Source organism: Leucoraja erinacea, chromosome 19 (genome assembly GCF_028641065.1).
Source record: "Leucoraja erinacea ecotype New England chromosome 19, Leri_hhj_1, whole genome shotgun sequence".
NCBI classification, from domain to species: Eukaryota; Metazoa; Chordata; class Chondrichthyes; order Rajiformes; family Rajidae; genus Leucoraja; species Leucoraja erinaceus.
The window spans coordinates 1,891,285-2,173,781 of record NC_073395.1 but is presented as its reverse complement, the minus strand read 5'-3'; the positions used below and the strand labels follow the sequence as shown (position 1 = coordinate 2,173,781).

At 44.6% G+C, this 282,497-nt stretch overlaps 6 protein-coding genes across 11 annotated transcripts in view; 3 read left to right on the top strand and 3 right to left on the bottom strand.

Annotated features, from left to right (window-relative positions):
• Positions 1–100,965: 100,965 nt before the first annotated feature.
• ada2a (adenosine deaminase 2a) lies at positions 100,966–122,734 on the bottom strand. 2 transcript variants are annotated; one of them, XM_055650047.1, is made up of 9 exons: positions 121,897–122,734; positions 118,702–118,924; positions 113,780–113,990; positions 110,154–110,281; positions 109,761–109,851; positions 107,447–107,555; positions 106,170–106,327; positions 102,288–102,490; positions 100,966–101,205 (listed from the first exon to the last, which is right to left on the bottom strand). In XM_055650047.1, exons 1-9 carry the CDS (start codon positions 122,216–122,218, stop codon positions 101,094–101,096), a joined length of 1,557 nt encoding a protein of 518 aa, XP_055506022.1. In that variant the 5' UTR covers positions 122,219–122,734; the 3' UTR covers positions 100,966–101,093. The 2 variants fall into 2 exon arrangements, with proteins under 2 accessions (XP_055506022.1, XP_055506023.1); XM_055650048.1 differs by lacking the exon at positions 102,288–102,490.
• LOC129706077 (chromatin remodeling regulator CECR2-like) lies at positions 122,734–207,306 on the top strand. The gene is given in 21 exon segments (XM_055650050.1): positions 122,734–123,533; positions 162,044–162,138; positions 174,206–174,389; positions 175,292–175,428; positions 176,578–176,691; positions 177,733–177,800; positions 178,602–178,777; positions 183,625–183,714; positions 187,856–188,012; positions 190,256–190,385; positions 191,853–191,890; positions 192,003–192,094; positions 194,318–194,444; positions 194,762–195,153; positions 197,170–197,298; positions 198,668–199,165; positions 199,167–199,406; positions 199,408–199,498; positions 200,166–201,609; positions 205,525–205,618; positions 206,398–207,306. Coding segments are annotated over 20 exon segments (4,407 nt in total). The 5' UTR covers positions 122,734–123,404; the 3' UTR covers positions 205,601–205,618; positions 206,398–207,306.
• Positions 207,307–213,219: 5,913 nt separating this feature from the next.
• On the bottom strand, positions 213,220–226,699 carry LOC129706076 (V-type proton ATPase subunit E 1-like). Its single transcript, XM_055650049.1, has 9 exons — positions 226,504–226,699; positions 224,015–224,080; positions 221,622–221,731; positions 221,342–221,408; positions 217,951–218,040; positions 217,532–217,600; positions 216,600–216,694; positions 214,310–214,397; positions 213,220–213,712 (listed from the first exon to the last, which is right to left on the bottom strand). Exons 1-9 carry the CDS (start codon positions 226,534–226,536, stop codon positions 213,650–213,652), a joined length of 681 nt encoding a protein of 226 aa, XP_055506024.1. The 5' UTR covers positions 226,537–226,699; the 3' UTR covers positions 213,220–213,649.
• A 462-nt stretch (positions 226,700–227,161) lies between these two features.
• bcl2l13 (BCL2 like 13) lies at positions 227,162–245,647 on the top strand. Of its 2 annotated transcripts, none has more exons than XM_055650040.1 (7): positions 227,162–227,312; positions 229,116–229,241; positions 230,808–230,912; positions 232,601–232,757; positions 234,072–234,141; positions 236,624–236,758; positions 243,924–245,647. In XM_055650040.1, exons 2-7 carry the CDS (start codon positions 229,142–229,144, stop codon positions 244,758–244,760), a joined length of 1,404 nt encoding a protein of 467 aa, XP_055506015.1. In that variant the 5' UTR covers positions 227,162–227,312; positions 229,116–229,141; the 3' UTR covers positions 244,761–245,647. The 2 variants fall into 2 exon arrangements, with proteins under 2 accessions (XP_055506015.1, XP_055506014.1); XM_055650039.1 differs by lacking the exon at positions 227,162–227,312 and adding an exon at positions 228,755–228,916.
• A 2,215-nt stretch (positions 245,648–247,862) lies between these two features.
• LOC129706074 (BH3-interacting domain death agonist-like) lies at positions 247,863–261,422 on the bottom strand. Of its 3 annotated transcripts, none has more exons than XM_055650044.1 (5): positions 260,917–261,422; positions 260,110–260,343; positions 257,780–257,898; positions 251,019–251,240; positions 247,863–249,072 (listed from the first exon to the last, which is right to left on the bottom strand). In XM_055650044.1, the coding sequence occupies exons 2-5, from the start codon at positions 260,336–260,338 to the stop codon at positions 249,058–249,060; spliced, it is 585 nt and encodes a 194-aa protein (XP_055506019.1). In that variant the 5' UTR covers positions 260,339–260,343; positions 260,917–261,422; the 3' UTR covers positions 247,863–249,057. The 3 variants fall into 3 exon arrangements, with proteins under 3 accessions (XP_055506019.1, XP_055506021.1, XP_055506020.1); XM_055650046.1 differs by having other exon boundaries at positions 260,125–260,343; XM_055650045.1 differs by having other exon boundaries at positions 260,949–261,422.
• A 14,355-nt stretch (positions 261,423–275,777) lies between these two features.
• LOC129706073 (apoptosis facilitator Bcl-2-like protein 14) overlaps positions 275,778–282,497 on the top strand; it is a 12,110-nt gene continuing 5,390 nt past the window's right edge. The window contains exons 1-3 of one of the 2 annotated variants that reach the window (XM_055650042.1): positions 275,778–275,873; positions 275,979–276,125; positions 281,967–282,370. In XM_055650042.1, coding sequence (XP_055506017.1) covers positions 281,974–282,370 — 397 coding nt within the window. In that variant the 5' untranslated portion in view covers positions 275,778–275,873; positions 275,979–276,125; positions 281,967–281,973. Of the gene's footprint in view, positions 275,874–275,978; positions 276,126–278,683; positions 279,026–281,966; positions 282,371–282,497 lie in introns of those variants that run through there. The other variant, XM_055650041.1, reaches the window with a different exon arrangement.

Here is a 282,497-nt window from a genome sequence, read left to right as displayed (position 1 = left end):
AAAGAAATATCCAAGGTTTCTCTGGTCTTCACCTTTGGCTACGAGTTTTCTTACAAAAAATAGAATATTTGTGTTGATAATACTGTCTGCTGTGGCAGATGACAATTATTTTGATCCAAATTATTTTAAAACCCCTGGAGAGCAACATTTGTACATTCCATAAATCAATTATTTTGAGTGTGCTGATTATGCCCCTGTGAAACAACTTAGGATTTATTTACATGCAAAATGCAACATAATTTGCATCTTTTCCCTTCATTTTTTAAATCTTTATTGCACACTGTGACTGATGTTATGCATCTTAAGGATGCCTTGTCTACTCACGGTAAAGTGTACTGGAAAATGATGAATCAAATTTTCTTAACTTTATTTTAATCAGTATTTTGGGGATTGAATTCTGCTGCAAAATCAAACCTACAAAATTAGTAGTCTTAGACATTCATACCTTTGGAATTGCAGGTAAGTACTGTACTGGGCCTTACTTTGCATAAGAAACTTGCCCTCAGTGTATAGTTATTATCTGCAATCAAACAGATGTGTAGAAGTTGCTATAGTAACAAGTTTTAGTTAAATTAAATTGCACAATAGTATCTTGACGTAGTCAAAATAGCCTGAAATCTCTCTCTTAGTCCAAAGCTGTCTTCAGAGCGAAACTAGAGTTCTATTTTACTTCGGAGTCACGTGAGTGACTACGTGAAGAACCCCGCCAGGACGCATGCGTGTCACATCGCTACACGTATTGCGAAACATCAGACGCGGTGGAAGGATGTTCCCCCGCGGCGGCAGTTTAAAAGCTGCAAATTGCAGGTAAGCGTTTACTCTGCGGTCTTTTTTGTTCCCATTTCCAACTACAGGTAGGAAAATGGAGAAAACAAAGAAGACAAGGGCTGCGACAAAGCTGGTGAGGGAGGACCGCGGAGTAGCGGGAAGCCAGCAACAGCAGCTAACGGCACTTGGATCACCCGTAGTGGGATCAGCTGTGCCCGATGTCGCCTCCGCACCAGCCAAATTCACGCGGCAGGGCGGCAAGGCTAGACACAAAACTAACAAGGTCGTGGACTCAGAGGAGTCCGACTTTGAACCACAGCGGGCGGCCAGCGACCGAGAGCGCGGGACCCGAATGGCGAATGGAACGGTGTATGGAGCATTTGCTCCAACGTGACAGACTCCAGGATATGGAGTCGGGTCACTGTGGGCCCTATGGTAAACCCACTTTTCAAGGGCTGCACAGTGCTTCTACCTCATCGGAGGGGAGCACTGCGGGTCAGTGCTGGGCTGACCTGGGAGAGGGGGCCGCAGAAGAAAAGACAAGTGTACATGGGGTGCAGGAAAAAGAGAACTTAATGGACATGGTGGCCAATTTTATACAGCCGGAACAAACTGGACAAAATCTGGAGCCAAAGCTTGCTGCCAGTATAGACTACATGTCTTTAAACCAGTTACAAGAGCAGGCTGTACTGGACACCACAGGAAGACACCTGGCACCGGGCAATTGCATATCTCTGAACGTTCCAATAGTTAACAAATATATATGGAAACATATTGGAACAGGAGTCAGGAGCATGGATGTAAAATTGCAAAAAGTACTGAAAGTACTGACCGCAGGGATAACAGCATTTGCCCGTACAGTGGACGACAGGGAAATGTCCCAGGATCAACAAGATGCACTGGCACTACTCTGCAACACCCAGCATGAAATAAACAACATCAGGAAAAGTGCCATTCAACCCACACTGAACCCAAAATTCGCGGGACTGTGCAAACCTGGGACCACGAAACCACCCATACTCTTGTTCGGAGGCAACCTATCGAAGCAGGTAAAAGAGCTCGATGAGGAAGCCAAAACCTTGGGGTTAATAAAAGGAATACCAACAAAAACCCACTACAGCCAAAGACAGCATCCCTACGCACCCACCAGCAGAACTGGTGAAAGCTCGAAGGCACGGCATTTCAAACATGAGTCTTTTTTAGGCCATGGCCCAGGACGGCCTTCTTGGAAGATGCGGGGAACCCCAACGCCAACCAAACCGAAAAACCAGGCACCAGCGCAACAACAACAGCGGAAAAACTACAAAAAGAAGTAAACCTGTCACTGGTAACAATGGAGGTAGGTGGGTCTGGTTCACTAAAAAAATATGGAGAGCATGGAGGTTGGGGGAGACTACACTGGTTTTTGAATGCATGGAGCATATTAACAACCGATACTTACATCTTAAGCAGTATCCAAGGATATACAATAGAGTTTATACACAAGTACAGCCCTCCAGTTCAACATATACCGAACCGAGTGTTCGTGCTCTCTGACAAAGAAAAATCAGAGGCACAAGCTGAACTGGAGCGGCTCTACATAAAAGGTGTAATTGAGATAACACAACACGAACCATTAGAATTCGTGTCCAATATTTTTACCTAAATCAAAAAAGATGGTGGTTGTCGCATCATCATCGATCTAACAAAATTGAATACATTTGTACAATATATTCACTTTAAAATGGAAACCTTTGTTACTGCTAAACAATTAATTTCCAAAGGTTACTTCATGGCCAGCATCAATTTAAAAGATGCTTACTATACAGTGCCTATTCGAGGTGACCACAGATGTTACTTAAAATTCAACTGGATGGGACAACACTGGCAGTATAAAGCACTGCCAAATGGTCTATCATCAGCCCCCAGGCTGTTTACAAAAAATTTAAAACCAGCCCCAGCATTTCTACGGAAACGTAAACACATGGTTATGGCATATTTAGATGACATACTCATTGTGGGCAAAACTTTGGAATTGGCCATACAGACTGTAACAGCTATTTGAAAAACTGGGATTTATCATTCATCCAGTTAAATCTAAACTAACGCCGTCCACCACAATGGATTATTTGGGGCTCACCATTGACTCAGTTCACATGATGGTGACACTACCTAAGGGAAAGGCTAGAGATTTAATAGATGCTTGCAATAACCTCATTGACATCAGAAAACCATCCATCAGATTGGTAGCAAAAGTAATTGGTAAAATAATGGCTGCTTTCCAAGCCACACAATTTGGACCTCTACATTACCAAAACCTACAGAGAGCAAAAATACAAGCGCTCAAAATTAATGCGGGTCACTTTGACAGACCTATGAGACTACCAATCCAAGCCAAAACGGAACTAATATGGTGGATAGACAACATTTGGCTTTGTTCAAACCCAATCATTGTCAGTAACCCTTCTATGGTACTACAATCTGATGCCAGTGCACTTGGGTGGGGAGCCACCAATACCATCACCAGCTGTGGAGGGAGATGGACTGCACAGGAGGCATCTTTCTTACTCATACTGGGCATAAACTACTTGGAAATGTTGGGTGCATTCCATGGCCTAAAGTCATATTGTACTGGGTCATATCACCAGCATGTTCGACTACAAATAGACAATACCATCGTGGTAGCATACATTAACCACATGGGTGTAAACAAATCGATATCATGTGACAATCTGGCTAACTCAATTTGGCAATGGTGCATCCAAAGAGATATTTGGATATCGGCCACTTACCTACCAGGGAGACTAAATTTAGTGGCAGACACCAGGACACGCAAATTTAATGAAAACACCGAATGGATGTTGAACAAAATAGTATTTGCTGATATTACAGCAAAATATGGAACACCAGATATCGATCTATTCGCATCCAGACTAAACAACCAGATACCAAACTATGCATTTTCGCTGCATTGGGGGAAATTGTTTATTTACGCATTCCCTCCTTTCTTCCTCATCAGTCGGGTATTAAGGATTACTCTGCGTCTGGTATTTTGGTAGTACCCGATTGGCCTACACAACCATGGTTCTCAGTGGTACAAAACATGGTGTTAGAACCATATATTACCATCCCACATAGACCAGACTTATTGCTACATCCCGTAACAGGGGATAGCACCCATGCCATAAATATTTGAGCCTATTAATTTGTAGAGTTTAAAAACACCACTTCTACAACTGGGACTAACGGACCGAACAGCGAACATGATCTCGGCGGCCCAGACAATCGACTAAAAAACAGTATCTGGTCTACATCAGGAAGTGGGAAATGTACTGCCATAAAAACAACATCACCAACAGAAACATGAACATCCCGTCTGTTCTGGAATATCTGGCAGACCTCCACTATGATGAGGGGCTCAGTTACAGTGCCATCAACAGCGCCAGAAGTGCCCTGTCGACTTACCTATGGCAAGGGACAGAGCGTTACTCTGTAGGGACTCACCCACTGGTAACAAAGCTCATGAGGGGAATTTTTAATACTAATCCCCCAAAAACCAGGTATTCCCAAATTTGGGATGTAAGCATTGTCCTGAAGACGCTCAGAAACTGGTCTCCAGCATCAGCTCTGTCTACACAGACTGACTTTAAAAACAGTCATGTTAATGGCATTAGTCACGGCACAGAGGGTACAGTCACTGCATAAACTCAGACTGGACAACATGACTTCCTCACCTGACAATATTACGTTCCACATCTACGAGCTAGTAAAGCAGAACAGACAGGGATCAGCAGGCCTCAATATACTATTTAGGTCATACCCTACAGATGACCGTCTCTGTATAGTTAGACACCTGTCATTATACATAGAGAAAACTAAAATCCTAAGAGGCAATGAGAAGGGACTTCTGATCAGCCACAAGCAACCTCACAAAAGAGTGACGGTCCAGACCATCTCAAGATGGCTGAAACAGGTGCTTACACAGGCTGGGGTGGATACTAACATTTTAAAATCTCATTCCACCAGGGCTGCAGCTACATCGGCAGCAATACAATTGGATGTGCCCATGGACCAAGTCCTCGAAGCAGCAGGATGGTCAGGGGAACGAACATTCCAATTATTTTACAATAAACCAGTAATGAAAACTGGAACATTTGCAGAAAAAATTTTAAGTTCTGTAAATTAATTCAAACCCATAAAAGGGTCATAATTTGTGTTAATAAATTTTATGATATCAATATCGAATTCATGTCCAAATTATGTTAACACTATTCCTCCTACAGTCAAGGCAGACGTGATGCATGGACTCGTTTCCACGGCATGAAATCACAGAGCTTTAAAATCTTCACGTAGTCACTCACGTGACTCCGAAGTAAAATAGTAAGATTAAACGAGAACTTACCAGTTTGAAGTTTGATCTGTATTTTATGAGGAGTTACGATGAGGGATTACGTGCCCTCCGCTCCCACCCTTGATCATATACTTAACTGGTATCTCTTCTCTAATCTTACTATGTTTAGTCATTACAGTTGTCTGTGATTTCACACCGCTGCTTTGAAGAATGACACGCATGCGTCCTGGCGGGGTTCTTCACGTAATCCCTCATCGTAACTCCTAATAAAATACAGATCAAACTTCAAACTGGTAAGTTCTCGTTTAATCTTACTATTTTATCGCCTTCTACCTTACACCTCAGCAACTATGAAAGGGTACTGAAGGTGTGGTATAGTCAGACCTGCTGAGATCAATCAATAGTACTGCAGACGTCAAATAATTACACTATTAGGACTCCCAGAAAACAATTCAAATGTAGGCTCATTTATGTGGTTAAAATGATGTACCAGTAGTGCTAGCGATTGGAAATCAAATTCACTGATGTGTACTTGTCCTAGGCTGCTTGCAGCAGATGCTCACTACGTAATTAACTATATATGGGCCTCCTTTTTCTTCTGTCAAACCCACTCCCTGTCTTCTGCAGTTTGAAAAATATCTGCTTTCTAACTTTTCAAAATTCCAGTGAGAGGTTTTTGACCTGAAATATTAACCATAATTCTCTCTCCATTGTCTCTCCTGAGTATTTACAGTGTTTACTTCCCCCCCCCCCCCCCCCCCTTCTTCACATTGTCATTTATTCATGTGTCGAGAAGAAAAAATAATATCCATAGCAAAGTTCACCATCTGCAGCAACAGTCGTCTATTTACGTAGATTCCAATCTGGAACAAATAGCCAAAGGTTACCAACAGTTTCAGAAACAAAAATCAAACTATTTGGAAGCAGTTCTGTTGACAGACCGATGATATATGGAAACAAGAAATTAAACCTAGTACACATGCCAGCCATTATCTCTTCCACAAATATATGCAATACTCCATCATTTGATTGCAAAAAGTTACAGTTGGCAGCAGTGCTGATTTAGAAATTACTGAAAGAGATGTATACTATGAGTCATGAGATTATTTTTAAAATAGGATATGGAACCTTTTTATTCTTGACAGTACAATTTAAATTTTGGTTTGCAATCTTTCTGAGGCTTAGTATTTTTGAACAAATTTCAGTGGAATTAACACTGGACCTCGTGCATCTCTTTCCTCGATTCCCATCTCTTAGTTAACTACATAAACTCCTATTTTTTAATATCTTAACAAACTTTAATTGCTTTAACATATTTTCAGATGCTTATTGCCCATGATTTGAACTAATTAATTGTTATTTTCCCATGTATTTGATAATGTGCTCCAAATTGTGTTTGCCTCTAATGAATATATCCAAGACCACTAAGCAAGCTAAATAATCATGACACATTTTGAAAACATGGAACAAGTTGTTACATTTTAGTAGGAGTTGCAATGAGGTAAATAAAATAAGGTCACAACAGCTCCATTTAATAAAGCTTTAATAGCGGGGGAGAGGGGTTGACAAATTGGGAGTATAATGGGCCTGTCCCACTTACGCGTTTTTATTTGATGAGTTGCCGGCACCCGTCATAGTCGCAGCAGGTCGCCGAAAAATTTCAACATGTTGAAAATCCAGCGGCGACCAGAACAAAGTACGACTCTTTGGGCGACTACTCACAACCATGCAGGCTTCACCCCGCAACATGTAGCCAGGGTGTCGCCTGTATGGGACGGGGTACTGATTGTGGATGATCAGCCATGATCACATTGAATGGCGGTGCTGGCTCGAAGGGCCAAATGGCCTACTCCTGCACCTATTGACTATGTATCTATTTATCAAAATGACATGAGTGCAAATAAAATGGGAGAGTAGCTGGAGGAACTCAGCGGGTCAGCGAGCAACTGTGGAGGGAAATGGACAGTTGATGTTTCAGGTTGAAACCCTACATTCATGCCAAATTCGATCTAGATGAACGGCCTTGACCCGAAACATTCCCTCCAATGTTCCTCCAGCTGCTCTCCTTTTTTCGCTACAGATTCCCACAACTGCAGTCTCTTGTGCCTGACATTCTAAGTGGTCCATTTCAGATGAGATAACACAACTGCAGAGATTATAGCTGAAGTGGAAGCAAGACGTTTTATGGCTGTATGACTCACAGCACCTTGGAGTGATTCACTGTAGGTAGAAATAAAAATGGAGCTGTCCTGTGGGGCAAGTCAAGACCTATGACACATCATTGAGTCAAAGGACTGTAACTGGGTTAAAAAGCAAATTGTCCAGTTGGGTATGATGACAAGTTTCTCTGGCTGCATCATTAGCTGCACTGCCATGTACTGCTTGCACACAGTAGAGATATGACAATAGACAATAGGTGCAGGATCAACTACATCCCTATCAGTGGACCTCACATTCTGCAGCTATTCATCCAATTTCTACCCCCACAGTGGAGCCATTCAGAATTACTGACGTATGAAGCAGAACACATGGACTTTAGCCTTGATTACTATTACTGCAAAATACAGTTTCTACCTATTAACTTATGTTAGACCATAATAACTGCATTTATCTGTGTAAAAACTTGCAGCTTATGGCTGGCTTGGGATTTACAAGCTCCCTGAGCTCTTGAGATTTAAGGATGTGTAGCGCATGATTAACCAGCTGTGGCTACATCTGATGCAGGCAACACATCATCTTCCACTACCTACATATTTATGTAACTGCCGTGTGCCGTCAATGTTAACTATTTTAGCCGGGTGGAAGTTACAGATTCATATGTGCAGAGGTTGGTTTTAATAAATACCTTTGACCACAATATCAATCGCTGACTGGTCTCAGCACGGCTGATTTACAAGGTTGTTCTGCAGCTGTACAACATTATTTAGAGTGATCTGGAATTTATTCTCGGTAGCTGGCACTGGATGGGGTGGATATAGATTACTGAAACATTAACTCTGTTTCTCTGTCTGACCTGCTGCATATTTCCAGCATGCTGTTTACATTTCAATCCAGCTATAACCGTGGGTACTGAAACTCTGCTGGTCGATCTCCTTCACTGTTGATGAAGAACATTTTAGTCGGCAAATGTTTACTGACATGGTTGGAACTATGGGTCTGGATCACAGAGGATACGGGACAGGCAGCATCTCCGGAGAGAAGGAATGGCTGACGTTTCAGATCGAGACCCTTCTTCAGACTGATGTCAGGGGAGGGGACGGAACAAAGATAGAATGTAGGTGGAGACAGTATGACTGGTGAGAGAACTGGGAAGGGGAAGGGGATGGAGAACGAAAGCAAAGGCTATCCGAAATTAGAGAAGTCAATGTTCATACTGCTGGGGTGTAAACTACCCAAGTGAAATATGAGGTGCTGTTCCTCCAATTTGCGCTGGGCCTAATTCTGACAATGGAGGAGGCCCAGGACTGAAAGGGCAGATTGGGAATGGGAGTGGGAGTTGAAGTGCTGAGCCACTGGGAGATCATGTAGGTTAAGATGGACTGAGCGGAGGTGTTCAGCAAAACGATCGCCGAACCTGTGCTTGGTCTCGCCGATGTAGAGAAGTTGTCACCTGGAACAGGGGATACAGTAGAAGAGGTTTAAGGAGGTGCAAGTGAACCTCTGCCTCACCTGGAAAGACTGTTTGGGTCCTAGGATGGAGTCGAGGGGGGAGGTAAAAGGACAGGTGTTGCATCTCCTGCAATTGCAGGGGAAAGTACCTGGGGAGGGGGTGGTTTGGGTGGGAAGGGACGAGTCGACCAGGGCGTTTCGGAGGGAACGGTCTCCGCGGAGATCAGAAAGGGGTGGAGATGGGAAAATGCGGCCATTAGTGGGATTCCGTTGGAGGTGGCAAAAATGTTGGAGGATTGTATGCTGTATGCGACGGCTCATACAAGCAACCTGCCGTCCTGTGCCTGCCCCGCACCGACTGCTGAAGATACAAAAATGTGAATACGTTTATTAGGAAATTGTCAATTGAGAATTGCAAATGCACTTACAGCATGTCTCCACCGCACATTACAAATGTACTGTGCAAGTGTGCCCTACATGTACATGTTAAAATAATAAAACTATTTGTGTAGGAAGGAACTGCAGATGCTGGTTTAAACCAAAGATAGACCCAAAAAGCTGGAGTAACAGCGGAACAGGCAGCATATCTGGACAGAAGGAATGGATGATGTTTCGGGTCAAGACCCTTCTTCAGACCTACTTTATGCATTAGAAATATATGTTTTGATCTGGCTTATGACCCCAGTTTTTTTGAGAACGATATTTTTTGTAAAACAAAAATCACATTTTGGAAGAAAGAAGAATGTGTTTCAGTAAGAGGCTGGCAGGCCTTTGTTACAGATACAGCAAAGTTCCTGGTGAGAATAACTGACTAACTGTGGACGTCAACACTGGGTGTCAAATACCAAAGACCTTCACACAGTGTTGTAAAAATTTCAATGGCATCCATCATGTCATCAAACTGAGTGCGTGCATCTTCAAATGGCATATCCCATCAAATGCTCCATTAGTCTCAGACTCTAATCGATATCAATCAAATCTTGTACTTAATCTTTGTTTAACTCATCATATGTTCACAAACTGTACTTTGCAAAGCTCCCATCTGCGTCATATCTTGCACAAACTACTAACCAACTATGACAAGCGCATCACAAACTATGTAAAGTTGCAGACAAGAGCACACTTCTCTCTGAACAAACTGATGTACTACTGTGAGCTGCATAGCATCATCACCATGAACTGTCTTGATTGCCCTAGAGACTTTGGGCTTTTTTTTGCACTATTATTGGGTTATTTTTAGATTTATTGAACTTATTTTGGTTTATTTTGTTATACATAAGTACTATATTTACAGATCTATTATGCTGCTGCAAGTATGAATGGTATTGTTCTGTTTTTGGTATAAATGACAATTAAATAGTCTTGACCACTCTTGACCTCCTCTTTACTGACCCGCACTTAATCACTGTTACTTTATGATGGAGCCAGTGCTTGCCATGATTGGAATAGCATTCACTAAGTCTATAGCCAATAGCTGTGCTGAAACCATTTCTATTTATTTCGCTTCATATTTCGTTTGGGTAGTTTACACCCCAGCGGTATAAACATTGACTTCTCCAATTTCCGGTAGTCCTTGCTTTCTCCCTCCTTTCCCTCCCCTTGCCAGCTCTCTCACAAGCCTTGTGTCTCCGCCTCTTCCTTTTTTTTTCCTGCCTCCCCTCCCCGACATCAGTCTGAAGGAGGGTCTTTTCTCCATAGATGCTGCCTCACCCGCTGAGTTTCTCCAGTATTTTTGTCTACCTTCTATTTATATATATATAACTCTTTTTCCCACATCCTACAAACTCCATATGATGTAAGCATACTTATTTAGCCCTTCTCTTCACCACACCCTATCATTTGTAATTTTCTTCTTTCAAATAGCCAAAAATTGAAACTTCACTGTGCCATGATGGAAGAGCAAAAGGAAAGTGAAATTACTACAAATGTAATCATCACTGGATCATTATCAATGAAGCTATCAAAGGAAGGCTGATGCCATTCAATGCCAAAGAGTTAACAATCTATCAAACCCAGTGTGGAAATTGAGGACAATTCTAACAACATATTTGGAGAGCACACAGTCAAGAAACATCTCGTACTGGGTTTGAACAGCACAAACAGAAACCACCTAAAGTCCAGATATGGCCCTGGAGGATTTCAATCATCTAAGCTCAGGTCACAGCCATGCAAATTTAAACTGAGTCAGACTAAGTCCTGACCCGAAATGCCATCGATCAATTTCTCTTCACAGATGCTGTCTGGCCTGCTGAATTCCTCTAGCACGTTGTTAAACTCCGTCACAGCTGTAAATTATACCATTCACGAAGTCTGCTGGATTGTTTACTGGTATAAACGAGCCAGGTCGAGGTCACCAGCAATTAGCCATAGCCACCCTTGATCTATTCTTTGGTTTAGCTTGAGATATTCTGATGGTACTATAGTCTGCTAAAGAATGAAACCATCAGGACTGCTCTCAGCGTACCAACCACTGATCTGCATGCTTTCCTTGTGCACCAACTGGATATTGATGGAGTGGAATACTTTTTGGTTGAGTAGAACTCTGAGTTCTTATACAATCCCCAGAAAAAGACATGCATCCAATCAATGGCATCCCCCAAATTGGAAGTGTCCACAATTCTCACAAAGCCACATGCTCACTGCCTGATGGTCCCAGCAAGAAACATAGAAAATAGGTGCAGGAGTAGGCCATTCGGCCCTTCAAGCCTGCACCGCAATTCAATATGATCATGGCTGATAATCCAACTCGGTATCCTGTACCTGCCTTCTCTCCATACCCCCTGATCCCTTTAGCCACAAGGGCCACATCTAACTCCCTCTTAAATATAGCCAATGAACTATCCTCAACTACTTTCTGTGGCAGAAAATTCCACAGATTCACCACTCTCTGTGAATTTTTTTTTTTCTCATCTCGGTCCTAAAAGACTTCCCCCTTATCCTTAAACTGTGACCCCTTGTTCTGGACTTCCCCAACATCGGGAACAATCTTCCTGCATCTAGCCTGTCCAACCCGTTAAGAATTTTGTAAGTTGAAAGAATGAAACCGTAGACACTTCTCTTTGAATAAGAAGCATATTGTGACCTCCCTTTTGTAACAATGGAGAGAAAACTGCAAAATGTTAGATATATATCCTGCTTGCTTGAAGCAGTGCACTGTGATTTTGATAGGTCTTGTTGTGTGGGCCTTGCCATGCTCTGAGCTGTAGTTGTGGCTGAAGTAGATGCCAGATGTCAGTGAGGACATCCTTACTGAAGTGCAAATATCTGACACAACTTGTTATTTACTGAAATTCAGTTTGAAGAGTTGTTCCTTATACAAATAAAGTTTGCTGCAAAGAACACTTCCAGCCTGCCTGTTTCCTTTTCTAGCTTCTTGGTATATGTCATAAAGTGCCCAAACTGTATAAATCTGGAAGACATTTGTTACTGGCACTCACTGATGTGGACCTTAGCATTTATTGCTGAATACAATGCCCCCAGTCCCACTCAAAAGTATTGTAAACTATAGGTTGCTTGTTGGATTAGATCCCCTGGTTATTGATGATGTCCTATTTTCTACACTTTCAGCAATTTATTGGGAGTGGGCTGGCTGGTGTTAAAGAATAAACTTGAAAACCTTGTTTCGGGCAGGTTGTCCCAAATTGCTTCATCAGCAGAAAAGTGTTTTTGAACGATAGTATCTATTGCAATATAGAAATTGTGACACCTCATTTGTTCACCATACAAATTCCAGTCCACAAACAGGGATTTACTGTGTGTAAACAGGAACATAATAACGAGAACATTTATTTTTTGTGATATGCCGGGGTTGTCATTGGTGTTAAGCTGTCTGCGGCTTTGAACTTTTACACACCACGCTCCTTCCAGGCTGTTAAATAAAAAATGTGTATGAAGGAACTTCTTCTTCTTATCGAGTCCACACACAAGATTAACAGTTGTTCAGCCAGAGCTGAACACACTTCTCGGCATCTGCATACAATGGTGTCGCTTCTTGTGCTTCTTGTGCGTGGTGGTGGAAAGATTGGTGGAAACAGGGCCGCGACGTGAACGCTCTTTCCTTGACCCCATGAAGGAACATGCTGTGTCTTGTACCTGTTCCATTTCCCACACCTCTCCCCTTAACCCTTCTGTAAACAACTAGGACAAAACTAAGGTTTCCCTTGCATCCAACTCATCGTCACGTTCAATGGATCATCCTCCATAGTGACCAACGCCTCCAGTAAGATACCACCAATGGATTCATCTTCCTTGCCCCTCCCATTTAAGCATTGGGAAGGAGCTGATACCTTCATGATTCTGTGATCCACTCCTGCATTTTCAACATACTCACTCCCCTTCCCAGACTAAATTACTGTGAAAGTTAATATATCATCATTCGTAAATACAAGATCCTATGTGTTCTATGTGAGGCTGAAGTGTAGGTGGCAGAGGTAATAAAAGCAGCCAGATATTCCACATAGGGGGAACATTCCCAACTTTGATCATTGAATGTGCGGGGGGTGAATTAGAGTTGTATTGAAATACTGGAAGAATTCAGCCAGCCTAGTAACATCTTTGGAAAGATAAATCAGTCAAAATATCGGCTCGGAGCCTTCCTCAAATGAGTGGAGACACACCCAGGATCAGAGGCATGTACAAACTATCCATGATTCTCGAGGCAGTCTACCAACCTCCCCCTTTCCTGAAGAAGAATTACTGATCTGAGACCTTAACTGGTAGACACAAAAAGCTGGAGGCAGTGAAGAAAGCGAATGGTATGTTAGCATTCATAGCAAAAGGATTTGAGTATAGGAGCAGGGCGGTTCTACTGCAGTTGTACAGGGTCTTGGTGAGACCACACTTGGAGTATTGCGTACAGTTTTGGTCTCCAAATCTGAGGAAAGACATTCTTCAGATTCAGATTCAATTTTAATTGTCATTGTCAGTGTACGGTACAGAGACAACGAAATGCATTCTTGCCATAGAGGGAGTGCAGAGAAGGTTCACCAGACTCATTCCTGGGATGTCAGGACTTTCATATGAAGAAAGTGGATAGACTTGGCTTGTACTCGCTAGTATTTAGAAGATTGAGAAGGGATCTTATAGAAACTTACAAAATTCTTAAGGGGTTGGACAGGCTAGATGCAGGAAGATTGTTCCCGATGTTGGGGAAGTCCAGGACAAGGGTCACAGTTTAAGGATAAAGGGGAAATCCTTTAGGACCGAGATGAGAAAAACATTTTTCACACAGAGAGTGGTGAATCTCTGGAATTCTCTGCCACAGAAGGTAGTTGAGGCCAGTTCAATGGCTATATTTAAGAAGGGAGTTAGACGTGGCCCTTGTGGCTAAAGGGATTAGGGGGTATGGAGAGAAGGCAGGTACAGGAAACTGAGTTGGATGATCAGCCATGATCATATTGAATGGCGGTGCAGGCTCGAAGGGCCGAATGGCCTACTCCTGCACCTATTTTCTATGTTTCTATGTAACTCAGCGGGACAGGCAGCATCTCTGGGGAGAAGGGATGGATGACGTTTCACGTCGAGACCCTTCTTCAGACATTAACCAATTACCCTTTCAACAAATGTTGCCTGACTGGCTGACTTCTTCCAGCATTTCTGGTTTTGTTTCAAATTCCAGCATCTGCAATTTTATTAGTTATCCAGGATTTTATAGATCCTGCAAAACACAAAGCTCTAAATGATGCCACACTTACAATTCCCCCTTGGAACTTTTAACTTATTTATTCATTCAAGGTGATGTAGGCTTTGCTAGCGCGGTTATTATCTATTCTCATCATTAAATGCCCTGACAGTCAAGAGCCAACCGTATTGCAAGGTATCTGGATTTATATTTAGATTAAACTGGTTAAGAGAGCAAAAATCCTTCACGAAAGAATTCACGAAAGAATGAAGCAGATGGATTTTTACAACCGTCTGGTACTTTGAGTTGCGATTGCTGAAGCCAGCTATTTTATTCCAGATTTAGACATTTACTTGAATTTAAAATCCCCAGATAAGAATCAAATTCATTCATTTTTACTGCTTGGCGCTGCAACTCTCTGGATACGTCCAGTAATTTGACCATTGTGCCAGAATTAAACCTGAATATATGTATGAGCCAAAATAAATTGGCTCATACTATAATTATAGACACAAATTGCTGGAGTAACTCAGTATCTTAGGAAAGGCAGCATCTCTGGACTCTCCTTCAGACTGAGGTCTTGACTGAAGTCTGAAGAAAGGTCTCGACCTGAAACGTCACCCATTCCTTCCCCCCACAGCTGCTGCCTGTCCCGCTGAGTTACTCCAGCATTTTCACGTTCACAAGTTATAGGAGTAGAATTAGGTCATTCGACCCATCGCGTTTACTCCGCCATTCAATCATGGCTGATCCCTGCCTCCAAATCCAATTTTCCTGCCTTCGCCCCATAACCCTTGACATCCATTCTAATCAAGAATCAATGAGGTCCGCCCTCAACCTTTTAAACTGCAGTGAGTGGAGGCCCAGTGCTCCGGTTTAATTCTGATTTTATTTGGAATCTTTTTTCCCCAATTTATTGCTGTAATAGTGGCTGGAATTCAACAAACTCCTAAAAGAACAACTGTTTTCTCCAATTATTCCATGAATGGGCTGTTTATCTGCCTAGTTAGTCCCTTGGAATCATCAATGGGTGATCTGCTTCCATCCCAGTTCAATGGGTTCTAAGGTGGATGGTGAGACCAATGAGGGAATGTCATGAACCTTTGCTGTGTGAGGGAGATGCCAGTGTGATGCTTCAGGGAGCAGGTTGACGGAAGATCCTTCCCTCGCAGAGGTTGTTTGTGAGGCCCATGCTCGTGAAGGTTTCATGAAATGATGGCTTGGAGCTCAATCTTTGATCATTTATAAACACAAGCACTATCTGAGTAGTACAGCTCAACTACTCAGGTTTGGAAACGTTGGTTCTGGAGCGTGTGGCTTCCCTGTAATTCTGAAGATTAGCTGTACTCCAGGAGGTTTTGTTGGAGGTGTGATGGACCATTCCAGCAAGAACCAAGTATAGTTGATAGTATATAAAATGATGAGAGGCTCAGGTGGGATAAACAGTCAGAACCGTTTTCACAGAGTGTAAATGTCAAAGATTAGAGGGCATAGCTTGAAGGTGAGGGGCAAGATATGCAGGGCAATTTTTTTTACACAGGAAGTGGTAGGTGCATGGAACACGCTGCTAGGGGTGGTGGTGGTAGAGGCAAATACGATAGTGGTATTTGAGAGGCTCTTAGATAGTCACATGGATATGCGGGGATTGGAGGGAGATGGGTCACGTGCAGGTAGAGGAGATTGCCTTGGCATTATGTTCAGCACTGACTTGTGGGTTGACGGGGCTGTTGCCATGCTGTCCTGTTCTGTGTTCTAAATATTGACAAAGATGTTGGGGCAATGACAAAACCTTGTTCGACACCCATCTTAGCTGAGAATGGTTCTATTGTGGGTAAATCTAGACATAAGGCACCAACTTGACCACATTACAGCACAGAACCACATGTAGACCAAACAGTGATGCCACAATCAATGGATCAGATTACAGTTCAGCAATCCTGTAACATCTAGGCATGAATGGTGGTAGACAGCTAAGCAGCCAATGTGAGAGGAAGGCTCCAAGTACATACCCATCCTCAGTGGTGGTGGCATCTTAGAAGCAAGGCTAGAGCATGTGGCAAGCATGTTCAGCCAGAATACATCTTCATTCCTCCTGCAATCCCCAATCTCATTGAGCTAGTTTTTAACTAATTCAATATCCTCCAACTGATATCAGGAAACTGCTTGGTGCACCGGCAAAAAAGTCCAGATAACATGTTATAAAAATGCCACAAATCGCCATTTCCCTACCATAACCCACAAGGCCAAAGTGGGAGGTGAGAAGTAGGGATTAATACAGAATTCTTCACAATGAAGACAATTTTTAACGAGGAGTGAACATCCTTTTAATAGCAAGCTCCTAGATAACCCTATGCTCAGGACCCTCACAGGACGGAATACAAGCTGACTCCAGAAGGGTGGTAGGAAGGAACTACAGATGCTGGTTTAAACCTAAAATAGACACAAAATGCTGGAGTAACTCAACGGGGCAGGCAGCATCTCTGGAGTCTGAAGTCTGAAGAAGGCTCTCGACCCGAAATATCATCCATTCCATCTATCCAGATTTGCTCCCTGTCCCTCTGAGTTACTCCAGGATTTTATATCTATCTCCGGAAGGGTGGCTCCAACTCCTCCAGCATCACCAAGAGTTCTTGCTTGCCCAGACTCCATGTGTCTTCTAATACACCCTCTCATTCACTCTCTGACTCTGGATGTGAACGATCGAGTAAGTAACAATGTGTACTTGGAGAGGCTGCAGTGAGTCATGGATTTGTTCGTGAGGATGGTTCTGTGGTCTCTGTTGATCAATTGTAAACCAGAGGGAAACATAATAATTAGGTTCTGTGTATAAAAGAAGGTTCTCTCAGCACAATAACAGGATTGAATGTACAGAGTAAGGAAAGAGATAAAAACTGCATGACATGTTGCAAGATGATAGATTTCCAATGACACAAGGCTCTCTGTGCCTTATCCACAGCTGGGTTGTACCATCATCGTTTAATTATCAAGTGGATATGAAATAATTCTGAAGGAAAATATCTGTTCTGGTGATGAAAAAGTAAATCATGAAAACCATTACTTAGCAAGAAGTAGTATATTAATCTACAGTGGACCTAACAAACATTTTCTCAAATACAGAATAACATTAAGTGATGGCAGGTGATGCACTACACACAAGCATTTGAATAGAGACAAATTCTGCAGGGCTTTTCAAACTAAGCCCCACAATGTAAAGTGCAATAAGCAGAATCCCTTAGGGCAGAAGATTAATGTTGCAATTAGCGCAACACCGGTCTGTACACTGCTTATTTTATTAAACAATGAGGTTAAAGTCTAAGCAACTACATTTGTGAAAACATTCCTCCGTGCCCTATAAATCCTGTCTGTCTGATAGAGAGTTGGAGAAATGGAGCGATTTCCAAAGGGAATTGCACAGCCTAGGACTTTGATAGCTAACTGCCTCGAAGCAGGGTGGGCGTAATTAAAATTGGTCATATACATGAAACCATAATTTTGGAAAGCTGTAGCATTGACACGGGTGGCAAGGATAAGAGGAATAATGTTTAGGAAAGATTTGAAAACAAGGTAGCCTTGATAGCCAAGGTAGGTGTGTGTACATGCAGGGCCAGGTCCAAGCTATGACACTAGCAGTGGAGTTTTAGACAACAATAAACAAAAGGTGCAGGAGTAGGCCATTCGGCCCTTCGAGCCAGCACCACCATTCAATGTGATCATGGCTGATCATCCACAATCAGTACCCCGTTCCTGCCTTATCCCCATATCCCCTGACTCCGCTATCTTTAAGAGCCCTATCTAGCTCTCTCTTGAAAGTATCCAGAGAACCAGCCTCCACCGCCCTCTGAGGCAGAGAATTCCACAGACTCACAACTCTGTGTGTGAAAAAGTGTTTCCTCATCTCCATTTCATTTAGCTTACCCCTTATTCTTAAATTGTGGCCCCTGGTTCTGGAATCCCCCAACATCGGGAACATGTTTCCTGCCTCTAGCGTGTCCAAACCCTTAATAATCTTATATGCTTCAATAAGATCCCCTCTCACCCTTCTAAATTCCGGAGTATATAAGCCCAGCTGCTCCATTCTCTCAGCATACGACAGTCCAGCCATCCCGGGAATTAACCTTGTGAACCTACGCTGCTCTCCCTCAATAGCAATAATGTCCTTCCTCAAGTTAGAGGACCAAAACTGCACACAATACTCCAGGTGTGGTCTCACTAGGGTCCTATACAACAGCAGAAGGACCTCTTTGCTCCTATACTAAACTCCTCTTGTTATGAAGGCCATTCGCTTTCTTCACTGCCTGGTGTATCTTTCTGCCTACTTTCATTGACTGATGAACAAGTACCCCTAGATCCCGTTGTACTTCCCCTTTTCCCAACTTGATACCATTTAGATAATAATCTGCCTTCCTGTTTTTGCTATCAAAGTGGATAACCTCACATTTACCCACATTAAACTGCATCTGCCCACTCACTCAAACTGTCCAAGTCACCCTGCACTCTCATAGCATCCTCCTCACAGTTCACACTGCCACCGAGCTTTGTGTCATCCGCAAATTTGCTAATGTTACTTGCAATCCCTTCATCTAAAACATTAATATATATTGTAAATAACACCGAGCCTTGCTGTACCCCACGAGTCACTGCCTGCCATTCTGAAAGGGATCCGTTAATCCCTACGAGAGAGAAATCCTACATTTCAAGAGAAATGACCCTGGCCACTGACCAGAAGTTCCCAATGATGATAAAGGGCAGGAGCTCTTTGCAGGAGCTGTAGATGCTGAAGAATGGTCCCAAAAGGTTGCCTATCTATGTCCTCTAGTCAAGCTGCCTGAGTATGGCATGAGAATAGAAACCGTCAAATTGTTCAACACACTAATGTCTCCCCTCCATAAAGCATCTTGAGATGGATTTCTATGCTATACGTGAAAATGTGTGTTATTGAGTCAGGGGAGGTGGTCTTTGGGAATGTATATCACTGATTTCTCCCTTCTCCAGCGGATAGTGATGATGCTAACATTTGTTTGTTCTCTATCACAATATCGCAGCCAAGATTCCCTCCATTCATCACATCTAATCTTCCTGATTTTGCACATGTATATTCAGCCAGAAAAATAATCAACTTGTCTGGGTGATGAATGCATTCATTTTTTTTATCTAGTCAATGCTCAAAGGGTGTTCCTGCTTCTCTCTTTTTTTATTCGATAAACATTCCACAGATTTTGGTGTGAACTGACACATTTTTACCAATAAACTGCTTTTTATTCTCTTGGTAACATTTTTTGTAGATTTCTGTGCTTTGTAGCATCCTGTTCATTTTAAATACTTTGACAGTTTTTCAGGTTCTTATCTTGAAAGATCAAATCTGCTCTTTGAGTGACATTTCAAACTATCAGAGAATAATCTATATTGAGAAAGATATATTGAACGATGTAGCTATGTCAAGATGGCTGGGACTTATTAAATGAGGAATAATAAGTTTCAGTGAATTCTCAGATCATTAATCATTTACTATATTAACCTTTTATTTTTCCCTAATGTGCATATTTTACCATATCTGATCAAATTAATGGTGAACAAACTACTTAAATCCTTGATTCAACTCCTTTGTGGCTTTACTTAAGGCATTATGTATGAACACGTAATTTTAGTTACCAAACCCACTTAAATGGATTTAGGTGTCAGAAGTTAAGATTTGTTATTCTTACCTTGGACCTGAGGAGAAATTTGATAAAGTCACAGTGTATTTTAGGCTGAATGTCAGAGCTATCTCCTCTGCCACAGAAGGCAGTGGAGGCCAATTCGCTGCATGTATTCAAGAGAGAGTTAGATATAGCTCTTAGGGCTAACGGAATCAAGGGATGTGCATCTCCTGCTTTCTCCAAAATTTCAAGAATGCACGTCGAGAAGCATGAGGTAGAGTTAAGGGCCTGTCTCACTTTCACGACCTAATTCACGACCTCTGCCAAGTTTGCCCTTGACTCATACTCGCAGCATGGTCGTCACGAGGTAGTAGGTAGGTCGTAGGTAGGTCGTGATGCTAGTCGTAGGTACTCGTGGCATCAAGTAGGTCGGGGCGTTTTTTCTAGCATGATGAAAAATGTCCACGAGTAAAAAAGGTCGTAAATTAGGTCATGAAAGTGGGACAGGCCTTTAAGAAGGACCTACATTTTGCAGCTGATATCAAGGCTATTTTGCAAAAGACAGAGCACTCCATTTTGGATGATGTTCAAAGCTAAATATAAGATTGAATTTAATTGCAGTTGAATAATAATTGCATGTTTAGTGGCCATTTTCATGATCAAAAATCACATGATGAAATATTATGAGTGGTTTTACAGTGATGAAACAAGCCCCTGATATCAAAATGTTAAATTAAAATTCCCATCATCAACCCAATGGAGCAGTTGGAAACTAGACTAGGATTGCTCACTGTGGATCTCAGTCTCCTGCCCAGGTTTACAGAAGCAGTCACTGCCTACTTCTAACAATTGATGTAATTATGGTGCGTGGAGTGAGTGCATGTGCAAGATGTTCCCGTATCCCAGATTTCCTTTGTGGCATAACACAAAGCCAACACAGGTATATCTGCAAAGAAGGTGTACCTGCTAAATCTACTGGCACCTGGGATGCAAAGCTATTTTAAATCATACTTTTTAATAGAAAACTGTTAAAACAGGTTGCTTTTTTTTAATAAGAAAACAGTTAAAACAATTTAAGTTACCAAGCGAACCTTCCAGCTAGAACTGCCTCCTGGAAATCAGCTAGTGTCCTTGGAATCACGCTGCCACTGTCAATAATAAAGTGCTGGAGGAACTCCTCAGGTCAGGTAACATCTGTGGAGGAATTGATGTGATGTTTTGGGTCGGGACCCTTCTTCAGACGGATGATGTAAAGGGGACAAAACTGTCTGATGGCGAAATTCCAACCATCTGCCAGTCAAATCCCCCTAAACCTGTATCGTTTCCTGATTTCTTTCCCCCTTCCTCCACCAGTCTGAAAAAAGGTCCCGACCCGAAATGTCATCTGTCCATTCCCTCCACAGATACCTCCTGACCTACCAAGTTCCTCCAGCGCTTTGTTTTTTTGCCAAAGATTCCAGCCTCTGCAGTTTCTTGTGTCTCCACTGTCAATATTGTCAATGAAAGTAAAAGTGGGAAAAAGTCATGAAAATATATTTAATAGATTATTCTTCATTGGTCCATCAAGCAAGTTTGTTACAAATGATACAGTGGAAAGAATTCTTCATATTTCCTACAATGCTCTTTGCAATCTTTGAGTCAATTTCAAATTAAAAAACAGAAACATATTTTCTATTTCCTATGATTTAACCATATATTTTATTTACTAAGGCTACCATATTATGAGCAGAACAATTTAATTCAGTCAATTGCAACTAGGTTAAAAAACATTTCCAATTAATTGTTTTATGATGCATGTTTTATTTTTTTTCTATCTCTGATACATTACTGTAGTTTTCATAAATACATTCAAAATTATGGCATTTCAGTCTGGAATGTGTTCCATTAATATTGTCCTTTCACACATTTTACACAGATGAATAATTACACTATGATTATATTTTGGCAGTGCTTGACCCAAGTATTAAATCATCAATTTTTCTGAAAATTGGTCGGTGTACAAGAAGAAGAAATAAGTGTCTCCTTGTCACCAAACTGAAATCTTTCAGTAAGGGACAAGGCAGGATCTACATCAATACAGAATATCTCTGTTTAGGTGGGCAAATGAAGAAGTGTGTCTATCAGAGATGGCAAATACTGATCCAACCTTTCATTTGAACCCAGAGGTCAGATGATATAATCCACTGTGTCACCCCATGAAAAAGAGACAAATTCCATGCGATTTGGAATTCATTTGAAGGCAATTTTCAGAGGTGAATGATCCGTGCATAAAATTCTGCAGCAGCTTCATCCCCTGAAAACTAACACGAAGAGGCTGGAGAAAACAAATCTGCATAAAAGGCAGATTTTGGGTAAATTGTACTGTTAATAGAAAATTAGTATTCTCACCACACTGTAGGTGGAAATGTATTAAATGCACCATAGTCACCATGCACATTTCAAATAGCAGAATATTTTTATTCTCATAATGTGACCCCTGCTAGCAATATTTAAAACATAATTGAAGCAGAGCAAAATGAGGATTATATTTGGGGATGAGGGAATAAGGAATAAAAAGGTGTTCTCCCGTGAAATGACTTTCCAGCCCATGAGAAATAAAAGTGTTAAGTGATTCATATGCAGCACAATAAGTATAATTATTTTCCATTTAAAATGATCCCATTCCAAAAATATTCCATCTTTAAACTCAAATTATAATCATTAAAGCATTTAAAACTAAATGGCAATGTGCCATATGTTGCAGAGATAAGAAACAACTTGAGAGAGTGATGCATGGTGAACAGAATGCTGATTGAAGGATGATAGCCAGCATCATGATATCATTCTATACAATTGCTCTCAGTCTCGAGAAATTATTGTTTGTGATAGAAATGTAAAATCAGTTTTTTTATGACATTTCTCTTGTGTTCTAATATTACAGAGTTATTGAACCATCCAAAATGGGGGAATTATGTGAAGTAGGAGTATATCGAAGCAGAAAAGGGCAGTTTTATTGCCAGCAACACACAAACAATCATTACTCGGCATGCATTATGACTTGCAGATCAATCTATTTATTATAATGTACTTAACAGTGTAAAATGTTACAAGGCTCACTACGGGATGTGTTATGAAAGATAAGTGAGTGCTTGATCAAAGAGGAATGTTTTTGGGCGTGAATAAAATGAGGAATGAGAGATAGACCGTGAGAAGTGTTACGAGGAAATTCCTGGCATTAGATCTGACAGCTGAAGTATGACCGTCATAATGGAACAGTTAGGGGTGAGGATAGATATCACTAAAAGTTATAAAACAGGATAGTGTCTATGCTCCTGTTGAATTGTTACTCAGTAAGGCATGTAATGAGGATTGAGCTCCTAAACAAACATGATTTATTGAAATCATTCAGAACACCATTAACAGCAGTGGCTGGTAGTGGCACAAGAGTGTATTGAATGCGGTACAAATAGCATACATAGTTCATAATACACTCTTACACAACACACTGCTTTCCTTTAAAAGATAGTGACAAATCCCTATCAACCTATGCATGCATTATATTATGTCAAAAGCTAATTTTTTTATACATTAAAAATTATACAATTAATTAATCAGCTAATCACTCATATGTATATTAACCTTTATGCTTTCAACTACAAACTTCATCTTTTAAGCTGAATTTAATATCTGATAAGCTTGCGTGTGGAAAATAATAAACATAAGGGAGCCAATTTTAAACTGACATCTTAACATCTCTGCAGTATACCTGGATGAGATCATTTATTTCTCTAACTAAGCTTTGCATGCACTAATCTTACATCCTGGGCTAATCATGCACACTATAACTACATTATGGAATATATTCTTCTAATTGTCAACTATAACACTAAACACAGAGCAATGTTGATTGTTCACAACTGCAGTACAAAAATGCATTCTTTCAGTATATTAGTAAGTACCATTAACTGAACTATCATGATAGACACACAATGCTGGAGTAACTCAGAGGGACAGGCAGCATCTCTGGATAGAAGGAATAAGTGACGTTTTGGGTCGAGACCCTTCTTCAGACTGAGTCAGTGGAGAGGGAGACACAGAGATATGGAAGGATAAGGTGTGAAATTGAGACATCAAATGGGACAAAGGTCAAGGAAAATGTAGACTGGTCGGAGAACTAGGATGGGGGAAGGATGGAGAGAGAGAGGGAAAGCAATGGTTATCCGACCAGTTTGACTGTCTTCCTGATTACATTTTATCTTTGTATGCTTCGTTGTCAACTTCCCCTAGCTAACAATGATCCATTCTATTTTTACCTTGACCTTTATCCCCTTTGATGTCTCATTTTTACACCTTACCCTTCAATACCTCTTTGTCTTCCCCTCCCCTGACTCACAGTCTGAAGAAGGGTCTCAACCAAAAACGTCACCCATTCCTTTATCCAGAGATGCTGCCTGTCCTGTCGAGTTACTCCAACATTTTGTGTATATCTTCAATGTAAACCAGCATCTGCAGTTCCTCGCTACACACGTGAAGTTTTCCTCCTTATTTTCCACAAAATTGTTTTCAGCCACCTTTGCTGCACTGACCATACTGAATGTTCATGACATCACTAACTTCAAGTCTGGAGTAACAATATTTATTGAATGCACAAAACTTCTAAATCGACCCCATAGCATGATAATCCTCTCTCAAGGCATCCAGATTAGTCTGAAGTTGAGTCAGCCCACACCATTTCTCAAGCCAAGCATTCTACTCAACGTCATCTGACTGAAATGGCTTTGCTCTAAATACCTTCTGTTGAGTCTCTCCGCTTGCACCACAGCAATGTGGAGAGGATGTTTCCACTAGTGGGAGAGTCTAGAACTGGAGATCATAGCCCCAGAATTAAAGGATGTTCTTTCAGGAAGGAGATGAGGAGGAATTTCTTTAGTCAGAGGGCGGTGAATCTGTGGAATTCTTTGCCACGGAGGGCTGTGGAGGACAAGTCAGTGGATATATTTAAGGCAGAGATAGATAGATTATTGATTAGTACGGGTGTCAGAGGTTATGGGGAGAAGGCAGGAGAATGGGGTTAGTAGGGAGAGATGGATCAACCATGATTGAATGACGGGTTAGACTTGATGGGCCAAATGGCCTATTCTACTCCTATCACTTATGATCTTAATAGATTCTTCACATTGTGCTGCTGATATTTAGGCCACTCCAGCGTACCAGCTGTTTCTTATCATCCCCCCCCCCCCCCCCCGATGTCCCAGTAAAGTACTACTGAGAACTGCTGGCGATTCCCAATTGGTACCCGCGGCCATTCAGCCATCAAATAATGCAAGGTCGCACTTGGGGTGCTTGAAAGTTAGAGACCCCGGCGTGCGCTCGATCTAAGTCCCGCGGCTTACTTCATGCTTGGCTCCAAAGCTTTCTCATTTGCGATGGCACTTACTGACGATTCCACTATGGACCCTACTCCAAATGTAATGCAGTATGTTTTGGTTATTTCAAAAAAAACTTGAATCATAAAAATAGATACAGGAAATACAATACAATCAGTTAATGTCTTTATTTAATTTCATTGTGTTTTCAAATCAATACATTTTGATGTCTCGACCCGAAACATTATCCATTCCTTCTATCCAGAGATGCTGCCTGCCCTGCTGAGTTACTCCAGCTTTTTGTGTCTAGGTTCTCTTTTAACGTATTAATGCCAGTTGTGCCTCCTCTTTCAATAATACACCCATGAAGTGTTTGACAGGACATTGTAACACAGCATTTGCTTTACTTCCCATCCTGTGGCAAAGTAAACAGCTACATTGTTTTTGCTGGCAGATACTCAGCCATCTCTGGAAACTTTTTTTCTCAAAATGCTCTTAATGTTTTCTTAATAATCGAAAAGGTATATATTTTTTGTTATATTTACAATCCATACAAACCCACAATTGAGAATATTATTTGCCTTTATTGCAATGTTAAAATGTTCATATATCTATATCATTCAATCTTTTGGCAATGTCTTTTGCATGAATTGGCCAACCGGCGATTAGCCTCCCAAGAAAATACTGATGTTTCTTGATTTTGACGGGTTAGACTTGATGTAGCCAAATGGACTATTCGACCCACCTATCACATTATGACCTTAATAGATTCGTTCAAATTGTGTATGTTATTTAGATACTCCTCACCAGCTGTTTCTTACACACTACAAATCACAAATCATCTACACACCCAAGAGACTACTGAAAGCTGTGGGTAACCCATTGGTCAGGCATGCCATTCACTGATCAAACATGCTCTGAAGGTATGCTTTTCTGGGACTGTCTTCGATTTAAGCCAGCATCTGCAGTTCTTGCTTGACTCCAAAGCTTTCTCATTTGCGATGGCACTTACTGACGATTCCACTATGGACCCTACTCCAAATGTAATGCAGTATGTTTTGGTTATTTCAAAAATAACTTGAATCATAAAAATAGATACAGGAAATCCAATACAATCAGTTAATGTCTTTATTTAATTTCATTGTGTTTTCAAATCAATACATTTTGATGTCTCGACCCGAAACATCATCCATTCCTTCTATCCAGAGATGCTGCCTGTCCTGCTGAGTTACTCCAGCTTTTTGTGTCTAGGTTCTCTTTTAACGAATTAATGCCAGTTGTGCCTCCTCTTTCAATAATACACCCATGAAGTGTTTGAAGTAACATTGTAACACAGGGTTTGCTGGACTTCCCATGCTGTGTTTTAAAAGTAAACAGCTAAATTGTTTTTGCTTGCAGATACTGCAGCCATCTCTGGAAACTTTTTTTAAGAAAAATGCTCTTAATGTTTTACTAATAATCGAAAAGGTATACCTTTTTTTTTGGATAGGCCTTATATGGGCATAGCAAACCCTCATATGAGAATATTATTTGCCTTTATTGCAATGTTAAAATGTTCATATATCTATATCATTCAATCTTTTGGCAATGTCTTTTGCATGAATTGGCCAACCGGCGATTAGCCTCCCAAGAAAATACTGCATCTGTTTCTTTCTTTTAGAGATACAGCGTAGAAACAGACCCTTCGACCCACCAAGGCCATGCCGACCGTCCGTTCACACTAGTTGTATGTTATCCCACCATCTCATGCACTCCCTACTACACACTACAGAGGACAATTAACCTACACACCCAAGAGACTCAAAAAGCTGGGGTAACTGAACGGGTCAGGCAGCATCTACGGAGAACAGGGATAGGTAACGTTTCTGGTGTCTGTCTTCGATTTAAACCAGCATCTGCAGTTCTTCCCGAGACAACCTACAAACGCACACATCTTTGGAATGTGGTGGGAAACTGAAGCACTGGAAGAAGCCCATGCTTTCACAGGGAGAATGTGCAAACTCCAGCCAGACAGCACCCAAGGTCAAGATCGAACCCGGGTCTCTGGCACCGTGAGGCAGCATCTCTACCAGCTGAGCCACTGTGCGGCACTAAAGGGTTTTCTCGCTTCTGGACCAAGTTTTGGATGGGGTGTCATAATGTGCTTATGCTGTTTTATACTTCTGAAAGAGTTAAAGTAACTAGAAGTCAAGTGGGTTACAACATGGAGGTCCTGCTGTTGTTTTAACTGCTATACAAAATGGAAACTGCTTGTAGAATGCATGCTGATTCCCTCTGGTTGGTTAAAATTGTTGGATTAAAAAAAATTATAAAATGGCAAAAAAATGTAAATTTTATTACAACAATTCAGGGGAAGGCTGCCAAAGAGGTGCAGCGTGCCTTTAGAACAATTTTTTTTGCCATTTTATTAAAAAAAATTTGTCCAACAATTTCTTTGCGCCCCTAAAAATTTAGCGCCCGGGGCAACCACCCCTCTGCCCCCCCCCACGCTACGCCACTGGTTATGAGGCTTTATTTTTACCATATGTGGACATGGGGGGAGTTTATACTGATAAGATAATGGTATAATTAAGATGCCTGTTCTCTGTCTCTTTGGGTGGGGCCACGAGGAGCTCTGGGAATGTGATATATCGTACCTAGAGCTGCTGCCCACTCCCCCTGTGAAATAGAGAAGCTTGTGCTTTACTAACAAGATTGTGTTGTTGTCTGTTAAGGGGAAACAAACTTTAACACTTTGCCCCCGGCATTTTAGACAAAGTGGGACTAATTATTCTTCAGGGACTTGCACCACTATAAATTCCCGCTAGTTTGTGGCAATTGATTATTTTTTGGTTGCATCCATAATGTTCATAGCAAGGCATTTTTGCGCTCACGTGACTTGCAGCCTTTCAAATTCTGGCACTCGCTGAGTTTTCTTGCCAGATCCTAGTGGAATATGAGGCGCTGTTCCTCCAGTTTGGGTGTGGCCTCACTCTGGTAATGGAGGAGGCTCTGGACAGAAAGGTCAGTGTGGGGATGGGAAGGGGAATGGATAACAACTGCTAGATCCACAGGCCTTGATGGATAGAGCACTGTTTTAATACCTTTGTTGTTTCCATGTAGGAAATTAGATGATTGATTTTTTTTAAAGGCAAGTAGAAAATCGAGCATTACAACAGCCTTTTTGCTTCATATGAAATGGTTGAGATGGAATGATTGATAGCCTCAAGTACATTTCTTCCTGTACCTTATTTTAGTCATGGCAAGTTTACAGCAAAATTACAGGCAAAATACCCTAAAAGCATGTTTAAATCGAGACCCCTTAAGAAATATTCAGCACCTCATGGTTGACTTTGTGCTTCGCAATTAATAATTGTGACATTTGCAAGATGTTGTTCAATCAGCTTCAACAAAATTCTTCCTCCTGTGCACAAAATGAGCTGCTTGTATGCAGTTTAACCTGGGGGTGGGGGGGGGGGGGGGAGTTAAAAGTTATGAATGCTTTTAACAAAACAATTTAAGTCAGAAGCATGAAAAATGTGCTATTGAATTGTTTGAGAGCCAACACTGCATGCAACCAGTGAGTCACCAAACAGATTGCGATCCTCCCTCTAGCTGTTTTCAGCTGCTTGGCATTCAAACCACCAGCCAAAAATTAAATCACCGCTGTATAACCTAGAATATTTTACTATCATCTCTGTATTTCAATGCAAAATTTGCACTATGCTGGTGTTTGAGGAATATCAGTTAATACACTAATGGCGTACAGAATAAAAGGGGGAAAAATATTAGCATTACAATGAATTTATCCACAAATTTAGCAGTTGCATTGGCCATCACCAAAACAAAAAGCATTCCTATATTTTAATTCCTACATTTTATAGCCCAAAGGTATGAATATTGATTTCTCTAACTTCGAATAACCCCAGCATTCTCTTTCAATCCCTCCCCCACCCAACTAGCTTCTTGTTTTCACCCAACAAACAATGGCCTTTTTCCTTTATCATCGTTACTTTGTTGCATGTCTTTCATTCATTGTTCTTTATCTCTCTACATCATTGTCTATATCTCTCATTTCCCTTTCCCCAGACTAGTCTGAAGAAGGGTCTCAACCCGAAACGTCACCCATTCCTTCTCTCCAAAGATGCTGCCTGTCCTGCTGAGTTACTCCAGCTTTTTGTGTCTATCTTCGGTTTAAACCAACATCTGCAGTTCCTTCCCACATTTTAATAGCTGTGCATTATTTGTCCCTCAGCCTTTGAGCAATTTAAAAAATATGTGCAGTAATTGTGACTTCAGGTGACAATGTTAAACCAGGCTTTGTAAATTCAGCTACATGTTTAATAACCATTTGTTTCTGTATTAGGTTCACTGATATTTAATCAGAAACAAAAGCCTATCACACCATCCCTAATCTACTCTCAAGCTTTGTATGGATGGTTCTGTTTCTTGTTTTTAATCCAATCCTTTATATAATCCTGCTTGAGGCACACTCTTAATTAACCTATAATTTTCTATTCTATTCTTCCATTAAACTCTGGAAAGAAGTTTTCATTATTGGTCTATTAAATTTAAGCAAATATGCTTATACCTATATGGATCAGAATGGTTTTCCTTTTCAGTAAAGCATGTACTAGATCATGCCGGACTCACTCCTGAGTTACATTCATCACATTCCATCAGAAGACTGCATATCTCATATGCACGCACGTTTTTCAGATCTGACCCATAGGGCCGGAGAGTTGGTTGGTAGCTGGTAGACCAAAGGGGCTCCAAGCAATGAGTAGATGTCACACAGTATATTGTCAGACCTGTTGAATTGACTGAAATGTACACTGAACAGAACTGAGTTACTCCAGCACTCATTGTCTTTTTGTGTAAACTAGCATCTGCAGTGAAGGGCCTAGCCCACTTATGCGATTTTTTTCGGCGATTGCCGGCACCCGCCATAGTAGCAGCAGGTGGCCGAAAATTTTCAACATGTTGAAAATCCAACGGCAACCAGAAAAAGGTATGACTCTTTGGGCGACTACTCACGACGATACGGGCGTTACCCCGCGACATGTAGTGTGAGTGCTGGAGTAGCCAACAATTTGTTCATTTGTGCCTGATTGGGCCTGGTCTTTTCTCACCTCCAGCTCTTCATCTTCCCCCCCCCCCCAATTTCAGTCCAAAGGAGGGTCCCAATCAAAAATATCACCCTTCCTTTATTCTCCAAAGATGCTGCCTGACCTGCTGAGTTATTCCAGCACTTTGTTTATATCTGTAGTTCCTCTCTATTATTATACCTTTACTCTGGGTCATCCTCACAGCCTTTAGCAGCTCCTGCATATCAAAGACTTTGAACTGTTTTTTTTTTAAAACAGTGAGGAAACTATTAAAGCTACTTAAAAATGTAAAATAGAAATGTCGACCAGCGATCCCAGCACATTAACACTATCCTACACCTATGAGGGACAATTTTTACATTTACCAAGCCAATTAACCTACAAACCCGTACGTCTTTGGATTGTGGGAAGAAACCGAAGATCTCGGAGAAAACCCACGCAGGTCACGGGGAGAACGCACAAACTCCGTACAGACATCACCTGTAGTAAGGATCAAACCCGGGTCTCTGGCGCTGCATTCGCTGTAAGGCAGCAACTGTGCCGCTGCGCCACTGACATCTGACTTTCAGCCCATCATGCATTCCATGTCTGATAGTCAGCAGATCCCAATGTATTCAGACATTTGTACCTACTTTAAATCATGTGAATCATTTCTCCAGATAATGCATCAAGAAGCACAGTAAGAGATCCCGAAAGATTCACATTTGCCCCTCAGCCCCATATTGTGCACATATAATGTCATGCTGTCCTCTAGCATCACACACAGCCTTGATCCTAATTACCGTGGTTTGAGGCTGCCTGAGAAGCTGGATCTGTGGTGTGCCATTAGTAGCATCTCCAAGCACTTTAAAAATGGTGGATGTCAGATCTACCAGACAGTAATCATCATGGCTCACTAAAAATCTAACATCTTAAATGGGATCTGATCTTTTACAGGTGATGTGAATTATTAAAAATGTATTAGTTTTTATTTGCTTTCATCTCTCAAGAATCTCCGCTCAATTTTTACAAGTTTCTGTAATATTACAAAGGGTGCATTGATTCTAATGGCACAGTTACTCATATAAAACCAAAAATAATGTTTAATTGCTGTGTTTAACAGCCACAGCTGATTTATCTTGAGCTAAACATCAAAGACATCTCCAAGGATGGAGGAAAGAGAAGAAACGTGACAAATAAGTAGAGGAAGACACACTGCGATTCAATCAGAAGCTGCAAATCTTGTTCACTATTGCCTCCAATAGAATTGGGATGCTGAGGTCAATTATAGGTCTCAAAATGACATCCAGCTGTGAAGGTAACATCTAGCAATCAGATGGGAACCTGGTCTATGTAGCTCAGATACACCACTTTAAATGAGGAAACTGATTTAATTGCAAAACATAACTATGAGAAACTTGGTAACGATATCCCACGGACATCACTCTCAGTGGACGATCTTTTAATGTACGGTCCCTCAGATCATGAATAAATAAATGTCCAAATAATCTGTTTTCGCACTCAGGATATAAATTGATGAAGGCACTATTAGAAACTCTTGAGATGTTTTTAAGAATGCCAAAGGGTCTTTTGCATCATCAACTGATAATGCAGCATCTCGTTAATCAAAATGTCATAATTGAAAAGCCACAGTGAAAATGCACGACGGCAATAATGACATGACTACTCCTTGGCATGGGAAGTGATGTGCTATTCACAGGGTGAATAATATCTTTATAAATCGACGACATGTACCCCAGAGATTCAACGACATTAAAAAGAGAATTCATAAATCAATCATTCATAACTTGAGCCTGGCTCTATTGACCTAATAGTCCTTTCCTTGCGAGGGATATGAGCAAATTCTGTTCTTCTAAAGCAAATTAGAAATTCTCAGAATTATTGCAGGAAACTGCTACTGTTACATAAAATGATCCCTGCCCTAAGGTTTTTAAGCCTATGTTTTCATTAATTTACAAGATTTGGAAGTCAAGTCAAGCCGAGTAAATTATTAAATGTAAAAGCATGGTGAGGTATTGGTAATCTTGCTTGCAGCAGCATCACTGGCATATGGACTCAGACAAACACGCAAAACATAAAATACACAGAATTTACACATAAAATTCTGCAAGTACAAAAAAAGTAATGATCATGGCTGATCATCCAACTCAGTATCCTGTACCTGCCTTCTCTCCATACCCCCTGATCCCTTTAGCCGCAAGGGCTCTTAAATATAGCCAATATTCTTAAACTGTGGCCCCTGGTTCTGGACTCCCCCAACATCGGGAACATGTTTCCTGCTTCTAGCGTGTCCAAACCCTTAATAATCTTATATGTTTAAATATTTGGGAATTGAAATTACTAGAAACTATCATGCTATGTTTAATGCCAATTATAGTCCCTTACTTAAGAATCTAAATAGTCTGATCAAATTCTGGAAAACGCTCCCGATGTCTTTAATAGGTCGAATAAATGCTATAAAAATGATCTTTCTACCACAAATCCTATATCTATTTCAATCAATACCTATATATCTTCCAAAAAAGTTTTTCAAAAAACTGGACTCAGACATTACAAATTTTATATGGGACTATAAATCCCACAGAATACAAAGAACACACCTTAGTAAACCCAAAGAGCTTGGGTGGTCTAGCGCTCCCTAACTTTATGTACTATAATTGGGCAGTAAATATTAAAAATATGATTCACCTGCTGGACAATTCTGCCCAGCAGGTGGACTGGATTGTAATGGAGAGAGAGGACTGCTCTCCGTGTAATATAGGAGCGACTCTCCTTTCACCAATGAATCTGAATAACAAAAATTACAATAGAAATCCAATTATACATAGCGCAATTAGAACTTGGAAACAAATAAAACAGAATCTAAAATTAAGAAATCTATCTCTTTTATCCGTCGTTTAAACCTTCTACTATAGATAAATCATTTGCACAATGGGAAAGAATAGGAATCAAAACGCTCGGAGACTTGTATGAATTTGGAAAATTATTATCATTTCAACAATTACAACTGAAATATAATTTGAGAAATAATCAATATTTCAAATATCTTCAATTGTGTGACTATCTGAAAAAATACACAAAAGACTGTCATAACATGCCTCCAGACTTACTGGACGAAGCAATGAAGACAAAGGCCGAATCAGCAAACCTAATATCATACAGGTGCACAACATTTTATCCGGAGTTCCGGAAACCGAAAAGCTCCGAAAACCGGACTTTTTTTCCAGGATGTCGTCTGCACACCAAAGCTCGCGTTTGGCGCAAACCTGACCCGAAACGACCCACGGTCAACCCAGGTCTGTACTACTGTAGCGGCTGCCTCCTCCACGGAGACCGGGGAGACACTTAAACATCTGTAAATCATTGCTTAAATGTTAGTCAGTTAGTTTGGAAGGCTTTTATGTGAAGGGGGGGGGGGGGGGGGTGAAGGGGGAAACTTTAATTCTTAGTCCCCTACCTGGTCGGAGAGGCGGGGAGCGGGCAATGCCTTACCGGGTCGCCGTGCAGTAAGCTCCGGAGCGCTGTGGCCGCCGACTCCCAACATTGCCGAGCTGGGGCTGCGGGCGTCTGGCCGTGGGCGGCGCCGGTTGTAGCTCCGACCCCGGCAACTCTACCCCTGGCTGCGCGGCGCTCCAAATTCAGCGCCGCCCGCGGCCGGACGCCCGCAGCCCCAACTCCGCGATGTTGGGAGTTGGCGGCCGCAGCGCTCTGAAACTTACCGCACGGCGACCCGGTAAGGCATTGCCAGCTCCCCGCCTCTCCGACCAGGTAGGGGACTAAGAATTAAAGTTTCCCCCTTCACCCCCCCCCCACCACATAAAATCCCTCCAAACTAACTGACTAACATTTAAGCAATGATTTACAGATGTTTACAGTGACTCCCTGGTCTCCGGGGAGGAGGCAGCCGCTCCAGACTTTTCAAGCCGCCCGCGCTACCTACCTAATCTACGCTAAAAATCTTCCATTCGGAAATCCGAAAAATTCCAAAATCCAAGAAGTGTCTGGTCCCAAGGCTTTCAGATAAAAGGTTGTGCACCTGTACTTATACAACACTATTTTAAATATAGAAATACCTACAACTGATGGTATTAGAAGAGACTGGGAACAAGAACTAGCTATAAAAATTTCAAAAGAGAGCTGGGATAAACACTAAATGTGCATAAATGCTCGATCAACGTACGACATACTCTAATACAATTCAAAACATTACATAGACTATACTATTCAAAAACAAAAATAAATAAACTTTTCCCTAACGTCTCACCCATTTGTGATAAATGTCAGTCTCAAGAAGCTACCACAGCGCACTCTTTTGTTTTTTGTATAAAAATCCAAAAGTTATGGAACAAAATATTTGAAATCTTCACAAAACTATTTAAAATAAAACTCATACCAAAAGCAGAATGGATTATTTTTGAAATAACGGAAGGTATCCCTGAACTAAACATGTTTCAAAAGAATTTACTTAATTACGGGCTAATAATGGGAAAAAAGCTTATACTCAAATTCTGGAAAAATGCTCCTATACCAACAATAAAAATGTGGATTTCAAACATGTTCGAAACATTACACCTGGAAGAGATGAGACTCCTCCTAGCAGGCAAAGCAGACCACTTCCAAAAGACGTGGTCTGCATTTATGGACTTATTACAAGCATAAGGTGCAATAGTAATTTAAAAAATAAATGGTGCCAGGATCTGGTAACGGGGGGTGAAAATTACGGTTGGTATATCCCTTTTTGAGGAGTTTTATAATAGAGCAATTGTTACTCTTTCTTTCTTCCTTTTCTAGGGTCTATTTCTTAACTTTCTTCTCTAACTCCTTTTCTAATGGGCTGTCTTTTCCCAACACTTTCCTGCACCTTCACAACTCTTTCTCACTTTCCTTACTTCTTTTATTTCTATCTTTTTTAAAGTTCGAAAAATGAAGGGGTACAACAAATGTAATGAGATACATGTGGTGTGTATTACTGCAACTTATTGTACTTCTAATAAAAATAAAAAAATAAAAAATCTTATACGTTTCAATAAGATATCCTCTCACCCTTCTAAATTCCAGAGTATACAAGCCCAGCCGCTCCATTTTCTCAGCATATGACAGACGCACCTATGTTTCTAATGGTTTGGGAATTAGAGGGTCCCACAGGGTTGTTGCTGAGGAAATTACAAGTCCTAGACGCAGCAATAATGGCGGCTTGGAAATGTACATCCAAGTGAGGATAGTGTGTGACTTTAAAGGGGGGATTTGAACAAAGTTGCTGTTCCCAACCCTCCATCCCTATGTTTCTAATGGTTTGGGAATTAGAGGGTCCCACAGGGTTGTTGCTGAGGAAATTACAAGTCCTAGACGCAGCAATAATGGCGGCTTGGAAATGTACATCCAAGTGAGGATAGTGTGTGACTTTAAAGGGGGGATTTGAATGTGTTGCTGTTCCCATGTCTTCACTGATTTTGTTCTCGGTGATGGAGATGACAGGCTTCAGAATAGCCTTTGCTCTAGCATTGAGGAGTAAATACAATGAATTTTGCAGAAAGTACAAATCTTTTTAAGATGGAGAAAAGGGTGCAAATCAAACGTTCTGCTGTGTCCTGGACCGAACCAAGCCTCTTGCGTGTGTCTGAAACACTTACCTATGTGGTGGTCGAAGCCGCCGCACTTCTTTTGTGCCAGCAGATACGCAAAAGCCGGCCACGTTGCTGAATTTAACCCCTTGTGATTGCTCCGGACACAGCCGCCAGAACGTCGTCCCAGCCCGACCAAGGCCTCCGGGGTGTACCGTACCGATCGCCCTCAAGGAGCACAGCTACATACGTAGTTCCTTGAAAGTGCCGTCAGATATTTAAGGTGGTTAAGAAGGATTTTGGTACATTGGGCTTCATCAGTGAGTATAGAAGCTGGGATGTAATTTTTTTTCTGGGAACGCAGAAGGTTGAGGGCCGTTCTCCCTGGGGTGTATAAAACTATGCGAATAAATAGGGTGAATATACGCCGTCCACCCCCAAAGTAGGGGAATCAAGCGGGAGGACATAGCTCCAAGGTAAGAGGGGAAAGATTTACTAGGAATCTGGAGGCAACGTTTCCACCCGGAGGGTGGTGAGTACTCCAGAACGAGATGCCAGAGCCTCCCTTGAGGCAGGTACTATAATGAAATTGAAAAAACATTTGGAGTTTACTTGTATAGGAAAGATTCGGGCTGGGATACACAGAAAAGCGGGAGTGCTCAGCGGGTGCAGCAGCATCTATGGAGCAAGGAAATAGGCAACGTTTCGGGCCGAAACGTGGCCTATATTCCTTCGCTCCATAGATGCTGCTGCACCCGCTGAGTTTCTCCAGCTTTTTTGTGTAACCTTCGATTCCCAGCATCGCAGTTCCTTCTTAAACACAAGATTTAGAGGGATGTGGGCCAGTTGTGGGCAGGTGGGACTAGTGTAGATGAGGCATCTTGGTCGGCGTGGATACGTTGGGTGGAGGGGTCTGTTTCCCTGCTGTGAATCTAATTCTGTTCTTGCTCGTTGTTGGCTTCAGCATATTGAGGGGAAGTATCTGGCTGAGGATTATGCCATTGTTGCCAAGAGGAGGCAATGAATCTCTCTCTTGTTGGACGAGACAATTGCCTGATGCATTTCTGACATGTTTGCCATTTACCAACTCGTGGCTGAATTTTGTCCACATCAGGCAGGCTCATGGGTTTCTTGTTTTTTCTGAAGAGGTGTAAATGGAACTGAAAATTGTGCAATCAATAGTAAACAAATACAATTGATGAAGTAGATAAATTGAGTGGTCCTAACCAAGCTGAAACCAAGCACCAGTGAATATGTTATTAATAAGATAGTGCCTCTTGAGAACTTTGATAGCATCTTTCAGCTGATTAATGGTTATATTGATTACGATTTACAAATGATCAACTGACTAATGCAGTTGGATTTAGCCAGATTTGATTTGTCCAACTTTTATGGACAATACATATCTGGTTATTTTGTCCATCATAATTGTACTTCGAGATAAGCAAGTTCTGGAGCTCAATACTTCAGCAATTCTTTGTCTGGCTCCATAGCTTCTGTTGTGTTTGTAGTTCTCTGTTGCTTTGTGATATCGTGTGGAGTAAACCAAACTGCCTGAAAGTTTGCTTCTGTGGTGACGACGAACCCAAGATCGATCACCCACATAAGGCAGGCACGGGTTATTGATAGGGGATGATCAGCCATGATCACAATGAATGGCCGAATGGCCTCCTCCTGCACCTATTTTCTATGTTTCTATCCTCTAATAAACTAAGCTCAACCCTCCAATGAAACTAAACTCAAGCAAATCTGACTGAAGTTTTTAACAAGCCATCAGCTTAGATTTTGTGCATCCATGTTCGGCATTCTTCAGCAAGAGAATGGGCGTGGGTGGCACAGTGGTAGATTTGCTGCCTTAGAGCGTTTGTAGCGCCGGAAACCTAGGTTCAATCCTGACTACAGGTGCTGTCTACGGAGTTTGTGCGTTCTCCCCGAGAGCGCGTGGGTTTTCTCCGAGATCTTTGGTTTCCTCCCACATTCCAAAGACTTACAGGTATGTAGGTAAATTGGCTTGGTATAAGTGTAAATTGTCCCCATTGCGTGTACGTTAATGTACGGGGATCGCTGGTCGGTACGGAATCGGTGGCCAAGGGGCCTGTTTCCAGTGCTTTCTAATCTAAAAACTGTTCTTGCTCGATGTTGCAGCTTCTCTTCCCTTGAGGGAAAGTTTCATTGGCTGATGGTTGCGCCATTGTTGCCAAGAGGAGGCAATGAATCTCTCTCTTCATTCAACCCTGTTCATTTCATGCGGCTTTCACTGTTCAGCATGCAAGAGTGGATGCTAAAGCACAGTTAGAAGAGATCATGCTTCAGATTGTTCACGTCATCATAGCCTAGTTCAGAGGAATGTCAATGCAATCGGAGGTAGACAAAAATGTCCATTTTGCTTAAGGTGTCTGGTACTTGGAATATTTCCCATTTATTTTGTCAGGCAATTTGTAAACAGCTGAAGTAGGAGAAATCTGTGGGTTATAGTTTTTTTGTTCAAAGGTCACACGCAATTCACAGCTTTGTAGCAGGAGTGTTTCTTGAGGAACTGCAGATAGCATATCAGGTAGACAAAAATGGTTATATTGATGACGATTTGCAAATGATCATCTGACTGGAGCGTTGGAAATAGGCAATTTTTTTGTCCAAAAACTTTTATGGAAGGAAATCTGGTTATTTTGTTTCGGGCCGTACTTCGAGATAAGCAAGTTCTGGAGCTCGTTTACTTCCGCAATTCTTTGGGTTTCGTTCCGAAGCTTATGTTGTGTTTGTAGTTCTCTGTTGCTTTGTGATATCGTGTGGAGTAAACCAAACTGCCTGAAAGTTTGCTTCTGTGGTGACGACGAACCCAAGATCACCCACATAAGGCAGGCACGGGTTATTGATAGGGGATGATCAGCCATGATCACAATGAATGGCCGAATGGCCTCCTCCTGCACCTATTTTCTATGTTTCTATCCTCTAATAAACTAAACTCAACCCTCCAATGAAACTAAATTCAACTCAACTCAAGCCAATCTGACTAAAGTTTTTAACAAGCCATCAGCTGAGATTTTGTGCATCCATGTTCGGCATTATTCAGCAAGAGAATGGCCGTGGGCGGCACGGTGGCACAGCAGTAGATTTGCTGCCTTAGAGCGTTTGTAGCGCTGGAAACCTAGGTTCAATCCTGACTACAGGTGCTGTCTGCGGAGTTTGTGCGTTCTCCCCGAGAGCGCGTGGGTTTTCTCCGAGATCTTTGGTTTCCTCCCACATTCCAAAGACTTACAGGTATGTAGGTAAATTGGCTTGGTATAAGTGTAAATTGTCCCCATTGCGTGTACGTTAATGTACGGGGATCGCTGGTCGGTACGGAATCGGTGGGCCAAAGGGCCTGTTTCCAGTGTATTTCTAAACTAAAAACTAAACAAAAAATAATTATCTTGCAGCCTCCTTTTCCCCTTCTGGACTTTCCATTTCATTCACTGATGGTTGCGCCAGGACTGACGGTCGGTTGTAGTTTCATTCAACCCTGTTCATTTCATGCGGCTTTCACTGTTCAGCATGCAAGAGTGGATGCTAAAGCACAGTTAGAAGAGATCATGCTTCAGATTGTTCACGTCATCAGAGCCTAGTTCAGAGGAATGTCAATGCGATCGGAGGTAGACAAAAATGTCCATATTACTTAAGGTGTCTGGTGCTTGGAATATTTCCCATTTATTTTGTCAGGCAATTTGTAAACAGCTGAAGTAGGAGAAATCTGTGGGTTATAGTTTTTTTGTTCAAAGGTCACACGCAATTCACAGCTTTGTAGCAGGAATGTTTAAGAAGGAACTGCAGATACTGGAATATCGAAGGTAGACAAAAATGCTGGAGAAACTGAGCGGGTGCAGCAGCATCTATGGAGCGAAGGAAATAGGCAATGTTTCGGGCCGAAACCATTAAGGAAATAGGCAAAGTTTCGGGCCGAAACCATGAAGGAAATAGGCAAAGTTTCGGGCCGAAACCCGGAAGGAAATAGGCAACGTTTCGGGCCGAAACTCTTCCGGGTTTCGTCCCGAAACGTTGCCTATTTCCTTCGCTCCATAGATGCTGCTGCACCCGCTGAGTTTCTCCAGCATTTTTGTCTACCTTCGATTTCCCAGCAATCTGCAGTTCCTTCTTAAACACGTCAATGCAATCGGTATGTTGACCTAACATGTAGATTCTGTTTCTCATTGCACAGCTGCTCCATGGCCAGTTGAGAATTTTTTATTTATGCTGTTTTATTTATCCGCAAGTATAGTCATTTAATTTATACTGATATCCTCCCCATCAGCCTGAATGTAATCCCTCATTCTTTCATTGAGTGCCCAGCTGCAGATTTTGGCAAAAGAACGAAAATGGCAGAAATGAAAGAGATATCTGGAACACTCAATGTAATGCTCATCTATGAATTAATCATAGGCAATGGCAGCCAAATCTACAAAAGGATTATGGACCAGTCATTGACAAAAAATAGATAGTCACACAAAGCTGGAGTAACTTCTTCTGAAGAAGAATGGTCTCAAACCGAAATGTCACCCATTCCTTCTCTCCAGAGATGCTGCCTGTCCCGCTGAGTTACTCCAGCTTTTTGTGTCTGTCTTCAGTTTAAACCAGCATCTGCAGTTCCTTCCTACACATTGACAAAAAAAAAATTGGACTTGAGCCCATAGTGGACAAATTCAGTTTTAATATACACCTGAAGTAAAACTATTCGCAGTACTGTACTACAAATAAGACTGAACCATAACTCCATTTTCATGCAGTTCAATTTGCCTTTCTTGAGCAAATGAATGAATGGATTGAGACTCGTCACCTTGTCAAAACGACAGGCTTCAGGCAATTTCTGTAGCCAGCTCCATTATTCAGTCGAATACAAACCAAGTAATTACTTCAGTGACAGGTGACCTTTCTGCTTGGTTCCCAGTGGAATGCAGGATGAGGGACCATTAAGGTTTCTATTGCTTGCTTGCCACTTTGCTATTTGCGTGCATCACTTTGCTTGTTGTTATTTACTCATTCGGCTGCCTTAGCAGAAACATTTCGTTTCAAAGCATTTCAACGTTGCCTATTTCCTTCGCTCCATAGAGGCTGCTGCACCCACTGAGTTTCTCCAGCACTTTTGTCAAAGAATGCTTCCTGGTCTATGGTTGGATTTGCCATCAGGGCTTTGGAGATACATGGAAATGGAAATGCAAGAGCAAAATACAACGTGTTGGAGGAACTCAGCAGATCAGTGGAGGAAATGAACACACTATCTTTTGTGTCCACGCAGGGTGGATTACTACCATGCAGCTTTCATTTGTCATGTTCTGTGATCAGAATTTCCAATTTCAGTTTTTGTGTTTTTAGTTTTAGAGATACAGCCTGGAAACAGGCCCTTCAGCCCATCGAGCCACGCCAACCATTGAGCAGCCATTCACACTAGTTCTATGTCAACTCACTTTCTCATCCACTCTCTACACACTAGGGGTAATTTACAGAGACAAATAAACCTACAAACCTGCACGTCTTTGGGATGTGGGAGGAAACCGGAGCACCCGGAGGAAACCCACGGTGTCACAGGGAGAGTGTGCAAACTTCACACAAACAGCACCCGAGGTCAGGATGGAACCGGGGTCCTTGACACTGTAAGGCAGTGGCACTGCCCACTGTGCACTGTACTACTCCCCTGAGCACAGGGTCCTCATATTGCCAGCTTCCCCTATGCAGAAAGTCACAAAGGTTTATTTTGTACCAATGGGATGAAATTACTCAACCATGTGCTTTAAATGGTGACTGTTTTGAACCTGTGTTATGTATTAATGGAAACACTTTTGGCCGATATACTGTAAGATTTATTGTACTGATCCCTCAACCATTTTTGTGGCACTAAACAAATATGATGTTGTTTCTCTTCCCTTCAACCTTGGAGGAGATAGAAAACGTAAATATGTATGAACAGATGCAATGAAGATCACTGTTATTACCACAAAGAAACAGTTAATGGAATGCCAGATGGTGCTTTATTGAGTGGTAAAAATTACCAGCTTGATGCTCACACGTTTTTGTCTGTAGTTAAATTACTTTCATATGACACTAGTGACTGTCTCGCTAATATGTCTGCACTCCAGATGCAGCTGCTTATGACTGGCAAGTCTGCTTGGGATTCACAAGGAGCTGAAATATTTAACTGAATCAAGCTGTAATTACTGGAGGCTGCTACTGTCATTCTCACATTAGATCTTCATTTGAGATATCACCAGAGAGCACCTTCTTGCAACGGGAATGAGCAAGCTAAGTGAATGTCACCCTCAGTTACTCTTACAACTAGCAAAGATGTGGGCAGCAGATGGGAATATTGTACATTGCAGTGATCATTTATGTGACTGTATGGTTTCTTGTTCAAACTTCAGGTTCATTGTTCAAAGTGTGCCAGGACAATGGAAACAACAATAATCTATATTAATGTAGCACATTTAATCTTGAAGAATATTTCTCTATGGTGACACAAGAGACTGCAGACGCTGGAATCTTGAGCAAATAACAAAAGGCTGGAGGAACTCAGGCAGCATCTAGGGAGAGACGATGTTTCAGGTCAGGACTTCTCCGACCTAACATCCACCAAGGACCAGTCCGAAGAAGGGTCCCGACCCAAAATGTCATCTATCCATTCCCTCCCCAGATGCTGCCTGACCTCAAACCCACAAATTCTATCATCAGGATGCAGAAGGGTCATAAGCCATGGAAGCATCACTTTCAAACCTTCTTCTACATTGGTTGTTTTCCAAGTCACACACCCATCCTGATTTTCATTTGCATCATCATTCCTTCACTGTTGTTGAATTGAATGTACACACTGAATCGCCCAACCAAGCAGAGGTATGGCAGTGTTTTAATCAGGAGGACTGCAACAGTTCAAGAAAGCAGATCACACCACATTCTCTCAAGACATTTCGAGATGTGTAATAAACACAAAGTGTTGAAGTTACTCATTGAAATGTGCAGAATAGTGAAAGGCTTGGATATAGTGGATGTGGAGAGGATGTTTCCACTAGTGGGAGAGTCTAGGACTAGAGGTCATTGCCTCAGCATTAAAGGACATTCTTTTAGGAAGGAGATGGCGAGGAATTTCTTTAGTCAGAGGCTCGTGAATCTGTGGCATTATTTGCCATAGAAGGCTGTGGAGGCCAAGTGGATATATTTAAGGCAGAGATAGATAGATTCTTGATTAGTACGGGTGTCAGAGGTTATGGGGAGGAGGGGTTAGGAGGGAGAGAGAGATCAACCATGATTGAATGGTGGAGTAGACGTGATGGGCCGAATGACGCAATTCTGCTCCTATCACTTGCAAATCATCTCTGGAGAGCAAGGATAGGCAATGTTTCGGGTCGGGACCCTTCTTCAGACTGATAGTGGTGGGGGGAGAGAGTTGGGATGGGACAAAGCCTGGTGCGTAATAGGTGGAGTGACAGGTGAGGGGGTAGAGGTGTGGACAAAGGCCAGGGATGAAAAGGAGACAAAAGGCCTTGAGGTGAGGACATGTGATTATTGATCACCTTGCCAGTGGCCGCGCAATGTATGAAATGAATTTATTGAAAGGAAAGGATTAGAAAAGTAACATTAAAATCTCCTGGAGAAGATGTCACAGCCACAGGCACACAGGAATACATCTTTATTTATCAAGCATAGGCTGGAAATTAAATTGAAGGATTGCAGACAGACAAACCAGTGGAATATTTTGTCCTTTATACAGAAAGTTGACAAGAGTGGATGGAGTGCAGAGCCAATAGGTTTTTGTCAAAACATTCTTTAGCATAGCAGGAAGCCAGAATGGGGTTACATTGTGAATAGTAGAGAGTCAATAACTGCGTTGCAGAGAATTCAATACTGAGACGTGTTTCTCTCTAAAGTGCTGTCACAGTCAAGCCAAGCAATTGTCAAAGCTATCTATCTGTCAAATAAACAATACAGATATAAGCTCAAGCTGGAAAATACCATGCTAAATGCTCCTTTTACTGTACATGTCTTTCAACGGATCGATTGATTAAAGTCTCCCGACTAGTCACTCGGTTTGCATCTTTTAAGAGAGTCACAAAACGCAAGGCTTTACAAACCATTAAGAAACAATTAAAGGCTGTCAAAACAAATGGGTTACATAAAATTGTCTACTTATTATTTCACTCTAACCTCTGCTTATCGTCTGGATACCAAGGTGGAGATTTACATTAGAAGGTTAAAGTGGCAAATCAATATCTAATATACATGTACAAATATTCATGTATCAACAAAATGTTTGTTGTGTAGCTCTGCATGAATCCAGAGACAAATGTAGCTCGGAATTCTCTCTCATAACACGTGGTAACTGAAGCATTGAGTTTACAACTTATTTACAACATTGAAAGACTATAGCAACAATTTTAAACAAAGAAACTGTTCTTGCCCCATTCTATACCAATAAATGTTCAGAAGATCCTATTCAGGGACCGATCATCTCCTAGAGGACCTGATAAATACTTTATGATACATATAAAAGACAGCTTGTTACATGATGACATTGGCTGGGAGAGGGAGAGCAGTGCTAGAAACATAGAAACACAGAAAATAGGTGTTGAAGAGCTCTATCTAACTCTCTCTTATCTGATATTAGAGCTCAACTCTTGTCACTTCCTGTAGAGCATCTGAATGATTTTGGGTGCAGTTCCAGCAACTCATTAATTTCTTAGCATGAATTGGCCTCAATTGTAAGTACCTGTAGTATTTATGAGTTGGCGATGAACAGGACTGTTAATTGTCTGACGAAGGGCTCTGACCTCAAACATTGCCCATCCCTTTCCTTCTCAGATGCTGCCTGCCCAGCTGAGTTGCTCCAACACTTTGTTATACGCTGGGAATAGAGAAGCAGTCCAGCCATAGTATGCTTTAAAAAAAAACAAAAATAGATTTTATCAATTATTGCAAACAATACCAATCAAACCCACCACCATAATACAAATTCGCCCAACTATCTAAACAAATATTCTTAAATGCTCTACTCTTCAAAAACTATGTTACAATCCTTGTCAAGGATGCATTCCACCCCCCGCGGTGCCCAGCGATCCCGGAAACCCCCCAGGGTGCTCGTGGACAGCGTGTAGTCCCTCTCTAACACCACCCAGGCAAAGACGTATCCCCGGAAAAGGGGCAGGCAGCCGGCTCGGGCCATAACGCGCTGTGGTGATAGTAATTTTCATCGGGTTTTGAGCTCTGCAAATCTTCTCAGTCTGGGAAAAAGGTTGCAGTTTTTTTTAATGAGTGGTGATTATTATTGGGGTAAAGTGTTGAATATTTTTGATGGGTAAGGGTGACAGTTTTCAACAGAGGATCTGAGGAGAACAGGCTGTAGTGAATGCATCACTTCAGTTTATTTTATTGTCAGTTGAACGGCTTTTGTTGCGTGCTAACCAGCCATCGGGAAAGCATATTGTGGTGGAAGGTACACAAAAATGCTGGAGAAACTCAGCGGGTTCAGCAGCATCTATGGAGCGAAGGAAATAGGCAACGTTTCGGGCCGAAACCCGGAAGGAAATAGGCAACGTTTCAGGCCGAAACCCTTGTGGGTTTCGGCCCGAAACGTTGTCTATTTCCTTCGCTCCATAGATGCTGCTGCACCCGCTGAGTTTCTTCAGCATTTTTGTGTACCTTCGATTTTCTGTCATCTGCAGTTCCTTCTTAAACACATATTGTGGTGGCGATGCCTTCAACCAAAAGGGGTTATTATTTAATTCCTGGGGGTCAACGAAATAGTGTTCATCAAAACCCTTTTTCCACCAATCTTTCCACCACTATGCACAAGAAGCGCAAGACATCATTGTATGCAGATGCTGAGAAATGTGTTCAGCTCTGGCTGAATTAAAATTGAATCTGAATCTGAATCTCTGGCTGAACAATTTCTAATCTTGTGATGTGGACTCGATAAGAAGATTTAAATTCTATAGGATGGATAAGATGATGACAGTTCCTTCCAAAGTTCTGAAATGCTGGCAGCAGAAATCAAATCTTTCAGTGTATCTGAAGAATGCTCGTGAGTATACCATGAGACAATGATTGTAGATTGATAACTATTTTGTCATGCTGGGCTGGCTAAAGTAGAGCTTAAGTTTGAATTAAGCACAATCTAATGGGGCCAAGCATACTTCTCCGTCAGACCATGGACAGGTCCATATGAAATGATTATTTCTTCTTCTTTCAGAGTTTCCCGGACTGGCAAGATTCTGAGTGTAATTATATTTCAGAGTGTGCAGGTGTCCACCTCTTTAAACAGGCACAGCTTTTGTGTGGAAAGTGGAGCATGTAGGAGTAACATTCAGAGAATAGTGACAGCAATCAAGTGATCTATTCTAGTGGTGTCTAGCATCTTGTAGAAAAATGAAGCATCTGTAAAGTTTATGAAGTTGACCCTTGAGAAATATAAAGGGCAGGAAATAATGAAGTGGGAATCAGTGAAAGCTAAAAGAGGCCACGAAAATGTAAACGAAAAGGCTGGACAAACTTAGGTAGACAAAAATGCTGGAGAAACTCAGCGGGTGAGGCAACGGGTGAAACTTACCTGCTGAGTTTCTCCCGCATTTTTGTCTACCTTCCATTGTTCCAGCATCTGCAGTTCCTTCTTAAACGACTGGACAAACTTGGAGTGTTTTCTCTGGAGTGTCAGACGGTGCAGGGAGACCTGATACAAGCATATATAATGTCGAAGGCACAGACAGTCTGTCTGTGGAATTCTCTGCCTCAGAGGGCGGTGGAGGCAGGTTCTCTGGATGCTTTCAAGAGAGAGCTAGATAGGGCTCTTAAAAATAGCAGTCAGGGGATATGGGGAAGGCAGGAACGGGGTACTGATTGGGGATGATCAGCCATGATCACATGGCGGTGCTGGCTCGAAGGGCCAAATGGCCTACTCTTGCACCTATTGTCTATTGTCTATTGACAGGGTGTAGTGGTCATTTGGCTTATTTTGTGTGTCATTAATTATGGCATTGTAGAGGCACCTACTGGTGCTCGTCAGCATCGAACCCTGCGGTCTGAAGCCGCGCGCACGTGACTCTGGGAGGGGTCGGGTTTTCGCGCGGGTTCTGGGCTTTGCCCACCAGTCATTCCAGGACCACCGTTGTGGTCGGTTGTGTTTTATGATCATTGTAATTAGCGAATGAGAGCTGGGAATAAATGATTTTCAAACAAACTGATCGTCATAATTCATCCGCTAAAGCATGTGTCTTTAAATCTTAGACTGCCCGTTATTATGTGGGTGGGATTTAGGACGTATTCGTATATGTGACAAATAAAACTTGACTTGACGACTTGACTTGACTTCTAGGTAGTGTTTGGAGCTAGACAAAATTGCTGGAGAAACTCAGCGGGTGCGGCAGCATCTATGGAGCGAAGGAAATAGGCAACGTTTTGGGCCGAAACACTGAAGGAAATAGGCAACGTTTCAGGCCGAATCCTGGAAGGGTTTTGGCCCGAAACATGGCCTATTTCCTTCGCTCCATAGATGCTGCTGCACCTGCTGAGCTTCTCCAGCAATTTTGGCTATCTTTGATTTTCCGGCATCTGCAGTTCCTTCTTGAACGTGTTTGGAGCTGAGTTTTTTGCACAGAAGCTTAGTTTTTAGTTTAGGTTTGGACCAGCATGAGGAAGGCATACCCTTTGACCATGCGGAGTGTAACGGAGACACGAGGAGTTTTCTAACCTTCAAAGCGATATGATGGAGTTCGATGAAGATTATAGTGTACGAGTCGGAAGAAGGTTGGATGTACCTTATTGTTTTTCATCAACAATAAAGAATCTATTATTCAAAAGATTGTGTTATGAAGATTTATCTGTGAAGAAGCTCTGAAGGTCTCTGACAGAAAACTCACATGGGTATAACGAGATTCTCCTTAATCATGTAGCCCACTTAGTGGCTAGAGTGAGTAGTCTCTTGAACGATATAAAAGCCCGCTACACAGTGTAGGCAGCATTGTATTTTTCCGTTGGTGAAAATGTCAAATACTACAGGCTGCAGCTTGAAAAGGTCCAAGGATAATTTTCGAGGCTTTTACACGAAAAGTTGGTTGCCTTCAACCAGCGAAAGTGGTGGAAGCAGTTCCGATAGCAACATTTACCAGGCATTTAGGCAGACGTAACCAGGAAGGCAATGGACAGTTGTGGACCCTGTGCAGGCCGATGTGCAGTTTAAATTGGCACAGGCATCGTGGGCTGAAGGGCTTGTTCCTGTCTTGCACTTTTCAATGTATAGTTGCAATGTTCCAAGCAAGTGCTGAGTATTCCAGTGTAGTCAGCAAGCAGCCGCAATCTCTGCTTTGTGATGGAAGGGTGGTCTTTGATGAGGAAATTGAGGGGAGGTTTAACTGTAAGTATTCCCCAATTGAACTCCATCGGTTATTCCCTGTTGTAAGGCTCCACGATGTGCTTCTTCTCACTGCTTCTTTAAAGGTCAAGCTTGTATGGTCTGAGGACACTTTTATGTTACTGCTTTCATTTGCAGGTAAGCAGAGGCAGAGCTCTCAACAGGACAGCGTTCATTGAAGCAGCAAGTCTCCAAGTACTAGCATCTTGCACAATACGACAGTTCTTACACTTACATTTACACACATCACCAAGGTCCCACTTTTAAGGAAAGAAATAGTCTGATGCAAACTATCGACTATTTATGTTGATGGAATGAAACCGGCAGTTGTCTGATGAAATAGCGCTGGGTTCATTTGAATGTTTGGTCTCTTTAATCACTAATCTCTTCACTGCAAATTGTACTTGACATTCAGGTAGCAACCCCTCTAGTGGTGAGAAACTCAAATGCATTCCCCCTCCTGACGGCGCATGTGTATCTGGCCTCACATTCTGTGGTTCAAGAAGGAACTGCAGATGCTGGAAAAATCGAAGGTAGACAAAAATGCTGGAGAAACTCAGCAGGTGAAGCAGCATCTATGGAGCGAAGGAATAGGTGATGTTTCGGGTCGAGACCCCCAAACGTCACCTTTCTTCTGAGATTCCCACCAACACAGAAGGCTGCGCCCAGGCAATTCAATGCACTCCATGTGGGCTCAGAAAACAATTGGGACAAAGGCAATGGGACTAGGCAACAGCCCAGCCATAGTACTGGATACCTGCACTCCACAACCAGATGCATCTCCAGTTAAACGGTTCCAGTTCAGTCATCACTGGCAACCACCCAACACTGAAAAATCGCCAACCTACTGTACGTTCAGTTTCCAAAAAGCAGGAGAAATCCAATGCCGAAAATTATTGCCTAGTCATTCATCAGAGTGTTGTCAACCGTGCTGCAAAGTGGCACTTACTCAATAATAGCCTACTCAGCATTGCCCAGTTTGGATTTTGTCAGGAGCACACCAGTCCTCGGCTCATCACTGCCTCGGTTCCAACATGGACTAAAGAGCTTGGTTTCTGTGGTGAGGTGAGAGAGAAAGTGTGGTATCGAGGAGCAACAGTAAGACTCTTGTCAATAGGCAATTAAGGAACAACCTTCCAATAATTGGAATCAGACCTCAAACAAAGTATGGTCAATGGAGGATATCCCAGCCCCAGGACATTGCTGCAAATGTTCCTCAGGATAATGTCCTTGGCCCCTGCAGGGGCCAAGGACATTATCCTGAGGAACATTTGCTGCAATGTCCTAGGGCTGGGATATCCTCCATTGCAGCTACTGCTACTTCATTGTTGACAGTACTTCCTATATAATGAGGATGTTTGCTGATGCACAACATTCAACTTCATTACAAATCCTCAGCAATGAACCGGAACGTGTCAGCCTACAGCCACATCTAGACAGCATCGAGGCAAGGGCCAATGAGCAGCAATGAACAATTGTTCTAGAAAATGCAAGGCCTTGCCAATGTCCAGCCACTTGCCCTTGACATTCAATGCAAGAATGACACAAGGCACTGGTCAAGAATGTGATGGGATGCTCTCTACCCACCTGGATGAGTGCAGCTGCAAATCTTTCCACACCATTCAGGATAAAGCAGCTCGCTACAATGGCATCCTGAATATTCATTCCCTCCGCAAGTGAACCATGGCTGCATCCAACACCTGCAGGCTTCCCTTCAGGTTGCACATCTTGCCAGTCCCACATCAATCCATGAGTCTAAATCCTGCACTGCCCTGCCCCAAAGCACCGACCTGAAACATTGCCTATTTCCTTCGCTCCATAGATGCTGCTGCACCCGCTGAGTTTCTCCAGCATTTTTGCCTACCTTCGATTTTCCCGCATCTGCCGTTCCTTCTTAAACACCGTGATGTATCTTCTTGCAGAAGAACTGCAACTGTTCAAAAATATGGCTCACCGCCATCTTATTGAAGGCAATTAAGAATGCGAAATAAATATTAGCCTTGCCAACTGTGCTCAAATCCCACAGATTGAATATTTGTTTTAAACCTATTAAAGGTACTGTCTTTCTGCATCATTCCTGTCCTGGATGTGGTTGATGTCACAAGAAGTGATGACTACAATTCCTAATCAATTCAACATTGCTTGGTAACAATTTATTCTGATATTGGTCCAGGCTGTGAAAAGATATTTGCTTCACGGTTAGAACAATTATATCTCATTCTGCTAAGTACCAAAACAGAAAATAAATCACTGTCAGCTGCAAAGACTAAGGCAGGAGGCAGAGCATATTCTGAAGGCATTTACATTCAATCTCTGCAGCCAGTGTTGTTCTTGATGCCAGACGTCGGGGGGTAGTTCACTCCCAGGTCTTCGCATGGATGAATATAAATGCACTTTTATAATGAAATCATCGTCCTTTGTATTTCTTTCATATTTACAAATGATAACCTAAATACTTTTAGGAAATGGTTTATGTTTAATTTATGGAATTATTATTTTATTGAACAGCGTGACACAAAACACGATAAATTAAACATTTGGTAATTTTCAAAACACATTGGTACTGTCACTTGCAGTGATATTCTGAATGAAACCATTACGATTCTGAAATTATTAACATAAATATGCGTTAATATGAAGATTGATGTCACCATCAAATGAAAGTCTCACTAAACCGAAGTAATATTGCATATTCTCTCGCACTTCGCATTAAAATCCCGATCCTTTCTTTTGAATGTTTAATCAACAAGATTTCAGACAATCAGAAGGCAGAAATAGAAACTACTAGACCACGGGGGACCCATTGGGTCCCGTCCCCTCAACGAGCGGTTGCGGGGGGGGGGGGGCGGCCTTTGGCGTCACACACACACACACACACGCTAACCTACCCAACCCCCATACACACTAACCCCCCCCCCCCCCCCTGATATTATATTAATATTATTCATTCGCTCTTTTTACCACATCCCCCCGTCCTACCCACTCACGCATACCCCCCAACTGCGCAGGCACAGTTAGAGGGAGAGGGAGGGGGGGGAGAGGGAGAGGGAGGGGGGGTAGAGATTGAGGGGTGGGGGGGCGCGGCATCACAGGGGAGGGCTGGTTCCTGAACGCAATACTCCACCACTCACCCATTGGTCCCAATAATCACCACTCCCTAGAGAGTGAGGGGGGGGGGGGCAGAGAGGGGGGGGGGGGGTAGAGAGGGAGGGGGGAGAGAGTAGGAGGGAGGGGGGGCAGAGCAGAAAGGGAGGGGGGGCAGAGAGGGAGGCACCCCTCTCCACTCTTCACTCCCCACCCTCCCCCTCTCCTCCTCCTCTCCTTCTCTCCACACCTCTCCCCCTATCCTCCCCCACCCCCCTCTCTCCCTCTCCCTTTCTTTGCGCGGGGAGGGGGTAGAGAGGCTGATCGTAACTTCCGCGAGGGTAAGCACACCGGGGGGGGGGGGGGGGGGAGGGCGAGCTGGGCCACGTAACTCGCAGCTCATGGCTGCATGTTGAAAACTCTGCGCAATTTGCCGCAAGGAGCAAACGCATCGTGACGCCATCCAGCTCGCTTCAGCACGTTAGATTTTAAAAAGATGTCAGATTGGTGAACAATTTTAGTAAAAAACTCGGGAAATACCCATGGTCACACGGGAGGGCTGGTCCCCCAATGCAATATTCCACCTCTCCACCAATTCCAGTATTGGTGGCCAGTGGGGGGGGGTGGCTTTCTGGAGCGCTAGTATGGGTGTTGTGGGCTGAAGGGACTGGTTTCCAGAGGACTAGTATGGACATTGTGGGCCAAATGGATTCTTGGGGTGGCAGCTCAGCTACTCAAGCCTGATGCGCTGGCAGTTGACTCACGGCTATTCCTTGAAATTCCATTTCAAGCAGGGTGCAAGACCACCAAATTCAAGTGCAGTTTCCTACCATTTCAAGCAGGGTGCAAGACCACCGAATCCATGATCAAGCTTTCCTAAGAATCTCTAAATTCTCCAGCCTTACTTCCTTCTGTGCTACGGCCACTTCCTCAGTCTTGTTCGTTTTAGCATTCCTGATTTTAATAACTCCACCACTGGGAACCATCCATTTAGCTGCCAATACTGCACGCTGCAGATTTCCAACCTTTGTACTCTCTTTCCTCTTTAAGGTGCTACATTAAAGGCGACCTCTTTGATTAATCTTCCATTGTCTTGCCAAATAGCTCCTTATGTGGCCCAATCAATCTTTGTTTGATGATGCTTTTGTGACACACTCGTGCATAAATTACAGCAAGCTGATGTTCCTCAACAAAGAGAATGTACTAAATACAATCCTTTTGACAATCTGCAGGTTTGGAATTTTCCCAGAACTATTCAAAGGCCTGTCATGCAGAGTAATAATAATAATAATAATAACTTTATTTGTTAAGCACCTTAAAAACAACCAAAGCTGACCAAAGTGCTGTACAGAAAAAAGAAAACAAGCAAGACATCATAAAACAGGCAGAACAACAGAACATACAACTAACACGAGGCGCATAAATTACATACAAAAATCCAAACAATAAATTAAAAAACATAAAACACGAGTACGAACAACGCAGCAAAACCAAGCAAATAAAGTTAATAAACAATTCAACACCTCACTGGTCTACAAAGGCCATGGAGAATAGATATGTCTTCAGAGTACACTGAGGAATGTGCATGGAGCCACCAGACCTGTGATAACATAGAAAATAGGTGCAGGAGTAGGCCATTCGGCCCTTCGAGCCTAAGTTTCAGAAAGAACTGCAGATGCTGGAAAAATCTAAGGTAGACAAAAATGCTGGAGGAACACAGCGGGTGAGGCAGCGTCATATGGAGAGAAGGAATAGGCGACGTTTTGGGTCGAGACCCTTCTTCGGACTGACAAGATGATTCTCATGTGGGAAGGCCCATGGGATGTACTCTGTTGCTTAGTTTCAATGCATTGTTAAGGAGGTTCCAAAGGTTGTTGCAATTAGAGACCTGTCCAGAGGGGGTGTCAAAGCAACTTGACTGCCTTACCCAGCCTCCCCAGAAGCACACAGTACATTCCCTAGCTCCTTGGGCCCAGTGCACCTTCTCAACAGAGTCATGAGTGTTTCATGGTCATATGTACTGACAACAGATCAGTAAATTCTAAGTTGCAGTGGCAGAACAGGGCTGTAAATGATATAATAATAACAAAAGAATAACCTTAATACTGGTGCAAAAACCAAAGTCCCTAGTGCAACTATAGACACAGATCATAGCAGTTCATAGTAGCTGAGGTTAGTGTTGCGTCGTGTTCAAGAGCTTGATGGTCGCTGGGAAGAAGCAAGAATATTCCTTCAGGGCTTTAATGCAATTGGTCAGCCTACTGAAAGCTTCTTCCATTCTTAACCCAGGAGTCACGTTTTAAGGCTCTTGTACCTTCTTCCCGATGGTGGTAGCGTGGCCAGGGTGGCCAGGGTCTTTGGTGATACTGGCTGCCTTTTTGAAGCAGCGCCTCCTGTAGACTCCTTCGATAGTGGGAGGTCAGTGCCTGTGATGGAGCGGGCAGTGTCTACCATTCTCTGTAATCTTTGTTCCTGGGCCTTCCAGTTGCTGAACCCAAGCTCCTGCCACAAAGGTAGACAAAAATGCTGGAGAAACTCAGCGGGTGCGGCAGCATCTATGGAGCGAAGGAAATAGGCAACGTTTCGGGCCGAAACCCTTCTGGGTTTCGGCCCGAAACGTTGCCTATTTCCTTGAGGGTTTCAGCCCGAAATGTTGCCTATCTCCTTCAGGGTTTCGGCCCGAAACGTTGCCTATTTCCTTCCGGGTTTCAGCCTGAAACGTTGCCTATTTCCTTCAGGGTTTCGGCCCGAAACGTTGCCTATTTCCTGCACTCCATAGATGCTGCTGCACCTGCTGAGTTTCTCCAGCATTTTTGTCTACCTTCGATTTTCCAGCATCTACAGTTCCTTCTTAAACACTCCTTCTACAAAGCTGTGAATTGTGTGTGACCTTTGAACAAAAAAACTATAACCCACAGATTTCTCCTGCTTCAGCTGTTTACAAATTGCCTGACAAAATAAATGGGAAATATTCCAAGCACCAGACACCTTAAGCAATATGGGTATTCCTCAGGGGTCTGAATAATGCAGTTGATCAAACTACTGAAAGCTTCCTCGGTTTAAGCATCTCGCTGGATGTAAATATGAGGTATTACCTCCCTCTAGTGACTGAAGCAGGATACTACAGAGATAAGTAGTAGTTCAAGTCAAGTCACTTTTATTTCTATAGCACATTTAAAAAACAACTCTCGTTGGCCAAAGGGCTTTACATTGGTGGAGGTACTAATGTTATACAACATTGGTTCATAGATTAAGTACATACATAAATACATACATATAGCCCTCGCTGAGAGGACGTCAAGAAAGGCTTGAGTGTAAAGATGAGTTTTAAGTCTCGACTTAAAGGAGTCAATGGAGGGAGCAGTTCTGATGGGAAGAGGGATGCTGTTCCACAGTCTAGGAGCTGCAACCGCAAAGGCGTGGTCGCCCCTGAGCTAATGCCTAGTTGAACTATGAATTAATGGAAGAAAGATTGGAATGTAGAAACAAGGAACTGCAGATGCTGGTTTAGAAAGGCAAGACACAAAATGCTGGAGTAACTCAACAGGTCATAGAAACATAGAAATTAGGTGCAGGAGTAGGCCATTCGGCCCTTCGAGCCTGCACCGCCATTCAATATGATCATGGCTGATCATCCAACTCAGTATCCTGTACCTGCCTTCTCTCCATACCCCCTGATCCCTTTAGCAACAAGGGCCACATCTAACTCCCTCTTAAATATAGCCAATGAACTGGCCTCAACTACCCTCTGTGGCAGAGAGTTCCAGAGATTCACCACTCTCTGTGTGAAAAAAGTTCTTTCTCATTTCGGTTTTAAAGGATTTCCCCCTTATCCTTAAGCTGTGACCCCTTGTCCTGGACTTCCCTAACATCGGGAACAATCTTCCTGCATCTAGCCTGTCCAACCCCTTAAGAAGTTTGTAAGTTTCTATAAGATCCCCTCTCAATCTTCTAAATTCTAGAGAGTATAAACCAAGTCTATCCAGTCTTTCTTCATAAGACAGTCCTGACATCCCAGGAATCAGTCTGGTGAACCGTCTCTGCACTCCCTCTATGGCAATAATGTCCTTCCTCAGATTTGGAGACCAAAACTGTACGCAATACTCCAGGTGTGGTCTCACCAAGACCCTGTACAACTGCAGTAGAACCTCCCTGCTCCTATACTCAAATCCTTTTGCAATGAAAGCTAACATACCATTCGCTTTCTTTACTGCCTGCTGCACCTGCATGCCTACCTTCAATGAATGGTGTACCATGACACCCAGGTCTCGCTGCATCTCCCCCTTTCCCAATCGGCCACCATTTAGATAATAGTCTGCTTTCCTGTTTTTGCCACCAAAAATGGATAACCTCACATTTATCCACATTATACTGCATCTGCCAAACATTTGCCCACTCACCCAGCCTATCCAAGTCACCCTGCAGTCTCCTAGCATCCTCCTCACAGCTGACACTGCCCCCCAGCTTAGTGTCATCCGCAAACCTGGAGATATTGCCTTCAATTCCCTCATCCAGATCATTAATATATATTGTAAATAGCTGGGGTCCCAGCACTGAGCCTTGCGGTACCCCACTAGTCACTGCCTGCCATTGTGAAAAGGACCCGTTTACTCCTACTCTTTGCTTCCTGTTTGCCAGCCAGTTCTCTATCCACATCAATACTGAACCCCCAATGCCTTGTGCTTTAAGTTTGTATACTAATCTCTTATGTGGGACCTTGTCGAAAGCCTTCTGGAAGTCCAGATACACCACATCCACTGGTTCTCCCCTATCCACGCTACTAGTTACATCCTCGAAAAACTCTATAAGATTCGTCAGACATGATTTACCTTTCGTAAATCCATGCTGACTTTGTCCAATGATTTCACCACTTTCCTCATCCTTGAGGAAGAAGAGTCTCGACCCGAAACGTCACCTGTCCATGTTCTCCAGGGATGCTGCTTGACACTCTGAGTTACTCCAGCACTCTGTCTTTCCATGAAATAAAGTTGTTCCATGGTGCGGTGTGGGTGGAGAGAGGACGGGCCTGTACGGTTCAAAGAGGCTACTACTCACCTCTCAAGACATTTAGGAGTGTGTATTAACTATTGGCCTTGCCAGCAACGTGTCCATTGTGTAAATGGAGATATTCCCTCCCCAGACGCTGCCTGATCTGCCAGGTTCCTCCAGTATTTTGTTTTTTACTCAAGATTTCTGCATCTGCAGTCTCTTGTGTCTACCATCAGAAAGTCCTTGTGTCACCAATATGAAGGGTCCTGCCCCGAAGCCTGTCCATCCCCAGATAGAGCCTCACCTGCTGGCTTCCTCCAGCACTTTGGTTTTTGCTTGAGAGTTGATAACAATTATATCCCTTGTACTGATCCATGAGTTCAACCCTGCACCATTTAGGATGGACATTTTTCTTCATTCTCTTGTCCCAAGGAGCTATGGGATCTAATTATCCGGAGTCATTCTCTTGATCTGGACTAACAGCATTAAAGGCCTGTCCCACTTACGCCATTTATTCGGTGACTTGCCGGCACCCGTCATAGTCGTAGCAGGTCGCCAAAAACTTTCAACCGACCTCGGGGTGAGGCCTGTATGGTCGTAAGTAGTCGCCCAAAGAGTCGTACCTTTATCTGGTGAGTAGTCGCCCAAAGAGTCGTACCTTTGTCTGGTCGCCGCTGGATTTTTAACACGATTACAATTTTCGGAGACCTGCTTGCGACTATGACGGGTGCCGGCAAGTCGCCGAAAATATTGCGTAAATGGGACAGGACCTTTAGTTTGCACATCTCAATATAAGCACCAAGAATGACATCCTGAAGAGGTTTTGATGACGTTCTGGTAATGAGATAAGGCCCCCACTGCACACCCATCCATGCACAGTAACAAAATGCCACATCATAATTACCGTATTCAGCACGGTGGCGCAGCCTTACAGCGCTTGCAGTGCCAGAGATGCGGGTTCGATCCCGACTACGGGTGCTGTCTGCAAGGAGTTTGTACGTTCTCCCCGTGACCTGCATGGGTTTTCTTCGAGATCTTCGGTTTCCTCCAACACTCCAAATGTAAAACAAATTGTCTCTCGTTTGTGTGGGATAGTGTTAATACAAGGGGATCACTGGTCGGTGCGGACTCGGTGGGCCGAAGTGCCTGTTTCCATGCTGTATCTCTAAACTAAACTAAGGTAATCATATCACCATATGCAGTTATGTTGAACTGCTGACTGTGTTGCATCTTTTGGGGCCAACCACTGAAGGATAAGAATTGAACCAGCCAATGAAAATAGAAAATAATTTTAAAACCATAAATTCCAGCAAAACTTATCAGATCAACCAGGATCTGAGAAGAGAAAAGATTTTTGAGACTTGTGCCGTTTGAATTGTAGCTGGAACTTCAGAGAGTCCAAAGTAGTTAGACTGCCACCTGGTGGAATCATTCAGATCAGCCACACTAATAACTCTCAAACCTACAACTTCCTACACTCCGAGGATGTTTCTTGGAAAGTAGTGTGATGGCACAGATTACCAAAATAGGGCACAAAGTGCTGGAGTAATTCAGTAGGTCAGGCAGTACCTCTGGAGAACATGGTGCAATGATGCATGTCTGCCTTCTTGGACAAGGCTTGAGTATAAGAGTTAGGATCTCATGTTGCAATTGTACTTTATATATTGTGTACAGTTCTGCTCGCCACGCAACAGGAAGGATGTGGTAGCACTAGAACGAGTATAGCAGAGATTCACCGGGAGGTTGCCTGGAATAAAGGGCTTTCATTATATAGGGACATTCAAAAGACTGTTTAGTCTGACTGGAATGCAGGAGGCTGAGGGGTGACCTTAGCTATAACATATAACCATATAACAAATACAGCACGGAAACAGGCCATCTCGGCCCTTCTAGTCCGTGCCGAACACGTATTCTCCCCTAGTCCCATCTACCTGCACTCAGACCATAACCCTCCATTCCTTTCCCGTCCATATACCTATCCAATTTATTTTTAGGTGATAAAATCGAACCTGCCTCCACCACTTCCACTGGAAGCTCATTCCACACAGCTACCATTCTCTGAGTAAAGAAGTTCCCCCTCATGTTACCCCTAAACTTTTGTCCCTTAATTCTCAAATCATGTCCTCTTGTTTGAATCTTCCCCACTCTCAATGGAAAAAGCTTATCCACGTCAACTCTGTCTATCCCTCTCATAATGTTTATAGAATTAAGATTAAAAGGGTGGCTGTGGAAAGAATAGGTCTCTTTTAAGGTCAGCTTAGCCATTTTTATGTAGAGCCACAAAGTATTAAATGAATACCTCTCATCCGTTTTTAACTGAGGAGAAAATCATGGAAGATGTGGAGTTGAGTCAATGTCTTGGATCATAGATAAATTACCAAAGATGAGGTATTGTCGGTTTTAAAGCTAATTAAAATGGATAAATCACCAGGACCTGACAAATGTGTATCCTCGGACCTTGTGGGAAGCTAGGGAGGAAATACAGGAGGTCCTTGCAGAGACACGTATGTGCATCATCTTTAGCCACAGTTGAGGTTGTGTAACATAGAAACATAGAAATTAGGTGCAGGAGTAGGCCATTCGGCCCTTCGAGCCTGCACCGCCATTCAATATGATCGTGGCTGATCATCCAACTCAGTATCCCGTACCTGCCTTCTCTCCATACCCCCTGATCCCCTTAGCCACAAGGGCCACATCTAACTCCCTCTTAAATATAGCCAATGAACTGGCCTCAACTACCCTCTGTGGCAGAGAGTTCCAGAGATTCACCACTCTCTGTGTGAAAATGTGTGTAAGGCTGGAGGTTGGTGAATCTTCTGTTGTTTAAGATGAGCAGTAACTTGGACAAACCAGGGAGTTACAGGTCAGTGATCCTGATGTCAGTGATGGGAAATGTTTTGGAGGGCATTCTTTGGGAAAGGATCTACCAGCATCTGCAGAAGGGTCTCTACCTTAAACGTCACCCAATCCATCTCTCCAGAGATGCTACCTGTCCCGCTGAGCAACTCCAGCATTTGGTTGGGGATAGACTGATTGGGGATCGTCTGCATAGATATCGTGTGTGGGAGGTTGTGTCTCACAAATTTGAAGAGGCCACCAAGATGATTGATGGTGACAGTGCATTAGATGTTGTCTATAAGAACTTTAGCAGGAACCTTGTCAAGGTGGTGATTTACATTGCAGCATCTAGCAGGCTGCGATATATTGCTTCTGATGGAAGAGTCTTTGCCTTCCAACCTCCAGATGGACAGAACAAGCTCCTCTCACCCTCCTCTCCTCTCTTCTCCTCTTCCCTCACTTAGGGACAATCATGTTAAGAAATAATGTAGAAGCAAAGGACTACAGATGCTAATTTACACCATTGATCAAAGTGCTGGAGAAACTCAGCGGGTGAGGCAGCATCTATGGAGTGAAGGAATAGGTGACGTTTTGGGTTGAGACTCTTTTTCAGACAGACAGTTCAATACATGCGGTTCATGTTTTTATTGCACACTTATTCCATCTTTTGCTCCTTCCGCTTCCCATGAAGACAGCGGCACTTTAAACAAGAAGGCCTAAGGAAGATAATTCTTAACAGATGCGACAAATTACATGTCCATTTAAACAACAGCACATTCTTCTCATTGATGAATTAAGTGATTAACTTTCAATGACATGGTGGGAGTACTGTATACTAGAAATAAGGATAGCTTGAGTGAATGATGAACCCCCAGATCAGATTTTGATTTAAAAGCAGTCACGGTTTGCAACCCGTTGCTCATTGCTTCCTTCCAGCCCTCCAACAATTTCTCTTCCTACCTCGACCACATCATTTTTAACATCATCTGACACATCACTTATGTCTTGCCAAATCAAATGCTTTTTGATAGTTCTTATTATCCCACTCATCATATTTCTTTTTTTATGTCAAATAAATTTTGTAACTGCAGAACATCAAAAGTTCTTCAGCAGGACTGTATAGGATTTGCAGCTTTATAGGAATTTGGTTAGCTGGCATTTAGAGTATCGTCTGAAGTTCTGGTCTCCCCATTACAGGTTGTGGAGGCTTTAGATAAGGTACAGGGGAGGCTCACCAGAATTATGCCTGGATTAGGGGGGGTGTTAGCTACACGGTTGGTCTGACAGAGATTATTCTCTCTGGATTAAGAGAGGCTCAGATAGGTTAGACAATCAGAACATTTATCCCAATTTGGAAATATCAAATGCTAGAGACCATAGCTTTAAGATGAGAGGGGCAAGTTTAAAGGAGACTAAAGGAATAACCCAGGAGGTTAACATATGATGAGCATTTGACGGCACTGGGCCAGTACTCGCTGGAGTTTAGAAGAATGAGGGGGGACCTCATTGAAACGTACAGAATAGTGAAAGGCTTGGATAGAGTGGATGTGGAGAGGATGTTTCCACTAGTGGGAGAGTCTAGGACCAGAGGTCATAGCCTCAGAATTAAAGGACATTCTTTTAGGAAGACGATGAGGAGGAATGTCTTTAGTCAGTGGCAAAGAATCCCTGTGAAACTGTTTGCCACAGAAGGCTGTGGAGGCAAAGTCAGTGGATATATTTAAGGCAGAGATAGATAAATTCTTGATCAGTACAGGTGTCAGATGTTATGGGGAGAAGGCAGGAGAATGGGATTAGGAGGGAGAGATAGATCAGCCATGATTGAATGGTTGAGTAAACCGGATGGGCCGAATGGCCTAATTCTACTTCTATCATTATGATCTTATGATGTACAGAGCAAGTTTTCTTGCACAGAGGATGGTGGGTGCCTGGAACGCGCTGCCAGGGGTGGTGGTGGAGTCAGATATCATAGTGGCATTTAAGTGACTTTTGGATAGGCACATGGATATGCAGGGAATGGAGGGATATGGATTATGAACATGCAGATATAAATTGGCCGTGGCAGCATCTTGTTCGACACAGACATTGTGGGCTAAAGAGCCTGTTCTTCTGAAATATGAGGAAAAATAGGTTATGGGGTAAATTAGGAGGAGTGAGTGTTCTGTCAGCTGGTACAGGTTCAATGGCCTCATTCTAAAGAGTCAAGAGTGTTTTATTGTCATATGTCCCGGATGGGACATGAAATGAAATTCTTACTTGCTGCAGCACAACAGAATATGTGAATATGTAAACATTGTACATAACGATTAGCAAATATGGCAAAATAATCTTGCCGTGATAGATAATCCCTGCACCTTCCTAGGAATCAATCTCATACTCCTAAAAGCGAAACAGACAGGAAATACTGAGCATGTCAGGCAGCAACTGTGATGAGAGACACACAAGGTAAATAATTCAGGTTGATGATTTTCCACCAGAACTGGGATCGTGAGAAAATATATGTATGTTTTAAGTTGCACAGAAGGAGAGATAGTGTGTGTGTGTGTGTGTGTGTGTGTGTGTGTGTGTGTGTGTGTGTGTGTGTGTGTGTGTGTGTGTGTGTGTGTGTGTGTGTGTGTGTGTGTGTGTGTGTGTGTGTGTGTGTGTGTGTGTGTGTGTGTGTGTGTGTGTGTGTGTGTGTGTGTGTGTGTGTGTGTGTGTCTTTCTTAAGTTTCGTGTAATTTAGAGATACAGCGTGGAAACAGGCCCTTCAGCCCATCGGGTACGCGCCAAGATGCCAAGGCCATTTTTTACATTTACCAAAGCCAATGAACCTACAAACCTGCACGTCTTTGGAGTGTGGGAGGAAACCGAAGGTCTCAGAGAAAACCCACGCAGATCACAGGGAGAACGTACCACCTCCGTACAGACAGCATCCGTAGTCGGGATCGAACCCGGGTCTCCGACGCTGAATTCGATGTAACTCTACCGCTGCGCCACCGTGACCGCTCTTGAGCAGGGCGGTGGCAAGAGAACAAAGGAAACTTTTGAGACAGTGTGGGGATGAAGAGAAACACAAGGAACTGCAGGTGCTGGAATCTTGACCAAAACACAAAGTGCCGGACGGACTCAGTGGCTCAGGCAGCACCTGTGGGGAGAATGCATCAGTGACGTTTTGAGTCGGCACCCTTCTTCAGACTAAGAATTCAATGGCAAAACTGCTGTGTTGATATAAACTAACAAGCTACTTTATTGCAGGATGCCACCTCGAGTCTCCCCTAGCGCATGCAACCATATCCCCTCGCACAAGACATAACATATGCTAATTATATTACATACATCACAGTGAGGGAAAATGAAAATGAGTCAGAAGCATTGGTGAGGAAACTTGAAGAGTGTAACGCTTAGAGAAAGCAGAGTACAAGGAGGTTTGGTTGAATAAGATTGCCTGTGTGCTTGTAACGAATATTGATCGCTAACCAATCTCCTGAGATAAGATGGAGGAGTCAAGAGTAGGCGTGGAGGTCTGGAAGGTGAGTGCAGGGTGGAAATTGGCAGCGACTGTATTGATTTTTGAACGTTTGGTTTGAGTGCAGTACACAGCAATAACCCTGCTGACAGTGGGGCTGAGTTGATCACACAGAGAAAGGCATGGATACATGCAGCTTGATCTGGAGAAAGCCAGCAGAGTTGAAGGGGAAAATCTTCAAAGTAAGCATGGGTTCAGCTAGGTGGGAGTGGGGGGGGGGGGGGGGGGGGGGGGGGCAGTGGGGGGGGAGTGAGTGGCTGAGGTGTAAATGGGAGCAACTCAATAATAATAATAATAATAATAATAATAATAATATATTTTATTGTCATTGCACATAAGTGCAACGAGATTTGGGTATGCAGCTTCCATCTGACATAACTTAAGTAATTACTAAAACAACTAAAACATCTTCATGTTTAAGAAGGAACTGCAGATGCTGGAAAATCAAAGGTAGACAAAAATGCTGGAGAAACTCAGCGGGTGCAGCAGCATCTATGGAGCGAAGGAAATAGGCAACGTTACCTATTTCCTTCACTCCATAGATGCTGCTGCACCCGCTGAGTTTCACCAGCATTTTTGTCTAAAGGATCATCATCCCATGCTCTAGTGCTGTGATATTGCCTTTACTTAATACTGTCATTATTCTTTCCCCTCCATTCTGAATATTTACCAGCCTTCCACCAAGGCAACATTTCATTGTCTTCTTATCTGCAATCTCTGTGCTATTCAAGGTGTTTTTATGACATAGATTCAAGGGTATATTCTTTTTGCCAGTATAATGTGGAGACATTTACTTTCCATTCACAGGGCAAACTCACTGTCCCCCTCCTCCCGTGCCCTGTGAATCCAAACCTTTCCCTGGACCGTTTTCATGTGCATCAGTGCTGTTTCTTCACAGCTCCTGGCAAGCTTCTTGCCCATATAGTTGGTTTAGCAGGAGCCGCGCAGCTGATCACTCAGCCACCCATAGAAACATAGAAAATAGGTGCAGGAGGAGGCCATTCAGCCCTTTTGTATAGCACCTTTCAACAACAAGGTAATTCAAAGTGCTTTACATAAAACATCAAAAGCATTGGAAAGAAACACATATAAAATGACATTTAGATGTAAAACGATTATTAGATTATTCTATTTCATTGTGATCATGGCTGATCATCCCCTATCAATAACCCGTGCCTGCCTTCTCCCCATATCCCTTGACTCCGCTAGCCCCTAGAGCTCTATCTAACTCTCTCTTAAATCCACCCAATGACTTGGCCTCCACTGCCCTCTGTGGCAGGGAATTCCATAAATTCACAACTCTCTGGGTGAAAACGTTTTTTCTCACCTCAGTCTTAAATGACCTTCCCTTTATTCTAAGAACGTGGCCCCTGGTTCTGGACTTGCCCTGTACTCTCCTCTAAACTGGGAGACACAACACCTGGCACCTGGCACTTACGTTTAAGGGTCAATAACAATACCAATGCTAGTCTAAAGAAGGGTCTCGACCCGAAACGTCACCCATTCCTTCTCGCTAGAGATGCTGCCTGTCCCACTGAGTTACTCCAGCATTTTATGTCTATCACCAATGCTACCACTCCTGTTACAATCGTCTATTACCCTATTACCCACCCTATTACTCCTCTATTATGTCTATTACCCTATTACCCGCCCTATTACTCCTCTATTACATCTATTACTCCTATTACCCCCGCCTCCCGCTCCCTCCAAAGGTGGTCTGAGTCTGAAGAAAGGTCTCGACCCGAAACATCACCTATTCCTTCTCTCCAGAGATGCTGCCTGCTCGCTGAGTTACTCTAGCACTTTGTGCCCACCTCCATAGGAGTCTGCCCACTCTACGAACTGGTTGACCTCAAGTTGTTTAGCATTGAAGCAAGTATTCCCAGTTGAAACAAAGGATCCCTGCACATCATTCCACATCCCCCCCAACCCACCCACTTCCCACCGCACTTCCTAGTTCTTACTGGAATACTGATGCTGAAGGACATCTCCCTTCTGCTGTTCCGTCAGCTCAGCTTTGATCTCGCTGAATGCAGCTGGAGACACTTCCTGCTCGTGTGCGTATGGTGGATGTTCAAACCTTGCCGAGCTCCCACATCCCACAATATGGACTGCAGCCATCCATAATTCGTCCCACTCACATAACATGAGTACAATTACAACACACAGCTAAATAAAACTCTCAATGCTGGCATGCGTTCAGGTCCTAACTGACAGAAATTAAACTTATTCGCACGATAAATCCAAACAATGCTCAACTCCAATCCCATACAGTGATGCCACTTACACAGTAAATCCCAGCATGTGGATGAAACCAGCTATTTTAAAAGATAGAAGGGTCTCAACCCAAAACGTCACACATTCTTTCTCCCCAGAGCTGCTGCCTGTCCCGTTGAGTTACTCCAGCTTTTTGTGTCTATCTTTGGTTTAAACCAGCATCTGCAGTTCCTTCTTACACATTTTTTTAAATATGTTCAGTGAACTGCAGTTCTTTCTCCTGAAGAGAGCCCTTACATTTAACATGCTGTTAGAGAAAATAAAGAGAAGCTACAATAGACTACAGGAAGATTTTCCGAAGCAAGGCTTCAAAGATACTCAGAGACGCAGGAAACAGCAGATGCTGGAATATGAACAAAACACAAAGTGTTGAAGGAACTCAGCAAGTCATGTAGGACATGGAGAAGCAAGCAATGTTTTGGGTCAGGATCCTTTTTCACACTCCAGTAACCAAGGAACAGATGATGTAATTATGCAATGGAGTATAACTGAAGAAGGGTCTCGACCCGAAATGTCACCTTTACCTTTGCTCCATAGATGCTGCCTCAACCGCTGAGTTTCTCCAGCATTTTTTTCTACCATGTAATTATGCAGGGTTAGTCCATTTCTGGATAACTATTAGTTAAAAGACAACACCACAATCGGTGTATGTGTACTTCCAGATAGATTCAGTCACCGAAGATAAATGGTTGCATCGTTGAGCCTATTTGAATGATAGAATCAAACAACTGCAGATGCTGCCTTATACCAAAGATAGACACAAAATGCTGGAGTAACTCAGCGGGTCAGGCAGCATCTCTGGAGGAAAAGGATAGGTGATGGTTCGGAATTGGGACTCTTCTTCAGGCTCTGAAGAACAGTCCCGACCCAAAACATCACCTATCTTTTCCCCCCCAGAGATGCTGCCAGACCCGCTGAGTTACTCCAGCACTTTGTGTCAAGCTATTTGAACGATGCATGGTAAACTTAAATTTATCACCACTCTATTGTCTAAGCTGCCTTCAAGAGCAGCAGCAAAACAAGGGGACAAATGCATATCCATCACCATTTACATAAAGCTTCAGCACTACCAGGCTTCTACACAGGAAAGGGAGAAGCAGAAGTAGAACAATCTAACCCAGAGCATGAATCGGGTGGACAGAGTTGAGCTTCTAATAGAGATCTGATAGAGGAACGTAAAATGATGAAAGACATATTTTTAAGGTAGAAAGTTAGAATCTTTTTTTTCCCAGGGTGGAAATGTCAAAGACTAGAGACCATTGCATTAAGGTGAGAGGGGCAAAGTTGAAAGGAGATGTGCTGGACATTTTTTTTCACACAAGAGAGGGGTGGGTGCCTGGAACACACTGCCAATGGTGGTGGTGAAGGCAGACACAATAGTGGTGTTCAAGAGACTTTTTTACAGCACATTGGAGGGATATGTATTAGAGAGATACTGTGTGAGCAAATGTGGGCCCCGTATCTGAGGAAGGATGTGCTGGCTCTGGAGAGGGTCCAAAGGAGGTTTACAAGAATGATTCCAGGAATGGGTGGGTTAACATTTGATGAGCGTTTGATGGCATTGGGCCGCTACTCACTGGAGTTTAGAAGGTTGAGGGGGGCATCTCATTGAAACTTACAGAATAATGAAAAGCATAGATAGAGTGGATGTGGAGAGGATGTTTCCACTGGTGGGAGAGTCTAGGACCAGTGGTCACAGCCTCAGAATTAAAGGGCGCTCTTTTAGAAAGGAGGTGAGGAAGAACTTCTTTAGTCAGAGGGTAGTTAATCTGTGGAACTCATTGCCACAGAGGGCTGTGAAGGCCAAGTCAGTGGATATTTTTAAGGCAGAAATAGCCTAATTCTTGATTACAACGGGTGTCGAGGGTTATGGGGAGAAGGCAGGAAAATGGGATTAGGAGACAGAGAATAGCCATTATTGAATGGCGGAGTAGACTCGATGGGCCGAATGGCCTAATTCTACTATAACTTGTGAACTTATGCAGTATCTCCTCTTCTAGGCCAGTTCCCTTTTCCATGTTCTTTCAAACATTTATCTGGCTCCACTTCAAAAACCCTCATATGATGATATAGTCTTCATAAAGTTCAAGGGCAAACATTTCCAGAGATTCACCACATTGCTGCCGGAGAAGGTTGAGGCTGGTGTGTCTCTGGAATTATAAAGAGAGAGTACCTCAGTCTAAAATAACGCCCCCAATTCTCGTGACTAGGTATCCTCATTAGAAATTCATAAACTGATGGAAACACTCTATCTACCTCCCCCTCCATTCCCCCCAAGGATCTTGGATGTTTCAAGAAGATCACCGTTCATTCTCCTCAATTTCAAACAAGATGGATCTAATTTCTCGAGCCTTGGATGTCTTTTTTGGGCTGCCTCCATTATCAGTATATCCGCTCTTAAATGAGGGGACCAAAGTTGTGCACAGTCTTTCAGGTGTGTCCTCGCCAATGTCTGGCCCATTTCTAACAATATATCCCTCAACTCTAGACTCGACCCCTCCAGCACTGAATGCCAACATGCCACATGCCTTCCTAACCACTTGATCCTCTGGCCTGCTAATGTTGCACACAACAACAACTACATCACCCTGCATGTTTAATGTTTTATGTGTCATTCCAAATTGTCACTGTATGTCATGTCGTCACTTGAGCGCGGAGCACCAAAGCAAATTCCTATTATGTGAATTCTGGGCCAATAAACTTATCCATTCATTCATTCATTCATTTTGAACATTGTTTGTCGGCACTTGGCCTGTACTCGCTGGAATTTAGAAAAATGAGGCGAGACCTTGTTGAAATGTACAGAATAGTGAAAGTCTTGGATAGAGTGGATGTGGAGAGGATGTTTCCACTGGTGGGAGAGTTTAGGACCAGGGGTCATAGCCCCAAAATTAAAGGATGTTCTTTTAGGAAGGAGATGAGGAATTTCTTTAGTCAGAAAGTGGTGAATCTGTGAAATTCTTTGCCATAAAAGGCTGTGGAGTCCAAGTGGATATTTTTAAGGCAGAGATAGATAGATTCTTGATTAGTACGTGTGTCAGAGGTTATGGGGAGAAGGCAGGAGAATGGGGTTAGAATGGAGAGAGAGATCAGCCATGATTGAATGGCGGGGTAAACTTGATGGGCCGAATGGCATAATTCTGCTTCTATCACTTATGATCTTATAACCTGCAACCTTTTTCTATTTAGATAATCATCTGCCTAGCATAGCATAAAAGCAGCTCTCGTTCAGCACAATTTGTTCATTTTTCGAACACAATCCACAAATGTTAATTGCAAACAATAAGAGTTCTAACCACGCACCCTGATGCATTCCATTCAATACTTCCAAGATAACTCATTTCACTTACACCACCTTATTCTTTGGTTAATCGTTCTATGTTTTGGCTTAAGTGCTCAACATTTTAAGTTTAATTAGCAGACAACTCTATGATCAGCTTAATTAACCATGAAAGGCAACTCACAAACACCAAATTGTATCATCACTCAATGTCTACACAGGCACACCTTTCAGAAGGACTCCAAACTGCAGAGGTTGATTTGTGCCCTGCTCATGCAAGGGCTTTGAAGTCAATACTTCCTGAGACCTGTCAGGTCATGACTAATAACCCCATTGTTTACTGTTCTGGCAACAAGCCAAGAGAAATATGGCAGATGTAATATGTTGCTTGTTGCAATAAATCATGTATATATCATTGAAAGTGACATTCTGCCACATCTTTCATTGGTAGACAAAAATGCTGGAGAAACTCAGCGGGTGCAGCAGCATCTATGGAGCGAGGAAATAGGCAACGTTTCGGGAAGAAACCCTGAAGGAAATAGGCAACGTTTCGGGCCGAAACCCGGAAGGGTTTCGGCCTGAAACGTTGCCTATTTCCTTCCGGGTTTCGGCCTGAAACGTTGCCTATTTCCTTCCGGGTTTCGGCCTGAAACGTTGCCTATTTCCTTCGCTCCATAGATGCTGCTGCACCCGCTGAGTTTCTCCAGCATTTTTGTCTACCTTCGATTTTCCAGCATCTGCAGTTGCTTCTTAAACATCTTTCATTGGTGTTGTTTGCCCAACACATATGACCGGGAGTTCAATCCCGTGGATATCCTTGCAAACTGAGCAAGAGATGTGAGTTCTGACTGCAGTGATCAGAACCAACATGAAGCAACAGTTCTATACAATAACTTTGATATTTATTTCTTCAGATGCGCTGAAAAGGGGAAGATGGCTATGTATTTAAAAGAACAAAGTTCCCAGTTTTGCATAAATTGCTAGAATTTTAATCTGAAACTACAAATTACATTTTGAGAGTGATTAATCCAGCCAGAATTGCAAAATGTGTAATTCTCACATTCCCTGGGACATCCAGTTGGTATTTAACCTAGTGGGAGCTGAAATTGCTCTGTCTGGCACCTTACAAATTCACCGTCATTCATCATTGCCAGCTCATCTAGACAAGTCCTGCAAACAGCTATGTGCCCCTTTTAAGGGCTGCTAATTGGTGCCGTGCCTTACTTCAGTCAGCAAAGCATGGCATGTTATGGTTGGAAGTTTTGGTCAGTAATTCTTCAGCCACAACGATAACATTGTTCATATTGCCAAAGCTCAACTTGAGAGTTAGATCTTTTCTATTTTTAATGAATTAATAATTTTATTGGCCATGTTCACATACAAGGAATTTGCCTTGGTGCTCCGCTTGCAAGTGACAACATGACATACAGTGACAATTAAGAATGACACATTAAACATTAAGCATCTGATCAATGTTGCCATCATCAATAACTTGTCGGGCTTATAACATGGGAATAGGGTAGAGCCACTGCCTCACAGCGCCACACACCCGGGTTCAATCCTAGCCTCGGGTGCTGTCTGTGTGGAGTTTGCATGTTCTCCCCGTGAACGTGTGAGTTTCTACCAGGTGCCCTGGTTTCTTTTCACGCCTCAAAGATGTACAGGTTGGTAGGTTGAAACATATAAGTTTGTTAAGGGTTTGGACACGCTAGAGGCAGGAAACAAGTTCCCGATGTTGAGGGAGTCGAGAACCAGGGGCCACAGTTTAAGAATAAGGAGTAAGCCATTTAGAACGGAGACGAGGAAACACTTTTTCTCACAGAGAGTGGTGAGTCTGTGGAATTCTCTGCCTCAGAGGCTCTACCCTATTCCCATGTTATAAGCCCGACAAGTTATTGATGATGGCAACATTGATCAGATGCTTAATGTTTAATGTGTCATTCTTAATTGTCACTGTATTCGGAGTGGCGGCGCGGCTCTGGCTGCAGCGGCTTACCGGCGGTCCCGTTGTCTTTGTGTTTTTTATGTTGTTTATTTTGTTTGTTTAGTCTAGTTTTTTGGTTTTAGCTTGTGTTTTGGGGGGGGGTTGAAACGGGGTTTGCAGTCTCTCCATGCGGGGGAATACGACCTTTTTGTCGTATTCCCCTTCTCTGCCTCCGTCTGCACTGAGGCCTAATGGAGCTGACGACCTCGAGGCTCCGGAGGCAGAGCACCGTCAGGACTCGCTCTGAGCTAGCTCCCGTGAGGGTGGTCCGGCTCAGGGCTGGAAGAGGCTGGGACGCTCCCGTGAGGGCGGCCAGCCCGAGGGTGGAACGAGGCTCCCGTCGGAGCGGCCGAGCTCGGGAAGGTGCGGCGCTGGCAGCCCGAGGTTCGGCGCCCAAGTCGGGGCGGCCCGTTCCGGGGGAGAAGCGACGCCCATGTCGGGGCGGCCCGGTCCGGGGGAGAAGCGACGCCCAAGTCGGGGCGGCCCAGCCCGAGGCTGAAGACGGCGCAGTACTCACGTGAGGGTGGCTGGGACGGTGTTCTGGCGGTGGTGGCCTGAGTCCGGGGTTCGGCCGCGGGCCAGCGGCTGCGTCTGCAGGACTGGTGGGCGGCAGCTTCAACCACCCCGGGCCGCGGTGTTTGAGCCGCGGGACTGTTCTTAACATCGCCCGGGGGGGGGGGGGGGGGGGGTATCGCCCCAGCGCAGAGGGAGAAGAGGAGGGAAGAGACTGCAGACCTAAGACTTTTGCCTCCATCACAGTGAGGAGATGCTGGGTGGACTCACTGTGGTGGATGTTAATATGTGTTTATTGTTGTTTTATTGTATTGTATTATATGTATGACTGCTGCAATTTCGTTCAGACTTCGGTCTGAATGACAATAAAAGGCTATCTATCTATCTATCTATCTATCTATCTATCTATCTATCTATCTATCTATCTATCTATCTATCTATCTATCTATCTATCTATCTATATCTATCTATCTATCTATCTATCTATCTATCTATCTATCTATCTATCTATCTATCTATCTATCTATCTATCTCTATCTATCTATGGTGGAGGCAGGTTCTCTGGATGATTTCAAGAGAGAGCTAGATAGGGCTCTTAAAGATAGCGGAGTTAGAGGATATGGGGAGAAGGAGGAATGGGGTACTGATTGGTGACGATCAGCCATGATCACATTGAATGGCGGTGCTGGCTCGAAGGGCAGAATGGCCTACTCCTGCACCTATTGTCTATTGTCTATTGTCAATTGCCCCTAATGTGTAGGTGAGAATAACATTGGATTAGAGTAGAATTCATGTAGCTGGGTGGTTGATGGTCAAGGTGATCTTGGTGGCCCGATGGGCCTGTTTCCATTATGTATCTCTCTATGATCTCGGATCGTGGTCTAGTTCACCTTATTCCGACCTACAGGCAGAAACTAAAAGCTGCTAAGCCTGTGGTCAGAACAAAGAAAAGGTGGACAAGTGAGGGCATTGAGAACCTACAATCCTGCTTTGACTGCACAGATTTGAATGTGTTCAGGGAAGTAATCACAAGTATACAGACACTGTATCATCATATGTCAGCTTTTGTGAGGACAGTTGCATCCCCACTAGGACCCGGACCTAGTTCAACAATGGCAAGCCCTGGTTCACTGCAGAACTCAGATAGCTCCAACAGTCTAAAGAGGAAGCCTACAGGAGTGGGGATACAGACCTCTACAGGCAGACCAAGACAAGCTGAGAAGAGGAATCAGAGCTGCCAAGGAAAAGGTACTCTGAGAAGTTGAGGAGCAACTTCTTCAGTTTGGAAGGGCTTGCAAGAAATCACCAGCTACAAGAGGAAAGCCCCCTGCTCTTTGGACAATCGTCAGATGACCAACGACCTGAATGAGTTTTACTGCAGGTTTGACAAGCAGAAACGTAACCCTGGTACCCCTCCCCCCACTCCCCAACAAACACAGCCAGATCCCAGTCTGCAAAGAATGGATCCTTCTGCACCCACGCACCACTTCACACCTACTTAATGCAAGACTCCAGTCTGAAAAGAATGGACCCTGTCCAACCCCAACCAACACTTCACACCCACTTACAGCCTGACCTCAGTCTGCAAAGACTGGGCCATTCGACGCCCACCCCTCTCCAGTCACCACTTCACACCCAATTACCCACAACGTCTGTGCTGCACAACATCACTTCTCCATCATCAACAATAAAAATAGAAGAGGTGGAAAGGCTTTTCAGAAGACAGAAAAGTCGGAAATCTCCAGAGCCGAACAATGTTTCCCCCTCTACTCTCAAGCTCTGTGCCGAACAACTCGCACCGATCTACACAGTCATTTTCAACCAGTCCCTGCAAACCTGTACCATCCCTGCCTGCTTCAAAGTCTCCACTATTGTCCCTGTACCCAAAAAGGCAAGGATTACTTGTCGTAATGACTACAGGCCTGTCACACTGACCTCTGTAGTCATGAAGACACTTGAAAGGCTTGTGCTGGCCAAGCTAAAAACTATCACAAACCCCCTGCTGGACCCTCTGCAGTTTGCATATCAGGCCAATAGATCTGTGGACGATTCAGTCAACCTGGGCCTGCACTTCATCCTCCAGCACCTAGACCACCAGGGGACCTATGCAAGGATTTTGTCTGATGATTTTAGCTCTGCATTCTTCTTCTTGGTTCTTGGTTCTTGGGTCCTCCAAAATATTCCAACTGGAATTTAAACTGGAGGTGGTGAAGGGAGGGATTAAGCCAGAAAGGGTATAAAGAACACACACTATAGAATTTAACATAAAACATCCCCACACAGCAGAATCAAAGTTTCCCACTGTGTGGGAAGGCACCAAAGTCATTCAACACCATTGTGCCAGAGCTACTACACTCCAAACTTTCTGAGTTGACGATAAGGCCAATAAATCCCCAGCGCCAGATAGGCTGCATCCCAGAGTACTTAAGGAAGTAGCCCCAGAAATAGTGGATGCATTAGTGATGATTTTTCAAAACTCTTTAGATTCTGGAGTAGTTCCTGAGGATTGGAGTGTAGCTAATGTAACCCCACTTTTTAAAAAGGGAGGGAAAACGGGGGGAGAGAGAAAACGGGGAATTACAGACCAGTTAGTGACTAGTAGAGTGGATAAGGGAGAACCAGTGGATGTGTTATATCTGGACTTTCAGAAGGCTTTCGACAAGGTCCCACATAAGAAATTAGTATACAAACTTAAAGCACATGGTATTGGAGGTTCAGTATTGATGTGGATAGAGAACTGGCTGGCAAACAGGAAGAAAAGAGTAGGAGTAAACGGGTCCTTTTCACAATGGCAGGCAGTGACTAGTGGGGTACCGCAAGGTTCAGTGCTGGGACCCCAGTTATTTACGATATATATCAATGATTTGGACGAGGGAATTGAATGCAACATCTCCAAATTTGCGGATGACACTAAGCTGGGGGGCAGTGTTAGCTGTGTGGAGGATGCTAGGAGGCTGCAAGGTGACTTGGATAGGCTGGGTGAGTGGGCAAATGCATGGCAGATACAGTATAATGTGGATAAATGTGAGGTTATCCACTTTGGTGGCGAAAACAGGAAAGTAGACTACTATCTGAATGGTGGCCGATTAGGAAAGGGGGAGATGAAACGAGACCTAGGTGGCATGGTACACTAAAAGTCATTAAAGGTAGGCATGCAGGTGCAGCAGGCAGTGAAGAAAGTCAAGTCAAGTTTATTTGTCACATACACATACGAGATGTGCAGTGAAATGAAAGTGGCAATGCTCGCGGACTTTTGTGCAAAAAGACAAACAATCAAACAACCAAACAAACTATAAACACAATCATAACACACATATTCTTTTACATAATAAATAATGGAAGGAAAAACGTTCAGTAGAGTTAGTCCCTGATGAGATAGGCGTTTACAGTCCGAATGGCCTCTGGGAAGAAACTCCTTCTCAACCTCTCCGTTCTCACCGCATGGCAACGGAAACGTTTAACTGACCGTAGCAGCTGGAACAGTCCGTTGCAGGGGTGGAAGGGGTCTCTCATGATATTGTTGGCTCTGGAGTTGCACCTCCTGTTGTATAGTTCCTGCAGGGGGGAAGTGAAGTTCCCATAGTGCGTTCGGCCGAACGTACTACTCTCTGCAGAGCCTTCTTGTCCTTGGCAGAGCAATTCCCAAACCAGATGGTAATATTTCCGGACAAGATGCTTTCTACCGCCGCTGCGTAGAAGCACTGGAGGATCCTCGGAGACACTCTGAATTTCCTCAATTGCCTGAGGTGGTAAAGGCGCTGCCTTGCCTTACTCACGAGTGCTGAGGCGTGTGATGCCCATGTCATATCCTCGGAGATGTGGACTCCCAGATATTTAAAACAGTTCACCCTATCCACAGGATCCCCATTTATCCTCAATGGAGTGTACGTCCTCGGATGATGTGCCCTCCTAAAGTCCATGATCAGCTCCTTCGTTTTTTTGATGTTCAAGAGGAGGCTGTTATCCTGGCACCAGAGTGCTAGATCAGCCACCTCCTCCCGGTAGGCCTTCTCATCGTTGTCTGAGATCAGGCCCACCACCACAGTGTCATCAGCAAACTTAATTATTGAGTTGGAGCTGAACCTAGCCACACAGTCATGTGTGTACAGGGAGTACAATAGGGGGCTGAGGACGCAACCCTGGGGCGATCCTGTGCTCAGGGTGAGGGACTTTGATGTATTCTCTCCCATCTTGACTACCTGGGGCCTGGCGGTGAGAAAGTCCAGGACCCAGGCACACAGGGAGGTGTTGAGCCCCAATTCCAGTAGCTTCCCGGCCAGTCTGGTGGGGACGATCGTGTTGAAGGCTGAACTGTAGTCTATGAACAGCATCCTCACGTAGCCCCCCTTCTGGCTGTCCAGATGGGAGAGAGCGGTGTGCAAGACCTGGGAGACCGCATCGTCCGTGGATCTGTTCGGACGGTATGCGAACTGCAACGGGTCCATGTTCCGAGAGAGGAAGGCGCAGATGTGTTTCTTCACCAGCCTCTCAAAGCATTTCATGACTACCAAGGTAAGGGCCACCGGACGGTAGTCATTCAGACAGGCTGGGGAGGCATTTTTTGGTATTGGTACAATGATGGATTTTTTGAAGCAGGCAGGGACCACGGACTAGTCCCTGTGAGAGGTTGAATAATGTAGTGAGCACTGGAGCTAGTTGCGTAGCACAGGGCTTGAGTACTCGTCCTGAGATGCCATCGGGGCCTGCAGCTTTTCTCGTGTTCACCCGTGTCAGAGCCCTTCTCACGTCGTGCTCGGACAGCAGGAATGTGTGCACATTCCTCCCTTCAGCTTCGGTAGCCAGCCCACTGGCGGTATTGTCGATAGTCGGCAGACCTGGAGTGGTGTTGCCCCTCTCGAAACAAGCGTAAAAGGAGTTCAGGCGAATGTTATGTTAGCATTCATAGCAAAAGGATTTGAGTATAGGAGCAGGGAGGTTCTACTGCAGTTGTACAGGGTCTTGGTGAGACCACACCTGGAGTATTGCGTACAGTTTTGGTCTCCTAATCTGTGGAAAGACATTCTTGCCATAGAGGGAGTTCAGAGAAGGTTCATCAGACTGATTCCTGGGATGTCAGGACTTTCATATGAAGAAAGACAGGATAGACTCGGTTTGTACTTGCTAGAATTTAGAAGATTGAGAAACTTACAAAATTCTTAAGGGGTTGGACAGGCTAGATGTAGGAAGATTGTTCCCGATGTTGGGGAAGTCCAGAACAAGGGGTCACAGTTTATGGATAAGGGGGAAATCGTTTAGGACCAAGATAAGGAAAACATTTTTCACACAGAGAGTGGTGAATCTCTGGAACTCTCTGCCACAGAAGGTAGTTGAGGCCAGTTCATTGGCTATATTTAAGAGGGAGTTAGATGCGGCCCTTGTGGCTAAAGGGATCAGGGGGTATGGAGAGAAGGCAGGTACAGGATACTGAGTTGGATGATCAGCCATGATCATATTGAATGGCGGTGCAGGCTCGAAGGGCCGAATGGCCTCCTCCTTTACCTATTTTCTATGTTTCTATGACTGTGCCTGAACCCCTTTGTCGGTGGATCACCAACTTCCTGACACACAGGAAGCAGCATTTGAGGCTGGGAAAGCACATCTGGGACCCGCAAACACTTAGCATGAGAGCACCGCAAGGCTGCGTACTCTCTCCTCTACTCTCTCTACACCAATGACTGCACCTCCACTGCCTCCTCTGCCAAGCTTATCAAGTTTGCGGACGACACAACCCTGATTGGACTGATCCAGGATGGGGAGGAATCTGCCTACAAACAGGAAGTGTCACAGCTGGCGTCCTGGTGCCATTGCAACAACCTGAAGCTCAATGCCCTTAAGACAGTGGAATTGATTGTAGACTAGGAGAGCTCCCCATCCCCTCACCCCACTCACCATCAACAACACCACAGTCACATCTGTGGAGTCTATTAAGTTCCTGGGAACCATCATCTCCAAGGACCTTAAGTGGGGGGCCACCATCGACTCCACAGTCAAAAAGGCACAACAGAGGATGTACTTCCTGCAGCAGCTGAGGAAGCACAATCTACCACAGGCAATGATGATCCAATTCTACACAGCCATCGTAGAGTCTGTCCTCACCTTCTCCATCATGGTCTGGTTTGGCTCAGCCACCAAGCACGACACCTGGAGGCTGCAGTGAATCGTCCGATCAGCAGAGAAGATTGTTGGCTGCAACCTTTCCTCCATTGATGAACTGTACACTGCAAGGGCCAGGAAGCGAGCGGGTAAGATCATCTCTGACCCCTCTCACACTGGCCACAAACTCCATCGAGAGCCTGCTGACATACTGCATTACAGCATGGTATGGCAGCTGCACCATGGCAGACAGGGAGAGGCTTCAGAGGGTAACCAGGACAGCGCAGAGGATCATTGGCTGCCCTCTCCCCTCCCTGATGGACATCTACACCTCCCGCTGCCTTAGCAGGGCAAAGAAGATCATCAAAGACAGCTCCCATCCTGCGTTTGGACTGTTCGACCTGCTGCCCTCTGGAAGGCGCTATAGGTGCATCAAATCCAGGACAAACAGACTCAGGAATAGTTGCTTTCCGAGAATTATATCTACTATAAATTCAAATTCACACATGCACTGACTACACCGCCCAACACGGACTTCCATCTGTATATATGTATATATGTATGTAGCGCCGCAGAATTTGTGCACCTATCCCCCCCCCCCCATCTCCCTCTCTTTTTTTGTTTTTCTGTTTTTTTGTGCTAAATTGTATGTATGCACTGAGTACGAGCAGCTTTCAGTTTCACTCTACATGTATAGTGACAATAAATGGCATATCTATATCTATATCTATATCTATCTTTGAATCACTTCCCTCTGGAAGGCGACTCCGGACTGTCAAAACTGCCACAGCCAGACATAAAAACAGTTTTTATCCACGAGTAGTAGCTCTACTCAATAACCAAAAATCTGTAGCCTCTTTTTGCTCTGGTATTTTATTTAATTCACATGTTTAATTAACAATGTTTTATTATTAATGTTTAATGTGTCATTCTTAACTGTCACTGTATGTCATGGTGTCACTTGCGGGCTGAGCACCAAGGCAAATTCCTTGTATGTGAATACTAGACCAATAAACTTATTCAAGCTTATTCATTCTATCTGTTCATCTGGTAAACCTGACCTTGGTGGTGAGCAAAGAACATGATGGCGGTGTTTCACAAGTGCTTGGACTCCATGGAGCAAGGGGTCGGGCCGGGGAATTTCAGCTTTGACGATGACTTTTGAGGAATGGCGATAACATGGAGTTGTTAAAAATCACGGGTAGAAATCTCCACGTGCCTGTATTGACAAAGTGGACAGACTGCGCTCTCAGCATCGTTCTTCCTCTTTGAAGCTCTACTCAGAAGGGGGGAGGAGCTTCCGGTGGTTACCCCAATGAGGGGAGTAAGAGTAAATTAAACACTTGGCATAAATAGTCAAAGTGAATCTCTGTGAAGAAATATAAACAGAAATACTGGGAACACTCAGCTGATCAGGCAGCATTGGTAAAAGAGAATCAGAGTCACTATTTCCTTTTGACCAAACTGGGAGAGGATTAGCTCTAGGTTGCAAAGAAGTATTCATTCCAGTTGACAAATACTGTCCTTGGCCTCAATTGCAACAGCACTTTGTGTCTTTTTGAGTAAATCAGAATCTGCAGTTCCTCCTTTCTAGACCTCAGTACAGCCCTGATTCTCGGCTGTGTTTCACTTACTGTCCACTGGGTAGCAGAATGTGGCCATCATATGTAACTCAGTACACATGTTATATGGGGTGGCCACCACTGTAGACGACAGATCCAGTATTAAATCCAGCTCTATGATCTTCACTGACTTCAATCAGGCAGCATGATGAATACGTACTACATTTTTGACAAAGGCCTTGGGTTTTGAGAGAATAAATGTTAGCACAGTACTGTGCCATGTAACAGCGTGTGCAGCTTTCACCACATGAAAATATCATGATGTTGAATTAGTACATCACTACATTAAAATAAACATTTAACAATAAGCATCAGAGACAGGCTTTGTTACAAACATGAACTGATCAAGGGTCTGAAGGGGGGTCCCAACCTGAAACATCACCTGACATTGTTCTCCAGAGATGCTGCCTGACCCACTGAATTACTCGAACACCTTGTGTCCTTTTTTTGTAAACCAGCATTTGTACTTTCCTTGTTCCTCCACAGATGCCTCTTGACCCGCTAAGTCCTACACAAGATTCCAGCATCTGTAGATCTGTGTGCCTCAAATGTTCAAAATACTTGTGCTTTGGCGATAAAAAAAAAATATTTTGAGATACTTTAACGGACGCTGCACAAAAACAGGCACTAAAATTAAAAAATAAATGTAATTAATTCTACTGATGAATTTCAGATCTCTGGGATTATTTATATGTTTTACTTCAATGACAAAGATCTTTACTCCACAACGCAAGTTTGCTGGAAATAAAAACAGAAAATGCTGAAAATATTCACCACTATCACCAAGGTGGTACAGGAGTAGAGTTGCTGCCTTACAGCGCCAGAGAACCAACATCTTCAGTTTCCTCCCACATTCCAAAGACGTACAGGTTTGTAGGTTAATTGGTTTGGTATAAATGTAAATTGTCCCTGGTGTGTATAGGAGAGTGTTAGTGCACGGCACACACTCGGTGGGCCAAAGGACCTGTTTCCGCGCTGTATCTCTAAACTAAAACTAAACTAAACTATAGTGCTTTCAACATGGAAACAAAACAGGAAGTGCATCAGGCTGCCCCGAAATGTCCCAAGAGATGTTTGTCATAGGACAGGAGAGATAGAACTAAAGAACAAAGTGCTGGAGGAACTCGGCACAACAGGCAGCATTTGTGGAGGGAATGGACAGACAACTTTTCGGGTCAGGAGTGTTGTCTGACCATAGCCACCGAAATTTCCCTCCACAGATACTGCCTGACCCGCTGAGTTCTTCCAGCGCATTATTTTTTCTCAAGGTTCCAGCAACTGCAGTCTCTTAAGGGCCTGTCCCACTGTACAAGGTAATTCAAGAGTTCTCCCGAGTTTCCTCTGATTCTAACTCAGAGAATTACGGTATTAGCCGCTCGTAAGTACTCGGGATTCTCGTGGACATTTTTCAACATGTTGAAAAAACTTCACAAGCTTACTGCGTTTCCCGAGTACCTGCCGTTAGCGTTACGAGCCGCTAAGAGACGTCCCGAGCTCCGACGTACCCGCTACGTACTTACTATAAGCTAGATTTTATTTTTAACTCGGGAGAGCTCTTGGGTAAACTTGTATAGTGGGACAGGCCCTTCATGTCTATGCAAGTGAAAGAGTTGTATGATTGATATGATACATTAACTAATTGTATTTAGTTGGAAATTCGGCTTACAATATGTGCATTTGGAGAGTTTAATATTTTCCTCCTTTGCAGTAAAGCATTGTGGATATTGTCAACCATGCCTGGAGCCTAAGGGAACAAAGTAATCACATGGAATGAAAATCTATCTCACTACTGCCTTGCTGTAAATCCAAGGTCAGTGAGTTTTCCACACCTGCATCAGTCAGCCGGCTAATGTACCATGGCTGCACCTCAGCTGAAATTACAGAGATTCCCCATGGCTGGCTCAAGTGACCTGCTGTTAGAAAGCTTGTGTTGAGTCAGCATTCCGATAACGGGGCCGGCAGCTATGCACGGTTGCTGGTCATTGTACAGTGACTGGCAGTACTGTGTTCAACGCACCTTCGGTAAAGTGCAGACCGAACACTGACCTGTGCCTACCACGATTCATGAGAAATATTATATCTGCTGAGATCCATCTTTGATAACCGCTGGCTAACTCACCTTTGCTCCACTAACCGGGATGTTCCCACAGGTGTGGGCTTTGCTGGCTGCAGTCATCGCCTCAAAAACCGAAGATAGACACAAAAAGCTGGAGTATCTCAGTGGGTCACACAGCATTTTTGGAGCAAAGTAATAGGTGGCGTTTCGGGTCAAGACCCTTCTTCAGACCCTGAAATGTCACCTGTTCTTGTGCTCCAGAGATGCTGTCTGACCTGCCGGGTTACTCCAGCTTTTCGTATCTACCTTCGGTTTAAACCTGCAGCTGCTACACATCTGTAAAACAGCTGGCTGTTGCAGCTGATCTGGGAAAAACTGCTGCAGTTCATCCCATCTGCATAAGTGGTTTGAGAAATGAAACTGGGAGCTGCCCTGACTGTAAACTACTTGGAGTACTGTGTGCAGTTCTGGTCGCAGTAAGGATGTGGAAGCTTGGGAGAGGATGTAGAAGAGTTTTACTAGAATCCTGTCTGAAATACAGGGTATAAGGAGAGGTTGCAGAAACTTGTCTTTTGTTTTTTCTTTGAATCAGGCTGAGGGGGACCTGATAGACATATATTACACTATGTGAGGCATAGTTAGGGGAGATGAGAACTTTTTTCCCAACATGGAAATGTCAAACGCCAGAGGGTGTAGCTTTAAGGTGAAAGAGGCAAACTTTAAAATGTGCGCGGCAGTTTTCTTACACATTGGATGGTGGGTGCCTGGATCCACTGCCAGGGGTGGTGGTGGAGGCAGATACGATAGTGGTGTTTAAGAGGCTTTTAAATAGGCACATGGAATTGCTGGCAATGGAGGAATGTGGATCAGGGAAAATATGTGCAGGAGGCACATTTACTTCGAGCCAGCACCGCCATTCAATGTGATCATGGCTGATCATCCCCAATCAATACCCCGTTCCTGTCTTCTCCCCATATCCACTATTTTTAAGAGTCCTATCTAGCTCTCTCTTGAAAGCATCCAGAGAACCGGCCTCCACCGCCCTCTGAGGCAGAGAATTCCATGGACTCTCTGTGAGGAAAAACTGTAGGCAGAGGAGGTTGTTTTATCCTGGCATTACGTTCAGCACAGACATTGTGGGCTGAAGGGCCTGACCTAGTGCTGTACTGTTCTATGTTCTATGTAAATCAAGGCACCATTACCTCAGCGAGCAGATGTGAGAGGGTCGGGTGGTACGAAGGCATTTCGCAGCCTAGTATCTGAAGTAAAATGCTTCAGCCAAAACCAAGCAATGTATTTTTAATTATTATTATTATTATTATCGTTGAAAACATTAGCGACGCAGTGGTGCTGGTTTCCGCCGGGCAAGATGACGGACGCACCACACATCTCTGTCCTCCATGCAGCTGGCAAGCTCCTCTTTTGTCTCTACACATGCGTCTTCCATCAACGCCTTCAGCATCGTCCTGGGTCACGTCTTGCATTGGTGGCTTCTCACAGCATTTGACTCATTGAAATAATGAAATTACACTAAAAATTATAACGTCCAGCAAAATTACTGCAAATAAAATTATCGACACGTTTTAAAAATATTTAAATATTACATTGACTAAGGTACATTTTTAACAGGTGACATCTACAACGTAAGTGAGACAAGATGCTGTCTTCCATCACCCTGCCAGTTCACCTTTGAGTAAACACAGAGAAAAAGGTAGTTCTGTACTATAATTTCAAGGACATCTTAAAGTGGCATTCATGTTTCTCTGGTCGATGGCTGCTGCCTCTATATAGAAACATAGAAACATTAGAGGAACAGCACCTCATGAGTGAGGTCATAAGTTCATAAGTGATAAGAGTAGATTGAGGCCATTTGGCCCATCAAGTCTATTCTGCCATTCAAAATGGCAGATCTATCTCTCCCTCCTAACCCCGTTCTCCTGCCTTCTCCCCATAACCTCCCTGACACCCAAGCTAATTAAGAATTTATCTATCTCTACCTTAACTATATCCACTAACTTGGCCTCCACAGCAGCTTACACCCCAGCAGTATGAACATAGACTTCTCTAACTTCAAGTAGCCCTTGCTTTCCCTCTTTCTCCATCCCTCCCCCCCTTCCTAGTTCTCCGACCAGTCTGACTGTCCCCTTGATTAGATGTTATCTCTGTTTGCTTTGTTAACACCTTCATCTGGCTAACAATGATCTATTCTGCATTTTTCTTGATTTACATCCCCTTTAATGCCTAATTTTCACACCTTACACTTACTTATCTCTGTGTCTACCACTCCCCTGACTGTTTGAAGAAGGGTCTCATAGAAACATAGAAAATAGGTGCAGGAGTAGGCCATTCGGCCCTTCGAGCCTGCGCCGCCATTCAATATGATCATGGCTGACCATCCAAATCAGTATCCCATCCCTGCCTTCTCTCCATACCCCCTGATCCCTTTAGCCACAAGGGCTACATCTAACTCCCTCTTAAATATAGCCAATGAACTGGCCTCAACTACATTCTGTGGCAGAGAATTCCACAGATTCACCACTCTCTGTGTAAAAAATGATTTTCTCATCTCGGTCCTAAAAGACATCCCTCTTATCCTTAAACTGTGACCCCTAGTTCTGGACTTCCCCAACATCAGGAATAATCTTCCTGCATCTAGCCTGTCCAACCCCTTAAGAATTTTGTAAGTTTCTATAAGATCCCCCCTCAATCTTCCAAATTCTAGCGTGTACAAGCCGAGTCTATCCAGTCTTTCTTTATATGAAAGTCCTGCCGTCCCAGGAATCAGTCTGGTGAACCTTCTCTGCACTCCCACTATGGCAAGAATGTCTTTCCTCAGATTAGGAGACCAAAACTGTACGCAATACTCCAGGTGTGGTCTCACCAAGACCCTGTACAACTGCAGTAGAACCTCCCTGCTCTTATACTCAAATCCTTTTGCTATGAAGTCAAATTATTTTGCTATGAACTCAAATCCTTTTACTATTAACTCAAATCCTTTTGCTATGAATTTGACCCAAATCATCACCCATTCCTTCGATCCAGAGATACTGCCTGTCCCGCCGAGTTACTTCAGCATTTTGTGTCTATCTTTGGTGTAAACTAGCATCTGCAGTTCCTTCCTAAAAATTAGTTTGTTGGTCTTCTGATCATGGAAGCCTTGCTTATCTCCAGTCTGTGTTTGAATTGTTACTGCTGTGTTCTTTGCTCCCCCAGCTCCCCTCCCTCCCTCCCCTCCTCATGGTGCCTGGCCATTAGGAAGTGTCTCACACAACTTGTTATGTCTCATTGTTGAATCAGAGGGTGATTGTCGTTTACTGATTGCTGATTGTTGCTGCTGATTGTCGTGGACACGTTGCAACCAAGGCCAATACCGTTACCTCCCGACATTCGCACAATCCAGCAGCTGCCTACATTACAACAGTCTGAAGAAGGGTTTCGACCCTTCCTTCTCTCCAGAGATGCTGCCTATCCCGCTGAGTTATTCCAGCATTTTGTGTCTATCTTCGGTTTAAACCAGCATCTACAGTTCCTTCCTACACATGATTACAATCGAACCATTTACAGTGTACAGATACATGATAAGGGAATAACATTTAGTGCAAACTAAAGCCAGTAAAGTCTTATCAAAGATAGTCAATAGTAGTTCAGGGCTGCTCTCTGGTTGTGGTAGGATGATGGTTCAGTTGCCTGATAGCAACTGGGAAGAAACTGTCCCTGAATCTAGAAGGTTACCTGCAGTTCCTTCCTACACAGTAACCACACCTCATTGGGAGGCTCAAGAACTATGAGAGTCCCCGTATGAATGTAGGATCATTCCCTCTGCCTCCTGCTAGCAGTAATTCTGCGTGGCTTTTCCCTCCCTTACACAGGAATGTTGATCTCAACTATTGAGCTTTAGCAGCTGCCCCTTCTGCTCCTGTTACCTTGCAATTAACCCAGGGTCAGAGCTTGGGTTCTCCAGGTCTCTGTGGCTCAGCATCACACTACATGGGGAATTTATTCATGAAGCCAATAAAGAAACCCTCTGTTTATTTATTTTTTAAATTCATATCAGTAGCATAAACAGAACAGAAAATGCCACATCTATAGACAACAATTGAAGTATTTCAATAATGCGTGGCCATACCCCATACCCAGTCTGCATAATTTGGCATTCTGTTTAGTACACCAGCTGCAATACAATACGAGTATTGTTTGTACCGGTGCTATGAAATGGCCACGGAGCACGGCGTCTCTGCACAGATCCCCAACAGGGACTCCCAGGTGAACGAGAAACTCTGTTCATTAAAGACAAGGCTAAAAATGTCAGAAATGATTCATTGCCCAGTTCCACATACTGGCAAAATGGAAAAGATTACACTATCAGGACAATTCAAATTGTTATCTTAATTAAGATGTCAGTTGATCAGATTGGTATCTTTGTTCAAGTGATTGTATTTACACAGGACTGTGCCACAAGTCAACCTTCACATCTTGACAACCCAACAGAAATCTATCCATGGCCTCATTTCCATTGTTTCCTCCAATACGAAAAGTGTTTAGTTTAGTTTAGTTTAGTTCATTGTCGAAGTACAATGAAAAGTTTTTGTTGTGTGCTAACCAGTCAACAGAAAGACAATACATGATTGCAATTGATCAATTTACAGTGTATAGATACATGATATGGGAATAATGTTTAGTGTAAGGCAAAGCCAGTAAAGTCCGATCAAGGATAGTCCAAGGGTCACCAATGAGGTAGATAGTAGTTCAGCACTGCTCTCTGGTTGAGGTAGGATGATAACAGCTGGGAAGAAACTGTCCCCGAATCTGGAGGTGTGCGTTTTCACATTTCTATACCTTTTACCTGATGGGAGAGGGGAGAAAAGGGAGTGGCCAGGGTGCGACTCACCCTTAATTATACTGCTGGCCTTGCCGAGGCAACGTGAGGTATAAATGGAGCAAGTAGAAGAGAGGTTAGTTTGTGTGATGGTCTGGGCTGGGTCCACAATTTGCTGCAATTTTGTGTGGTCTTGGATGGAGCTGTTCCCAAACCGTGCTGCGATGCATCCTGATAAAGTGCTTTCTATGGCGCATCTGTAGAAGTTGGTGAGAGTTGTAGGGGACATGCCAAACTTGGTCGTTGCTTCAATATGGGTGGTCCATGAGAAGTTGTTGGTGATATAAACATCCCAGGAAATATCTCTACTTCGGCGCCGTCAATGCAAATTGGGGAATGTGTAACTCTTCACTTCCTGAAATCCATCACTGTCGCCTTTGTCTTGTTGATGGTGAGAGGTTCTCATTCTCCTTCCTGTACTCAGTCACATAATTATTTGATATCTGGTCCACAATGGTGGTGTCGCATGCGAATTTGAAACTTGAATTAGATTTATACATTGCTGCAGAGTCGTGGGTGTACAAGGAGTAAAGAAGGATCTCTGCACTTCTCTAATTCTGGCCTCCAGAAGGGCCCCAGACTTTGCCAGTTTACTAGATGTGGCCAAAACGTCAGCTGTGTCGGCCAAAGCTCTGGAGTTCCCTTCTCAAACCTCTCTATCTATCTCTCCTATTTTAACAGACTTCTTCAAACCTATTCCATCGCCAAATTATTTGTCCTCATGTCTCCACAGAGTCAAACTTTACTTGATGATGTTGCAGTGGAACGCCTTGGCATGTTAATAGGACACTATTGCAGTATTTTGGTGGTGGTATTTTAAATCTACGTAACATTTAAACTCTATTCCAATGTTGGTTTGTTCTTAACGGCAGGGAATAGCTGAGCCAGTTATATCTGGATACCACATGTTTGGTGTCTGGAATTTCTCGAGTTAGCGGAAGTCTTCTGAAGTCTTCCTGAGCTGAGGACCATTGCTTACGACTAGCATATGTTGCCTTCTGCTGGAAAAAGTCCAATTTAGATAAAGGCAGAAATGTTAACTGAGGAAAAGAGCGCTGCCCCGGGGCAAAGAAAAAAGATCAAAGGTGGAAAGATATTACTAATAGGGCCTTCAAATAATATTTAGTATTTAATAGACAATAGACAATAGACAATAATTGCATGAGGAGGGCATTCAGCCCCTCGAGTCAGCACTGCCATTCAATGTGATCATGGCTGACCATCCACAATCAGTATCCTGTTCCTGCCTTCTCCCCATATCCCTTGACTCCGCTATCTCTAAGAGCTCTGTCTAGCTCTCTCTTGAAAGCTCTTGACACCCTTGGGTCTCGTCCCGAAACGTCTCCCATTCCTTCTCTCCAGAGATGCTGCCTCACCCGCTGAGTTACTCCAGCATTTTGTGTCCATCTTCAATGATATTTTGCTATTACGAACGGGAAATGATTGAAATTCGAGATCCTGGTGTTCCGAGTTGTTTGTGGGAGGGCCAGAGTTTGAATCGCTTCTACTCCCGGGTGCTGTGTGGAGCTTGAAAGTCTACCTTCCAAAATGGCCAATGTTGCCCAATGTCCTCAGCAATCTGATCGATATTCTGACAGGAGATTTTTTTTCTCCCTGTTGATACTTTTTCAGACATTAACATTGTTTGAAGGATGGTAAATAATGACAGCAATTTATTGCAAACTGATTCTTGACCTGTGATAATCGCATCATTACTGCTGATGACCTGCCATTACTATATAAAATATACTGCGGTATATTTTACACCCCAGCGGTATGAACATTGACGTCTCCAATTTCAGGAAGTCCGTGCTTTCTCCCTCCTTCCCATCCCCTTCCCAGCTCTCCCACAGCCCACTGTTTCCGCCTCTTCCTTTCTTCTTCCCGCCCCCCCCCGACATCAGTCTGAAGAAGGGTCTCGTCCCGAAACGTCACCTATTCTTTCGCTCCATAGATGCTGCCTCACCTGCTGAGTTTCTCCAGCATTTTTGTCTACCTGCCGTTACTATATACATTTCTATGAAACTATGAATTATAAAAAAAACATCTATACACAAAGTCCATTGAAAACCCTTCTGTCTGCGTAGTCTGATGCAAAAGCCTGTTATAAATATCTGCAATTTGTTTTATACAAAGATACATAGATGATAGGTGCAGGAGTAGGCCATTCGGCCCTTCGGGCCAGCACCGCCATTCAAAGTGATCATGGCTGATCATCCACGATCAGTACCCCGTTCTTGCCTTCTCCCCATATCCCTTGATTCCGCTAGCCCTAAGAGCTCTATCTAACTCTGTTTTGAATGCATCCAATGAATCGGCCTCCACTGCCTTCTGAGGCAGAGAATTCCACAAATTCACAACTCTCTGGGTAAATGTAGCAGGCACTATAAAAAGGCGTTCAAAATGAACTATGTCACTGCTTTTGTGTCACAGAACAACTGACATCCTCCCTTATAGTTACTGAATTGGAACTTTAACTTTTTGGAAATTGATGTCTTTGCTGAGCTATTTCCTTTCTGCAATCAAAGCCCTATATTTGATTCAGATTTTGTAAATTAATAGGTAAGCTTTGCAGTTATTGAACGTTATATTTGTATGAGTATTTAGTTCATTTATCATCATTTGACCTCTTCATTGTTTTTCATGTTCAGGCCCGCAAGGTAATTACAGATGAGGGTTATATATTACAAGGTTAAATATGTAATATAAATGGAGGCTGCCGTTGCTATTGGAGGGCGTACAATTTAATTTAAACCATTCAAGAGAGATTGTGATGTTACTTCAACGTTGCTTGCGATTCTTTTGACTGGTTGTAGAATACGATACGATACGATCAAACTTTATTGCCCCCTGTGTGTAATCTGGGCCACATCGTGAGTACCCTCTTCTAGTGTTCTCCAGACAACCCTCTCGGCTGCAATTGTGATTTTGTACAAAGAGCAAAGAGGGCAATAGCCTGTGCAGTGACTGATGGGAGGAATCAGGATGTCAAACAGGCTACCGATTTGCTATTATCAATTTTCAAGCGTCACAGAAACTTAAAATCGCTCCGTGCATGTCTATAAAACTGAACTCAACGCTTCCCTCCCGGTCTCTCCCCACCCTGATATCTTTGTCAGATGCTCAGCTGGTTCCCAAGCTGTTCATCTCCGTTGGCAGGGTTTCATATCGATTCCCCAGAGACAGCGAGCGACAAGCAGGAGCACACGGCTGATACACAGAGGCTGTTTGCTGCTGCTGCCGCTGCTGCTAACTAGGAAGGTAGAAACAAGTTACAAGTCAAAGGCGTTTTAAAAAATTATAGATAGGGTGTGGAGACAAACAGTCGAAGGGGGCGCAAAGGGAGATTTGGGAGAATTAATGGGGTGAGAGGCGGAGAAATGTGCAACACTGACAGGGAGCCGTTGAAGGACAGGTGCAAGTGGGAAGATTTACAGAGACTGTAATGCAGGGACAGAATGCAGTTTATGGAGGCAAAGAGATCATTAGAACAGCGTGTAAGGTCATGTAGGAGCATGAAGACCAATGACACAATGGAAAGAGGCACTGAAAGGGGGAGAAAAAGACTGTGGCACAAAAAATAAATTAGTTGCGTTTAGAGATACAGCATGGTAACAGGCCCTTCAGCCCACTGTGTCCATGCCAACCTGCTATCACCCGTTCACACTAGTTGTAAGTTATCCCACTTTCTCATCCACTCTCTACGCACTAAGGGTAATTTACAGAAGGCCAAACCTACACGTCTTTGGGACGTGGTGGGAAATGGGAGCACCCGAAGAAAACCCACACGGTCACTGGGAGAACATGCAAACTCCACACAGACAGCACCCACATAATATTTAGATAAAAAGAGACAATTGGTCTAAAATTAAGAGGAGGAAAGTGTAATAAACACATTTAATTAGTCCGCTTAGTGGAATAATGAAGCTGTTAGGAAGCAGACAGTTGTCCACATGGGATAGAGGGCATGCCCATCGACATCAGCCTCAGCAGCAGAGCCTGCAGCCGCAAGGCTCATTCACACATCAGTACAATGCAGCACCACAATCTTCAGTTTCACATTTAGGAACTTCTGACAATATTTGAAAATATTGTCAGAGGAAAGCTCGTGGTTTAATGTGTACAAGAGTTTGATGTATTAACAGTTGCTCAGCAGTTTATGACTTGCAAATGACCGTGGGTTTGAAAGTGCTCCTTGTAGCTGCTATAAGATAAATTGCGTAGGGTGTCAATACGATGCTTTTTCTACAGAAAGAAGCTGACAGGATTGGAAACACTATCAGACTCGTCAACTAATCACCTCGTATATTAGAGGATAGACACAAAATGCTGGAGTAACTCAGCGGGACAGGCAGCATCTCTGGAGAGAAAGAATGGGTGACGTTTCTGGTCGAGAAGAAGGGTCTCGTTACTCCAGCATTTTGTGTCAATAGACAATAGGTGCAGGAGTAGGCCATTCAGGCCTTCGAACCAGCACCACCATTCAATGCAATCACGGCTGATCATCCACAATCAGTGCCCCATTCCTGCCTTCTCCCCATATCCCCTGACTCTCTTTAAGAGCCCTATCTTGCTCTTTCTTGAAAATATCCAGAGAACCGGCCTCCACCGCCCTCTGAGGCAGATAATTCCACAGACTCACAACTCTCTCTGTGAAAAAGTATTTCCTCATCTCCATTCTGAATGACTTACTCCTTATTCTTAAACTGTGGCCCCTGGTTCTGGACTCCCCCAACATTGGGAACATGCTTCCTGTCTCTAACGTGTCCAAACCCTTAATAATCTTATATATTTCAATAAGATATCCTCTCATCCTTCTGAATTCCAGAGTATACAAGCCCAGCCGTTCCATTCTCTCAGCATATGACAGTCACAATTTTGTCTATCTACTCTTGCACATAACTCAACCTCATTTTGTTAGTCAGCATTTTGGTAATTTAGATTTTATTTTTGCCCTAAATCAGATTGCACCTCCATCATTTCACCATTCTGCTTTTTTTCCATTTGTTGTTGCATCTATTTTGGTACATATACTACGTACTCCAGGAGCTTCAAGCAAACAAGGAATATAATCGCACCATGGTGTATATGACACAAAACTAATCTGAAATTGAATCTACTCAATACTTCAGACGGCATGGGTTGAAAGAGAAACAGGGTTAATAATGTATTCATTGAGTACATTCATGTATTCATCTTTTTCACACAGAGTTGTGAGCAAAGATACTAGCTCCTCTAGTATCTTTGGTTGTGAGTCTGTGGAATTCTCTGCCTCAGAGGGCGGTGGAGACCAGTTCTCTGGATACTTTCAAGAGAGAGCTACATAGGGCTCTTAAAGATAGCGGAGTCAAGGGAAATGGGGAGAAGGCAGGAACGGGGTACTGATTGGGGATGATCAGCCATGATCACATTAAATGGTGGTGCTGGCTCGAAGGGCCGAATGACCTACTCCTGCACCTATTGTCTATTGTCTATTGACCTTTGATCAGAACTTTTGTGAGTTTTGCACAAGATTCACAACAATAATATGAGTGTAATATGAGAAAATATCCATGTGAGAAACGCCAACAGCGGAGCCAATGTTTATGGAATACCAAGCCATTAAAAGACATTTGGACAGGTACCTGTACATGGATAGGAAAGGTTTCGAGGGCTCAGAAATCTGACCTACAGCGCTCGGGCCCTGGGCCAGTCGCATGACTCGGGAACGCTAATTCTTCAGGTGGAACATAGAGCCCAGGGTCTGCGCAGAATAATGAGCTGAGTCAGCTTGTTGCTGATCTGCAACGCACATTGGAACTCACCTGAGAGTGACCCTCCCAGTGGGGAATTCCTACTGCTGTCCTGGTGCAGCCAACGCCAGCACTCCCCTCAACCTGTCTCATATCTCCCCAAATGTAGTGTTGGTCATCATCGTGCAGCATGATGCAAAGCCCAGCACAATCAGTTGGAATATTCCAGCTTTCATTTTCCAGTACAAAATGTATTTCTAAGCAGCAGCTTAAGTCAGGTCTTTCTGTAAGGTTCATGAACTGGGATGTATCTTAATGGATTTCTGAGGCATTACAATAGGCCAACACTTTCAAAGAAAGGCCACAAAGTGCTAGAGTAACTCAGCAGGTCAGGCAACTTTCTGGAGAACATGGAAGTGGTGACATCAGACTCCATGTTCTCCACAGATGCTGCCTGACCCGCTGAGTTACTCCAGCACTCTGTGAAACGTCACCTAACCATGTTCTCCACAGATGCTGCCTGACCCGCTGAGTTACTCCAGCACTCTGTGAAACGTCACCTATCCATGTTCTCCACAGATGCTGCCTGACCTGCTGAGTTACTCCAGCACTTTGTGTTTATTTTTGTAAACCGGTGTCAGTAGTTCCTTGTGTCAATACTTTCAATGATATGTAATTGATACTAAACCACATTGGATACCTTAAAGCTATGAAAGGTGATATATAAATATAATTATTTTGTTCTTGAAGAGTGTAGGATGTCACAAATTATTTCCTTTGATTTGTTCTTGAAACCTGTAGACTTACCAGTGAATGCCTTTCAGCTACAACCATGTATACCTGGAGAAGCCGAGATAGAACATGTCAGAACATAACTTAGTGTAGGCAGATAGAAAATGCTGGAGTAACTCAGCAGGACAGGCAGCATTTCTGAAGCTCGTCCCAAAACGTCACAAATTCCTTGTCTCGAGAGATACTGCCTGCCCCGCTGAGTTACTCCAGCATTTTGTGTCTATCTTTGGTGTAAATCAGCATCCGCAGATACTTTCTGAAGATACACATAACTTCATGTAGACAGCCCTTTACACTTGTTAACGGAGGTCTGAAGAACTGTGCCTGATGCCACACTCAGCTGAACCCGCAGATACTGAGATGAATGGCCATTCCAGACCACTGCCCTTTGTAACTTTCTGTCACTGCGTTTGAAACTATCTCTTCATCTGTGCAGAGCTGTAACACTACACTTAGTGACAAGTGCATCCCATTGTCTCAGGTGATGAGTTGAATAGAAACCATCTCCAGTAAATCCATCAACACGACATCATTGTTCGGATAGAACGGCAAACTCTTCCAGAAATGCCTGAAAACTGACATTCTGAGACGATTGTTTCCTATTTTATATAAGACATCGTTGATGACAGCTTTGAAGAAGATGTCTTCATCAGGAGGACATTGGAGACCATTGTAAGGGACATTGTCAAAGTGTCAGTTGCAGCCATCTCTGAAAGAGTTGCAACCTTTCCTTCCGCTCATCGCAGTGATATTGACAACCCCATGAAATTGTTTAATGAAAAAACGAAGCCAGATCTTGTTAAAACAGTATGCTGCTGTTAATTGATCTTTGATCATTTTGGAGTGCAGCTTAACCAAGCTAGAACAGGAGGCTCCGCCCTCTTTAACAAAGTGTTTTAAAGTCTGCGAGGTGCATTGACAGTGTGTCATTCATTAATTTTTTTTCCTTGTGGTGGACGTTGGTGTGTTTGTACTGGGACTGCGTACGTTCTTTATTAACCTCCACCCCAGCACGATTCCACAGGAACAGCTCTGTCACTGCTGTCGCCATCACGTGACCCTTTTTAACGGGTGACAGATTTGTGTTAATGGAAGATGCCCTGGGCCTCTCTCTCTCTCCCTCTTTTAACAAGAGGACATTGAAACCTAGCAATATGCAAATATTCAGCTTCAGAGAACACAACAAGAGTCGCTACGCATTTGCAATGCAAATACTGATGTGAGATGTCTGTTTCTATCATTGCTCACAGTTCTTGCACTGCATTTATCCAATTGCATAAAAGAGTAAAACACAATGCCGGCTCATCTGGAAAGCAGGGACTCTTAATGCCGTGTAATCACTAGCAGCCTGGAGTAGTCCCAAAGAGCAACTCAAGATGCCGATCTTAATGAAAAACTAATAGTGCAGACCGAGGGTGGTTAAACAAGCAGGCTACTCAATAATTAAGTTGTATTTTAGATATAAAGACCGTGTGTCTTTATTGAACAAAACAATGTTTTTTAGCATCATTATATGGCCTGGACCTCTGCATCCAATTGACTGGCACAAAAGGCAATATTTCAGTTTGAGGGAATAAAGATGTTTCCATGTGGGGATAGACTGTAAAAATGTTGCGGGCAGGGCAGGGCAAGCAAGAAGGGGATTCTGTTGTCACTTTAGATTTACCATCGCTGAAGTCTGAGCTGTACGAGACACAAACAGAACAATAACATGGCTCCATTTTAGTGAGCGTGGCCTCGCCACTATGGACCTCAGGGCTAGAAACAGATGCTTTCTATCCATAATTGCACTCCTTCTTGAAGGTTTTTAGTTCCAGTAAGTTGATTTGAGGGTTGCAGCATGTATAATTAATGTCTACTTTGCAGTAGGGAATGACCTTATTTTTCTTTAAAAGCTGATCTCTCTCTCTCTCTCTCAGCTCCCCGTTTCTGGGTCATGTCTCCCCCTCTCTGCATCTGTAAACTGTTGGCCCAGATGGTGGAGCAGGGCTTGATACCCCTAAAGGCACCCCCACTTGCAGGGCAGAGGGTGGTGCCTCTTTCCCAGGAGTCCACCCATCATTCTGCGCTGGGACTCCTTGCATACAAAATGGCAAGGCCGCAAACGGAAATGTTTGGTGATAACTCCTCAAAGCCGTCAGCCTGCTTCACCTGTGCTGCAGTCCATCGCTTACTGCGTTTACACACAGCAATCTTTGAATCAATGGATTTAATCATGGTTTGATTGCGCACAATCATTTGAGAGATATGGCTGTCACATTTGTCGGCTGCAGACAAACAGGAGGCAGTAGTAAAGAATGACAGGGGGGGGGGGCACACACTGGCTGCATGACACCACTGGCTGCAGAGCAGTGCACAAACACTCACTCCCTCACTAAAGGACAAAAACATCATCTGATTTTTAAAGGTAGACAAAAATGCTGGAGAAACTCAGCGGGTGCAGCAGCATCTATGGAGCGAAGGAAATAGGCAACGTTTTGGGCCGAAACCCTGAAGGAAATAGGCAACGTTTCGGCCGAAACCCGGAAGGGTTTCGGCCCGAAACGTTGCCTATTTCCTTCGCTCCATAGACGCTGCTGCACCCGATGAGTTTCTCCAGCATTTTTGTCTACCTTCAATTTTCCAACATCTGCAGTTCCTTCTCAAACACCTGATTTTTAAAACCAGTTTCACCTGAATATCACTAGAGCAATAGATTGGCATTCAATGAACTACTGATGGGGCGGCACATACTATAAATAAGCAGGAACCCTGACCTACTTGTTTCTCCATGTGCTCAGGCAGTCTGAGAGCACCACCCCACCGTGAATAACCACCTCAATTGGCAGCCAGCATCATCAAGGAGCCTCACTCATTCACTCTCATTCACTCCCACTGTCGGGAAGAGGGCACAGGAGTCTGAAAACCATGACCACCAGGTTCAAGAGCAGCTTCGTCCCAACAACCATCAACACAATATATCTATAGAAACATAGAAATTAGGTGCAGAAGTAGGCCATTCGGCCCTTCGAGCCTGCACCGCCATTCAATATGATCATGGCTGATCATCCAACTCAGTATCCCGTACCTGCCTTCTCTCCATACCCTCTGATCCCTTAGCCACAAGGGCCACATCTAACTCCCTCTTAAATATAGCCAATGAACTGGCCTCAACTACCCTCTGTGGCAGAGAGTTCCAGAGATTCACCACTCTCTGTGTGAAAAAAGTTCTCCTCATCTCGGTTTTAAAGGATTTCCCCCTTATCCTTAAGCTGTTGTCTAGGAAGGAACTGCAGATGCTGGTTTAAACCTAAGATAGACACAAAATCCTGGAGTAACTCAGCGGGACAGGCAGCATCTCTGGAGAGAAGGAATGGGTGATGCTTTGGGTCGAAACATCACCCATTCCTTCTCTCCAGAGATGCTGCCTGTCCTGCTGAGTTACTCCAGCTTTTTGGGTCAGGTAGTATCTCTGGAGGACATGCATAGGTGACGCTTTGTGTTGGGACCCTTCTTCAGACTGATCTCCCCAAACTATAGCACTCAAGCTGCTCTTGAATGGGAATGCCTGGACTGAAAGCTAACATTGGAAAGACAAAAATGCTGGAGAAACTCAGCGGGTGAGGCATTATCTATGGAGCGAAGGAATAGGTCACCTATTTTCTTTGCTCCATAGATGCTGCCTCATCCGCTGAGTTTCTCCAGCATTTTTGTCTACCTTCGATTTCTCCAGCATCTGCAGTTCTTTCTTAAACGCTAACATTGGAAATGTCGGTAACATTACTATAAGGATGAAATAGATCATCCCGCATTAACATTGTTAAAGATGGACTCTTCGCGGTGGAAAGAATGGACTGAATCTTATGACATATTTGTCTGCACTTGCTTCAACATTGTGAAACAAAACAGAACTTTACTGAACGTTTTTCCTTCCAATATTTAATATGTAAAAGAATATGTGTGTGTTTATGATTGTGTTTATAGTTTGTTTGGTTGTTTGTTTGTTTGTCATTTTGCACAAAGTCCACGAGCATTGCCACTTTCATTTCACTGCACATCTCGTATGTGTATGTGACTAATAAACTTGACTTGACTTGACTTGAACTTTTAACAAAACTCAGCACTGGAGGAAATCAGTGGGTCAGGCAGCATGTGGACTAATAGACTGATGATGTTTTAGGTCAGGGCCCTACAGATCATCATTTCTTTGGGAAGTCATTACTTTTCTTTCCTCTTTCTCCTTCTGTCAGGACAGCTCACCAAATGCTGGCTGCAGCCCTCAGGTCAATGTAGCAAAGCAGTATCTGGGGCAGGAGGCAAAGCAATCGAGAGATACAAGAAGGAAACAGGCCCTTCGGCCCACCAAATCCGTGCCAGCCATCGACCACGTATTTACACTAATCCAGCAACAATCCCATTGTTTATTCGTCACACATTCTCATCGCCCCCTCCAAGATTCCACCACTCCCCAGCACACAAGGGGTAATTCAGTGGCCATTCAGCCCACCAATCTGCAATGGGATAGGAACGTACAGTAATTATTTAGGTGGCCAAGGGTGGTGATTAGGAAGGGATTGGGATGAGCAAGGTTAGCTCGCCAGAGAGATGGACGCACCACACCAGAATCCCTTGCATTTCTGTCCTACACATCCACAGAGCCCTCAGCACAAAACCAGTTCATCAAAGCACAATTAAATGTTTTTCCGTTGTAAGTGAACGTGCCATATGTTGATCCGTACTGCAGTTGGACGCAATGTTCAAGTGCCAGACTGGCATAATCATTTCACCATGTGCTCACGTTAATAAGCAAGTAATAACATTTCACCTTGTCAACAGTCCTATTACCATATCGATGAATACTAAAAAAAAAATCTGTCCGTTTGAGCAATGTTTCATTACTTTTATTACAGAGCTCCTTTTTCAACAGTCATTTAATCAGGCTCCTTACATTCAGCTGAATGAATAACTCCCTGTCCTGCTGGGATGAATAGATACCCATGCAGATGGCAGGGATTCTGCCTGAATACAAATGATGAGCAAGCTGAACTTACGCTGTCATCTACATGCCCTTCTGCAAATATTTATGGAGTGAATGAAAGGATATAGACTTTTTGACAACTATATTACATTTAACATGTCATAGCCAGTTAATGTTTAGCCCATATTTAATATCTGATATCTTCATAGTGCACAATAAAAGCCTAATTAAAATGAATGATAAACTTAGCATTTGTTCACCAATATGTCTTTGCTAAAGCATAAACTGATAATCAATCTGCAAAAAGATTTTTGTGAACATCATTGAATGAAGTGCCTGCACAAGTTGGAGTGCTGGCAAATATGGATACCTTTTCACCGTATTAAATGCAATGATTTTTATTCTACAATAGTGGTAAAGTATGTGTAGGGTACGCTTGCAATCAGCAGTAAATGCATTGTGTATAAGAGTCAGAAAGTCTTGTTGAAGCGCTATAGCTTGATTACAGTCGTATACTATTGATTATAATCACCAGGGGCGCCACATGGTTGGCAGCCCCGCCAACAGTCTGTCTGTTTTTTTGTATTGTTTTGCTATTTTTAGTGTTTAAAAAGTTTGTGTAAATGTTCTCCGGTTTGTTTTATGTGGGAAGGGGGAGAGGGGGTCGGGAGAAACTTTTTTTCCAATCTCTTACCCTGCCGGAGATGCAATTGTTTTCCACGTCGTATCTCCGGTCACTCTGCGGCCTAACATCAAGGAGCTGGAGGCCTTGCTCGGACCGACTTTGAGCCCCACCGCAGGGCGTAGACTTAACATCGGAGCCAGTCCCTTGCCTGGAATCACTTCAACCGCGGCATGCGGACTTTGCCATCGAGAAGCTCGCAGTCGAGAGAGAGAGAGAGAGACCGTAGATGTCGGGAGCTCCAACGACGCAGAAGGTTTGACCCGGGGTCCGTTCACTCAGCGCGCAGAGCTGATATTCCCCCGTTGCGGGTGCTTGATCGCCCCGATGCAGAGGGCCCAAATGCTGCCGGCTATGGGAGTCAAGATCGTCCCATCAACGGAAGGCTTGAGGCCCCAGACCGCAGGAGAACAAAGAAGGGAAGAGATTTAACTTTTCCTCATATGTTACAAAACATTCTTGGCTAATAAATTATTATTGTATTGTATTTATAGTCTTGATTGTAATCATGTCGTCTTCTCATTGACAGGTAGCACACAACAAAAAGTACCTCAGTATGTGTGACTATAATAAACTCTAGGGCTTTGGTTAGACATGTGTTCAGTTATTGTATCTCACGTGTGTGTGGTTAGGCCGCACTTGGAGTACAGTGTCCAATCTTTCCTGTAATTCGCCCCATTACAGGAAGGATGTGAAGGCTTTGAGGAGGGTAGGGAGGACGTTTACCAGGATTACTGTAGATCTGTGGGTGTGAAGAGAGGTTGGACAAATTTAGATTGTTTTCTCTGGAGCTTCAGAGGCTGAGGGGAGACCCGATGCAAGTATTTAAAATGCTAAGTGGCATAGATAGGGTAGACTGTCTGAATAGTTTTCCCCAAGGTGGGAATGTCAAAGACGAGAGGGCCTGGTCCATCACCGATACTGACCTCCCTACCACTGAAGGTAAACAAAAATGCTGGAGAAACTCAGCTGGTAAGGCAGTATCTATGAAGCGAAGGAACAGGTGATGTTTCAGGTCAAAACCCTTCTTCAGACTGATGTGTTGTGGGACTGTCTCCACCTCTTCCTTTCTTCTTGCCGCCCATAGATGCTGCCTCACCCGCTGTGTTTCTCCAGCATTTTTGTCTACCCTGATTTTTCCAGCATCTGCAGTTCTTTCATAAACATTCCACACCACTGAAGGCAGGCCGCCTCAAGAAGGTCGTTAATATTATCAAAGATGCAGACGCACTCTTCTCACTGCTGCCGTTGAAAAGGTGGAACCCTGAGAACCATTATCTCCAGGTTCAAGAACAGCTTCTTCCCATCAGCCATTAGGTTCTTGAACCAACCAACTAGTATAACATTAACCATACCCCTACCTCAGCACCAAACTATTGCAGCCCTCACACTGGTACCAGCTTTGGTTGTTGGTTAGAATACCACAGTGGCACAAGGGTAGAGTTGCTGCCTTACAGCACCAGAGATCCACGTTTGATCTGCTGTCTGTGTGGAGTTTGTACGTTCTCCTTGTGAATGCGTGGGTTTTCTCCGGGTGCTGCGGTTTCCTCCCACACTCCAAAAACATGCAGGTGGGTAGATTAATTGGCTTCTAATGTCCCTAGTTAATTGTCCCCAGTGTGTAGGACAGAACTAGTGTATGGTTGATCACTGGACAGTGTGGACTTGCTGGGCAGAAGGGCCTGTTTCTATGCTGTATCTCTAAACTAGGGATCAGCCACCTTGTTCTGCATAAGGGCCGGGACGCATATCTGTGAGCAGATGTCGGGCCACTTCTATCATGTGTACACATGGATCCCAACCCCATCCCGCCCCGGATGGCAGCATCAAATCACGTGTTCACATGGACCCCGCCCCTTCGAGGACGCCACCCGGAGCACTGGTCCCCTAGTTACGAGTGTTCACCAACATGGCGCCCTAGTTACGGGCGCTCACCAACATGGCGTCCATAGTTACGGGCGCTCACCAACATGGCGTCCGTAGTTACAGGCGCTCACCAAAATGGCGTCCCTAGTTACGGGCGCTCACCAACATGGCGTCCCTAGTTACGGGCACTCACCAACATGGCACACCTACGGACCATTGCCATGGCTCTGCCCTGAAGGCGGTGGCTCAAATACTCGCACTCACTTGTCCCCGGCCTATTGACAACCCCGACCCCAACAGTGAAGCCCAGACACAGAAGGTGCGCGGCCGTGCCGGCGGCTTTGCGCAGGATGTGGTTGTGTTGCGACCCTTCTTCAGACTGATCTCCTCAGACTACAGCACTCAAGCTCTTGAATAAGAATGCCTGACTGAATGCTAACATTGCGGCCGCCAGCCTCCTTGCATCACCGCGCCTGGGCTCCACGGCATCAGGGGGCACCGGAGATGACGGATGTCTGCGGGCCAGATGATTTCAGGTTACGGGCCATAGGTTGCCGACCCCTGGTCTAAACTAAACTATTTGTTGTATATTTGTCTGTTGGTGCACCTAATGCACCTGTAAAGCTGGCAGCAAATAAGACCGTTGTTATTCACATATCCTGAGGATATGATTATTCACATAACGGGTGCATTTGACAAACAAACACTGGTGAATCTTATGGACACAGCAAGAGGTTTTCCTGATATCAATGTACACACCAAAGCAACCCTTGCCCTGCACCTTCTGCACGTCCCTTGGCACCTCTGCACAACTCCTGGCACAACTTGGAATCAAATGTTTCAGTTGTTTCTGTTCTTGTTTAAAATATTAACTTGTCAGTGTATTGCCAAGTGGGACAGTCAGTAATTCTTGTTCCGATAATTTCAGAGCTTGTATTTTAAACATGTTCATATGCTGAGATACACACAAAATGCTGGTGAAACTCAGCGGGACCGGCAGCATCTCTGGACAGAAGGACTGGGTGGCGTTTGGGGTTGAGACCCTTCTTCAGACTTAAAGGCAGACAAAAATGCTGGAGAAACTCTGCGGGTGAAGCAGCATCTATGGAGCAATGGAATAGGTGACATTTCAGGTTGAGATCCTTCTTCAGACTTAAGATCAGTCTGAAGGAGAGTCTTGACCCAAAACATCATCCATTCCTTCTCTCTAGAGATGCCGCCTGTCCCACTGAGTTACTCCAGCAATTTGTGATCTATCTTCGGTTTCAACCAGGATATGCAGTTCCTTCCTACACAGTGCTTTGTGGAATGGAAGATTAGAGTGTGTAAAGTACAAGAGGAAGAGGAAATAACTGATGTGATAAATGTGATGCAGCGAGCAGCACGTGGAAATATTTGTGTCCCCAGAAAGCATCGTTGTACCAGAAGGACTTTCTAAAGAAGTTGCTAAAAGCAATAACTTAATGACTACAAGCTGGTGTTGTAAATGTCACAGGAAGCCACAATGGTGTACAAGAGGCAAAGAGATTGCTGGAATTTCCCCTTTTAATATTAATTAAAAACAGTCACAATCTTCCTGAGATCAGAATATTTCACAAAACACAGAGGTCAAGGGGCCAGTAACTTGATCTTCTCACAGCTCGTCCCACATGGACATGTTGAGAACTTTGTCCAAAAACTCATCCCACTTTCTCAGCCAGAGCTTGATGCTCTCCTCCTTCATCTCCACAGACATAGCACTGTACCTGGGAAAAAAGCAAGCAGTCAGTTAGTGGTCTGTACTTCAACAAAGACAATGGTAGTCAAAACTAAACAAAGTATTTCTTTCAAAGTAACATCTTAGAGGGAGAAGTTGAACGGGTGGGACAACGTCTTCTATTAGTCTTGTTGTCCAACTAGTGCAGCCCTCAAGTCCTGGAAAAATCTTTTCTGCACTCTTTCCAGCTAAATTACATCTTCCCTATAGCAGGGTGACCAAAACTGAACACAATACTCCAAATGCGTGCTCACCAAAGTCTTGTACAACTACAACACAACATCCCAACTTCTATACTCGTGACTCTGAAGAAGGTTTCCGACCAGAAAATATTGCCTATCCATGTCCTCTAGAGATGCTGCCTGTCCCGCTGAGTCACTCCAGCATTTTGTGTTCTATGCAACATTCCAACATTTGCTTTTCCTCGTGTCTCCTTCCTATAGTCGATATCTTCACCGCTGAAGGCAATGTACCAAAGGCTTTGTTTACCACCCAATCCACCAAGTGACATGAATTATACTTTATTAACACAGAAGCTGTCACGGTGGCGCAGCGGTAGAGTTGCTGCCTTACAGCGAATGCAGCGCCGGAGACCCGGGTTTGATCCTGACTACGGGCGCTGTCTGTACATTCTCCCCATGACCTGCGTGGGTTTTCTCAGAGATCTTCGGTTTCCTCCCACACTCCAAAGACGCACAGGTTTGATGGTTAATTGGCTTGGTATAAATGTATAAATTGTCCCTAGTGGGTGTAGGATAGTGTTAATGTGCGGTGATCACTGGTCAGCGCGGACCCGGTGGGCCGAAGGGCCTGTTTCCGCGCTGTATCTCTAAACTAAACTAAATTAAAGCTGTAAGCTACATTCACTCTATGAAGTCACAGCCTATGCATAGTTTGAGGCACTGGGATGTGTGAGTGATGTGTACACATTGGCAGCAACAGACTGGGGTCAAGACGTCATAGTGTTTAGCTTGGGCCAAGGATGAGCATTAGAAAGGAGTCTATAGCACAAACTATTTCTGATAACTGACCAAAGCGAGTTCCTTTAAAAAGAAAGTAAAGCTTATTCACTTGATGGAGCTCAGAGCCAACTGCTTCAGTGTAGTCAGTTCCGCCTTCAAGCCTCCTATTCCCATAAAAGCCTCGTAGAAGTCGTACGATAAACCACGAGCGCCAAACATCGCTGGATCATCGGCACTGATGACCATGGGGTGACCGTCTGCCATCAGGCCTGCTGCTGGGTGGTTGCGCAGGTCGGTCACCAGCAGCAGCACCTACAATGAAGGAACCAGGAGAAAGGCACATCAGCACTGCACTGAATGAAACACTCGTCTAGGCATGGGCTGTGGGCAATCAGATTTACTGCTAATAGTCCACAAGCACTTTATCTTGGGAGGATCACCATCTACTTTAGCTAATACCACAGTTCAGATTATACACAATCAGTAATTACATTTTTAAAGATCTATAATGTAAATGTACTGTAAAGAATCTGAAGCCAGACACAAATTCATTTTAGCAGTAATAGTCACACAGCACAGAAACAAGGCCCTTCGGCCCAACCAGTCCATGTTATCCAAGATGCCCCATTTAAGCTCTCATGTCCGCATTTGGCCCATATCTCTCGAAACCTTTCCTGTCCACGTGTCTTTCCCATCCAAGTGCCTTTTAAACGTTGTTTTCTGCAGTAGACGACTCTAGCCAGCTTCCCCAGAACCAGGAGCCAGTTCTGTGTACACAAATGGCTGAAGTGCCATCAATACACGTAAAGACTGCTTCACCTTTCTTTGTTTCACTGCATCTTAGCCCTGCCTAAACTGCGATGATCTAACCATCATTGGCGGGGAAGTGAAACTCTATTCCCCGCTGGTTCCACCCCAGTGACACATCAGGCAGAACCATTACCCACTGTATTGTGGGTGCTGCCTTTTATAATGGAATATAACTTGAAGTAACTCAAAGAGTTTCATTTACACACTGCACACACAGGTCAACTAATTAATGTAATTAATGGATAGCATTTTTACAGCTTGTTAGAAACGACCGTACTCTCCCCCATTTTGAAGCATATTCATATCAAAACATTTAACCCGTCACCTGCTCTATCTGCTCATGACCTGCTGGGGTATTTTGTTCTGCAATGAGATTTCCCCTGATCATTGCACCAACTTTGCAGAGCGAATGACCATTCATCAGTCTGAAGAAGGGTCTCGACCCGAAACGTCGCCCATTCCTTCTCTCCAGAGATGCTGCTGAGTTACTCCAGTATTTTGTGGCCACCATGATCATGGCAAAAGCAGGTTAAAAGTTTTAAACAAAGGTAGTAAATGTCAGGCCAAAGTCATGAACTTTGTTGATGCATTTAACATAGAAACATAGAAATTAGGTGCAGGAGTAGGCCATTCGGCCCTTCGAGCCTGCACCGCCATTCAATATGATCATGGCTGATCATCCAACTCAGTATCCCGTACCTGCCTTCTCTCCATACCCTCTGATCCCCTTGGCCACAAGGGCCACATCTAACTCACTCTTAAATATAGCCAATGAACTGGCCTCAACTACCCTCTGTGGCAGAGAGTTCCAGAGTGTTTTAATGTTATATCTCTTCCTTTAGTCTAGAATCTTTCTATTAAGGCTAATTCTTTAATGTTAAAAAAAGACACAAAGTGTTGGAGTAGCTCAGCGGGTCAGGCAGCAAGAAGTGACCCAGCCCGAAACGTCACCTACGCATGTTCTCCAGAGATGCTGCCTGACCGGCTGAATTACTCCAGCAATTTGTGCCTTGTGATTGTTGATATGTTGATATTGGAGGCTGCAGCGAATCGTCCGATCAGCTGAGAAGGTTATTGGCTGCAACCTTCCCTCCATTGATGAACTGTACACTGCAAGGGCCAGGAAGCGAGCAGGCAAGATCATCTCTGACCCCTCTCACCCCGGCCACAAACTCTTTGAATCACTTCCCTCTGGAAGGCGACTCCGGACTGTCAAAGCTGCCACAGCCAGACATAAAAACAGTTTTTATCCACGAATAGTAGCTCTACTCAACAGCCAAAAATCTGTAGCCTCCCTTTGATCTGGTATTTTGTTGGTTCACATGCTTGATCAATGGTGTTTTATCATTAATGTTTTATTATTATTAATGTTTAGTGTTTTCTGAGTCATTCATAACTGTCACTGTGTGTCATGTTGTTACTTGTGGGCGGAGCACCAAGGCAAATTCCTTGTATGTGAATACTTGGCCAATAAACTTACTTACTTACTTTACTTACTTACTTATGTAAACCAGCACCTGCAGTTACTTGTGTTTCCATTTCATGTTCAACTCCCTTTGCTACTGAATGCAAATGATGTGTGTTTCCCTTTCTCTTTGCTTCCTCTATTTCCCTGCACACCATTATTCTCCTATGGTTAAAAAGCTCCATATTCACTACTCTCGGCTAACTTTTGGTGATTCAGTTTCAGGATCCACTTTTAATTCTTTCTTCCTCATTCAGTTTCCAACATGCTTTTAAAAACCGTTAAAAAACCTTCAAACCACATCAGCACCATTTTGTACTGCTAAACACCACCCCAAAATCACATAAACATGTCCATGTCAAAAAACACTCACTGGATGAACTACAAGTTCTACCGTTTATTTGGGTGAAAATCGTACCAGGCAGATCATTTGTGTCGAGAAAAATGGTTGCTGTTGCAAAACGGATTCAATTGTCAGATATGATTTTTTCACCTTAGGCGCCAAAATTATTAGACCTGTCATTGCTGGGGAATCTTCTTATAATGCAATCCCTCAAGAGCAAGTAAAATATGTAGGAAGGAACTACAGGTGCTGGTCTAAACCGAACATAGATGCAAAAAGCTAGAGTAACTCAGCTTCCTGTAAGTCGTTCTAGTATCTTATCCAGGGATGTTAAGTTCTTGTATTTTATCCAGAGATGCTGCCTGTCCTGCTGAGTTACTCCAGCTTTTTGTGTCTACCCTCAGGAGCAAGATTGACTTGCTTCCACTCCAGTTCTGAGGAGTGGAAGATGCCAGTGCATGCATTCATCTTCAATGCAAAGTGGCCATTGAGGGACCGGCCACCTGTTTTAGGAAGGAGGTCACAGTGAAGATTTATGAGGATGTTGTCAGGACTCAAGGGCCCGAGCTATTGGGAGAGGTTGGGTGGGCTAGGAGCTTTATTCCTTGGAGCTCAGAGGCTGGGGGGTGATCTTGTAGAGGTGTATAAAACCATGAGGGCAATAGAGAGAAGATGAAGTCACAAATGCATAAAGTCTTTCACCCAGAGTAGGGGAGTGAAGAACAGGAAGATATAAGCTCACAGTAAGAGTGAAAAGATTTAATACCAACCTGAGGGGAAGCTCATGCCTCAACCAAGCTGGAAATAAAAAAAGGGAAAGCAAAAAGTGATCTTTAAAAGCAACACCGTAAGAATACTAGGTACCAGTGTGTACTCAACAGAGAAGAATTAAAATTGTATATCAATACATTTGCTTTTAAAAATTATTAGACTTAAGGGATCTTAAAAATAACGGAGTCTGGGGATATGGGGAGAAGGCAGGAACGGGGTACTGATTGGGGATGATCAGCCATGATCACATTGGATGGCAGTGCTGGCTCGAAGGGCCGAATGACCTACTCCTCCACCCATTGTCTATTGTCTTTTCAAAAGATAGCAGGGATGGCGTTGTAGAAAATTGACTTTAGGAGGTAGCTCTGAATGAGTCACTTTAACAGAATCAACTACCAGTATGGTAAATAACTGGCAGCCAATATCATACTGCCTCTTCAACACCAGCAACATAAGACTCATTTCTACCATTGAGAATAGACACAAAGAGCTGGAGTAACTCAGCGGAACAGGCAGCATCTCTGGAGAGAAGGAATGGGTGGCGTTTCGGGTGGAGACCCTTCTCGACCTTGCGTTCACTTTGATCCATGTAACTTGCGTACCTGGTTTGATATTGGGCAGACCTCCAAGGGCACGTTGAACTCTCTGGAAATCCGCCTTGCGGTCGGGTGTTTGTTTATGCTGTAGCCGTGGCCTATTCGACTTGTGTTCAGCAGCAAGGCATCCAAGACATTTTCATCTACACTTGTACCTTCAAAGTCTGCCGGGGAAAGAATTCAAAACTTTGCACACAACAAGCTCGGTGCTTCATCATTTACACATACAGAGGTCACAGGATGGCACAATGTACCATCATTCCTCTTTGCTTTAGACTCAGGATACAGCATAGAAACAGGCCCTTCAGCCCAACGGGTCCACCCTGACCACCCATTACCGGTTCACACTAGTTCTACGGTGTCCTACTTTCTCACCACTATACTCACTGGGAGGCAATTTACAGAGGGGCAATTAATCGCCAAAGCCACACAGAGGGTTGTAAACCTGTGGAATTCTCTGCCTCAGAAGGCAGTGGCTGGTTCTCTGGATGCTTTCATGAGAGAGTTAGATAGGGCTCTTAAAGATAGCCGAGTCAGGGGATATGGGGAGAAGGCAGGAACGGGGTACTGATTGTGGATGATCAACCATGATCATATTGAATGGCAGTGCTGGCTCGAAGGGCCGAATGGCCTACTCCTGCACCTTTTGTCTTTGGGATGTGGGAGGAATCCAGAACACCCAGGCACCAGACAGCACCCGAGGTCAGCATCGAAGCCGGGTCTCTGGCGCTATGAGGCAATGTCTCTACAAGCTGCACCACTGAAGGCCAAACCTCATTCAAATCTACCGATGAAGTGGATGAAGTTTTTGTTAGTTGCTAGTAAAAACACTTACAGCAGAGCCATGTTTAAGAAAACTGCAGATGCTGGAAAAATCGAAGGTAGACAAAAATGCTGGTGAAACTCAGCGGGTGAGGCAGCATCTGTGGAGCAAAGGAATAGGTGACGTTTCGGGTCGAGCTTCTTCGAAGGAATAGGTGACGTCACCTATTCTTTCGCTCCATAGATGCTGCCTACGCGCTGAGTTTCACCAGCATTTTTGTCTACAGAAGAGCCATTCTCATCGGCACGCAGTGAACAGCATGTGTCACTCTGACCGGCCATTCAGAAAGCAGTCTTCTTGCATTCGGTGGTAGATTGGGCTGGCGGTGGGTGGTTTGAAATGGTGCCCACCTGCCGCTACCCTTTACAGGGCTCGGCTGTGTTCCCAATACATTGTCTGAAGCAAAGAATTTAACAGTGCCTTGCCACATGTGACAATAACATATTCCATTCCATCTTACCAGTCTCCCCAGCGTGAAAGAAGAAAGGCAGGCTGACCCCTGCTTCGGTTGGAATTAACAGCTCGTTCTTGAAATACCACAGTGGGTGGCCAGCGTCTTCTTGGCCAACCTGGAAGAGGTTCAAACAAAGTGTGCAACAAACATTATGTTAATTACTTTTCAAAATACCCAACAACATTTCAAGCAGCACCAAGAGTAGTTAATGATCTTCAATGCATCATGGGAGACTAAAATGCTGGAGAAACTCAGCTGGTGAGGCAGCATCTGTGGAGCGAAGGAAATAGGCAATGTTTCGGGTTGAGACACTTCTTCAGATTGACCAGTCTGAAGAAGGGTCTCGACCAGAAACGTCACCTATTTCCCTCGCTCCATAGATGCTGCTGCACCCGCTGAGTTTCTCCAACATTTTTGTCTACCTCCGATTTTCCAGCATCTGCAGTTTATTCTTAAACATTCAACGCATCATGAGTGACCAAGGAGGAAAGTGTCCAAAGATGTAATTATTGACAGTATTCCTATCCAGAGTGCAAACCTCATTCAAGTGACATTGCTATCATACGGGAGCAATCCAACCATCGCTGTGGCCCAACTTCAAAATCAATCAAGATATTGGAGGAATGACGACGGTAGACAAAATTGCCGGAGAAACTCAGCGGGTGCAGCAGCATCTATGGAGCAAAGGAAATAGGCAACGTTTCGGGCTGAAACCCTTGGTGGTCCGCCCTGTAATCAACGCCACAAGAAAGAAAGAAATATGTTGAAGACTAACTACGACTAGCTTCGGGACAATTGGATACCGAATAGTGGAGACCACCTCCCTACAACTATGATGAAGACTATCTCCGACTACCTTCGACTACCCTTGATTACCTACTACTAACATGCCGGCCGACCTACTACGACTAAACCTATGAGTAAAATAATATAGATTTGTTCCATGGCGACTTTTTTACTCGCCGGCATTTTTCGGCACTTTGAAAAATACGCTGCGACCTAGCTGAGGTCTCGAGTAAGCGGGGACTACTCTCGAGCACAAAGGAGAGTTCCAAAGACCTCATGGGACCTCGTGTCGACCATGCTGCGAGTATGTCGAGAGCAAACTCTTCTAATCTCGCCAATTAGGTCGCCGTTGTGGGACAGCCCCTTTAAACTATTCAACTAACCTCCTTCACATGGAATGAAAGGTCTTCAATCTGAAACCTTAATTCTGTGCCTCTTCCTATAGAAACTCGCTGCCTGACCTGTTGAGTGTTTCCAGCGTTTTGTTTATATTTTACCTGCAGTTTTTTGACATTTTCATTCACATGGAACAAGCTGCGTGACAGCACATGAAGAATTAAGCTGCCAAAATTAATAAAATGGGATTTTACAAGTGCTGCCAACTTTGAGAGAAGGGGGAAATTGGCAAACCAAGTGGGATCCAATCCAATTCAAAATTGAGAATTAATAAGCTGTGTTAATTGCTGGTCGTACCTCATGACATATCTGATTAAAAATTCATAAAGTTAAGGATTCATTATAATGTATGTGAGAGGATTATGATGCAGGAGGATGCAAGGGATTGTATTCTGCTTCATTAAGTTTGATTTGCAACATTGATTTGCATTTGCCGACATCTGGAAGAAATGACAAGTGTCGGCAATATATAAGTGGGGCAGTTGCCGAGGGCAGGAGGCAGCTTCATCCTGATTAATGAACAGAGCAGAAAGGTCCATCAATTAGCATTAAAAGTTATCAAGGCACAATTTAGATAAACAAATCAAACCTACCTGCCAGTCTCAATTGTTTAAGAAGGAACTGCAGATGCTGGAAAATAAAAATCGAAGGTAGATAAAAATGCTGGAGAAATTCAGCAGGTGAGGCAGCATCTATGGAGCGAAGGAAATAGGTGATGTTTCAGATGCTGCCTCACCCGCTGAGTTTCTCCAGCTATTATATCTACCTGCCAGTCTCAATTTATTGATTGCTGCCTTAATTGCCACCAAACTTCAAAACAATACAGAGTGAACAGATCTTTTACAGTTTTTCTCTTACTTTACATTTCGTTTTGCTTTCTCTGGGTTCAGTGGGTGAAGGGCCTTTCACTGCAGAGAGAGATATATAAACTCATTGAAACTATATAAACTCACCAGTATTGGTCGCAATCTATTTCACTTTGACATGACTTCACGCTGCCCTGCAACAATATTGAATTGTATCTACTTGCTTCTCATGAGCGAGCGAGCTATCTGACTGGTTATACAGCAAACACCCTGGCTACAGTACCTTCTGGCTCCTTGTTTAGATGGGAATAACAAACATAATAAGAACATACCATGTCAAACCCCACTATGGTCTCTGGGAATTTTGTGTGCAATTTCATGGCCTCGTACATTGCAGTTTTCATTTCAGAATTGTTTATTTTCCTAAAAAGAAACACAGAAGAGATGTCACCGACAAAAAGCAGAGGACAAAAGTAGCCTGTCGTGGGAAAAATGAACAATCAGAATTGGGGCCAGCATCAGAACTATCTTCTGGAGTCATCATCCTTTGGTATAGTTCTAACAGTACATACTATTTGCCGCATGATATCCCAATTAACCCGATCATTTCCAATCCCTCCCTTCCCATGATTTGGGTCAGGGCTCAGTGGAGAAGCAATGGAGTGGATCAGAATTGCCACTTGAACCAGTGCGATATTGTACTATATTGTGCCATCAAATCCTACCTCGGTACTGAAAATATGACTTTGGCTCCCATAAAGTCAGGATAATCACGTTGGAATTGTGTGGTAACCTCCTGGTAGGCCAGAATGGACCATTCCTTGTCATGCAGAGTCCCATTGAGTTCATACACCTACAACATATAACAAGTGCCAGTTAATGATTTGTTACGTTCATAATCCAATTACCTTGTAATGTAGACACAATATGCTGGAGTAACTCAGCGGGTGAGCCAGCATCTCTGGAGAGAAGGAATGGGCGACGTTTCGGGTTGAGACCCTTCTTCAAACTGATGTCAGGGGAGGGGGCGGGACAAGATAGAATGTAGTCGGAGACAGTAAGACTAGTGGGAGAACTGGGAAGGGGATGGAGAGAGAAAGCAAGTGCTATTCTGAAGAGCAACTCAGCGGGTCTGGCAGCATCTGTGGAGAACATGGATAGGTGACGTTTCACAGAGTGCTGGAGTAACTCAGCGGGTCAGGCAACATCTCTGGAGAACATGGATAGGTGACGTTTCACAGAGTGCTGGAGTAACTCAGCGGGTCAGGCAGCATCTGTGGAGAACATGGATAGGTGACGTTTCACAGAGTGCTGGAGTAACTCAGCGGGTCAGGCAGCATCTGTAGAGATCATGGGTAGGTGACGTTTCAAGTCAGGACCCAGTTCCTTGTGTCTGCAAAGACATGAAACTATTTTTGCAACAAGAGGTTTGGTTCATTCACCCATCCATGGCATCGAGCAAGCTCTCAGTCAAGGGTTTCCCAAAGTTATAATATTCTGCACTCGTGCATACCAGACATTAAATAACTGGAACATAAATACATCAATGAATCTGACACCTGCCATCATTTGTGAAATGTGGATAACTCATCTGATACCTTTTTCATGTCTGAATTACAACATCTTAATTAGCCCTGAAACCCAACGATGTAACACCCAGGAGGAGCTATTAGAACTGAAACTAATTTGTACAGTTTATTTTGCGTTGCTATCAGTGTGTGACAGATCAATGATCCAGCACAATAGCTGGACGAGGGCTATAGTGATACACTAGGTGCTGGCAAAGTGGCCATTGCCCACAGGCTCGTACATTATGATAGCCTTCCCCCACACCAGCGCAAATAAATGTACTTAAACCACTAAGCAAGAATCAGGTCCAAGTTAGATTGGTGTGAAATTAAGAATGCTTCTATAAAATCGTACAGCATTGAAACAAGCCCTTCTGCCCAACTTGCCCACACCAGCCAACATGCCCCAGCTACACTAGTCCCACCTACCTGCGTTTGGCCCATCTCCCTCAACCTGTTCCAAATGTCGAAGGAGACCATGTCGAAATGCTTCTTAAACTTTGCGATATTCCCAGCCTCAACTACCTTTTCCAGCAGCTCCTTCCATACACCTCTCACCCACACCCATTGCGTGAAAAACTTACCCCTCAGATTCTTATTAAATCCTTCTCCCTCCCCTCACCTTAAACCTATGTCCTCTGGTTCTCGATTCCCCTACTCTGGGCAAGAGACTTAGTGCATCTACTCGATCTACTCCTCTGGTGATTTTATGCACGTCTGCAAGATCACCCCTCATCATCCTATTAATGATATAGCACAATAAATAAATGAATGAATGAATGAACATTGATCTGATGCAACAGATATAAGGGAGGCGGTGAAGTGAAATTATAGTTTTAAAAAATGTGGAATCAGAGGAATGATGGAGCAATTCTGAGGTGGATGAATGATGGAATTTGAGGTGGGCTGATCCACAGACAACGAGAGGTCCCACCATAAAGCTGTGGAATCACTGCAAGGGCAGAGGGGTGGGTCAGGACCAATTGGACCAGTATCTGAAAGGAAGGAAGTAAGGTCCACTGTAATAAGGGGCAATACATTGGTGAAGATAATGGACAATTGTCTAGTAAAGGAACACAAAATGCTGGAGTAACTCAACGGGTCAGGCAAGATCTCTGGAGACAATCGACAGGTGAAGTTTTAGGTGAGCACCCTACTTCACAATTGCCCAGTAAGGATCAATTCAATCTAGCATTCGAAAGCTGAACTTTAAACAAGTGGGTGTATATGAAGTGATTGGTAGATGCTGTACTGCAGTATCATGTTTGATAAATGTCCCCCGAGTTGGAAGAGAGATTAGACGGTGGTAAAGGTGGGATATAGGGACGTTATTGCAGATATACTAATACATGGTCTTGGAGCAAACACTAAACTGCTGGAGGTACTCAGTGGGTTGAGCAGCATCTGTGGTGGGGAAAGGAGCTGTCAGTGTTTCAGATCGAGACCCTGCTTCAGGAGAGAATGGAGGAGGACTATAGCCAGCACCATGGGATATGAGGAACTGCAGATGCTAGTTTATAAAAAAAATAGACACAAAGTGCTAAAGTAACTCAACAGGTCAGGCAGCATCTCTGGAGAACGTGGGTAGGTTCTCCACAGATGCTGCCTGACCCGCTGAATTACCCCAGCACTTTGCATCTTTTCTTTGATGGACATTGTGTTGGGCACAGACATTGTGGACTGAAAGGCCTGTTCCTGTGCTGCACGCTTCCATGTTCATGGAACAGCATCCCTCTTCCCATCAGAACTGCCCCCTCCATCGACTCCTTTAAATCGAGACTTAAAACTCAACTTTGCTCCCAAGCCTTTCTTGACGTCCTCTGAGGGAGGGCTATATGTATGTATGTATTTATGTATGTACTTAATCCATGGACCACTGTTGTATAACGTTAGTACCTCGACCAATGTAAAGGCCAACGAGAGTTGGTTTTTAAATGTGCTATAGAAATAAAAGTGACTTGACTTGACTGAGGAGCATTAAAGGGCAAGAGTCAGACAGAGGCCGGTAGGCAATTGGTGTGTCTGGAAGGGGTGGAGGGTAATGGGCAGATGGAGTCTGGGGGGTGATTGGGAGGGTGACAGAAGCTGGTGGGTGATAGGTGGAAACAGACAAGGAATGAGAAAGATGGGGCCAGGGTGACACTGTCCACCTGCTCATGACCGATGCTGAAAGGCCTCAAACATGCGAGGATGCCCGCTCCCATTCTTAGTGACATGAAATGCCCCAAATATGCTTACTGTGTAGGTAGGAACTGCAGATGCTGGTTTACACTGAAGATAGTCACAAAATACTGGAGTAACTCAGAGGGTTAGGCAGCATCTACGAAGAGAAGCAATGGGTGACATTTCGGGTCAAGTCACTTAGTCCGAAGAATGGTCTCGACCCGAAACGTCACCCATTCCTATTCTCCAGAAACGCTGCCTGTCGCGCTGAGTTACTCCAGAAATAGTTACTGCCCTTTTTCAATTACACGCAAGTTAAGGAAAACAGCTTTGAACGTTATTACATCTCTAGCCCCAGTTCTTGGAAATGGCACATTTAAAATTTATGGGATAACACAAAAGAATTATAAATCAGACTATAACATATTATTAATGCAAGTGCATGATCTAGCTATACAATAACGTTTTGGAGCTTCTGCAATGAACAATCTAGGGACCGACTTTCTGGAGAGTCCATTTGCAGCAGCCAAGATCATTGTGACAAGGCAGAGATTCAAAGGAGTCCATAAAATGTGATCTGCAATACTGCAAAACATGGTAATGAAGCATTTGATACATACCGGGTGCAGCAAGGCCCGAAACTCTATGTAGAGTACATTGTCACGAAGGAACTCCCTCAAAGCCTCATAAAAGTAGGTCTTAAACACTGGGGCGTAGGAAATGAGATCGGAAGCAGCTTTAAATGAGTCTTCAAATCTTCCCCAAATCACATTTTGCGACGGGTATGCTTCCTCTGGGTTTTCAGTTACCAGTGTCAGGTTTCTGTACAGACTGCAGGAGAAAATAGTCATATTCATCAAATAAGAATCTTATTTCCATCTTTACACGTACATTGTTCCTAACTCTTCATGCTGTTGTTTAATTTCCATGGAGTACATAGAACAATACAGTGCGTGAACAGGCCCTTCGGCCCACAATGTCTGTGCCAAATATGATGCCAAGACCAACTCTTACCTTCCGGTGCATAATCCATATCCTTTGGATCACATGCACCCATTTAAAATTAGAATGACTTGTTTAAACTCCTAACACCGAGGAAATCGGTAGTGTTTCAATGAGTCAGGATCTTACAATTGCTCAGGAAAGGACTGTAGATGCTGGTTTAAATTGAAGATAAGACACAAAGAAGCTGGAGTAACTCAGCGGGGCAGACAGCATCTCTGGAGAGAAGGGATGGGTGATGTTTCGGATCAAAACCCCATCTACAGTAGTCCCATTTGCCGCGTTTTGCCCATATCCCTCTAAACCGTTCCTATCCAGGTGCCGATCCAAATATCTTTTAAATGTCATTATTGTACCTGCCTCTTTTGCATTATTTTGGTTGCCTAGTCATAGATAATAGAGTGATACAGTATGGAAATAAGCCCTTCAGCCCAACTTGCCTACACCGACCAACACGTCCCAGCTACACTAGTCCCACTTGCCTGCGTTTGGCCCATATCCCTCCAAACCTGTCCTATCCATGTACGCATCTAACTGTTTCTTAAACATTGGGATAGTCCCAGCCGCAACTACCTCCTCTGGCAGCTTGTTCCATACACCCACTGTGTGAAAAAGTTACCCCGCAGATTCCTATTAAATCTTTTCCCCTTCACCGCTTGAACTTATATCGTCTGGACTAGTATTGAATAATTTATATACATTGTGATCGTTATATTTTTATTTCTGCATTTACGGGTCTGTTAAACTGCAGCAAGTAAGAATGTCATTGTTCGCTGTCGGTACATGACAATGAAAGACTGTTGACTCTTGACGTGTCTTTGAGACCAATTATACTGCGCAGATGGGCCAACTGAAGAGTATCTTCAATTGGACTTTACCTTACACTAAACATTATTCCCTTTATCCTACATCTGTACGCTGTGGATGCTCAATTGTAATCAATTGTAAAAGTCTTTCCGCTGACTGGACTGCACGCAACACAAAAGATTTTCACTGTACCGTGGTACACATGACAATAAACTAAACTGAACGGCTAGAGTGTGTAGCGTAGGTTAGAGCTCCGTTTGGGACATATACACTCTGCTTTTACTGGTTTAAGCCCTCGGGGCGAGTATTTCCAATGATTTATTTTCTTTGATTCATCAAACCTTGATATTCTGTTCAAAGTGGCCATAGCAGACGCATACAACAGGGGTTGTCCCTCCATGGGAGACTGGCTCTACCTAACATCATTACAATACTAGCCCACTTCAAAGAGATCATTTCCTGCCTGACGTTAAAATGCAGGTAACGTCTACAGCTGCTCATCTCCCTTTGATTATTCCCAGGTAGAAAGAACATTAAAGTGAAGCTTTTTTTTCCCATTTTGATTTAAATACATAAACAAATGCCTTGCCTAGCTTATAATGTTCTCTTAACTTTGAAAATGTACTCCTTTGATTCCCCCCCAATCATCACCTCAAAGCAGCACATGGTAACATTTGATTAAAATCCAATTGAACTTTGGTCAAATATAGAAGTCCTTTTCCCCATTCTCCACCAGCTTGCATTTTACTCCTGCTCTCCTGAAGGCAACAACTTACAACGAGATAACGTTCTAGAAGACAGACATTACTTTATACTTTGACCAATCCCCACTCTATGCTGCTATCCACCAACGACAGGTAAGAGAACTTAGACTTTAGAGATACACTGTGGAAACAGGCCCTTCGGCCCATACACTAGCACACTAGGGATAATTTACAGTAACCTGTACGTCTTCAGAGTGTGGGAGATAACCAGACCATCCGGAGAAAACCCACGCAGTCACAGGGAGGACATACAAACTCTGTACAGACAGCACCCATAGTCAGGATCAAACCCTGGTCTCTAGCTCTGTAAGGCAGCAACTCTACCGCTGTGCCACATTGGGTGGTAACCATTGGGATGCCTGTGGTCTACTTTTCATCTTTGGGAAGTGTGAGCAATTGCTCTCTTTTGTCCCAGCTGAGAGTAAGCCTCTCAGTGGCACTAGGAACTGTTCCTCTGAACCGTGAAGATTCATCCCATCATACATTCATCCATTAAAAGCTTCAGATTATAAATTTATAATAGATAGAAACTTCTAAAAATTCCACCTCAAAGTGCTTTTTGCTCTAATGCGAACTATTCTTTTGCATTTGCAGTATGGAAATCAATTCTCTACATTAATATGACATTTTAATCTCAGTGCAGTTGCCCCATGAATAATTAAATATTTCACGGTTAATAATCACAACTAAATCAAATTCACTTTTACTATAACTTTTTGGTATTTTGGTTCTTAAATAGAAATCACCTGGAAACAATATGTAACCTTTTCAAACCAGTAAGCATGAGGAGAACTAATAATAATAATAATACATTTTATTTGTATAGCGCTTTTCAAGGACTCAAAGTCGCTTTACATGGTGAGTCAAGAACAAAACAAAATAGAGCAGTAAGACAGAGATGCAAAGGGGAGGGGGACATGGGACTAAGGGTATGCAGAGGTGAAGAGATGGGTCTTGAGGCGGGACTGAAAGATGGTGAGGGACTCAGAAGTTCTGATCAATTGTGGGAGGGAGTTCCAGAGCCTGGGAGCTGCCCTGGAGAAGGCTCTGTCTCCAAAAGTGCAGAGGTTGGATTTCAGAATGGAGAGGAGACCGGCTGAAATGGATCTGAGGGACCGTGAGGGTTGGTAGGGGGCCGAGGAGGTCAGTGAGATAAGGGGGGGGGGGGGCAAGTGGTTGAGGGCTTTGTAGGTGGGGACCAGGATTTTGTAGATGATCCGGTGGGAAATGGGAAGCCAGTGAAGTTCTTTGAGGACTGGGGTGATGTGGTGCCAGGATTTGGTGTGGGTAATGAGTCGGGCGGCTGCATTCTGGACCAGTTGGAGTCGGTTGATGTTGCTGGAATTAATGCCAAAGAGAAGAGAGTTACAGTAGTCCAGTCGGGAGGAGGTGAAGGCATGGATGAGTCTTTCAGCAGCGGGGGGTGTGAGAGAGGGTCTGATTTTGGTAATGTTGCGGAGGTGAAAAAATGATGTTTTGACAACATGGCGGATGTGAGGCTCAAGGGAGAGGGTTGAGTCAAAGATCACGCCAAGGTTGCGGGCCTGAGGAGATGGGAAGACAGTGGTGCCGTCTATAGTGAGAGTGGGGTTGTTAATTTTGGTAAGTGTTGATTTGGAGCCAATGAGGAGAAATTCTGTTTTGTTACTGTTTAATTTAAGGAAGTTGAGTTGCATCCAAGATTTGATGGCTGACAGGCAGGAGTTGATATGGGAGAGAGGGGGGTGGTGGGGGGTAGATGCCATCTTCTTGAGGCGGCCCCATCATGTGGAAGCTTGTTGATGGTGGGGATGACTGTGCCATGATGGACCTGACCGAGTCCACCACTCTCTGCAGCCACTTGTGCGTTGGAATTGTTGTACCAAGCCATGACCCAATCAGTGCACTTGTAGAAACATCGAAAATTGGTGCAGAAGGAGGCCATTCGGCCCTTCGAGCCAGCACCGCCATTCTGATCATGGCTGATCGTCCCCAATCAATAACCTGTGCCTGCCTTCTCCACATATCCCTTGATTCCACTAGCCCTAGAGCTCTATCGAACTTTCTTAAATCCACCCAGTGATTTGGGCTCCACTGCCCTCTGTGGCAGGGAATTCCACAAGTTCACAACTCTCTGGGTGAAAAAGTTTTTTCTCACCTCAGTCTTAAATGGCCTCCCCTTTATTCTAAGACTGTGGCCCCTGGTTCTGGACTCTCCCAACATTGGGAACATTTTTCCTGCATCTAGCTTGTCCAGTCCTTTTATAATTTTATATGTCTCTATAAGATCCCCCTCATCCTTCTAAACTCGAGTGAATACAAGCCTAGTCTTTTCAATCTTTCCTCACATGACAGTCATACGACTTATGTAAAAGTTTGTTAGAGCATTCGGAGACATGCGGAGTCTCTTTTAGCTCCCAAGAAGGTAGAGGTGCTAGTGTGTTGTGTACGTGTTTACATCAAGTGGGGGGCTCAGGACAAGTCTTGTGAGATGTTGCCGCCCAGGAATTTGAAGCCAGTAACTTTCTGCACTGCTGAAGAACGCAGACACAAGGAACTGCACATGCTGATTTACAAAAAAGACACAAAGTGCCGGAGTAACTCAGCGGTTCAGGCAGCATCTCAGGAGAGCATGGATGGGCGACATTTTGGATCAGAACCCTTTTTTCGGATTCCAGAACTGTGTGCCTTCTTTCTCCAGAGATGCTGCCTGACCCGCTGAGTTACCCCAGCATCTTGGGTCTTCTTTTGTAGAGACCACACCGTTCATTGAATCTTTCAGTCTGTGGAAGGGTCCCACCCCGAAATCTTCTCTGTCCTTTCCCTCTCCAGATGCTGCCTGACCTGCTGAGATCCTCTAGCACTTTGTGTTTTATTCCACTTCTGGGCATACGCAGTTCCTTGTGCCAACATTCCTCCGGACCCTGGGGAGAATTGTTAAAATCATTCATCAGCTTGAATTCTTAAATCCAGAATTGATCATCATGTACCTGTTATCAAATTCAGTGATGTTTTTAAGTTGCCGTCGATATTTCTCAAGCAAGGCCCATTGCGAGCACTTGGCCGGTGTTTTCTGTGGGCTTCGGAGAGAGAAATGAAATCTGGTCCCTCCAGCAGCCCCGAAGCAAATGTAGCAATTGGGCAGGTATGTTGCATTCTTCACCAGCCACTCCGCATTCAGCAAGGCGTAGTCGTGCAGGTGTAGCGCCGCACCTGGAAAATAAACCCAAACACACCTCAAATCATCCGGTTTGTAACTTACCGAAGATAGACACAATGTTTAAGAAGGAACTGCAGATGCTGGAACAATCGAAGATAGACAAGAATGCTGGAGAAACTCAGCAGGTGAGGCAGCACCTATGGAGCTAAGGAATGGGTGACGTTTCGGGTCGAGACCCTTCTTCAGACTGATGAGGGGACGGGAAGAAGAAAGGAAGAGGCGGACACAGTGGGCTGTGGGAGAGCTGGGAAGGGGAGGGGAATGAGGGAGAAAGCAAGGACTACCTGAAATTGGAGAAGTCAATGTTCATACCGCTGGGGTATAAACTACCCAAGCAAAATATGAGGTGCTGCTCCTCCAATTTACGGTGGGTCGGATTCGGAATGGGAGAGGGAGTTGAAGTGCTGAGCCACCAGACACAAAGATAGACACAAAGTGCTGGAGTAACTCAGCGTGTCAAGGCAGCATCTCCGGAGAAAGGGAACAGGTGTACAAAAGTCTCTCCGCATCTCCGGAGAAAAGGAACAGGTGACGTTTCATGTCAGAACCGTTCTTCAGACAACAATGCAGAAGAGGGGTTCCAACCCGAAACGTTACCTGTGCTTTTTCTCCAGAGATGCGGCCTGACCTACTGAATACTTTGTATTTATCTTCGGTGTAGACCAGCACCTGCAGTTCCTTCCTACATGTTTGTAGGTTAACAGGCCTCCGTGAATGTGCAGGGAATGGATGCAAATGTGGGATAACATAGAACTAGTGTGACCGGGTGATCAATGGCCGGCGTGGACTCGGTGGGCTGAAGGGCCTGTTCTGGGCCATTTCTGCACATTTCCGAAGATCTTTCCTGGTCCCAGCACACTGATGCAATTATAAAGAAAGCACATCAGTGCCTCTACTTCCCGAGAAGACTACGGAGAGTCCGTATGTCAAGGAGGACTCTCTCGAATATCTACAGGTGCACAGTAGAGAGCATGCTGACCGGTTGCATCATGGCTTGGTTCGGCAACTTGAGCGTCCAGGAGCGGAAAAGGCTGCAAAAAGTAGTAAACACTTCCCAGGCCATCACCGGCTCTGACCTCCCTTCCATCGAGGGGATCTATCAGAGTCGCTGCCTCAAAAAGGCTGGCAGTATCGTCAAGGACCCACACCATCCTGGCCACACACTCATCTCTCCGCTACCTTCAGGTAGAAGGTACAGGAGCCTGAAATCTGCAACATCCAGGTTCAGGAATAGCTACTTCCCCACAGCCATCAGACTATTAAACACAACTTCAAACAAACTCTGAACTATAACAGCCTATTGCACTTTATCTGTTTATTTATGTGTATATTGAACTGAACTGTTCTGTATTTTTGCTTACAATATTCTGTTGTGCTGCAGCAAGCAAGAATTTCCTTGTCCTATCTGGGACACATGACAATAAACTCTCAGATTCAGATTCAACTTTAATTGTCATTGTCAGTGTACAGTACAGAAACAACTAAATGCAGTTAGCATCTCCCTGGAAGAGCGACATAGAATATGATTCCAATAAATAAATCTCTTGTCTTGACTTTCCCTGCTGTCTCTTTCAATCAATCAAAACCAAACTCACGGGCCGACATTCTAATACCTCACATGAAGGGACGGTGGAAGTAAATTATCCCATTTCCTTGCCATCACTACACGACTTCCTCAGGTAGTTGGATTATACTTTACAAAATACTCAACATCAGCTTTTTTTTTTTAAGCGACTATCTAATTTGGTTTGTGATAGAACTTTCAGACCCTGCATCAAGAACTGGGAAGGATTTCCATTGAAGTATCTTTGTTGGGCTCCTTATTTCTCTTAACTTAGCAATCCGTTTCCTGATTATTTTACATTTGTTAACCTTTCATACCAGTTATTGGATGAGTTTCATCAAAGCCATTGTGAAGAATATCTGCTCACACTTTTAGTTCCTGTCCTTTTGTTATTTTAAGGTGTTTAAACTGGGTTGAAATCAGGCTATTCTAATTCTAGTATTTAATGTTAAATATTTTGTAACCACACAGACAGTAACTCTGATAGTCTCAGGAAATCAGAACATAGAATTCTCCCAATTTTGTTAGCCCTTGCTGTCTCCTCCCCTTCCTCAGCCCTCGGGCTCCTCCTCCTCCTTTTTCCTTCCTTCTCCCCGCCACCCCCTATCAGTCTGAAGAAGGGTTTCGGCCCGAAACGATGCCTATTTCCTTCGCTCCATACATGCTGCTGCATCCGCTGAGTTTCTCCAGCATTTTTGTGTACCTTCGATTTTCCAGCATCTGCAGTTCCTTCCTGAACAATGGGTTGAAATATGCTTGTGCCCCAAATAAAGTGTAACGTGTTACCACCATATTTTTCAATCTGTAGAAAACTAAGGATTTCGTTTACCCTTTTCTTAAATATTTGACATATTCAACATACTATTCATATTGATAGCTTTAGCTGGCAACTAGTTCCAGATTTTCAAATCAAATGAGACTATCAGAGTTAATGTCTATGTGGTTACAATATACTTAACGTTAAAATACTAGAATGATGTTACTTTCAACACACACACACACAGTGTGGCCATTAGACCGATTGTTAACTGCAACATCAGACCAACAATATCCTGCAGGTTTAAGTTTATTATTATTATCACGTGTACCGAGGTATAGTGAGAAGCTGGACAAACTCGGCGGGTGAGGCAGCATCTATGGAGCGAAGGAAATAGGCAACGTTTCGGGACCATAGATGCTGCCTCACCCGCTGAGTTTCTCCAGCAATTTTTGTCCACCATCTCAGAGGGTGACATGCCTGCGATCTACTTTCACTCAAAGTCTCTCCATCACGCTCATAACCAGAAAGTGGTCGTACAATCTTGATCTGAGATGTTTAGGCGATTGTAATAACGCCGGCACGTCGCACAGACAAACAACGTACAAGTTCTCCATTTATAAAGCAGACAGCCACCGTCTTACCTTTCGGCATCTTCCTTAAGATGTCAAAAACTCTGCTCTGCTCAATCAGTTGCTTGGCTCTGAAAAAGTGCATGGCGGGTGGGAATTTACCAGTTTCCATTCCCTCGGCAACTTCCTCTCGTTTTATTTTCATGAGTATATCGTTAACTCTGATTTCTTTCTCCGTCGACAGCAGATTGCCGCCCGTAAACTCGAACTGTTCCAATGTCATCAGTTTATCTCGGTCGTGCAGAGTCGGGATAGATCGACACACAGCCAGTAAACAGAGCCACATGGGAAATACAGCTCTCGTTACCCACGGCCCAGTCATTCTCCCAAACATTGCCGTGAGCGGCAATCAATGTCAGTCGAAACTGCTCAGAAAATCAGCCCGATTAGACTGTTAGAAACGCCAGGAAATATCAACAACTTCCGTTCCTGCGAGCAGCTTCCTTTTCTTGCGCCGATGGAATATTTACCTTTGGGAACTCACCAACTGTGACTAGTAAACTGCTCCTGCCTCCAAATGTCCTTACTTTTCCAGTTTACACCTGCAACTTTTGGAGGTGGTTGTTTTGTAACAAGTTTAAAACAAGGAGGGGAGGGGAGCAAAAGCCCCCCCCCCCCGAGAGTGAGTGTCTGGCGGTGCAGGACTGGCGAGGTTGAGAGGGGGGTGGTGGTAGTGCCTCTTGCACTGGGACTGACTCGAGAGGCAGCACAGGAGCAGTCGCTGGCAAAAAGTTGCAATCTTGAAACAAACTGCAACGTGAAGTGAAACACTTTCGGCGCCAGCAGAGGCGGAAAGGAGGGAGGGAGAGGGGTGGATAGTGGGGGAGAGAGGGGGGAAAGAGTAAGCAGAGTCACTGATGTCCAAGGCTGACCTGGCTGGTGGAGCAGCCCGTCGCCGAGTCCAGGATCTTTGACTGAGTCGCGGCGCGGCGCGGCGGGACGAGACGAGCACGACTTGTCGCCGGCCCCCAACAATAACTCCTGGCTCAGCCCATTGGTTTTCACCCCCAGAGATCTCGGCGTCACATCCTGTGGCTGGCAGAGGAACCCTCGCACTGTACGGCAAGGGGAAGGGGGTGGGTGGGGAGGGGGAGAGAGAGCGAGCCGGGCAGCAGCGGGCGGCCGGCCTGCCGGGGTGTAAAAGGAGCAACTACAGCAGCAGCAGCAGCATACACAGAATGGGCGGTGTGGGAGGAGAGGTGGCCCGGCAGAAGAGGGCTGGAGTGCGGGCCGCTCTCCCTCCGGCGTGTTGAGGGATTATTGGAGCTCTCTCTCAGTCTCAGTCTCTTGTTGTAGCCGCGCCATCTGTTCCTCGGCGAGAATGGGACCAGCGCACACTCGCACTGACTGACTGACGACACCATGGCACGCCGTGCTCACACCCACAGCACCACAGCTCACTAGAAAACACTGGTGGAGACGTGGGGGAGGGAGAGAGAGCGCACACACACACACCCCACCCACCCACCAGGAGAAGTTCCAACAAAACTATCTCATGTGGGGAAACGAAGGGATTTAAAATGTCCGAGGGATGTCCATCTTCGACCGTTTCGGTGGGAGAAATCCGTTCCTGGTGGGAAATCCCAGCCATCGCGCACTTTTGCTCACTATTCAGGACCGCTTTTGGACTCCCGGACTTCGAAATTGAGGTAATCTTATATAAGTGTGTATATATATATACACATTTTTAAAAAATTCCCCTTTTCCTCATCTCGCTTTCTTTCTTTTTGTTGTTGTTGTTGTGAGGCTCTCTTGTGCTGCGAACGGTTAAAAAAAGGTGCATTTGGACGAGCCTGTAATGTTGAGGGCAAGGAGGTCGAGTTTGTTCAGTGCCAGCCTCGATCCCCAGATGCTGACCGGTTGTTTTTCTATTGTGGCTCAGGAACATGGGGGCTTTATACCTCCCCCCTCCCTGGTCGTTTGTCCTTTATTTTTTCCCCTCATTAAAAACACAAAAGCATGTGGCTGTGTTTTTGAAACAAAAACATAAAAGTTTACTAAAGTTGGTACGTGGATGGGGGCCGAGGGCATGTGTGTGTGTGTGTTTAGTGGGGAGCAAAAACGTGCCCTGTGGATATAAGGTGCTCGCTGACCCGCCTGCCTCGCATCCATCACACGCCACCACTGGCATTGTTAGCCGAGCGAGGAACCACATGCTCCTTTCCTGGTAAACTTACCACTTTGCCCTTTTTACACCCAAATTGTGGAGAATTTTTTTTTAGAAACATCCCCCTCTTCCCCCAACTTTGAAACGGGGCGTTCCAACAAAAAAAACACACACACACACACACACACAACCTGAATTCTGAAAATGTGCTTTATGTAAAACATCGCGATGAGCATTGCATTGCATTTACCTCATAAAATACAAGTGTTACAATTTAAACTTTGTGTGTGGTGTGGTGTGGGGGGGGGTTATTTGCTACCTGATCTTCACTTTTTTTGGGGGGGGAGGGGGGTTAAATCAGACAATGAAAATATTCGTGAAGATTCAATTGGCCTTATCGGAAACGAAAAATCACTGTAAGGTTAAAGAAATTAAACGCATGCATTCTTGTTTGTTCTTCCCAATGTCTCCTCTCACCCCATTGTTTTTGTTCAGTGAAGCTATTGTTTAAACCTGTTTTCACGGGGAAGGAGGGGGTTAATTCGGAGCGATTGTTTAGCTTGTGAATATCTGGAAGCTTTTTTTTGCATTTTTCTGCTTTGAAATGCAAATAAAATGTGTGTTTTAATTCGGCTGCTTTTGCCAAGCGAGAGAATTGAGAAGTGTGTTGGGGGCTGGCGAGGCAGTGTGTCCCGGCCGAGTGATCGCAGCCGTCGATGCAGGGTTTACTGTAAGGCGTGTTCTCTAGCTTTCCAAAACAAAGCTTGCATTTCTGGCTTGAATGCAACCCCCAGCAAACTGCCGTCTTGTGCTGCTTACAGTCGCCAGCCAGACCCCCACCAGCTGAGCCTCGCCTTGTGCTTATTCACACATTAACTTTTTTTGCTTTCCGTTTATTGAAATGCAACAAGTTGTTCCAGCGGCCCACCAACTTTGTGCAAATCCCAGCGAAAATACTTCTCCCGTTGAATCCCGCAGAAGAAAAATAACGTCTTTGCCACCCTGCCCGTTCTCCTAAAAATGGAGAGACCGGTTTTAATTTTATCTTTAAAGACATCTTTACCTTTTAACCTCGCACCCTTCCCCCTCTCCCCTCCAAAAACCCATTCACTGTTTTGTTTGTTTTCCCATCTCCTGTGCTTTCCCCAAATAAACCCACAGGCATACACCCACCCACCCATGTGTAGATCCGTGTCGTCGTAGAAGCATGTTGTCGTGCATTGCTGAGCTAGTGGGAATAGTATAATTTGTGATTATACGTGCTCCTCGTCATCTCTCGCGGCTCAGTTTTCAAACATGTTGCTGTCCTTGGTAGCAAATGTTTTTATGAATATATTAGTCACTATGTATTGTAGTCAGCTTGCATTTTGGAGCGGCTTTAGTGGTTGTTAATGCGGATGTTTCTTCCCGTGATTCTCTTTTCCACTGAAGTGTTATCAGCTCAATCGATACTTTTTTTTTAAACCCTGATGTTATTTGGAAACAAATTGCAGTTTGTTTTTTCGGTCTCGCACGTTCAGTGTTTTTCGTTTCAAATGTATAAATAATGGTACAATGAGTTCACCACACAAGTAAGCTTTAATATTTAAACAGTGCCCATATTTTCTTCTTGCTATAAAATTGACTCATTGATGAGACTTGGTGTACAGTGTATGTAAACACCAGGAACTGCAGATGCTGGTTTACAACAAAAATAAATCAGCATCTACGCATGTATCTTGATTTTTGATGCTGTTGTTAGAAGCAAACATGTTCAGTTAGCTATTGACATGAAGTTTATACAAGTTAAGAGGCTGGTGTGAAGTAGATGACTTGAGCAGTGATTTCATTTATTGGAGCGATTACTTTGATTTCCATTGTAGGATTGACAAGTGTTTTATCAAATGTAAAGAACTGCACGTTCTTGGTTTGTGCTGAGGTAGTTATTTTCCATTGTTATGGCAATTAATGCATTACAATTGTTCTTTATAGTTTTACGTCGTCTCTGAATGTCAAGTAGAAATAATATCTGCCTCTTGTGTGGAGAACTAATGTCTTGATGAACAATTTCTAAGTACTAGCGGGTTTTAGTCTGTGCCTTCAGGAAAGTAAATGGAAACGCGTATAAATTTTAGCCACAGCTAAAGTACGTTGTTTCATAGTCATACAGCATGGAAACGGGCACTCCGGCCTAACTTGCCCTTGCCTACCTATATGCCCCATCTGCACTAGTCCCACCTGCTTGCGCTTGGCCCATATCCCTCTAAACCTGCCCTCCCCATGTACCTGTCTAGTTGGTACAGGATACTGAGTTGGATGATCAGCCATGATCATATTGAATGGCGGTGCAGGCTCGAAGGGCCGAGTGGCCTACTGCTGCACCTATTTTCTATGTTTCTTAAACACTCCGATAGTCCCTGCCTCAACTACCTGTTCCGGACGTTTGTCCCATATACCCACCACCCTTTGTGTGGAAAAAGTTACCCATCAGATTCCTATTTCATATATTTCCCTTCAACGTAAACCTATGTCCCCTGGTTCTCGATTTCCCCCCACTCTGGGCCATGGACTCTATGCATCCACCCGATCTATTCCTCTCATGATTTTATACACCTCTATAAGATCACCCCTCATCCTCCCAACGTCTCAAAATGGTCAATGTCTCAAAAAGTAACAATAATAGTAGTGGAAGAATTATTCTTTGTCTTTTAGCAAACATCACTCCAGCAGAACTATCATAGTTTGTTTTTAACCTTTACAAAACCTGAAAGCCTTTGAGAATATTGATATCGCTACAAGTATCATTGACATGAGTGTTGACACTATTAATTTATGCTGCTGGAGAGTTTATAATAATTCTAACATTCTCTATATCCCTGTTATAAATTATAAAGGACAATTCTACTTTGAGTCTTATATTTAACAACTGAATGTTCAGAACAGTTTTGTTTTATGCTGGGGGGGGGGGGGGGGGTTCAAACCCTATAATTATAGTGGCGGCAGGTAGATTTTTTTCCTCTAATTTTGTGAATTAAAAATAATCTTTCAAACATACAAAGGGAAAAGAAAACACTATTGCCATTTTGTTGTTTATTAAAAGGACACACAGGATAAATAGTGAAATTGAATTGTAGCTTTATTTTAATCTCAAGATGTAGAGTTAGCACTTGAATGTAAAATATTTTCATTGTTCATTACTCAAGGTCAATTCTGTAACAGATATGTTTTGCCTTTATAAAGTGTTTGACACTGATTATACTGAGATCACCTGTTAAATTAAAACCAGGCAAATTAATTGAAATTAAAACCAGGCAAGCTCCTTCCGACTGTGTTGCCAAATTATAAAGTTATTTTTGTTACATTCCAAATTATATGTTGACACATTGTGCAAAGATACAAAGTTGGAGTTTCGCATTTTAAATTATTCCAATTGCAATCTTATGGGGGCAATTTTTAAATTTGGAAATGTATCTTTGTATTACCTGTGCTAAGATATCAAGTTAGAAACATACAGCAATTGTATAATTGGATGAGATTAATTGGTTTCAGTCATTGCAGGGAAAACATTCTTCGTTTTTGCAAAGCAATGTGACTTTTAAAATGTTCCTTCTATTCGATAAGTTCTTTCAGGCTTATTGTGTATGGTAGCTCATTGGTTTATCATGCTTGTGTATTTACACATGGCACAGACAATAGGTGCAGGAGTAGGCCATTCGGCCCCTCGAGCCAACACCGCCATCCAATGTGATCATGGCTGATCATCCCCAATCAGTACCCCGTTCCTGCCCTCCCCATATCCCCTGACTCCGCTATCTTTAAGAGCCCTATCGAGCACAGAGCTTGAATTCAAATGTATCATGCACGATGATCTAGTATCTTTCTACACAATTGAACTGACTAAAAAGATCTTCACCATAAGGAGGTAAAAAAGTGGTGGATGTATGGCACAAGCTGCCAGAGGAGGTAGTTGAGGCTGGGACTATCCCAACATTTAAGAAGCAGTTAGACAGGTACATGGATAGGACAGATTTGGAGGGATATGGACCAAATGCTGGCAGGTGGGACTAGTGTAGCTGGGACATGTTGGCCGGTGTGGGCAAGTTGGGCTGAAGGGCCTGTTTCCTCGCTGTATCACTCTGGCTCTCTAAGTCCGCAGACCCTGCAGCACCTTGTAATGGAGTTTTCGCTTCATGCTGGAGTGAAAGCATCGGACCTGGTTTGGGGATTTGTAAAACTAAATATATCAATGTGTAATTCAACAAAACTCTCGTATGCTTCCATTTTGATCAAGGTTAGGTGTATTATTTATTGTCTCGTGTACCGAGGGAGAGTGAAAAGCTTTGTTTTGCGTGCGATCCAATCATGTCAGGTAATACTCTACATAAATGCAATCAAGTTAAGCTCGAGGACAACAGGTAGAGCAAAGGGGAAGATACAGAGTGCAGAATATAGTTCTCAGCATTGTAGTGCATCGGCTCCGCAGACAAAGTCCAATGTCTACAATGGGGCGGTGGTGAAGCTGACTGTATCCGAGCTTATGGAAGGACTGTTCAGAAGCCTGATATGGGCAGCACAATGGTGCAACAGAAGAGCTGCTGCCTTGCTGTGACAATGATCCAGGTTGGATCTTGACCACGGGTTCTGTCCGTGTTGAGTTTGTACTTTCTCACCGTGGCCAACTGGGTTTTCTCCGAGTGTTCCGGTTTTCTCCCATATTCCAAAGACCTGCACGTTTGCAGGCTATTTTGCTGCTGCAAATTGTCGCTAGTGTGTAGGGTAGAACTAGTGTGAATGGATGATCATTGGTCGGCACGGTCTCAGTGGGCCGAAGGGCCTGTTTCCACGTTGTGTCTCTAAATTAAACTGAGGGGAAGAAGCTGTCCTAAGTCAAGCTTCTGTAAGATGTAACAGAATAACATATCTATTAAGCTGAATTATCAAGAGCTAACGAGCAGATATGCCTGAAAAGGGAGAGGAGAGGAGTGCTGGTGCTCCAGCCTGGGATAAGGCCACCAGGAGTGAGTGGTACCAAGAACACAGGAGGTATTGGGGAGTGGAGATCATATGTGATTGAAGCAGAATTAGGCCATTCGGCCCATCAAGTCTACTCCGCCATCCAATCATGGCTGACCTATCGCTCTCTCCTATCCCCATTCTCCTGCCTTCTCCCCATAACCCCTAACAACCGTAGTAATCAAGAATATTATCTATCCCAGCCATTAAAATATCCACTGACTTGGCCTCCACAGCCTTCAGTGGCAATGAATTCCACAGATTCACCAAACGAGGAACAAGTTTGTGGTGGTGAAACGGTGGTTGTTAAACTGGAGGGACTAAGCCACGAAGAGAAGTTAGCGCCATTAAAATGGGGAAAAGCATTAATCTGCCAGCAGACTGCCTGGGACATCTAGTAATCACAAGGTACACAAAATTGCTGGAGAAACTCAGCGGGTGCAGCAGCATCTATGGAGCGAAGAAAATAGGCGACGTTTCGGGCCGAAAACCTTCTTCATACTGACTGTAATCACAAGGAACTGGAGATGCTGTTTTATACTGAAGATAGACGCACAGTGCTGGAGTACGCAGCGGGTCAGACGACATCTCTGGAGATCATGGACCGGTCCCGACCTGTAAAGTTGCCTATCCATGTTCTCCAGAGATGCTGCCTGACCCGCTGAGTTACTCCAGCACTCTGTGAAACGTCACCTATCCATGTTCTCCACAGATGCTGCCTGACCCACTGAGTTACTCCAGCACTCTGAAACGTCACCTATCCATGTTCTCCACACATGCTGCCTGACCCGCTGAGTAACTCCAGCACTTTCCGTTTCTTTTGTAAGAAAAAATTGTCAAAATGGTAGCTGGAGCAGCTGTATTTTTGTAAAGCAGTTATGTTTTGAAAGCTGCAAAGTTAATTTAAGAAGTAAAAACAAACATTTGAGAAGTTGTATATTGATTACAGGTTTAGGGGGGTATGGGCAAAAGGGACTAGCTTTGATGGGACATGTTGGTCAGCATGGATGACTTGGGCCGTAAGGCCTGTATAACTCTGGCTATGATCACAGTTTAGTTTCTGCAAATATCCATTAAACCTTGTTATTGTGATAGCTTTTTTAGAGCTCCTGGTACATTTCTATAGCTCAGAAAGATAACTGTGCATTTCATGATGAGTTCTGATTAGTCTCGGTCAGAATTAAATTTGAGGCAATGTTCCAGTGGAAATACTAAATCTTGTTTCCTTTTTAAACAACGTTCGCTATGCTTGGAGTTGGGTTATGTTGGGGCGCCACAGCTGATAGAGCTGCTGCCTCATAACGCCAGTGACCCGGGTTCAATCCTGACCTCGGGTGCTGCTTGTATGGAATTTGCTCGTGCTGGCTGTGACCTTGTGGGTTTCCTCTGGGTGCTCCGGTTTCCTCACATATCCCGCAGACATGAGGGTTAATTAGCCTCTGGCGTGTAGGGAGTTGAGGAAAAAGTGGGAGAACAGAGAGCTCGTGTGAATGGGTAATTGATGGTCGGTGTGGACTTGGTGAGCAGAAAGGCTGTATCTTTCAATCAATCTTGTCAAATGCAACAGCATTTTTGATCATGCGATGCTTGTATTTTTATAAGTGGGCATGTTTTTAGGAAATTGTGCATGCACATGGCTGTGGTATAATACGTACACACAAATGACGTTCAGTTTTGTAGCTAGGACATTGTGAAACATTGGGCGTTATTGTGCTGTGCTGTTCTTTGGTCAACAATGGCCGCGGTGAACATGATGCCAAAACTATCTTTTACCTACCTGCCTATAATCCATATCCCTCCTTTCCCTGCATATCTGGGTGCTTGTCCAGAAGTCTCTTCATTGACGCTGTGTCCCTAGTTTGTGCAGCCTCCCTGCGGTTAATGCCCCCCATATCCAGCCTATTGTAATTCCCACTGTCCAGTTGGCTTTGGATTTCTCATAAGATCGCAAGTGATAGGGTCAGAATTAGGCCATTCGGCCCATCAAGTCTACTCTGCCTTTCAATCATGGCTGATCTATTTCTCCCTACTAATCCCATTCTCCTGCCTTCTCCCCATAACTGCACTGATACCTGCACTGATCAAGAATCTATCTATCTCTGCCTTAAATATATCCACTGAGTTGGCCTCCACAGCCTTCTGTGGCAAAGAGTTCTATCTCCTGACTGAAGATTTTTCTGGACTTATGTGGCGTACAGTCGATTCAGTCATGACTGAGCTGTAGTTAGACATGGAGGTGTTGTGTTTTGCTAACACAAACTGTGTAACATGCTGGCCTCTGTTCCTTTTATTTGGTAGAGCACAAATTAAATGGTGTCTCTTGACAGCTTCGAGTAAGCAAAGCTCCACTTCCCTGGCACACAACCAAGAACGTAGACATCCAGCCAACGTGGCTGGCTCACTGCTTGTTTGTTTCAAAATTGCCTCTCATTAGGGAATCGTGGAATATCGATGATTTATCAACATTATTTTTCAGAAATGTACTTTGGTGTCTGTTGGGTAAGAGAGGAGAACATTGTAATCGAGTGTCTTCTACCAATCATTCAGTATTGGCAATTCTGGCATCTCCAAACTACACATGGATTGATTTCTCTTGGATCAATGTTCGCTGTTGGTGAATATCTAAACCACGATTTGCATCGCGAAACAAACAATCGCGAAGCAAGATCAGAATTAAAGGATGTTCTTTTAGGAAGGAGTTGAGGAGAAATGTCTTTAGACAGAGGGTGGTGAATTCGTGGAATTCTTTGCCACTGAAGGCTGTAGAGGCCAAGTCAGTGGATATTTTGTCTGGCAGAGATACATAGATTCTTGATTAGTACAGGTATCGGAGGTTATGGGGAGAAGGCAGGGGAAAGGGGTTAGGAGGGGGAGATAGATCAGCCATGATTGAATGGTGAAGTAGACGATGGGCCAAATGGCCTAATTCTACTCCTATTCCTTATGACCTTAAGATGTTTCAACTTGTCAGTGATCAATTAATGGTGTCATCCCCCCACATCCAAAACCTGGATGTAAATGTACTGGAGGTTGTGGGGGCTATGAATGGCAGCTGAGCTGTGTGTTGCCTCTTGAGATACATCGGGTGCCTCATATCATCCAATGGATCCAGAAACACCAAGCCGAAAGTCAATTCCTGCACCCGCTTGATCAATAGCGTCAAAGTCATCAAGTTTGACATCTTGCCTGCTGTGGGACCATAATGATGGAGGATATCCGACCAAAGTGTGGCCAGGATCCTGTGCCACCTTGTATGGATGCTGTAGAATGCTGCGTTAGTTACTACGGTGGAACATCGATCGATAACTAAAAGTTTCATCTTGACCACTTCCTGTCTGCGCTGTATATTGATTTTAGAAAAACCGCTACCATATATCGCTATGAATTTTGGCCGTCTCACCCACAGTCCTCCTCCGCTGAGGCAGCCCTGAGGATTTTTCGGATCGATGAAAAATAAAAAAGTTATGAGTGTTTAAAAGAACAATTGAGATCAGCTGATTGGTCCTCTCGCCTGTCAATCACCACGATGAAGGGAACCCCCCCTTCCGGGGGGGCAGGGACTGTTCGGAAGCCTAGTATGAGAGAAGATCATTGAAGATAGACACAAAAAGCTGGAGTAACTCAGTGGGTCAGGCAGCTTTTCGTGGAGAGAGGGAATGGGTGACGTTTTGGGCAAAGATCCTATAGTGGACATGATGGTCCACTCGACGAAAAAGACGTAGTACGGTCATGGGCAAATTCATCGGTAATTTAAGGCCCCATTTCCGTAACCGGCTTCCATCTCCGCACCAAAGATCCCATAGGATACTAGTGCGGAGACGGACGCCGGTTACAGAAACATCCCCGTAAAAATAAAAGTTATTTGGTAAAAAATCTTCTCCTCATTTTCAGAATTTAAATTTATTAACACAAACTGTTCCCCCGCAACGTTGATTACACTGCTGGTCGGGTTGGGTCCGGTTACGGAAATGGATGATAAAAAGGCCCACGTTCTCCTCCGTTGCGTACTACACGTCAGCCCATTGCATTTAGCAGGAGTGGTCTATCTTGTTCCGCAATAGGATCTTTGGTTTTGGGGTCGAGACCCTTCTTCGTAAGATCATTGACGATGGGTAAGCATTTCCAGTAAGTACAGTCACTCATTCAGACATGTGGAGGGTTAAATTACCCAAGACTGCTGCCTGCGCTTTACTGCCCTTGCCTTTGGCCTGGCTGTCGTGCTCACACCTGTATCATAATACAAATGCAATTTGTCTGGACTAATTACTGTAGTGAGCTGAAGTGTGGGAAGCAAACTGAGCTAAGCCTCCTCGCGCTTCTGTCCTTTTCAGGAGCATGGATGTAACCCACTTGAATGTTCAAAGGTAGAGCTTAACCCTGCACGTGTTGTATTGCGCTGGCTGGCATGAGTACTTCAGCAGCTCTTTAATGTAACATCTGTCGCTTCACTGGCTCCTGCACGCAACTGCTCTGCAAAATGAAGCCACTGTAAAAGTCGTCTCTTATTGAGCCTGGATGTTGCGATCAGCAATTTGTTAACTTGGCCAATGATTGTAGAATAAATAAGGTCACAACTCTGATCGTCTTGAAGTGGCTGTTTAATTATTCTCTCTGACTGGAGTACTGTAGTGTTTACTTTTTACAAGTGGAGGTTGTGTAACTGAAACATATGGCCGAATATTAACATGCCAGACAGAAAGGGAAGTTTCAGACAATCTGAAAAGAAGCCACAAAGTGCTGGAGTAACTCAGCGGCTCTAGGCAGCAGCGTCTATGGAGAACATGGATGGGCGAGAAGGAAGTCGGGCTGTTCGCACTAATATTGCATTTTGTAAATCATTGTTTTTTTTGTGCTCATTATGTTATCTCTGAGTACTGTGTTTACAAGCCTGTTAATCTGTTGTGAGTTACAATTATTCTGTTGTCGATACATATTACAATTAAACTATCTTGAATCTTGACGTTTTGTGTCGGGGAGTTTACACTGACAATCTTGCTGGTTAGTTGCTAGTTATTTTCTTCAGTTAGAGAGCAGTAGTAACTCTTTACTGGTTATGTAATGCTCACTTTAGTAATCTGGCATGTGGGTTCTGTGGTAAAATGCACACATTGGTGCCAGGCGTGTTGGTTAAATCGGCTTGCGTTGCATTTAAGAATGAGGAGTAAGCCATTTAGAACGGAGACGAGGAAACACTTTTTCTCACAGAGAGTTGTGTCTGGAATTCTCTGCCTCGGAGGGTGGTGGGGGCAGGTTCTCTGGATGCTTTCAAGAGAGTTAGATAGGGCTCTTAAAAATAGCAGAGTCAGGGGGATATGGGGAGAAGGCAGGAACGGGGTACTGATTGAGGATGATCAGCCATGATCACATTGAATGGCGGTGCTGGCTCGAATGGCCTACTCTTGCACCTATTGTCTATTGTCATTTCATAAATTAATATGGGTTAGGGTTAGTAAATTCAGTGTTTTCTGTACTGAAATTCTCAAAATTCAATTTCTGTATTTCCAAACAACTATAGGATATTAATCAAAACACAAGTGCAAGAGGAACTCCGGGTCGGGCAACATCTGTGGAAGGAATGGACCATTCCCTCCACAAATGCTGGCCGTCCATTTCCTCCACACATGCTGCCTGACCCGCTGAGTTCCTCCAGCACTTGGTTTATTATGCTTGTGGGCCCACAGCTGTCGGACTCGGTGAAAATCCTATGTGTTGTAAGCATGATTGCAACATGCGCGCTGGGGTGAAGCACATAAATGTGGCAACCATTCCATGAGGTAGCTTCCAAACTATGAACAATCCGCTTTCAGACATGGATGTAACTAAAGAACCGGGGGGAAAGGCATCGCGGGTTTGTCTGGTGTTTAAGAAAGAACTGCATATGATGAAAAATCGAAGGTAGACAAACAATGCTGGAGAAACTCAGCGGGTGAGGCAGCATCTATGGATGGGTGAAGGGTCGAGACCCGAAAAGTCACCTATTCCGTCGCTCCGTAGATGCTGCCTCACCTGCGGAGTTTCTCCATTATTGTTGTCTACCTGGGGGCTTGTCTAATATTTAAGAAGGAACTGCAGATGCTGGAAAATCGAAGGTAGACAAAAATGCTGGAGAAACTCAGCGGGTGCAGCAGCATCTATGGAGCGAAGGAAATAGGCAACGTTTCAGGTCGAAACTCTTCCGGGTTTCGGCCCGAAACGTTGCCTATTTCCTTCAGGGTTTCGGCCCGAAACATTGCCTATTTCCTTCGCTCCATAGATGCTGCTGCACCCGCTGAGTTTCTCCAGCATTTTTGTCCACCTTGTCTAGTATATTTCACAGAGCCGTTCATGCAGTCTTTGGCTTTGCAAACATCTTCAGATTCCTAAATAATTGGTAGTACTTGCTCCAAAATCCGCAAGCATTGCATTTGTGTTCCACAAAATAATTCTATAAACTAGTGCTAATTTGCATCTCGAACTCTGAGAAGATAGATTTATTTGGGCAGTTTTATTCCTGAGGGAACGGCATTGGCGCTGGGCATACTGTTCACACAGCTCTCGTGTGAGAAATAGAGTTACTGCTGGACTTGACATGGGCCTTGCAACCCAAGGCCAGCTTTAACAGCTTGTAAAGTCTGCTCGGGTGGGTGAAGAGAAAATGTGGAGACGTGGTTTCGAATCCCACTTCTGACACCATGTAAAAAAGTAATCTACATGATCTGTAGTTCAAGATCATCTTAATCAGTACCCATATTATAGTCAAAGTCAAAGTATCCTTTATTGTCATTCAGACCTTTCGGTCTGAACGAAATGTTGTTGCCTTGCAGTCATACATATAATAAAAATGACAAAACCGCACAATAAACACAAATTTAACATCCACCACAGTGAGTTCACCAGGCACCTCCTCACTGTGATGGAAGGCAAAAGTCTTAAAGTTGTTGTCTCTTCCCTCCTTGTTCTCCCTCTGCGCTGAGGCGATCCAGGCTTCTGGCGTTCCACTGGGCCCGCGGCCGAGCCTCCGAAAGTCGGGCCGCTGCTGCCGGAATGCCACCACAGCCCTAAAGACGGGTCCGCCCTAACCCTAACAGCTCAGCAGGTTGTTAGTGGTTGGTTCATCGTGACCGCTTCCAAGACTGACTAGTGTAGGAAGTCAAGTCAAGTTTATTTGTCACATACACATACGAGATGTGCAGTGAAATGAAAAGTGGCAATGCTCGCGGACTTTTGTGCAAAAGACAAACAACCAAACAAACTATAAACACAATCATAACACACATATTCTTTTACATAATAAATAATGGAAGGAAAAACGTTCAGTAGAGTTAGTCCCTGGTGAGATAGGCGTTTACAGTCCGAATGGCCTCTGGGAAAAAACTCCTTCTCAACCTCTCCGTTCTCACCGCATGGCAACGGAGGCGTTTGCCTGACCGTAGCAGCTGGAACAGTCCGTTGCAGCGGTGGAAGGGGTCTCTCATGATATTGTTGCACCTCCTGTTGTATAGTTCCTGCAGGGGGGCGAGTGAAGTTCCCATAGTGCGTTTGGCCAAACGCACTACTCTCTGCAGAGCCTTCTTGTCCTGGGCAGAGCAATTCCCAAACCAGATGGTAATGTTCCCGGACAAGATGCTTTCCACCGCCGCTGCATAGAAGCACTGGAGGATCCTCGGAGACACTCTGAATTTCCTCAATTGCCTGAGGTGGTAAAGGCGCTGGGTTGCCTTACTCACGAGTGCTGAGGCGTGTGATGCCCATGTCATATCCTCGGAGATGTGGACTCCCAGATATTTAAAGCAGTTCACCCTATGTGGGTGTTAGTATGAATCATACAGTAAGGTGGGGTTAGTGATGTTATTCTACTATGGTTGGTCCACATGCATTAACCAATCTAGAGGATACTAGAACTCTAGCTGTTGTGCAGGAAGGAACTGCAGATGCTGGTTTAGACTGAAGATAGACACAAACAGCTGGATTAACTCAGCGGGACAGGCAGCGTCTCTGGAGAGAGGGAATGGGTGAATTTTCAGATCGTGACCCTTCTTCAGACTAGAGTGAGAATGGGTGGTGGATGGTCAGCATGGACTAGATGGGCCGATGGGCCTGGTTGCATGATGTACCTCTTAGCTAAAAACTAAGATTGGCTTGGAGACGTGCAGGGAATGGATGGATATGGATCATATACAGGTAAAGGAGATTGGTTTATTTCGACATCATGTTCAGCACAGACATTGTGGGCCGAAGGGACTCTTCCATCTTCCTAAGGAGCGTGGCCCGCATGAGTTTTTTTGGAGAGCGAGAGAAGATGCGAGTGGCTGCATGGTATGGGTCGGTTCTAACAATGTCGAGCCAGTTTTAGTGGGAATCCAGACTTGTACTTGTTCCAATGCTGTTGGCAGGAAACGAGCTGAGCACTTTCGACTTCAGTGCCTCTGTTTTAACATTTCAAACAAAGGATAAAAGCTCAGGATGTAATTCTTGCAACAATAAGTAGAGCCATCTCCCCAGAGTCCCTCCGGTTCAATTATTCAGCCAAAAGGTGTCTGGTCAAGTTAATAGACCTTGAGTTAGCAGTGGCAGCCTAGGTCTCGTTCAATGGGAATGTGAATGAACCTGTCGGTGGAGTGAACACAAAAAGTTAGCTTTTGACACCTGTGTCTGACATTGAAACTGCTTATTTTTCTCCTGCAGCCTTTGAAGCAACAGTTAAAAACAAATAGAATTGTAATCACCACAGGAAGCCATAAAGCTCCCTGGTTCTCCCCCCCCCTCCCCCTTGATGTTTGGGACTGTACTGTGGCCCTAGTTTAGTTAATGTCCCCGCACATTAACACTCTCCTACACCCACTAGAGTGATTTTTTTTTAACATTTACCAAGCCAATTAACCTACGAACCTGAGATAGTCAAAAATGCTGAAGAAACTCAGCGGGTGCAGCAGCATCTATGGAGCGAAGGAAATAGGCAACGTTTCGGACTGAAACCCTTCCGGGTTTCGGCCTGAGACGTTGCCTATTTCCTTCAGGGTTTTGGTACGAAACGTTGCCTATTTCTTTCGCTCCGTAGATGCTGCTGCACCCGCTGAGTTTCTCCAGCACTTTTGTCTACCTTCGATTTTCCAGCATCTGCAGTTCCTTCTTGAACCTACAAACCTGTACATCTTTGGAGTGTGGGAGGAAACCGAAGATCGCAGAGAAAACCCACACAGGTCACGGGGAGAACGCACAAGCTCTACAGACAGCACCCGTAGTCGGGATGGAACCCAGGTCTCCGGCGCTGCATTCGCTGTAAGGCAGCAACTCTACTGCTGCACCACCGTGAACACCCTGCTATTGAGGAGCACAGATCAATGCTTGGAAGGGGGGCCAGTCATATCCCTGCTATGCAAGATGTACTCAACTCAACGTTGAGAAAGATCAAATACTTTCAAATATGATATTGCATGAGCAAGCCCAGAATAAAATGTGATATTTACCTGTTTATACATGATTCAATCTCGACATGCGGTCAGAATGGCCTTCATCTGAAATAATCAGTTGCCCAGCTAGACTTTTTTGTAGATATTACCAGAACCTCGTAACCTATTCCTGAATCAATTTTTTTTAAATTGTAGAATTGATGCTGCCTGACCCGCTGAGTTACTCCAGCACTCTGTGAAACGTCACCTATCCATGTTCTTCACAGATGCTGCCTGACCCGCTGAGTTACTCCAGCACTCTGTGAAACGTCACCTATCCATGTTCTCCACAGATGCTGCCTGACCCGCTGAGTTACTCCAGCACTCTGTGAAACGTCACCTATCCATGTTCTCCACAGATGCTGCCTGACCCGCTGAGTTATGGTGCAGCAGCATCTATGGAGCTAAGGAAGTAGGCAACGTTTCGGGGCCGAAATCCTTATGGAAATAGGCAACGTTTCGGGCCGAAACCCTTACGGGTTTCAGCCCGAAACGTTGCCTATTTCCTTAGCTCCATAGATGCTGCTGCACCCGCTGAGTTACTCCAGCACTCTGTGAAACGTCACCTATCCATGTTCTCCACAGATGCTGCCTGGCCCGCTGTTACTCCAACTTTTTGTGTCTATTTTCTAGAAATGTGATTAGCCGAGTGGGTAGAAAGCTGTGGCTTTGGAGTCGAATGTACTGAATTGTCATGTATGCCGGCCGGCTATGGAACAGTAACATTGTTTCCTGCAGCAGCTGTACAGGCACATTTAATGCAATAACACTCACGTAAATGCACAATAAATTAATAAGCTGCAGTTCGACGGAGAGGGGCACTTTGCCAATTTGAAATTTTATTGGTGGGTCCAAATCTATTTATTTTATTTCCAGAATGTCATGTTCACCAGCAATGGAACAATGAATGTTTTACTTGCAGCAGATTAACAGGCCGGTAAATGCAATGCATGCAGAGAAATAAATTAATCCAAAACATGTTCAAAGACCCAGTCCGTAGAAATTCAAACACTGCTGAGGTTAGTGTTGTGTGGTGTTCAAGAACCTGATGGTCGTTAGGAAGAAGTTTTTTCCTGAACCTGGTGGTCACGGTTTTCAGGCTCCTGTACCTCTTCCCAATGGCAGGAGTGAAATTAGACCGTGGCCAGGGTGTTGAGGGTCCCTGATGATGCCGGCTACCTTTTTGAGGTAGCGCCTCCTGTAGATTACTTTGATGTTTGGGGAGGTCAGTACCTGTGATAGACCGGGCAGTGTCTACCGCATAAAGGGCCCGTCCCACTTGGGCAACTACAGGCGACTAGGCTGTCCTCCACATGGTCGCGGGGTGACGCCTGAATGGCCGTGAGTCGTCTCCTCAAGTTGCCTAAAGAGACGTAACTTTTTTCTTGTCGCCGCTGGATTTTGAAATGTTCAAAACGTTTTGGCGACTGTGGGCTTGACGTAGCTTGTCTTCTCCTGTCATAGGTTGTCGTCAGGATGATGTAGGTTGTCGCCAGGTGTCGCAGGTTGTCACCGCATGATGACTTTGGTTAATTCCATTGGCGACTACCTACGTCAACCGGCGACAGGTACCGTTGCTTGTCGCGGGTGGATGTAGGTTGACTCCGGTTGCCGTAGGTGTGGTCGTCCTAATGGGTTGGTAGCTTGCCGTAGCTTGACGTTGACCAGGTGGTAGGTTGGAGTAAACATTGTCGTCTTCAGACCTGCTACGACTGAAGTGGGACAGGCCCTTAATGTGTTCTTCTTTCTCATGGGGCTTGTCTCTGTCTAGCCTGTGATTTGTAGACAATAGACACTAGGTGCAGGAGTAGGCCATTCGGCCCTTCGAGCCAGCACCGCCATTCAATGTGATCATGGCTGATCATCCCCAATCAGTACCCCATTCCTGCCTTCTCCCCATATCCCCTGACTCTGCTATTTTTAAGAGCCCTATCTAGCTCTCTCTTGAAAGCATCCAGAGAACCGGCCTCCACCGCCCTCTGAGGCAGAGAATTCCACAGACTCGCCACTCTCTGTGAGAAAAAGTGGGGCTCGGGGGATATGGGGAGAATGGCCTACTCCTGCGCCTATTGTCTATTGTCTAATTGCAGGAGCAGGACTTGTGGAAATATGCCGTCAATTATTACGACCGGATTGACACCGGCTACGGTTTAAGATTATGGGACAAATAACAGAATATATAAATAAATGTATCTATGATGAGGAAGATGAATGGAAACCGAGTGTTAGTGGATATATCCGAGGAGGAATATTTCTTCCTACCTGGTCAAAAGACAAATCATTTAAGAATGGGAAGGTGACAGAGGGATTAATATTACAGTGAAGGAGAGGCCATCAGTGCAGAGCTAAAGTACTTGTACCACACCGACATCCCAACAAACCATTACATGTGGGATGTTGCTTCATACATCAAAAAGGAAAATGAAACTGAGCTGGTCAACAATAGTCATGGATTGTAAATGCTGTCCTTCATCATACCTGGGAAGAAGCTAATTTGGCAAGACAACACTGAATCAAGACCAGAGGTTAAAAGTATTTGTTGAGGGCCTATTCCAATGGCGATTTTTTTTCGGCGATTGCCGGCGTCATTGACTGACGTTTCAGGGTCGCCAAAAGATTTTAAACATTTCAAAATCCAGCGGCAACAAAAAAAATGTTGTGACACTTGAGGAGACACGTCAATATGTCATCACGCCGCGATGTTTTCGGTGACCTGATACGTCCGTTAATGATGCCGGCAGTCGCTGAAAATATCACCAAGTGGGACAGGCCCTTTACTCATTCACATCGATGATCTGAAGACCAGTTTCCTGCCAATCTCTGCCAGGGAACAGTGAACCTCAACAACATTATTCCACATTTGCCTAAATGTGAATAAAGTAAATAAAAAGAACATTTATAACACTCGGCAAGATCAAGATTTAAAAATTCTGAACAGCGAGTCCTTATTTTACAGGGACTGAACTGGGCAGCAAATAAGAAAACGACAACGCATGTTTAGCGTTGAATTTGGGGGAAATGTGTGGAGAAGGAGGCGGTTACAGGGCTGGAAATTACCTTGTGTGCAGTTGGATGATGCAAACAAATGCAGGGAGAACGTGCAAACTCAGCACAGACAGCACCCGGAGTCGGGATCGAACCTGGGTCTCTGTGAGGCAACAGCTCTGCCGGTTGTGCCACCGTGCTGTCCATTCAATGGAATTTAATACAAAGGAATTTATGACAGAGAGCAAAGTCTGGAATGGGCAAAACAATTTTTGCATGCTCTCCCAGAGAGGGATCTACCATCATCTGATACATCGCTCCACCCAATTAAATCTTTTTTTCCTACCTGTAACTATAGAACATTCTCTGCACTCTGCATCATCTCCTTTACTCTACCTATTGTACTGAGTTTGGCTTGATTATATTATTGTGTTGCGTTAGCTGGTTGGATAGCAGGCAAAACAAAGTTTATCACCATACCTCTGCACACGTGACGATAATAGACCTAAAGGTGGACAAAAATGCTGGAGAAACTCAGCGGTTGAGGCAGCATCTACGGAGCGAAGGAATAGTCTCGACCCGAAACGTCATCTATTCCTTTGCTCCATAGATGGTACCTCACCCGCTGAGTTTCCAGAAGGGTCTCGACCCAAAACGTCATCTATTCCTTCGCTCCATAGATGCTGCCTCACCCGCTGAGTTTCTCCAGCATTTTTGTCCGCCTTCGATTTTTCCAGCATCTGCAGTTCCTTCTTAAACATAGACCTAAACTTGAGTCAACAGCTGCTGAATTGACATGCCAGCAGTTTGATTTCTCTAACTTCAAATGACCCTTGCATCCCCCCTCTCTCTCTCTCCATCCCTTTCCCACCCACCCTGGTCCTCACACTAGTTTCACTCTCATCCTGCTGAGTTTCATTGTCTGTATAAACTCATTAACACCTCTCCCACAGCCAACAATGCACCATATCCTTGATCATCATTGCCTTTTTGCATATATTTCATTCATTTGTTCCATATGGACCGTCTAAATCTCACCGAAGCCGGAACTGTTCCAGACTTTGCTCTCTGTCGCAACAGAATGCGATGCAGCAAGCTAACTGCTCGTGCTCATCCATCAATCCTTCGTGTCTGCAGCTGCTCGCTGTATCTCGGTCCTCGCATTATTAGGTGACTATAATAATAATAAAAGGTAGACAAAAGTGCTGGAGAAACTCAGCGGGTGCAGCAGCATCTATGGAGTGAAGGAAATAGGCAACGTAAAACTCAAAGTTTTGTGAAGATTCATTCAAAGTAAGTCGGATGCAAAAACAAGTTTGTCATCCGAGCACAAAGAAGGTGCATGAGTACATGTGATTTCCACGAGCAAATACACCCATAGTTTCTATGTTGAAGAAAGAACTGCAGATGCTGGAAAAACCGAAGATAGACAATAAGCTGGCGAAACTCAGCGGGTGATCTCAGCATCTCAGTCTGAAGAAGTGTCTCCCGAAACGTCACCCGTTCCTTTGCTCCATAGATGCTGCCTCACCCGCCGGTCAGAGTGACACGTGCTGTTCACTGCATATCTTTGTGCCGATGAGGATGGCTCTTCTGTAGACAAAAATGCTGGAGAATCTCAGCAGGTGAGGCAGTATCTATGGAGCATTTTTGTCTACCTTCGATTTCTCCAGCATCTGCAGTTCCTCCTTAAACTATATTCGAGGCTCTCCTTTCGGCTAATACCCTGTAATCCAGGCAGCATTCTGGAAAACCTCTCCAAAGCCTCCACAGACGATCATTCTTCCCAGAACTGCAATTGGGATGTTTTAGTTTAGTTTGAGGTACGGCATTGCAACGGGCGCTTCAGCCCCACTGAGTCTGTCGATGACCAGCTCACACTATCTCTGTTATCCCACTTTCCCATACATGAGCCATGCCTAGTGTGTTACACTGCCCTGCTGAATATTAATGCTTGGTTAGCAGGTGTCAGCCTTGCTGCTGCTGTTCTGGTTTTCATTTTGCAAAGTAAACATGGTGCGGCAGTGATGTGTTACGCAACTACTCCCAGTGCAAGGAGCGAGCGCCACAGAGTATAAACGGGGGGGGTTAGATCATCTTTGTTTTAATTAAAACAAAGGGCAGCACAGGGACCCGGGTTCCAACCTGACTACAGGTGCTGTCTGTGTGGAGTTTGTGCGTTCTCCCCGTGACCTGTGTGGGTTTTCTACGGGGCTCCAGTTTCCTCCCACACTCCAAATACATACAAGCTTGTAGGTTAATTGGCGTTGGTAAAAAATTGTAAATTGTCCCGAGTGTGTAAGGTAGTGCTCGTGTGCGGGGAGACCGCTGGTCGGCACGGGCAAGAGACAGTAGGTGCAGGAGGAGGCCATTCGGCCCTTCGAGCCTGCACCGCCATTCAAGGTGATCATGGCTGATCATTCCACAATTAGTACCCCGTTCCTGCCTTCTCCCCATATCCCCTGACTCCGCTATCTTTAAGAGCCCTATCTAACTCGCTCTTGAAAGCATCCAGAAAACTGACCTCCACCGCCCTCTGAGACAGAGAATTCCACAGATTCACAACTCTCTGGGTGAAAAAGTGCTTGCTCATCTCCCTTCCAAATGCCGACCCCTTATTCTTAAACTGTGGCCCCTGATTCTGCACTCCCCCAACATCGAGTCTCAATTAGAACCAACCTAGAATACTACAGCACTAGAACAGTCCCTTTGTCTTTGTCAATGCCTGGGCCAAGCATGATGCCAAGGCCATCCCATCTACCTACTCATAATCTAGATCCATCCATTCCTTGCATTTCAGGGAGTTATGGACTTGGACCCTGAGACCCCTCTGTACATCAAGGCTGTACATCGAGGGTCATGCCAAGGCAGGAACGGGGTACTGATTGGGGATGATCAGCCATGATCACATTGAATGGCGGTGCTGGCTCGAAGGGCCGAATGGCCTACTCCTGCACCTATTGTCTATTAATTTGATGTTTAATTCTACATTTTTCCCCCCTGCATTTGCCGTCGCAAAGTGCAACACATCGTACTTTCTCAGATTAAATTGTACCTGCCATTTTGCTACCCATTTCTGCAGTTGATCTGCACACATACTGCTGCACAACTTCCTCATGGCCTTCCTCACAGTCCGCAAACTGAGCAATCTTGCTGTCATCTGCAATCTTACCACCCAATGGAAGATAGCCACAAAAAGCTGGAGTAACTCAGCGGGACAGGCAGCAACCCTGGAGGGAAGAAATGGGTGACGTTTCAGGTCGAGACCGGTCTGACGAAACGCCTCGACCTAAAACGTCCCCCATTCCTTCTCTCCTGAGATGCTGCCTGTCCTGCTGAGTTACTCCAGCCTTTTGTGGCTATCTTCCACGTCATTTATATCACAAACAGCAGAGTTCCCAGCACAGATCCCTGCAGAACTACACTGGCGGGCTGGTATCTCAGTATCCCCGGTAGCCGAAGTGTCACGGTGGCGCAGCGTTAGAGTTGCTGCCTTACAGCGAATGCAGCGCCAGAGACCCGGGTTCGATCCTGACTACGGGCGCTGCCTGTACGGAGTTTGTACGCTCTCCCCGTGACCCGTGAGGGGTTTCTCCAAGATCTTCGGTTTCCTCCCACACTCCAAAGACGTGCAGGTTTGTAGGTTAATTGGCTTGGTAAATGTAAAAATTATCCCTAGTTGGGTGTAGGATAGTGTTAATGTGTGGGGATCGCAGACCCCGATGGGTCGAAGGGCCTGTTTCCGTGCTGTATCTCTAAACTAACTAAAGTGGTGGTTCCGGTACTGCTGGGCCCTCTCACAGGCCTGTGTTGGATGCCGGGCATTTCTGCCCAGTCGCAGATTTGGTGAAGGTCGGGTTGGCGGCAGTCGGCCCCGTAGTCCTGCCGATGAAGCAGTGTCGCGACCTTGGGAGCGGCTGCTGATCCCACGCTCACCCGGACTTGTGAGAGCACGGTTATTGGGAGCTGAGGAAATCTATATAAATGTGGATCAAAACTTGGTGCATGGATAGCATGCGTTCTTATGATAGCTCTCGGAAACAGCTTTGAATGACTTAACAATTTTAGAATACTAAAACACGATTAATTGTTGCACTTCATCAAGTGAAGAGTGGGAACTGGAACTAGAATGTAAAGAGCCTGTCCCACTTGCTGATTTTTTTTTTGGCGACTGCCAGCATTATTGACCGACATATCAGGTCATTGAAAAATCTGCAGCGTGATGACGTATTGAATCTCGCTGTTTTTTCAAATATTGCAACATTTATTTTGTCGCTGCTGGATTTTGAAATGTTCCAAATGTTTTGGTGACACTGATATGACGCCGGCAGTCGCCGAAAAAATCGCCAGGTGGGACAGACCTTTAAATTTGATGCCTTCTACTCTAGATGCAATATGTTGCTCATTTTAGTGTTTTCTCTTTGGCTCTAAATGCAACAACGTGTCCATTCACATATTTCAATTAGTTTGTTAGATGTATGTATTGCATTTGGAGCCAATGCTCAGAACAGGTCCATCTCTCATCTCCCTTATACCTAACCAGTTCGAAGAAGGGTCTCGACCCTAAACGTCACCCATTCCTTCTCTCCAGAGATGCTGCCTGTCCCAGCATTATGTGTCTGTCTTTGGTGTAAATCAGCATGTGCAGTTCCTTCCTACACATCCATGTCGACCAAGATGCCCCATCTAAGCTAGTCCCATTTGCCCATATTTGTTCCATATCCTTCTAAATCTTTCCGATCCATGTACCTGTTGAAACGTCTTTGTAAATGTTGTCATTATACCTGCTTCAGATGCTTCATCTAGCAGCTCGTTGTTTATATCTGTGTGAAAACAATTCCCCTCTGGTTCCAATTAAACCTTGCCCCTCTCGCCTCATCTTCCTTCTGAAACATGTTTGTACTATTTTAAAGCAAAAAAGCCCCAAGGACGTGCAGTTGCAGGAATCTTGGGTAAAGACAAAGTGCTGGGGTAATGAATGGGTCAGGTAGCACCTCTGGGCAAAGTTTCGAGTCCGAAGCCTCCAGACTGTGCCCGGCCCGCAGGGTTACTCCAGCGCTTTGTTTTACTGCAAAACAATGCCTGGAAACCAATTAAAGGAAGACTGCACAGCTGGGGTAGTTTCCGTGGCGGGGAGTGCTGGAGGAGGCAGCACGACCATGTTATCTCGCCTTTATCCTCGGAGTAAATCACACTCCAGCTCCCCATTAAGTTTCTAATTTGTTGTGACTTATTGTTTGTGATACAGTTAGCATTTGGCAAGAACATCATGGACACTGGAGTGCAACACATCCCACCGAGCAGGATGCAAACTCTTGCACTCTTCACATACACTCTGTGATGTTTAACACAGACATTCCAATGAAATGACAAAGTACCCATTTTGTGGATTTGAATTGATGGCACATCAGAAGTCCCCGTTTTGATTGATGTGGCCGTGATCAGACTGGTCTAGCGAATGCCTTCTTTCCACATGTACTTTTCAGACAAAACTGGTATTAATTTTGCGGTCTCCACACATTAGAAATATTCACCACCTCCAACGGGATCCCACCACTAGCCACATTTTTCCACCTCCACCCCTTTCCGCCTTCCGCAGAGACCGTTCCCTCCGCAACTCCCTGATTAACTCTCGCCTTCCCACCCAAACCAACCCCTCCCCAGGTAACTTCCCCTGCAACCGCAGAAGATGCAACACCCGTCGCTATACCTCCTCCCTCGACTCTGTCCAGGGACCCCGACAGTCCTTTCAGGTTAGGCAGAGGTTCACTTGTACCTCCTCCAACCTCCTCCACTATCTGTTGTTCAAGAGGTGGACTCTTATACATTGGCGAGACCAAACGCAGACTGGGCGATCGTTTCACGGAACACCTTCGCTCAGTCCGCCTGAACCAACCAACCAGCAATCTCCCGGTTGCTGGACACTTTAACTCTCCTTCCCATTCCCATACTGACCTTTCTGTCCTCAGTCTCCTCCATTGACAGAGTGAGACTAAACACAGATTGGAGGAACAGCATCTCGTATTTCGCTTGGGCAGTTTACAGCCCAGTGCTATGAATATTGATTTCTCTCACTTCAGGTAGCCCCAGCATTCCCTCTCTCTTTCCCTATCCCTCCCCCACCCAAGTTGCAGCAGCTTCTCATTTTCACCCTAACAGCTTACAATGGCCTTTATCATCGTTACTTTTTTGTACATCTATCATTCATTGTTCTTTATCTCTCCACATCACCATCTATATCTCTCGTTTCCCTTATCCCTAACCAGTCTGAAGAAGGGTCTCGACCAGAAACGTCACCCATTCCTTCTCTCCAGAGATGGTGCCTGTCCCGCTGACTTACTCCAGCTTTTTGTGTCTATCTTTGGTTTAAACCAGCATCTGCAGTTCCTTCTTGCACATAGGCTGTTACTAGTTGATTTCTGAACGGGATAGACATGATTAATTTGATACTCTGATTTGCTCTGAGTGAGATGAGTTAAATTTAGTTACTTAGTTGTGAGGATTACAAATCAGTCCAGGTAAAAATTAATGGATTATGACATCACCTTGTTTTTGTTCAAAATACTATTGATGCAAAAGGTTATCGGCTGCAACCTTCCCTCCATTGATAAACTGTACACTGCAAGGGCCAGGAAACGAGCGGGTAAGGTCATCTCTGACCCCTCTCACCCTTGCCACAAACTCTTTGAATCACTTCCCTCTGGTAGGCGACTCCGGACTGCCAAAGCAAAGGACAAAGGACACATTTATCACATACACCAATTGGTGTAATGAAATTCGACTTGCCAATGCAGCACACGAATAAAGATAATACACCACATTAAATAATTTAACAGTAAACATAAAGCTGCCACAGCCAGACATAAAAACAGCTTTTCTCCACGATTAGTAGCTCTACTCAATAACCAAAAATCTGTAGCCTCCTTTTGCTCTGGTATTTTATTTAATTCATATGTTTAATTAATAATGTTTTTTTATTAATGTTTAATGTTTTATGTGTCATTCCTAACTGTCGCTGTATGTCATGTTGTCACTTGCGAGCGGAGCACCAAGGCAAATTCCTTGTATGTGAATACTTGGCCAATAAACTTATTCATTCATTCAAAAAATCCGAAATAAAAATTGGGAACTGCTGGAAGAGATCAGACTGGGAATCTGGATGGAGAAACTCTACATTTTCAATTTCAACACACAGAGCTGGAGGAGCTCAGCGGGTCGGGCAGCATCTGTGGAGGACATGGATAGGGGGCGTTTCGGTTGGGTATCATTCTTCAGACTGAAGTAGGGTCCCAGTCAGTTCATTTCCTCCACTGATGTGGCCTGACCTACATTCACTATTCTACCGGACAAAGCTGAATGCTTGTGGCGGAGGTGAGGAGGAGACACTATAGAGGTGTCTAAAATGTGAGGGGTATAGGCAGGGTGGACTGCAGGAAACATTTCCTCACATCAGCGGTAATAGAGAAGAGATTCAGAGCGGGTATGAGAGGGAGTTTTTTTGCGCTTGGAGTAGTAACTCTGGAGGGCTCAGTCTGAAGGAGTGGGTGCTGACTGACACCATTAGAGGTGTCCAGATGAACCCTTGAATCTCTAGGACAATGAGGGCTGCTGACCAAGTGATTGGGTTAATATGGAAGGGTGGCCACTGGGGTTGGCATGGACTAGTTGGGCCAAGTACAAGGGGTCACAGTTTAAGGCTAAGGGGGAAATCTTTTAGGACCGAGATGAGAAAAACATGTTTCCCCACACAGTGAGTGGTAAATCTGTGGAATTTTCTGCATCAGAAGGTAGTTGAGGCCAGTTCATTGGCTGCATTTAAGAGGGAGTTAGATGTGGGCCTTGTGGCTAAATGGATCAGGGGGTATGGAGAGAAGGCAGGTACAGGATACTGAGTTGGATGATCAGCCATGATCATATTGAATGGTGGTGCTGGCTCGAAGGGCCGAATGGCCTACTCCTGCACCTATTTTCTATGTTTCTAAGTGACCCGTTTCAATGGAGTTCGGTTCAAGGATTCAGGTTCCCTGACAACAAGTAATATACCGATTCAGATTCAGATTCAATTTTAATTGTCATTGTCAGTGTACAGTACAGAGACAACGAAATGCAATATACTGACTTCATTGGACGAGTGCATCGTGTGGTTTGTGACTTGGCAAATTCAGCTGAGAAGTTGCTATTGCAACTGCAGGCTGGAAAATATACCCCCTGAAATGGTAGAATTACAACGCTCTTTCAAGGGTGGCGCAGCTGCTAGAGCTGTTGCATCTCATCGCCAGAAACCCGGGATTGATCCCCGACCTCGGGTGCTGTTTGTGTGGAGTTTGCATGTTCTCTCTGTTCTCTCTTGGTTTTCCTCTGGGTGCTCTTGGTTTTCTCCCACATCCCAAAGACGTGCGCGTTTATGGGATAGATGGCCTCTGTAACATGTCCCGAGTGTGTTGGGAAAGTGGGATAGCATAGAACCATTGTGAACGGCTGATCATTGATCGGCATGGACTCAGTGGGCCAAAGGGCCTGCTTTCCTGTTGTATCTCTGATCTAAACAACTCCCTTTCTGATCAGGTTCACCTCAACCACTAACTCTATAGCTCCTCTAAAATATGAATGCATTTAGATTTGACTTCCCCTGTCCAGTGTCACAGGATCAATTGTTTAAGAAGGAACTGCAGATGCTGGAAAAATCGATGGTAGACAAAAATGCTGGAGAAACTCAGTTGGTGAGGCAGCATCTATGGAGCGAAGGAAATAGGCGATGTTTCGGGCCGAAACCCTTCCAGAAACTCAGCGGGTGGGTGAGGCAGCAAACCCTTCCAGAAACTCAGTGGGTGAGGCAGCATCTATGGAGCGAAGGAAATCGGCAACGTTTCGGGCCGAAACCCTTCCAGAAACTCAGCGGGTGAGGCAGCATCTATGGAGCAAAGGAATAGGCGACGTTTCGGGTCGAGACCCTTCCGGGTCTCGACCCGAAACATCACCTATTCCTTCGCTCCATAGATGCTGCCTCACCCGCTGAGTTTCTCCAGCATTTTTGACTACAGGAGATCAATTAGTGCCCAAATCTGCTTTTCTTCTTTTTTTTTTTTAATTTATTAGCTGTTCAAAAGTTTTTCCCGTCTTTTAAATATTTGCAGATTGTCTTGTGTGTTTTAATATTTCAACAGTTGTACAATATTGTCTCAGAACTGTGCGCCACAATAACAATGGTGCTATCTTGAATCTCTTGAATGCAAAGTAAACCATGGCGATGAAGTCCAGTCCATCAGTAAATGAAACATCTTTCAACAATGATGTCCCCCCAGAGCCTCTTTCATCCATTTAATTGGCATCATTGTCTTTTTGCTTCATTTATTGTCTTTCCCCCATTTGAAAAATATTTGAAATCGGGTAATTAAAATGCAGATGCTTATTAAAACTTGAAGTCTTGAAATTCCAAATCATCTTTCCCGTTTGAAAAATATTAGAAAACTGGTCATTACAAATGTAGATGCTTACAATCTGCATATTCTCAGTTACCTTCTGGGAGAAGACCAAAGACCATATATTTTAGTTTCAAGTAATATGCAGCAACATGGCTTTTAAAATTGTTCAAGAAGGAACTGCAGATGCTGGAAGATCGAAGGTACACAAAAATGCTGGAGAAACTCAGCGGGTGCAGCAGCATCTATGGAGCGAAGGAAATAGGTGACGTTTCGGGTTGAAACCCTTCTCCAGACTGATGGGGGGTGGGGGGGAGAAGGAAGGAAAAAGGGAGGAGGAGGAGGAGGAGCCCGATGGCGGGGGGATGGGAGGAGACAGCCTCGAGGGTTAAGGAAGGGGAGGGCTAGCAAAATTGGGAGGATTCAACGTTCATGCCATCAGGACGCAAGCAACCCAGGCGGAATATGAGGTGCTGTTCCTCCAATTTCCGGTGTTGCTCACTCTGGCAATGGAGGAGACCCAGGACAGAGAGGTCGGATTGGGAATGGGAGGGGGAGTTGAAGTGCTGAGCCACCGGGAGGTCAGGTAGGTTATTGCGGACTGAGCGGAGGTATTCGGCGAAACGATCGCCCAACCTCTGCTTAATCTCACCGATGTAAATCAGCTGACATCTAGAGCAGCGGATGCAGTAGATGAGGTTGGAGGAGATACAGGTGAACCTTTGTCGCACCTGGATCGACTGCTTGGGTCCTTGAATGGAGTCGAGGGGGGAGGTGAAGGGACAGGTGTTGCATTTCTTGCGGTTGCAACGGAAAGTGCCCGGGGAGGGGGTGGTGCGGGAGGGAAGGGAAGAATTGACAAGGGAGTTGTGGAGGGAGCGGTCTTTGTGGAAGGCAGACATGGGGGGAGATGGGAAGATGTGGCGAGTGGTGGGGTCACGTTGGAGGTGGCGGAAATGGCGGAGGATTATGTGTTATATTTGCCGGCTGGTGGGGGGAAAGGTGAGGACTAGGGGGACTCTGCCCTTGTTGTGAGTGCGGGGATGGGGAGAGACAGCAGTGTTGCGGGGTATGGAAGAGACCCTGGTGCGAGCCTCATCTATGGTGGAGGAGGGGAATCCCCGTTCCCTGAAGAGCGAGGACATTTCCGATGCCCTGGTGTGGAACGTCTCATCCTGGGAACAGATGCGGCGTAGGCGGAGGAATTGGGAGTAGGGGATGGAGTCTTTTTGCTAGCCCGTGCTGTCTCCTCCTCTTCCTTAACCCTCGAGCTGTCTCCTTCCCCCCCCCCCCCCCCCCCCCCCCCCCCCCCTCCTCCTCCTCCTCCCTTTTCCCCTCCCTTTTTCCTTCCTTCTCCCCCCCCCCCCACCCCCCATCAGTCTGAAGAAGGGTTTCGGCCCGAAACGTTGCCTTTCTCCTTCACTCCATAGATGCTGCTGCACCCGCTGAGTTTCTCCAGCATTTTTGTGTACCTTTGGCTTTTAAAATTATCTGTTTAGTGGCATCTAAAATGTGACATGTGTTAAGGAGGAGACAAATCACAGCACAAAGTGAAGTAATCAAAAGGAATTTGTGCCCTTCTTGAAAGTTCTAAAATTTAAATTTTATGCATTTTATAAATTAAAAAAAGGTTCTTGATGAGAACTCAACTATAATCCTTTTTAGAATATAGTGGAAAGTAGGTGGGTGCTTCTAAACGTTGAGATCGGGGGACGGTCTAGAACTGCGGACTGATTCACAGAGTTGACCGGGGCTGCGTGCAGTTGAAAGGAGAATGTATCAAAAGTTGAAAGGAGATAGATGTCCGTGGGGTTTATTTGCATGCCCGGGTCCCAGGTCTGCGTTCTCACACTGTAAGCTGCTGAGACTAGGTGGCTGGCGCCTGTCAGGAGCTCAGTTTGAGTTGGGGACTGGAGCCTCAGCATGGCCTGAAGCACCACAATGACTGGAACCAATTTGGGAAACGGCTCACCACAGCAACACCGAATTATTCAGTCGGCATTTAGTGGTGACTGAGGTCTGAGAGTTGTTGCAGGGAGAGGAGGAGGAATAGAGGTGACATTGCAAGATTCTAATTCAACAGATAGTTAGATAATCCCATTGGTGTGCTGTCAAATAAACTTGAAAGTACATGCAAACACAAGGTGTGGGTAAGGATACAGAGATGTTGCCAGAAATATTTAACTGAGGTCTTCAAATTCTAGTTTGAGAGTAAATAGTCAAATATTAATTGTGCTGCGGTATTTAACGTTTATTATTGTCACATGTACCGAGCTACAGTGAAAAGCTTGGTGTCGTGTGCCATCCATTCAGATTAGACCCCCACAGCCATCAGGTTGCCTTGGGTCGGACAAAACTCTGAACATTAATAACCCATTATTTGTTATTTGCACTTCATCAGTTTATTTATTCATGTGTGTATATATTTATATAATGGTATATGGACACACTGATCTGTTCTGTAGTCAATACCTACTATGTTCTGTTGTGCTGAAGCAAAGCAAGAATCTCATTGTCCTTTCAGGGACACATGACAATAAACTCACTTGAATCTTCAGATAATACATAAATACAATCGAGTCAAACGCAAGTGCAATCGTATTTAGAGGATTGTCCCGAGGGTGACGTTCGATTCCAACCCGGACCTTCCACCCCTGACCTCTCCACCCACGGCCACTTGCCGGCATGGCGGTGCAGCGGTAAAGTGTGCAGGGGGGCAGGGCTGCACCAGGAGGATCAACAAACACGTCATATGGGATGGATTCACGGGGGGGTTGGTCTTGGAGGGGAGGGGGCTCCTCAAACTGTGGAGCATCCTGGATAATACAGCTCATCCCCTCCATGATGCACTGGTCAACCTGAGGAGCACCTTCAGCAACAGACTGGTTCCACCAAGATGCAGCACAGAACGCCACAGGAGATCCTTCTTCCCTGTGGCTATCAAACTGTACAACTCCTCCCCCTTCTGTCGTGGGGTAGACTGATTTTCCTCTCCCCCCCCCCCCCACCCCCAATCTTTGCATATCCCCAATCCTTTCTACTCATCACTTTAACTCCATGTTTCATGTGTGTTGCGTTTTATTACTGTTGGCAGATCAGTTTCCCTCCTGTGTTAAATAAAGTTCTATCATACCGTATTGAATAATTCCCCGCTGGTACGAGCAGACAAAGTGTCGCCCTGCTCCGGTGCCATCTAACCAGGCTGATAACAAGTGAACTTCCGAGCAGTAGCACAAACAGAAGATTAAATAAATGTGTAGGAAGGAACCCCAGATGCTGGTTTACACCGAAGATAGACACAAAATATTGGAGTAATTCAGTGGGACAGGCCGCATCTCTGGAGAGAAGGAATGGGCGACGTTTCGGGTCTGAAGGAGGGTCTCGACCCGAAACATTACTCATTCCTTCTCTGATCTGACCCTTCCTTGATCCTCACACTTGTATCCAGCAGGATGGTCTATCGTCGAAGATATTTGTACTGCCGTTATATTTAATCCTGGAATTATGGTCCATGATAGAGTTGAGAACTTTGGGATAAGCTGCAGCTTTGCACTAACTATTTATTTAGCAAATCCCAAGAACAGGCCAATATCAATATCTTCATGGCTGATCATCCACAATCAGTACCCCGTTCCTGCTTTCTCCCCATATCCCCTGACTCCTCTATCTTTAAGAGCCCTATCTAGCTCTCTCTTGAAAGCATCCAGAGAACCCGCCTCAACCGCCCTCTGAGGCAGAGAATTCCACAGACTCACCACTGTGGGAAAGAGTGTTTCCTCGTCTCCGTTCTAAATGGCTTACTCCTTATTCTTAAACTGTGGTCCAGGGACTGATTTTGATGGAATTCACCTACCACACCTGGCGGCAACCTACGACAGCAAAAATTGTCGCCACTGTCATTTATATTTGTTGTGTTAGTGCGCCAATAAAAGCTGCAACAATTTTCAACATATTGAATATTTTGTGGCAGTCGCACAAAAAAAAATCGCCACTAAGGGCCTGTCCCACCTAGGCGATTTTTTGGGTGACTGCAGGCAACTGCCACAACATTTTCAACATGTTGAAAATTGTTGCAGCTTTTAAAGGCACATTCACACAACAAAATATCCATGAAATAAGAAAGCGAGGGAAGCAAGTGCAAACTCTGAAGTACAAGGGTCAATTCTGGCCACTAGCATTCTGAAAATACATGCTTGCAATGGGCGGCAAAATCCAGGATCATCCAAATGGTTAAAATGAGGGCAAATTGCATCAACCTGATTTGTTTTCCCCAAAGTAATGATCCAGAGCAAATCTCATTAAAGTGTTTGTAATGATTAAGGGCTTCAGCTGGGTGGATACAGAGTATTATTTACATCCGTAAGGAATCTGAAAGAAAGGAGGACAATTAGATTTTTGGCCATTTAGGAGTGAATGCAGGAAGTGTTGGCGGTGGACTGTCCCACCAAGGCTGAGGATGATGGGTGGACTGAACTCAAATGACTGAGGTGGAGGTTCTTGTAACGCAAGGATGTCGGGTCATATGGAACAAAGGCCGGGTAGTACAAAGAGAGAATGTCGGAGTAGAATGTCCAGGAGAAGAAAGGAAAAAGGAAGAGGAGGAGCCCGAGGGCTGAGGGAGAGCTGAGAAGGGGAGGAGACAGCAAGGGCTACCGGAAATTGGAGAGTTCAATGTTTATGCCGCTAGGGTGCAGACTGCCCAAGCGGAATATGAGGTGTTGCTCCTCCAATTTCCGGTGGTGCTCTGTGGAGGAGGCCCAGGACAGAGAGGTCAGATTCGGAATGGGATGGGGAGTTGGAGTTGAAGTGCTGAGCCACCGGGAGGTCAGGTTGGTTAATGCGAACCGAGTGGATGTGTTCGGCGAAACTATCCCCCTTGCCCTTGTGGGAGATGGCATCAAAGTTGACGGAAGGATTTTGAGTAAAAGGTCGCGACCGAGACGCAGCCTGCAGCCTGGCGCTGCCATTGCTGCCAAGGCAATTGCGGCCAAATGTGTCTGAATGAGGTGTGTGGTCAGTGAAGTATAACGCAAGTACCTAACCCAGGGTCTACAAAAGTGCTGGAGAAACTCAGCGGGTGCAGCAGCATCTATGGAGCGAAGGAAATAGGCAACGTTAATGCCTATTTCCTTCAGGGTTTCGGCCTGAAATGTTGCCCATTTCCTTAGCTACATAGATGCTGCTGCACCCGCTGAGTTTATCCAGCACTTTTCTACCTTCGAAAATCTACCTTCGATTTTCCAGCATCTGCAGTTCCTTCTTAAATACCTAACCCAGGGCACTGCCAGCCTGAAGCTGGACCATCAGTTGAGTTATTGTCTTGTGTACCAAGGTACAGTGAAAAGCTTTATGTTGCGTGCCAACCAGTCAGCGGAAAGACAATGCATGATTACAATCGATCCATTTACAGTGTAGATACATGACGGGAATAAGGGTGTGTATTGTGGGTCAGTGTCTGTCCTTTATGGAGTCTCATGAAACTGCAGATGCTGGAATCATGTGCAAATATCAAAGTGCTGGAGGAAGTCGTGGGGGTCAGGTAGCATTTGGGGAGGGGAAATGGGCAGACGAGGTTTGGGGCTGTGGCTGTTCAGTGAGAACGGTCCCAACCTCAAACGCTATTTGAATGAATGAATGAATAAGTTTATTGGCCAAGTATTCACATACAAGGAATTTGCCTTGGTGCTCCACGCACAATTGACAACATGACATACAGTGACTGTTAGGAATGACACATAAAACATCAAACATTAATAATAAAACATTATTGATTAAACATGTGAATTAAATAAAATACCAGGGCAAATATTTGCCCATTAACTCACAGATGCAGGGGTGACCCACTGAGTTCCTCCAGCACTTTCACGCCATCATACAGCCCGGAAACAGGCCCTACAGCCCAAAATACATGTGGTGCATTAATCTGACACAGTTCCAGACGCAATGAAGTGCAGATGCTGGAATCTTGAGCAATACTCAAAGTGCTGGAGGAAGAGTCTGAAGAAAGGTCCCAACACTTTTTCTCACAGAGAGTGGAGAGTCTGTGGAATTCTCTGCCTCAGAGGCAGGTTCTCTGGATGCTTTCAAGAGAGAGCTAGATAGGGCTCTTAAAGATAGCGGAGTCAGGGGATGTGAGGAAAAGGCAGGAACAGGGTACTGATTAGGGATGATTAGCCAAGATCACATTGAATGGTGCTGCTGGCTCGAAGGGCCAAATGGCCTACTTCTGCACCTATTGTCTATTGTCTAAAACGTCTTCTGCCCATCCCCTCCACAGATGCTGCCTGACCCGCCGAGTTCCTGCACCACTTGTAACTTGCTCATAAAGTCAGAGGTGGTTTATTGAACTATTGAAGCAGAATATCCTCTGTTGCTTCACAGACGTATTATCATGCAAACTTTGATGCCAAGGCTCGTCACAAACTGCTAGAGGAACAAGAAGCTGCAACTGAATTGCTGGTTTATCAACAAAAAAACATTGCTGGAGTAACTCAGCGGGTCAGGCAGCATCTCTGGAGGGAATGGATAGACGATGTATTGCGTTGAAGTCTGCCTTCGGCCTCCACTGAACAAGATACTACGACAGATTACTAAAACACTTACTGTAGAGATTTTTAAGAATTTCACAAAGAACTACAGACAGACATAAAAAGCTGCAGTAACTCGGCGGGTCATGTGTGGAGAGAAGGCATAGGTTACGTTTCAGGGCAAGATCCTCCTTCAGACTTCAATACTCCAGCATTTTATGTCTGTCTTTGGTGTAAAGCAGCATCTGCAATTCCTTCTTACACAAGAACTGCAGATGATAACTTACAAAAAAAAATGATTCCAAGTGCTGGAGTGGCTCAGCAGGTCTGAAGAAGGGTCCCGACCCGAATCGTCACCTATCCATGTTCTCCACAGATGCTGCCTGACCCACTGAGTTACTCCAGCACTCTGTGAAACGTCACCTATCCATGTTCTCCACAGATGCTGCCTGACCTGCTGAGTTACTCCAGCACTCTGTGTATTTTTTTTAATAGCAAGGTGAATGTTGAAGGTTGGTGATTGGGGAATTTAGGGTCTTGACATTGCAGACACGTGCCCACACTGTAATGGTTCCTTTAGAGGATGAACAAGAGGCCAGACTCTGAGGGGCAAGATAACTTGTGGCTAACTGTGCTGGAAATGAGAGGGAGTGATTTTAAAAGATTTAATAACCTGATTAAAGATTTTAAAAAACGAATTAGTTTTTAACGATGGGCCATGAAGCCGCTGGATTGTCATTGCAGGAGCTTGCGGTTCATTAATCTGGCACAACTCCACAGCCGCTGTGACCTCCTGAAGTGGTCTACAAGGGTACTTAAGTGTGTGAAATAATTGCATGCCTTGTTAACGGTGCCAAGTTACTGAACAAAATGTGTGGTGTTTTTTTTTTAAAAAGCAGACCTGCATTACAATGGCATCTTGTTAAAAGTGGAACAAGTGCAGTGACTGTTGAACCGGTGGTCAGACAGAAATATCATTGAGAAATGGGCCCTTTATCATCACCACTTGTTGGAATGATTAAAGGGCCTGTCCCACTTGCGTGTCCTTGGCACGCAAATTACGCGACCTCGTGGTTGCGTTGAGGTGCACGGGCATCGTATGGCCGTGCGAGGCTGGCCCCACTGAGAAGCGCAGAGGGGTATGGGGTTGTGTGAACGAAATCTTTGCGCGCCAACGGCCTGTCGCGGAACTGACGGCTAAAGTGGGACCGGCCCAAGACCCTGGCGCGATGCAACGTCTCACCTTCAATAGCAGCAGAAACAGGCAAACGATCGCCGAACTCGGCTTGGGGCTCCGGATCCGCCCCCACTTCTACTCCCAGAGCGGGGCCAAGAAAATTGAAGATGGACACAAAATGCAGGAGTAACTCAGCGGGACCAGCAGCATCTCTGGAGAGAAGCAATGGGTGACATTTTGGGTCGAGACCCTTTTTTTCAGACTGAAGAAGAGTCTCGACCCAAAACGTCACCCATTGCTTCTCTCCAGAGATGCTGCCGGTCCCGCTGAGTTACTCCAGCTTTGTGTCCATCGTCAAATGATGTCACAAGCTCCAGAAGGCTGTGTGTACGCATGTAATCGTGCCGACCTTTGCAGGACCATCGGGGCTCAACGCGACAACGAGGTCGCGTAATTTGCATGCCAAGACACGCAAGTGAGACAGGCCCTTAAGAAGGAACTGCGGCTGCTGGAAAATCAAAGGTAGACAGAAATGCTGGAGAAACCCAGCGGGTGAGGCAACATCAATGGAGCGAAGGAAATAGGCGACCGAGTCTCGACCCGAAACGTTGCCGATTTCCTTCGCTCCATAGATGCTGCCTCACCCGCTGAGTTTCTCCAGCATTTTTGTCTAACTTGTTTGAATGAGATGTGTTTTAATGTACTCCCGTTGGAAGTGACTTTCTTTGAGAGGGTAGGCACTTTTGTTACTGTACACCGGAGAATGGTGTGGAGAGGAGAGCTATCTGTGTAATCCCTTGTGCTTGTCTTGTGCAAGTGGCAGGGGTGCCTCTGCATTCAGTCAAGAGTGTTTTATTGTCATATGTCGCAGATGGGACAATGAAATTATTACTTGCTGCAGCACGACAGAATATGTGAATATGTAAACATTGTATAGAGAAAATAGTTCCAAAAAAAAAACCAAACATAGTGCAAATAACAAATAATAATATAGTCTTTTGCTGTTCAGAGCTCAGAGCTTATTCGATGCCTGATGGCTGTAGGGAAAAAGCTGTTCCTGAACCTGGATGTTACAGTTTTCAGGCTCCTGTACCTTCTTCCCGATGGCAGTGGTGAGATGAGTGTGTGGCCAGGATGGTGTGGGTCCTTGATGATTTTGGCTGCCTTTTTGAGGCAGCGACAGTGATAGATCCCTTCGATGGTGGGGAGGTCAGAACCGGTGATGGACTGGGCAGTGGTCACAACTTTTATTTTTGTAGTCTTTTTTGCTCCTGGACGTTCAAGTTGCCGAACCAGGCCACGATGCAACCGGTCGGAATGCTCAAATGTAGCAAACAACAAACGTAAAGAGACCAAAAGCAAAAGAGAAACGGCAGCATCTATGCAGAGGACAAGCTAGTTTACATCTCGGATAGTCAACAGGCACAGCAGAACTGGAAGATTCTACACACAGGAATTAAAAAGGGCCAGCAACAAAATAAGGAGAATGGTGTGACCTAATTAAAAGGAAGCTGAGCAGTGGAGAGGTCATTAAATTGCAGGAGTGGTAGCAGCAGCACACAATGGGAAGAGAAATGGAAATGAATTGAAGGCAATTGAGAGGACCAGTTAGAGAGAAGAGGGCTGGGGGGAGGAATGGGTTCAAGTAACAAGTAGTGGTTTCACGAGCTGCTCTCAATGCCGAGGCGACTGACCTTTACACGTAAGCTGGAAGAACAAACTCGCATGGATATGTGTGGGAAGGAACTGCAGATGCTGGTTTAAACCGAAGATAGACACAAAAAATCTGCAGATCTGGACATCTCTCCAGAGAGTTACTCCAGATGCGAGTCCACGGTGTTCTCACCCCACTGCAAGTGCTGACTTAGATAGAATAGGCCATTCGGCCCACAATGTCCATGCCTCTGCCTGCACGTAATCCATATCCCTCCATTCCCTGCATATCCATGCACCTCTCCAAAAGGCTGTGAAATGCCACCATGGTATGTGGCTCCACTTGTGTGTTCCAGGCGCCAACATCCTATCCTCTGTGTGCTTTAAAAACCACCGTTGGTGAGTTTTGCGTTTAGAAGTACTTTAGATCAAGAGAGAGATTGGAATGTGAAGATGAGATTTTAAAATGAGAACTGTGATTGCCGGCTGGGTTGGATAAGCACAGTTTGATGGAGATTCGGATGCCAGTCCTTGAATTTTGATGAAGCAAAGCTTATAGTGAATGGGGGCAGGCCTGTGGGGCATTGGGTGGAGCAAATACAGTGAGGTCGAGGAACAATGAAAGGCTGCAGCAGCATCAGAGGCTCACAGGCAAATTATACATGTGTTTAAGAAGGAACTGCAGATGCTGGAAAATCGAAGGTACACAAAAATGCTGGAGAAACTCAGCGGGTGCAGCAGCATCTATGGAGCGAGGGAAATAGGCAACGTTTCGGGCCGAAACCCGGAAGGGTTTCGGCCCGAAACGTTACCTATTTCCTTCAGGGGTTCGGCCCGAAACGTTACCTATTTCCTTCAGGGGTTTCGGCCCGAAACGTTACCTATTTCCTTCAGGGTTTCGGCCCGAAACGTTGCCTATTTCCTTCAGGGTTTCGGCCCAAAACATTGCCTATTTCCTTCGCTCCATAGATGCTGCTGCACCCGCTGAGTTTCTCCAGCATTTTTGTGTACCAACAAATTATACATCACTTGGACATAGGGGGTGGGAGATTGCAACCTTCACCTGTTTCGACGAATGCAATCAACTTGGTGTGCACAATCAAATAAGATCAAATAGAACAAGTTGCCCTACAACTTTAGGCTGTGCACGCCATACGCAAGAAGAAGAAGACTTGGACATAAATTACTCAATTCGGTGAGCCATTTATTTAAAAAAATGGCCGTGTGTTTTTCTGCACTTTAGTCCAAAACATAATCGGGGGGAAAAGTGCAAGTTGATGGTAGTAATTGCAGTAGGTGGTCAGTGATGTTTGGTGGCCAAGGTGGGATTAGGGTTGTACATGTAAATACATGTAACAGTGATGGACTGGGCTGTCCACCACACTCTGCAGCCTCCTCCGTTCCTCAGAACTACAGCTGCTGGTTTAAACCAAAGATGGACACAAAATGCTGGAGTAAACTCAGCGGGACAGGCAGCATCTCTGAAGAGAAGGAATGAGTGACGTTTCTGGTTGAGACCCTTCTTCAGATTAGCTGTAGCATGCTCTGAATTTGCAGAATTTTTCATGACCACCTTGGTCAAAAGTCTGATTAAGGTTCCCATTCTGAAAAGTTACCTATCCATGTTCTCCACAGATGCCCAGCTCCAGCACTCTGTGTCCTGGTTCAAAGGTCCTTGTTTTGTCATGCTCATTTTGAGAATGGGATTTGAAATGTAAAAATTTTTATCAAATCAAATCGAGCATTATGAGTTTTGAAATGTAACCTCCGATTTATTTGGCAAAGTTGACAGTTTGTGGATGTCGATGTTTAAATGATTTATACAATTCACCGACCGCATTTAATGCTTTTTTTCCCCCACCTTTCCCTAGGAGCTTGAAGAGGCTCTCCTGATGAATGATATTGACTTTCTTGACGATTTGATAACTTGTTTACTTCAAGGCTGCTATCAACGGAGAGATATCACGTATGTACAAAAATACATTCTTTCCTCTTTGAGAGAGTGGCTGAGAATGCAGCCCTTATTGATTCTTGTTCAATATCAAACGAAATGTGTATGTAAACGTATCAGCAAGCCAGAGGCTGGGTTTCATACTAGTTCATGGAATGTGGTTAGGTAGACACAAAATGCTGGAGTAACTCGGCGGGTGAGGCAGCATCTCTGGAGAAAAGGCGATGTTTCGGGTCGAAAAGAAGGGTCTCGACCCGAAGCGTCGCCTATTCTATCGCTCCGTAGATGCTGCCTCACCTGCTGAGTTTCTCCAGCTTTTTTTGTCTACCTTCGGCATCTGCAGTTCTTTCTTAAACATTTTTTTTGTTTAAAATAAAATGTCCCGAGCTGGTAGTAAGGTTCCGACGGTGCAGGAAGGATGTCCGTCAGGGAATGTTGCCGACTGGCCCGCTGCAGACTGCAGGAGTACGTGCTGAGGGGACGCACTGAAGCTCGGTGCAGCCAACGCCAAGGCTCGGTGGGGGAGAACCACAATCTAGGTTCCTTCCGCTGCTGGACATGGGGGGCAGGGTGTGGTGGAGACGCCCCTCAAAATAAGGGAAGGGATTCCATGCCAGTGGGCCACATGAGTGGCAATGGTGTGGGGTCAAATTGTGATTTGGGGAAACTGTATTGTATGTATGTATAGCCTCCGAGAATGTTGGATGGAGTTAAACGTGATTCTGTACAGTACTGTGAAATTCAGCTGCTCCTGCTCCCCCTCCCATTCCGAATCCAACTTTTCTGTCCTGGGCCTCCTCCATGGCCACAGTGAGTCCCACCGCAAATTGGAGGAGCAGCACCTCATATTTGGCTTGGGTAGTTTACACCCCAGCGGTATGAACATTGACTTCTCCAATTTCAGGTGGTCCTTGCTTTCTCCCTCCTTCCCCTCCCCTTCCCAGCTCCCCTATAGCCCACTGTCTCCGCCTCTTCATTTCTTCTTCCTTTCTTCCAGTCTGAAGAAGGGCCCCGACCCAAAACGTCACCTTTTCCTTCGTTCTATATATGCTGCCTCACCCACTGAGTTTCTCCAGCATTTTTGTTTACCCTGTACAATGTGTGTGAGTCTGCCTCCAGGAGTGTGCCTCAAGTAAAAATATCAGACTTGATGTTAATAATGACTTAAGCTTAATGGCTCCCACACCTGGCGTACTGTCCACAGTTTAGTTCCCAATGAATTACTGGTCATTGAAACGGCTAAAGTAGATTCACACCGCTTGGGATCATCCCTGGGATCAGTCTATTGCTGGGATCAGTGGCTGAAGAAGTAACATCTAACTCTGGTGTACTGCAGAACGAGGGGTGGTTTTATTGAATCGCAAGCCTGTTGGAGGTGACAGTAAAGTGTGTGCAGTTCTGGTCTCCCCATTCCGGGAAGGATTGGAGGCTATGGAGAGGTTGCAGAAGAGTTTCCCAGGATGCTGCCTGGATTAGAGGTTATTGACGATTAAGGAGAGATTGGACCGGCTTGGATTGTTTGCTCTGGAATGCTGGAGGTGTTTGGGACACCTGGTAAAATGACGTGAGGCATAGAGAGGATGCAAATGTCAAAGACTGCAGGACATGGCTTCAAGATGAGAGAGGCAAAGTTCAAAGCAGATATGCGGAGTACTTTTTTACTGAGAGTGATGCATGTCGGGGGGTGAGGTGGTGGTGGAGACCGATACGATAGTGGTGTTTGGATACACGTCATGGATATGGATCAAGAGTCTGCATACGAGATCAGTTTAACTAGGCCTGTGTTCGGCACGTACACTGTGGGGCTAAGGGCCTGTTCCTGTGTTGTACTGTTCTTTGTTTAAGAAGGAACTGCAGATGCTGGAGAATCAAAGGTAGACAAAAGTGCTGGAGAAACTCAGCGGGTGCAGCAGCATCTATGGAGCGAAGGAAATAGGCAACGTTTCGGGCCGAAACCCTGAAGGAAATAGGCAACGTTTCGGGCCGAAACCCTGAAGGAAATAGGCAACGTTTCGGCCCGAAACGTTGCCTATTTCCTTCGCTCCATAGATGCTGCTGCACCCGCTGAGTTTCTCCAGCACTTTTGTCTACCTTCGTATTGTCCTTTGTTCTAAATGCTAGGATGTTTCTGCTAGTGGGAGAGAGAGAGAGAAGACATGGCTGTAAGATTAAGGGATGATTATTTAAAACTCAGCATGGAAGGTAGCGAATGTCTGGAATTCTCTACCCCGGAGAATTGTGGAGGCTAAATAATTTAAGAAGGAGGTAGATGAATTTTTAAACAACGTGAATATTGAGGACTGTGGGGAACTGGGATGGGGGGGGGGGGGGGGGAGGAGGAGGTTGCGACCTGGGGGCAGAAACAGCCACGGTAGCAGTGAGTGAGGGAGCGAGGTGTGATCCCCTGCTCCCGTTTCCTTGTGGGCGTACCCTGTCGTGAGGGGTTGCAGTGGTTCACGAGGCCGGCTCACCAACACCTCAAGAGAACACGGGCCTGTGAAGCCCGCGTCTCGGCAACGGACTTTACAATAGGCTTCCAGTGCTGGACGATCGAATAATGTACACACTGCTCAGGATTCTCATTTCATACTTATATATAAGACAAAAATAGCACATTTTTAATGTTCTTTATATCATTTCTTTATATGTTCCCGATGTTGGGGGATTCCAGAACCATGGGCCACAGTTTAAGAATAAGGGGTAAGCCATTTAGAACGGAGATGAGGAAACACTTTTTCACCCCGAGAGTTGTGAGTCTGTGGAATTCTCTGCCTCAGAGGGCGGTGGAGGCAGGTTCTCTGGATACTTTCAAGAGAGAGCTAGATAGGGATCTTGCAAGGTAGCAGAGTCAGGGGATATGGGGAGAAGGCAGGAACGGGGTACTGATTAGGGATGATCAGCCGTGATCACATTGAATGGCTCGAAGGGCCGAATGGCCTACTCCTGCATCTATTGTCTATTGAATTGTAACTTGTTGCTGTTATTTAGTACAGTGGTGATCATGTTGGTATCCAGCAGTCGCTGGTCTTCACGTCTTGCTCCAGCCATTACCTGACACTGTTTAAGAAAGAACAGCAGATGCTGGAAAAAACAAAAATAGACCCAAATGCTGGAGAAGCTCAGTGGGTGAGGCAGCATCTATGGAGAGATAGAATAGGTGACGTTTCGGGTCGAGACCCTTCTTCAGACTGATGCAGGAAGATAAAAGGAAGAGGCGGAGACAGTGGGCTGTGGGAGAGCTGGGAAGGGGAGGGGAAGGATGGAGAAAGCAAGGACTACCTGAAATTGGAGAAGTCAATGTTCATACCGCTGGGGTGTAAACTACCCAAGTGAAATATGAGGTGCTGCTCCTCCAATCTGTGGTGGGACTCACTCTGGCCATGGAGGAGGCCTGGGACAGAAAGGTCGGATTGGGAATGTGAGGGGGAGTTATTAGTCTGGTTTACAGACAGACACACACACACACACACACATCATGGCACTTACAGTGAGAGTGGCAACAGGAAGATACTTTGAGTTGGAAGCTGTTTCTTTCATTCTATTCTTTAATTTTCCTCCTAATTAAACCCGGGAGGGGCATGATTGTGCAAGGTTAGCTACCTGGGACGTTAGTGTCAACAGTATTGAGTCTCAACTGGGTGAATCCACTGGCAGGCTGCAGATCCAACCTGCTGGTGTGTACACCTTATTCCTGCCTTACATGACTGCCGTTCCTGCTGGTTAATTATAAATGCTCCTTCATTTTTAATGTGTTGAGCATGTCTGGAACTGTCAGCGCTCCCGAAACATTTAAGTCGGCTCTATTTTAAATGCTGACTTAAGAATTTAAAACAGCTAAGAGTGGGTTTAAATCCTGAGCTCAAAAAGAGTTTTTAGTTCTTAAAACAAGTTTTGTTCTAAGTCTTGGTATCCAAGAATTGTAATGTAGGAACAAGGAACTGCAGATGCTGGCTAAATCACAAAAGGGCAAAGTGCTGGAGTAACTCAGCGGGTCAGGCAGCATCTGTGGAGAACATGGATAGGTGACGTTTCACACAGTGCTGGAGTAACTTAGCGGGACAGACAGCATCTGTGGAGAACATGGATAGGTGACGTTTCACAGAGTGCTGGAGTAACTCAGTGGGTCAGGCAGCATCTCTGGAGAACATGGATAAAAACATAGAAAATAGGGGCATGAGTAGTCCATTCGGCCCTTCGAGCCTGCACCGCCATTCAATATGATCATCCAACTCATCCCTGCCTTCTCTCCATACCCCCTGATCCCTTTAGCCACAAGGGCCACATCTAACTCCCTCTCAATGAACTGGCCTCCACTACCTTCTGTGGCAGAGAATTCCACAGATTCACCACTCTCTGTGTAAAAAATGATTTTCTCATCTCGGTCCTAAAAGACTTCCCTCTTATCCTTAAACTGTGACCCCTAGTTCTGGACTTCCCCAACATCGGGAATAATCTTCCTGCATCTAGCCTGTCCAACCCCTTAAGAATTTTGTAATTGGGTGACGTTTCACAGAATGTTGGAGTAACTCAGCAGGTCAAGTTCAAGTGAGTTTATTGTCATGTGTCCCTGTATAGGACAATGAAATTCTTGCTTTGTTTCAGCACACAGAACATAGTAGGCATTTACTACAAAACAGATAAATCTGTCCATATACCATTATATAAATATATACACACATGAATAAATAAACTGGTAAAGTGCAAATAACAGAAAGTGGTTGTTAATAATCAGAGTTTTGTCTGAGCTAAGTTTAATAGCCTGATGGCTGTGGGGAAGTAGCTATTCCTGAAGAAGGGTTTCGGACCGAAACGTTGCCTATTTCCTTCGCTCCATAGATGCTGCTGCACCCGCTGAGTTTCTCCAGCTTTTCTGTGTAACCTAGCTATTCCTGAACCTGGTTGTTGCAGTCTTCAGGCTCCTGTACCTTCTACCTGAAGGTAGCAGGGAGATGAGTGAGTGGCAAGGATGGTGTGGGTCTTTGATGATACTGCCAGCCTTTTTGAGGCAGCGACTGCGATAAATCCCCTCGATGGAAGGAAGGTCAGAGCTGATGATGGACTGGGCAGTGTTTACTACTTTTTGTAGTCTTTTCCTCTCCAGGGAGCTCAAATTGCCGAACCAAGCCACGATGCAACCGGTCAGCATGCTCTCGACTGTGCATCTGTAGAAGTTAGAGAGAGTCTTCCTTGACAAACCGACTCTCCGTAATCGTCTCAGGAAGTAGAGGCGCTGATGAGCTTTTTTGATAATTGCGTTCGTGTTCTCAGACCAGGAAAGATCTTCAGAGATGTGCACGCCCAGGAATTTGAAGTTCTTGACCCTTTCAACCATCGACCCGTTGATATAAATGGGGCTGTGGGTCCCCCTCCTACTCCTTCCAAAGTCCACAATCAGTTCCTTGGTTTTGCTGGTGTTGAGGGCCAGGTTATTGCGCTGGCACCATATGGACAGTTGCTCGATCTCTCTTCTGTATTCTGACTCATCCCCATCAGTGATATGCCCCACAATAGTGGTATCGTCAGCGAACTTGATGATGGAGTTCGCACTGTGGTTGGCTACGCAGTCATGGGTATAGAGTGAGTACAGCAGAGGGCTGAGCACGCAGCCTTGAGGTGCTCCCGTACTGATTGTTATCGAGGCTGACAGATTTCCACCAATACGAACAGACTGTGGTCTGTGGATGAGGAAGTCGAGGATCCAGTTGCACAGGGATGTACAGAGACCCAGGTTACACAAAAAAGCTGGAGAAACTCAGCGGGTGCAGCAGCATCTATGGAGCGAAGGAAATAGGCAACGTTTCGGGCCGAAACCCTTCTTCAGTTCTGCGAGTTTGGTAACCAGTTTGGAGGGGATGATTGTGTTAAATGTCGAGCTGTAATCAATGAATAACAGCCTGACATATGAGTTTTTGTTGTCCAAGTGGTCCAGTGCGGAGTGGAGGGCCAGCGAGATCGCATCCACCGTTGATCTGTTGTGGTGGTAAGCGAATTGCAGTGGGTCCAGGTTTTTGTCGAGGTAGGAGTTGATTTGCTCCATGATCAACCTCTCAAAGCACTTCATCACCACCGGCGTTAGTGCCACTGGTCGATAGTCATTGAGGCACGTCGCCTTGCTCTTCTTGGGCACTGATATAATTGATGCCCTTTTAAAGCAGGTGGGGACCTCAGACCTCAGAAGTGAGAGGTTGAAAATGTCCGTAAAAGCTCCCGCCAGTTGGTCCGCACAGGTTTTTAGAACACGACCGGGTATACCATCAGGACCAGGTGCTTTTCGGGGGGTCACCCCTCTGAAGGATTTCCTGACATCGGCCTCTGTGACTGAGACTGAAATGCCATCACAGCGAATGGGGGATCGGGAAGGCACATCAGTATTCTCCCTGTCAAAGCGTGCGTAAAACGTATTGAGCTCGTCAGGGAGTGATGTTACACCGACATTTGAGCTACCTCCTGGTTTCGCCTTGTAGGAGGTGATTGCATTCGGGCCCTGCCACAGCTGCCGAACATCTGTCTCGTCCTCCAGTTTGGAGCAGAAGTCCCTTTTGGCCTTTTTGATGGCCTTACCAAGGTCGTATCTGGTCTTCATGTAGGCCACTGAATCATTGGAGGTGAATGCCCTGTGTCTGGACTTCAGGAGAGTGCGGATCTCAAAGTTCATCCAAGGTTTCTGATTGGGAAACACTCAGAAGGTTTTTGTAGGGATGCAGTCCTCTACACATTTCTTTATGAAGTCTGTAACGACTGTGGCGTATTCGTTCAAGTCCGTTGCTTGGTCAGGCAGCATCTCTGGAGAACGTGGATATCTGATGTTTCAGGTCAAGACCCTTCAGATTGGTGAAGCTAGGTCTCGACCTAATACATCACCTTTCCATTTTCTCCAGAGATGCTGCCTGTCCCACAGAGTTACTCCAGCACTTTGTGTCAAAATTGGAGGTCGGTGTTATGTGGATAACGCTTGGCCTCTGCATTAGTGCAGAAGTGTCAGCGGCAGCTGGCGGAGCTGCTGCCTCACGGCGCCAGAGGCCCGGGTTTGATCCCAACCTCGGGTGCTGTCTGTGTGGAGTTTGCGTGTTCTCCCTGTGCCCGTGTGTGTTTCCACCCACATCCCAAAGACATTCTGGTTTAATTGGCCTCAGTAAATTGCCCCTAATGTGTATGGAATGGATTAGACAGCGGGATAAGATGGAACTAGTTGAACAGGTGGGGTCGGTAGGCCGAGGAGCCTGTTTCTATGCTGTATCTCTAAACGAAATCCCCAAGTGACCAAACCTGTTGATGTCGAGGAGCAGTGCTGTATTATTGCTCTGCCAGGTAGACAAAAGTGTTGGAGAAACTCAGCGGGTGCAGCAGCATCTATGGAGCGAAGGAAATAGGCAACGTTTTGGGCCGAAACCCTGAAGGAAATAGGCGACGTTTCGGGCCGAAACCCGGCAGGAAATAGGCAACGTTTCGGGCCGAAACCCAGAAGGGTTTCGGCCCGAAACGTTGCCTATTTCCTTCGCTCCATAGATGCTGCTGCACCCGCTGAGTTTCTCCAGCTTTTTTGTGTACCTTCTTTTGTGATAAATACAGGTTTAGTTCTTTACCCACCATTGATAAGGATGTATTTGAGTTCTATTGTACTGCGGAGACGTGTGGCCTGCCGTCTGTGATTCCAACATCAAGCTGAGCAGATTGAATAGTGGGACACCAGCAAGGTGTGACAGGGACATTCTCGGGGACAATGACATTCCACCCCCACCTTTTGAAAACCAAACTAATGCAAATTGCTGCCAATTGCCAGTGAATGGTTCTGTGCCTCTGACCTTAACCCCGTGTGAACCACAGCGCTTGCTCCATGCTGCCTTTTTTGCACCTCAACTCCCTGCTACCTTCAGGTAGAAGGTACAGGAGCCTGAAGACTGCAACGACCAGGTTCAGGAATAGCTACTTCCCCACAGCCATCAGGCTATTAAACCTGGCTCGGACAAAACTCTGAATATTAATAGCCCATTATCTGTTATTTGAACTTTATCAGTTTATTTATTCATGTGTGTATATATTTATATAATGGTGTATGGACACACTGATCTGCTTTGTAGTCAATGCCTACTATGTTCTGTTGGGCTGAAGCAAAGCAAGAATTTCATTGTCCTATCGGGGACACATGACAATAAACTCTCTTGAATCTTGAATCTCTTTCTTGAGCGCGGCCAGAACAATAAGCACTAATAACAATGAAGAATGTTAGGTGTTTTAAGAAGGAACTGCAGATGCTGGAAAAATCGAAGGTAGACAAAAATGCTGGAGAAACTCAGCGGGTGAGGCAGCATCTATGGAGCGAAGGAATTGGTGATGTTTTGGGTCTCGACCCTTCTGGAAACTCAGCGGGTGAGGCAGCATCTATGGACAAAGGACATTTATTGTCACATACACCAATTGGTGCAGTGAAGTTTGAGTTACCGTGCAGCACACAAATAAGATAAACACAACACTTTAGAATTTAACATAAAACATTAAATCATCCCCCCACAGTGGAATCAACGTTTCCCACTGTGAGGGAAGACACTAAAGTTCAGTCCTCTTCCTCTGTTCATCTGTGGCCGGGGCCTATTGAGGCCCCTGCAGTCGCCGCAACGGCGGCCCGATCGATGTTTCAGGCCCTCGAACAGAAGAACACTCAACGGCCCGCAGCCTCTGAATCGGCCGCTTCCCACCGGAGACCGCGTCTCCCGCAGTCCACAGGCCGAGCTGGGCGCAGATTCAACCCCGGTGACCCCGGCGTGGATCCCGGGCTCCGTGATGTCAAAGTCAGCGCCACCCGTGGCTGGAAGCTGCGCAGACCACAGCTCCACCGTGTCAAAGTCACTAGAAAATACATGTGTTATGACCTACTCCAGTACTTAAATCTTGTCTCTGTTGTTATAAAAACCTGTTTAGATCTAATACCCAGGAATCACAATATAATTGACAACTATACCTTCAACAAACAAGGATAAGTATTCTCCCATTATTTCCCAACCAAAGCCGGCTGTCAGCTTCAAATGGTCGTCAGTCAAAGGTCAAGTGTTTAATTGTCACATGTACTGGCAACAGAACAATGACATTCTTACTTGCAGCAGCTTAACAAGCCTGTAAACGCAATACATACAGATAATATCTAATAAGCAAAAGTAAATCAAGTTAATGACCACAATGGTAGAGCGGAGGGAAAAAAACCAAGATCCTTATTGCAACAAAAGACACGGGCCATCGATCATCGCTGCTGAGGTTCACATAGGAAGGAACAGTAGATGATGGTTTAATACTGAAGATAGACACAGATTGCCAGAGTAACTCAGTGGTAGACAAAAAATCTTCAGCATGTTTGTCTACCTTCGATTCTTCCAGCATCTGCAGTTCTTTCTTAAACAGAGTAACTCAGTGGGTCAGGCAACATATATAACAATTACAGCACAGAAACAGGCCATCTCGACCCTTCTAGTCCGTGCCGAACACATATTCTCCCCTAGTCCCATACGCCTGCGTTCAGACCATAACCCTCCATACCTTTCCCGTCCATATAACTATCCAATTTATTTTTAAATGATTAAAACAAACCTGCCTCCACCACCTTCACTGGAAGCTCATTCCACACAGCTACCACTCTCTGAGTAAAGAAGTTCCCCCTCATGTTACCCCTAAACTTCTGTCCCTTAATTCTCAAGTTGTGTCCTCTTGTTTGAATCTTCCCTACTCTCAGTGGGAAAAGCTTTTCCACGTCAACTCTGTCTATCCCTCTCATCATTTTAAAGACCTCTATCAAGTCCCCCCTTAACCTTCTGCGCTCCAAAGAATAAAGCCGTAACTTGTTCAACCTTTCTCTGTAATTTAGTTGCTGAAACATCTCTGGAGGAAAGGAATAGGTGACATTTTAGGTTCGGAACCCTTCCTCAGGCTCCAGTCTGTGAGTTAGTCCAGTATTTTATGTATATCTTGCTGAGGTTAGTGCGGTGTAGCTCAAGAGTCGGACAGTTGTTGGGGGGGGAAAAAGCTGTCCCCGAACCTGGTGGTCATAATTCTCAGAGCTCCAGTATCTTCCTGATGGTTGTTAGAGTGGAGTGAGAGCGTGGCCAGGGTGGTGTGGGTCCTTGATGATGCTGGCTGCCTGTTTGACACAGCCAGCACCTCCTGTAAATCTCTTCGGTGATCAAGTGAGTCAAGAGAGTTTTGTCTATCGGGCAAAGGAATGGGCGATGTCACCCATTTCCTTCGCTCCATAGATGCTGCCTCACCCACGGAGTTTCTCCATCAATTTTTGTCTACCTTTGACTTTTCCAGCATCTGCAGTTCCTTCTTAAACAGGTGAGTTTTATTGTCATGTGTCCCAGATAGAACAATTAAATTCTTACTTGCTGCAGCTCAACAGCATATGTAAACATAGTGTTTAAGAAGGAACTGCAGATGCTGGAAAATCGAAGGTAGACAAAAGTGCTGGAGAAACTCGGCGGGTGCAGCAGCATCTATGGAGCGAAGGAAATATGGCGACGTTTCGGGCCGAAACCCTTCCGGGTTTCGGCCCGAAAACTTTGCCTATTTCCTTCAGGGTTTCGGCCCGAAACGTTGCCTATTTCCTTCAGGGTTTCGGCCCGAAACGTCGCCTATTTCCTTCAGGGTTTCGGCCCGAAACGTTGCCTATTTCCTTCGCTCCATAGATGCTGCTGCACCCGCTGAGTTTCTCCAGCACTTTTGTACACATAGCACACTTCTTCTTATCGAGTCCACACACAAGATTAGAAGTTGTTCAGCCAGGGTTGAACACACTTCTCAGTGTCTACACAATGGTGTCTGTCTTGTGTTTCTTGTGCGTGGTGGTGGAAAGATTGGTGGAGACAAGGCCGCGACGTGAACGCTCTTTCCTTGACCCCAACTTAGTACACTGTAAATAATATGATAAACGAGAGAGAAGAGAAAAAAAAGTTCCGTTGCTGCAAGTAAGAAAATTCACAGTTCCGTTTTCAGTAGATATGAAAATTAAAAGCAAAGATAGACACAAAATGCTGGAGTAACTCAGCGGGACAGGCAGCATCTCTGGAGAGAAGGAATGGCTGATGTTTCAGGTTGAGTCCCTTATTCCCCGAAACGTCACCCATTCCCTCTCTTCAGAGATGCTGACTGGCCCGCTGAGTGACTCCAGCATTTTGTGTTGAGTATCTTCGGTTTAAACCAGCACCTGCAGTGTCTTCTTACACATTTCATCTGATAATTAAAACATCTAAGTAGTAGGGATTTTCCGTATTTTGTACGGAAATGCGATCAGAATACGGATGTATGGGTTTGCTTTGTAAAATAGGGATTTTTTAATACTCAGCCCGACTTCCTGTTTCATTTTGCTGCTTAAAAAATGCAAGGATATAAAAAGTCATACTGTAACTAAAAATGATAACAGATTAAATCTATTAGTATTTTAAATTTCAGGATCTGGATGATTATTTTTGTAAGCTTCGCTCTGCCTGTCCCGCTACAGGTTTAAACAGCGGTGTCAATTTAACACGTGGGAATTTAAACGAACAGCGCTATGGGTTCTAATTATAGCGCTACAGGTACCAGCTGGAGTGCTATTGCCTTTACACATAGCGCTATAGCCACAGCCCTAGGGGTCACAGACTGTTAGGGGAGGGAGAAGGAGAGGGAGGGAGAGGGAGGGAGAGGGAGGCTTCCAAAATAGCTTCTACATCATCATCTGGTGCTAAAAGCAGGAAGCAGCCGTTCAAACAGCAGTATACAAAGAGATGGCAATGAATGCACTGTCAAGTAAGATGCGTAGAAGACATGTCAATTGGTGGCAAAGTTATGCATTCTTGTATTCTTACATGGGTATGACCGCACATAAAAAACAACATTTATTTCAGCAAAATGGCACTGCGTAAAAATAACTGATTTCCTCAGCAAAATACTGATTTTCAGGTCCTAGAATACTGAAATGCTCTGACAAAACTTGGCAGATCTTGACTGGCCGGTGGGTGTAGACACCGTGAATGCAGCAATACACAGGATGGGAAAGGTATCCTGTATGTTTTGAAAAGTTTTAGTGATTCTAGTTATTAAAGGTGTGCTTCGTTCCCAGTCCTGACACCTGTGACATGTACCTGGAGGACATCATTAAACATCGATGGGAACTTGAAGAAGGCCGAGCAAACCCACTGAAAAATACCAAGTTCAACGAGTTGCCGGCTCGTTTACGCGTGGAGCTGCTACACAGGCTCTGTGACTACAGACTGGATGCGGACGATGTGTTTGATCTTTTAAAGGTAGGATTTTAAATCCAGGAGGTGAGGCTCGACACGTGTGTTTATCCGTTATCCTTGATCTGCAATATTAACATTCCCTTTATTTGTGAATCTTATCAAATTACGCAGCCAATCCTGGAGTCTTAACAGAAAAATCTGCTGTGAAATTTGAAAGTCAATAGACAATAGGTGCAGGAGTAGGCCATTCGGCCCTACGAGCCAGCACCGCCATTCAATGTGATCATGGCTGATCATCCACAATCAGTACCCCGTTCCTGCCTTCTCCCCATATCCCCTGACTCCGCTATCTTTAAGAGCCCTATCTAGCTCTCTCTTGAAAGTATCCAGAGAACCTGCCTCCACCGCCCTCTGAGGCAGAGAATTGCACCTCTGAGTGAAAATGTATTTTCCTCATCTATGTTATAAATGGTTTACCCCTTATTCTTAAACTTTGGCTTCTGGTTCTGGACTCCTTCAACATCAGGAACATGTTTCCTGCCTCTAGCGTGTCCAAACCCTTAATAATCTCACATGTTTCAATAAGAACCCCTTTCATTCTTCTAAACTCCAGAGTGTACAAGCCCAGCTGCTCCATTCTCTCAGCATATGACAGTCCCGCCATCCCGGGAATTAACCTTGTAAACCTATGCTGCACTCCCTCAAAAGCAAGAATGTCTTTCCTCAAATTTGGAGACCAAAACTGCACACAATACTCCAGGTGTGGTCTCACTAGGGCCCTGTACAATTGCAGGTCTGAATGACAAATAAATGATTCAATTCAGAAGGACCTCTTTGCTCCAATATTCGATTCCCCTTGTTATAAAGGCCCACATGCCATTCGCTTTCTTCACTGCCTGCTGCACCTGCATGCTTACTTTCTACGATTTAGTACGAGTTTGACTTTTTTCTCCAATGTGTTTCAGGGTCTAGATGCTGATAACCTGCGCGTTGAGCCCTTGGGAGAAGACGCCATTGGATCGACCTACTGGTACTTCTATGGCACCCGCTTATACAAGGAGGGACCGCCCTTGTCACAGGACAGGAATCGGCCAGAAGAAATGTAATTATCAGCTAATCTTGTGTGTGTGTGTCTTAATATTGTAATGGACATAGAATGGCACAACACCATTCGGCCCACAATGTCTGTGCTGACCATGTTGCCCAGATCAACTCTTACCTGCCTGCACATATTCCTCCATTCCCTGCATTGCCATGTGTCCATCCAGAAACCTCTTCACTGCCACTATCGTGTCTGTCTCCACAACCTTTGTTGCAAAAAATATGTATTTAAACATTTGCCCCCACATTTGGTGTTTAAACTGTGCCGATCTCACCCTAAAGCTCTGCCCTCTAGTCTAGTCTTTGACGTTTCCGTGCCAAGAGAAAGGTTCTGACCTTTCAGTTTGGTCTTGAGGGCAGATATTTTTATGATGCACGATAAAGTTCATCAAATTATAGAAAATAAACTAATACAGCATAAGAACAGGCTCTTCAACTCACAACGCACGTGTCAAACATGATGCCAAGGTCAACTCTTATCTGCCTGCATGTGATCCATGCCCTGCATATTCATGCACATGTCTAATAGTCTCTTAAACACCACTGACTTACCTGCCTCCATATATCATCCCGGGCAGAGTGTTCCAGGCACCCACCACCCTCTGTCTCTGCCTCTGTCTCTGTCTCTGCCTCTGCCTCTGTCTCTGTCTCTGCCTCTGCCTCTGCCTCTGCCTCTGCCTCTGCCTCTGCCTCTGCCTCTGCCTCTGCCTCTGCCTCTGCCTCTGCCTCTGCCTCTGCCTCTGCCTCTGCCTCTGCCTCTGTCTCTCTGCCTCTGTCTCTGTCGCTGTCTCTCTGTCCCTCTGCCTCTGTCCTTCTCTCTCTGCCTCTGTCTCTCTCTGCCTCTCTCTGCCTCTCTCTGCCTCTCTGCTCTGTCTCTGTCTCTGTCTCTGTCTCTGTCTCTGCCTCTGCCTCTGCCTCTGCCTCTGCCTCTGCCTCTGCCTCTGCCTCTGCCTCTGCCTCTGCCTCTGCCTCTCTGAGTTAAATTGAAAGTTAAAAGAACGAGAAGCTAATGTCAACGGGGAGGAATTGTGCAGGGAGATTGTGGAATAACTGTGTAAGGAAAGCAGTAATTAAGTTGACAAGAACTCTATTGGAATGATGACACTGTTTGGGATGTTTGTTGTGGTGACTGTCAATGTTTCAAATGCAGGGAAAATGGCAAACTAAACAGTTCTGATTATAGACTTGTACATCTGAAGCCCAAAAAGAGAGGCCGGCCATCAAAGCGGAAAAAATTAGAAGATATTTATTTAGCGACCATGAGGTGAGTGATTTTATTTTAAACGGGCAATCCATTAGGATGATGAATGTTGTCCTCATTCACATATCCTGACAGCAAGCTCTCAGTAGCAGTGATGTGAATGTGGACAAAATGGAAGACCAATGGGGTGAAGTAAAACACTAAGAGCTGGCGGAACTAGAGCTGCTGCCTCACGGCGCCCCGGGTCCCATCCTGACCTCGGGCACAGTCTGCGTGGAGTTTGCACGTTCTCCCTGTGACCGTGTCCGGGTCCCACATCTCAAAGACGTGCGGGTTTGTAGATTGATTGACCCTCTGTAAATTGCCCCGAGTGCGGTAGGGAGTGGATGAGGAAGTGGGATAAGGTATAACTAGTGGAGACCAGGTGATCGAAGGTCGGCCTGGACTCAGTAGGCCGAAGGGCCTGTTTCCATGCCGTAACTCTGAACAAAATATAATTGTTATATGTGTTTAAAATGTTGGGCCAGAAATGGAATGGATTGAACTTTCTTACGGCAGAATGCTTTTTGATGGAGTTTACAATATTGGAGCAAGATATACTCTCTAGAATTTAGAAGATTGAGAGGGGATGCTTATAGAAACTTGCGTTTTCTTAAGGGGTTGGACAGGCTTTTTGCAGGAAGATTGTTCCCGATGTTAGGGAAGTCCAGGACAAGGGGTCACAGCTTAAGGATAAAGGGAAATCCTTTAAAACCGAGATGAAAAGAACTTTTTTCAAACAGAGAGTGGTGAATCTCTGGAACTCTCTGCCACAGAGGGTAGTTGAGGCCACTTCATTGGCTATATTTAAGAGGGAGTTAGATGTGGCCCTTGTGGCTAAAGGGATCAGGGGGTATGGAGAGAAGGCAGGTACAGGATCCTGAGTTGGATGATCAGCCATGATCATATTGAATGGCGGTGCAGGCTCGAAGGGCCGAATGGCCTACTCCTGCACCTAATTTCTATGTTTCTACTGGCCTCTATAACTTGTTGAAGGAGAGAGTTGCTTGCTTTCCAGCCCAGTGCTTTTCTATTGACTGGATTTTTTTTTTTTTTTTTTTGCAGCGAAACCATGCTTGTAACTAGGGAGATGCCGCCTGTAGAAGACTCGCGACAAGAAACCAAAAGTTCCGGTAGGAAAATGTATTATCTTTGTGTAATTAATGTTGTGTGGTGTCGTTGGGCCTGTATAATTACAGTCACGGAAAAATAGTCCCGGCATTTAACATCCACTGTAATAATCTGAATATGAAGAGCAAAGGGGAAGATGCAGAGTGCTGAATATAGTTCACTGGAATTTAGAAGGATGAGGGGGTTCTTATAGAAACATATCAAATTCTTAAGGGATTGGACAGGCTAGATGCAGGAAAAATGTTCCTGATGTTGGGGGAGTCCAGAACCAGGGGCCACAGTTTAAGAATAAGGGGTCGGCCATTTAGGACTGAGATGAGGAAAAACGTTTTCACCCAGAGAGTTGTGAATCTGTGGAATTCTCTGCCGCAGAAGGCAGTGGAGGCCGATTCACTGGATGTTTTCAAGAGAGTTAGATTTAGCTCTTCGGGCTAACGGAATCAAGGGATAGGGGAAGAAAGCAGCAACGGGGTACTGATTGGGGATGATCAGCCATGATCATATTGAATGGTGGTGCTGGCTCAAAGGGCTGAATGGCCTACTCCTGCACCTATTTTTCTATTTCTATTTCTATGTTCTCAGCATGTCCAGAGACAAAGTCCAATGTTCACAAAGGGGTGGAGGTGAATGGGACAGTGTTCCGGCTTGTGGAAGGGCTGTTCGGAAGCCTGATAACAGAGGGGAAGAAGCTGTTCCTGGGTCGGGGGGTGTGCGCTTTCAAGCTTCTCGCCTCGTATTTGAGAACTGATTGTGGCGTCAAGTTAAGATGTCTTCATGCTTGTCTCTCTCTCTCTCTCTCCCAGACCCGACGAGACCTCCTGGTAGCTCTGGCAACTGGGAGCTGGTGTGTCAGACTGAGGAGGAGTGGAGGAGACTAACGGCTGACCTCCAGAGTAACTCTTCTGTGAAGGAACGGCAGCTGCAAGCAACACTCACGGAAGATTTCCTCCCTGAAATCTGCAACATGATTGCTCACAAGGTGAGTTCATGTAATACTGCTGCATACTTGAAACCTTCAGTGTGTGGGAGAGAACTGCAGATGCTGGTTTAAATCCAAGGTAGACACAAAATGCTGGAGTTACTCAGCGGGACAGGCAACATCTCTGGAGAGAAGGAATGGGTGACGTTTTGGGTCGAGACCTGAATCTGAAGAAGGGGCTCGACCCGAAACGTCACCCATTCCTTCTGCCTGTCCCGCTGAGTTACTCCAGCATTTTGTGTCTGCTATCAGACCTTTGCACAAAATGTTGTAAATGTTACCTCTGCCTTTGTACTGTGGACAGCTTGCCTGTATTCATGTACTGCTTTGACAGTAAACAAAAGCTTTTCACTGTATCTCTGTCCACGTGACAATAATGCTAAACTCAACAACTGCCCCTGAAATTACATCCACGCAAGCAATCATATCATCTCAACTTGTTCATTAATGTTATTACTTTTAATTAAAAAATTGGAATTTTAAACGTTGTATTCCAGTGGGGATATTAAAATAACTAATTCACAGCACAATATATATTCTGATGGATAGTTTTACTGACTCAAAAGCGTTTAGGTTTGTGTGTATTATTGTCACGTGTACCATGTTATAGTGGATAGCTTTGGTTTGCAGGATATCCAGACAGGTCAGACACACCACACATAGATCCATTCAAGTTAAACTCAAGTACAATAAATCGGGGGGGTGGGAGAGGGGGGGTAAAGGGAAAATGCAGAGTGCAGAAGAAGTCTGAAGAAGGGTCTCAACCCGAAACGTCACCTATTCCTTTGCTCCATAGATGCTGCCTCACCCGCTGAGTTTCTCCAGCATTTTCTGTCTAGCTACAGAGTGCAGAATATATTTCTCAGCTTTGTCGCGCACCAGTTGTGATCTCGTTTGACAATCTTTGCGATTATAAATGTCTAAATACAGTTATGGAAAGTTGTGTAACCCTTTAAACACTTATCCCTAGAAAGTTTCTTTTTTTGTGGCGCCTTCATTGCCTGCTTCCTGTGGTGAAACGTTGGTGCTTCAATAGACTATTAGAAGTGACCCCTTTACTCTCTGGTGATTAGCTATATCCTGCTCAGTGACTGTAGGTCAACAGTCAAGATTACACATAAGGTATTTAAACAAATGTAATATAAAGCAAACCTCCAGAAGAAACCAATTACAGCTCATTGCATGAGATGGCTGGCAACAGAACAGTTAAAGGAGATATATTAACTCTGATCGCAGCTTGGGTCTCAGCCCGACATAATAGGTCTCGTGCGATGGGCTTCACTATATTCTGTCTGGGTCACTTGGTTACGTGGCTCTAAGTGCCTCTGGTTTGTGGTTCCCATTCAGCATAGATTGCTGTCCAAGCCTTGGCCGTTCAGGTTTGCAAGCTCTTTGTAAACTCTCAGCCAAACTCCGTCTCAGCTGGTCGATGGTTTCAGCAGAGAGTGAGGGAACTGGGGAAACCGATAGACTGAACAAGTTCACTATTCATGTCAGTCGGTCGGCACGGAAACAAGACTTTCGGCCCAACCCGGCCATGCCGACCAAGACGCCCCATCTACGCGAGTCCCATTTTCCTGCCGTTGGCCCAGGCCCCTCCTCAACCTTTCCCCTCGATGTAATTGTCCAGGTGCCTTGTTTAATTTACAGAACTCTGCCTGAGTGAGTTTTATTGAGACCCTGGACAACAGCTGTTGACAGAGGCCACAGACTCTGAGCAGCACAGTTTTAACCCACTCAATGTCCATAAAGTTTCCATCTGAACTCACTGGATCTTAATCCCGGCTCCTGACGCCCTCTGCCTGTTTAGATGAGTTTATTGTCACGTGTACCCAGGTGGGGTGAGACACTTTTTGTTGTGTGTTGTCCAGTCAGCGGAAAGGCTATACGTGATTACAACCAAGCCCTTCACATTGTACAGGATCAAGGGTATAATGTTTAGTACAATGAGATAAAATCCAATGAGGTAGATGGGAGGTCAGAACCACATTTTAGCTGGTGATTGGATGGTTCAGTTGCCTGATAACAGCTGGGAAGAATCTGTCCCTGAATCTGGAGGTGTGCGTGTTCACACTTCTGTACCTCTTGCCCTGTGGAGAGGGAAGAAGAGGGAGTGACTGATCCCTGATTACACTACTGGCCTTGCCGAGGCAGCGTGAAGTGTAGATGGAGTCGGTGGAATGGAGGTTGGTTTGCCTGATGGCCTGGGCTTAGTCCACAACTCTGCACTATCTTGCGGGTCTTGGCTGGAGCTGTTCCTGAACCATGCTGTGAACCAAGCATCCCGATTAATATACTTTCCATGGCGTATCTGTAGAAGTTGGTGAACGTTCCTGGGACATGTCGAACATTCTAAGCCTTCTAAGGAAGCATGGCGTTGGTGTGCTTTCTCGCCCATTGCTTCGGTGTGGATGTGGCCAGTCCAGGACAAGTTGGTGATGATATTTACTCCTAAGAACTCAAAACTTTCCGCCATCTCACCTTGGTGCCATCGCTGTGCACCGTGTGTGCGTGCGTGTGCGTGCTGCGTCACTTCCTGAATGTCCCCGCATTGGAAGGTTGAGATTGGTTCTGTTACCCAAGTCACCATCGTGTTTGCCTCCATTTTACTGCTGTACTCTGACATCTCTTCCAGCTTTCTCCCACCCACTGCAATCAGTCTGAAGAAGGGTCCTACCTGAAACATCACCTGTCCATTCCCTCCACGGATGCTGCCTGACCCACTGAGTTCCTCCAGCACTTTGTGCTTGGCTCTAGATTCCAGCATTTGCTGTCTCTTGTGTCTCTATCCTAGTTGTATTGACTACTTCTGAACCATCTATAGACAATAGATGCAGGAGTAGGCCATTCGGCCCTTCGAGCCAGCACCGCCATTCAATGTGATCATGGCTGATCATCCCCAATCAGTACCCCGTTCCTGCCTTCTCCCCATATCTCCTGACTCCGCTATCTTTAAGAGCCCTATCTAGCTCTCTCTTGAAAGCATCCAGAGAACCTGCCTCCACCGCCCTCTGAGGCAGAGAATTCCACAGACTCACCACTCTCTGAGAGAAAAAGTGTTTCCTCGTCTCCGTTCTAAATGGCTTACTCCTTATTCTTAAACTGTGGCCCCTGATTCTGGATTCCCCCAACATCGGGAACATGTTTCCTGCCTCTAGCGTGCCCAAGCCCTTAACAATCTCCTACCAACCCCCTGCAGTCATTAACCAGCTACAATTCCTTATGGATCACATGTTGTAGTAGAATTATGGCCCTTCGGCCCATCGAGTCTATTCCGCCATCAGGCCATTAAACACGACAACAAATAAGCTCTGAACTACAACAGATTTATTATTATTGCACTATAATTTTGTGAGTATGTGTGTATGTTTATATACACACACTGAACTTGTTTTCTCATTTATGTACTATGTTTACATATTGTGTTGTGCTGCAGCAAGCAAGAATTTCATTGTTCTATCTGGGACATTTGACAGTAAAACTCTCTTCACTCTCTGCCACCCAATCCCATTTTCCTGCCTTCTCCCCATAACCCTTAACACCCGTTCTAATCAAGAACTTGTCTATCTCTGCCTTAAAAACATCCACTGACTTGGCCTCCACTGTGGCAAAGAGTTCCACAGATTAACTGCCCTCTGACTAAAGAAGTTCCTCCTCGCCTCCTTTCTAAAAGAGTGCCCTTTAATTCTGAGGCTGTGACCTGTGGTCCTAGACTCTCCCACCAGTGGAAACATCCTCTACACATCCACTCTATCTATGCCTTTCATTATTGTGTACGTTTCAATGAGGTCCCCCCTCAACCTTCTAAACTCCAGTGAGTACAGGCCCAGTGCTGTCAAACGCTCAGATGAGCGATTTGGAAAAATATGTCTCAATTCATGTTTTTTTCTTTTTGTTTCAAAATAGAAAATGTAAGTGTTAATTCATGCTGTGAATTTGCTTGTGCTCCTGTGCTCAAGGTGATGTTTTATTTCTGGGAGCTAGTTATGCATTCACTGCCCCTCTGGATGCTGGTGTGTGTGATGTGACGGTGTGCTTTATTGACAATGACGGTTGAGGACATTGCAGGCGAAGCCTCTCCTGGAGCCGCCCGCATCAGGGGACACGGACGGACCAGCGATGAGTAGCAGGCCAAGGTTCACCTCCCTCACCCAGGGGAGACAAGATCAATTCCAAGCCCCCGCCCGCTCTGCAGTCGGGACCATCTTCCCTCCATCGTGGAGGCTGAAAGTTATTTTTGACCCTGGCAGCTCCGACACTCGATGGGTCATTTTTTTTACCGCATCTGGAAATGCAATCCTTATTATCTGTATTAAACTTATTATTCATCATCGGTGAATAGAAGCCTATACGTAGCAGAATTGCTAATCTAACCAGCGACGGCACTGGTCCTGTGTTCACCTCATGCCAAATCCGTAGCCCAGTAAAAGGCTTAATTTATGACCACCTTGCTGCTCATTATTGCTTAAATAGATTAAGTTATTGTCCGGTGGCACCCATGCCTTTCAAATCTGCTTTGAGCTTTTCCACGATGATTTATTTCTCTTTGAGGCTAGCTATTCCCTCTCACTGAGGGTTTGGGGGCAGGTGGGTGGGGGGTGGAGACGGGGCAATGTTGGGAAGATGGCTTCATCTGAGAGCCGCGCGGCGGGGTGAGCGGAAATCAAAAGTTGTGATTAGTTTACAGTGACGGACAAGTATTGGAGTAGGGCTCTGTGATTAATCTCTGCGGTCTGTGTCGTGCAGGAGGCTACAGCACTGAGCCCGAGCGAGCAAGCGTGGTCATTAACAGGCTGCCTGTAATAGCTATGTGCCAGACCTCTGACCTGCCCTGCTTTCATTTCCAGGAGAAACAGCTGCAGAAGAAGCTGTCTGAAATAGCTCCCAGGAGAATATCTGACCGCCTGACCCTCAAACGCATGCAGCAGGAAGAGGAGGTAAAACAGATCGAGTTTCAAAATATCAGTTTGGAGCTAAACTTGGACATGCTGTTAACCCTCATAAACCTGTCTGCGTTTGAAATTTCTCTCCGCTAGTTGGTTTCAGCCACTGATGGATTGCCTTTGCTGAATAGAGCACCCTACTCATCTACCAGAACCTGGGTTTATTACCACCAGTCCTCTCTCACAAGGCTGTTTCAATCCCTGCCTTAAAGAAAAATCTCATTGCAAAGACCACATGCCCCAAACAATCTGACATGGACAAAACACACAACCTTTTGGGAAATAAGTTCAGTGTGTCAAGAGGCACAGTGCCCTCCATAATGTTTGGGACAAAGACCCATCATTTGTTTATTTGCCACAATTTGAGATTTGTAATAGGAAAATATCACATGTGGTTAAAGTGCACATTGTCAGATTTTAATAAAGGCCATTTTTACACATTTTGGTTTCACCATGTAGAAACTACAGCTGTGTTTATACATAGCCCCCCCATTTCAGGGCACCATAATGTTTGGGACACAGCAATGTCATGTAAATGAAAGTAATCATGTTTAGTATTTTATTGCATATCCTTTGCATGGAATGACTGCTTGAAGTCTGCGATTCATGGACATCAACAGTTGCTGGGTGTCTTCTCTGGTGATGCTCTGCCAGGCCTGTATTGCAGCCATCTTTAGCTTATGCTTGTTTTGGGGGCTAGTCCCCTTCAGTTTTTTCTTCAGCATATAGAAGGCATGCTCAATTGGGTTCAGACCGGGTGATTGACTTGGCCACTCAAGAATTGACCATTTTTTAGCTTTGAAAAACTCCTTTGTTACTTTAGCAGTGGGTTTGGGATCATTGTCTTGCTGTGGAATGAAACGCAGGCCAATGAGTTTTGAGGCATTTGTTTGAACTTGAGCAGATAGGATGTGTCTACACACTTCAGAATTCATTATGCTACTACCATCAGCAGTTGTATCATCAATGAAGATAAGTGAGCCAGTATCTTCAGCAGCCATACATGCCCAGGCCATAACGCCCCCACCACCGTGTTTCACAGATGAGGTGGTATGCTTTGGATCTTGGGCAGTTCCTTCTCTCCTCCATACTTTGCTCTTGCCATCACTCTGATATAAATTAATCTGCATCTCATCTGTCCACAAGCCCTTTTTTCCAAAGACTGAGGTTGCTCATTTAAGTACTTCTTGGCAAACTAACCTGGGCATCCTATTTTTGCAGCTAACCAGTGGTTTGCATCTTGCAGTGTAGCCTCTGTATTTCTGTTCTCTTTCTTCTTAATGATGTTCCAAACAATTAATTTTGGTAAGCCTATGGTTCGGCTGATGTCTCTAAACTGTTTTATTCTTGTTTCTCAGTCTCATAATGGATTCTTGCAGCAGAGGTGATTAGTTTATTTTGGCATCGTGTACAGCACAGACGTTGTGGGCTGAAGGGCCTGTTGCTGTGCTACATTTTTCTACGTGTAGGAAAGAACTGCAGATGCTGATTTAACCGCTGAGTTCCTCCACCATTTTGTGTCCACCTACATTTTTCTATGTTCTATCTGTCTGAAAATATTCTGAATCACATTGACCGACCTAAGAATCAAAATTTTGACCACCTGAAGAAGGGTTCCGACCCGAAAGGACACCTATTCCTTTTCTCCGGAGATGCTGCCTGACCCGCTGAGTTACTCCAGCACTTTGTGTCCATCTTCAATTAAATATGTTCATTTCCTTTATTGTTAATGAAGAATTGTGCAGATCCAACAATGTACCTCCTAGTTGGGCTGCAATATGTGGGACCTTCGTTCAGTTTGGTTTTGCCCCCTTCCTGCCTCCTGTAGCTGGAGTGCCGCTGGGATTGGGAATTCAATAAAAGAAATCTCTGGGATAATAATGCATTACCCACATGGTACAGGTGCACAACCTTTTATCCGGAGTTCCAGAAACCGAAAAGCTCCGAAAACCGGCCATTTTTTCCAGATGTCGTCTGCGCACCAAAGCTCGCGTTTGGCGCCAAACTTGACCCCAACCGACCCACGGTCAACCCAGGTCTGTACTACTGTAGCGGCTGCCTCCTCCCTGGCGACCGGGAGACGCTTAAACAATGTAAATCATTGCTTAAATGTTAGCTTGTTTGGATGCTTTTTTATGTGAAGGGGTAAAGTTAAGGCAGAGAGTTTAATTCACTGCAGAGTGGGGCCCCTACCTGGTCAGGAGGAGAGGCGGGGAGCGGTCAATGCCTTGCCGGGTCGCCGTGCAGTAAGCTCCGCAGCGCTGTGGCCGCCGACCCCCAACATTCGCGGGCCGCGCTGGATTTGGAGCCGCGCAGCCAGGGGTAGAGTTGCCGGGGTCGGAGCTCCAACCGGCGCCGCCTGCGGCCGGACGGAGCCCCCAGCTCCGCGGCTCCAAATCCAGCGACGCTCCGCGAATGTTGGGAGTCATTGCCACAGCGATCCGGAGCTTGCCGCACGGCGACCCGGTAAGGCATTGTTGCTCCCCGCTGGTATCCCTTGCTGCGACGCCGCCGACCTGGAGTATTCCCGGAGCTGGGACGTTTTGCCGTCTCCCGCGCTGGATTTGGAGCACCTCGCAGCCAGGGGTAGAGTTGCCGGGGTCGGAGGTACAACCGGCGCCGCCCGCGGCCGGACGGAGCCCCCAGCTCCGCGAGGTTGGGAGTCGCCGACCAGGTAGGGGACTAAGAATTAAAGTTTCCCCCTTCACCCCATCTCCACCACCACCACATAAAATCCCTCCAAACTAACTGACTAACATTTATGCAATGATTCTCCCGGTCTCCGGGGAGGAGGCAGCTGCTCCAGACTTTTCAAGCTTTTCGCCCGCGCTACCTACCTAATCTACGCTAAAAATCTTCCATTCTGAAATCCAAAAATGTCCGAAATCCGACAAGTGTCTGGTCCCAAGGCTTTCGGATAAAAGGTTGTGCACCTGTATTGTTTTACTGAGAGCTGTTCTCTCTCGAATGCTTTCCCCAGAAATATCCATTCCAGTATTAATCTGTGCTCTTATGAATGAGGTGGTCCCAGGTTTGTGTTTGAGCAATGTTGTAATCAGTAATCTTAGCCTGGGTGATGCGTTTGTGCCGACTATCACTGAGTTAAGGCAGAGAGTGGCCTTCCTCCTGGTCACTGCAGAGTGGGGCAAACAAAACCAACCAAACAGTAGGTTAACCTGCGTTTAAAAAAGAACTGCAGATGCTGGTATAAATCGAAGGTAGACACAAAGTGCTGGAGTAACTCAGCGGGTGAGGCAGCGTTTCTATGTTTCTATGAATGGGCCACGTTTCGGGTCAAAACCCTTCCTCTGACGTCAGCAGTCTAAAGAAGGATCTCCACCCGAAACGCCGCCCATTCTGTCTCTCCAGAGATGCTGCCTCACCCACTGAGTTACTCCAGCACTTTGTGTCTACCAGTAGGTTAACCTATGATGAGCGTTTGTCGCCACTGGGCTTGTACTCACGCGAGTTTGGAAGAATGAGGGGGGACCTCGTTAAAAGTACAGAATAGTGAAAGGCTTGGATAGAGTGGATGTGGTGAGGATGTTTCCACTAGTGGGAGAGTCGAGGACCAGAGGTCACAGCCTCAGAATTACAGGGCGCTCTTTTAGGAAGTAGATAAGGAGAATGTTATTTAGTCAGAGGGTGGAGAATCTGATGAATTCATCGCCACAGAGGCCAAGTTGGTGAATATTTTTAAGGCAGAGATAGATATGTCAGAGGTTATGTGGAGAAGGCAGGAGAATGGGGTTAGGAGGGAGAGATACATCAGCCATGATTGAATGACGGAGTAGACGTGATGGGCCGAATGGCCTAATGTTACTCCTATCACTTATGACCTTATAATAAACAGGTGCACAGACTGGAACGAAACATCAGCAATTCTTTCATCCCCCCCCCCCCCCCCCCCCCCCCCCCCCCGTACAGATGCTGCTCGATCCGCTGTGTTCCTGCAGCAGTTTGATTTTTGCTCCAGTTTCCAACTAAAACCATGTGCCTGGAGTCTCTCAGCGTAATTTTCACGGGGTAACATTGAGTATTTTGGTCGGCATAAAGATCAACGTAGGTAAAGATCACACAAGGAAGCTCCACCACTGTTGAAGGGAAGCCAACAAAATGTTCACTTGTGTTGCAGGAGAAAATATCTGCGATTGCGAAGGTGGAGGAGCAGAAGCGGAGAGAGGAGGAAGCGGAACGTCAACTCCTGTTGGCCGTGCAGAGGAAGGAACAGGAGCAACTGGTGGAGGAGGAGAGGAGGAGGGAGTTTGAAGAGCGAGTCAAAGCTGTGGAAGGTACGTGTCTCTGGTCCTATCACCTTCTCACACTGTGTTGCATAAAACATAAAGTGCTGGAGGAACTCAGCTGGCCAGGCAGCATCTGTGGAGGGAAACTACAGGGGCCACGTTTCAGGTCAGGGCCCTTCCTCAGACTGGTTGTGGGGACCAGGAGAAAGCTGGAAAAGAGAGTCATTTGTGGAGAAAGATGGAGGCGGGACACACCCTGGCAAGTGATAGGTGGATACAGGGGTGGGGGGTTGACTTATGTGACAAAGGTCGGGGGCAAACAGATGACAGAAGGGCATCAGACAAGGAGAGATGGATGTGTATCGAGGCTGGGTGGGTGGGGGAACAAGAAAGGGAGGGAGTGGGGAGGGTATTAGTCTTTGTCCTGCCCCCACCTCTCTTGTCCAGTCTCCCCGCTCTCCACCCCAGTCTGATGAAGGATCCTGACAGGCTTGGTGGATTCCTGTGGCTGCACTTGTCTGCAACCTCGGACTTTGCCCAGCAGAGACAATACGGGCCGAAGGGCCTGTACCTGTTCGTGTTTGTTATGGTCCAGGAACACTGGCATCAAGCCACTGCCTCACTTCAATGCCAGTGGATCATGAGCATGCAAGGACACTCTAACCAAGTCAAAAACCTCATGCGATAAATAAAATATTGTCATAAATGAAGAGGTTATTTTGCATTTTAGTGCTCGTCGTATGTTGAAACATTTTACTTTACAGCTACTAATAAATATGTCTTGCATGGAAATTCCAGGTAATTTCTGTAATTGAATGATCTCGAGTTCCCACTAACATTTAATTTGATTTCCCCAACTCCATTTTAATATGTTACTGGGATTTAGTTTGGGGATGCAGTATCGATACGGGCCCCTTTGCCCACTGAATGCCGACCATTGATCAACCATTCACCCTTGTTCTATGTTAAACCACTTTCTCACCCACCACTCTACAAAGGGGCGGAAGTCGCTATCAAAACATGGGGGGGGGGGGGGGGGGGCCACGAATTTTGGTGGCCGCGGGACATGTGGACGGTAACATCGGGAACTGACCTGGTCGGTCACCGACTCCGAACTCCAGCAACAGCAGCTTTGTCCGCCCCGACTCGTGGAGCTTTTATTGGCCCGTTCGCGGGGCCTTTCACTGGTACACCAGTCATTGATAGTAGGCATGCAGGTGCAGCAGGCAGTGAAGAAAGCGAATGGTATGTTAGCATTCATAGCAAAAGGATTTGAGTATAGGAGCAGGGAGGTTCTACTGCAGTTGTACAGGGTCTTGGTGAGACCACACCTGGAGTGTTGCGTACAGTTTTGGTCTCCTAATCTGAGGAAGGACATTCTTGCCATAGAGGGAGTACAGAGAAGGTTCACCAGACTGATTCCTGGGATGTCAGGACTTTCATATGAAGAAAGACTGGATAGACTCAGCTTGTACTCGCTAGAATTTAGAAGATTGAGGGGGGATCTTATAGAAACTTACAAAATTCTTAAGGGGTTGGACAGGCTAGATGCAGGAAGATTGTTCCGGATGTTGGGGAAGTCCAGGACAAGGGGTCACAGTTTAAGGATAAAGGAGAAATCCTTTAGGACCGAGATGAGAAAAACATTTTTCACACAGAAGAGTGGTGAATCTCTGGAATTCTCTGTCACAGAAGGTAGTTGAAGCCAGTTCATTGGCTATATTTAAGAGGGAGTTAGATGTGGCCCTTGTGGCTAAAGGGATCAGGGGGTATGGAGAGAAGGCAGGTACAGGATACTGATTTGGATGATCAGCCATGATCATATTGAATGGCGGTGCTGGCTCGAAGGGCCGAATGGCCTACTCCTGCACCTATTTTCTATGTTTCTCTCTCCCTCCTAACCCCATTCTCCTGCCTTCTCCCCATAACCTCTGACACCCGTACTAATCAAGAATCTATCTATCTCTGCCTTAAAAATATCCACTGACTTGGCCTCCACAGCCTCCTGTGGCAAATAATTCCACAGATTCACCACCCCCTGAGTAAAGAAGACATTTCTCCTCGTCTCCTTCCTAAAAGAACGTCCTTTAATTCTGAGGCTGAGACCTCTGGTCCTAGACTCTCCCTCTAGTGGAAACATCCTCTCCACATCCACTCTATCCAAGCATTTCACTATTCTGTGCGTTTCAATGAGGCTCCCCCTCATCCTTCTAAACTCCAGCAGGTACCGACAAACGCTGATCACAAGTTAACCCACTCATGCCTGGGAAATATTTCTTCCTCGCTTCCAGGTCGTGCCAAAAGGAGGAAGATGAGGGAGGAGAGAGCCTGGTTACTTTCTCAGGGAAAAGAGCTGCCTCCTGAACTTATGAACCTGGAGCCATTCGTGCCGATTAAGAAAGATAAGAAGGCAAAAGATTTGTACGTATTGACTGTGGGAATGGGAGGCTCGTGGCCACAAGAAAGGTTCATTCCATCCTCTGTATTCTCACTTCCCCCGAACCCTACCCAAAAGAATGTCCACGATGTACATAAAACGGAATGTTGCTGGGGGTTTAATAGAAGCAAGCTGCACAATCCCATCTGGGTTTGATTTACCAGATTGGTAATTAAATAAGGGAGAAAATTGCACTATTTCAAATTAAATTAAACATTCTTGCTTTACACCTGAGGGGGGGAACCATGTGGTAGTCGCACAATGTCATCAACGATTCAGCTGGGCGGGAGGCACGGTTCGGGTGCAAAAAAAAATATCCGTAAAATGTGTATTAACAATGTCAGTGGATTGTGTTCAGGATATTGAGCAGCAGCAACAAAGCTCAGTAAAATGCTACAACTTGTTGCGGTGTTGTCGTTTGTACAGTGACATGTTTTTAGTTTGTGAGCTACCCAATTAAGTTGGGTCATACCATACTCGCGTGAAATCAGGTCGTGCCCAAGTACAAGAGGTACAGCTCTGATCAAATTGCCAGAGCCCACAATATAGTCTGCAGGAAACGTGTTCCCCGATGTTGGCACAGTCCAGAACCAGGGCTCACAGTTTAGGAATAAAGGGTCGGCCATTTAGGACTGAGATGAGGATAAACGTTTTCACGCAGGGAGTTGTGAATTTGTGGAATTCTCTGCCACAGAAGGCAGTGGAGGCCAATACACTGGACGTATTCGAGAGAGTTGGATATAGCTCTTAGGGCTAACGGAATCGGGGGATATGAGGAGAAAGCAGGAACGGGGTACTGATTCTGGATGATCAGCCATGATCATATTGAATGGCGGAGCTGGCTCGAAGGGCCGAATGGCCTACTCCTGCACCTATTATTATGTTTCTATGCGATATGCACATATGAAATCGGGATATGGGGAGAAGGCAGGAACGGGGTACTGATTGGGGATGATCAGCCACGATCACATTGAATGGCGGTGCTGGCTCGAGGGCCGAATGGCCTACTCCTGCACCCATTGTCTACTGTAGCGTTATCTGTGTACTAAGCACACAAAACACAGATGCTCACCGCATGTCGATAGACATTACAAACCAGTACCGTATCACGTGAAGCAGAAACACGCGTGTGGATCCAGAGTCCCATCTCACTCAACATCAGCTCATGTCCTTCCATCCTCTCCTCTTTCAATTGCTTTACCTTGAATTTTTCCTTAAAAGCATCCATGCTGTTTGCCTGTTTGCTTTGGGCCGTGGGAGGAAACCGGAGCACCCGGAGGAAACTCACGGTGACCACGTGCAAACTCCATACAGACAGCACCTACAGTCAGGATTGAACCCGGGTCTCTGGTGCTGCCAGGCAGCAGCCCCACCCGCCGCACCGCTGTTGATTCTTAATTCTCTTTTTCATGAAATGTAACCGTGTGTTTTGTGTCACTTTTCTGCTGTAGGTTCGAATTGGACGAAGATTACGTCGCCATGTACAAAGGTACGTATTTGTCTTTTGGAGAGGAACACTGACTTTAACTGTTCTACACCAGGCGTTGCTTCAAGCATTAAACTTGTGTAAGATGGTGTGATTGAGCTCTGCCTCTGTTTAGTCCTAGATACTGTTAAAGCACACAAGGATTCATGGCCGTTCCTCGAACCTGTCGATGAATCGTATGCCCCGAACTACTACGACATCATTGAAGTAAGGATTGCCATGCAGCATTCTTGTCCCACTTACACTTGCACTAACTGTGTAGTTGTGCACTTTGCAGAAATTAAGGAAAATGCTTGTCCAGGTTTTTCACCAAACACTGCTCAATTATTACAGCTTTAACTCCGAGACTGCAACATGAGATCAAAGTAATGGCCCTGTCCCACGGTACGGGTTCATTCCAAGAGTTCACCCGAGTTTTAAAAAATCTAACTCTGGGTAAGCACGGAGAATTAACGTAGAGCGGGGACGTCTCTTAGCGGCTCGTAACGCTAACGGCAGGTACTCGGGAAGACTCGTGAAGATTTTTCAACATGTTGAAAAATGTCCACAAGAGCCCCGAGTACCGACGAGCGGCCATTACCGTAAATCTCCGAGTTCGAATCAGGGCAAACTCGGGAGAACTCTTGGAATGAACTCGTACTGTGGGACAGGGCCATTCGGCAGGACTGAAGGTAGAATATGGAACAGTACGGCACAGGAACAGGCCCTTCGGCCCACAATGTCTGTGCTGAACATGAAGTCGTTAGACTAGCCCCCTCCGCCTGCAAGTGATCCATACCCCTCCATTCCCTGGATGTCCATGTGCCTAATGTAATGATACACCACTGATGTATCTGGCCCACCTGGCAACACGTTCCAAATGCCCACCACTCTTGCTCCTCTGACCGTTAAAGTTATGCCACTACGTTTTCCATTCTGGGGGGTAAGATTTTGACCGTCTCTGCCTCAAAATGTTTATATTTTATATGACAGTGAGGTACAATAAACTTTCATATGTGGTTTTACAGGAAAGAATAGATCATAAATATCCACTCAGTTTGAATGAAGGTCAGTTTGTGACCTTTTTTGTTTACCCATGTTTCTCGAGTATTAAATAACCAGGTATAATTTGAACTGAAGCTATTGTTTATTTGAACGATGAAGTGAATTACACTGGGTGAAAAGTGGTCTCATTGTGTCACCAACTTCCAGTTCTAGATTGTAAACCCTGGTGATGCAGTTGGAGACTGGAGGAACTGCAGATGCGTGAATCTTGAGCAAAACACAAAAGTGCTGGAGGAACTTAGAGGGTCAGGCAGCATCTGCGGAGGTAGACAAAAGTGCTGGAGAAACTCAGCGGGTGCAGCAGCATCTATGGAGCAAAGGAAATAGGCAAAGTTACGGGCTGAAACCCTGAAGGAAATAGGTAAATACGTTGCCTATTTCCTTCGCTCCATAGATGCTGCTGCACCCGCTGAGTTTCTCCAGCACTTTTGTCTACCTTTGATTTTCCAGCATCTGCAGTTCCTTCTTAATCGGCATCTGTGGAGGGACTGGACAGGCAATGTTTTGGGTTGGGACCCTGCAGACAGATGTCATAGGGGGGAGAGGGCTGGAAAAGAGAGGTGGGGTGGGACATAGTCTGGCAAGTGATAGGTGGATAAAGATGAGGGGGGGGGGGATTTGGCAGATGGGTGGAGTAAGTGACAAAGGCTGGAGGTGAAGAGGAGTTGAATATTCAAGATTCAAGAGAGTTTATTGTCATGTGTCCCTGTATAGGACAATGAAATTCTTGCTTTGCTTCAGCACAACAGAATATAGTAGGCATTGACTACAAAACACATCAGTGTGTCCATATACCATTGTATAAATATATGCACACTTGAATAAATAAACTGATGAAGTGCAAATAACAGATAATAGGCTATTAATATTCAGAGTTTTGTCCGAGCCAAGTTTAATAGCCTGATGGCTGTGGGGAAGTAGCTATTCCTGAACCAGGTCGTTGCAGTCTTCAGGCTCCTGTACCTTCTACCGGAAGGTAGCGGAGAGATGAGTGTGTGGCCAGAGGGATGTGGGTGGGAAGGGGGGGCAGGGGGGGACCTAGGTCCTTGTGCCTCTTGAAGTATTTATGTTCTTGTGGGGTTTTTTTACATTGATTTTCCTCGACATCTTTAATCGTTGATTAGTCTGTGGAATTCTCTGCCTCAGAGGGTGGTAGAGGCTGGTTCTCTGGATACTTTCAAGAGGGAGAGCTAGATAGGGCTCTTAAAAATAGCAGTCAGGGGATATGGGGAGAAGGCAGGAACGGGGTACTGATTGGGGATGATCACCCATGATCACATTGAATGGCGGTGCTGGCTCGAAGGGCTGAATGGCCTACTCCTGCACCTATTGTCTATTGTTGAACAGTTTCTGGTAGGCACCTCGTAATCTGTTGTTTGTTCACAGACACCAATGGACCTATCGACCATTGAAAGAAAACTCAATGAGAAACAGTATAATGTGAAAGAAGAGTTTGTGGCTGATATGAAGGTCATGTTTGAAGATTGTCTGGAGTATAATGGTGAAGGAAATGGTAAGTCAGGAATATATTTTCATCCGCATTGTAAAATGCTCAGAATAGTCAAGAGTGTTGAATTGTCAGACGTACAGCGCGGAAACAGGCCTTTTGGCCCACCGAGTCCGCACCGACCAGCAATCCCCGCGCACTAACACTATCCTACGCACTCGGGGGGGGGATTTACATTTACGTATGTAAATTTACACGTGCGCGAGTGCGTGTGTGTGCGTGTGCGTGTGTGTGTACGTGTGTGTGTGTGTACGTGCGTGTGGGTGTGTGTGTGTGTGTGTGTGCTGCTTCTCATTGCTCCGTTTTAATTTTTGCGCTGACAGAATACACAAAGATGGCCGAGGCTCTGGACAGGTGCTTCAACAAGTCGATGTTGAAACACTTTCCCGCAGAAGATGCGGACAGCGACGAGGAGTTTAACCTGCGCTGGGACGACAAGGACAAGAAGGAGCGCAGGCGGAGCAAGCCCAGCCGCTTCGGAAAAGAAGCGGCCGAAACGTCGAGTAGATTTAGCGAGGAGGCTGTGAAGAAGCAGACTAATGGTGAGGTGCACGGCCCCGCGGCTGATGCAGGCCGCGACCACATGCTACACGGGCCTCCCTTACGCACAATGGAGCTGGTAAATGGGCAGAGTTTCCCAGTGGCCGCATCCTCCTACAAGGGAATGTCCTGCGCTGAATCACCAAGCCAATTGTATCAGCTTCAAGGCCAGCAAGTAAGATATCGCCCTTCTCTTCTTGAGTATATGGTTTGTTCGTGAACGTCTTTAGATCCCCAGAAACCGTCAAACCCCTTTGAGTCTGAAGAAGAGTCCTCGCCCAAAATATCGACTGTCCATTCCCTCCACAGACTGCCTGCTGCCCGACCCGCTGAGTTCCTCCAGCACTTGGTATTTTGAGGCTCAAGTTTCCAGGATTCTTGTGTCAACCTTTAAATTGTTGTTTTTTTTTAAAGCATTTTATCTCTTGACCAAATGTTCTCTCCAGCTTCGTCTCTGACACCCGTGTGAAGCATAAAGAGCAGAGAATACAGTACCAGAGGCTCTTCGGCCCACAATGTCTGTGGTGAACATGTTGCCAAGTTGATCTCGTCACCCCCCACCTACACGTGATCAATGTTCTCCCCATTCCCTGCAGATCAACATGCCTATCCAAAGGCTCTTAAATACCACTCTCTGCTTTCACCACCAGCCTCTGCGTGTTTTATTTTAAATACCTTCTTCCACCGCGCATCTTGTTGAAGCTTAGCCCCTCTCACCTTAAAGCTGTGGCCTCTGGTCTTTGACATTTCCACCCTGGGGTAAAAGCTTCTGACTGGCTGAGCTGTAACCGTTTTATATACGTCTGCAAGTCTGCCTTCAACCTCTAACGCTCCACCGAAAACAATCCTAGTTTCTCCGACCTCTCCTCATGGCCAATGTCCTCTGATCCAGGCCACATGTCATATATTTCAGCATCTAGATGCGTTACATATGGAAAGCTGGAGTAACTCAGCGGGTGAGGCATCATCGATGGAGCGAAGGAATGGGCGATGTTTCCGGTCGAGACCCTTCTTCAGACTGACACGGGGCCTCACCCCCCCACCCTCACCCCCACATCAGTCTGAAGGAGGGTCTCGACCCGAAACGTCACCCACTCCTTCGCTCCATAGATGCTGCCTCACCCGCTGAGTTTCTCCAGCATTTTTGTCTACCTTCGATTATTCCAGCATCTGCAGTTCTTTCTTGAACTTTACATAAGGATGGTGCTTTCAGCAATATTTGAACAGGAGCAATGCCACTCTCCTCTCGACCTGACAACTTGGACGGAGATTTAGTCACTGCTGCTATAATTAAAAACACTGTGCTGGAGGAACTCAGCGGGTCGGGCAGCGTCTGTGGAGGGAATGGACAGGTGATATTTTGGCTCGGGACCCTTCTTCATACCGATGACGAACACACCTGGAACATCACCTGACCTACACTGCCCGACCTGCTGAGTTCCTCCAGCACTTTGTGCTTAGCTCAGCATTCCCGCATCTGCAGTTCCTTGTGCCTCCACTATAATTCATCTAATTTCCTGGTTTTAGCGGTACTGTTGTTGAGGTGGGCTTCTGCACTTACCTTTTAAAGCTGCAGTGGAAACACCTTGTTGAGTTTTATTGGCGGTGAAGTGTTGGAAGCAATCTAGACTGAGTGTCCCTGGCATTAGTTCCCCCCCCTTCCCTCTGCCAAAGCCAACTGCTGGTAGACAGGAAGCGAGCGGGTAAGATCATCACTGACCCCTCTCACCCTGGCCACAAACTCTTTGAATCACTTCCCTCTGGAAGGCGACTCCGGACTGTGAAAGCTGCCACAGCCAGACATATAACAGTTTTTATCCACGAGTAGTTGCTCTACTCAACAGCCAAAAATCTGTAGCCTCCCTTTGATCTGGTATTTTGTTGGTTCACATACTTGATCAATGGTGTTTTATCATTAATGTTTTATTTTATTAATGTTTAGTGTTTTCTGAGTCATTTGTAACTGTCACTGTGTGTCATGTTGTTACTTGTGGGCGCAGCACCAAGGCAAATTCCTTGTATGTGAATACTTGGCCAATACACAAAAAGCCGGAGTAACTCAGCGGGTGCGACAGCATCTCGGGAGAGAAGCAATGGGCGACGTTTAGGGTCGAGACCCTTCTTCAGACCGATGTCCTTCTTGGACTGATTCTCACACACTTTGCCGACTGCGATGTTTTTTTTCCGGCAGAGATCGCCAGTGCCGTGCATGTTTGGCTCGCGGACGGCAGCAGAGCCTGCGTACCGGTACTGCTCGCCACGGGACCCGCGGATGACTGACCAAGTTCGGCAGCAGTTGCACCACCAGTTCATAATGCAGGTAATGAGTTCAGTCTGTACAAGACACTCAGCTGTGAATCCACATCGACAGTCTGTTCGTGGCCGGTGATATTCTGCCTGGTGGCCTTTTACATTTTTTATTCTGCGTCGCGAATGACGTCCAGTTTAACAGCAGTTTCTGCACCCAACACGGCTATTGGGCGATAGTCATCTCGCGCGGGAAAGTAACTCCAGCAAATTTAAACTACAAAATAAAGACTTTCTAAACTGGTTGCCCAATCATCATATAATGGAGAACAGCACAGGAACAGGCCCTTCGGCCCACAATGTCTGTGCCGAACACGATGCCAAAATAAAGTGATCTCTGTCTGCACGTGATCCATATCCCTCCATTCCCAGCGTATCAAAAAGCCTCTTGAATACCACTATCGTATATGCCTCCACCACCACCACCAGCCCCACACCGTTCCCTCTTTTTGCTTAAAGCAACGCCCTCTTTGACATTTTTAGCTTTAGGGGAAAAAAGGTTCTGACTGTCGACCTTATCTATGCATCATATTTTCTAAACTTCCATCACCTTCGATGCTCCAGGGACAACAAACCAAGTTTGGCCAGCCTCTTCTTGGAGCTAATATTCTTTAATCCTGGCTGCATTCTGTTAAACCTCCTCTGTATCCTCGCCAAAGCATCCTCATCCTTCCCATCACGGGCTGGCCAGAACTGCACATAATATTCCAAATGCGGCCTCACCAACGTCTTGTAGAACCACATCATGACTTTTCAGTATACTGAATGATGTAACCACTTCATCAATGCATGAAATTGTTTGTGGAATTGTCTGGCACTTTTATACATCTTCATATGGTGATGTTATTTTCCACCTGGGATCCTGGTTTCTGGAGATTCCTGGAGTGTGCGCTGATATTTACCTCTGAGACCCATGCAGCTACCAATCTCGAAATGGTGCAGAGACTCTGCTCACTCTGGAACGTGACCATTGTTCAGCATGTCCTCTATGCGTTAGTTGGATTCACGGGGGGGTTGGTCTTTGAGGGGAGGATGCTCCTCAAACTGTGGATGGATATGGGGAGAAGGCAGGAACGGGGTACTGATTGGGGATGATCAGCCATGATCGCATTGAATGGCGGTGCTGGCTCGAAGGGCCGAATGGCCTACTCCTGCACCTATTGTCTATTGTCTATTGCTGGAGTAACTCAGTGGGTCAGCCACCATCTGTGGGGAACAGGCTGGGACCATTCTCCTATTCATTGGTATATTGGAAAAACAATTGCCTAGTGTGGAGATGAATGGAACAAGAGGATGCTGCCTGACCCCCCCTCCCGCCCCCCCCACTGAGTTACTCTGGCACTGTTTGGAGATCCAGAAATAATATTTTCTTCTAATTACAGCACCAGGTGAATCTGAATGACCAGCAAGGACCGCAGATGCTGGGCCCCAAAAACAAGCCCAGCTACGTCGGGCCAGTCCATGGGCCTTCTCTTGGCCCTCGGCCCCCGTCAGTGCCTCCAGGAACAGTGGCTGCTCTCCCACCTCAGGAAGGCAGCATGTACCCGAGTCAACCCTTCCAGCCGGGATACACAGCACAACGGCTGGAGAGTCCCGCCCACCAGCCGCCACCGCCTGACTTTGCCCAGAGACACGTGTACAACCCGTACGGCCATCTGAACGGACCGTGCCGCGGACCGCGTCCCGTGTGGAATAACAACAGCGGCGGTGGCTCCGTGGAAAGAACTTTAGCGCCGACTGGGAAAAATCAGCTGGTCGGCCCGAGCCAACCCCCTCTGTCTCAGCATCACCCCTTTTCCCAGATGGTGGAGCAGAACCTGATGAGGGCCTCCGTGCCCCTGAACCACTGGCCCAACCAGCCAGGCCATCTACCTCACAACGGGCCCCCCAGTGTACCCCCGACTCCCCAACGCTCCCCAGGCCACCGGCTCGCCCAGAATGCCCCCCCCTTTCCTCCGCTCCCCTCCCCCCCACCAAGGGCTGCACGTGGACTCCATGCTCTCCAGCCCAGAGATGATAGCCATGCAGCAGCTCTCTGCTCCTGTCTGTCCACCCGCCGAGCTCACCGCGCCCTACCTCCCCGGCCCCTGCGCAACAGCCGTGCAGCAGCAGCATGCATCCATCCAACGTGCCCGCTCACAAACTGCCGCTCGACACCAGTGCCCGACCATCAACGGAAACAGAGATGCCCAAAACCATCTCCGAAACTCAAGGTAACTCTACTCATCCAAACCCACTCTAGGTTACTAACTCTAGATTTGATTTAGATGTACTCAGCAAAAAACTGAGCAGTTTTGCTTTTTATTATGTACTTTGTTTCCTCCCATTTAATCTCCTTCCTGTAAAATAGTTACAAAGTCACATGCTTATTTTGGACAAAGTTTCCCAAAGAAAAGTTTCTTTCATTGGCAGTTCTCGGTCAGTTTGTCCTTCATTCCAAGGTTTCCTTCGAAGAATTTTCATTCTTTCTTAGTTTAGTTTAGAGATACAGCGCGGAAACAGTCCCTTCGGCAAACATGCCCCATCAACACTAGCCCCATCTGCCTGCGTTTGGCTTGGATCCCTCTACATTTACCCATTCTATGTACCTGTCTAAATGTTTCTTAACCAATGTGATGGTACCTGCTTCAACCACCTCCTCTGGCAGCTAGTGCTCTATACCTACCACCCTTTGTGTGTAAAAAATAATAAGATCATCCCTCCTCCCCCTGCTGCGTGATGTAAATGTGGCGTCATCAATGTCTGGTACAACTGTGACATGGCCTCCGAACGTCTACATTCAGAATGTTGGAGGTTCCCCCACCGCTCCCCAACCCTGTGAAGGGCATGGTTGCAACATGGCGATCTGCAGTGACTAATGTCATTTATGTTTGTCTTCAGCAGAAAAGGTGCCAATGAAAAAAAGCGTGTCCCCCCCGGCGAAGCAGCAGTCGGAGACGGCGCCCTCTCCCCCAGAGACGGGACCGAGCTGCGCACGGCTCCCGGACAACACCACTGCCGACGGGGCCGAGCTGGGCAGGAGCGACAGCCCCACAAACGGCCTGGTGTCCATCAAAACGGAAGAGGAAGAAACGCCGCCCGCTGGTGTGGGGGACGCGAGCCGTTCCGTCACCAAGGCCGGGAGGGAGCGGAGAAAATCCAATGCGGATTCTAAGAAGGGGGCGGCCAAGAGCAGGGTGAAGAACAACAAGAAGCTCGGCGCCAGAGCGGGCAGAGGGAGGAAGAACAAATGTGTGAGAGAGGACGAGGAGCGGGCCCAGGGTGACGAGCCGGCAGCGGTGGCTCAGGGCGTGCCCGGCCCCCGGCACTACCCCGACCCGTCCGATCACGGCACCGTCTCCGGGCTGCTGAAGATGGTGGAGGAATCGGGAGCGGGCAAGAATAGCGGCGCCAATCCTGGCGTGATGGGCATGTTGATGCACCCACAGTACGGACACAGCCCCGACTACACAGTGACTGGACAGTACAGCATGGCTCACGGCTGCAGGCCCTTCGGCAGGGGCATGGCTCCACCACAGACATTCCCAAACCGGCAAACCTTCCCCAATCCCAACTTCCCGCAGCAGTTGCCGCCTGGGATTTACCCGGCGTACCAGCATCAGGTTCAGTGTTATCCCTACCACGGCTCGCAGCAGCAGATGCCAGGTCCCTACCACCAGTACCAGCACGCCCACTACTACTCCTATGGACAAGGGCAGGGCTACCCAGCAGAGGACTGGCCCCAGACTCTCTCCCCCACTGCCCACCAGCTCCAGCCGCCCACCCACATGGCCGTACACAACGGCAAACTGTCCCTGCAGGCCGCTGACGCCTCGACCGACACACACGAGCTGCAGGAAGCGGTGAATGGAAGCTCTAAAGACAGCAAGAACACGATGGCGGGGGCCAGCGGTGTGTCTCACTCAGTCAAGGACGAAAAGGCGGACAAGGAGCAGGAGCGAGCGGAGAGCCCGAAGGAGATCTTGGACCTGGACAGTCACAACGCTGCGGCCAAGAGACAGAGCGCGCAGCCCGTGTCCGCGTCCGGCCTGATCTACAGGCGGCACGGACTACACCCGGGTCTACAGGGCCCACACGCACTCCTCCCCCACTCACCCGTCTACCCTGCACAGTCACCGGCTCTCTTCAACGCCAACCCCCACCCGTCTCCCCGACCCCCCCACTCCATGCTGGGTCCCACCCGCCACCAGCTGAACGGGCAGCAGCAGGGACGCATGCACGGCCAGCCCTACAGCCGGCCCGACCACAGGCTGGGGCAGTACCACAGCATGATGATGCAGCACCACGCCCTGAAGCCACACGATGATGCCTACAGCATGCGAGAGTAAGACCAGCCGCACCCTGTACACACACACTATTCACACACAGCATCACCTGGCCCTGAGATACAGCAGGACCAGCCACTAGCCCACGCAGAATATCAATCACCTGTTCACCCTAGTTCAATGTCTCCCACTCCCTCCACTCAGACCTTGTCCCCCAGGGTCAAACACTAGAGGGTGGGGCGTTAAGGTGAGGGTCAAAGTTTAAAGCACATATGTAGAGCAAGTTTTTGTTTTTACACAGAGGGTGGTGGGTGCCTGGAACGTGCTGCTAGGGGTGGTGGTGGTGGTGGCAAATACAACAGTGGAGTTGAAGAGGCACACGGATATGGAGGGGTGTGGATCACGTGCAGGCAGAGGAGATTAGCATGGTCAGCATGGACCTGGCGGGCCGAGAGGCCTCTTCCCCTGCTGTACGGTTTATTGCTCTTGTGTTTGAGGAAACAAACGATCACATTTGGATCAATAGCTGGCCCAGGGCATGTGCCGTGAACATTTCTGAGACTGTGTGTGGAACATAAGCCATGGCTGTCGATCCTCGCTGTAGCCCTAACCTCACAGTCTGTAGATATTGAATGAACACAAGGTGGTTTGGCCTGAAGATTGACACAAAACGCTGGAGTAACTAAGCGGGAGAGGCAGCATCTCTGGCGAGAAGGAATGGGCAACGTCTAGGGTCAAGCTGCCTGTCCCACCTCCAGAGTTACTCCAGCATTTTGTGTCTGGTGTTGGGTGTCACGGTGCCAGGATGGTGGTGGAGGCAGTGGGCTTTTAGATAGGCGCATGGACATGCAGGGAATGGAGGGGTATGGATCAAGAGCAGGCAGAAGAGATCAGTTTGGCATCGTTCAGCACGGATATTGTGGGCCAAAGGGCCTATCCCTCTGCTGTTTGTTGTAAATACTCTGCTGCATCAAAGGACCTCACTCACTCAGAGCTTTTCTTCAAGGATTAAAACTGGCGGCGTTGTGTGCGATACACAGTAAGTGTGTGTTGTGTGAAGAGCTCGCTGCCGTGACTGCGTCTACTGCCCGGCACACACACGGGTGGTGAATGGTTGGCACCCATTCCAGTCTCCGCTCAGTGACCCTGCCAATAACTGCACACGGTGCCAGTTTGGGGATTTTGTAAGAACAAGCAGCCCTAGCTAGTAACTGTCAAACAAACAGTTTATAATGAGCGTGCCAGCTGGGCACAGATTCAGGGCCCTTTCTTCTGTGGAATGATATCGCTACTCAGCCTGGCAGAGATGAAACCAACCATCTTCATGGGGGAGTTGGACAGTATGTGTTCTCTGGAATATCTACTCCACCCAGTGGGTATCTGTACAGACAGGACCGACCTACAGTGGCTTGCAAACGTTTTCACACCCCTTGAACTTTTCCACATTTTGTCACGTTACAACCACAAACGTAAATGTATTTTATTGGAATTTTATGTGATAGACCAACACAAAGTGGTGCATAATTGTGAAGTGGAAGGAAAATGATACATGGTTTTCAAACTTTTTTACAAATAAAAAACTGAAAAGTGTGGCGTGCAAAAGTATTCAGCCCCCCTGAGTCAATACTTTGTAGAACCACCTTTCGCTGCAATTACAGCTGCAAGTCTTTTGGGGTATGGCTCTACCAGCTTTGTACACCTAGAGACTGAAATTTTTGCCCATTCTTCTTTGCAAAATAGCTCAAGCTCAGTCAGATTGGATGGAGAGCGTCTGTGAACAGCAATTTTCAAGTCTTGCCAGAGATTCTCAATTGGATTTAGGTCTGGACTTTGACTGGGCCATTCTAACACATGAATATGCTTTGATCTAAACCATTCCATTGTAGCTCTGGCTGTATGTTTAGGGTCGTTGTCCTGCTGGAAGGTGAACCTCCGCCCCAGTCTCAAGTCTTTTGCAGACTCTAACAGGTTTTCTTCCAGGATTGCCCTGTATTTGGCTCCATCCATATTCACATCAACTCTGACCAGCTTCCCTGTCCCTGCTGAAGAAAAGCATCCCCACAGCATGATGCTGCCACCACCATGTTTCACAGTGGGGATGGTGTGTTCAGGGTGATGTGCAGTGTTAGTTTTCCGCCAAACATAGCGTTTTGCATTTAAGCCAAAAATTTCAATTTTGGTCTCATCTGACCAGAGCACCTTCCTCCACATGTTTGCTGTGTCCCCCACATGGCTTGTGGCAAACTGCAAACGGGACTTCTTATGGCTTTTTTTCAACAATGGCTTTCTTCTTGCTACTCTTCCATAAAGGCCCGATTTGTGGAGTGCACGACTAATAGTTGTCCTGTGGACAGATTCTCCCACCTGAGCTGTGGATCTCTGCAGCTCCTCCAGAGTTACCATGGGCCTCTTGGCTGCTTCTCTGATCAATGCTCTCTTTGCCCTGCCTGTCAGTTTAGGTGGACAGCCATGTCTTGGTAGGTTTCCAGTTGTGCCATACTCTTTCCATTTTCGGATGATGGATTGAACAGTGCTCCGTGAGATGTTTAAAGCTTGGGATATTTTTTTTATAACCTAACCCTGCTTTAAACTTCTCCACAACTTTATCCCTGACCTGTCTGGTGTGTTCCTTGGGCTTCATGATGCTGTTTATTCACTAATGTTCTCTAACAAACCTTTGAGGCCTTCACAGAACAGCTATATTTATACTGAGATTAGATTACACACAAGTGGACTCTATTTACTAATTAGGTGACTTCTGAAGGCAATTGGTTGCTCTGGATTTTATCTAGGGGTATCAGAGTAAAGGTGGCTGAATACTTTTGCACGCCACACTTTTCAGTATTTTATTTGTAAAAAAATTTGAAAACCATGTATCATTTTCCTTCAACTTCACAATTACGCGCCACTTTGTGTTGGTCTATCACATAAAATCCCAATAAAATACATTTACGTTTGTGGTTGTAACGTGACAAAATGTGGAAAAGTTCAAGGGGTTTGAATACTTTTGCAAGCCACTGTACGTAGAAGTGACCAGAGGTCTGAAACTCGAGTGGCTCGGTGGCGCAGCGGTAGAGTTGCTGCCTCACAGCGCCAGAGACCCGGTTAGATCATGACCACGGGCGCTGTCTGTACAGAGTTTGTACGTTCTCCCCGTGGCCTGCGTGGGTTCACTCCGGGTGCTCCGGTTTCCTCCCACACTCCAAAGACGTGCAGGTTTGTGGGTTAATTGGCTGCGGTAAAAATGTAAAGTCATCCCTCGTATGTAGGACAGTGTAAGTGTGCGGGGATAATTGGTCGCACGGACTCGGTGGGCCGAAGGGCCTATTTCCACGCCGTATCTCTAAACTAAACTCGACTGGTGCAGGAGAAATAATAAATCTTTACATTGGAGGGGTGGTTGCATTTTTAGAAAAAGATGCATATCGATATTTTCCATACTGCACTCTCGTTATCTGCACATGAATCAAGTAACACGTTAAACTCGCGGTGTGTGTGTGTGTGACGTGCTCACACAGAGTATTCCATGATGCCCATGTCCAATGTACAACCTTGCAACGGTTTGTGACTGAACTCCCAAACTGCTGACTTGCCATTACATTAGAGCCACACAGCACGGAAACAGGCCCTTCGGCCCAACCAGTCCATGCAAACCAAGATGCCCCAATCTACTCTTGTCCCACCTGCTTGCATTTGGCCCATTTCCCACTAAACCTTTCCTCTCCAGTTCCCCACTCACTTTAAACTTATGCCTTCCATTTCTTCTGTGGAACTCATCTAGTATTTATCCCTTACACTAATCTAAGAGGGAAAGCAGGTGATTTTACACGCCTCAACAAAATCAGCCATCAGCCTCCTGCACGGGAATATACTTTGCTCAATAACTACAGCTCTCTCTCTCTACTGTAAATTCAGGGATGTATTTGCCAAAGTGTTGCAGGAATAACTACATTTATGTTACTTGCTTTTCATAGAATGCCTGGACAGGAGCAGGCGTATCAGAAATCAGGATCGGGAACAGAAATGGGAAAGGCAGTTGAACAGAAATGACCTTCATTTGCTGATCAGGTGTGTACTCTGTCTCGGAAAACGTTTGCAATTGTTACTGGTTTCATTCACGGTCCCATGGTCATTAAACTACCCGGGCAGCACCACGGGTGGATAAGCAGATGAACTAAAGAGTTGGCGAGATCACTGTACATATCACCGGTCTACCTGCATCATTTTGATAAGTAGCTGGTCGAGCCGCTTCCTCACAGCGCCAGAGACCCGGGTCCGATCCTGACTACGGCTGCTGTCTGTGTGGAGTTTGCACGTGCTCCCTGTGACTGCGTGAGTTCCATCCCACATTCCAAATATGGTCCGCATATTCCCAAATCTTTTGTAGGTGATTAAGAAGGAACTGCAGATGCTGGAAAATCGAAGGTCGACAAAAGTGCTGGAGAAACTCAGCGGGTGCAGCAGCATCTATGAAGCGAAGGAAATGGGCAACGTTTCGGGCCAAAACCCTTCTTCAGTCTGAAACGTTGCCTATTTCCTTCGCTCCATAGGCTTTGTAGGTGAATTAGGCATTGTAAAATTGCTAATGTGTTGGGAGTGGATAAGAAAGGGAGACAACGTAGAACTAGTGTGAACAGGCGATCGATGGTCGGCGTGGGCTGAAGGGCCTGTTTCCATGCTGTACCCCTAAATTAAAACTAAAATTGCCCTGTCACAGAAACGTATTTTTTGTTGTTGTACCCAATAAAACACATACATTTGTGGCTGTATTGATTGTTATTGCTAGCTTCTGCCGGGAAGAACATTGGCCACGACCTCATTGTCTGATGCTTCTGCTTATCCCACAGAAAGGAGCAAGATGGATGGACAGACACAAATGGAGCCAAGATCTAAGAGGACACTGTTGTGACAGCATTTCAGTGTTCTAGTTCGATGGGTAGATGCAATTTTTCATTTTTAATAGGTATTATGAGAAACTCAGGTGTAAAAAAATTGTACTTTAAATTGTAGCATTTCTATCTGTGTAGCTATTTGGTTAAAACTGGTTTACAAGAATAAATATCGATGCCTTTTACTCTAGTCTGTTGAATGTAACAATGAACAGAACAGCCAATTAAGCAATATCTTCTGGATGGCACACTGCAACCAGAACCACGCATCCTTTTAACTAATTGAGAATGATTTTTCTGTGGCCGTTAACCCTGTTACCGTACATTCAGCCACAGTATTTTGTGATGCAGTAGTCTTAGCAGGAAAGCAAACTTTCATTTCAGTTTTGTATATTTTCCCCTGTTTTATTCGATATTGTCGCAGTTGATTCACTAAGTCGTTGACATGAGAAGCATTCTGCACTGATGCACAGGATGTTTGTTCCGCATTTCTTTGTTTAAAATTTGTCTTGCTGTTTTTTTTTTTGTAACATTTGATGTGTTCTCTGCTGCTGAAATTGTAATATTTAATCAACCAGACTCAGGTTTGTTTTCAGTGACTATTTACCAGATTCGCTCGATCTTAGGAAGGAACCCGAGACAACACGAAAATAAACTTTTATTTTATTTAAAATATTTGATACAGGTTCACCAGCAAAACACTTTAGCTCCTGTATGTAGAAGTCGACTGAGAGAAGAGATAGGGTTTAGATTACAGGTGGACAAAAATGCTGGAGAAACTCAGTGGGTGAAGCAGTATCTATGGAGCGAAGGAAATAGGCAACGTTTCAGGCCGAAACCCTGAAGGAAATAGGCAACGTTTCGGGCCGAAACCTGGAAGGGTTTCGGCCCGAAACGTTGCCTATTTCCTTCGCTCCATAGATGCTGCCTCACCCGCTGAGTTTCTCCAGCATTTTTGTCTACCTTCGATTTTCCAGCATTTGCAGTTCCTTCTTAAACAGGGTTTAGATTATGAGTCATTTCCTGCTGTTTGGATCCAGTCAGCAACTCTAAGCCTTCAGATCACAAGTTCTGTGTGTATAATTGTTTTCAAATAAACCTCTGCTGTGGGCACTGGCATCAGTCAATTGATTTGGATTTCCCCCCCCCCCCCTACTATTCCATTTGGCTCTGTCACGACACGCTTGTCAATTGCTATAAAGAAATGGTGATGGGCTACGGTATTGACCGCCACTGCCCTCCAGCCTACGTCTGAGTCAGTACAACGAGCAGCCAGCTAAACCACAGCGAAAGCCATTTGCGTTTAGTCCTTGGAGATTACCGGCAAGCCCACAGGTTGTGAGCTGGGGTTTTACAAAGTCAGCTGTAATTTACAGATGGAATAAATAGTGAGGCCTGGTTTTAGCCTGGGCATTGCAGAGAGGTTAGCCAAGGTGTAGTCATACCACCAGTTTGTCAGTGATGTAAGTCGGGGCAGAGGTGGAGGATGTGATTATGCCAGGCTAGGAGGAGGAGGAAAGCCAGTGTATGTGAGTCTCTAAGGGCAGGTGTAGACCAGGTCACGGGACTGCTACTGCTCTCGGCAGCCATTTTGTTTGCGCTCAGTATTAGAAGTTGCCATTATCGAGGTACCAATAATCACCTGCCAGTGACTCCGTACAAAATAACCAGTTTGCATTCAATTTTAGTAGTTTTCAGTTTTTTTACGATGTTCCCCCAAAGTGCTTTGCAGCCAATGATTTTTGTTTTTAAATGTAGCCACTGTGGTTTTGTCGGTAGTGAATTTGCACACAGCAAGGTCTACAGCCCAGCAACAAGGCCAAACGCCTGCTGGAGTGACGATGGGCAAGGGAGGCAGGCAGGCAGGCATCTTGGCCAGGGCACTACTGCTTTTCTCAAAGTTAGGACAGAGGATCACTTGCATTCACCCAATCCAGGCATTTGGTGTCCAAGTTTAGTGTCTCATTGGGAGCTGGAACCTCCATCAGAGCAGTAGTCCTTTGGCATCAGTCTAGATCACTTCCTCTGCTCTTGTGCTGGGGCTACAAACCACAAGTCTTCTAACTTTGTTAGACAGCAACCACTGAGCCAGGTTGACAGGAAGATAGGCACCTACTGGAGGCCAGCATAGAATGAACATGCATTGGACCCTCTCTCTAGATTTGTCTCCTCTTGTTTGCGGCTAGTCCGATTGCTTTCAGAAACCGTGGGATATCTATGCAGCAATAGCCACGCTTGTATCTTTTATTACCATAAGTCTAACATTGTACGAGTGTTTCTTTTTCTTATCTGGAGGCAGCTATGGTCACACTCTTATTAAAACACTCCCAATGATTGTTCTTTGATCTGACAATTTTTTTGCATTTTTTTTAATTGTTTAAGAGACAAAGACATACCTCAGACTGTCAGTCCTGCAGTCGCCCACCAAGTCTGCACTAGCTCCAGACAGTATTTTACTCTTGTCCAAGGCACTAGATGCTGGGAAACATGAAACCTATTTATTTGTACGTTATATTTTGTATATGTTGAGATTTTTAATGAAATGCAATGTCAAGTCACTTTGGTTACAGTCGTGACACATACCTCAGTTCTTCTGTACTAGGGCCCTTATTGTGTAAGAAAACATTTTTATTGATGCTTGACTGACATAGATTATTTTCCATATGAATTTACTATTTTCTATATTGTACATACTTAGAATAAATGTTTGAAAACCTCGGTCGAGTGGAGTCCATATCTGTTTCAGAAAGCAGAATGTTTATTTGAATCACAGTTCGATCGTGTCAGTACCCTGAGTTAAATAGTTTCTGAGATTCGTCAAACTGGATCCTCCTACTATACTAAGGTAGACGCAAGATGCTGGAGTAACTCAGCGGGACAGGCAGCATCTCCAGAGAGAAGGAATGGGTGACGTTTCAGGTCGAGGACCCGAATTTTAATTGACTCTAATAAAATTGTAAATGTGTAGGATGGTGCTAATGTACGGGGTATTTGCTGGTCGGCATGGACTCGGTGGGCTGAAAGGCCTGTGTAAAATAAACTCTGCTGGAACCAGCTTGTGACAGGGTGCAAACTGTACCTGTGACCGTGGACACACAGCACCTAGTGACAACACAAAGGTGTTCGGTTCAGTTTTTATTTGTCATATGTAGGTTAACACGAGGTCAACGGTACAATGAAATGTGTTTGACAAGACAACGGGTCATCTCAGCACTGATATTACATGGATAAAATTAAGGTAAAGAAAAAGATAAGATAAGAGTGACATTGGTAAGTAAAAGATAATAATAAATAAAATAATCAACATATATGATGTGTTTATGAATTCAGAAGCCCGATGGCACGAGGATAAAAACTGTTCTGAAGTCTGGTGGTGCGTGTAGCCGTGCTCCTGTATCGTCTACCTGACGGTTACAAGGAGAAGAGTCTGCGTGCTGGGTGGCTGTGGTCCTTGATGATGCCGTGTGCCTTCCGCAAGCACTGAATGGTTGGACCAATGCTGAACAGACCAGTGTAAACCACAGGAAAGAGGGATGTTACAGGGCAACCATTTGGTTGAAGCTTGTACATAAATCTACTTATTATTCTGTTGTCCACATTATTATCAATAGTTCTGTGTTTGAATTTATTTCATGTTACAGGTGACTGATGGTTTGACTATTAGTCTTTCATTGTGTCTTTTGTGCAGGAACTTTGTCTCTGAACACCACTGCATATTTATTACCCCATGGTCTCAGTATAAGGTTTATCAAAATTGTGAACTAATCTCAGCCAAGCTGAGGTGAGCAGTTCTAATGATGTTTCTCAAACCACAAGTTGCACTTGCCCTGCGTAACTGAAAGAGATCCTGACGTTTGTTAATAGCTCAGGTGAGTTTTGGATCAGTGGGAGAATGTGATAATCCAGTTTGAGAACTGCTCTGCACCATTGAGTCTTACTCTACGCCCAATGTTTAAGGAAAGTGCGCTGTAGTAGATACATCTTTGGTCTAATATTCAAGAATCCTTATCTTTCTAGCAGTTCAATACCTACTCAAACTTTCAATGTAAGTTCTGGACACAGCTACAAAAGTAGGACTTGCTTCTGTGGATCAGGACAGCAAGAAATGATAGATAGGGTAAACGGTCATGATCTTTTTCTCCAGGGTAGAAATGTCAAAGACTAGAGGACATAGCTTTAGAACGAGAGGGGAAAGTTTAAAGGAGATGTGCTGGACAGGTTTGTTTTACATGGGTGCCTGGCATGAGCTGCCAGCAGTGGGGGCAGATACAACAGTGGCATTTAAGGGCTTTTTCTACATTGATCATATGCAGGCAGAGGAGATTAGTTTAACCTGGCATCATGTTCAGTGTGGACATTGTGGGCCGAAGGGTCTATCCTGTGCTGTTCTGTTACATTGTGAAGAAGAAGATTGGTTCCTGGTGCAAGAAGTTGAGGCATCGTTCACTCTTGTGAGTGGGTGTAATGTGCCAAGTCCAATCTGGCAGCAATGTCTGGGTGGCATTGAAAGGCATTGCCCTCCTGGAGACGGCATCCTTCCTTCCCATTAGTACCAGCAACATTCTGGAGGATAGGTGGATCAAGAGTTTTGTTCCACAGCTGAAGGCTTGGTCTGCACACGCCCACATTCTCCATTGACCAAAGTCTCTGCTGCCACACTGGACGCAGAGGCAACTTTCATCATTGATGTCAGGCTTTGCCAGGTCTCCCAATATGTGGCAAGTGGTCCATGTTTTCCAGTCTTACCGTTTATTGTAGCTGGGTGGTGCACCGTGGACCTGTTGATACTGATGTAAAAACGCTTGGAGCTTGATGCCTGCGTTTTTTTGTTAGATCTAAGCAGGTTTGGTTATCTCTACAGTTTTTTAATTAACTATCGATACTGAATTGTGTAGTAGTAACTGCAGTAATCAGGCTGCAGTAATCCATGTTGCATGGTATGATTACCCTGTATAGCTCTAAGCATTTGAAACTGTACTTTGGTTGTATGATAGTGCCCAGAGTTCCTCCAGCTCTTTGTCATCCATTTGTCAACCAGCATCTGCATTTCCTTGTGTCTCCAGAAACCAATACTGTTGTGGTTTTCCCTTAAGATCTCTAGTACGTGCTGTTTTTTTTAATTAACTTTACTGGTTTAGTTGCCGACTGTTACCTAGTAACTGAGTGAGGAGACTCTCCCAGTCTTAGTGCCAATTGGTGAGATTAGGAGGCAGAGATCAGCCATAATTGAATGGCTCCTATAACTTGTGAATCATCCTCTATTCCTGAGAGGATATGGCCGATTTGCTTACGGGTAGAAAGTGGTGGGACTGGGTTGCGATAGTGGAACAAATAAAGCTACTCGGGGTGCTGGATTGCAGGCAAGTAACGCTCTGACAGGTGATAGATTCAGTCTGTTGTGCAACTGTGGCAAAGGGGTGATGCTGTCATTGTATCTCATCGGCCACAAGTGGAGAATTGGACCATATCATGAAGCCCTTGAGTGAAAAACTGGAGACTGTGCCGTGCAAGCTGCCTAAAGATGACTGGTGTTCTACATGTGGACCAGAGGCAGGCACAATCCTTACTTTCTTAAGCCTAAATCTATTAGCTAGGTCTACTTTCACAGATTTAAAGGTAGTATTTGTGTAATTGTGGGAGTTCAGTGCCGTTGGGTTGGTGGGGAAACAGCCACTACGCAAGAGAAAGTCAACTTCAGGCAAGTGTTTAGAGAGCTAGAGGTACACTAGAAGCTGGAGTAACTCAGCGGGGACAGGCAGCATCTCTGGAGAGAAGGAATGGGTGACATTTTGGGTCAAGACCCTTCAGAAATGTTGGTTGGTCAGTCACAGCAGGAAACACGTGCATGGGAGGTGAAAAGCAGGAGAGATTATGCTGACACACAACTGGATGCTGGAATATACAGGGAGGGGGGAGGGGGAGCAGGCGGCATTTGGGGAAGGAATGGACAGGTTTGCCGTCGGGACTCGGCTTCAGAGTCAAGCATGTACGGTGTCTTGGACAAGTGAGGGAACCATGTGTTTACAGGAGCAGGCAGAAACAATGGTTCTGCCAGACACAGAAGCAGGCCATGCTGCCAAGGCTGCTGCATGTACAACCAGACAAGGACACAAGTAGTTGAAAATACCCTGCATAAATGTGCAAGAGCATGCATAAAGTGAACTGAAAGTCAGTGTAGGGTGAACGAGTCCTCGTGGAATGCCTAAATTATTCATCTGTTGTAAAGTGCTCTGGAGAGCAGGTTGTGAAATGTGCTGGAAAGCTATTGAATATGTCTTTCTATCTTATGAAGTACTCCAAGTCATTCTTTAACCGAAAAGATTCAATGCAAGTACAAATCACAAGGGGAGATTAGACAGAAATGAAAATGCACAAAATAGATGGCGTGTAACAGTCGAATGCAGATTTAAATGGTTCAGAAGCGCCACTAGCTGGACTATGGTGGTATTGCAGCTAGGTGGGACTGTAGTGTGATTTTCAAATGAATAACTAAAGGAGCAGTCCAGTTCAGTCCAACTTACGCAATTCTTTTCGGCAACTGCCGTCACCCGTCATAGTCGCTGCAGGTCTCCGAAAATTTCAACTTTGAGAATCCAGCGGCGACCAGAAAAAGGTACGACTCTTTGGGCGACTACTCGGCAGAAAAGGCATGACCCTTTGGGCGACTACTCACGACCATACGGGCATCACCCCGCGCGCGGTGTTTAAAGTGGTAAATGGAGTGGTAATCAAGTAGTGTATGGCTAATCTATCCATCAGAACAAAGGAACAGTCCAAATATTAGGATATTTAGGATCTAGCAAGATATTTACTTCAGAACCACATATACATACAGCACCTGAAACACAAACTTCCATTTCAATTTAATTAAATAGCATAGGATTGACGTCAGTAACATTGGTACATCTATAGAATTTACTGCTCTATATTGAAATGGCAAAAGGAAAACCAAAAATTTAACTTGGAAAAATAGATTTATATACACACACAAAAACTGAAGCAGGACATCCCAGTCAATCCAAACTTTCTGGCAATTTCCATTAGGCAAATGCAAACATTAAATTGGAGAAACTAGTTTCAGATACATGTCAATACAAACAGAGAAAAGCAAGAACGTTGAATCAATTTACTCTCCAGTACAGGCGTGTAACTTCTATAACTTTTTTCAATGTGGTGTGTGCCTAGATACAGCTCAACGCCAACACAGCCCTTAGTCCAAGAACCTCCGGTTTTGATTGGCACCAAACAGCGCAACGCGGATTTCTGGCATCATCTGGAAGACAGGTGGAATATTGGAGGGTGAGCTGATCGCTGTATTACACTTGCAACCTGATCAAACATTATCACGGTACCAGGCCGCTGAGTCAAGGGCCTGTCCCACTTACACGATGTTGCCGGTACCCGTCATAGTGGCACAGCAGGTGGCCAACATATTTCAACATGTTGAAAATCCAGCGGCGACCAGTAAAAAGATATTAATATTTGGGTGACTACTCACGACCATACAGGCGTCACGGCCATGGTCGTGAGTAGTCGCCCAAAGAGTCGTACTTTTTTACTGGTCGCCGCTGGATTTTCAACATGTTGAAAATTTTCGGCCACCTATGACGAGTGCCGTGGGACAGGCCCTTGACAACAAACCTTTGCCAAGGGAAGTGAATGCCACACTCACATCCCCACAGAGGGAAATACAAACTACCTGGTTGTGGGGGGGGGGGGGAAGAGGTAAGCACACAAGGAACTGCACAAACAGCGAATGCAAACACAGCCCAAGCATAAACAATGCAGCGGAACCGACTTTATTTCCAATAGAATATTAGCCACTGCATTATCAGCACACCACATGCTTTGTTTTCATAGATCTACTTACCTGCTGCGCAATCAGTTCCAATCTACTCTCCAAGGTATTGGAGACCTTGATTTTCCCAGAGGAATTGTACACCTCAATACCTCCAGCACTGTTTGGAGAAAAGAATGTTTGAAACTCTCCTTTTGCTGAAATAATATTGCTTATTATACATTAAAAATCAACATGCATCTGTAACTTTCATTAATCCAAAGGCTAAAACAGCAGCTAACACAGTTGAAAAAGGGTTTTGCTGTGAAACCACCAGCAACAGGTCGAAGGCTAATAATTAAATTCCTTTTAAAGTCATACCCACCCAGTAAAATAGGTGGGTGTAATTTATGCCAAGCTTAACTAGTGACTCAAGTCAAGTCAAGTTTATTTGTCACATACACATACGAGATGTGCAGTAACTTGACTGTAACCTGCTACTTTCACTGTCACCAATACTGCCCCTGGTCTTGGTCCCCTTGGCCTCTCATTGGGGAGGCTCCAAATGCCCACAATCTACAGCATGAACCATTCATGTCTCTCACCCTTCCTGGGCAGCTGAGCATTTCCAGCAACTTTAACCCTTGCTGATTAACAGCTGCTCATCTGCCGTGCCGGCTTTAAACCAGAACAAAAGTTATTAAAACAACTTATTTTGCAAAAAATAACTCATGAATAATAGTACCAAATGGCAAAGAAAATCTTAATTTGATTAGATATTGTCACAACTTTGCATTAGATTATTATAATTAATATTACATGAAGCATTTCCTGATGTACACTGGAGTACTTTACACTTGGAAGCCCAAAGGCCCAATGGCAAACACTTGCACAGTGCGAGTGCTAGTTCTCGCTACATCTCGCCAGTATAGATACTTGGACACAAGTTAAAATTCACAACTGATGATTATAAAAACATAATAATCCAACATCTAAGAATTTAATTTTCAATTGTGCCAGATATGGAATCAAGATGACTGCACCCCTCAGTCTACATTTCAATTATCCAAACCATCACATTAATAAGACTCAAGTGAATTTATTGTCATGTGTCCCAGATAGGACAATGAAATTCTTGCTTTGCTTCAGCACAACAGAATATAGAAGGCATGAATACATAGAAACATAGAAATTAGGTGCAGGAGTAGGCCATTCGGCCCTTCGAGCTTGCACCGCCATTCAATATGATCATGGCTGATCATCCAACTCAGTATCCCGTACCTGCCTTCTCTCCATACCCCCTGATCCCCTTAGCCACAAGGGCCACATCTAACTCCCTCTTAAATATAGCCAATGAACTGGCCTCAACTACCCTCCGTGGCAGAGAGTTCCAGAGATTCACCACTCTCTGTGTGAAAAAAAGTTCTTCTCATCTCGGTTTTAAAGGATTTCCCCTTTATCCTTAAGCTGTGACCCCTTGTCCTGGACTTCCCTAACATCGGGAAACAATCTTCCTGCATCTAGCCTGTCCAACCCCTTAAGAATTTTGTAAGTTTCTATAAGATCCCCTCTCAATCTTCTAAATTCTAGAGAGTATAAACCAAATCTATCCAGTCTTTCTTCATAAGACAGTCCTGACATCCCAGGAATCAGTCTGGTGAACCGTCTCTGCACTCCCTCTATGGCAATAATGTCCTTCCTCAGATTTGGAGACCAAAACTGTACGCAATACTCCAGGTGTGGTCTCACCAAGACCCTGTACAACTGCAGTAGAACCTCTCTGCTCCTATACTCAAATCCTTTTGCAATGAAAGCTAACATACCATTCGCTTTCTTTACTGCCTGCTGCACCTGCATGCCTACCTTCAATGACTGGTGTACCATGACACCCAGGTCTCGCTGCATCTCCCCCTTTCCCAATCGGCCACCATTAGATAATAGTCTGCTTTCCTGTTTTTGCCACCAAAATGGATAACCTCACATTTATCCACATTATACTGCATCTGCCAAACATTTGCCCACTCACCCAGCCTATCCAAGTCACCCTGCAGTCTCCTAGCATCCTCCTCACAGCTAACACTGCCCCCCAGCTTAGTGTCATCCGCAAACTTGGAGATATTGCCTTCAATTCCCTCATCCAGATCATTAATATATATTGTAAATAGCTGGGGTCCCAGTACTGAGCCTTGGGGTACCCCACTAGTCACTGCCTGCCATTGTGAAAAGGAGCTGTTTACTCCTACTCTTTGCTTCCTGTTTGCCAGCCATTTCTCTATCCACATCAATACTGAACCCCCAATGCCTTGTGCTTTAATACAGAACAGATCAGTGGAAATAAACCAAACTCAAAAGTTGAATGAAAAGGAGCAATGATGATGCTTACATGTCTTCTGGTAGAAAGGTTTCCTGATCAATGTGAATATCAATATCCTTATTTATGTTCTTCTTGTAAATGGGAACATTCTTGCTGATAGAGGTCTGTTTGAAGTTAAATGAAAATGTTTTACCACTAGTCACCAGAGTGCAGGAAACAGCAAAGTTGTGATGGCTTTGGAGTTGAAGGATGGAGGCACAACTAGTTTATTACAGTGCTCGTTCTATCCATCTTACACCATATTATTTTTAAAGTCCAGGAAACACCATGTCAACACGTTCTCTATTTCTATAGAAAATGTTGTGTTTTAATCTCAGCGTGAGTTCCACTGGAAGGTTACCAGATGTACAAAGGTGTACACACACCTCCATTTCATTATTGCAAGTGATTATAATGACAAAATGTCATTGTTTACAAAACAATCCCCAATTGAGTAACCCTATTGGTGATTTAATAGATATTAATTTGGATCTCCCAGGACCAAACAAGAACAAAATCTGGCCAATGTTAAAATTTTTGAAAGGGGTGGGGCAGGAGAAGAAACAATTATTGTTCAGCAAGGTTTCTGAGAAGGAAATCTGGAGACATTAACTAGAGCCAAAATGGATAGGTTGGCTACAACCTTACAAGGCCTGTCCCACTTGGCCATTTTTTCGGCGACTGCCGGCATCATTGACTGACGTATCAGGTCACCGAAAAATACGCGGCGTGATGACCAATGACGCGCGGTGTTTTTTTTTTCAAGTGTCGCAACATTTTTTTGTCGCCGCTGGATTTTGAAATGTTCAAAATGTTTTGGTGACACAAGTGGGGCAGGCCCTTTAGCACACACTTCACACAATCATACACGATCCAGGTGGGAAATTCAACTCATTCCAAGTTCAATTCACAATTAACATCTCGTTGTGGAATAATGCTGAACTGAGTGTTTGTTGCTGTACCTTAACCAATGTAATATCTTGTCTGCGGCAACGAATAATCACTATTGGTTCCAATAGTTGATAAAAACCCTGGAATAGAAAACAATGTTTCTCATTCATCAATTTCTAGGGACACTTTTATCATATTGTATTTGAACAGACAAGGGACTAGTTTTACTTGCTGTTCCAAAGGTAATTTCACAGCATTTACAAAACAGTATTTGCACATTTGATGCATATTCACATCACTACATCCATAAACGCACCTCAAATTTGCCTTTGAGAATCCATTCACTTATCCTGTCCTCCCCCCCTCCCCCCCCAGCCATTAGAGAAACCAGTAATGTTAACATGACATCCAATATCACAAGATGGAAGACCCTGTACCGCTGAGTGCACAAACACTAACTTATTGTTGCGAGTAATTGTGCCATTCTTACCTGTAGCAGAAGTCCATCCAGAAGTGTCTGGTATCTGGAAGGATCTTTTGCTACTCTGCTCAGTCTCAGTCTGGCTTCATTCAACAGATCCTGGAAACCAAAGCAAAGGTACATAGTAACATGGTCAAACCAGCAACCAAAGAAAATTAAAATAGCTACAAATACTACCCTGTGCATGGACAGAATGGGATTTGGGGCATGTACAATCCAAACATTCTTGTGAATTTCAAATGAGGTCTGCATTTTTTTTTCCTAGAAAGGCCAAGATTTTCTCTTTTACCAAAAATAACTTAAGTATGATTTATTGCATTCCTTCCAGAAGAGTTGAACAGATACTTCGGATCTATCTTCACCAAGGAAGACACAAACAATCTCCCAGATGTACTGGAGGACAGAGGATCTAAGGGAGTAGAGGAACTGAAAGAAATTTTCATTAGGTGAGAAATAGTATTAGGTAGGCTAATGGGACTGAAGGATGATAAATCCCCTGGGCCTGATGGTCTGCATCCCAGGGTCCTCGGGGAGGTGGCTCTAGAAATAGTGGACGCATTGGTGATCATTTTCCAATGTTCAATAGATTCAGGATCAGTTCCTGTGGATTGGAGGATAGCTAATGTTATCCCACTTTTCAAGAAAGGAGCGAGAGAGAAAACGGGGAATTACAGACCAGTTAGCCTGACTTCGGTGGTGGGAAAGATGCTGGAGTCAATTATTAAAGAGGTAATAATGGGGCATTTGGATAGCAGTAAAAGGATTAGTCCAAGTCAGCATGGATTTATGAAAGGAAAATCATGCTTGACTAATCTTCTGGAATTCTTTGAGGATGTTACAAGTAAAATGCATGAAGGGGAGCCAGTGGATGTAGTGTATCTAGACTTTCAGAAAGCCTTCGATAAGGTCCCGCACGGGAGACTGGTGACTAAAATTAGAGCACATGGTATTGGGGGTAGGGTGTTGATGCGGATAGAAAATTAGTTGGCAGACAGGAAGCAAAGAGTAGGAGTGAATGGGTGCTTTTCAGAATGGCAGGCAGTGGCAAGTGGAGTGCCGCAAGGCTCGGTGATTGAGCCGCAACTGTTTACCATATATATTAATGATTTGGAAGAGGGAATTAGGAGCAACACTAGCAAGTTTGTGGATGACACAAAGTTGGGTGGCAGTGCGAATTGTGAAGAGGATGTTAGGAGGTTGCAGTGTGACCTGGACAGGTTGAGTGAGTGGGCAGATGCGTGGCAGATGCAGTATAGTATAGTATAGCGAGACCTGGGTGTCCTTGTGCACCAATCACTGAAAGTTGGCGTGCAGGTACAGTAGGCAGTGAAGAAAGTTAATGGAATGTTGTCCTTCATAACAGGTGTTTAGAAATTTTTGCAAAGTAATTAAAAAGAAATAACTGAAATATCACATTTACATAAGTATTCAGACACTTTATTCATTACTTTGTTGAGGCACCTTTGGCAGCGATTACAGCCTCAAGTCTTCTTGGGAATGATGCTACAAGCTTGGCACACCTGTATTTGGGTAATTTCTCCCATTCTTCTCTGCAGATCCTCTCAAGCTCTGTCAGGTTGGATGGGGACAATCGATGCAGTTATTTTCAGGTCCCTCAAGAGATGTTCGATCGGGTTCAAGTCTGGGCTCTGGCTGGGCCACTCAAGGACATTCACAGACTTGTCATGAAGCCACTCCCGCGTTGTCTTGGCTGTGTGCTGAGGGTCGTTGTCCTGTTGGAAGGTGAACCTCCGCCCCAGTCTGAGGTCCAGAATACTCTGGAGCAGGTTTTCATCAAGGATCTCTGTACTCTTTGTTCATCTTTCCCTTGATCCTGACTAGTCTCCCAGTTCCTGCCGCAGAAAAACATCCCCACAGCATGATGCTGCCACTATCATGCTTCACCGTAGGTATGGTATTGGCCAGGTGATGAGCGGTGCCTGGTTTCCTCCAGATGTGACGCTTGGCATTCAGGCCAAAGAGTTCAATCTTGGTTTCATCAGCCCAGACAATCTTGTTTCTCATGGTTTGAGAGTCCTTTAGGTGCCTTTTGGCAAACTCCAATCGGGCTGTCATGTGCCTTGCTGAGGAGTGGCTTCCGTCTGGCCACTAACATAAAGGTTATATAGGTAGAGTGCTGCAGATATAGTTGTCCTTCTGGAAGGTTCTCCCATCTCCACAATGGAACTCTGTCAGAGTGATCATCGGGTTCTTGGTCACCTCCCTGACCAAAGCCCTTCTTCCCCGATTGCTCAGTTTGGCTGGGCGGACAGCTCTCTGAAGAGTCTTGGTGGTTCCAAAGTTCTTTCATTCAAGAAGGACGGAGGCCACTTCAGGACCTGCATTGCTGCAGAAATTGTTTTATACCCTTCCCCAGATCTGTGTCTCGACACAATCCTGTCGCAGAGGTCTACGGACAATTCCTTCGACTTCATGGCTTGGTTTTTGCTCTGACATGCACTGTCAACTGTGGGACCTTGTATAGACAGGTTTGTGCTTTTCCAAATCATGTACAATCAATTTAATTTGACCACTGGTGGACTCCAATCAAGTTGTAGAAACATCTCAAGGATAATCAATGGAAACAGGATGAACTCAAGCTCAATTTTGAGTGTTATAGCAAAGTGTCTCAATACTTATGTAAATGTGATATTTCAGTTATTTATTTGTAATTACTTTGCAAAAATTTCTAAACACCTGTTTTTGCTCCTTCTGGGGTATTGATGGGGTATATTTAAAAAAATGAATTTAATCCATTTTAAAATAAGTCTAACATAACATATTTGGCCTTTGTTTTGCTAATTTGCTAATCTTTTTAAAATAATTTATTTAACTTTTTTGTTTGATTATGTTGTTGTCTATCGAGTACTGTATTTATAAATCTGTTGTGTTGCTGCAAGTACGAGTTTGGTGCCGTTTGGTACATATGACAATTAAACACTCTTGACCCACAAATGGCGCAGAAGTGTCATTCTGAAGAAGGAGTCTGACCCTAAAAGACATCTGGAGTCTGAAGGAGGGTCTCGACCCGAAACGTCACCAATTCCCTTTCTCCAGAGATGCTGCCTGACACGCTGAGTTACTCCAGCTTTTGGACAATAGATTTAAAGTCAATGGAAAAAAAACACAGCTGAGATGGACTGGTTAATAAATTGGCATGGAGATCACATATGCCAAAAAGTAATGATACAAGACAAATACTCGAGGGAGCAGATACGAGCTGAACATGAAGGGATACAGACTGTGCAGGCAGATAGGGTTGGTTAAACTGGCATCATGGTCAGTTCAGGTTTGGAGGACCTCCGTTCCTGTTTAGTTCCATTCCACATTCTTACAAATATACTCTCCCAACTATTTGTTCCTATGCAACCATTCTTCACCTTTATATCGGCAATCTTACCGAAATCAGATCATCTCTGGCTTTGAGAACCTTCAACCGAGCCTGGTTCAGCAAATTAGACATTTGACTAAAGAAAAACAAAAAGAGAGAATCAGAATGTCACTTCATAATGAACATATAAATATATAAACATATAAAGATTTGAATAAATGATATTGAAATATTCAATAACAAACATAGAGGTTACAGATATGGTTCCATTTTTTTTTTTCAAACGTGAATCAAGAAATATTTAAACACGGGGAAGACAATCGCCATTGATATTTTACACAGTATTTACATTTTTTTCTGCTGTTCAATTTGCTTTTCCTTCTTTTCATAGTATTCCATGATCTTCAATCTCTGCGTCTGTACAAGCCGCCCCTTTTCAATGTTAAACTCTTCTTCTGCCTGCACATAGATTCAAAATATCTTCAATATCAAAAAATAAATCAGACTAAAAGATCAGTATTATAAACTATCATGCATATGCAAAGGCATAATGAGCACTGAATACATAATGCAAATATATTTAAAAAATGTATATAGATGTGAATAAAGGGCAGCCTTGAAAGAGGGCGATTTCAAAATCCAAACTCCCTGTATACCAGCCCTTTCTCATGGCTTTCAACAACACTTGGTGCCCAAACTATTCTCATTTTTCCACCTTGCTCTTTGCAAAAGAAACCCAATTATGATAAGCAGTTACTCCAGTATTTTGAATCTTTCTATAGATTGGAAATTCTATTTCTACACATGAACAAGCGGCAAAGTGCAAGTGACATCTTCCACTTTACATAGAACCTGCTTTACTTTGCTTGGTCGTGGCTTTGGATGATCACAATTTTGTTATGCAACAGTTTCTTGGTTTCACTTCCCACTCTTTGTTGCAACAATCAGGCTGCAAGACCAATTGAAGAAGGGCTAAGAACTGAGGTTGGACAATTAGGCAAGAGAGCATCATGTGCCGCATTTACTTATAGGAATTAATTTGGGAAATTAGCTTAGGCCTGCAAGAAATAAGCATGCTGATCATATTGAGTGTCATACATGGCCCTCGTTTCCTCAGTTGTAGTGGACTATGGACATCTCTTCTTCAAGTCAAGTCAAGTCAAGTTTATTTGTCACATACACATACGAGATGTGCAGTGAAATGAAAGTGGCAATGCTCGCGGAACAACAACAAAACAACCAAACAAATTATAAACACAATCATAACACACATATTATTTTACATAATAAATAATAGAAGGAAAAACGTTCTGTCAGTTAGTCCCTGGTGAGAAAAGGCGTTTACAGTCCGAAGTTGCCTCTGGGAAGAAACTCCTTCTCAACCTCTTACATTTTACACCAAGAATATGTTCTGTTTTGTCATTTACAGAGGACAGGATCAAAGGGAGAAGTTACAAGAACATGTTTGACAGTATATTAACCCCAAAGCGGAAAAGAGACAAATGTCCCACATTCAGTTTCACTCCACCAACATAACATTTACCTTAAATCGGTATTATTTTTCTAATAGGTGTGCACACCAAATTGAACAAATTGATTTATAAATCTGTTGTGTTCTCAGGACAACTAACAAGTGCCAAGACTTGCATCTACATCCCGAAGTTTTGAAAGATTTGCCTGGTTACCTTAGATTCCATAAAGTGCCCATGAGCAGGCAGTGGATTATGAAAGGGAAATCCTGTTTGATAAATCTGTTAGAGTTTACATTTTTACAACTAGCAGAATAAATACAGGAGGAACGACTAGACGTGTCCATAAAGTGGATGAGGTATACTCCAACTTTATGATAAGATTTTGAATGGCACATTTAATAGAAAAAAAAGCACGTGATTGGGAGTAATATTCTGGTATAGATCGAAAGCTGGTTAACATAAATATGTGTGAATAAACCGGTCACCACAGTGGTTGGTGCTGGAACAGTGGCTGTTTATCCTCTCGCTGTTTCACTGGTCGTGTCAATGATTTGGATGAGATAACCAAATGTACCAACAATCTGCAGCTTTGTTGCTGATGCCGTGCAGGATGTGACAAGGTAAGCAATTGGGCAAGGACGCGTGGAAAAAAAACGAGAAAAGGGCAAAATGCAAGATTAGAGTACAAGAGGAAAGTCATCTGACTGAAATTATGTACACCCTGGCACAACCATAGCCAAAATGTTGTCTCCTTACCCAAGAAAATATATACGTGCGGTACAGGGAATGCAACAAAAAATTGTTATGTTGATTCCCAAGACTATCCCACGCAGACAGATTAAGCAAACTGGGACAGAACTGGACTAATAGAATGAGGAGACCTCTTTAAACCTACAACGGTCTTAAGGGAGTTGACAGATTAGAAGCAAGGGTGATGGTCCTTCACCTTAAAGGTCAAAAATCAAGGGGAGCGAGTCATTGGAATTCACTTTCCAAGAGGATTGTGAAAGTCAGTTGCTGAGGATACTCACGGTGGACAAATCTTTTGCATGGTGTGGAAATTAAGAGAAATGCAATTAGTGTAGGAAAGGATGTTAAAAAAGAATGGTCTCGACCCAAAACGTCACACATTCATTCTCTCCCGAGATGCTGCCTGTCCCGCTGAGTTATTCCAGATTTTTGTGTCTATCTTAAAGTGTTCAGTTAACTGAATGGCAGAGCAGCCATTAAACGATTTACACCAGGGCTGAAGTGGAAGCAAACACCTCACCTTTGCATCAATTTCTTCAGCTTTTTCATTAGCCTCCTGTTCAATGAAGGCCATCATATGTTTTATCTATAACACAGAAGGATATAAAGCACATCTCATCTCTGTAATATTATTGTTATGCATTTTTATGTAACATATTCTTAAGCACCAGTTATCGCTTGCTTTACACACCACATCCCCTACAATGAACTTGTCTTTTGAACCAAGTTCTGGTATTCTGAGTATGATGTGGAACTAAAGTCATTACATTACAAACCATGGTAAATGGACTAAAAATAGACGAGGTTAGATTTTTTTTCTGTTTGATATGAACAAAGGACCTTTCTCAATGTTTGAGACAAATTCAATCACACACCGCAAATAATTTTATATTTACATTGATGTATAAATAAGCCATTCAGCTCCTTGAGCACGTTCATCAATTACATCAAGACCATTGGCATTAAATACCTAATGGCAGATTCCTTTAATATTAGTTAAGAAATGGCATTTGCATCTTACAGCATGTGTTGCACTTGCATGCTGTAAGATGCAAATAATAATCTGTAATGTTTGAATAATTGAAATGTTTGAATATCAAATTGATCGTGGCATTTGAAATAATATTAGAAATTTTAGAATTGTCAGATTCAGGGTTAGAAAATCTTAGTAGTTTCTAAATCATGATCTAACTGAATTCTGACAGACCTAATGAACATAGTAAATACAAACTTGCAACACGATCGTTCTACAAACTTTTGTGGCATAGGCTCAGTTTTGGTCAAAATTAGCAGCAATTTATTTTGTTGTCTCAATTTTAAATGGTGAAGAACTTCACCTCACGCACTCAGAATTATCTTAAATAATGTCATGTGCCACCCGGAACCTAGCACAAGTAGCTCCCTCCCACACTAGAACAGACAAGAATCCATCTCCTTCCAACTAGCTCTAGCTCAAACTAGTTTTCAGCAGCTATTCAGTATTTCTTTTGCTTACTGACAACTAGACCTAGTTAAAATCAAAATAGAGAAAGGAATGCTAAAAGGGAGCAAGGATAATTTTTTGAATGTTCATACGAAACTCTTTTGGTGACAACAGCTTGAAAATTAACCAAACCATCTAAAAATGAATTACAATGGAATTCTACAAGGTTAAACATTATCTCAACTTTAAACAGCCATTTTAACTCTTCAATATAAAATAGCTTTATTCTTCTTAGCTAAAAAATGAGCGCTGGTGAATTTAAGATGCAGTGTCTTTAAACTGAAAAACACAGTAGGGTTCATTGGTTATTTAGTAGATGGCAATTTCATAATTCTAATATATGGAAATACGTTCAATCCACTGCCATTGTTCGAGTTTAGATTTTCTCCAAACAACTGAAAGTCAAGCAAAAACAACTTGCCAAAAAAAATTGTGATAGAAGTTTCATAGATAGAAGTTATATGCAACAGTTAACCAAACAGGGGGACTGTGAAAAGAACAGCATTACGATGGATACTTTTTAAATGGATCTGCAGTATGTCAGTTAAATGTTTAGTTATGATTAGTTAAATGTTTGAAAATATTCAGATCAGCCAGCATCTGTTGAAATATGGGAGATAACAATTCAGTCAATGCTCATTTATAAATACAGCACAGCCAAATTAAGAAAGAAAATACATTTCTGAAAGTAGTTTCCAAAAGGTTCACTAACTGGAAAGAATGCTTTAACGTTAGTTCATTATCAAATATTAACAGATGACATTGGCCAAATCTTTAAGACCCTACTCATTATTTTTAAACCATGACAAGACTAATTCCTGAAAGGTTATTTATTACAACTGTAAAAAGTGGTACACTTTCGAAGGATTCATAAATCAGATCTAATCATGCACAAACACTTCACTATCAAGTCCAGCATTACGACCCCATTATTTATGTAATGGGACAAGTGTAACTACCCAAAGTTTATTAATTTTAAAAGAGCATTTTCCTAGGAGTCAAATCAGATCCAATTAGCCAAACTTCACTAATAATTTATCCCCCTTCCAATCCCTCCTCCCTATTTCAACATTATAGATCATTTTGAATGAAAATAAGGAAGACATTTAGTCTGGCATATCTTTCATTCTATCCCACTTGATGAAGGGACAATTGACCTTGCCACTTCTTTATCCACAATTAAAATTACAGTGACAAACATCAGGCTCTTGAACGTTTTGTTTATTGTTGCACGGGGTGTCATTAATGTAGTATTATTAATTGATAAACATGGCTGTTAGTTTATTGATTTTAATCATTATGTACATTATCAATGTGAGTTATGTTTACAGGCCTGCTGTGATGCTGCGACCAAGAATGTCATTGTTCCACTGTTGCTCAGTTAACATGATTCTGTGTGTAGGAACAAGGAAGGGGACTTGTTGTTGCTGGTTTTGCCTGTCACGCTGAGTTACTGCAGCATTTTGTGTCCACAATTAATTCCTTCCTTTCCCTTCCCTCCACTCCTCGGCCCTCTATTCCCTTACCTGCTTCTGCACATCTGCATCGCTCAGCGCCATGGTTGACCGTGTGGGTGAGAATGTCTTGGGGAGGGACTAGGAGAGATTAACAACAGGAGGCCCGGTGTCGGTGCTGGTGCTGATGTTGCCGCTGCTCTGGCCGCTCCGTCCTTCCTCACTGCGCACCGCCCGGTGGATCTACTGAGCCGCGCCGGCGCCTCCTCCCCCTTATAACTGGTCACCTGACCCGCGGCGGCGGCGGCCGGGGAGAGGGCGGGGCCCTGGGGCCACAGCGCGTGCGCGGTGAGGGCAGGCTGGCGTTCCCCGCGCGTGCGCGTGCGCGAGCCAGCCAACTGCCGCCGCTTTCAAACCCGGCTCGAGCGCCGTGACGTCACCGCCCCCCGCCTGTCCCAAAAATAAACCAACTGAAGGGGGGGGGGGGGATGAAAAAAAATAAAATAATCCCCCCCCCCCCCCCTAAACGTCTTGCAAAACCAGACTGCGCTTTAATACATTTTACACATTTCAGTGCTTCGCCTTGGCCATCGGCGTCGCCTCCTTGACCTTTAACCCTTAACCGGCTTTAACTCTGACCCGGCTGCGAGGACAGCGGGTTTCGGCTGTTTTATTCCGCGTTTGCGGTAGATAATGAATGCCGGCGGCGGCGGTGGGGTGAGGGGAGACACAGATGTGGTCAAATATCTTATAGCAGATGTGGTGTAGTTGTGGAGGGAGGAGGGGCCGCGCCCGGGTCGGCTGCTCTCCTCCCTCCCACAAAAGATGGCGCGCGTCTAAATAAGGAGGCGGCAGCACCTCGCCCCGACCCGCCGCGCCAGGTCAGTCCCTTCCCTCTCTCCCCCCTCCTTCTCCCCTCCCCCCCCCTTCCTCCCCTCCCCCCTCCTTCTCCCCTCCCCCCCCCCCTCCTCTCCCCTCCCCTTCTTGGCCCCCCCCCTCCCCTCCTCCCCCCCCCCTCCTTCCCCCCCTTCTCCCCCTCCTCTTGCCCCCCTCTCCCCTTTCCCCCTCCCCCCCCTCTTCTTTCCTCCCCCCCTCTTTTTGCCCCCTTCTTCTCCCCTTTCCCCCCTCCCTCCCCCCCCCCCCCCCACTCTTCTTCTTTCCTCCCCCCTCTCTTCTCCCCTTCTCCCCCTTCTTTCCTCCCCCCTCTTTCACCCCCTTCCCTGCAAGGGGAGGTTTAACCACATGGACTACACGCAGGGAGGGAGTCTAATCAAAACGGAATGCCCGTGTTTGTGCAAGCCCTTTATCAATATTAATATAATTTCCCCTTTCTGTTGTGCAATTGGGCCTGTTTTACAAGTCTAAATTAAAATATTTAATTTCAAAGCTGTTTAAGGTGAATTGAAACGTAAATAGAAAATTGGCCATTCAGCCCTTCGAGCCAGCACCACCATTCAATGTGATCATGGCTGATCATCCAAAGTCAGTACCCCGTTCCTGCTTTGCCCCCCTATCCCCTGATTCCCTTAGTCCTAAGAGCTAAATCTAACTCTCTCTTGAAAACATCCAATGAATTGGCCTCCACTGCCTGCTGTGGCAGAGAATTCCACAGATTCACAACTCTCTGAGTGAAAAAACTTTTCCTCATCTCAGCCTGCCCTTTATTCTTAAACTGTGACCCCAGGTTCTGAGCATCGGGAACAATTAATTTTAAAGTTGTGGTGTTGCATTTCCAAGTTTAATCTCAGCTCAAAAAATAGAATTCACAATCTGTGTATACCTACTGTGTATACATGTTGCAATGTAATGGTGACTTAATGTCACGGGTCAATTCGCGAAATTGAGATATTTTAAATAAAGTTTTATTTGTAATGTTGTGGTGCATTTCGAGGTTGAATCTTGAATTTGTTTAAAGGCGAATTTGCAAGTATTGTGAAGCAATACTTGGCGTGCAAGTATTGTGAACACATTGCTATTTAATTTAATGTAACAGGCCAATTTAAAGAGCGAAATTGTATATTTTAAAACTGCATTTGTGATGAAGTAGTTAGTGCTGGTTGGGTAAAAAAGAGAATTCAGAGATTTGTATGAAACTATTGTAAGAGCATTGCAATGTATTTTAACGTCACGGGTCAGTTTAAAGAACGAAATTAGATATTTAATTGTTTTTTAAACTGCATTTGTGATGTAGTACATTCTGAAGTTTGATCTTGGATTTTAAGAAAGTGTATTCGCCAATTTGTGTAGATGTAATGGTGAGAGCATGGGCTGACTGACGGCCGTCAAGTACCGCCTTGTTTCTCTATTGCTGTCAGACGTTGGAATTGCACACAGACATTTGGTGGGGTCGCGAACAAAGGACACACTGACTTTGTTGCCGTCTGAGCTTGCGTTTTAAAGGAATACATTGGCGATCGTCTTAAGTTTGCGCCTATTTGCATGCTCAAAAGTCAGCGTTTGAGCTTGTTTCAAATTTTGGTCATGGGTAAGACTTTTGAGTGGTGTTCCAAAACTTAAATAAGAGGTTAAGTTTTCCTGGAAACTTAAATTGTGGTTTTACTAATTGACAAAAATAAGGATGGAAGTAATTTGTAACTGGATAAACATCGCAAATAATCAGTTTGTGTAATGTTACTTGTGCATATTTTTGTAACAGTCATTATTTTCTCTTTCTTATCGTGTAGCTGACTGTGAAAAGGGTCAAGTGAAAATGGCTACATCCCTACCTGAAGGTTTTCATTATGAGACCAGATATGTTGTCCTTAGTTATTTGGGGCTGGCTTCACAAGAAAATATTCCATTATTGACAGGTATCCTTAGTGATGTGATTAAGAATATATTTCATGAAACATAATCAAATAGCTTAAACATTTGTCTGGATTAATTGATGTGTGTTTAAAATGTTCACTTACGTAGCCAAAGAATGGTTTTATAATCAACTAATGTATCTCCTTTGGTGAATTTTACTTTTTGGTTAACTATTAAAGGATCAAAGTTTTATTGATGGCTTTTTTGCCTGGGTGGTGGGGGGGGAGAAAGTTAACTATGTTTAGATTTTTACTGGGTGGGGGGGGGTGGGGGGGGCGGGGGGGGGGGGGGGGGGGGGGGGGGGAAAGTAGACTTGATTTATTTTATTCACTGTTGTAAATCCTTAAATAATTTTGGAAACTTAACAACTTGCCATGTTGTCTGCAGTCATGCACAAGCTGCCTATTAACTTTCTGCATGGCTTGTAATGAATTCTGGCAATGTGTCATATCTTGTCAGTATAAAGAGCATTGCTTTAGAAAAGCAGAATTAAGCTGAAAAGCAGTAGTGATTTTAGCAAGTTTAATGTGGATACATAGACAATAGTTGCAGGAGTAGGCCATTTGGCCCTTCGTGCCATTCAATGTGATCATGGCTGATCATCCACAATCATTACCCCGTTCCTGCCTTCTCCCCATACCACTTGATTCCACTAGACACAAGAGCCCTAACTAACTCTCCTAATCTAACTAAATGCATCCAGTGAATCAGCCTTCACTGCCTTCTGAGGCAGAGAATTCCGAAAATTCACAACTCTCTGGGTGAAAAAGCTTTTCCTCATTTCGGTTCTAAATGGCCTACCCCTTATTCTTAAGCTGTGGCCCCCAGTTCTGGACTCTCCCAATATTGGGAACATGTTTCCTGCATCTAGCGTGTCCAATCCTTTAATAATTGTATATGTTTCTATACAATCCCCTCTCATCCTTTCAAATTCCAGTGAATACAAGCCCAGTGGCTCCATTCTTTCATCATATGGTAGTACCGCCATCCCGGGAATTAACCTCGTGAACCTAAACTGCACTCCCTCAATAGCAAGAATGCCCTTCCTCAAATTAGGCGACCAAAACTGCACACAATACGCCAGGTGTGGTCTCACCAGGGGACTGTACAACTGCAGAAGGACCTCTTTACTCCTATATTCAACTCCTTTTGTTATAAAGGCCAACATGCCATTAGCTTTCTTCACTGCCTGTATGCTTACTTTCAGTGACTGATGTACTTGGACACAGGTCTCGTTGAGATATGTTTTGAGAGGGAGGTAAAATTGGAAGTGTCAGTATTGCAGTTGAGAAAAGGGGACAATGTTGGCATGAGGGAGGAGCTGGCCAAAATTGACTTGAAAGGGACTCTAGCAAGGATGATGGTGGAACAGCAAGGTCTTGTTGTACTTCCCCTTTTCCTACCCTGGCACCATTCAGATAATAATCTGCCCTCCCGTTCTTGCCTCCAAAGTGGATAACCTCACATGTATCCACATTATACTGCATCTGCCATGCATCTGCCCGATGTTAGATAAGCGTGATTTCGTAACCTCAGCCAGTGATGAGGATTTCACTGTATTTTAATAGGCACGCAATCAACAGAAAGGGTTGCTTTGGAGCCTTCTGCAATTGAGAATATGAAGATGGAAATAGAAGAGGAACTTAAGCAACTGCATGATGAAATTAATAAAGGTTGGTGTAAATATCTCCATCTTGTGTTTTAATTAGTTTCGGTTCATAAATGCCTCAAGTGCATTTTAATATATTTTATATTTTGGATCCAAATTGAGTATGCAACATTCTGTAATTCCTTTGCTTTACAAATAAATCCAGGTGTGCTAGAGCTCATGGCGATGTCCTAAAGTCTCCCACACTGTATCTGATCTACATCTGGTGATAGAGCAAGAAACATTTTAGGGGTTGGTGGTGCAGAGAAGGGCAAACTGAACACTTCTATATTGGTATAAACATGATCAGAATGATTTGGTTTTGAAATGTCACTTGTAATTTATAGAAGGGTCTCGACCGAAATGTCACCTATCCACGTTCTCCACGAGTCGCTGAGGTATTCAGCACTTTGTGTCTTTAGTACACCAGCACCTGCAGTTCCTTGTTTCTAAATTAACTTCTGGTCTTTTTTTTTTTAAACTTGTTATTCTAGTGAAGAAATGTTCCTCCCATTTGAAATGTATAATCCCTGACATGTTTGGATAAGTGTTTTTCTGCTACGTTATGTTTAATGGGGAAACACCCAGGTAATTGTCTAGCTTTCTGAAATGAAACTTTAATATTTAATTTGAAATGACGTTCTTTGGTATGAAGGAATTGCTTTAAGTTTCACAGGGTGTTGTGTGCCTTGATCTCGTCATGTTAAGTTTAGTTTGTTAAAAAGAAAAAAAAATGGGAGATGGGAAGAGACAAAGGGGCACTTTGATAATTGGTCTTTGCCATGTCAGTAGCTCATTATGATTTCAGTGTACCATTAATTTGTTAATGGTTAATTATTTAAATATAAACCCTACGTATTGCAACAAGTTACTCATCCACGGTGAATTTTTGGACTTATTTCCCTCTGTTCTATCATTGGAAGAGTGCACAACTTGTTCTTTTGGGGGGAGGGGAGGGGGCGTACTGAGTGCAGTGGATATCCCTGTTTTTATTAGACCGGGTAGGACTAAGTATTCTATAAAGTAGTTAAAGTATTTCCTTTTTATTGAAGATCTTGCTTCTATTTTGAATTGAGTTATATGACAAGGGCCATACATTGTAACACTGAATCAAAATGTTTTGCTGTCAAACACAAAAACTCAATCTAAATAGTGTTGCAATCTGTGTGTTTGCCCATGATCATTGCGTGTCAAATTTGAACTATGTGTGTTTAACAGTATAACATTTTTTGCAGTAAATTTAGTACAGGTCCACCACCGACTTTTCCGGCACCCTTGGTTCCAGGGACTTTCTGGATTATCCGTTTTGCTGAGGTCATGGCCTCCAAGAGGACTCGAACAGTCTGCCTAGGCTGCCAGGGAGTCAAGATGCGGGCATGCAAAGTCTGCCTCAGAAGTCGGCTATGGGAACGGATCTGCTGGGCTGGAGTTCCAGAGTCCCAGCCACAGGAAATTCAACCCGCTGATTGGCCGCAGAAATCCCGATGAGGTCGACCGCCTCAGCTGGCCTAGTCGCCACATTTTCAGGGGGGGGTTTCAAATGCACATTCATATTTTTGTCCGGAATTAAAGAGGTGTAGGGTCGCCAGTTGCCGGAAAATCAGTGGTGGACCTGCACCACACTTTTGACACACTCTTCTGGAAGGATTTGGTTTGATTTTTAAATTCTATGATGATACATTTTTTGACTTGTTTCTCACTTGTCTCCTGCAGCCTTTGCCAGTACAGGATTTGAGTGCCACACTTCTCCAGTATTTAGTCCTGCAAATCCAGAAAGCTCAATAGAAGACTGCATGGCTCACCTTGGGGAGAGAGTGTTTCGGGAGCTTCCTGTGCAGGTGGAGGGAGCACTGCAAAATATTCTTGCCAAGTAAGTTGCGTTATTTAGACCTTTTGCACAATTGTCACTAAATAGGTATCACAGAGCGATTTGTTTTTGTAATGAGGCATCTTTGCTTGGATCTCTGCCTCTGCTGCAAACAGAACTGCACATTTGATTAATGGCATCGTATATTTGTAATTTTCATTCATCTTCCTAAATACTTCGCCCATGTGCACGTTTATTGTCTGACACGTGCGGGCAGAGGAGTCCCTTTTGTATGTTTGCTTTACCCAATCCATCATCAGTACTCTGCTTATCTGTTTTGTGCACCAAAGTGGGTTTTTCCAGCACATGCACCATGTTCTTGCTCACTCACCCAACTGGTCTATATCCCTTGAAGCCTCTTGGCATAGCCACTTCTATTTGTGGATAGGATAGACTTAGAGGGATTATGGGTCAGACGCAGGCAGATGGGATTAGTGTAGATGGGACATCTTGATAAGCATGGGTAAGTGGGGCCGAAGGGCCTGTGTCCATGCTGTGTGACTCTATTTAAAGTGCACAACTGAGATTGGCAAATTTTCTGGACTATTGGATGTTATTAATATCCCAACATTTTAAATCTTGAGTTAAATATTTCAAGGGAGTTTTGCAAACTGTTTGGTAATTCCCAAGGGAGTTTGGGAAAGGAAGCCAAACAAGTTTCAAGGAAGTGAAGGAAACTGAACTAAAGGAGGGTCAGCAGCAGATGATCAAGGTGGTGAACCATCTAGTTTTGCAAATGTGTAGGAAGGAACTGCAGATGCTGGTTTACACCAAAGATAGACACATAATGCTGGTGTAACTTAGTGGGTCAGGCAAGATCTCTGGAGAAAAAGAATAGGTGATGTTTCAGGACAAGACCCATCTTCAGAAGCCGACCCGAAACGTCACCCATTCCTTCTATCCAGAGATGCTGCCTGTCCAGCTGAGTTACTCCAATAGTCAGACAGCACATTGTTGGAGTTTTATTATTACTGCTCTAGTTCTAGTTGCATTGGTGTTATAATCTTGCATTGTATGACAATTGGTTCACCTTGAGCAAATTGTTTTAGTGTTGGGCTGGGCTACCACTCTTTCACTAACTTGTTTCTAAAGCAGTCATTTAATGGACACCTCCACCTTGGGCCGTATTTGGTTGGCAACTTCTCTACAGTTATGAGTAATGGAATATTTTATCATCATCTGATTGGACCTATGCTAAAATCACTTAATTTAGTAGAATTTGGAAACATCAGCTATGTATCCTGGATTTTCTAATGTGTTCAATTTTTTGGGGCTATCTCAAACAATCTTTTTGGTAACATTTCCCTCATTTTTCAGACCTCTGGAATACGAGTTGTACAGAGAGCAGTTAAATCAACTAACCAGCCACGCCAGAGGGTGGAGTAAGGTAAAAATAATGCATTGTTCTGAAACATTCCAGTCCAAGCTGTGTTTGGAGTATGTGTCAAAAGCTACATGTCACAATTATGACAATAAAGGTATTCAATCAATCAATAACCAACAGAAATGGAGGCATTTTAAATAATGCACAAAGGAGGAGATGGAAATGTGCAGAAATAAACTGTAGATGCTGGTTTAAACTGAAGATAGACACAAAAAGCTGGAGTTACTCAACGGGACAGGCAGCATCTCTGGAGAGAAGGAGTGGGTGACATTCTCTGACGAAGGGTCTCAACCCGAAACATTACCCAATCCTCTCCAGCGATGCTGCCTGTCCCACCGAGTTACTCCAGCATTTGGTGTCTATCTTCGGAGGAGATGGAAATGTTCCCTTTCGGCATCTACTCTGTGCATCAGTGCAGAGTATATTAATTATGCTTGTGGAAATAAATGCACTTGACAATTTTGTATTGAAACATTGCAGTTGTGGCTACTCAATCCCATGTTTTGAATTGTCTCCATTGAATTGTTTTGAGTTGGTGACTAAGTAATTTACCAGTAATATATTTAGCAGTGAGTTGGAATGTGCAAATTATTAATGTGCATGTGATTGTCAGTTTCAAGCATTTTTGTTCCAATGGTAACCAAATTGTTCAGATGCTCCTGAGGGATTTTTGTTATGGTACAAAAGCAAATATCTAAGTAAGATATTTGCATATTAACTATTAGAATGGTTAACTTCCATGACTAGGTTTCATACTGATACACCTTGTCATCATGGTATTTCTCTGCTGCATTTTACATTTTAAGTGCAAAGTACTGCAAGTAATGCAATTGTACCATGTGACTGGGAGGTCAGAATTGGCCTAATTTCCCATCTGCTATATATTGCAGACAAGTTGCACGAATTGAGTTAAAGCCAAGCAAGGGTTGCAGGAAATTAAAGTACGAGGTTGGAATATTTTCCCTTTGTACGGAGGGAAAATAATATGGTTTTATTTGTTTTTCTGTTGGTAATAAATCCTGCAATTCTTTGTTTTGTGCTTCAAAGTCAAAAGCTTAGCTACAAACAGCAAAGAAGAAATCCCAATTTTCTGTCCTGTTTAATGAGAAATTGATTGGCTGAAAATTGACAATACATTAGTTCATGAAGCCTATTTATTGATTGCTGATTGTTGGATCACAGACTATATTACGGTTCATTTCTAAACTGCTTTGATGTTGAGAGCCAAAGATTAGCAAGTTTTGCTGATCTTAAGTTTAGACGCGTAGAACTGGCAACAACACCAACGTGGCATGTTTATGGAACAGAATGGTCAAACAACTGCTTGTATCAAAACAACCATGAAAAGCTGCTAAAATTCAACCACAATGGCCAATGGCATGGTGCTTATATTAGATAAGGATGAAAAAGCCAACTGATTTTACTTTATGTATCTTTCTGTTAACATCCCAAACATCTTCATCCAAATGGAAGGTACACAAAAAAGCTGGAGAAACTCAGCGGGTGCAGCAGCATCTATGGAGCGAAGGAAATAGGCAACGTTTCGGGCCGAAACCCTTCTTCAGCATCTACAGTTCCTTCTTAAACATCTTCATCCAAATCCCTGGATCTATTGAGACCAGACATAGACTAGACGACTGCTTTGGATACCGTGGTCTGTGCCAGGGCCAGCAGAAGCTCCCGGTTGCAAACCACCTCAACTACCCATTCCCATACTGCCTACTCCACTGTCAGGGTGAGGCCACACGCATACTGGAAGAACTGCACCTCGCAATTAGTTTGGGCAGACTACACCCCAATGGCATGCACAATGAATTCTCCAATTTCAGGTTAATTTGCTCTCCAGGTCCTCTCATACACACCTTTTTTATCCTGCTGCCCTCTTCTCTCTCTCTTCTCTTCCCCCCCCCCAGAATTTCTTTGCCCCCTCCTACTCATCCCATATTCTTCACCACAAACGCCACTAGGTTTTGCAACAAGTTCCACCCTTCTCTTGCCAATCTCTTCCTCTTTACCTGGACTTCCCTATCACGCCAGCCTCTCCTTCCCTTCTTTCTACCACCTAATTCCCCTCCGCTCTTGCGAAAAAGCCCATTGTCTGAAGTCTTGTCTGTCTATTTCCCTCCACAGATGTTGCCTTGCCCACTGAGTTCCTTTAGCATTCTGTATTTAACTGAAGATTCCAGCATCTGTAATTGCTTGTGTAAAAAGGTAGTTTTTTTCTCTCAAAATGTAATTGGATACCAAATAATTTATATACCCCTGTTTTGATGGGCTGGCAATCCCATAGGTCTTTTCTATAACTATTGATAGATTATGTATGTTTGTCAATTTTGTTCTCCAGTATACGTTTATTCTTGTTTATTCTGAAGAAAGGGCTCGACCCGAAACATCACCCATTCCTTCTCTCCAGAGATGCAGCCTGACCCGCTGAGCTGCTCCAGCATTTTGTGTCTACCTTACATTTATTCTTGTTTCATTTTAGGTTCTGGTTTCTCTAGTGGTATTAAGGCAGTTACTAACGAGCAACATCAAGCCATCGCTAAAGACAATGGTGGAGTTTGGAGTAAAGTACATTGAGGAGACAAATGCTGATTATATCATCCAGCAAGGTGGTTGGGTAAGTTTGTCAACCAGTTGCAACTTCTGAAAGAAATTGTCCTAACAAGAATGATCTATGCACCACCATCAATAGTTGCCTTGAGAGAACCATATCCAAGCCGAGCAGGCGTTTTATCCTGCTGTTAACTTGAGAATCTATCTTGACTGCCGTTTGCATTTTCTTAGCACTCAACAATATCAACAAAATGCACCCTATGTCCCTTTTGATCGATAGTTTCCAGTTTGTCAGATGGTCTGACGTTCAAATAATATGAACTGCAGAAATGATCTTAATTTACCACCTCAATCTCCAATCCAGGCCCATTGATTGACCCTTGTAACAGAGAGGCTGCCTACAACCTTTATCAGATTTGTTTGTGAAGTGAGCTTCTAATCACACATCCACACCATTGTCAAAGCTGTCTGTTACCATTTCCCATAATATTATCTGAAATTGCTCCTAGTTCCATTTATCTACTGCTGATGTCTTAATCCACGTTATTGTTCTTCATAGAGTTGGTTATTCATTATCCAGTCCTGCTAGTTTGTGAACAATGTGCCTAAAGTGTTTCCTATCTTCAATTCTGCGTCCCATCCCAGTATTCCTTTCACCTGCCTTGGCACCTGATTTAGCAAAAAAATGTAAAGACAAATGTCATCTGTGTTTCAGTCCTTTGTTGCTTCTTGAGACTTGCAATCTCCAGTTCTGAGAAAGGTCTCGACCAGAAACATCACCTATCCATGTTCTCCAGAGATACTGCCTGACCTGCTGAGTTACCCTAGCACTTTGTGTCCTGACATTAATCATGGAGTTAGATGGTTTTAGCTCATAAGGCTCTAAATTCCCTCCTTAAATCCTACCTTTTAGTTGCAACCTGCTCCTTTAAAATCCTCCTCTTTGACCAGTCTTTTGTCATCTGCTTGCATCTAACTTCTTGTAGCTCAATCATTTTTTAATTTTCTTGTGAAGTGCCTGGGAACTGGAGATTGGACAGTGAGGGTGGAGGGTTATCCACCCTATATCAACATGAAGATTAGCCTTTATTCAAGGTGATTTCTACCTCCTATCCCTAGCATCTTTCAGTTTCAGAGGGAGGCTGGCATGAATCCAAAATTGCAGTTTTCCCTTGGAAGAAATTCCAATTTTTGTAACGATTGTAACTATTAAAGAAAGCGGCTTCATTTTATAAGCCTGGTGTGGAATCAATCAGAGAAAAAGACAGAACTGAAATAATGTAGCCAGAAGACAGTTGCATTAGTTGTGTAAAACCCACAGGGGATATCAAGATGAATCGTTACTACAGTCCAAAATGATACTGGCCATTTAACAGAGATAACTTGTTTTTGTTATTTCAATTTACAGACTTGTTGAATAATTACTATTGTTAGTCTTTGGAGTGGAGGAAGAGGATAAAATACTAGGTTTGCAAGGAAATCAGTAATGATTCCAGGATTAATTCACTAAAGTTTAGGTAAGAAAGTACTATTTATGATATTGACACAAAATTCTAATGGTCGCTTGGACTTTAGTTTCTAGCCCAGGATTACGAAGAAGTAGCAGAGGAAATGGTAAATGCTTCAGTTAAAATCTTCCACAGTGTGGCTTTTAAACTGAGAATTGCAACAATCATTTGAAATTGTAAAGGGGAGGGGGAAATTTTTTAAATATGATGGGATGAAGCAATTTGAATCAAAGGACAGAATAAAGTTCCAGTGGAGCTGCTGTATTGTGCTCCATTGACCTGTTCAATCACAACCTCCAGTGCTTTCTGTATGTAGGTCTTGCTGTGATCGAGTAGATTTTCCCCACATGCTCCTGAAATATACAAGCTGGTTGGTTAATTGGTCACTTTAAAACGCTCGGAGTGTGTAGGTGAGTGGTAGACAGTGGAAGTTGATAGGAATGTGGGATGAACAGGGTTAGAGCACATGGATTTGAGCACCATCCAGACAGCACTGTATTGAGCCAGATCACCAGAGCTGTAATGCAGCAGCTTTACTACATGACCAGGGTGGACTCGGTAGCCCAAACCACCTTTGGCTTTAAGCCCTATGATTCTAATAGAGATTTGAAGAAATTCTATTTAAGAAGTGTTTAAGAAAGAACTGCAGATGCTGGAAAAATGGAAGGTAGACAAAAATGCTGGAGAAACTCAACGGGTGAGGCAGCATCTATGGAGTGAACGAATAGGGTCTCAACCCGAAACGTCACCTATTCCTTTGCTCCATAGATGAGTTTCTCCAGCATTTTTGTCTACCTTCTATTTAAGAAGAGCCATTTTTGATGTATAAAATAATCAATTATATCTGCAAAAAGTCAAATATTATGTTAGAAGAAGTATCCAAAATAGCAGTCAAACTATCAATGAATTTAGTGTATATAGACTTGGATGTTCGACGTAAGTGATTTGGTCAACAGGTGGCTGGAAGCAGGGCTATATCGGTGACTAGTTTAATAATCCGTGTGACTCGATAGGGTGCACAGGTAATAAGAAAAAGTAATGAATGAGGAAAACTGGTAACTTTGATTTTGATGTCCAAGAAGGTCCACTATTGCCGTAATGTTTATGAATAGTCAAAAATTAGTGCAAAATTCCCCCCACCCCACCTCCACATCAGTCTGAAGAAGGGTCTCGACCCGAAACGTCACCTATTCCTTCGCTCCATAGATGCTGCCTCACCCACTGAGTTTCTCCAGCATTTTTGTCTACCTTTGTAGAATGCAGCTGCTTGTAAAATACTTTTTTTTTTTTTTAACTTTCTTGATGCCAACCATAACAAGGTGGTGAATTCTGAGAAGCAGAACTTTACCAGCTATAAATCATTGCTGCAGAACTCTACACAACTTGTGCTCTCTAGAAAGACCTGACCAAACACGATGTTCCTCTTGCTTTCTGTTGGAAGAAACTGGCACCTGGCTTTGGCAAACTATTTATTGGAGTAATTCTTATCTTCTTTATCCAGCACCTTCCTTCATTCATGCAAGATTGATAGATGTTGGCCAACTTGGCTGTATTTGTAGAACAGTGATATGAAAGCCCTTATTATTAATAATAACCAAGAAAGTTTCAAATAAAACCAGCAACATGATAGCAAAAGCTAGAGTGAATTACAATGTGATCTGTTCTGACAAAACGTATTATATTCAAAATATGCTATCATTTTTTTTGATGGTCAATACCTAAATATGCATTTATGTCCGTTCAAATTTAATGTAATGTTGCATTTCAAATGCTCGCTTAATTTAGAGCTAGGGCATGAAAACGGATCCTTCGGCCCACCGAGTCCGTGCCCAGCATTGATCACTTTTTCACGATAGTTCTGTTTTCCCACTTTCTCATCCACTGCTGCCATTTAAGGGCAATTTTACACGGCCAATTAACGTTCAAGCCCAGTGGAAACCCACCGGTCACAGAGAGAACATGCAAACTCCACACAGATAACAGCCGATGTCAGGAACTAACCCAGGTCTCACTCACTGTGAGGCAGCAGCTCTACCAACTGCACCCCTGTGCCACCCCTAATACTGAGCCATGTTCTGCTTTTAATTTGTTTGCACTATGTGTTTTACTAAAATCATAAATAGAAGGCTGTATTTTACATGCCTGAATTTATAATAAAGCACAGTTAATCAAGTTGTAAGGTTAGAAAAGTCACAAGAAGGTTTTGGTTGAAAAGTGTGTTTGTAAATGCAATATTCTGACTTTCCTGCCAGTAAATTATTGAAGATTCAAAGTGGGCTGGGTTCTCTTAAAGCTGTAATGTAGCTATAGTCCATCGCCTTGAGACACTTTAAATTTATTGTACATTTATAAGGACATCTAGTGCTTCAATGAATTCAAAGAATGCAGGCAAATGGGCAGAGTTTGCATGAGGCATCTTGGTGGGTGTGAACATGTTTGGCCGAGCGGGCTGTTTTCAAACTCTCATTCTCTTTCAATAAACCCACATTCCCAACTGTAATCTAGCTAGCTATTCTGTTTTTGATCTCCAGTTTGTCTTGTGCACTGTACATAGCCTGCATATTATGGTTTACTTAAACTAGTTGTTTGTAGAAATCTGTAAGTCTCTATTTGAACTTGGCATGCAGAATAACCCTCCCTAATCCTAGTTTAGATATTATATAATGAGTTCTGCCATGTTACCATTGTTTCTAGGTAGATCCCTGCCACATCAGGTAGCATCCTGTCTTATCTAGCATTGGTAGAGGTGAACAAATGCACCTTGTGTGTCAGCGTGTAGTGTGATTGAGCTTTTTAATCTTCCAACAGTCACAATTCTAGATAAAGGCACGGTGCTCTGTAATACATTTATGAAGAAATGCAAGTTGCCTGCCTTCATGTTAAGCGTAGAAATAAGAAACCGCGGATTCTTTAGGAAGGGAGGGGGGGTGGGGGGGGTTCCCCTCTTCCATTACAGATGAGGCTCTCACTAGGGTCTCCTCGATATCCCGCAGCTCTGCTCTTACTCTCCCTTCCCCCCCCCCCCCCCCCCCCCCCCCCCCCCCCCCATTCCGCCTACAAGGACAGAGTCCCCCATTTGCCCAACAGAATCCCACTACTGGCCATCATCTCCACCCCCGTCACATACAGCATGCCCCAATTTCCTCCAACCATTTTTTGCAACTCGCAAGGACAGAGTCCCCCCTTGCCCTCACCTTTCGCCTCATCAGCCGTCACATACAGCATATAATCCTCCAACATTTTTGCCACCTCCAACAGAATCCCACTACTGGCCACATCTTCCCATCTCCACCCCTTTCTGCTTTCTGCAGAGACCGGTCCCTCCGCAACTCCCTGGTCAACTCGTCGCTTCCCACAAACCACCCCCTCCCCAGGTACTTTCCCCTGCAACTGCAAGAGATGCAACACCTGTCCCTTTAGCTCCCACCTTGACTCCATCCAAGGACTCAAACAGTCTTTCCAGGTGAGGCAGAGGTTCACTTGCACCTCCTCCAACCTCATCTACTGTATCCCCTGTTCCAGGTGTCAACTTCTCTACATTGGCGAGACCAAGCGCAGCGTATCACTAAACATCTCCGCTCAGTCTGTCTTAACCTACCTGATATCCCGGTGGCTCAGCACTTGAACTCCCCCTCCCATTCCCAATCTGACCTTTGTGTCCTGGGCCTTCTCCATTGTCAGAGTGAGGCCCATGCAAATTGGAGGAACAGCACCTCATATTTTGCTTGGGTAGTTTACACCCTAGCGGTATTAACATTGACTTCCCTAACTTCAGATAGCCCTTGCTTTCTTTCTCCATCCCCTTCCCAGTTCTCCCACTAGTCTTACTGTCTCCGACTACATTCTATCTTTGTCCCACCCCCTCCCCTGACATCAGTCTGAAGAAGGGTCTCGACCCGAAACGTAACCCATTCCTTCTCTCCAGAGATGCTGCCTGTCCTGCTGAGTTACTCCAGCATTTTGTGCGTAACTAAGGAACCGCAGATGCTGGTTTACCAAAAAAAGGGCACATAAATACTGGAGTAACTCAGCAGGTCAGACAACATCTCCGGTGAGCATGGATAAGTGATGTTTTGGTTCCTGTCCGAAACCCCTCTGAAGAAGGGCTCCAAAGAGATCAGTCTGAAGAAGGGTCTTGACCCCAAACATCACCCATTCCTTCTCTCCAGAGATACAGCCTGTCCTGCTGAGTTACTCCAGCATTTTGTGTGTACCTTCGGTCTAATCTTTAACAAGCTGTTAACTGAATTTTTGCAACTAAGGAGATTATGTGAACAGTTGTGTACTGAAAGGAGTGAGGCATTACTGCAAAGTTGAATTCTATCTGAGTGCGTGTGTGTGTGTTAGCCAGGCAGATGCCAAGCAGGGGCAGTGGTCAACACTACTGTCGGATATCCTACTGCTTTTTCTTCAAATTCCTCTGCTACATTGAATTTGACGTTGATTGTTTTCCCATTGCAAATTTTCTATGGGGATTTTGGAACTGTGTTAACAGACATATGCATTTGGAACGACTGGCATTTGGGAAATGGCATCGGTAGAATTTGGGGGAAATGCGAACATTGGGAAATTAGAACCCAATCACTTCCCCTACGGGATATATTAAATGAATTTCTAGGGTATCTAACAAAAGTAAAAAGAGCAAACACTTACAACTGTTCTTGTTTACTGTTTATATCTCATTTATGCTTTTCACTTTGCCTTTCATTCAAATTTTTCTGCTTATTGTACATTTTAAAAATATGTAGCTTGGACCAAACAGCTAGAGTCTACCAGTAGGTGTGAGAATAGGGTGACCAATTGTTGGCAGCAAGATATGGCTCAGCCTTGATTAGTTCACTATTAATGATTAGTTTAAAAATACAGCGTGGAAACGGACCCTTTGGCCCAAAGGCCCACACTAACTATACATTACACGTTCACACTAGTTCTATCTTATCCCACTTTCTCATCCACTCCCTACACACTAGGGGCAATTTACAGAGGCTAATTTGCCTATGAAGCTGCACGTCTTTGGGATGTGGGAGGAAACTGGCGAGGCCGGAGGAAACCAACCTGGTCAAAGGGAGAACATGCAAACTCCACACAAACAGTTCCCATGGTCGGGATCGAACCTGGGTCCCTGGTGCCATTGGAGCAGCAACTCTACAGATGGGCTGCTGTGAAGTGCTTTTGAGCTTTGTTAAAATACATGGAAGCATATATTCATTGCCTTTAGGTGATTGTGTAGAAATTAACCAACTCAAAAGCACGTGATATTCAGGTCATCCAGTTCAATAAGTGATGTGTTAGGTATGTTAATTTGTATTTACTTCAGTATATCTAAAGAAACAAATGGCCTGTTTCTATGCTATCTATTCTCCAAGTTGCACTGTTGGTTCTAATCACCATTCACCCCAGAGCCCTTCAAATAACTTGTCTCTTTTTATCTGATGTTGTTGTCAATTTGCCAATTTCATTCCTCCAACTTTTGCTTTTAGGTTTCTCTCAAGCTCCGTTCAGTCAATTGCGGCTCCCCAGTTTGCTTTCCTTCTAACACATCCTCATTAGAAATAAGTTATCTAGGATTGCAATATTTTAGACTCTCACATTTCTCCTGATGCACTGTCAGCTTCTTGCAAGTTCACATCTATACAAAAGTCTCTAATCTATCTGACAGAATTGTAGAATTTGTACCAAAAAAATGTTTACCCTGGGTTTCAATCTGTTTGTCATTCTTAGGGCACTGTTTTCAGTCTTGATTCTGAAGATGAAGAACGGGGAGAAACGGTGGATGATAGCAATGATATTTATATCTTAACTAGTGACAATTCTGGTCAAGTAAGCCCTCCTGAACCACTCGCTGTTACCAGTTCCTGGCAGGTGGCTAGCATGCCAGCATCGTTGACCACTAGTCAAAGCTGGCATACTGAAGGCATGCCAGTTTCTCTTGGAGCAGAGTCTTGGCAACAGCTATCCATGGATCCAGAGGAATTGAAGAGCTTGGATAGTAATGGTGGAGGTGAAGAGAGGAGCGAAAACAATTCTTCCAATTCTGATATTGTTCATGTAGAAAAGGAAGAAATTACTGAAGCCGTTGAGAGGCAGGAATTGGAGCTAAAGACAACTGGGTCCACAACGGAGTCAGAACCTCCATCTACACAACAGACAATGCCAGCAGAGGGGCAGCCTTCTGTTGGAGCAGAGAAAACTGATCCTTTATCAGCACTGCCCACAAAGGCAGTCGCTGAAGTCGAGGAAAAATCTCCAACGGCTTCAGAACAAAATGTATCTCAATCTGGTGAAGTACAACAGTCGACATCTCTGCAAGAAATAAGAAAGCAATTGGATGAGAAGAAAAGAGGGGTCTGGGAGGATGCCCCAGAAACCAAACTGGAAGAGGAAGGTTTTGAAAAGGGGCGAAGAGTTGAAATTACTCCACTAACTGAGCCAGAAGTTTCTACAGAGGTCATTCCTTCAAAAACAACCACGTCGGTCTTGCTTTATGGTGGAGCTGCAGCTTTTGCAATGCTGGCACTTGCAGTGGGTGTAGCTCTAGCCTTGAGGAGAAGGTTTTAACGTGAGCACTTTGTTACTGAGCATAGTAATTTGGGAGGCTTTCTATTCTACATTTGATTTGTGACTGTAATTGAGTATTTATTAGTTGTATTGCAGAAGATGTGATCAATGAGGTAATCGGAGGTGAGGGGTACAAATACAGTACAGTGTTATATACAGTGAGGAAATGTTAATGGCCCATGGTGTAAAGAAAATTGTGGGGTATAAAACATTCTTGTATGCAATAGAATCCGACAGTAAAAATGCTAGTCCATCTCCAAATAGTAACTAAATGTGGAGGAAATGAATGTTAAATCTTCAGGGTACGAATCATGAGAGTCTTGGTTAACAGAGACCTTTTTATAATTCAAATTAATTCGTATTTACTGCCACCCTCATTCTTAACTGAGTAAAACTACTTTCTAAATTTTATAAAACATTAGCTTTGAGTATTGTTTCCATCTTTAGAATCCACTCAGTTTTATCATGACCGTTGATGTGACTTTTACTTCTGCCTGTATGTTTTGCTTTCCCTTGTCTCACTCGCGTTTACTTTGGTTTATTTCTTCATGGGACATTTCTCATTAACAAATACAGGAAGATGCTCATTGATATAACGTGTTTTGCATTAGGTTAAAAGTAAGATATAGGGTAGTTATTAATGTCTCCACTACTGCTACCACAGATACCAAAACAACTAAACGGTTGGTCATTTTGGTAGTGGCGAGTTGAAAATGTGATGTCTAAACTTGTTTAAACAAGCAAGTGGGAATAGCTTGCATGTTTCCAAGCAAGATGACAAAAAACAATGATTGACTGACTGCAACTAGGATTTCCAAGTGCTGGCTTTGCAATTTGTACTGAAACCATAAACAACAATAAAACATGGATTAATTTGTGGTGTAAAATTATTTGTATCGTATTATGTTCAAATTCCGTCTCTGGAGAGAGCAAAACTGCTCAGAATTTTTTTCAGGCTCCCTGTATAAAGTAGCAAATGGTACAAAAGCTGCAATTGGAGGATGTACCTACTTTATTAGTGCAGTGATGTTTTAGTTGTAGCAATGTTGCTGTAGTGTGGATGAAGTTCTGAAACCAGAAAGAGCGGGAATAAGCCATTGAGTCCCTTGTGCTAACTCTGCCATTATGGTCATGGCACTGAAATAAATGATCTGCTAATATCCTATCCCTCGATGCCCTCAATATTTTGGGTCTAACAATGTTTGTCTTAAATATGCTCGAGTCCCACACCCCTCGAGTGAAGATCCACTATCAAGTGAAGAACTGCCTTCTCTTTCCCATCTTGAATGATATTTTGACATTGTGGCCCCTCATTCTAGACCTCCCATCCAAGGGGAGCATTGATCCTGCACCGACCCCATCCAGCTGGAAATAATTCTACGTTTTCTTCCAATCACCTCCCATTCTTCTAAACTAGATATGGGCAGATAAGTTCAGCCTAATCTGTATCCATATTTCCTTTCTCTTGGAAATGTTCATGTGAATGAGTCTCTTTGATAACAGTGGAGAGGGGGCAGCAGATGACATTTTCCAAATTTAACATGGTTTTCAATGGCATCATTAATACTGTAGACCAGGCCTTTATGGGTTCCTTACAATCTCAAGAACAAAATAACTACTAATTATAGTTTTAAAATACATTTTAGTATTGCAGAAACTACATTGCATTTTGATTTTTATTGTTTTATCTGGTTTCAAATGTGTGAATGTTTTAAAGCTCTTTGTTTACTCTTTGGAACCATTTTTTAATTGATTACTTCTATTATGTTATTTTCATGGTGAAGTCCTGACCCAACATCTGACATATGGTCCATGTAATCAGCAAGCTTTAGTTTACAATTTGTCGTGGTGTGATTTTCTATTTCTTGTTGGCCAACATGTGGAGGACTTTTCTTCCTGATTTTTTTTTTAAATCCCGCACAACAGCAGTAACCAAAACTGCATGCCCATTGTGTGCCTCAACTATTCCTGTTCTTCAAGGTTCATGAGTGTTGAAATTAACAAGATTCTGTTGAAATGGGTAACAATTGTAATCCATGCTCCAAGTTTCTAGAGTTCAATTATAATTCTGATGATGACTCCTGTCCCAATGCTTTTGAGATGTTTCTTTGTCAATCAATAGTGGTTCATTTATCACGGTGAAATTCATTTTGAGCTTATTACTCATGCAGCTGCCGCCATTATTCAAAGTCCAAAGTCGGCCCATGTGCTCGATGTACTGGAGCAGTTCCCGCAAACCGATTTCCCTCTCCTCTTCCGACCATCTTTGTGTCCCAGAGGCACCTTCTACAGCCCAGCTAGAAGCATAACCCCAGTTCACCCTCCACCTCCTTGCTCCTGGGAAATGGATCCATAATTAAGATATCCCTGATCTTGGCCTGAGGGGAAAAACCTTGCTTGCCTTCATCCATACTCCACGCCCTGGTGAAGAGAATTCCAAAGATTTACACACTGCTATGTGAGCCTTCTCACCTCAAATCTAAACCGTCTGGATCTGGGATTTTGTTTCCTTGTTACTAAATTCTTGGCATCTACACCAGCAAACTTGCACTCAAGCTGTATTTCAAACAGATGACCTCTCATTCTCCTAATACAATAGGGCAACATCTTTATTCCAGGAAGCAATCCATCCTGGGGGGCGGTAGTGAAATTAAAGTATACTGTGTTGTCGCACTACAAATTCAGAAAGCTTAATGCCACATTTTTTTTTTTTTTTTTAATGGATTTATGACACATTCTGTCATTAGAATAGAGTTCAGAGTCCAGAACCAGGAGCCACAGTCTTAGAATAAAGGGAAGGCCATTTAAGACTGAGGTGAGAAAAAACGTTTTCACCCAAAGTTGTGAATTTGTGAAATTCCCTGCAGTGGAGGCCAAATCACTGGATGGATTTAAGAGAGAGTTACATCGAGCTCTAGGGGCTGGTGGCATCAAGGGATATGGGGAGAAGGCAGGCACGGGTTATTGATAGGGGATGATCAGCGATGATCACAATGAATGGCGGTGCAGGCTCGAAGGGCCGAATGGCCTCCTCCTGCACCTATTTTCTACATCTATAATAGTTGGCAGAATCAAAATCAAAGTAAAACCTTTATACATACACTCCTTGAAAATAACTTTATTTTGCTGAGTAATGATTTAACATTTTAAAGACTCATCGCCACCGGAAACTTCTTTGATTTCTGTAACACTCAATATGTAAATTATTCAGACTACATTATAAAGTTAACATTTCATTTCCATTATTACAGTAAAACTTATTCCAGCATGCTCGGCACATCGGACAGGCAGATTTTTCAGATTTGGATATTTGTGTTTTAAAATTGCAACGCAGAGACATAGCTTGGAATTGGATCATTCCAGTAAATGCAGTGCGGCTATAGGATTGCAGGAATCTGCTACAGGTAACTCAAATGACAAACAATGAGATTTCTCAATAATTAGTAGGTTATGGTAGCTTTACTGTAATCAATAATACTTACAGGAAACATTTTAAGATTTCCAAACCTGTCAGGTGTTGAAATTTAATGAAATGGATTAAAGTTATGCATTTAACATTTTACTACTAACAGGACTGATTTAAAAATAATAGAATGTACCCAATAAATGTATTTTTCCAGTTACAATTTTGTGTTAAAATCAGTAAACGCTGTAAGTTGCTGGCAATTCCTGTTAATTTACAGTAATTTAATTTTATACTGTAAAGGGCCTGTCCCACTTTCACAACCTAATTCACGACCTTTTTTACTCGTGGACATTTTTCATCTGGCTAGAAAAACGCCCCGACCTACTTGATGCCACGAGTACCTACGACTAGCATCACGACCTACCTACGACCCCGCTGCGAGTACGAGTCAAGGGCAAACTCGGCAGAGGTCAGGAATTTGGTCGTGAAAGTGGGACAGGCCCTTAATACATAATGCAATCATAATCATACTTCATAAGCCAAGTATGTTTTGCAACATACGAGGAATTTAATTTTCAATACAGTCATACCAATAAAAAGCAAAACACACAAAACACATTTTAACATGAATATCCACCACAGTGATTCCTCACTGTGATGGAGGGCAAAAAAAAGTTAAATCTCTTCCCTTCTTTGTTCTCCCGTGGTCTGGGGCCTCGAGCCTTCCGTTCAGGGGGTGATCTTGGCTGCCGTATCCTGGGGGGGGGGGGGGATCTCAGCTCCCCCGCGTCGGAAGATGACCACCCGGTAGAATGTAAAATATTATTGCCGTGTAAACAAGTTTTAATATAACAAATGAGGTCCAGTGGTTATCTTTTCTTCCTTGTAGCTTCAATGCAGATGTTCCTGCAAAAGAAAAAAGTTTTCCAATTATAATCCTGAAACCGCTATGAAGCAATTTGAATAGTTAATTGTTGCCTATAATCCAGACATTTTCAAGCATTGCAGTGCAAGACAACCCCCAGCTATCTACACAAATACCAGTGTGAAGTCGTACAGCAGCACGCATTCTCTCTAATTGTTTGTACATCAAAATGGTGTCACACAGGAACACGGCTCCATTGCTGATGTTGGAAATAGGGAGGTACAGTTTAGAGTGGTTTAAGTGAAAAAAGTTATTTGTATTCAATTTTGGGCTTGCCTTGGTTCTAATTTTTCAGAGTTCTTGATTTCAACAGAGGATGTATTAACGAGACTGGAAAGATACGTTTGTATGGGAAAAGGACAAGTAGAAACTGATAAAATGGATATGAAACCTTAAATATTTAGTAAAAGCTTGGAAATCATTTTGACTCGGTCAGGCTTTATGACACATTCTCGGCTGGCATTGCAGTGATGAGGGAACAATACATCTATTTTCCAGATGAAATACTAAACTGAATATCCGTCTGCTTTCTCAGGCTCCATACAATTAACAGCAATCCCCTTATTTGACGACCTGAGGAATTTTGGCGTGCTAGTTGGTGTACATTTTACAGTTCACCAAAATAATCATTTAACCCCTGCACTGCAAATTAGTTGCTGAATTTCTCTCCTGCTCTGTTGAAAACATTTAATTGGCTGTAAATTGCATTACGTTACTTACAAAAGTGTCTCAATCAATGTATAAATCAGGACTAAATGTGGAAGCATAAATCTGCAAGCAAATGGCATACATCCTTATGAATACAGCAGTTTGTAGAACAGTCCTGACCTTAAACGTCACCAATCCATTCCCTCCACAGATGGTGCCTGACCTGCTGAGTTACTTCAGAACTCTTTTACTCATAATTCCAGCATCTGCAGTACTTTGTGTCATTATTGTGCACCCTTAAACCATGGTTGATGTCTCATTTGCAGGCATTCAGTAACGTAATGATTGGGTTGCTACACTGGTAGCCAGAGATCGGTAATACTGGTTCCAAGGAACGCTCCGAATGCCATTAGATTTAGTTTGTCCCGTGTACCAAGGTACAGTGAAAAGCTGTTATTTGTATACAGTCCAGTCAAATTAGGGAGACAGTGCTGCAGCGGTAGAGTTTCAGCCTTGCACCGCCAGAGACCAGGGTTCGATCCTGGTCGTGCTGTTCATGTGGAGTTTGCATGTTCTCCTTGTGACCTTGTGGGTTTCCTGCAGGTGCTCCGGTTTTTTTTCCACACTCCAAAGACGTGCAGATTTGTAGGTTAATTGTCTTCTGTAAATTATCCCTAATGTGTCGGATAAAACTAGTGTACGGATGATTCATAAGATCATAAGTGATAGGAGTAGAATTAGGTCATTCAGCCTGTCAAGGCTACTCCACCTTCAATCATGGCTGAGCTATCTCTCTCTCTCTCTCTCTCTCTCTCCTCCTGCCTTCTCCCCATAACCTCTGACACCCGTACTAATCATGAATCTGTCTATCTCTGCCTTAAATATATCCACTGACTTTGCCTCCACAGCCTTCTGTGGCAAAGAATTCCACAGATTCACCACCCTCTGATTAAAGAAATTCCTCATGTTTAAGAAAGAACTGCAGATGCTGGAAAAATCAGTAGACAAAAATGCTGGAGAAACAGCAGGTGAGGCAGCATCTATGGAGCGAAGGAATAGGTGACGTTTCGGGTCGAGACCCTTCCTCAGACCATAAGTTTGAAGAAGGGTCTCGACCCGAAATGTCACCTATTCCTTCGCTCCATAGATGCTGCCTCACTCGCTGAGATTCTCCAGCATTTTTGTCTACCTTTCATTGTGTTCCTATCATTCTGTTTTATCAAACACCATTCAGTTCATTGATGCTAATTTGTTCTTTGTTGAAGGGAAATAAACTTACCCAACCTCCTAACTGGTTGATGTAGTTTTGGAGCTTTGTGGTGATGTATTGTACAGTGGTTCTGAAGATGCGTGGGAGCAAGCGAGGCTGCTCCAGTACGGTCTTTTCCAACAGCCACAGTGTCAGTAACAGAATGCTCCTCTCCTGCGGCATATCTTGAATCACAGTAGTCCTTTGATCAGTCAAGCCATCGATTATGGTAGATAAAGTTATAGTTCCATTCTGATTTAATTAAAAAGAATGCAAAATACAATTGTAATTCAAATGCAAATTTTAGTTGGTTTAGTTTACCCCATTTTCTCATCCCACATTCTCAAACGATTACTGTTATTCAAGATATCCTACACACCCGGGGCATTTTTTTCTTAAAAGGAGGCCAATTAACCTACAAACCCACATGTCATTGGTATGTGGGAGGACACCAGAAGAAACCCACGCGGTCACAGAACATGCAAACTCCACGCTGGCAGCACCCGAGGTCAGGATCAAACCCGGGTCTCTGGGGCTGTGAGGCAGCAGCTCTGCCAGTTGCGTCATTGTGCCACTCCCATTAATATTTAATTGCAATTTGTGGTTATTACATTTAACCTCGTTTCTTAAAACTAAACCAAGGAGGTGCACTTGTAAGAATTATATCCACTTATCATTTGCCAGGATTTATCCCACCCCACTGCTTTGAGCTTTTTCCCCCGACAAGGAGTCTGAAGGGACCCAACCCAAACCGTCATCTATCCATGTTCTCCAGAGATGCTGCTTGACCCGCTGAGTTACTCCAGCACAGTGCTACGTTTAAGAATGCAGGTAGGATGGCAGAGGTACCATAAGTGTCCTTGGTAAGTAAGATTGAATTGTGGAGGTGGGTGGGGGACATGGCAAGAGTAAGCAACTAGGATCGATGGGATCTGCTGAGGAATAGTGTGTAGGAAATAAATAAGGAATACATAAAAGGGGCCATGCAGTATCCATAGCAAGTCAGATTAAGGAGAATAATGAGGCATTCTGTAAGTATAGCAGGGATAGAGTGAGTGGCCTTGGGGACCAAAGGGTTAATCTATGTATTAGTGATCCCAAAGGAACATTTCTCACCTCTATTCACCAAAGAGGCAGACATGAAAGATAGTGAGATTAGGTATGTCCATGGTCATGAGCATGTCAATATTAACATGGGGGAAATGGAACACACAAGGGTTGATAAACCTATCCCAGGATGTTATAGAAAACATGGGAGCAGAGATCACTCACGTAGCTGTGGCACAGGTGAGATGCCGGAGGAGAGGTGGATTGGTTAGTTTGTCCCTGTATTTAGTTTAGAGGTACAGCACATAAACGGGCCCTTCAACCCACTGAGTCCACTCCAATCAGCGATCCCCGCACACTAACACTATCCTACACGCACTACGGACACAATCCGACACAATTTACAATGATACCAATGCTATTAACCTACAACCTGTACATCTTTGGAGTGGGAGGAAACTGGAGCACCTGGAGAAAACCCACACAGATCACAGGGAGAACGTACAAACGTACAGGCAGCACTCTTAGTCGGGATTGAACCTGGGTCTCTGGCACAGTGCTGCCTGAAGGACAGTCGGAATAAGTAAGGTCATTAAAGGTCAGTGAGCCTTATATCATTGGGATGCAAATTATTGATGAACATTTAAAGGGATTGGAGATGTATACAGTTGGAGAGGCAGGGCTGATCAAGGTAATCAGCATGTCTTTGTGTTGGGGAAGACTGCCTCCTAACGTTTCCTTCCACAGACACCACTGTTGACAATGCAGCAGTCCTTCCCTCACTCACTCAGTGCACTGGATTGTTGATTTTGGTTACGTGCTGAAGAGACTTAAGTGGGACTTGATTAATCTTCAGACTCAGTTGACACACCAGTCGTGGGGTGCTGAGATTTGTCATTGCTCCTCATTCGAGTGGATGAAGGAACTCGGGAGGGAGGGCTTCAAAATCACTCGTGCTAAACTTCACCGACACTTCAGTCCCGGTACAGAATTGTACTTCCGGTGGCGCTGGTGCCAGCAGCCTCCACCTACAGCCCGGTATCTTTGTTTTTTTGTTTATTTTGTTATGTTAAAAGTGTATTTTTTTGTGTTTTTTTTGTGTTTTTATGTGGGGGAAGAGGGCATGGTGCGGGGGATTTACCGTCCTTCAGCCGCTTCCTGGTGAGGACGCGACTATTATTCGAGTCGCGTCCTCCCCCCCCCCCCCACAGCGGCCTACCTACCTGGATTGGCGCGGCCTTTCCTGCCGGGATCGACCGGAGCTCCAGCAGCGGCGGGACAGCGCTGGAACATCGCGGGGCTGGCGATGCCTTACCGGGGGTCGCCGTCTGGAGCCCGGAGTGCTGGACCTGCTGCACCAACATCATGGAGCTGCGGTTTGCGGAGCTCCCAACGCGGGCGGCGCTGATGGACAGCGCGGGGTCCTGCGACTCTGCCCAGCTCGACCTGTGGACTCAGGAGCTGCAGACTCCGGCAGCGGGAGGCGGCTGATTAGAAGGTCCGGGCCGCTGAGGAGGAGGATGCTCACCGTCGGGGCTCGGCGTCAGCGTTCCACCAGCCCGGCGTGAGGGCCTGAACATCGGGCCACCCGGGGCGGCGACTGCAGGTGCTTGGAAGGCCCCGACTACGGATGGACACGGAGGGGAGGCTGGCTGGACTATGGTGCCGTCCTCACCTGGGTGCCATTTATGTTATGTTGTGTTGTGGACTTTTTGTGTTTGTGCTTTTGTTAAATTTTTAATTCAATTTCAATTTTATTTTTTTAATATGTTTTATTATTTATTTATTATTTATTTTTATTATTTTTCTTGTGATTTTTTTTAACGATACTGCTGTACGGGAAATTCATTTCGTTGTCTCAAAGTGAGGCAACGACAATAAAATTTGAATACAAGAATACAATACAAGAATGAATACAAGTCCACAGTGGTGCAGCTGGTAGAGCCGCTGCCTCGCCGCGCCAGAGACCCGGGTTCGATCCTGACCTCGGGTGCTGTCCGTGCAGAGTTTGCATATTCTCCCTCTGACTGCATGTGTTTCCTTCGGATGCCCCGGTTTCCTCCCACATCCCAAAGACATGGGTGTGTAGCTTAATTGGCCCTGTGTAAATTGCCCCAAGTGCGTAGGGAGTTGATGAAAAAATGGGATAACACAGACCTAGTGTGAACGGGTGATTGATGGTCAGTGTGGATGCGATGGGCAGAAGAGCCTGTTTCCAGGCTGGATCTCTAAACTGAACTAATCTGATTTTTTTTTAATTAAGGAGGTAACTGAAACAGGGTGATAGACTGGGGACATAAGAAATTGCAGAAGGAAAATAGAACTAGATCTGAAGAACGGTCCTGACCCAAAACATCAATGGTGTACATTCCCCAGAGATGCTGCCTGACCCGCTGCGTTATTCCAGCACAGGGCATAGACTATTCTCTGCCTTCACAGATGTGTATAAAGGGGAAACTGCACTAATGACAGAACACGTCCCAATGTTACATGTGTTTCAGTACAATCATTCCAAATTATTGCTACATACATCAGAAATGAAAATGTCAAACTTAAAACAGCAGTTTGTGAACTTTCCATCTCATATGTTGATGCAACTGCAAATGTTTTCTGCAGAAAGTAAGAGAAATGTAATCTAAATCCCAAACTCTCAGACACTCGGGTAGTAGCCTAACCCACTTTCTCCAATAAAGATCACTGCTTAAGTCTTCATTTTGCAAAGAGGAATGAGCAGAGGAAACCAGCAGATTCACAAGGGATGAGAAAAAGAATAAAACAAAATATAAAATTCACTTTTCAAAATATCCAATGCCAACTAAAATCTGCCAGAATGAGATTCCCTGCCATTGCTTTAGGTTTCGATTCACTGATATATGGATGTTCCTGGCACTGATGTGTCAAAACCTGGTGTAGACTCGGTGGACCGAAGGGCCTGTTTCTGCACTGTATCTCTAAACTAAGTTTGGGGTGTAGTAGGAAAATGGATTACCTTGGAAAAAGTCATTAAAATGTGGTAAAGAAAGCAAATGGTAGCTTGCCCACATTGGGCGGGGCGCTGAGTATAAGAAAGGAAGTCATGAATCACCTTTACAGAATTTTGTTTAGACCACATTGAGTATTGCATGCAGTTCTAGTCGCCCTATTACGGAAACAATGTGGAGGCGTTGGATAGTTTGCAGGGGAGGTTCACCGGGATGATGCCTGGATTAGGGGGTATTAAACCACAAGGAGAGGTTGGAAAGTCTTGGGTTGCTTTCTCTGGAATGTTGGAGGTTGAGGGGAGACCTGATAAAAGTATGTCAAATTATGAGAGACATCGATAGGGTAGGTAGTCGGAACCTTAATGGTTAGTTTGTTATTGTGATATGTACTGAAGCACAGTCAAAAGCTTTTTTTATTGCATGCTGTCCAGTCAAAGAAAAGACTACACATGATTCAATCAAGCCATCCACCGTGTACAGATAAATGGTACAACAATTAGTGTAAGATAAAGTCTGATTAAAGATAGTTCAAAATGTTCAAGAAAGAACTGCAGATGCTGGAAGAATCGAAGGTAGGGAATAATGCTGGAAAAATTCCGAGGCAGCATCTGTGGAGCGAAGGAATAGGTGATGTTTTGGGTCGAGACCCTTCTTCAGACGTTCAAAGATAGTTCAAAGCTCTCTCATGAGGTAGATAGATGGTTAGGACCACGCTCTACCTGGTGAGAGGACCTTTACAACCTCTCTAGCTGGTGAGAGGTTCAGTTACTTTTTTCCCAGGATGGGAAATATCAAATGCTAGGCATTTGCTTTAAGATGAGAGGTGAAAAATTTAAAGATTTTCGGGTCAAGATTTTTTAAAACACTGAGTATTGATTGGTGCCTGGAACACACTGTCGGGGGTAGTATTGGAGGCATATACGACAGTGGTGCTTCAGAGGCTTTTGGATAGGCACATGGATATGCAGGGATTTGGATGATGTGCACACAGTTGGTCTTGGCATCATGTTCGACACAGACAAAGGGTCTGTTTCTGTGCCGTACTGTTCTATGTTTAAATGGAACGGGTCTTCTAAGCTGGTGAGCAACTACAGAAATGTCCAGACATACTGACAGTCAAAATCAAGGAGTGTTAACCCTCTAGATATAAAATGTAGATGCTCCTTGTGTATACTGATTGTATATAAAAAGCAAATGCATCAATATATTCTAAGTAAAGGGCCTGTCCCACTTGGACGACCTAATCCATGAGTTTAGAAGACCCTAGACGAATTGAAATAAATGTCACGGTCATGTTGACTCGCCTAAGTAAAAGACCTCCTACGACTATGTCTACGACCTCCTACACCTATGTCTACGACCCCCCCCCCCCCCCTCGACTTCAGTCTTCCACACCCAAGACCAACTATGACTAACTACAAGTGAAAAATTATCACATGATAAAATTATGTCATTGTTCGCATTTTTTTTTTCTTGGGCCAGTTACCGATCTACGACCATCTACGACTACCATTATGACCTACCTACGAGTAAAAAGAATCAATTTTTTTCTATGCCAACCTTTATTTTACTTGTGGACATTTTATATAAAGATAAAATAACGGCGCAACCTACTTGAGGCCACGAGTACGCTGAGACCACTCACGAGCACGAGGAAGAGTTACGAAGACCTCCTAAGATTAAGATTAAGATTACATTTATTTGTCATTTGGACCCCTTGAGGTCCAAACGAAATGACGTTTCTGCAGCCATACATTACAAACAAATAGACCCAAGACACAACATAATTTACATAAACATCCATCACATTGCTGTGATGGAAGGCCAAAAAAACGTATCTCTCCACTGCACTCTCCCCCCCCGATGTCGGAGTCAAAGTCAAAGCCCCCGGCTGGTGATGGCGATTGTCCCGCGGCCATTAAAGCCACGCCGGGTGGTGCAAGGTCGCACACCGGGTTCTTGATGTTGGAGCCCCCGGCGGGCGCTCGCAGAGTCCCGCGGCCATTCCAAGCCGCGCGGGGCGGTGCTGTGAGGCCCCGCTCCAGGAGCTCTTCGACCCCGCAACTCGGGCGGGAGAAGTCGCCGTTGCGGGAGCCCTGAAAAGCGGTCTCCCTCCAGGGACCCGCGGGCTCCTGGTGCCGCCGTCCGCCAGACCCGCAGTTGCAGCCTCCGAATCTCCGGAGGTCGGGCCGCAGCAGCACTCCACCACCGCTCCACCCGCTCCGGACTCGGCCAGCTCCGCGACGGTGAGGTGAGTCGTCGGCACCAGAGCCCCCGGTCTTCCTGTTGGAGGCCGCTCCTCATTACAGCCCCAACGACAACGGAGACCCGACAAAGAAAAGGTCGGGTCTCCCGTGCAGGGAGAGATTAAAAGTTACCCCCTCCCTCCCACCCCCACCACACACACCCCCCCCACACACACACCCCAACAAAAAATAACAAAAACTACATAAAAACATAGACAAAAAATAATAAAAACGCAGACGGGCTGCAGAGGCCGCTGCTGACGAGAGCCGCGCCGCCTACCGTACAACCTTGTGGCAACCATGCTGCGAGTACGAGTCAAGGGCAAACTCGGCAGAGGTCGCCAATTAGATCGTGAAAGTGGGACGGGGCTTAAAATTGATTAAATATATCATTGTTGCTTTGGGTCCCAACCTAAAACATCACCCATCCCTTTTCTCCAGATATGTTACCTGACCCGCTGAGTTACTCCAGCACTTTGTGCCATCCGCAGTTCCTTGTTTCTGCATTGTTGCTTACCTCTTGTGGCTGATTATTTTCATGTGCTTGGATAAATCCCTCCACCACATCGTGATTAATGCCTTGATTCAGCCCATCTCCCATCTGAGCCAAGCGCACACCTATCTCTCGGCACAAATCTGAGGAAAAAAATGTCAGGTATTTAATTTATTTTTAATTATTTGACTCCAATATCCAAATATCAATTATGTGTCAGCCACAGTAGTCACTGAACATTTGATATTTAAACCGGTGTTTTTTCACTGAAGCCAGCAGCAGTGTACCAAATGTCATGGCTGAGATGACAAGATTGATCTAGGAGTCCCCTACTCTCTGCTCATTTGTACATCAAAGGATTTGTTTTTGTCGCCACTATGTGAAAAAATGTCACAATATGTTTTGGTTTCTAAAGGTAACGTTATAATATTTGATATCGGTAACGTGCACCAAGGTTCAGTGAAAAACCTTGTTATGCATATTATCCAAACAGATCAGATAATACATTAATGCAAACAAACTACACTCGTACAATAGGTAGGGCAAAGGAGAAGATACATGCTGCAAGATATGGTTATCAGCATTGTAGTGCAGTAGTTCATAGGGCCACTCGTAGAAACGTTTGAATAATTTTTGGCCATAGATGAAGGAGATTGGAAGCCACTGCTCTATTTAGAGCAATAGTAAGATCATTCCCAGTGTCTATTGTCAGTGGGAAATGGGATCCGTAGAATAGAGTGGTGCAGTGCAGTCGGTTTTAAAGGATTTCCCCCTTATCCTTAAGCTGTGACCCCCTTGTCTATAAAAAAATTCTTAAGGGGTTGGACAGGCTAGATGCAGGTAGATTGTTCCCGATGTTGGGGAAGTCCAGGACAAGGGGTCACAGCTTAAGGATAAGGGGGGAATTCCTTTAAACCAGAGATGAGATAAACTTTTTTCACACAGAGAGTGGTGAATCTCTGGAGCTCTCTGCCACAGGGTAGTTGAGGCAAGTTCATTGGCTATATTTAAGAGGGAGTTAGATGTGGCCCTTGTGGTTAAGGGGATCAGGAGGGTATGGAGAGAAGGCAGGTACGGGATACTGAGTTGGATGATCAGCCATGATCATATTGAATGGCGGTGCAGGCTCGAAGGGCCGAATGGCCTACTCCTGCACCTAATTTCTATGTTTCTAGGAGAGCTGAAGGGACAACAACAGGCAAGGTGCTTTACGAACATTGGCCATGCAGATATTGGGAATTATCGTGTTTGCTCACTGCATTTCATCAACAGTGAGGCATTATTTATGGTTTTTTCTTGATTCCTTTCGCATCTAAAAAGTTTCAGAAGTGATAAACCTGGCTGTAAAATTTTAAAATCGCCCATGGTTCTCAAGTGGGTTTTTACATAAAAAAGAAAACGCTTCTGAAGCAAAATTTATCATGAAATGCAGTGATGAAATGCAGTGAGCAAACGCGATAATTCCCAATATTTTCAATCTCGATATCTGCACGGCCAAATTTCACCAAGCACTTTAGCTGTTGTTGTCCCTTCAGCTCTCGCTTCTCTTTACCTTCATTTCTCTTCACTTTTGGAATTCTGAAGTAGGATAGATGTCTCTCACAGTAACCCTGACTTCCACAATTATTTACAGCGCAAAAATTCACCATTTTGGCAGTTTTTAAACAGGTAGGAAAGTACGCGTTTCGTGTATTAACAACATATACCGGAAGCTGCAATGTCCTCCAGATGGATTAAGCAGCTCCGTGTGTCAAGCCCTTTTACCCGGTGACCTTACGTGCAACCCCCCTATCGCCTTTACATTACGCTATGGTTCGGGGAGTGAGGGAGGGAGAAAAAAAGAAAGGTGAGAGGGAGGCTTCCAAAATGGCTTCATTATCATCTGGTGCTAAAAGCAGGAAGCAGCCGTTCAAACAGCAGTATACAAAGAGATGGCAATGAATGCACTGTCAAGTAAGGTGCATAGAAGACATGTCAATTGGTGGCAAAGTTATGCATTCTTGTATTCTGACATGGGTATGACCGCACATAAAAAAACATTTTTTTCAGCAAAATGGCACTGCGTAAAAATACTGATTTCCTCAGCAAAATACTGATTTTCAGGTACTAGAATACTGAAATGCTCTGACAAAACTTGGCAGCCCTGGTGGTGTGGGGCATGAGGGGAGTGAGGCTCGGGGGTGTGGTGCATCTGGAGGTAATGGAGAGATTGGGTGGTGGAAAGCTGGTGATCAAAGTCGTCAGTGAGTTTATGGTCCATTTTTAGCACCAAGGCAAATTCCTTGTATGTATACATACTTGGCTAATAAAAATGTATTCCATCAACTATTACATTCAATTCAAATATTCAGTACCTCCACGCTCCTGACCTGAACGAAAAAAGTAGAAGGACGGGCAGTGTCCGTCTGTCTGGATGCCATCATCATCATCGTCATCGTCATCGTCCGACACCTCGGTCACTTTTTTCTCAAGTTTACAAATTTCTTCTGCGGCGATGAGATTTACAAATGTCTTCTCCTTAAGAAATGTCAACAAAATGCACTGCGTCTGTTTTTCGAAGAGCGAATCCCCCTCCAGGGACATGTCCCCTGCAAGTGAAACACGTGGCAAATGGTTACTTTTCTTTTAATGCCAGTGAATTTTAATGTAAGCTTAGTGAGATACAGCGCGGAAACAGGCCCTTCGGCCCAGCGAGTCCGCCCCGACCCGCCCAGTGGTCCACGCACACTGACACTATGCGACACACACACGGGACATTTTTTACAGACCTGTACGCCAGCGTAGAAAACACTGCAAGATAACACGATCGCTCTAATATCGATGATTAAATGTTTTAGAAGGAACTGTTATAACGGGAAACTAAAACATTTACGTTTAAGACAACCAATAAGAATGTAAGTGTTCTGGTTTATATCCGGTACATATAACACATACGCGTGCTTAATAAACACAGAAACAAAGTTACAAGCGTGTAAAATTATTAACAAAACAATTTTGTTTCCACGCTTTAAACTTGTCGGTACAGACATGTCCGGGCGGAAAACGTAGCAAGTCGGGCGGCGTCTGATGCAGCTTGGAATCCCCGAGCGAGACTTGACGATGCGGAAACCTGCTTTACCCTAAACGTAAGTAAAAGCTGAACTTGATGAACTAAACCTGACCGTCAATTGCCCGGCAGCCGTGTTGCCGTTACCGGTGTCCGCGGGGTGGACCCGGCCTCGAAACCGCCGCAGCAGCCGCTCCCGGTCCGTAACGCTGGTACTGTTGCACGGCGACTGCACTGTAATATGGTGCACGTCCTGGACTCGCGGCTGCACTGTACACTGTGAGAGGAGACTGCGCCTTATAACTAATGGAACTTCCACCCAGCCTCACGAACTTTCCCTCGGCGCCCTGCCAAAAGCAGCCTGAACTATTGCTCTGAAAGGCTAAGTGAAAAATCTCTTCAGTGTAAGTAGCAACTGAACCAGCTTGTGGAAACGTTGACTGACTGACTCGCTCTGGTTAAAGTCCCCGCAATACTGTAAATAACAACTGAGGTGTATTTCACAATCGCCGAGCATTTGGTTTAGTTTCGTTTAGAGATTTTTTTGTATTCAAATTTATTGTCATTGTCATTTGAGACAACGAAATGAATTTCCCTTACAGGCAGTATCATAAAATTAAAAAAAAAAAAAATTTAAAAAATCAATCATTAAAAAAAAAAAAAAAATAATAATAAATAAGTAATTAAACATATTAAAAACAAAACAAAATTAAAAATAAAATTGAAATTGAATAAGATTGAATAAGATACAGCATGGAAACAGGCCCTTCGGCCCACCGAGTACACACTGACCATTTGATCACACGTTCACACTAGTTCCATGTTATCCTACTTTCTCAACCACTCCCTACACAACGAGGGGCAATTTGTAGAGGGTCATTTAACCCACAAACCAGAATGTCTTTGGGATGTGGGAAGAAACCCATGCAGTCACAGGGAGAACATGCAAACTCCGCACAGACAGCACCAGAGGTCCAGATTGTTCCTGTTGAGTTTATTGTCACGTGTACCGAGGTACAGTAAAAAGCTTTTTGTTGCATACTAACCAGTCAGCGGAAAAACAATACATGATTACAATCGAGCCCTTCACAGTGTATAGACATGAAAAGGGAATAATGTTTAGTGCAAGATAAAGCCAGTAAAGTCCAATCAAAGATAGTCTGAAGGGTCACCAATGAGACAGATAGATTGAACTCGGGTCTCTGGTGGTTTGTGGCAGCAACTCTACCAACTGCGGCCCTTTTGACATTCCCTAACTGGGAAAAAACATTAAATAAGTTGCTGAATAATACTTGCAGGATCATGAATATATGGAACAAGATGCAAGAGACACTGGTTGAGGTAGATATTATAACATGTATAGCAAATGTATAGACTGAAGAAGGATCTCGACCCAAAACGTCATCTATCCATGTTCTCTAGGGATGCTGCCTGACCCGTTGTGTTACTCCAGCACTTTGTGACTTTCCACTCTAACGTGTAAGATGGAGACACATGAAACTGGAGATGCTGGAAACTTGAGCAATGATTCTTGGAAACTTGCCTCCAAGGCTGGAGTTTCCATTGAAATGACTGGGAACTGCAGGAAGTCCAGATCCCATTGCCAAGGCCCAATTAGTGGTTCCCGTGACAAATTTGTCAGCAATTGGAACAATAATACCCACAAAGAGAAGACACAAGGAACTGCAGATGCAGGCAGATGGGACTAGTGCAGGTGCAACATGATGGTTGGTGTGGGCAAGTTGGGCCATAGGGCCTGTTGCCACACGCTATGACTGCTTTATTTTAGGGATACAGCACGCAAACAGTCCCTTTGGCCCACCGCGTCCACAAGTATCAGCGATCCCCGTACACTAACACTATCCTACACGAAGTGGGGACAGTTTACAATTTTACCAAAGTCAAGTAACCTACAAACCTGTACGTCTTTGGAGTGATGGAGGAAACCGGAGCACCCAGAGAAAACCCACGCGGTCACAGGGAGAATGTACAGACTCGGTACAGACAGCACCCGCAGGTAGGATTGAACCTGGGTCTCTGGCGCTGTGAGGCAGCAACTCTACCACTGCGTCACCGTGCTGCCCAGGTCCACAGTGGTCCGTTGCTGAGGGAGGATTAGAGTTGTGACGAAGATAGACACAACGTGATGGATTAACTCAACGGTTAGGCCGCATCTGTGAAGGAAAAGGGACAGGAGACGTTTTGGGTCGAGACCCTTCTTCAGACAAAGGGTTCAAAGAGATGTGCTGGCCGGTTCAATAACCTGATGGTCATTGGGAAGTAGCTGTTCCTGAACAGCGGATGACACAGAGCTGGGTGGCAGTGTGAACTGTGAAGAGGATGTTAGGAGGTTGCAGGGTGACCTGGACAGGTTGAGTGAGTGGACAGATGCGTGGCAGATGCAGTATAATATAGATCAATGTGAGGTTATCCACTTTGGTGGCAAAAACAAGGGGGCATATTATTATCTCAATGGGGTTAGGTTAGGTAAGGGGAAGGTGCAGCAAGATCTGGGTGCCCTTGTACACTGGTCACTGAAAGTTGGCGTGCAGGTACAGCAGGCAGTGAAGAAAGCTAAAGGAATGTTGGCCTTCATAACAAGAGGATTTCAGTATTGGAGTAGAGAGGTTCTTCTGCAGTTGTATAAGGGCTCTGGTAAGACCACATCTGGAGTATTGCATACAGTTTTGGTCTCCTAATTTGAGGAAGGACAGCCATGTGATTGAGGCAGTGGCAGCGTAGGTTCACGAGATTGATCCCTGGGACCGTCATATGAGGAAAGATTGAAAAGACTAGGCTTGTATTCACTGGAGTTAGAAAGGATGATCTAATAGAAACATAAAATTATAAAAGGACTGGACAAGCTAGATGCGGGAAAAATGTTCCCAATGTTGGGCGAGTCCAGAACCAGGGGCCACTGTCTTAGAATAAAGGGGTGGCCATTTAACACTGAGGTGAGAAAAAACTTTTTCACCCAGAGAGTTGTGAATTTGTGGTATTCCGTGCCACAGAGGGCAGTGGAGGCCAAGTCACTGGATGGATTTAAGAGAGAGTTGGATAGAGCTCTAGGGGCTAATGGAATCAAGGGATATGGGGAGAAGGCAGGCATGGGTTATTGATTGGGGACGATCAGCCATGATCGCATTGAATGGCGGTGCTGGCTCGAAGGGCCGAATGGCCTCCTCCTGCACCTATTGTCTATGTTTCTATGTAACTCGAGGGTGTGGGACTTCAGGGTCTGTACCTCCTCGGTTAAAATTTTAAACCAGAAAAAAGTGAAATTATCTCTTGAGTTTGCTCTTGATTTCAAAAGAATATTATGGTTAAGATATTTTTATCTACCTTATGGTTAAGATAGCTATTTTTAGAGCAGTCTATGCCTTTATGCTATTTATAAAAAGCATCTCAAGGAAATGACTCGCATCCTATTCAATTGGAATTTTTTTTTTTTTCCATTTTGCTGTAATCACACACATAAGCATTAATTGGCAACGATAATTGAAATTCAATAATATTCTTCATGAGAGCTACAACAAAATCATTTGTATCATGCTGTAGTGATATCAAATTAATTCTCCATTGTCAAGTGACTGTCCTATTACATTTCTACTGTAATATTTTGGCAAATAATTCTGCATATGGTGTTGTGTAGTAACATTCCTTCTTCATTAACATTGTGGTTAAATATGATATATAAACACAGTAATCAAAGGCCCTTTGGCCCAACCTGCTGAGCATGGAATTGAGAAATAAAGATAGATTAGCCATGATTGAATGGCGGAGTAGACTTGATGGGCTGAATGGCCTTATTCTGCTCCTATGCTTTTAACATTTTGGAAATGCCCCCTCTAAATTAATCCCACCTCCCCGCATTTAACCTTCGAATCCTTTCCTATCCATGTACCTATCCAAATATCTTTCAAATGACATTCCATGACATGATAGTACCTGCCTTAACTACCTCCTTTGGCAGCTCGTCCCATACACCCACCACCCTCTGATTGGAAAAGCTTGTCCCTCGGGTTCCTACTAAATCTTTCCCCTCTCACCTTAAACCTATGGCCTCTGGTTGTTGAATACCCTACTCTTATCTATTCCCTCATGATACACCTCTGTAAGATCCCCCCCTCAGCCTACTGTGCTCAAGGAATAAAGTCCTAGTCTGCCCAACCTCTCCCTGTAGCTCAGGACCCTTGAATCCTGGCAACATCCCTGTAAATCATCTCTGCACTCTTTCCTGCTTAATATCCCTTGAGTTAAATCCTATTAAAGGCTTCTGAAAAATCCACATACGACACAGCCACTGGAATCTAACAACTTTAGAAAGACCAACTGATCGGCCAAGCTTGGTTTCATTTTCACAAATTAATGTCGACTCTGGCAAGTCACGATGTTATTTTCTCCTTTATCCCAGCCGGACCCCTGGGATCAAGGACAGCTCGCTCGCACTCCAGCACTGCGGATTCTGAAGTGACTGATGGGGGCCCATGTCGATTTGCCTACTCTTCCACAGGAGATACTAGATGAGGCAAGTTGGTCTCAGTCTTTGATATGATGCACCCTTTCCACTGTGTAAATAACGTGTGCTTCCAAAGCATGTTTTCACCTCTGCACTATCAATTCTATCCTCACTGTTATGTGACAGGAGATGGCCATCATTGAGATCCAACTTCAGTGCTTAAAATCTCCCTTCTCAGCCCATCTCAGACTTTCATGTCTTGGCATGAATTGTTTCAGTTGGCTGGAGGTGTGGCATATATCAACAATGCAAAGTGAAATAAGTAGAGTGGGCATGTATGTTATGTGTGTGTCTCAATGGTCAGCCATTGAGGCTGTTTAACTCATAGGTTTAGGTCTAAGTTCATTTGTTCAGTTTAGTTCATTGTCACGTGTACCGAGGTATGGTGAAAAGCTTTTGTTGCGTCGACTCTGTCAACTTGCGTCGACTTTTGTTACAAATCGAGACATTTACAGTGTATAGATACATGATAAGCTAATAACATTTAGTGCAAGGTAAAGGCAGCAAAGTCCGGTCAAGGATAGTCCAAGGGACATCAAAGAGGTAGATAGTAGTTCACCACTGCTCTCTGGTTGTGGTAGGATGATTCAGTTGCCTGATAACAGCTGGGAAGAAACCGTCCCTCAATCTGGAGGTGTGCGTTTTCACACTTCTGTACCTTTTGCCTGATGGGAGAGGGGAGAAGAGGGAGTGACCAGGGTGTGACTCATCCTTGATGATGCTGCTGGCCTTGCCGAGGCAGCGTGAGGTATAAATGGAGTCTATGTAAGGGAGGATGGTTTGTGTGATGGTCTGGGCTGTGTTCACAATTCGCTTCAATTTCTTGCAGTCTTTGATGGAACTGGTCCTAAACCAATCGACATGTGTACTGAGGTACGGTGAAAATCTTTTGTTTTGTATACTATCCAAACAGATCAGATATATCATACATAGAAACAATCACCCCAAACTCCAGTACAATTGTTAGAGCAAAGGGGAAGATACAGAGTGCAGAATAGCTCTCCGCATTGTAGCGCATCAGTCCCAGAGACTCAGTTCCAATGTCCGCAATGGGGTAGAGGTGAATCGGACAGTACCCTAGCTTATGGAAGGACCAACCAGTAGACTGATAACAGAGGGGAAGAAGCTGTTCCTGAGTCTGATGAGGTGCGCTTTTAAGCTTCTGTACCTTCTGCCAGGTGGGAGAGGGGAAACGGAATGATGGGGGTGGGGAAGGTCTTTGCTTGTGTTGGCTGCTTTTCTCAGGCAGCAGGATTTCATTCCTTTTTCCTCTAATCCAACGTCACTAGTTGGGATATTGAGCATTGCTCACCCTCCGCTCCACTAAGTATCCGTGACCGGGGTAACATGCCTCCCTGCGGTCATATCTGCACTTGCAACAATACAGATCCACCGACCATTTTCCGGCATCCTCGGTTCCAGAACCTTGCCGTATTATCCATTTTGCCAGACCAATAAAGGTCACGACCTTGGGGAGGGGGCGAGACGCCGGACTGCAAAGTTGGCCTCGGAAGTCGGCTATGGGAACTGATCTGCCTGCTCCGGCCGGGCCGGAGTTCCAGAGCCCCGGCCGCAGGGGGCAAATTCAACCCGCCGATCGACCGCGGAAGTCCCGATGAGCCGCCTCACCCGGACTAGGTGCCACATTTTCGGGGGGACTTCCAGGGGGGGGTTTGTCCAGATTATGAGGGGGGGGGGGGGGAGGCCCACATTTGGGTGTTGGACCTGTCTGCATGCTACTCCCATTACACAACCCCATATGACTGGTCCATTTCTAACCCCCCCCCCCCCCCCCCCTATTCTTCATGTACAGTTGAGCCACGCAGCTGTTTGGGTGTTGGTCTGGCTGGGGTCTCTGGGGAACCCGCGCCCGCATCGATATTTAGACGTGGGTGTTGACCAGGAAGCCGAGGAAAGCCCCAAACTTTCTGTACTGTGGTCGGCTTTCCTGAAGATTCCTTGCTCTAAATGTTCACGCAGACTGAGAACCACGCATTGGATGTCAGTGTTTCTACGCAATGATTTCAGAATCACATGGATCAAAGAGGAAGAAAGATTCTAAGGGGAGTAAACCGTGGCTGACAAGGGGAGTTAGGGATGGAATAAAACTTTAAAAAAGGGTGTACAGCATTACAAAGAGTAGCGGGAAGCCAGAGGATTGGGAACTTTCAAAGGACAACCAACAGAAGGTAACAAAAAGGGCAATATGGGTGAAAAGATGAAGTACGATGGTAAGCTGGCCAGGAATATAAAGTAATGGCCAAGTAAAAGCTTCTTTAGGTATGTTAAAATTAAAAGATTAGTAAAGACAAATGTGGGTCTCTTGAAGGCAGAAACAGGTGAAATTATTATGGGGGAGAAGGAAATGGCAGAAGAGTTGAACAGGTACTTTGGTTCTGTCTTCACTAAGAAAGACACAAACAATCTCCCAGATGTACTAGAGGACAGAGGATCTAGGGAGACGGAGGAACTGATAGAAATTTGCATTAGGCGAGAAATAATATTGGGTGGACTGATGGGACTGATAAATCCCCAGGGCCAGATGTTTTACATCCCAGGGTATTCAAGGAGGTGGCTCTAGAAATCGTGGATGCATTGATGATCATTTTCCAATGTTCGATAGATTCAGGATCAGTTCCTGTGGATTGGAGGGTAGCTCATGTTATCCCACTTTTCAAGAAAGGAGCAAGAGAGAAAACGGGGAATTACAGACAAGTTAGCCTGACATCAGTGGTGGGGAAGATGCTGGAGTCAATTATTAAAGAGGTAATAATGGCGCACTTGGATAGCAATAAAAAGATTGGTCCAAGTCATCATGGATTTATGAAGGGGAAATCCTGCTTGACTAATCTTCTGGAATTTTTTGAGGAGTGACTAGTAAAATGAATGAAGGCGAGCCAGTGGATGTAGTGGTTATCCACTTTGGTGGCAAGAACAAGGAGGCAGATTATTACCTCAATGGTGTCAGATTAGGGAGAAGGGAAATGCAACGAGATCTGGGTATCCTTGTACACCAGTCAGAAAGTAAACATGCAGGTACAGCAGGCAGTGAAGAAAGCTAATGGCATGTTGGCCTTCATAATGAGAGGATTTGAGTATAGCAGTAAAGAGGTCCTTCTGCAGTTGCACAGGGCCCTAATGAGACCATATCTGGAGTATTGTGTGCAGTTCTGGTCTCCTAATTTGAGGAAGGACATCCTTGCTATCGAGGCAGTGCAGCGTAGGTTCACCAGGTTAATCCCTGGGATGGCAGGACTGTCATATGAGGAAAGATTGGAAAGACTGGGCTTGTATTCACTGGAATTTAGAAGGATGAGAGGAGATCTTATAGAAACATAAAAGGACTGGACAAGCTAGATGCAGGAAAAATGTTCCCAATGTTGGGGGAGTCCAGAACCAGGGACCACAGTCTAAGAATAAAGGAGAGGCCATTTAAAACTGAGATGAGAAAATACTTTTTCACCCAGAATTTGTGGAATGCTCTGCCACAGAAGGCAGTAGAGGCCAATTCACTGGATGAGTTAGATTTAGCTCTTAGGGCTAGCGGAATCAAGAGATAAAGGGAGAAGGCAGGAACGGGGTACTGATTGTGGATGATCAGCCATGATCACAATGAATGGGAGTGCTGGCTCAAAGGGCCAAATGGCCTACTCCTGCAACTATTTTCTATGTTTCTATTTAGGATGGCACGGTGGTGCAGCGGGTAGAGTCGCTGCCGCACAGCGCCGGAGGACCGGGTTCCATCCTGACCTCGGGTGCTGTCTGCGTGGAGTTTGTACATTCTCCCTGCGACCACGTGGGTTTTCTTCAGGTGCTCCGGCTTCCTCCCACATCCCAAAGGCGTACAGGTTTGTAGGTTAAGTGGCTTTCTGCAAATTGTCCCTCGTGTGTAGGAGAGAACTAGTGTACGGTTGATCGATGATCGGCGCGGGCTTGGTGACCAAATTACCTGCTTCCACGCTGTATCTCCAAAACAAACTAAAATCTAAAGGCAACAACAATAAACCAAACCTAAGGATGGAGCTCAGCTGCATCGTTGCCAAGATCACATAAAACCTGTGACTATTTGCAGGAAACGCACCATGTTACTGTTTTCGACCAATCTTTTTCTGGAAGGGTGTGACACCAACACTGAAGGCAGTCCTTCCTTCCTTGGTAAACAATTGGTCTGCATGGTGCAATCAAACCTTCCCGAAGTCTCAGGCTAGACTAAGACTCTTTATCAGCAGCAGCCTGGCTCTATGGAGATAGTTTATAAGTTCAGAAGTGATAGGAGCAGAATTAGGCCATTCGGCCAATCAAGTTACTCCACAATTCAAGTGTGTGTGTGTGTCTCTGCGTGTGTGTGTGTGTCTCTGCGTGTGTGTGTGTGTCTCTGCATGTGTGTGTGTGTGTCTCTGTGTGTGTGTGTGTGTGTCTCTGTGTGTGTGTGTGTGTGTGTGTCTCTGCATGTGTGTGTGTGTGTGTGTGTGTGTGTGTCTCTGTGTGTGTGTGTGTGTCCCCGTTACCCCATGACCAGGTCTGCCCTGAAACAATTTCATGGCCTTTCCTACAGTTATTGTTAACATGGTGTGCCTGGTATTGACCATCCATATTCATTCATTCATGTAGAGAGTTGGCCCACACAAGATGTAAAGATAAATTGAACCTATTTGAAGGAGACACCAGAAGTGGTGAAAGATCTAGAAAAACCATCTGTATAGTATTCACATGTACAGGTCCACCCATAGTGCCAGACCAGCCTTGCCGTGACCTCTGTGCCAGACCAACAAGGTCAAGGTCTTGGGGGGCCGAGATACCGGCCCACAAATTCGGCCTCGGAAGCCGGCTGTGGGAACTCCGGCTGGGCAGGAGTTCCAGAGCTCCGGACATGGGCAAATTCGACTCGGCCAGTCGGCCAAGGAAGTCTCGAGGAGGTCAATATGGGCCACCTCACACGGCCTAGGCATCGCATTTTCAGGTGGACTTCTGGGGGGGGGGGGGGTTTTTTTCCGGGTTAAAGGGGGTGTGCCGGACTACCAGTTATGGGAAGTCGGTGGTGGACCTGTACATATTTAAGGCTAGACCAGATATCGGGGCATATCATTTATCAACAGATTTGCATCATAATACCACAAGGTCATGTGTATGTAGTGCCAGAATGTAATGATGAATAAAACAGCAACTCAAGAAACAATTCAAATTCACATTTCTGGCCAAGTCCGTACCTCAAAACAAGGAAATAAAACAACAAACAGGAACTTAATATTCAACACAAGGTGCTGGAGGAACTCAGCAGACCAGGCAGCATCTGTGGAGGGAATGGACAGAAATATGTCGGGTTTGGGACCCTTCTTCACAGATGCTGCTTGACCCGCCGAGTTCCTCTAGCACTGTGTTTTGCTCAATATTCCAGTATTTACTGTTCCTGGTGTCTTTGCTTAAGGTTCAATCTTGTTTTATTCACTAAATATGATCAGGTTTATCTTAATGTTCTCAATCATTTCTCTGTGGGTTTTGGTTTTGTGTTCCTTGTGACAGTAACTGCTACATTACCGATAAGTGTTCATGGAGTCGTACAGCACAGAAACAGACCCAGCTGATCGTGGTATTTGAGTTCCATACAGCCTGTTTTCACCCAAGGCGATGTGTATATTCACGGTAATCAGGTGATCTCAACGTCAGCTGCCACTGAGTAACACCAGCACATTTTTGAAATAATTTACATTTAAGTTCAATTTTAAGGTCATGCTACTTAAATGTGAATGATTTGTTTCCTGATTTAGTTTAGTTTAGAGGCACAGCATGGAAACAGGCCCTTCAGCCCACCCAGGCTTTGACCATTGACCATTGATCACCCACACTAGGGGCAATTTTACAGAGGCCAATTTTTTTTTTTAACAAAGCTAATAAACCTACAAAACTGTGTGTGGGTGGAAACCAGAGTGTCCGGAGAAAACCCACGCAGTCACGGGGAGAACGTGCAAATTCCACACAGACAGCACCCGTAGTAGGGATGAAACCTGGGTCTCTGGCGCTGTGAGGCAGCAACTCTACCGCTGCACCACTGTGACAACCATCTTACCTTTGTTTGTAAATCTGTGTCAGTAAATCAGACAAGTTGAGCAGGGCTGGGTAACAACACACATCGATATACCTGGTAGCCCTCTGTGAAAGTACACTGCCCTCCATAATGTTTGGGACAAAGACCCATCATCTATTTATTTGCCTCTGTATTTCACAATTTGAGATTTGTAATAGAAAAAAAAAATCACATGTGGTTAAAGTCCACATTGTCAGATTTTATTAAAGGCCATTTTTATACATTTTGGTTTCACCATGTAGAAATTACAGGTGTGCTTATACATAGCCCCCCATTTCAGGGCACCATAATGTTTGTGACACAGCAATGTCATGTAAATGAAAGATATCATGTTTAGTATTTTATTGCATATCCTTTACAAGCAATGTCTGTGATTCATGGACATCACCAGTTGCTGGGTGTCTTCTCTGGTGATGCTCTGCCAGGCCCGTATTGCAGCCATCTTTAGCTTATGCTTGTTTTGGGGGCTAGTTCCCTTCAGTTTTCTCTTCAGCATATAAAAGGCATGCTCAATTGGGTTCAAATCGGGTGATTGACTTGGCCACTCAAGAATTGACCATTTTTTAGCTTTGAAAAACTCCTTTGTTGCTTTAGCAGTGGGTTTGGGATCATTGTCTTGAAGAAGGGTTTCGGCCCGAAACGTCGCCTATTTCCTTCGCTCCATAGATGCTGCTGCACCCGCTGAGTTTCTCCAGCATTTTTGTGTACCCTGTTTGGGATCATTGTCTTGCTGTGGAATGAACTGCATGCCAATGAGTTTTGAGGCATTTGTTTGAACTTGAGCAGATAGGATGTGTCTATACACTTCAGAATTCATTATGCTACTACCATCAGCAGTTGTATCATCAATGAAGATAAGTGAGCCAGTACCTTCAGCAGCCATACATGCCCAGGCCATAATACCCCCACCACCGTGTTTCACAGATGAGGTGGTATGCTTTGAATCCTGGGCAGTTCCTTCTCTCCTCCATACTTTGCTCTTGCCATCACTCTGATATAAGTTAATCTTCGTCTCATCTGTCCACAAGACCTTTTTGCAGAACTGTGGTTGCTCTTTTAAGTACTTCTTGGCAAACTGTAATCTGGGCATCCTATTTTTGCAGCTAACCAGTGGTTTGCATCTTGCAGTGTAGCCTCTGTATTTCTGTTCATGAAGTCTTCTGTGGACAGTGATCATTGACAAATTCACTCCTGACTCCTGAAGAGTGTTTGTCATCTATCGGACAGGTATTTGGGAATTTTTCTTTATTATAGAGAGAATTCTTCTGTCATCAGCTGTGGAGGTCTTCCTTGGCCTGCCAGTCCCTTTGCGATTAGTAAGCTCACCAGTGCTCTCTTTTTTCTTAATGATGTTTCAAACAGTTGATTTTGGTCAGCCTAAAGCTTGGCTGATGTCTCTAACAGTTTTATTCTTGTTTCTCAGTCTCATAATGGCTTCTTTAACTTCCATTGGCACAACTTTGGTCCTCATGTTGATAAACAGCAATAAAAGTGTCCAAAGGTGATGCAAAGACTGGGTGCTGACAGCTCTCTTATATTTGCATTGAGGAGGCAATTAAACACACCTGAGCAATTACAAAAACCAGTGAAGCCATGTGTCCCAAACAGTATGGTGACTATGTAAAGATACAGCTGTCTTTTCTACATGGTGAAACCAAAATGTATAAAAATACCCTTTAATAAAATCTGACAATGTGCACTTTTGCCACATGTGATTTTTTTTTCTATTTCAAATCTCAAATTGTGGCGTGCAGAGGCAAATAAATAAATGATGTGTCTTTGTCCCAAACATTATGGAGGCACTGTGATTACAAAATGAAAATATATTTGATTTAAATGCACTCGACTCCCAAAAATATCCAAGCACATTTTAAAAACAAATGACTCACTTTGTCCGTACATAGGTGTGTAGAATATTCCCCTCAGTTTACCTGTTATTTATTTTAAAACTTCCTCCTTTATAAAAAAGATTAACATTCATCATCCTCGTGACGATATCAGCAGAGATCTGAATTCACTGAGGCCAGATCATTGCATAGTTGGACTTTAAATGCCTGCGCTTTCCATGTTGACGGCTATTAGGAACGGCAATTTGACCACCAGCCCTTCCTGGTCGAAGACGTTGTCGCCTAGAGTCAAAACTCAAGAGTCATAGGAGTTAGACACAAAAAGTTGCAGTGACCCGCGGGTCAGACAGCATCTCTGGGGAAAAGAAATACATGACGTTTCGGGTCGAGACCCTTCTTCAGTCATAGAAGCATCGAGTATAAGAATCAGGAAGTCATATTGCAGCTTTATTATTATTTTATTATTATTTATTATTAAATCGATGAAAACATTAGCGACACAGTGGTGCTGGTTATCGACAGGCAAGATGACAGACACACCACACATCTCCGTCCTCCATGCAGCTGGCAAGTTCCTCTTTTGACTCTACACACGGGACTTTAGATAGGCTGCATTTGCGTGCAGTGCCGGTCACCCCATTAAAGGAAGGATGTGTAGGCTCTGCAGAGGATACAAAGGAGCTATACCAGAAAGCTGCCTGCATTAGGGGGCATTAGCTGGAAATAGTTGCATAAACATGGATGGTTTTCTGTGGAGTGTCGGAGGCTGACGGGAGACCTGCTGGAAGGATATAAAAATACAAGAGGCATGGATCGAGTTGACAAAACCTCTTTTTCCCAGGGTGGAAATGTCAAAGACTAAAGGACACAGATTCAAGTTGAGAGGGACATAGTTTAAAGAAGATTTGCAGACCAGGGGTGGTGGTGGAGGCAGATATGATAAAGGCATTTAAGAGGCTTTCAGAGGAATATGGATATGCAGGGAATGGAAGGATTTGGATCGCATGTAAGCAGAGATTAGTTACACTGTGGCATGGACATTGTGGGCTGAATGGCCTGTTGCTGTGCTGTACTGTTCTATGTTCCACGTACCATTAAAAAGACTTGTAAAACTGCAGGCAGGGTAGGGATGGGGTGTCTCAGGGTGGGTAAAACCAGGGTTACTTTGGGGATAAGGTATAAACAAGATTATTTGGTGGACAAGTGAATGGAAGCAGTAAAGAATGACTGAATGGACCACGAGGTGACACCTGTATGGTCGCGAGTCGTCGCCCAAAGAGTCGTACCTTTTTCTGGTCGCCGCTGGATTTTCAACATGTTTTCGACCACCTGCTCGACTATGACGGGTGCCGGCAAGTCACCGAAAAAATTGTGTAAGTGGACAGGCCCTTAATGCTTCCTCACCAATGGAACATCACAGATCACCTCTTGCCCTACCCCAGACTTGTGTTTCTAACAGTGAAAAATGCAAAACATTAGTGTGATAAGCTGTCTTTTAGTTCAGTTTAGTTGAGTTTAGTTTGTGTGCTGTCCAGTCAGAGAGAAGACTACACATAATTACAATCAAGCCGTCCACAGAAATGCTGTGTGTCCCGCTGAGTTACCCCAGCACCTTGTGCCTATCTTCGGTGTAAACCAGCATCTGCAGTTCCTTGTTGGCAAGTCTGAAGAAGGGTCTCGCCCCGAAACGTCACCCATCCCTTCTCTCCAGCATTTTGTGCCAACCTGCAGTCACTTCCCACACACAGTCCGATAAAGTCATTTGAAACGATAGATAGGTGTAGATCTGTTCCTGGATTTGATGAAGAACAACCACAAACGCTTGTATTTTTCGGTAAAGCACTTGCGAAATGTAGACAATTCCCCAACTTCCTCCCTGCAGCTGTGGGTGGACATTTGTTTAACTGTGGGTGACGAGTGTAGGTGGCTGCTTTTCAACAATGCTGGCAGTCACGGTGAGATCCAGCAACGACTGGCCTTCCCTGGCAAAGGGAACACACGTAGACTACCCATACCCTGCCAATCCCTTCAGCCCATCATTGGCACAGAGAAAGGTAATTTAGTAAATGTGTAGGAAGGAACTGCAGATGCTGGTTTAAACTGAAGATAGACACAAAATGCTGGAGTAACTCAGTGGGTCAGGGAGCATCACTGGAGAGAAGGAATGGGTGACGGTTCGGGTCGAGACCCTTCTTGGATCTTTAAAATTATCCGATTACTTAAATGATTAAGTAATAAATAAATTTCAATACTTCAACTAAAAGCACAACACAAAGGGAACAAAGATCTCAAGATCCCAGCATCTGTTTGTTAGTTTGATTGCAGGGAGGGTGGGCAAGGGGTCATCTAATGGGATAAAACCTGGGTGACCATGGGGATAAGCAGTAAACAAGGTTACCTGGTCAATGGAGACACAACAAACTGCAGATGCTAGAATCCCGAGCAAAACACAAAGTGCTGGAGGAACTGAGTCTGAAGAAGGGTCCCGATCAGAAACATCACCTGTCCATTCCCTCCACAGATGCTGCACACTGTGCCTCATTACACCTGACAAGACTACACCAACACTGATGACAAGCCAACACACCAAGTACTTTCTATTCTAGTCTTGTTTATTTTTATTTGTAAGTTTCTAATCTTGCTATTTGATGTTTAAATGAAACACATGGACTCGACATGTTAAAAGCATTTCATGATTTTGTTTAAAGCTGGATTTTTGTGCTTCTCAGGCAATGCCATGAATGAGCATGCTGACATTGCATAAAAGTCTCCAATCCAACGTGCGGTGTTATTCCTGCTGTGGAGTTTTGATGAGTCAACTCCTGCACAGTCCATTCGCACGCATTGCTCAAGAATTGCCATTGTTTCCAGGATGGGTAAGTCATAAATGTAAACAGTGTCAAAAATGCCATCAGGTACCCATCCATTTTTTGTTTCATTTGAGATCTCAAAATAAATCGGAAATTTACCAAAAAACCCCGGATGTGTAAAGTCCCCAAATGGACTGTCGTTTAGAAAAGGACTTGCCTCGAAATTCCCTCCATGTTTACAACTCTTCATAAAAGCAAGTCCGATCAAGTGAGGCTTTGGCATTGTTGAGCAAGTGGAAACATTCACGTACATTACAGGAAGTGATTCCACGTAATGTTTACATTTGGTAAAACCTCACCATGATACGATTGTAAAAAACTAACTTTTAAACAGAGGGAAGTGGATGGGTGAAGCAACTGGATAAACTTCAACCTCTGTGAGCTGGGGGTGAAAGGGCATCGCAAAGGATAAGCCTTCTTTCTGACCAAGGGACTGTTAAAGTAAAGGAAGTAAGTAAGCACGTTTATTGGCCAAGTATTCACATACAAGGAATTTGCCTTGGTGCTCCACCCACAAGTAACAACATGACACAGCGACAGTTACGAATGACTCAGAAAACACTAAACATTCATAATAATAAGACATTAATGATAAAACACCATTGATCAAGCATGAGAACCAATAAAATACCAGAACAAAAACACAACGATCAGGCAAGACAATCAAGACTTTATTCAAGTGTGCCAAATACAGTGATTACTGGGGGCAATGTAGGAGGTTGCTCAACGGACAAAGATTCATCTGCTTATGTACAGAATCTTCCTTTGATGTTTTGTTTATTGCAGAAGGCACTTTCGAACTTTTCCTTCTTCCAAATGGTCTTGTAACAAATATACATGGTGCACCTTTGAAAGACACTGCAGAGTAAACAAGGCCCCATTCCACACCATTACAGAGAAGCAAATGTCCTATTACCCGTTCAACCTTATGTTGGTGTTTTACGATTGGCCATTTGCCCCTTTGGCAACAGAGAACAGAATCTGAATAAAGTAGACTGCAGGTAAACAGAAATGCTGAAGAAACTCAGCGGTGAGGCAGCATCTATGGAGCGAAGGAATTGGTGAAGTTTTGGGTCAAGACTAAATTAAAAAAGTAGACTGCAGTGTCAGCTACGCAACCTTCTTTAAAGCACAGAATTATTATAAGACATGAAGAGGTGTTGAAACATTTTAAGCACTCCAGCTGTCTCCATCCCTTGCTGTCTGCTTCAAGCTTTGCAATTTATCTTTGACGGGGCCCAATCCGAAACGTCATCTATCCATTACCTCCACAGATGCTGCCTGACCTGCTGAGTTCCTCCAGCACTTTGTCTTTTACTCAAGATTCTGGCATCTGCAGCTCCTCATTCTCGATACATCTTGTTTACCTCTGCAGGCAGTAACATTGGTTCCACATCAGTGGTTATGGTTAGGACAGTGTGAGCTGCTCACGTTATCACCATAACCACCATGTACTCATTACCAGCATAAGTCAGCAACTCCCGTACTGATAGCAGTTTTATTTTCAAGTGTGAAAGGTGATATTCAAATCTAAAAATGCTGACACCCACGGCCATTTCCTGCATCATATTGCTATTTGTACATTACTGTTTACACTAAATTGGAAATGAAAGCCTAATGTTGAGAATCTGAAGAATGGTCCCAACCCGAAACATCAATTGTCCATTCCCTCCACTCATGCTGCTGACCCGCTGAGTTACTCCAGCACTTTGTCTTTTGTTTACGATTTCAGAATCTGCAGTTAGACTTTACTTTAGACTCAGAGATCCAGCACGGAAACAACCCCTTTGTCCGGCTGAGTCGGTGCCGTCCAGCGACCACCTCATGCACCAGCACTATCCTACACACATGGGACAAGTTACAATTTTTACCTAAGCCAATCAACCTACAAACCTGTACATCTTTGGAATATGGGAAGAAAGGGGAACCGTAGGAAAGCCACACGGCCGCAGGGATAACATGCGAACTCCACACAGACAACACCTGTAATCACAATTGAACCTGGGTCTCTGGCACTGTCAGGCAGCAGCTCTACCACTGTGCTCCAGAGATGCTGCCTGACCCGCTGAGTCACTCCAGCACTTTGTGTCTTTTTGTATATTAACCAGCTTCTGCAATTCCTTGTTTCTACAACTAAAAAACAACTGAGAAATGTTTTCCCATTTGAAGAAACAAAGAACTGCAAGCGCTGATTTATACCAAAGACTGGCACAAAGTGCTGGAGTAATTCAGCCTGTCAGACAACATCTCTGGAGAAAAAGGACAGGTGACATTTTAGGTTGGGACACTTCCTCAGACTAGTGGGGGTGGAGCAGGAGTTTTATTTCTCCAACTTCTGGACGATAAAACACATAGGCTGTGTTTCTGTTTCACCTTCCACAGATGCTGCCTATTCTGCTGCGTTTCCCAGCATTTTGTTCCGGGTTTAGCCCGTTTGCAATTGGTGTCTTGGAAGCGGGGCAACCAATCTTGGACGGGCAGCGATGCAGCGACGTGGAGCCAGGCGGGGGAGGGAGAGGGACAGAGAGGGAGAGCGGGGTTAGAGAGAGAGAGAGCGGGGGTAGAGAGAGAGAGAGGGGGGTAGGGAGACAGAGAGGGAGAGAGCTGCCCGCGGGTAGACTCAGCCTGGTTGTGGCTCCACTACTCTTTAGTCGGCTGCTCTTAGACTTGCATTGGGTTTCCCGGCCGTGTGCCTTTAAAGACGGCAGGACACCGCGCGGAAGTTGAAGCATTTAACAGAAGGGAAAGTAGAAAACCATATTAATTTGTTAATTATTAATAACGAAACGGTGACAGGTTCGAACTTGACCTTTCACGGAGTAACTTCTGACAATCGACGACAACTTTTTAAACTCCGAGTGAAAAGTCAGTGCGCCTCGTCTCCCTTCTTCTCAGCACCTTGAAGGGTGAGTACACACAGCCTTGTTGACCGGGTATCAGATTGCTCCTTCGTTCACGCCTTGTCAGGAAAACAGTAAGTGTATTGTTGCCGAAGATAGTGACAAAGTACTGGAGTGCTCCAGTGTACATTCTGTGCTGCTGAACAAGGGCCTCGACCCGAAACGCCACCATTCCTTCTCTCCAGAGATGCTGCCTGTCCCGCTCAGTTACTCCAGCATGTCTATCTTCAGTAAGAATTGCATTGTTTTGTCTGGAACAGAGGACAATAAAGCACTCTAGGCTATATAACCAACATCTGCAGTTCCTTTCTACACATAGTGTATTTGGGCATAGAAACATAGAAAATAGGTTCAGAAACCCCCTTCGAGCCTGCAGCGCCATTCAATATGATCATGGCTAATCATCCAATACAGTATCCTGTACCTGCCTTCTCTCCATACCCCCTTATCCCTTTAGCCACAAGGGCCACATCTAACTCTCTCTTAAATATAGCCAATGAACTGTGGCCTCAACTACTTTCTGTGGCAGAGAATTCCACAGATTCACCACTCTCTGCGTGAACATTTTTTTTCTCATCTAGGTCCTAAAACACTTCCCCATTATCCTTAAACTGCGACCCTTGTTCTGGACTTCCCCAACATCGGGAACAATCTTCCTGCATCTAGCCTGTCCAACCCCTTAAGAATTGTGCCCCTGTCCCACTTAGGAAACCTGAACAGAAACCTCTGGAGACTTTGCGCCCCACCCAAGGTTTCCGTGCGGTTCCTGGAGGTTGCAGGTGGTTGCCGGAGGTTGCAGGTAGTGGAAGCAGGTATGGAGACTGACAAAAACCTCCGGGAACCGCACGAAAACCTTGGGTGGGGCGCAAAGTCTCCAGAGGTTTCCGTTCAGGCTTCCTAAGTGGGACAGGGGCATAATAGCTTTGAAAAACAAGTTTGCTTATATGACTGAGCGTAAAAGCAAAGTTATGAAGTTCTGCTGTGGGTCTGTGTGGAACTGGTTCTGTGGCTGTTGAAACAGGTCAGTGTAGATGCCAGCCAGAGGTAGTCTGGGCGGGGCGGGGGTTGGGGGGCAGTGATCCCAAGGTGGGGCGAGGAACATCAGGGGAAGTAAAGACCAGAGGCAGCCGGTGAAAATGAAACTATGAAATGTCAGCTGGGACACACCCAGAGGATCGAGCTTTGCCCTCTCATCTGACACGGAGGCACAAGGAACGGCAGATGCTGGTATATAGGAGGTAGTTGAGGCAGGGACTATCCCAACATTTAAGAAACATTTAGACAGGAACATGGATAGGACAGGTTTTGAGGGAAATGAACCAAACGCAGGCAGGTGGGACTAGTGTAAGATGGGACATTGTTGGCCGGTGTGGGCAAGTTGGGCCGAAGGGCCTGTTTCCACGCTGTATCATTCTATGATTATGAGATGCTGGAATCTTGAGCAAAATACAAAGTGCTGGAAGAACACAGTGGATCCGGCAGCATCTGTGGAGGGAATGGACAGGCAACATTTTCATGTTCATATGATATTGGAGCAGACCTAGGCCATTTGGCCCATCATCTATTCTGCCAATCAGTCGTGGTTGGTCCATCTCTCCCTCCTAACCCCATTCTTCTGCCTTCTCCCCATAGAACCTTGACACCCGTACTAATCAAGAATCTGTCAATCTCTGCCTTAAAGATCTGAAGAAGAGCCAAAACATAACCCATTCCTTCTCTCCAGAGACGCTGCCTGTCCCACTGAGTTACTCCAGCATTTTGTGTCTGTCTTCGGTTTAAACCAGCATCTGTAGTTCCTTCCTACAAATCTCTGCCTTAAAAATACCCATTGACTTGACCTCCACAGCCATCTGTGGCAATGAATTCCACAGATTCACCACCCTCTGACTAAAGAAGGTAGTTGAGGCCAGTTCATTGGCTATATTTAAGAGGGGGTTAGATGTGGCCCTTGTGGATAAAGGGATCAGGAGGTATGGAGAGAAGGCAGGTACAGGATACTGAGTTGGATGATCAGCCATGATCATATTGAATGGCGGTGCAGGCTCGAAGGGCCGAATGGCCTACTCCTGCACCTATTTTCTATGTTTCTATGAAATTCCTCCTCATCTCCTTTCTAAAGGTACATCCTTTTATTCTGAGGCTATGCCCTCTAGTCCTAGGCTCTCCCACCAGTGGAAACATCCTCCCCACGTCCACTCTATCCAGGCCTTTTACTATTCGCTATGTTTCCATACGTTCAAGGGTCCCCAGAACCTTTTGGGTCTGAACACAACTCAAGTTACAAATGAACATAACTCTTTGGGTCTTGTATAAATACTGATGATCGATGATACTGATGAAGGGTGGCGCAGTGGGTAGAGCCGCAGCTTCACACTGCCAGAGACCCAGGTTCGATCCTGACCTTGGGTGCTGTATGTGTGTGTGCAGTTCTGTACATTCTCCTCTAGGTTTGCAGCCTAATTGGCCCTCTGTAAATTGCCTCTCGTGTGTATGGAGCGTGATGAGAAAGTGGAATAACACAGAACTAGTGTGAACGGGTGATCGATGGTCGGCGTGGACTCAGTTAACGCTGCACCTTTCAATCATATGTAACCTGATCTGATTTTGATAGCGTGCAAAACAAACTGTAACTTGGCACGTGATAATTATAATCCTAAACTTATCTCAAAGCCTTTTAAACACCACAATCAAATCTGCCTCCACCACCCCCCATGTCAGTGTGTTCCATGAACCCACCACCCTCAGAGTGAAAAAAAAACCCTTGCCCTACAAATCACTTTTAAACATTGCCCCTCTCATCTTAAAGCTGTGCCCTCTAGTATATAAGGCAGTTTGAAAAGTTGTCATTCCAAGCCTGAGTCTGTCCATCTGTGCATGTGTGTCTCTCCCACCCCTGCATCAAAGAAGGTGCAAGATGATAACCATAGTTCAATGTTTTATTTTTCAGGTAAAACATGGGTTCAGCTGACGCAGCAGAGAGTAACTCTGCGTCAGGGCACAGCACTGCAGAGGATGATAGCTTTGAGTACAGGGTACTGATGGCCTATGCAAAAAGGACCTTGTCGGTGGATAAACTAACGCCGCCCAAGACTGGCGACAGACGGACAGAGCCGCCGTCAGGTGGAAGGAGGAGCGAGGGACCACTGCCTCAGCGGGAGTCCGCTACACACCACTCTAAGGGCAGCACCAAGCACCGTGCTCACCGGCGGAGGTTCAAGTGGAAGAGGGTGATTCCGAGGTGTTTGCGCGCGCAGGCATCGAGTGACCGGGAACCGGAGGTTGGAATGGGTGATGTCGATGATGTGGCACGGAGCTGCTCGCTTGAAATCATTGTCCCTGAAGAAGAATGTGGTAAGTGTTTTGTTGCATGGCCGACAGTAGTGAATGGGGAGAGGCAAGGTTTCGTCACGTAGTGTGGAAATAGGCCCTTTGGCCCACCAAATCCACACCGACCAACGATCACCTATACACTAGTTCC

Coding starts and splice junctions, on each gene's coding strand:
- ada2a (XM_055650047.1), bottom strand. CDS start 122,218: ATGTTTGGGAGAATGACTGGGCCGTGGGTAACGAGAGCTGTATTTCCC. Junction 106,328..107,446: donor CTTTCACGCTGGGGAGACTG/GTAAGATGGAAT, acceptor TTTCCCCGGCAG/ACTTTGAAGGTACAAGTGTA. Junction 101,206..102,287: donor TTGGCTCTGAGCTCCATCAA/GTGAATAAGCTT, acceptor CTTTTTTCCCAG/GTACAGTGCTATGTCTGTGG.
- LOC129706076 (XM_055650049.1), bottom strand. CDS start 226,536: ATGGCGCTGAGCGATGCAGATGTGCAGAAGCAG. Junction 217,601..217,950: donor TGGATGGACTTCTGCTACAG/GTAAGAATGGCA, acceptor TTTCTATTCCAG/GGTTTTTATCAACTATTGGA. Junction 213,713..214,309: donor TGGAACTGATTGCGCAGCAG/GTAAGTAGATCT, acceptor CCTGTCTTCCAG/ATGATGCCAGAAATCCGCGT.
- bcl2l13 (XM_055650039.1), top strand. CDS start 228,871: ATGCTCAAAAGTCAGCGTTTGAGCTTGTTTCAAATTTTGGTCATGG. Junction 230,913..232,600: donor GCATGATGAAATTAATAAAG/GTTGGTGTAAAT, acceptor TGTCTCCTGCAG/CCTTTGCCAGTACAGGATTT. Junction 236,759..243,923: donor TCATCCAGCAAGGTGGTTGG/GTAAGTTTGTCA, acceptor TGTCATTCTTAG/GGCACTGTTTTCAGTCTTGA.
- LOC129706074 (XM_055650044.1), bottom strand. CDS start 260,338: ATGTCCCTGGAGGGGGATTCGCTCTTCGAAAAACAGACGCAGTGCATT. Junction 257,899..260,109: donor TTCAGGTCAGGAGCGTGGAG/GTACTGAATATT, acceptor TTTTTTCCTCAG/ATTTGTGCCGAGAGATAGGT. Junction 251,241..257,779: donor AAAATAATCAGCCACAAGAG/GTAAGCAACAAT, acceptor TAATTAAATCAG/AATGGAACTATAACTTTATC.